The 271,793-nt window shown below is 41.7% G+C and overlaps 10 protein-coding genes across 21 annotated transcripts; 7 read left to right on the top strand and 3 right to left on the bottom strand.

Moving 5' to 3' along the window:
• Positions 1–57,080: 57,080 nt before the first annotated feature.
• map3k5 (mitogen-activated protein kinase kinase kinase 5) lies at positions 57,081–122,202 on the top strand. The gene is made up of 30 exons (XM_079180964.1): positions 57,081–57,902; positions 73,334–73,473; positions 75,690–75,713; positions 81,733–81,926; positions 84,694–84,862; positions 86,408–86,514; positions 92,491–92,661; positions 94,490–94,602; positions 95,752–95,911; positions 96,862–97,015; positions 97,191–97,298; positions 97,989–98,041; positions 100,969–101,064; positions 103,221–103,302; positions 104,518–104,651; positions 107,281–107,408; positions 107,987–108,123; positions 109,609–109,714; positions 111,490–111,647; positions 113,018–113,195; positions 114,232–114,249; positions 114,791–114,968; positions 115,725–115,893; positions 116,006–116,191; positions 117,170–117,275; positions 117,875–118,118; positions 118,265–118,377; positions 119,290–119,411; positions 119,688–119,764; positions 121,057–122,202. Exons 1-30 carry the CDS (start codon positions 57,482–57,484, stop codon positions 121,115–121,117), a joined length of 4,107 nt encoding a protein of 1,368 aa, XP_079037090.1. The 5' UTR covers positions 57,081–57,481; the 3' UTR covers positions 121,118–122,202.
• An 815-nt stretch (positions 122,203–123,017) lies between these two features.
• Positions 123,018–129,084, top strand: lrp11 (low density lipoprotein receptor-related protein 11; the record flags this gene model as incomplete). The annotated part of the gene is made up of 9 exons (XM_079179834.1): positions 123,018–123,582; positions 124,775–124,932; positions 125,960–126,101; positions 126,290–126,415; positions 126,521–126,703; positions 127,615–127,782; positions 127,892–127,948; positions 128,039–128,131; positions 128,223–129,084. The coding sequence occupies 9 exons, from the start codon at positions 123,018–123,020 to the stop codon at positions 128,375–128,377; spliced, it is 1,647 nt and encodes a 548-aa protein (XP_079035960.1). The 3' UTR covers positions 128,378–129,084.
• A 482-nt stretch (positions 129,085–129,566) lies between these two features.
• Positions 129,567–135,434, bottom strand: pcmt (protein-L-isoaspartate (D-aspartate) O-methyltransferase). 2 transcript variants are annotated; one of them, XR_013767520.1, is made up of 8 exons: positions 135,291–135,434; positions 132,993–133,097; positions 132,869–132,900; positions 132,669–132,773; positions 132,403–132,523; positions 131,388–131,473; positions 130,945–131,189; positions 129,567–130,476 (listed from the first exon to the last, which is right to left on the bottom strand). XR_013767520.1 is itself a non-coding variant. In XM_079180456.1 (8 exons), exons 1-8 carry the CDS (start codon positions 135,343–135,345, stop codon positions 130,464–130,466), a joined length of 687 nt encoding a protein of 228 aa, XP_079036582.1. In that variant the 5' UTR covers positions 135,346–135,434; the 3' UTR covers positions 129,567–130,463. The 2 variants fall into 2 exon arrangements, 1 of the variants encoding a protein (XP_079036582.1); XM_079180456.1 differs by having other exon boundaries at positions 131,020–131,189.
• A 949-nt stretch (positions 135,435–136,383) lies between these two features.
• Positions 136,384–139,381, top strand: nup43 (nucleoporin 43). Of its 2 annotated transcripts, none has more exons than XM_079180182.1 (8): positions 136,384–136,578; positions 136,984–137,106; positions 137,329–137,406; positions 137,928–138,090; positions 138,244–138,379; positions 138,474–138,625; positions 138,741–138,857; positions 138,982–139,381. In XM_079180182.1, exons 1-8 carry the CDS (start codon positions 136,459–136,461, stop codon positions 139,209–139,211), a joined length of 1,119 nt encoding a protein of 372 aa, XP_079036308.1. In that variant the 5' UTR covers positions 136,384–136,458; the 3' UTR covers positions 139,212–139,381. The 2 variants fall into 2 exon arrangements, with proteins under 2 accessions (XP_079036308.1, XP_079036309.1); XM_079180183.1 differs by having other exon boundaries at positions 136,511–136,578; positions 136,967–137,106.
• An 872-nt stretch (positions 139,382–140,253) lies between these two features.
• Positions 140,254–148,310, top strand: lats1 (large tumor suppressor kinase 1). Of its 3 annotated transcripts, none has more exons than XM_079180542.1 (8): positions 140,254–140,393; positions 141,002–141,445; positions 141,715–141,832; positions 142,427–143,865; positions 144,404–144,986; positions 145,670–145,852; positions 145,957–146,063; positions 146,147–148,310. In XM_079180542.1, exons 2-8 carry the CDS (start codon positions 141,098–141,100, stop codon positions 146,657–146,659), a joined length of 3,291 nt encoding a protein of 1,096 aa, XP_079036668.1. In that variant the 5' UTR covers positions 140,254–140,393; positions 141,002–141,097; the 3' UTR covers positions 146,660–148,310. The 3 variants fall into 3 exon arrangements, with proteins under 3 accessions (XP_079036668.1, XP_079036667.1, XP_079036669.1); XM_079180541.1 differs by having other exon boundaries at positions 141,712–141,832; XM_079180543.1 differs by lacking the exons at positions 140,254–140,393; positions 141,002–141,445 and adding an exon at positions 141,455–141,635 and having other exon boundaries at positions 141,712–141,832.
• Positions 148,311–150,316: 2,006 nt separating this feature from the next.
• On the bottom strand, positions 150,317–163,263 carry rab10 (RAB10, member RAS oncogene family). The gene is made up of 6 exons (XM_079180216.1): positions 162,534–163,263; positions 157,857–157,917; positions 154,319–154,457; positions 152,895–152,984; positions 151,397–151,498; positions 150,317–150,841 (listed from the first exon to the last, which is right to left on the bottom strand). The coding sequence occupies exons 1-6, from the start codon at positions 162,658–162,660 to the stop codon at positions 150,755–150,757; spliced, it is 606 nt and encodes a 201-aa protein (XP_079036342.1). The 5' UTR covers positions 162,661–163,263; the 3' UTR covers positions 150,317–150,754.
• Positions 163,264–168,296: 5,033 nt separating this feature from the next.
• kif3ca (kinesin family member 3Ca) lies at positions 168,297–185,799 on the top strand (the record flags this gene model as incomplete). The annotated part of the gene is made up of 8 exons (XM_079180878.1): positions 168,297–169,712; positions 180,102–180,203; positions 180,693–180,815; positions 182,738–182,856; positions 183,462–183,578; positions 183,897–184,008; positions 184,832–184,977; positions 185,712–185,799. 8 exons carry the CDS (start codon positions 168,297–168,299, stop codon positions 185,797–185,799), a joined length of 2,223 nt encoding a protein of 740 aa, XP_079037004.1.
• A 6,880-nt stretch (positions 185,800–192,679) lies between these two features.
• Positions 192,680–195,418, bottom strand: LOC306711656 (toll-like receptor 5; the record flags this gene model as incomplete). Its single annotated transcript, XM_079180671.1, has 2 exons — positions 192,680–194,566; positions 195,371–195,418. 2 exons carry the CDS (start codon positions 195,416–195,418, stop codon positions 192,680–192,682), a joined length of 1,935 nt encoding a protein of 644 aa, XP_079036797.1.
• A 3,016-nt stretch (positions 195,419–198,434) lies between these two features.
• Positions 198,435–223,713, top strand: dtnba (dystrobrevin, beta a). 5 transcript variants are annotated; one of them, XM_079179867.1, is made up of 22 exons: positions 198,435–198,574; positions 204,428–204,478; positions 206,856–206,947; positions 207,123–207,203; positions 207,329–207,542; positions 207,631–207,716; positions 208,907–209,061; positions 209,205–209,304; positions 209,428–209,594; positions 210,864–210,988; positions 212,118–212,189; positions 213,222–213,299; positions 214,138–214,225; positions 214,410–214,489; positions 215,028–215,126; positions 217,524–217,620; positions 217,855–217,875; positions 218,144–218,297; positions 218,680–218,769; positions 219,043–219,090; positions 220,625–220,654; positions 221,767–223,713. In XM_079179867.1, exons 3-21 carry the CDS (start codon positions 206,857–206,859, stop codon positions 220,627–220,629), a joined length of 1,851 nt encoding a protein of 616 aa, XP_079035993.1. In that variant the 5' UTR covers positions 198,435–198,574; positions 204,428–204,478; position 206,856; the 3' UTR covers positions 220,630–220,654; positions 221,767–223,713. The 5 variants fall into 5 exon arrangements, with proteins under 5 accessions (XP_079035993.1, XP_079035992.1, XP_079035990.1 ...); XM_079179866.1 differs by having other exon boundaries at positions 220,622–220,654; XM_079179864.1 differs by lacking the exon at positions 220,625–220,654 and having other exon boundaries at positions 214,141–214,225.
• A 3,722-nt stretch (positions 223,714–227,435) lies between these two features.
• Positions 227,436–270,241, top strand: dnmt3aa (DNA (cytosine-5-)-methyltransferase 3 alpha a). 4 transcript variants are annotated; one of them, XM_079180255.1, is made up of 23 exons: positions 227,436–227,577; positions 231,953–232,166; positions 236,547–236,654; positions 243,741–243,864; positions 244,240–244,277; positions 244,425–244,535; positions 254,812–255,021; positions 255,156–255,314; positions 255,641–255,748; positions 256,244–256,391; positions 256,612–256,755; positions 257,127–257,171; positions 257,315–257,394; positions 257,787–257,899; positions 258,988–259,171; positions 260,583–260,667; positions 261,599–261,744; positions 261,933–262,023; positions 262,238–262,377; positions 263,256–263,341; positions 263,452–263,521; positions 264,064–264,182; positions 265,044–270,241. In XM_079180255.1, the coding sequence occupies exons 2-23, from the start codon at positions 232,098–232,100 to the stop codon at positions 265,183–265,185; spliced, it is 2,520 nt and encodes an 839-aa protein (XP_079036381.1). In that variant the 5' UTR covers positions 227,436–227,577; positions 231,953–232,097; the 3' UTR covers positions 265,186–270,241. The 4 variants fall into 4 exon arrangements, with proteins under 4 accessions (XP_079036381.1, XP_079036380.1, XP_079036383.1 ...); XM_079180254.1 differs by having other exon boundaries at positions 262,229–262,377; XM_079180256.1 differs by lacking the exons at positions 227,436–227,577; positions 231,953–232,166; positions 236,547–236,654 and adding an exon at positions 241,777–242,184 and having other exon boundaries at positions 262,229–262,377.
• The last annotated feature ends 1,552 nt before the right edge of the window (positions 270,242–271,793 follow it).

Genomic DNA, 271,793 nt, shown 5'->3' with positions numbered 1-271,793 from the left:
CCCGTGGAGTGGAACGCCGCGTGACGCAGGTGCAGAGTTCAGCACCCGCATGTCCGCGAGCGATTCTCGCTCAACAAAGACAGGAAGCTGCTGAGCATCAGTGGTTACAACAACGACAGGTTGGCTGGAACTATAAACAAACAAGCCAAAGAAAACAAAACAGCAAACACGGAAGAGAAACACGACGTTTTAACTAATGAACTGAGGCAGCCTCCCTTCATCAAGAGGACGAGTGTCGAGTTTGAACTTTACAAAGGCACTCAATGTAAAACTACAGAACGGAATTTTAATGTTAGTTTACAGGCCTACTTGTGTTGATTCAATTGACTGAAATGTGTCAATGACTTCTTCAAAAATATGTTAAAGACACGAATATATACAAAGCTCTTCTTGTTTAGGAATACACACCCACAAACCTGTAGCCTGTAGGTCTCAGTGTCATTGAGCTGCAGTGAAAATATTTATATATATAATGAATAAAAAAACTCATAAGGACAAAATCACCAGAGGGCAAACAATTTAACAATTGTTAGCAAGTGGTGCACTGATCCATGGGTGATAAGAAAAATTATGGACGGGGCGTGGAAGACTCTAGTATTGCCATCTAAAAAGGGTCAGAACAAAATAGCTAATCATGAAATAACAGTAAAGCTCAATAAAATGATAATAATCTATATTTTAGTATTAGATTTAAAAAGAAAATGCAATTAATCAATGGGGAAAATCCCCACCTTCCGAACTAATGTAGAGAACCTAGCGGTGGATGTTTTGGTTGCGTTGCTGCAAAAACAATTTCCTCTTGTTGGACAATAATGATCTTATGTGAACTGAACTGAATTATTAGGCCGAAAGGTGCATGTCTCTTCGGACTGTTCACTTGTTTGTGAACAATTCTTTCTCTCCTCAAACTTAGAACCCAAACAAATAACTAAAATCAGTTGTGCAGGTCTTGTTCCCTTTGCCAACAAAGTTATGTATTGAGCCTCAGGACTCCTGAAAATGCTTCATTGTGAAGTCAAGACTCCATCCGAACAACTATGTTGTTGACAAATGAGTCTTCCAAGAACATGCAAATATCATAAATCAGAGTAATATTATTATATATAGGCTATCATCAATTTACTTTAATTGGAAGGCTAATGAGAATTTTAACAATTTATTTTCAAAAAGTCAAAAATATTGCAAGTACGGCTTGGAACATGCAGAGAAATAAAAAAAAACACACTTTGTTGTAAACAAAAAAAATTGGAAATATTTATTACACATCTTATATATTTAATGTTGACTTTAGGCTTATAGGTCTATTTGTGTAGTGCAGGTAACAGTTAAAGTGCAGAGCTTTTAAAACGTTGTAATTGTGCTGAGTCTACAACACACAGACACACAACACACATACTGTAACTGAATGGAAGTTGCTGGAGGATTTAGATTTTTTCAAACATGATCTGTCTTATTTGCAACATGCAGTAAGGCTTTACTGTTAACACGATATTTAGTCATAAAAAATATCCTACAAAGACAAGTCAAGCTGGTGGTACATTTACAGCTCATAATAATAAGACCCTATTCAGAGTTAACTTGTGCTTTATAGATTCAGTTTTCTAAATAGTTGTTTGCACCTGAAGTCAATGAAGAATCATACATGTTTACAAAACTTTAGCATTGAGCAGTTGCATTCTCAATGTGTTGTGTAATGTGTCTACCCCCTGAAGGATGTATACAATAATATGAAAACTTACAAACTTGGAGCTTGTCAATGCGTTGCAAAGGTTCCAGAAATCAATGCAAGCTACAGGAAGTTTCAAACCTCATCTAAAACTACGGAAAACAAAAAAAAACCTTATGTGTGGGTAACACTGCTCAGGAATGCTTCAATGCTTCAACTGCTCACCTCACAAAATCCTGCAAACATTCATTAGAACAAACATAAGTCAATATGAACACGGAAAGTTCCCGGCTAACACAGGAGTCACTTGAGCTTTCTGATGCAATTATCCAAAGTGAAACCAAATGTCTGGTGCAGGGTAAGCAGAAAAGGTGAGGGTGGGTTCGGCCCCTGGAGGACCCACTGCTACAGACCGTTACAGTGAGCCATGATGGAATACCTTTGGATTATTACAGGTGTGCCTTTTAAAGTGGTATGACGTTATATCCTCCTTTTTTGGGGGTTTACATAACTCGTGCAAAATTTCTGCACTGCTCTGCAATGACCACAGTTTGAGCTTTTGTGGGTCCAACGTGGCTACATGCTGATCACGCTTAAAACACATCACTTCCTGTGCACCGTGCAGGGGAAGATACCAGTGTTGGCTCAGGAGCTGGATATGATGTGAACCACTCGTGTTTGATGAATTGGGCGATAATGGGAATCAAATTTTACTCTTATGAAAGCGTCACAGGCTGTTACTTTAATGAGAGGACCGGTGGAAGGTAATCCGTTGATGAACATGGACTGAGCTTATGAACACATTGGTAATGTTTGATCTACGCAGTATGAGAGCAGCACTGACAGTCTTTGCTATATGCAGTTATGTCTGCATCTCTGTCAGTCTGTCTGTCCTCTTGCCAGGAAGTGAGAGAGCAGGCCCCCATCAGCAAAGCCCCTCAGCGTTCTGTCACGCAATGGGCTGTAAAAATGCTTATCCAACACACACACGCACGCACGCACACACACACACACAGGTTATCCAGCATGCAGACAGCAGAGTGCCGGTCGGGAGTAATTCCAGCTCGGGGCACTGTGCTCCAGGCAAGGCAGGCGCGTGCTGGATATTTCATTATTCATTAATTTACTGTTTAACAAATCCTGTCATTACTGAGCCTGAGCCGAGTTCACACACACACAGACACACACACACACACACACACACATACGCACACACAAAACACACACTCGCAGCAGTGGGTGTCAGGCGTGGCAAATCGGCCTGTTTGATCCCGGCCTTCTCAACAAACGGGGAGAGAGCCATGAATAATAAGAAACGCGAAGCCTCGCCGGAACGAGGGAGCGTGACACTGTCTCACAAAAAGCCCTTTAGCATGGAGCAAAGCTCCGCCGGGGCCTCACCGAGGGCCCAGGGTTCATTATATGAAAAGACAAAACAAACAGTTGGCACAACCGTGATCAATGTGAAAGGCAAAGCTCCCACACACACACACACACACACACAAAAGGCGAGCGGGAATCAGTCATGTTTGACAAAAGACGCTGCACTGTTTCCCCTCTGCACATGGAGGAGTCTAGCATGGCTGCTGTTTACTATTTTCACTCCCAAGTACACTAATGGGATCAGGATTAAAGCTGTGAATATGTGTTTTTGGCTCATCCATCCCCTGGTGTTTGGCTCAAATCCCTACAAAAACAAAGGGGTAACTACTTGAGTTTCCCATAAAACAGTTGAATATACAGAGGGATGAACTCAGACACGAGAATAATGACTTATGCTTTCCCTTTTCAGTAGTTCACTTAATTAATTAACAGAGGAAGCCTCGAGGCTACAAATATTCATTATTTCACAGGAAGAAAAACATGTATCATAAATATTATAATGATATATTTGTGTTTGACAAATACATTTTATTCTAAATCACTCTGTAGCCAAACCCCAGCATGTCAGACCTCATGGTTTGTGGCTGGAGAATGTGGAGAAAGGTGACTGGAGACCTGCAGTAACGCAAATGGTTAAAGCCTCCGAGTCGTGGCGCTGAGTGCTACAGAGGAAGAATAAAGCCGGCGTTCCGCGGAGAAACGACTTTCTTTCTCGATCCGCAGCCCTCAAGTATGTCGCGGTTTCTGGGTGGCCACGGACTTGATGTCATTAACATGTGACATATGTAGAGCTGACCGGGAGTGGCTGGGGGCCGGTGTTTGTCTCCGCCCTGTGTTCTTGTGTCTACAGGGCCAGGCAGGCTGAGTCTGGGCTTTGTCAGCAGTCGAGCAGCCGAGCCACTGTCTGCTGCCGTTGATAGTGAGCACGTTTATCAGTATGCATGACGGACAGTGTGCATGAATGTGTGTTCGCTGGTAGCTTAGGGCAGGAGGAGGAGGCCTGTGTGTGTGTGTGTTGCGTGGGGGGGAGATCTGGCTGGTTGTTCTATCGGGGGGGGGGGGGAGGTCTTGGAGGTTGATGTGTGGGCAGGGACACGGGCAGTCCGGGTCCCTTAAGGTTGGACTGAAGACGCTGAGTTGAAGTGACACAGCTGCTGCTGCTGATGCTGCTGCTGCTGCTGCTGAGGCTGAGGCGAGGCCGCCTCTCCAGACGGGTCAAGGTTGCACAGAGGAGAATACACTTCTGCCACATAGCGTCTCGCGCTCACTTACACACTGAGACACCCACGTACAATCTCAGGAATACAAAGCAATGCTCTCTTAGCCACCAAGGTCAAAAACCTCTAGTTACGTGCTCCTGCCATAAGGAGATCTTCATGTGTTTGTACGCTGCATCTTAACAGGTTATAGTCTGCCTTCTTAAGATGTCAAAAGTGTGCAAATAATTTGAATATTGCAATGTTATCAAGTCAGTGTTGACTGATGCTTCCTGATGCCTCGCTGTTATCGTGTGGACTCTTACTTGGCTTTTGCATCTGCTCAGATTTGTTTGGCATTTTTGGATAATACGCTTATTTGCGTTCTTGCCAAGAGCTACTTGAGATGATCCATACCACGCTACAGACAGGAGAGGGTTAGCTTAACGTAAAGACTGGAAACGAGTGGAAACAGCTCGCCCTGGCCTCCATGAGGGACGATGAACTTGCTCTAACCTCAACCAAACCGTCTTTTGCCACTTTTACCGTAATGAATATGCCACGACCTCAAGCGTTCACCTACAACACGTATAATAGAGAGTGCTCTATTCGCTGAAGAAAAAACAATCTGATATTCGCTCGTTTGCTGCCCACATCGTGTCCAGTTAGGTGAAGGTTAGCCTCAACCTGTCAGCTCACACCTGAATTGATAAGAGGCCTTGATCGGGCCCTGCGTGTTGGTTTGATACTCCCCATCTTCTCCAGTGGACTGCACACCAGACGCATTATTAGAGTAAGTGATGGATATTTGTTATCGTCATGGCTGTTTCTTTGTTCAATAGTGAATGAATAATTTGATCTGCTTAAGGCATTACAGCACCTTTGTTTGCTGATCCTAGTCAAACTGTGGTACGGCTCTGATCTTCATGCTTTAACTGGTGTGCCAGTGCAGAGGCTTCTGAAATAACAGCTACCGCAAAGTTTCCACACATATGTCATTTTGTGACCTAACATCTTGCTCAAACTGATTGAAAAAACTTTTTTTCACAGTTATATAATATCGTATTGTGATGTAGTGCTTGTTAGGGTTGACCTTGAAATTCAACGCCTCTTACACTCCACCACGGGGATGAAATCAGCTGCTAGTGATTAGCTGGAAAGAAAACAGGGATATGAGGGAACACCGGCAGAAGTTCGATCTCGAACCAAAGAGACAAATCAATGCAGGTATCAGCTACGGAGAAGGAGTGCGTGAGAAATGATTGGGTTTTTTGAAGATTACTATATGTACACCACCACTACTGAACTCTGCTTGTGTCTGCATGCAACTCACCCGTTTACTCAACCCCCAACAAACACACTCACACACACACACACACACACAAATATATCTACACGGTCCTTTGAGAGTTGGTTGTTATTAGCTGTGTTTATTGTTGAAGGCGTGCTTGGGTCATACCACTTACAGACACAGACAGACCTGTGAACGGGAAGAGGCATGTCACAGTGGGAGGTCAGACATGAGACAAGAGCATCAATTGCAGACTTACATTTCAAGTCAGAGGAGAGACAAACACGTTGGTCAAAGTGGGTCAATTCAGAGGCAAATGATGCTATTAGCGTTAATCAAAAGTATTTATTTTCCCTTTTTCAGTGAGCATTTTTAGCTGCACTTTATTGATTAACCCTGTTGACTAGCATTAAATCCTACCGGTGTCATTAATTGATTTACATTCAATAGCGATATTTGTATAGATCTTCTTAATCCTTCGTTTTAGACAACAGAAACTGAGTGAGTGTATTCAGTTGTGTTTTTTGGCCACATGTGAACCAGCTCTTACACATATAATGCTATGTGTGTGTGTGTGTGTGTAAATATATATACATGAGTACAAGGTATATCCCAAGTAGCTGTTTCTTGAGTGTTAATATTCAGAGGGGAAACTTTAGGTTTTAAGAGCATTCCAAAAGAAGTAATATAATTAGGAAAAACAAAATTAAGGGAAGAAAGTGCATATTTCTGATGTTGTAAATCTTCCAATGAACAATATTCTGCTGCAGAGTAGCTAAACTGTAGGATATGCAAATAATAAGTATAAATCATGCTGTGGTTGGATCAGGCGTGTTGTTTTACAGTATGTAGTCCTGGTGTAAAAGTATTAAAACGTTAAAAAGTTAGTTCCGTTTTTCTGATGTATTAAAACAAACACTTCTAAACAACAATGGGGTAAACAAATAAAACAAAACAAGACAAAAACACAGATTGTGCCATTAGTTTAACCTAATTTAGTTTAATTGGATACTGTAGGTATCAGTCAGTGACACATGTGGTAATTGGTCGAAGGTCAGCAAGAGGGCGGGAGGAATAAAACCTATGCTAAAAACTCAGAAGAGACGCCAAGGAAGAGAAAAAAAGATAAGGATGGTACATGTGGATCAAAGGACTGCTGGTGTGCTTTCTGATGAGGATTTCATCTCCGCTGCTGTGTGGTGTCATCTTTCGGACCATGAACTGTTTCTCCCGGACTGAAGTCGAAAGGTGAGTTGTAGTTTCTGTGTTCTGTTTTTGTTCTTTTGCTCGTTTTAGATGAAGACTCTGTGGGCCGCAATGCACCCGAGCAATGTCCCGGCCATTATTGTGTGTGTGTGTGTGTGTGTATTGCTGAGTATGCTAGAAGGAAATAGTGGTAATATAGGTGAGAGGATTTAAGTTGTGTGTGGTCATATTTTGATATAATCCAATAGAGTTTTGCATGTGATTTGATCATTTTAATAAAGTTAATTTAGTTTATTATTGTTTAAAGGTTATTTGTTATGTTAATGAAATCTATTCTGTGTTATGTCTTTGTTTCATTCAACTGAAAAGAAAGTACATTTAAAAAAAAGCAGCCAGTAAGATGATACTCCCTTTCATTCCAATTACTTGTCTGGGATCTGCAATTTATATTCGAGCATATTCAACTTGAAGATATCTGCTGCTTAGTGTGACCGTTTCCTTAGGTCATTGGGTATTATAAGTTTCAACCAAAACAGGTAAACCTTCGTGGTAGCTGCCATTGGAAACCAAACCCCAAAAAAACATCATTCCAGTTTAAAGGTACTTATATCTAACCTGACCCGCCAGATGGTTTGTTGCACAGAACCATCTGCAAAGCAGTCATTGGAAACTGTGTGGGAAAGGTCAGGCACTTTCAAAAAAACTGTGTGGCAGGTGATTGGATGAACCATCTGTCAACCATACTCGTACCGAAGAGAGTCGGGAGCAGAGCAAAAATAACTTTTCCATCGAGAAAAGCTTTCAGTTTCGTTCTTTGCTCTTCTTCCAGTTAACAAATACGCCCCAGTTCTGATATAACTGAGGCTATTGCAGCCTCTGCGCTAACCTCTATAGGAGCCGACATTGTTGTTTTCACCAAACAATCTTCTCAAAGCATCAAAGCTTGCACATGGCATATTGCATTCTTCATCTACTCTCGTTTGCTATGCGGGACAGGGACGGAAAGTGTCTGTGTATGTGTACAATTTACAGCATTAGATCACTCAGAATCTCTTTCATATCCAAGCATTTTGATATTTATAGAGAAATATCCCTAAAAATGATACTGAAAATCAGTGGCGATACCCACCACTACTCCACTGACCTTATGGTCAAAGACTGTAGCAGATCCTTACATTGTGCTCTAGAAGGAAGCCTCTAATCTGCTGAAAATGAAACAGTCAAAGTCATTGGTAGAATTGTAATGCTATTATTAAGTATGATTATCTGCATCAGCAAGTATTCAAATGTAAGTACTTGGTCTGATGTCGTTGCATCCCTAATCTAAGCCTGCCCAAGCGGTCTCTTTGTTGCCTTCCGAATTGTGCTGGTTGCTTGGACCCCTGTATTCCTGCTTGCAGATGAAAAAAATGTACTTTGTGTTCTAATTTTGTTCTGAAAATCCCATCTGGTCAACAGGCAAACACCGTCCTAATGTTTATGTATCTGCTAAATGTGAATGCATTGCAAACACAACAGGTGTGATCAAAGATAAAATGAGGGAGGATGATGATGTGTTTTCGGAAGAGGATGATGAGGGAGATAACAGACAAACCGTATTATCTGTTTGTTACAGGTATAATAGAAATTCTGCTTTAGCTCACAGACTGTGTGAGACAGTGAGGGAGGGAGGGGGAGAGATGGAGAGAGAGAGAAATGTCCTCAGGGCGATAGAGGTCTCTGTTCAGTGTCTGAACAAAATGCCCAGTCTGAGTGAGCAAGGCCATGAACTAACCTCCACCCCTAAAGCATCCAGCCCGCCCTCATAACACCCAACACTCTGCATGTATGACGTATGCAGTGCAGTGCAGTTTGAATACATATTTAATGTAGAATACTAGCAACCACTCTGTTTAAGCAGAAGGTTTTATTATTATTATGTACTTTTCTTTCAAAAGTAAAACAAGAACAGGACTTTATCACAATTTACTTATTATGTTAGAAAGTATTTGAAAGACTCCAAGGGGGAAATCCATTTTTTGCGATTACAACTTACACCTCAAAGAAGAAGAAAAAGGATGTTAAGTGCAGTAAGGTTAACCCATTTTGTTCGTGAAAAGACTCTTCTACGTTGTCTAAAAAAACGTGACAAATCGTTATGTTTACTCACAAGCGAATGGTGAAAAAGTTGAGGTATAAAATAGAATTTGAAGTCCTGTGGAATTGGCAGCAGGTCAGTGAGGTTTAAAGGAAAAGTACAACTTTTTTGGAATTATTCAGCATCTTGCCAAAGGTTGGATGAAAAGATTGATACCACTCTGTATACCCAATATGAAGCTTGAGTCAGTGACAGGTTAGCAAGCAATCAATGCGATGCACGCAGCCCTACAATGGTAAAAGATAGAGTGCTGTTAGGGATGTCACGATACCAGAAATGTATTACTTGATACTAATCCCAGTACAATTCTACAATTTTCAAAACTAATGTGATGCCATGGCAGAAAACATAAACAAAACAATAAATCTCATGTACTTCAACATACACTCCTTTATTACCCTTTGCATACAGGTTTTTGTTTGGAGGTTAAAAAAAAATCATAATTGACATTACATATGAACACATCATGACATCATGGCAACATGGCACCATAATGTGAATCAATGCCTGTTCATTTTACTTGATCGAGCTAACAGCTAATGTTAACCAGCTCTGGTCTTGCTGAGTTTAACATTGATGTGTTGTTAACGATGTCGCAGGGAAAAAATAGTGTGCATCCCCTGGACGTGTCGAAGTGAGGCGTCCCAAACACATCCTATCATCCTCAGGACGACATTGGTTACAGAAGAAAAACAAGTTTTTGAAATTTTGGCATCGACTTGCTACCGAAGTAGCAGTTCTCGTGACATCCCTATCTGCAGTTCACTTTCACTCAATAAACAATTGAAAGTGTTCTGGAAGCAATCGGCCTGTTAAGAACAGTGACACATTCTAAACGGGCAATGCAAGTAGTAGTAAAAAGAAAAAGACAATCAAGATGTGGCGGTCAATGTTGAAATCTTGGCGAGCCGCTACAAATAAATCCATGTATGGGAAACACTGGGAACATAAATTCTGGATGGAAATCTGTTCAGCTGCTTAAGTCCCAAAAATACAAATTTGACTTTGGAAAACCCATATCAGTTGAACCAACTGTGTGTCTGTGAGTGAGTGTGTACAAGAAAGGGACAAGGAGACAAAGGGGACACTGCAGTGGCCGGTGGGCTGCTTAGTTTGGACGTCAGCAGCGGGGCTTTTCTTGATGCTGAACCAAGAGGACATGAGGAGGCCCGACCATGACACTCATCACATCTGAAGCCCCCATCTGTACTGGTGTCTCCCCACCAGTCAACTAGCCAACACACACACACACACACACACACACACACCAGGCTCTAATCTCTTCTGACAGTGCTCACATTCAGTTAGGCCCCACAGTGCTTGTGCATGTCACTGGCCATAAACAAAACATACACTCCTCTACAGGAGACACACCATAGGACACGGGGCGTGGATACCCGAGAAATACCACAAGACAGGGGTGTGGGGAGTGTGTGTTGCAAAAAGTGTGTGAGATGCCTTTGATGGGTGCATATATGAGAAGCTTCTAGGGAAGGAGAACAGATGCCCGCAGGTCATGTCATATCTCGGACATGAGGGCAAAGTGTGGGGCTCTATGATTTCTGCAACGTGGAGAACACAGAGGGAATCACGGCTTTTGTTGATAAAAAAAAATCAGCTGTAAAACGCGGAATATCGTGGAATTTGCTAAAGTGAGTAACAGGGTCGCCTGTTAGTCATCTAAAAGGATGGATTGTGTTTTTTTTAACTGTATTGAATCACTTTCATCGATTAAAAAGAAATAAATTAATAAAACACAGAATTCACAGAACTGTAAATGGAAAACACAGAATATGGAAAAAAAGAAAATGGATTTCAATGGATTTTTTGGGTGCTGGATGAAGCCAAATCATCACCTTAACCTGCATTTCTGTTTGTTTGGTCGTGGTTTGTTTTCCAGTGCATTATTAACGGAAATGTTTTTAACGTGAATCTCAGAGGGTGGAACCAAGAAAGCTGTTTTTGATGAAGTCATGTCACACTGAGGTGGGCATGCCACAATATGAAAAAAATTGGGATCGCAAGTAAATGAGATTTGATGATTATTGGGATATTGTCCCCATGGGCCCACTTAGCAGTCAGTCACATTGTATGCTGGAAATGTAAAGAAAATGCCAAATTGAAGTGCCTATTAGTGCTCGTGATATACCTTAATGATGCATATATGTGTCCTCCTTCAGAGTCAGAGATCTTTACTGGCTGTTCGTGGAAAGTAAACATGTTCTAAAATCAAAAGAAATTAAATAAACCAAGACACAGAAATTCACTTAATAGACCACCAGATTAAAGGTTAAAATAGAAGTTCATAAATATTCTTATAATTATAAACCATGGCTGATTTGGAGGCTCTGTAAAAATGTAAGGTGCCAAAGACACATCCCTTATTTCCATGAGAAAGAAAACAGAAGAATGCCAAACACTAGTTCCAATGTTCCCACATATTTATTCAGTCGTTTCGCATCCCGAGATCTTCATCAGATATGTGTTCGCCGTTGTAATTATGCAGCTAGATACAATTTCTCATGTAGATAATGTGCATCTCTCCTCTAGTTCAAAAGCTATGAAAAAAATGATTTTCACCCTGTTCAGAAAGAAATATTGACACACACACACACACACACTCCCCTGGGGTCGTTTCTCTTATTTTTAGCTACTGTCAAAAATTATTACTTTAGGTTTTGCTGTTGTGTTTTGGGTAGATGCGCTTCCAGTGTGGGTCCCTGGAGAAAAAAGTTTGAATCCCACTGTGCCAGCTCTTTGGCTGCTGGCTGCTTAGCGAATGGAAACACAGTCAGACGTTCCCACCAGAGAAACTGTGCTGTTTACAGACTGTTTTAAAGCGATTCGACTTCTACTAAGCGATACACGGCGGAGTGTGACAGGAAAGACGGGAGAGAGCGAAGATCGGCGTAAACAAAAGATCCAAGTGGAAGTGAACCAACAGCATCATGTCAGTGACACGTACCCTTAGATCAATTATTCAGACCAACAAGTCCTCACACCTCAACGACAGAGTATATCAATTTGTCATTGTGTTCTAAGACGCACCTGTAGTTAACTTACGGTAAAGTTTAGGCAACTGAAACGACTTGGTTATGGTTTTCGGAGAGATCACCTTCATCATTTATAGAAGCAAACAATGACTGTGGAGACGGGACGCAAAACCCCAGGCTGTGTTGTAAACAACACTGAAAATAGCATTGTGTCAGAGCACTCGCATACAGGGCTTCACGGGTCTGGTGAGAAGATGAAGAAGGATCCAGGACGTCCCGTTTAGGTGATGCATCATTAACATTCAAGGCTTACAGGGCTGCCATGACTAGTCGGCGTAATCAATGACAGTTGCGCTGAAAATGCATCAATATTGAAATCAACAAATGTTTTTATAAAAGTTATAATAATGACATAATGACTAAACTTTATTAATAAATCACTTTTCAAGACAAAGTTGCAAAGTCTCTTTACATGGTTGAACAAAGATTGAAACATTTCAGGAGCAAGTGGGCTTACATTTATAAAGAGGCTTTCTTGAAAAGATCATTTTTATAGCAAAGCAATGATTATACTTGCACGAAGCACCACATCCTTTTTGCATCAACAGTGCACTCCCATTTTGATGTCAGATGTCCGCTTCATGGCTTATATCAGTGTGAAAAGGGAAACAAAAATGGGCCTTAGATAACCGAGACAATTCTTGGACTCATTGCGGCATTGTTGCAAAAATCCTGCAGCACTAATGGAGGAGATACTTTTCTAGTGGCTACCACTACAGCTGGTTTTAGGTTTTTTATCACTCAGTGTGCACACACACACACACACACACACACACACACACGCACACAACTAACAGATTGGGCATGATTGGCAGCTCTGACCTGAATGTGCACATGGCTCCTTCCCCCCCCCCCCAAGCTATAAACAAGCAAGCAAGCATGCAAAGATGCACACACACAGCTATACACAATGATGCACATATATTCTTGCATGTAAGCATGCATAAGCCCAATAGAGAATTACAGGAATGAGTCCTAAAATCCAAAAAGGAGGTTAGCATTTTTGTACTTCTGGTTCCTTCCTCTCACATTTTTTGGTTAGATGCTTGAAATGAGGTCTGTGGTTAACACGAGCTTAAGCAATTTTAACGTTTTCTTCAACGACATGAAATGTGTCCGTAAATACCCCACTCTTGAATTCGGAATCTTTTAATTGTCTTGAGAAAGGTGGTTTCCAGCGAGTGGCTAACTGAGACTACTAAATGTTACGTGGTGTATAGTTTGTAGCCTAACGTTAGCTTTTTACTTCTGCCGATTGCATTGACGCTTCAAAATTCATAAAAGTGGTGTTAAGATTATCTTGCCGATTAAAATCTGCAAGTATCATACATTTGTTTTAGCCACAGGGCTTTTTTTCTGTAATCATCCAATCTCCAATGGAACAATCCCAATGGGATTGTTGTCTAGGGAACCAGAGGTATGCTAATTTCTGGGTTGGCGGTCGTACAGATGCACCGATAGCAAATTACTCTGCGGATTCCGATTCTTTTTAAAAGTCTGACCTGTTGAATAAGATTTTTCCCGATTCAGATTGAGAATAATTTAAATCAATTCTCCAGACTAACTTTTTTCACCGCTCCAAAAAGTCAGTGTAAACTGTCAAATATTCGAAATGTTATCTTCTTACATTGTAATTGTCATCTATACTGGTTTATTGCATAAAAACAGACAATTGGAATGATTAGTGAAGTAATGATTGTATTTTTTATTTAACTTGCTTTGATTAGAAAGAATCTTGGCAATGTATTAAAAGCTGCTTAACAAGCCAATACAACCTCCGTCATCGTTAGCTGTTAGCTCTGTTATAAGCAGGACTGTCCTCGGGAGAGACACCGAGCTGTTGGCAGACGAGCCGGTCACTGAGCTTTATGTCTTCCTTCCTCAATGCTGAAGATCTTCCCACACGCGCTGCGACATTACTCCATGTGCTGCTGTGTGCCGACTAAATTCAATCGTAAGTATAAAAAGTAAAGTTAACATTAAAAGCACTCTTTTTGTGTCGATTTTAAGCGGTCCCTGTGGACAAAAGTGGTCATGCTTTGGAAAACCTTCATCAAACGATGAAATAGTGCATTTGTTGGGGACTATTTTCAGGTGTGGATGAACACACATTTTGGTGCTTACGGCGAGTAATAGTCAAAATAAACTGCAGTGTGTGTGTGTGTTTCTTCACTGTAGGAGCATGTCACCCAGTTATTTGTTGACGATGAAAAAAAAAAGCATATATCAGACGGATCCTTTATTCACGTTTATACGTACTGCATATGGCCACGCCACATCAGGGTTGAGGATTGTTGTGCAGTCGGGGCATTGTTTCCTCACGGCTCTTCCCTAAATGACCCGCAGGCGAGTCAAAGTGAATGTTAACAAGAGGGATACCAGCCGCTTCCAGCATTGAGCCTCAAGTCGCCCGCTGGAGCCAACAGTGGGCGAATATTCATCCCTGCTCATGTAATCATTCTGACTTCAGTGTGGTAGATCTGAGGGGTTGTTCTTATGACCTGCAGGGCGTCAGAGGAACTACAGTAGCTTGTTAGGATCATGTGAGCTGGAGGGATGAGGAAGTCTTTTTTGTAATAAGTTCTTTCCAATAGAGAGAATATCTGCTCTGTCCTTGATGACTTTATGGTTAAACTTCAGCTTCAAGTTTCAAGAAAATGCTTGAATATTAGCACTTTTATTACCACATACAAATTTAGGGGATATGAAGGGGAACAGATGCAAACATTCACACTGTGTAACCCTGTTATGTTTGGCGAAAGCTGAGAAAATTACTGCCTCATTATCCTGAAATCACTTTTTAATTTGAATGAATTGACTTAGGCATAAAAATATTACATACCATGTTGCGACTGTGTCATGCAAAGCAGTGATAAAGTGTAATAAAGCAGACGTGCCCTATTTCGAAGTTTTTAAAAAACTGTTTAGTGTGGGTCTGCAAGCACACGCACGCACACACACACACACACACACACACACTTGCACACTCTGATAGCAAAGGCGGAGCAGAGAGTAGCAAAGCAGAAAGCGAGAGGAGGGCTCACCATCTTCTGCGTTAAGCCTGGCTGACTAATTCTTGCTGCTAATTTGCGTTTGGTTAATTAACTAATTACTGAGGATGTCTGAGGGCGAGGCTGTCTGTCAGCCTGTATCAGTAATTATTTTCATCGTTTTAATTAGACTCACACACTCCTAGACTCAATTTCTCCCCTCCTACCACACACCCGCACACATTCTAGAATAAGTAAACAGCCTTGACAACAGTATGGAGACCCTGTGACGTCTATATCTGGTCCGCTGATGTTTAAGATATGAGTTTAAAGATAATTTAAATTTACAACATTATTTAGAAAGAGGAGGTTTTTTTTACTGACTTGCTGCTGGGATGTTATCAATATCATTAATACACTTCAGGGACCTCCCACTGGAGAGGGATAGTTTTGGGTTTATCCCACATCATTGCCTCCCTGTGTGGTGCAGAGTTTACTTTAGGTTTAAAGGAATAGTTCGGCATTTGGGGAAATAAGTTTACTTGCTTTCTTGCAGAGAGTTTGATAAGGAGATTGATAACACTCTCACAGTGTTTGTTCATTCAATAGGAAACCAATAGCCAGTTAGCTTAGCATAAAGACTTGAAACAGGGGGAAACAGCTAGCCTGGCTCTGTCTGAACCTTCACCTGTAAAGCTCACTAATAAACACGTATATTATTTGCTTAAAAATCACAACTTGCGCTGTTACAGGGGGTTATGTCTGGGACTATTTCTTATCTGGGTGGAGGGATTTCCTGTAGTCCTGTTGTACTGTAAGGTGATATTACCAAACAAATCAGTCTTCTCATCTAATTTTTGTTAAGAATGAAAATAAGCGTATCTTCCAAAATGTAGAACTATTCCTTCAAATTGTTGAAAAACTTCTCACGTCAAAGTTATCTTAGCACAGTTTCAGAGAGATATTAGAGAAAAAGAACGCAGGTTGCTGCACAGCATGCTCCTTAAGTTAGAGGTGAGAGGTGAACTATGATCCAGGAAGTCGAGTTTGAGTGATACATTCTTTGGTTTGAAGGTTTAACAGGCAGCACAACATTTTATAGTCCACCTCAACGATCGCAAGGTAAAAAGTAGAATTACACCGCTCATGTTACAGAAGTTATATATGTACCAGGAAAGTGTGCTTGCACATATATAGACTAGCCAAAGCAGCGTTAAATGACTTTACGTTAATGTTTGACAAATGTTCTGCCCGGTTCGGCAGACAACCCTGTGTTTTTTTCACGAGAGCCTCTGCTGGATAAGGAGGCTGTTTTTTACATAAGGCCTTTCTCAATCTGCATTCTTTTCTGTACTTTCTGTACTGTTCCAGTTCAAAAGTCAGCATTCTAACCAAGCACAATCCAAATGCTCGCACGTGACTTGCTCCGCCCGTTTTACCGGGGATGCAGCGGAGGTGACTTATCCCAGGATGCACCAGCAACAGGGAACAATGGCGGAGGAGAAAACACACAACTGAAAGTTGAAATTTTACTGTTGTTGAGTCAATGTAGATTTAGGATATTCTTAGGTCAGTTGTTTACACATCAAATCTGTGGTCGATTTGTCCAGATTCAACCTACTTAAAAATTTGCTTCGACGTTTTGGGAGATGTGAGGTCCGTCATGGCACCCCGCCGAGAAAGCCTCGTCTTGGCAAGTCTTTTTCAAATTTGCAGCTGGCTCTGATGTCTCCGTATTAGTTAAACATGAATTATAATTTGTTTTGGTTGTATCTAACGCGCAATCTTTGGTCTAAGAGTCTATTATTTGTTCTGAGGTGGTGAGGTCACCAAGTAAGCTGCTGTTCGAATTGCATAATGACCGCACTGCGTCCTCCCTTGGTATTGAGAAAGGCCCATAGTGTTAATGTCCGTCTGACCACAGCCTAAGGAGAATTTTAGTTTCCCGTTATGGTCTCAATGCCGTTTCACTAATAGTCCTCCGATCTACATGACAAAAGGTCATCGGTGTTTCTGATCTGCAACCTCAAGGACGGTGAAAGATCATGGTTCATATACCAACATCACTTCTACCATTGCAACAGAATGAGCTCATAGGTGGTTTTATGAGATTGAACAAACAGTAAGGGCCGTCACTTTGTCTGTTTCAGAGGCTTTTCCAACCTGATAGGAATCACACCGTGGGGGAAATAGGGGCGCAAGGTTTCCTATCATCTAAAGATCTGTGAAATAGAAAAAACAGTGCTTGCAGTTAAAGCACATGTGCAGAAACCTATCATAGCTGTAAAAAAGATTATACATAGATATCCTAACTAAGCTATATAGAATATGATTAATAATGTAAAATCCTTAAAAAAAAAAAGTCTTTGAGAGGATATTCTTTTCTGTAAAGCTCTAACTTTGCTCATTGCTTTGCTGTTCAAATTGAATTGATTCCTTTTTTTAAGGTATTTTTTGAGGCTTCAATGCCAGAATAAGATGCCTCATCAGCTTTCTGTCGGGTCAGACCCTGGCATGGAGAGAGAGAGAGAGAGAGAGAGAGAGAGAGAGAGAGAGAGAGAGAGAGAGAGTTGTAAATAGTGAGCAGATCTCTGGCAGAGCGGCCGCACAGCAGATTTCATACCAAGAAGCCAACTTTAGTAAACAGGCAGAACTAATGAGGACACTGAACACACACACACACACACACACACACATGCAGACATCCACACCCACATCCACACACACAACTTAGTGTCTGAGCATTTGGAGGCCCCGAGGCCCCGGGGCCAGAGCAGCCCAGATACCTGATGGGAGCAGGGACATCAAAGCTGCAGGATTAGAGAGAGGAGAGAGGAGAGAGCGCCGCAGGGAGGAAATGCTAACTTATTATCCGCTTCCCAGCTAATCCTGTTATCTACAGAATATAGCTGTGTTTAACCCCCCTACACACCTCCCTCCGACAACACACACACATAAGGTGTACACACACAGAATTCAGTGTTTCTGGGGTTCGACAGCCTCCCAGAGCGCCCCCTGGTTCTACAATGAACCCCCAAAAGCCATCTGGTTATGTATCTTAGTTTAAGATGATGTACGTGCAGTTGAACCTTCACCACATGTTCAAGTCCCAGTCCTCCTCTTAGATCCTTCGTTAGTCAGGCCAATAATGTCGTCCTGAAGTCCACTTCAGTTTTGGGGGGAACTCAGGTGATGTAACGCCCCCTCAGGCAGACATATTGGAGGTCCTACAAATCAGGGTTGCCCCCAGGCTGAGCGCGGCGCCCAAGCTGAATATGATTTAGTTGCCCCAATCCACTTTCATTTGTGCTCCAACATTCACAAACCAGATTCAATACAGAATTCACCATTTACCTAAAATGCTGATTCCAAATGACTGAAAATCTTTTAAATTTGAAAAGAATTTAAAGAAATGGAAGTTGCTTGCCTGATAAAACTAGAACACGTTAAACAAATCTAATGTGGATTCACGTTTGACAGGTATTAGGTCGGACTGATCACATATTGTCACAGACTCCTTGACTGTGGTCAAACACTGAAAATAAGAAATGTACATGGTTGGAGATGCTCTCCAAACCCTTTCAAGAAGGTCGATCAGCTTGCTGGTTGACAGTGTATTGATGTCCAATTTCATCACTTGAGAGATGTATTAATGCTCACTCTGTCTCCTTCTTAAAATAAATTGTCTCGCACACACACAGCGAGTTGTGACAGCTTCACAGAGACGTTGTAGTCTCACATTTTATAAAAACAGGATACAGATTATGATGTTTACAGCTTTGTCTACCTTGTAATTCATACTTAATGAAAGTGCCATGAATGTTAATCTGTACCAATAAATGATTTTCATTTGAAAATGCTAAAGTTGTTTCACCTGCACTGAAATAACAGAAATGGTTCCTTTCTGGGGGCTTTGTGTGTTACGACTGATGAAAGGGTTAAAATGACAGCGGAGCAAATATAACTTTTTAAGATCCCTGATCACGTTTTTTTGCCGCCAATACTAAATTGCCGATCATTGATCATATTGGCAGATACAGATCCCTTTGTTGTTTGATTGTAGCAGCTGGTCTACAAGGCTCCATCCATCCCAAAAATTATTTCAACCGCTCTAAAGTCAGTGTAAACCATCCGAAATTCTAAATGTTATCCGTTTACTTTGTTATAGTCATCTATAGTGTTTTTTTTCTTCATAAATACACAATTTAAATGATTAGGAAATAAAATATTGTATTTTTATTGATTAATACAAATCTTGTCATTAGTAGTTTTAATGTATTATAAGCTGCTTAGTGTAAACAGCTCATAATTCATCTCTATTTTCTATTTATGTTGTTGTAAAACATCTCCTTCAAACAACTGCATTTATTCAAGTTTCTCACCAACACTACAAGATTACATGTGAACACATCATGATCGCGTTATAATTTACCTTCACCCAATACTCATTTTCACTGAACAGAGCCTGAACGCATCATGATGTAACCGAACGGAGCCTTCCTTCGTTGGCGTTAGTGGTGCTGCCATTGTTACAGTTCTCCTCCTGTTGATTTAAACACAGATTGGTTCTTTACGATGTAACATCATCAGAGATCGGCGACTAGAAAAGCATAAATGTCCTGATGGCATGTTTTACTGAACGATAGTCATTTATTTCACACTGTGATGGTTAACCTTAAACTGTGTAATTAATCCGTGGTCCACATGCGTGCCGTACCGCGAGGGATGATCCGTACGGGTCAAGGGTCGACAGTGGGCCGTTACACTACTAGCAAAACTATTTAAATTACCTTAAACTAAATGTTTTGATTGACCCTAATGGCAGTCATTAAATATAAGTCAAATATCTGTCAAATGTAGTTTTAGATCCTTGTCTTTGTCAGATCTTTGCTTTTTTGGGGGGCTTACTACAACTAGCTTTCGTGTATTTGCAATATACAAAATTTACTTTATTTAAGTATAAATGCTGCCGATACCAATATTAAAGGACCAATATTGCTAATGCTAATGCTGAAGAGGAGGAATATCAATTGATTCATTGTTTCATATGTAAGTGATACTTTGAATGATTCATTAGACAATGTATTCATGAATTGAAGACTTGTATTCATTTCTAAAGAACTACATACGTACACCTGTTTTCCAAGGTTTAAGTTGCTGACTCTGTTCACTCTAAACATCACATATCTGCATTCAGTGTGGGCTCTACAGAGACAGTTTACACTTCAGCAATCACATATGTCAGACTTTTGGATAATGGGCAAGAAATTCATTATATTTCTGACAGCATGTAGGCAGCATATGGACTGCTAATCCTCCCCGATTAAGCTGCAATAAATTGTGCTATGACAGATGATAAGCTGGTAAACAAACAAACTTTAGATCATGGATCTTTGCTGGCGTCAATGTTAGCCAGGCCGAAGTACAAATACAACACAACAAAATCTTATTGTACGACCCCAACGTGGCCGCATGAAGGCAAAGGTGTAACGCTGAATTGTCCTGCACATTCATTTACTGCAGGTACAAGAGTTTACTTCTAGGCATAATTAGCTCGTTGTCCTTTCTGACCATAACACCTGTAAAATAAAATTAGGAATAAAAAAAGAGAGTGGAGGGGGAAGTTGAAAGAGAACATTCCTTGCGTGTAATGTTTGTGTGAATAGAAGTGGTAAAAGAATATGGTGCGCTAATACATGTAGATGAAGTGAAATTGTCATTAGGCTAATCAGCACTAAACTAATTGGGAGTCATGGACCCTCCTATCTGCTAATTCTAACCCTAAACCCCAGCCCATATCTGCAAGCAAATAGAGGAAGAGAGAGGGGAAGAAAAGTGGAGGGAAAGAGCTGAAAATGAGAGTGAGGTAAGAAGAGGAAGAGAGAGATGAAGCCTAATTAAGAGTGCTGGGATTTATGCAAATGAGACGGTGCTGATATGGTAATCAGAGCCTGCAGGGCCGTAACAGGCTGTGTGTGTGCGTGTGAATGTGTGTGTGTGTGTGTGTGTGTGTGTGTATCTAAGAGGCTGACAGCTGGCTGTGAGGAAGGTCAGAGCCAATCAGGCTCTTACTCTAATGCACACTGCCCTCTGGCCACTCTACCATCTCACTGTGCTCGCTCTCTCTCTTTCTTGGTGTCTCTCTACCCCTCGCTGTTATCCTAACCCTTTCCACTCGTTCCCTCTCTCCCTCTCTTTTTCTTTACATTTCACTGGTTGTCTGTCTCGATGCATCTTGACGCCGCACACAAACTCGTACACAACAATTGTTTTCACACATTTACTGACGATTGGACCTCAACACACATTTGCCACTTCCATCCCGCCTCATATGATGAATATGTATGTATGTGTTGTTAGACACGTTATCATTAAGTTATGGTCTTTTTAGTACAATATTCCATCTTTGGGTTTCCCCGACTACAGCTGTCACTTTGTCAAAAAAATGTGGTTTGAACAAATCTGAAATCAAATACATAATTACTTCAAATGAATTTGCATGCAAACCAGGCCTCATCGTTACTTACTCATTGTCATTACTTTGCCAAAGACATTCTTTGGCAATTACCACTCATACGATTTCGGTTTCTTGGAAATAAGTCATGCAGCATGAAAAAAGCATAAAAAAACGACTAATCGACTAAAGAAATCTTAGGCATCCCCAGATGGTTTCGTGTCACAATGAACAGCTCAGCACAGCTCGCAAGTTCATTTTGGCTTATTACTTTTTGAATATAAAGTGACAGTCAGCCCTAATCAGCATGATATTGATACTGCGACCACTAAAAATCATCTGTGAGTGAGCTGTAGATCAACGGCTGCATGCTTCCCCTTCAGCAATTATTACAATGGGTGATGCTCGGCCAATAGCATTGTATGAAAGCTACTAAAGAAAGAAAGCTAAGTGATGAGCAGACTTGCTAACTGTGGCTGTTTTTCTGTAGTTAGCTACCTACAGTGTGATGAAGGTGGTAAAAAAAGAGGAGAATTTCCATATTTTAAAAAAAAAGCGCTGTTGAAATAGTTCTAAATAAACTAAGCTAACTAGCTTAGCAGTATTCATGTGATGAACTCTTTTAGAATTTTTCACTGCGAATGCCAAATGATCTAATACATGATAAAAGGACCTTCCAGACCTTTGAATTACCGCAGAGATCTCAATTTATTCAGCGATCCAAATAGCTGCCTGCAGTGTTGTCGTCATTACCATCGTCATCTTGCTACATAGCTAGCTAGCTACATCTATGAAATATAGCGACAGAAAATAGCCACAACAGTGGCGACAAGTGTGGATGAGAAAAGTGGGGATTTCACGGTGGCTTTAAATTAGCGAGTGATACTTAGGGTGACCTTAGGGTCAAACCCCCAAACCAAGATGTTCATGAATGTGTGCACCTCGGGTGTTTTCATCCAGAACAGTCATGTCAGCGCTCTGCACACCTACGAAGTATATTACCACGAGTAAAATGCAACGAAAGGATTGCATTGGTGTAATAGAACATATTTACCAATCGTCATATAGCTTTTAAAACTAAACACAAGGTAGGTCAGTGTGAGCAGGCTTCCGGCTCAACGGCCGACCGCGTCACAGTCCCCGCCAGCTATTACATATTGCTATCTTGCCGCCTTTAATATGATCTTTTATGTCAGCATATCCACCTGTGAGCTACTCCTGCAAGCGTGTGCAGAACAAAGCATTTCGTTACCGGGTACTTCACGAAGCCTTCCTGGAGCTCTTGATGTAGGAAGGCCCGACGTCGGCGTGACAGGTTCAGTTAGAAAGAGCTGCAAGCGTCATAGCGACAGCCTTTGACGAAGACACATTGAGTGAGTGAGTCGCAAATCTGTGTTTAATTAAGACGCGTGGTGCAGTGTTTTTATATCAGGTTAGGTAATAACGACTGGGACAGAACATGATAAATGCCTATGTAAGTACGGAAAACTGAAAGCCTCTAATACTTTCATTATTATTTTAGTAAATAATGTAATAAAAACCGGGACAGGTTGGTAGTGACGGACATTTTAGTTTTACAGATATTTTTCAGTACACGCGGAAGTGATACTACGAGATAAAATAACCCTCCCTCCCAACAAGAAAGAGGATAATGTGAACACTATGTCAGACTGAAAGAATGACATTAAACTAAATGGCAATTTGTTCTGTTCATCAGGCTTACCTGGGAGCATGGATGACTTTGAAAGTCTCATCACTTAACAGGTGGGTCTATTTAAAGAACAACCTCTTCAGCACTGTGACTTTAAAGCAGATCCCTCCCTCATCAGTCAGTCTCTTCAGATGGCAGTGTACTGTAGGATTTCTGGACCTCACAAGTGGAATGAAACGCGGGGCTTCTTGATAATTGTTAAATGCTCGCATATGTGCACGAACACACACGCACACACACACACACACACACACACACAGACACAGACACACACACATCAACACAACCCAGGGCCATGTGGCCATATCAACACATCTGAGTGTAATCCAGTTAACAGAGTATCCCAAATGACTAAATTAATCAGAGAAATACTATCTGGTCCATCTCTCTGTGCTGCTTTGATGTGTGCACACACACAAAAACACACACATGCTCGTGTCATATACACACACACACACACACACGCACACAAAGATACACATATAGAGGAGGAATTAGTGTGGAACATTGGACGAACTGAGAAATTACTTTACCTGCTCTGATAATAAGGCCTCAAACCCACGGAGGGGCCTGTGAGATGCTATCATTAAACCGGCAACCCCGGGGGCATGGAAACACACACACACACACACACACACACACACACACACACACACACTGTTGTATACATGGGAGTGAGAGAGATCAAAAAGATGCATTGATTCACGACTCCAGATGGAATACAATAGCACAAAAAAAAGATCATAACGGGTTCTGTTGCACCTGTGAAGCCCACGTCTTCAACAGTGACATCACTCCTAATTGACGATTTTGCTTTGTAGATACAGTAGAGGGTATTGTGCTTCTAATAGAGCTCTGACTTCCTTATCCTCTGTCCTCCAGATGCTACAGCTGCCAACGGCAGAACAAAGGTGTCTTGATTCTGCCACGTATCGTTTTGTCATGTTGGAAAGACAGAAGCATTACATGCTGTACTCTGTAGTAAGATAATGAATCCACATGTTTCAGAGTTGAGGAATAGGATTTGGCAGAAACCTGTCCGACACCAGTGCATCACTTATTAGATTACCATTGCTGCACAACTAGAACCAGAAAGATGTGTCAGCTGTTCTTCTAAACTGTCCATCAAAAACAGGTTCTGATTATATTTGATATTCTCTGAGTATCTCAGAGTGGAGTTTTAAACATTTTTAATTCAGTTTGAAAAAAGGGTTGAATGCTGGTGTTGGATTTGCTGATGGTGTCCTCACTGGTCATAATTTAGCCTCTGTTGTGTGTTTCAGGGTGGTTAGTTTTTGTCTTGCTTCTAACTTTTGGTATGGTCTTTCATTGTGTCTGTTTTTTACAAAGTAGCATGTAGAACAACTTTCTTTTTTGGACCAATATACCACAAGTGTCACAGGAGTTTTGACCTCTTCAGACTTTTTCCATTCTCCGAGCACCTTGGAAGTAGGTGAAGTTGTGCCAGAAACCCCGTTCTGCTTCCACTGTTTCTCTGATTTTAAGTTTTTTTTTTCACTACAACAGATTTTTCTTTTTTTTTATCTCCGTAACCTGAAGGAAGCCAGAAAGAGTTTTCATCTTTTTATAAATTCATGCATTTTATAACACATATTTTATTGGTTGTTTAGGAGGTTTGGGAGTTTCACACCAAGTCATATCAACATCTACATTTATACTTCACATATTCTGCACCAACACATGTGGTCCTACACATTTTCTATTGGGCTCAGTTGATTGTTGGTGCAATAACTTTGTTTGTGAAATGTGGTGTGGCTTTGCAAAGATGGTGTTACACATGGATGGATTGATAATAATTAACGTGGTAATGATAATGAATCAGCAGTGAATCACTAAAAAAATCTGTCAAAATAACAAACATGGATTTCTTTATCTCTCGTACAAAATGTAGGCAGATTTTATGTCACCAACCAATACATGGATGGGACTTATACGTTTAATTACATGAAAGAGTTCCAGTGTCCTGGTGGTGAAAAGGAGAATCTCAGTTTCACATGCTTTGAACGTTGCTTCAGAGGTGGTTCCCATCTTGCCAGTGAACATTTCTGGTACCTACAGTATCACTGTGTAGCGTTTTTTTTTGTGGTTTTCCTGCATTGATTAAAAAGGAGCATGTTAGCAGAACCAGGCGGCTCTGAGCTAAACCAATGCTCACGAGCAGAACCCTCCATTAAAATAATGAAAGCAATAAAAGCAACAACAACAACAACAATAATAAAACCTTTGGAAAACATTTCATAAACCATCAGCAGCCAATTAGAGGAGCCGGCACAGGCTGTGCTGTGCTTTGTGTGTGTGTGTGTGTGTGTGTGTGTGTGTTGGGTATTAGAGCGTTACAGCGCCCAGCCCGGCTGTGCCCTGCAGGCCCGACCTTCTAATCATTATCTGTCTGTCTTATTACGCTCCAAACCGGGCCACTCTTAAATAAAATATGCAAAGGTTTCTTAAATGATGACCCGAGGCTGCGCGCGCCGCCGCTGCTCTACATGCTGTTAATCTGAGAAATGCAAATTCCCTTCATCTCGCACTCGCCTTTATTAACTTTTTTGAATTTAAAATTCCACGAACAATGAGTTCTGTCAGCTTCTGAAATGATATTTTCTCTCCTCTTTTTATGTGCGCACGGAAGCGAGTTTAGAGCATGAAATTACCAGGGGAAATATGAGCGGTTTCATCTCTCCCGCACAATTTAATTGGCTGCTTTGCAATTATTAGTTTTTGCTGCTAAAGTTTTTTTTTTTTCACTTTACTGTTTCCTTAAAGTGGCAGCTCACAACAGTGTTTTATTTTTCAGTGTGTACGTGTGTGTGTGTGTGTGTGTGTGTGTGTGTGTGTGTGTGTGTGTGTGTGTGTGCCTGCAATTCCACCGCCAACCGTTAGTCGGCTGCTCTGATTGGATGGCTGATTTCATGTGATTTGCACGGTGATTTGATATTCAGATTTCAAATTCACAGTGATGTTGTGAGAGGATCAGAAAAACTCTTTGGCAGATGAAAATCAGATGCATGCATACATAGATAGGATACTCCACTTTATGATGCACAACATGTTTTACAGCATCCGTCTTTTCCCTGAATTCAATAAAATACATTTTGTCGTTCTTGACCTGCAGATTTCACACACAGAAGGATGTTTAATCCTCACTTTTTTATTATTATGCACCTCTCTTCTCCTTCCTGTTCTGTGTCCATATGTTCCCCGTAACATTATTCGCCCTGCCTCTATCCCTCTGTCATTCACCTTTCTCCCGTCTCTTTCTTCCTCTCACAGGATCAAACACAGCTCCAGGTGAGCAGGGGAGCTTCTGACTTAACTTCTTCAGACTGTCAGAGCAATGTCTTGATGTGTTCATCGCTTGGTTTGTTCATATTATAAACCTTTTGTGTTGGATTGTGTTGAATTCCACTGAAATGTATTGCTCTTCTGTAAGGGGCTGAGGCAGACGTAGCGTAATGCCACAGCATTTTAAAACCATGTGGCTATGATTCGGTTCATGGACGCTTTAGCAAAGTTTGTCTACCATTTCCTACTTTCCTTGACCGCAAACTTTTCCTAAACTTAACCAAGTGACTTTTGTGCCTGTGCATGTGATGTGTAGCAATCACTCAATCTTAGATTTGCACTGAATTCCGCCATGGAGCTCCTTTAAACCTGCGTTAACTGATTATATAGTTCACTTGGGGGCAGCGCAACAAGCCGTAAAAACAACACTGACGTATCGACTAAAGTAAGATGCCTATTTAAACATCCAGCAAACACATAGGCACCATTATCATTCATTTGCCATCATGATGTTGGCCACTTGACAGTTTCATGCCTGTTTTAGCTCTCTCTTGGTCTCCACCTACTCCTGAGGGCATCTTCGCTTCGGCAGCTAAATGCTACATTATGTTCACCAGCTAGTCGTCAACTTTGTCCGTCTGCTGAGCAGGTAGTGTACAACGGGTTTACTAAACAACTGACTACTACTGTTTGAAACGTGGTAGATAAAAGCAATGAGAGTGAAAATGTATAATGTGGCCAAAAAACCAAAATAATCTGAAAGACATTTTTAAAAAAACATAGAGCTGAGAGAAACTGTAGAGCTGGTGATTATTCAGTGTTCATGTATGTCAATACAGGCGACTTCTCTCACATCATGTACACTAATAATTTGATCTGTGTTGATGTAAAAACTATTGATCAGTGCATCTTCAACCCACAACAAAGGCAGCACAAAAAACGGGCTTTGGAGAAAATATTTGTGAATCAGTCTCATTTCCAACCTCAAACTTTGTGACAATGTTCCTGTGAGTGGCACAGAAACATTAGGATAATATGTGTCCATAAAATATGTCAAATGAAACATGATAGTTTTTGAATACCATTGTCTTTCTCACTCATCCTATCCTCCTCCTCACACCGTCTTCTTCCTCTCCATCTCCTCCTCTGGTCTCTTCCCCCCTGCTTGGCAGCTGAGAGTAATGGACGAGGTTATGAGTGTGTGGAGGCTTCAATTGCTTCACAGGAATAATGACTCTGAACTAATGTTGATTAGAAAGAAATAAGACGCAAACATAACGAGGGCTCGCGCCTCATTCCCCTTAATCACCGTCTTTATTTACCTCTCTGCCAGAGTGCTCGATCTCAGCTCAGCTTCAAGGAAGGAGCCAGGATGGGATCAGGAACAAGAAAACCACGGGAAATATGTAAAATACTACGTTGGAAAATATATAATTTATAATATAACATATATTTATGTTATATTTATTTTAGCCAGATGAGATCAAGCATATTCTGTCAGCTGTTTGTATCAAATCCTATGTCCTAAAAATAAGCAGTGTCTAGTTTTTGATCAGTTTTTTGGGGTTAGCATTTGGTGAAAGTGTTTTTAGATTTCCTCTTTGGTGCCAATGAAGGGGTTAAACTGGTAGGACTCAGGTGTGGAGCTAAAGCTCAGCAGGAAATTAGCTTAGCTTAGCTTAGCTTAGCTTAGTCTAGCTTAGCGTGAAGACTGGAAGCAGGAGGAAAAAGCTGGCCTGGCTCTGAACAAAGAGATTTCTAACTCTTAAAGAGACCGCGAATGAGTAAGAAAAATGTTCGATGTGTAACATACATAATGCTGCCGCCCACGTGGACTTAGAAGACCTAAACAAATATTGTGGCAAAGGTGACACATTTTTCACATGCTTACATGACATTGTCCCTGTCTCACAAAAGGTTGCCTTCTTAAAACACAGTTCTTGTTTCTAATCATTCAAATCATTAAAAAGTGTAACACTTAAATCATTAGTTTGTTTAAGTGTGTATATCCACTGTACTGCACTACATACAGGATAACCAGGTGACACTATATCAGTAGCTTTTTGTGTTTTTGTCAGTGCCTTGTGGTGTGAATAATACTACCCCATACATGGCTTTATGATCTTGAAATGTTGGCGATTCAAATGGAGTAACTGAGTTCATGTTACGACAGAGAGGATTGATTTACATGTGAGATTTTGCTGCTCTCACCACTTGTGGTTATCGTCATACCATTGAAAATGAGAGATTTGTTTGCTCAGAATACGACGCAAATTCCGAAGGGTTAATTGTGTTGTTTGATTTCAATTCTCTGAATCACCAACCGAGAGTTTTAGCTAATTGAGTTCAAGTTAAAACAGCAGCATTCATATCAACTACCCCTGACTGATAGAAGGAGAAGATGATGAACATTGTTTTAAAACAAACCCTGAACTTAAACTCGGAGCACTGTACAGTTCAGTCTCTTTCCATGTTCCCAAAAGACGTGTGAACAAAGCCCACACCTCCTCTGTACCGAGTTGTAGTTTCACTCTACGAACATCGTTTCATTCTCCCTGTTACACCCCCACAATTACAGCATTTCTCCGCTCTCATCAAACTCTTTCTATTGTCCTTGGCGCACAACTGCTGTACTTCAAAGTACTTTTACCACCACCCTCCTCCTCCTCCTCCTCCTCTTTCTTCCCCACAATCCATTTAGTTTTGCCGTCAGTGTTCGGTTAAAGAACGTTCACGCTGCTTTCAGACATGCAGAAGATGCTGACGCTGTTTCGTTGCAGCAACACAAAGCAATGCTTTGTTTCCACATACCGCAGAGAGAGGATAAATATGATTTTAAGCATAATTATGCTACATTTTAGAAATCTTAAAATCATCTGTGAACAATCAACGGTGGCAATGTTGCAGATGTCGCCATGGAAACAAATTAACGAGCTGGTGGGGAGGATGCGTGCGTCTGTGATGGATCGTTGTGATGCCGGTTGGAGGAGCAATTGATTAGGCCCGCCGGATCATTGCCAGTAGCGCAGTGCATTGTGGGTGATGGGGGGAAGGTATTGGGGTGCACAGTGACACCAGCAAACGCATGCAAACACACAGATTTATCTATCCTGTGATATTGTTGGTATTGAATAATTCAATGATTTTATCAGCCCCAACCACAACAAATGACTTAATTATGCTAATCTGAGCCAGAAACTCACAGAGAGGTGTGTGTGTGTGAGTGTGTGTGTGCAGGATTGACAGGAGCCTACGGCTTCAGCACCGAAACGCTGATCTGGAATTTCACATCCTTATCCCGAAAGCCCTAGGACACACACGCACACGCACACGCACACACACACACACACACACACACACACGCACACTGCCCGAAGAGCCACCGGGCGATTAGCACTACTCTACCTAGAGTCTTTTGATTTGCATAGCAAGTCAGATGGAATTCATATCAGTGTGCAGCAAGTGTGACACACACACACACACACACACACATATACATATACCTACATAAGAGTATGCACAAGCAAAAACAGCCCCCCCCCCCCCCACACACACACACACACACACACACAGGGCGTGTGGAAAGTGAACACAAAGCAGTTGTGAGTGCGTCGCTGGCTCCTCAGTGAGGTTATAATTCAGCATGATGGACTGTCTGTGTCTGCAGTGCATCACCTAGGGCAACACACACACACACACACACACACACACACACACCTGTGGTCTACACACACTGACAACATGAAGATGAACACCAGTTTTTAACAGCATTGCATCTTTCTCAGACGGCCCACATCGGTGATAGAGAGCTGAAGTCGGGTCATTGTGAGGAAAGTTCAGTTGCTTGTTTTGAAACTCAACACAGATGCTAATTACTTGAATCAGCTGTTGCCAATAGCTGATATCGGCTCCCTTAAGTTTTGATTTGTCAAGCCAGAACTCGCACGGTGAAAAGGCCTTTAGATCATCAGAGCTCTAAATAACTCCACGGAAACCCAAGTTAGTTTGTGTTTAACTTTACAGGACGAAGTGACTCACCTGTCAGTTGAACAGGCGCTTATGGACAGGTTCTTTATCTTTACAGGGGACGTTTTGTCCCCAGTACTGTGTGTTTGCTTATTTGTCTGTTTGTTAGCAGGACAAAATCGTCATTATTGATCACAATGTACTCTGGTGGATAGCTGCTGCTGGTCAAGCAACAAGTGTCTTGTTTTGAATCCAGCTTAAGGAGAGGAGGAAGTATTGTGGACTTGGGATTTTTTTGCAACTTTCAGAGCAAAAAAAAAACACTGCGAAAGGAGTTTGTCACCTCTCTGACTTCTGGAGTTGGCTTTTTCATCTGAACTAAGCCCCCAGGAAGAGCATTGGGCTTTGAAGCCAATTTTCGTAGTGGCCAAACCGTAGAATTACAATTTCCAGGTCCGTCACGTGATGCCATTTGGCCCAAAAGGACTTTTTCCCCTTCGACTTACATTGTGAAATAGACGTCTGTAACTTAGCGGAAAATATTTTTTAGGTAAATCAACATCCGAGTATGAACACACAAATAGCCCCCTTTAAATCATTAGGTCACAAAAGTTTTAAAATACTCCAGAGTTATTTTTCTCCCTCCACTCATGCCAGCGAGCCGTAGCTCAGCGGCTGGGAGGCGGGGTTAAAGGAAGCGCTAGTGCGCTTGCTCTATGGGCCTATAGATGCGGATGATCCGGGTAGTTTTATACCTGGCAGTCGAGTCATTTTGGCTTCATGCACCACTGAACAACTTTTAATGTGAATGAACTGTGTTCTGCCTCCAACGCTGTCGTTGTCTCTATAGACCCATGCGTGAACAGCAGTAAGCCTCTTAATGTCCATCTGTGAAAGTCTCCAAAACTCCAAACACTGTGGTATCCGTATCGATGTCCATTTCTCAGACACTTTTGTATTTTTTTTCTCATGAAGTTAACTTTGATTAAAAATATATATCTTCTTGTTGATGACCTTTGGTGTCTTCCTACGCACCTGACGACCTACAGGTGTGCAAAAGGTTTTCAAAAGAAAAAAACTGCTGAGGTAAAAATGTGACAAAATAATCAATGACATAAAAAATCCATCGGAAAATCAAGTTCCATATGCTTCTGAAACATTTTACCATTCAACCATCTATTTTTTTAATACTTGGGAGCATTACAGCTGCTCATTTGCCTTTTTTTCTTTATTTTTCTCACTGTTTTTACCAAAAGCAGATTCTGAGTTGTCAGTATCACAAGAGCTTCTCATTTTCTATAAACTAGTGTCCTCTTGTAACGGGACACACAACAACCGGTTGTGTAGGGGCCAAAAAGGCTTGGTACAAACCAGTTTGGAGCAAAGATTCAGAGAGTCACATTCAGTAGTCATGACTTTTGGCTTTTTCTTTATCATTCTCTGCAAATAAGTTTCACTTTTGACAATGAGAAACAAACGTGAAGTTTGTATTGTTCTCCTGTCAAAGTTCCAGCGTTCCCTCAGTCCAGCACATCGTATAGCAGCACAGCCTAGACACAAACACTATTTGATGGAGGCCATGAACAGTTTTATGGAAAACAGCTGTGTTGAATCTGTTCCAGCCCCCTTTTCTCTTTTTTTTCACCTCATGAATGAAATTTCCCATGCTGCACTGCTCCAGGCTCTGGCACATAGGAGGTAGAGCGCTCTCTGTCTTTCTCTCTTTGTTTAATGCCTTCAAACACCTTATTGCCGTTCGTCAATTACTGACACACATTTTGGCAACAAACACAGCATTAATTGAAACATTTAATTAGCATTAAAACCAGTAGTAATTAACACCTTTTCTCCAGCGCTCTCTGAGCCGGGCTCAAATTCTATTAAGGCTCTAAGCAGCTCACCATTTCCCTGCTCTGCACTGACTTTTCGTAGCATCCACAGATGTGTGTGTGTGTGTGGGGGGGGGGGGGGGGGGTGTGTGTGTGTGGGTGTGTGTATGTGTGTGTTTATGTGTGTGCACACTCAGGGCCCCAGGTAAGGAGCCTCCGTGAGGAGTCGAGCACCAAGGCCAGGCCTGCTGGGTGCCCAGGGGAGAAGAAGAAGAAAGGCGGTTGAGGAGGGAGGCGAAGGCGAAGTGAGAAGAAGAAAGAATAAAATGAGGGAGCAGGTCAAGATGGGAGGGAGGGGAGTGCATGGAAGAGGGATGAGAGAGAAATAAGGTGGGAGGCAAAGGAAAGGCATGAATGAGGGAGGGAGGAGAGAGGGAGCGACAGAAGGATTAAAAGGAGGAGGGGGAGGGCTGGTGAGCGAATGAAGAAGAGGAGGGGCGTGTGAAAAGACAGCGAGAAAGAAATGAAGCCGAGCGTTTGAACACATACACACCATGAGGATTAACCAACAATCGTGTGTGTGTGTGTGTGTGTGTGTGTGTGTGTGTGTGTGTGTGTGTGTGTGCGCGCAAGTGTTTTACATACAGTTCGTGTTTGCACATACTTGTGTGTGTGTTCTGGTGTGTGTGAGGCCTACTTGGAGCCAAAGCAGGGGCCTGGATTAGTTGCGTTTGCCAGGGCTGGGGGGCAGGATTAGCAGGCCGGGCTGCTGTCTGACGCCGCTCTGCCACCACTAATGGCATTATTAATAGGCAGCTAAAAAATTCATTAAAAAATCTATTAAAAATAAATGTGTTTTACATAAGACTTTGCCCCAGGTAGAAGGAAGGCAGGAGGGAGAGAAAAAGGGGGAGAAACAGAATGGGCGATTGTTAGCTTTGAGGTCAGCTGAATATCACAGTTCAGCCTCAGCAAAGAGAGGTAAACACACCAGCACTCGTCTGACGACATGCTGGATGTGGGATAAAGAGGCTAAACCACCACGACCGGCATCTCCGCTCCGCTCACACAGACGTCTGCGGAGCTGACGTCGAACGTCTACGAGCCTCAAAGTGCACGTTAAACACACGTCTGCAGCAGCTGCTGCTCGCCGTCAGTGTTCCTGTCAAACGCTCAGACGGCAGATTGTGAGGGGAAAAAGCGAAAAAATAAAATGTTTTCAGTCCACTGGAAATGTAACTACGCCAATACAAGCCTGACACAGACAATTTACACTTAAAAGAGTTTTTGCATGTGTGTACGGCTGGGTTGATTAAGGGAGTAAGACAATTAAGTTTACAATTGACTTCTATCTACTTCTTAAGAAAGATTAAAAGCAGCTTCTTTTTTTTTTCTTTTTAAACCTACAAATATATTTATGTTATTGCTATTAAAATAAATCATTGGCACGCTGAGCTCACATTCACACACTGTGTTGCTCCAAAATATTAATATATCAATGTATTTAAACTTATTAGCCTCCTCTTATGAGTGGAATGGTCAGGGGTTATTATCTGAGAGGGAGAGACGAGGGGGAGGAGGTTAAAGGTGAGGAGGTTCTGCTTTGTGTGCGCCCTGGGGACATTTAACCAAATCAGATTAACAACAATAGCTGTGTCTAAACACACACACACACACACACACACACACACACACAGATCTAAAAGAGTAGGCATAGGGGCCAGTTAACACATCACAGCTGCCGGGTGAAATCGGTTATCTTTGCATTGTACTTTTTTATTCAGGAATTGTTTATTTCATGTTACATGCGATCACAACGAGACAGCAACCGATTACAGCTGCCAGTCGATGTGAGAATGTTTTCCCCACCTCAATTGTGCAACGCAGCACATTTTCTTTTTATCTGAAAATGAAGAAAAGATGAGCATTACTGTATTCCTGTTACAAAAAGGGTTAATTAAAATCTGGAGAGCAGCAGTTAAAATGTGTAAAATCCGTGAGGTTTTTGCTGCAAACTGACTACAGGAGCATTATAACCAATAAAAAAGACACAACTGCTGAACTCCAACGACAAGGAAAATGGAGTATCTGAACCTAAAGGATGCAACGATCTGACTTTTTCTGTCCCGATAGAATACCATGAGCTTTGGGTATCGGCGGATCCCGAGTATCGATCCTATACAGGTGTTTAATTAATAATAAGCTGTATGAAAGTGACTGGGATCATTCTTTCATGTGTAAGGCAACATCAGGCTTGACTTTAATGTTGCTTCTCTAACTAAAACAAATATCAATGTACTGTATTTATCGGCATATTGTAAACGATCCAGCTATTTGAGTCAGTCGAACCGATATCAGTATTGGTGCAAACATTGCCCTTTTTTGGTTCGACATTCTTCATCAGGGAAATGGCCAACATGACAAAGAAGAAGGTAGAGGCAAAAATACATAAATATACACTCAATACATTTCGACAGATGGCGACAGCATTGGCGAACTCTTTACAACCTCTTCCCCCCACTTCAAGAGATTGGCACACAACCACACTTGACATGCATGGATTGCCATGGCAAAAGGCAAGGACAACACAGCATAAATCATGAGAAACAGCACAAGTGATGCGTTTCCTTATAGCAATCAGTTCGAGCACGGGTTTCCCTAAAACAGTGGGAGGAGCACCAGCGTAGGGAGTGATGAGTGCTGTTATGATCCGCTACCTGCTTTAGCCTGCTTCCAGGCCTCTGAATCACCACCCATACATCAGATTTGTCAGTCTGGTGTTGTTCTCATTGACGGCTTGTTCTCCAGTTGGAAAAATAACTCAATCAATATCCAATCAGAGATTTGTAGGCAAGATTAAGAATGTCACCTACCTGTGCAAGAGCAACAAAAATGGCAGCAAGCATTGCGAGATGAGCACCAGCTTGCAAAAACATTTTACAATTTTACAAACACCAACTAAGCTACTCTTAGCAACCACGACTGCAGCTTTGGTAACAACTGAAAATGACTGTGGAGGATAAGCAGCATCATTATTTGAAATCAGACCCTAAATTTCTCTGATGTTAGTTGAGAGGTTTCTGAAGCTGGATATTTTACTGATCCATGGCACGAAATCTCAGAGATTTTGCGCTACTTTGGGCTAGAATTGCACTTGGCCTCACATCATCCATCAAATGCTTGTTGGGGGGATATCGCGAGGTGATTAAGAATATGTCGGCAAAGGGAATCTGAATCGGAGCCGGAAAAAAAGTCAAACGCAACTTACCGAATTTGTGCGAGGAAGGGCAGAAAGTAAGAGGCAGGAAGGAGCACCTCCCGCTGTGCCGAGAAAAAGACAGCAAAAAGTCAGCAACATTCACACTCAGAGCAAACATCAAACATCATCAAACACACAGAATGAGACACTTTGATCTGCCTGGCTCCACAGGAAGCCAGCATCTTTAGAAAATCCTCCAAATGTAAATTAATTTACTACAGAAAGAGATCCCGAGGCGCTGGTGTGCAACCGAACAGCAGACATCAGAGGGTTAAACCCAAACTCTGCAGCTCAGCCCACAGAGACGGTTCAGCCCTGCTGACTTTATCTTAACTCTGAGCCATGCATGTTGGTCCCCCCCCCCCCCCCCCCCACCAACAGCCAAACTAACACGCATGACAACATTTCACATTACTCCCGAGCGAGTCTCCAAACACACGGGGAATCTGTCTGCTGTCTCAGCTAATCATTACAGGCATCGGAGGAAAAGCTGTTTGTCTACAGCGGGCCTCGTTTACAGCATTGAGAATTCAGAAAGCCTTGTTCTGCAGCCTTTTAGCCGACGCCGTCTCGTAGCGTTGTATTTCACGATAAGTGTTCAAACAAAGGATTTTTGTGGCCATGAACGAAAAGGCCTCCATTGAGCATGAAATGACCAGTTGGGCCACCATTATTTGATGGCACGCTAAGCACTGTGCACTGTGGTAACCAATAGTACACCTATATTCATTGATTTTTTTGTTTTTTTATTCAGGCCACTTTGGGGCAGCAGGAAAAGCTGATAACACAACAAGTTAGCGAACATTTCCTTATCCACACATTCAGAGGACATTAGCATTCATTTGGAATCCAAATGGAAACCTTCATTGGTTGAGCTTTAATACTCCTTCCCCTTCTGTTTTCTACGACCCTAGCTCATCTGCTTTCTAAGTGGTTTCTCTCTTTGTATAGTGAGCGCACCCCGCAGGTGGTTCAGTCCACTCAAATTAGTCACCAGGAGAGGGTGTATCTGTATAAAGGGTGTTCCTCAATGTCTCTTCTGTAATGTCCCTGAACATGGTGATACAGGACGTGTCAACCCAGCAGCTGAACTACACGTTTATGCCAAAATAGGATTCCCAAAAGCAGTCCAGCATTTAGGATTAGAAATCCGCTCATTGAGTCTCATGTAGATTTTCACAATGTAAATGCACGCATCAAACCAATAAGTAAGTTAGTTGATGTCGAATTGCAGAATGCACGATTTGACCAATGACCACACACAAAATGTTTTCACCTCATGATGTCAGTGTGCGATAAACAAATTCATATTTAGACTCTTTTCACATCGTGATATTTTTATTTATTTCATTTTGAATCAAATTTAGAGAGCAAATATTTTTAGTTAATTGGACAAACTATACACCTTGTGTAGGACCAGTTTATTGGTAAATAACATGCTATTCATGTGTGCAGCAAGTCCCCAGGCTCGGCCAGAGACTACATGCAGTCTGCATGCTCTACCTGTGGGACCTTTTTTTCGTGATGTGTGTCCAGGGAGCAACTTAGATTGGAATTCCAACCCAATATCCAGTTCTCTTCTCACATCCAGGGTCTGCAATTATTTTCACATCTTAACACGTATGAGCATGAGAACAGAACAGCTTGTTGGAAGACTCAATGTGAACCAAAGTCAAACGTCTGCCTGATGTGCTGGACTTCCGAAAATGTTTGAAGCGTTCAGAGTAGCTACATGCAAGGTGAGAAACATTACTCATGAAATGTATGGCCATTTATTTTTCTTAGCTTTTAGGAGTTTTTCTGGGTGTGTCATGATATGGCTCTGAAAATGCCACCTTTTTGGATCTTACTGTCTGACTGGTTGGCCACACCTGCTTTGAGATGACCACCAGTGCTTTTAAAGAGCTGCTACATCACTTTTTACACAACGGTATTTTATAAAATGTTGTTATTTATTTGTTTTAATTAGTTAAAATGTATTTAGTTTATTAATTATTGTTATGTCATTACTACTACACAAACGTTTCACAATGTTAATCACAGGTCATTGTGCGTTTCTGCAAGCGTACGAGGGGCGATGTGAAAATGTTGTATCAGAAACATCATCATTTAAAGTGTGCAGAAAAGTACAATGCCAACATTTTTCTGGCCACTGGGTTGTACTACACGAAACAGGAATATAATGATATTTAAAAAAGAAAAAACAGGGATGAAATGGCTGGAAACAAGAGGAGGCAACAGATCAGAGCAGAGTTACAGACAAAACAGCATCACTTCACGTCACATCACCTCCAGCAGGATTCCAGCTGAGGAATGCTCGGCATGTCGTCTAAACATCCTTCAGGTCACGGTCAGGTGTGAGCTTATCCTCTGCTGACTGACATGCTTGTCTTTGCACTGTCAGGGTAGAATAGCTGGTAAATGTGAGATCAGGACTCTGTCTCTCTCTCCCATACCTCTCCTTCACACCGAGAGACACGCCGCGGCCCCTCGCTCCCTCCAACCTGCCTCGAGGTCCTATAATCTTTTTACAATGTGTTGAAACAGAGCAATAAATCTGTTAGCTTACAATCTAATTTCCCTGGCCTTTTCCAGAAATCCTCATAAACTTTTGGCGCCCCCATTAACGGCCCTATTGAATCAGAGCGCTTAATCTGCTTCCAGGTGAGGGGTCAGAAAATGAATGCTTTGAGATCCATCACGCTGACGGGAGCAGAGAAAACTGGGCGAGGGAGAGCGCTGGGGAAAAGGGCAGCATCTCTTCCTCATAGGTCAATAGCAGCCAAGAGAGTCAGTCATTCACTTTTTCCCTCAGCGACGCTCTCATTTTCCATTTAATATGGACATCCAATTAATGTGAGCACGTCTGGGGCGGCTCGGATCCCCGTGAATTATGGCCCATCATCCCCCTAGTTATGGCGGGAGGAGAAGCGAGGGAGGGGAGGAGAGAAAGAGAGGAGAGGAGAGGTAAGGAGATGAGCAAAGGAATGGAACCAAGGATACGAGGAGTGGAAAAGAATAAAACAGAAGGAGGAGAAGAAACGAGGAAAGGAAACGAGAGGAGGAAAGGAAGTGAGGAAAGAAGAATTATAAGGAGAGGAAGTTTAAGAAGTTTAATGAGCTTTAAAAAAAATAAAGAACAGAAGAGAGGAAATGATGGAAAAGGGAGAAAGAGGGAAAAGTAAATGAGGGTGGAAAAGAAAGACGAGAGGAGAGGAGAGGAGACTCGCCTTTCCAGAATTAGAGATAATCGATTGGTTGTTGGGGCAGCAATGGCCACCTCTGATTGGCTGCTAGGAGGAAGGTCCAGATTAGATTTTAAAGTCGAGCGACAGACACCTGAGCTGTGTGTGTGCATGCATGTGTGTGTGTGTGCTTGCTTGCGTGTATGCGTGTGTGTGTGTGTGTGTGTCCAAACAGCATTACACCAGGGCCTGTGATATTAAACCTGGACAGCAGCACCTTATTGTCGCAGCAACACGGATTTATCATTGTACCTCATTATCCAATTAACACCATGTGGACCTGCGGCTAAACACACACACGGACACACACACACACACTGGACCGTCCTCTGTGTGTGTGTGTGTGTGGGGGTTTTAATATGTGGGTTTCAACAAAACTTTTAGCTCTGCTGCCAGCTGCTAATACATTAAACTTTCCCTTTTTGAAATTCATGACACAGAAACAAGACTCCAGGTCATTAGAAGGCAGGGCTTAAGTTCTGTGCTCACTAGTCACTGTGACTAGTCAAAGTAGACTAGTTTTGAAAGAGACTACCCAATCAGCATTTTCACAAGACACAATTTTGTTGTTGGGAAATGACGTTTTATTTGATTAAAGTTGACTATGGTGTGCTCGAATTTACTTGAAGAACTATTGTAGATTTACAACCCTTTTTAAAGATAAATGACGACTGTAAACACCAAGATCAAGACATAATATGTGTAACACTACAGTCCTCACATATTCAGCTCTGATAAGGTTGTGTGTACAACACCACAGTCTTGCAGCCATGTTTAGTCACAATGCTGCCAGTGTGACGAATGTCAATTTAATTTTCTTTTATGGATTCAACTTTTAAATTGCTTGTTCCAACCACAAAAATGACCCCCTTCACAATTTCCCTGTCGTACATCCAATAATCGGTGCAGTGTATGATTTTCTGACTCTCCACTTCGTTTTCAGTTTCATCATCGGGTTTTCTCTCCTGTGTCGTCTTCCCTCTGGGTTTCGTTATACACCTCTTATGTGCCGCCACATCGTAGCAGATCCACACGTGCATCTTGTTCAGGTTGTCGGTCACGCCCACGGAAAAATAAGCCGAACACGAGTGGACCGACAGAATGAATGAGCAAACAGTGTGTGCAGGAAGAGCTCATGGGAGTTGAAGGATCGTCGAGTCAGCAATGATTTTATCATTTCAGATGCATTTTAAGAGACGACAATAGGATACATATTTACAATATGAGACGCCGCAGCCAAATTCTACTAATTCTAGGGCAGGTGCTCATGTCTAGCCCAATTTTTTTGAAGCTTTAGAGCTCCAAACAGTATTACAGTGTTCCACTGATTGTATTCAAGAGGCCTGCAAACACAAATTCTCACACTCGACGCACACATCCGGTCCTCACAGCCGCTTGGCACGCAGGGCTCAAAGTGGACGGATTGAAACCGTAAGTGGTGAACAGAGAATGAAAAGAAAACAAACTAATAAAGAGCATATCGAAACATGGGTCACACTGTATTTCCCCAGATTTGGAAAGGTTTCAAACTAAATGAAAAAAATGTGCTTTTCATTAAATGCTAATATCTGAGAGGAGCTCTGCAGACTCTCTCGCTGATTGTGTCTCTGCTCACAAATAGATCTGTCCCTGACTTTGGTTGAAAATACAAGAGTTATTGCAAGGATACACACAGTATCCCAGCGTAGAGCCCTCTAAATCCTGATGTCAGATGTTTTATTATTAAAACTCTGAAACATTCGGCCCACATTCGGCCCACTCTTTGCGGTTCTCAGAGGCTCAAAAAGTGAGAGAAAGAGAGCGAAGGGCTGGAGTCATTCACAATGCCGGATACAACAGACACACATCTTGACTGATCGACTAAACACCAATGGATATGAGCTCTCAACAGACTGCTATGAAAAGACAGTCCCAAACAAAAATGAAATGCATCTCTTGAAGTACGTTACATTTGACACTTTATTCCATGAGAGGCAGACAGGAAATAAGAAAAGAGAAGGGGATGAGTTCCCAGACATTCCTCACATTGCTGCAATGTGGTATGCATTTTGCATCACCACCGCCTTGCACATCATTTTCAAGATTGCAGAACATCCAGCTGTAAAAAGAATAATCCAGCCGGTTGGATGTTAGTGTCCTTGCGGTAAGTAGTACAGATTAGATCTATATTACATTATATCCATCACTGTCACTGTGGACATTCTGAATGGTAAGTGCTCAAGTGGAAACAGCTTTAAAGATATGACCCTTTTACAGCCAACGCTGTCAAGAATGTGCACGTGCATGTTGGCAGTGGAGGCGACGTTTTGCTCCAGCCAGCCAGAGGAGCAAGCTTAAAATGTTTTATTAAAACAGCATCAAGATGTCTGGTTGTTGCATGTTTGGTTGTCAGAATCGATATTCCAACAGCGGACTTAAATTCAGAGCAACAGGTGTTTCAGTTTAACGAGTGACCGTGTTAACTGGGGACACGACTGCCGTAGATAATAAACACAGATGAGTATGTATTTAAAATTGATTGAAGGCTTTGACGAGGACGCCTACATGTTCCGTGTCCATCACGATGAACAACATCAGACGCCTTCGGTTAACACGGTCACTAGTTACACCGAAACACGGCGGCGTCTGTGTATGGCTACAAGCTATTTAATGTGTTGACTGCCACTGGACTGAGGACACAAATACAAAATGTTTGTGTTTTTAGCAACTTTTTCAAAACAAAATAAACTCTGAGTCTCTGACTTCACGTCCTGCTAGTTAACGTTCTGTACATGACTACAGATAATGTAATTGTCAGCATCTAGTGACTTCGATGCTCGTAACTTCTTGCTGGTGTGACGTTACCCGCTGCGTTTCTCCTCTAAACACATGTATGTATCTGGCCAGTAAATATTGGGCAACTTGCTAATGTATTCTACACACTCACCAATAGTACAGAGATCGAGAAGTCGGTCACCATTTGTCAAAGTCAATTTGTTTAGGTTGCATTCACGAAACTTCGTAGCCTGACAAGCCTTTGCCCTCCGCCATACTTTTGCCAAACTTCATCAGTGAGCCAGACCGTTGCACTGAGTGACAAGTTCCTTCATTATCATAAGCATAGGCACCCTAGTTTGGTGTGACTCAATCTGCCATACGTGTTAAATACTCACCAGAGGACTAGATGTGTATTGATCCACGGCTGAAAATAGACCCAAACAAATACACTATTCACTCCTGTTTGAGTAACCTTTTTCTATAAACTTCTGTGTCCAGTGAATGTTTTTTTTTAACATTTAGCATGTTTTAGCAGCAACAACAGTTCAAAAACCTTCCTGTGCTTTATTTAAACTATCTTCATTGCAGTAGAGCGCGTCGGACAAAATTGCGTGGATCCAGGTCAACGTGCAGGGTACGAGATGTAGTTCAGCAATGTGAAAGACTCCTGGGAGATAGCTGTGGCCGTAAATCTGAATGCTCATAAGTGGTCTCCTCGCTGTCCTCCCTGTTCTTGTTGGGTTCTCTCCCACAGACTGAAAACATGCAGGTTTGGTTGACTTGTGACTCTGAACTGCCCCTAGATGTGAACGTGAGTGGGAATGGTTGTCTCTCTGTGGATATGTCAGCCCTGTGATGAACTGGCGACCTGTCCGTGTTGTATGCCGCCTCTCACCAAACGTCTACTAGGATCGGCCTCAGCCTCCCAAAGGATAAGCGGGTATAGCTAATGGATGGGTTGGATCTTTATTGAGGCTTAACTGCTTCGGAGAGCTGCGTTCAGGATGTGTAAAACCTATCTGAGCTTGTAATTCTTTGCATCATTAGACTATGGCTGTGGTCGAACGGTCTTTTTTGCTTAAGGAGGTTCCTAACTGAGTGAAGTATCCAGAACTATCTAAGTGGCCGCAATGATAAGAGCTGTTCGAATTCTCTAACCGCTTCTTTTCTTATCTCCTTTAGCAGAGGCAATAAGGAAATGAGATAATGCCGCCGCACAATTCCTTGTGGCAGCAACATTTAAAATGACGCTCCATTCGGCCCGCAAAACAAACCAACAAACGACATGCCTACCTTGCACAGATTGAAGGATTACTTTCATACAGTCATCTACTAACGGGATTCATGTCGATAAATATGAGTGGACAGTGACACCCATTTCGGTTCATTGTCTTCATATTTATTTAGAAGAATAACAAATCAAATGAACAGTAAATACAGCAAGTATTACATGTCCGCAGAGGAGTAGGGAGAAATACACACATATAACAAACAATTAACTCAATATATATCATATAAACCTTTTTGACCGGTAGCCTATGTTCCTTTTTAGAATTTAAATTGCAACCCTAATAAAGTAATAGGAGGGATCTGCGGTATCTCTCTCCTTTACACACCGCAGCTGAAGCAGCCTGTCACTGAAGGAGCTCTTTAAATAACGTGCATTATAGATGTTATCAGAAATGACTGGGCGAGGTGCAAGATGTGCTAATTTTAACATGCCAGAACCACGTTGGTAACGTTCGTGGTTGCCTCATAATTACGTAATAGTGAAAGTGGAGTCGGATTCACTGAGCACCGCTATTGTCTTTTCCTAAATCCTTGTGAATTCTCCTTCACATCTTTCCTTGACCTCGTGACGTTTTCCATCGAGGTCAAGGAGAAGTGGTCGGGAAAAGAAGGTCATTTTTTGACTTTTCGACCGTAGCCTTTATTTTAAAGCTGTTTCTTTAGCTGTACTCCCTACAACAACGCCGGCAAATACAAAGTCATGCCTTCCTCAAGGGCCATGTCCGTACTTTTAATACATTTAAAGTTCTGATTGTTACTCTCGAAAAGGTGATTAAAAAGAAAAAGAAAAGATAATTAAATCCCATTAAAAATAAGTTTTTCTGTGCATAATGATTGCTGAAGAATTCTGGCCTTGGAGGAAGCTGGATGGGACTACAGTTGAGACTGTTGCGCATGTGTGTGTGTGTGTGCATGTGTGTGTTGACAGTGTGGTTCTGCACGGCATCGTAGCAGTGTTTTTAAAGGCCTAATGTTTCCTGACATCTCACAGTTTAAGTATCATAGAGGCAGAATGATCGCCCCTGGCTAGCGGGAAAGAGACTGCCTGGGGCCTTTCGCTCTGGGCAAGAGAGTGTGTGCATGAGTGTGTACGTCAGTTTGTGTGTGTGTGTGTGTGTGTGTGTGTGTGTGTGTGTGTGTGTGTGTGTGTGTGTGTGGTGAAACAGCCTTTCAACATGCAATATTCTCTGTGTCATCAGCTTGAACAGCTAAACAGGGTGTTCAAGGGAGAGGGGAGGATGAAGACAGGAGGAGGGAGGGTAAAAAAGAGAGAGAGAGAGACGGAGATGGAGGGAGAAAGCTCTCACGGCCAACACTCAGCATTGCAGCGCCGGACTCCTCTTTTAATGAAGGAGGAAATGAAGACGAGGGATGAAGGAAGAAGAAGAAAGAGGAGGGAAATCCTTGTGTTAAGTCGACTCTTATTATCTCATTATACTTCCCTCTCTTTTCCCCTCTCACTGTCTTTCTTCCAGTGTGTGTGTGCTGCGATCTCCATTAGGAGAGAGAGAGGGGTGGGGGGGGGTGCAGTGTTAAAACCCCAGTTTGTTGTCGTTCCTAAAAAAATCAAGAGGATTTATGATATTCCATGCTAAATTATTCAAGTGTTTAAGGCTCAGAAGTTTGAGCAAATTGCTGCTTATTTCTGCCTTTCTTCCTGTTTTAAGTGCAGAAGGCAGAGTGGTAACGATGTTCACCGCCGGGCCTGAAGCGAGCTACTGTGGGCCTGGACTTGAGGTCTGATCTCCTCTTATTAGCACTCCTGTATTCCATTTTAACGTTCTTAAAGGGTTAAGATCTCCAGCTCCGATAAACAGGCAATTAACACCAGACCAAAGTGTTACTCTACACATTATCACAATGCAATTAGTGCTAAAGAAAAAGAAGGCTCTTTGGTATTCTAAATGTCAATGTAGGTAAAAGCAGACATGTGGCTAATAGAAACACAAAGCAATACCTTACAGATGTATTATTAGGACACAGCTGCAGTGGTTTTTGGCCTGTAGCTGCCAGCGTGCGGCAGAAAGTGAGAGAGGAATAGAGAGGGTCGGGGTACAGTAGTGTATAATGGTGTCTAGTGTGAGTCCACACAACAGATGAAGTCATTTCACACTCGTCTGTGAATGAAATGAGAGCCTGGCGATACCATCTCCCCTCGCGCCCGCTCTCTGCCAGCAGAGCTTTTGATCTTCCCGAGCGGCGCTGAAATGATCTTCTGTCCGAGTTTTTTTCTTCTTTTTTTTTTTTTTTTACAGCGAATCAGTGCCGGACAATTCTCTCCCTCTGTCTCCATTTTCTGTCTCGTTCTGGAAAAAGCAGCCGAGCCAATAGTTCAAAGCTGGAGCCCAGATGAGATGAGCACCACTCGCGTGGAATTACATTAAGGCCTGACTGTCCCATGTGCCGGCACGCAAGACATCAGAAAGAGAAGGGAATATGTTCATGTCTTGGAGATGACCATATAAAGGGCTGAGAGAGTGTTCCTGCAACACCTACATTACTGTGGCATTAAGCCGCATCCTCGTCGTCTGCACTGTGATCGGGTGGAGCAAAAACAAATCTAGCCAGGTGATCAGAGACCACATTAACATAAAAGAGCAGAAGATATCGGTTTCCACTGCACACACAGCAACAACGGAAACAGAAGAGAGTCAAATAAAAAGGCACCAGAGAAGGTTTTAATAGACACATTTACTGTGAATGCATCTGCATATCTGTATAAATTAGATTCTGCTTTTAGCATGATCAGCTGAATGTGACCTGCTGGAGTGTTTCTGCAGTCAGAGGTACAGCCAGTGACCGTACAGATGTTAGCATTAGCTAGCTAGCAGTATGTATCGTTGCATCTGTGTGTGGAGTGTGCCTGTGTGCGTTTGTGTGACACCTTAAACTCTGATTGATCTCTGAACTCACTGGGAGTTGTTTCAAACCCCTCTTGGTCTCCACCAACTCCTGAGGGAAACATCTCTTCAGCTGCTAAATGCTCCACTATGTCCGCTGGCTATACCACTAGCTGTGTCTGTCTGCGGTTTACTGCTGAGCAAAGCAGATAACGTACAGTGGGATTTGGAAATCTGCTTCATGGCGGCTAGGGTCTAACCGTCATTGCGCTGCAACATTTCTATTGGTTATGATAAGATGAAGCCACATGGCTGAAAATAAGTCTAACCTGGCAAACTGCTGAAAGAAAGTGAGTAAACTCACCATATTTCCTGATGAAATCTCATTGCAGGAAAAGTGTGTGAAGTCAGTCTGTAAACTGTAATAGATGTTAAGACAGTTGGGACGACCACTTTTCCATCCACTTTTCTTTTCTGTTGTCACAGAGTTTGGTTAACCTGAAGGTTTGTTGAAAACCTAAATAATCATCTGACAGTTTGTGTTTGTTGCACCTGTTGAACTTATTTTTTTAGCAAAGTTGTCCGTTTTCAGATCTGTGATTGTGATGAGGACCAAAACTAAAACCTAATACAACCGAAGAACACAAACCGCAATCAACCGTACTCTCATTCAATTTAGGGGTTAGTGAGTCAATGTAAAGTTCTAACGAGGAGGAAGAGAATTAACCAACACACACACACACACACACACACACACACACAGGAATACACACTTCCTATGTTCACGTGGAGTGAGAGCAACATGCAGGGAGGGAGAGTTGAGCCATGAATCATGACTATTATCATTAGGTTAAGCACCAACCAACCCCAAAGGCAGTGAAAGCCTCTGTGGAGAACCGGCACTCTAAATGAGCCTGATTATTATTATTGTCCTCCAAATGAGAGTGATTAGTATTGATGTCTAAATGAGCGCTGAGGTTATTATTGCCCCGATTATTATTATTATTATTATTTTTGTGGCGGCGTTATGAGAAGCGGTGCAGCCTCGCTCATCTCTCTGCTTCATTCACTTTTAATTCCACAGGCTGCCTCTTTTACCGACAGCAGTGCCACATGGCCGCTGTGTGACACACACACACACACACACACACACACACACACACACAAATCTAATAAGAACCTACAGAACAGTCACACTCACATGTTTACACGCTGGTGTTGCATCACACACATATACATATCCTCATTCAGTCTGATGGAGCAGATGGAGGCAATACCTGAAACAGAATAAATAAATCATCATTACATCTGCACGGAAAACAGATCTGAGGGACCAGCTGAATGGAACGCCGCGTATGTTAATTCAGTCAACATGATCGACGTGAGGGGCCCGTCATCCCCATTGGAGCTACTTGTTGCAGCTAATGTGGGAGTAAACACGGCTGCTTTGGTCCATTTCAGTTCTGGAAATGAGTTGTGCTAGTTTATTGAAATAAAAACATTTTAAAGATGAGTACAACCTTCCAAATGTTGAACATCTTTCCACCTTTTGATTCATTCTTAGTGGTGAATTTGGAGTTCGGAATTTGGTTTAGAGTTTAGATCACAATTAGGCCTGTCTGTGTGAACGGAAGTGTGTTTGTCTGTGTTTGTGTGTAATGTGTGTGTGTGTGTGTGTACGCGCGTGTCAGGACAGCTGTCAGATCACTTTGCTGATTGGCCAATATGACAGGCATCAAAAAGCGCCGTGGGAGGAGAAGGCGGGAGGCGGGCTACCCAGCTGTCAATCACTGCCAGTCACAAGTCCAGCTCAGCCAACAAAGCATCACCTGGGCCCCGACACACACACACACACACACACACACACACACACAACCTTTTGAAGCCCACATGTACAAACATAATCCATAAATCTCCATGCATACATCCCGACATACACAATACCACATTCACACATAAGGAAAAAAAAGCCACCGACTCCATATCATCATCACACGCACACACCAGTCGTCAGTCTTCACACAGACAGGCATTCAGTTTGACAGAGTAATTATGACGTCCTACTCTGAAGGGGCCCTGGGCTGAAAGGTGAGAGTTATCGATCCCGCACAGGAGGAAATTTATCAATGTCCAAACGCTCAGCTCTGACAGGAACCCAATCCACTTAGAGCGCAATGTTCAAACTGTTCAGGGCCGGCTCAGAAAACACACCTCTGCTCGGTTCAGAGGAGGAGCTGCACGCTGGGATGAAGGCCCGGTGATGGGTCGGAGGGATCGGAGGGTAACGTCCGATCTGTTATACAAGACTTACTTTGTGGTTGTTTTTACCCTCCAAATTAAACGATAAAATAAGTTGTTTGTCCCCGTCTGATCTGACACCGCCATTCATTTGCCTGTGGCTTCCAAAACAGTTACAAATCAGTTCTGAACAATACATCTGTTTCATGATGCGACAACGCTGTCGTGTTTAGGTTTGGCCACAGAAGCGGCTTGGTTAGCTTTAGGGAAAGATCGTGATTGGGGTTAAAATAAGTACTTAATGGTTCATAAAGTCATTAAGATTGTCTACTTAGATTACTTCCATTGAGGAAGACCTGGTTCCTTATCTGGTCTCATTTTTGATGGTCCTTGTAATGTTTTAGATTTTTTTTTCTTTCTTTAAGGTTGGAAGTCTCGATACTGTACACTACCGCTACAAGCCACCAGGTAAAAAAACACCCACACAAGTACCCACACACTCTTAACTCTCCTTGATTGACATGTACATTTTTTGTATTTTTGTGTATATTTTGCAAATAATTTATAGATGTCTGCATACCTCCCGATGATTGCCTCTTTAAAGTAAACGTCATGAGACCTTTTGACTTTGTGTTTTTCATCACAAAACAAACCTGCAAAAGATAATAAATAAACATATGCATAGGATGACCAGTAAAATGTCTATATGTTTGGGACTGTTCATGAATATGTTGTTGCCCAATCAAAGTGCAGGTCCTCCAGTTAATGGGGCTATTAGTCGATATTATCGCCTATTAGGGGCTATACTGAACTGTTTGGGTGAGTATTCACAGACACAAAACATCTCAACACAAATCCCAAAATGCTATAGATACACTAAAACACAAAATGCATCACAAACAGCAGCTAAAAAATTGGTTCGGTTTGAACACTGGATTACAAAAACTCCCTGAATCCATTGTGTCCCATTTCTACAGTCCAGGTCCTATTAAACATATATTCTATAAAAACCTATATTAACACAAATCTATGCAAGAGAGTGTAGTTTTGTTATGGATTTGTCAAACTGTTCCTGTTATACAACCTCCCCTCATTGTGTTCAGAAAGTGGACTTTTTTCTTATGCCATGTAAATTACCAAGGGAGTGATGTTAATGTAATTACATAAAACACAGATTACATTTCTATTTTCATTTAATGAATTTAAAATCACTTGTTTGCTCCCTGTGTTTTCCTCTCTCGCAGCCTGAGCTCTGGCTCTGCTGTATCTGGTGTCGCGCTGAAAGCGTGTGTCAAAATATTTAGACTGCTTTCAGAAACTCACGGCACTGGTGTCGGCCGGAGTCTGCAGCATTTATCTTTGACTGACAGATCAAGGCATTAGAGTGAGACTTATCGCAGCTTGAGAAGCAGCGATTTCGATATCAACCTTGTAGCAGACTGGAATTCTTACGACAGGAAAACTCTCTCCGATTTTAAACCAGGGAGCGCACTGTACCTCACAGAAACACATGACCTGGAGTTTCAGTTAAAAGTATGACATAAATGTAAATATGACAAGATTCTCTGTGGATGAGAACAAGAACTTCCACAGGTTTTTAGAAATGTTTTGGTGGTATTGTGGCATTTGATCCCATAAGAGAACACCTAAATCACATTCACATTTATGTTAATGTCAATGCCTTAAATTCAAGCCGCACAATTTTTAAAACTTGCTGTAATAGCATAGTTTATGTCTGTGATATATGAAATAATACATCACAAGCTTTAAGCCAGCTGAGCTGTGAACTATAAAAACGGTCAGAAAGGGTTGAAGAGCATTAACGAAATGTTTTAGACTGCAGAGGTTTGCCGCTGCAAAGGTGGAAAGACGGCGCGGTGAGAGAACATGGAGGTATCGTAGGTTAGGGAGTATGATGACATACAATACACGTGGAAAACACTTAAAAACTCTAGTTTTCTAAATGCTAACAAATCTCCAAATGCTGAAAGTCTCTGATCTGCTGATGAAGATCATGTGCTGTGATAGAACAGCGTCTATGTCTCAGAATACAGGTGGTAATGTGGATACATGTAGTAAATCCCAGGGACTCATTTTCAGGTTTTTGCATGTAGCAAAAGAGCTTTATTGAGCAATCACAGTGACTCGCGGTAAAGTAATCAACACCATTAAATCAATGTGAAAATGTAGCATCAGTATAGTTGTTTGAATGTTTGTTCGGTGTCTTCTTTGCTGAAGATGAGGATTTTACAGTGATTTCATTGTGTGTACTTATTTGCATGCAGATAAGAGTTTACTTAGTATTTTCACTCCACATCAGAAAGCGTTCAAAAAGGGGCTTTTTTTTTATTTCCTTGAAACCATTTTAGCAATTTTCTGGATCATAAAGAAACAGATCGTTCCCTCCATTTATAGTAGTTTGGTCAATATTTCTGTCAGAAGACTGCTTTCAAAATGAGATGAGAAAGGCCCCTCGACTGAAACGTCAGCGAAAAAGTACAGTGAAAAATACATCCATTAGGGAGGTGTGTGTGTGTGTGTGTGTGTGTGTGTGAGAGCACTCTTTACAAAGTTTTGATCCTATGCACCACAAGGGTGCACACATAGTACTCTTTGTATGTGTGTGTTATTTGTCTTCCCGCTCATCAACTCCACCATCATACTAACCGAACACCTGTGGACATCTGCCTACAGCCCGAGGCGATGTCCACACCTTCATTTTTCTCAGACAATGAGTGGAATCATTTCCCCCTCACACAGACCTCTCCATCATTATTGACGCGGAATTATTGATCAGGACCCCGGCCGGTAAATTACAACCTATTAGTCAAACTCTTTTCTCCCAGTTTTGAAAAGACCAAAGAGCGAGCGGTTTGATGGAGTGAGATTATGGGGAAGCTCTGCCATCTGCGGGGGCGGTTCACGTTGCTGACTGCCGTTCTGTATTCGGGAAAAATTCCTGTTTTTCTCCCGTTAAAGAGATTTAATAGGTGAATGCAGATTAAACAGCAGACAAACGCGCACTCAACCGGCCCATTCCTCAAGGTGCTGCAGCCACTGAATCAACATTAGATCAAGGAAGCCGAGGTTCCAGGTGAAATCTACAACATTGAAGTTAGAGCACAAAAGCTGCCTCGCTTAATTTTTTCTCCTTTTTTTTTTTTTTTTGATGTTTTGCCCAAGGCCTATCCTACTAAAGAGAAGTAATTTGGCTTATCTTATCCCAGAGACCTAGCAGCTGCTTTTTATTCTTTTTTGTGAGGTCTTTTTTCTCATTTAGTCCAACAAAGATTGTCCTCATAGATTGACCTTCTCTGTGCCTGCAGGCCGTTGCCCTCATGCCAGTAACTAGATAACACACTCTATCAGAGATTTGAGAAAATCATTGGGAAAGCAGTGGGGCTGATAGTGGCATCAATCCTAACCTGACACCAGGCTGGGTCAACCATTTATCTCTCCACACCGCCTCTGGTCACAACAGCGGCCATCTTGCTCTGCTACATCCTTCTTTAATAACCTTGGCCACGTCTCTTTGCAGACTGAGAGGATAAGGCACCACGGCACTCCTAGCGCCTCGCCTGATCGCCGGCGTTCTTTTTGTTTGGATTTTGCCCGTGCAAATCACATTCAAACACCATGTGTGTTTCAGATCAACAAGATTCTCAGATAAAGCAAACACACGCGCGCACACAAGATGTGTCTAACAAGAGGGCCAAAGCGCACAAACTCGTTAGCGTAGGAGTTAATGGTGACTCCGCTGTCATTAATTCCCCATGGTGTTTGACTTAAATGCTTCTATATTGGTGGAGTGAGAGATTCCCAGAGGCCTCCTAGCGCTGAGATCATTGTTTTTCACTTACTAACAATGAACTTATGATCAGAGCGCTGCGAGGCTTTTTAAAAAATACCCCGCAGGATCATTACAGGCCCTGTGTGTGTTTGTGTGTGTGTGTGTGATGCCAATGAGGCCGGCAGAGCAGCAGTGTGTCCAGGGCTCATCTCGGTGCTCTGTGGCGCAGCCAGGATGAGAGGGGAGGTTAAATGGGGCGTCATCAATCTCAATGAAGTGCAATTATTTTCTCACTTATTAATCATTGCAGGCTAATAGCTAGTGGCAAAGCCGGGCGCGCCATTTGTCAAACTTAGCAGATTTCTGTAATTTTGTTTCCCCGTTTCCCTCTAATGTTTGTGTAGACTTTGGCAGATATCTATGGAGGGCTGCAATAAGTCTGTGCCTCCAAGTATCTATCTCCTACCTGCACGGCAGAACTAACCGAACTTCTTGCTGTTTCGCCGTGTGAGTGATTCCCTCCATTTCAGAGCTGAGTGACTATTTCATGGTCTGTGGCAGAGCAGAATGGAAAGCTTTATTTGCTGGGTGCAGCATGGACGGCCTATTGATGGTTAACTACACTGAAACCCTAACAAACTTCACCCATTATGCAATACTGTTGGTTGTTTGGATGTAATTCTGCTATACGATGTTCATGCATTTACATTTTATGAGACACTGTAAACATTCTGAAGGAAGAACCAAAACGTTTTCTAGACTGAGCAGCAGCACTGCTATTTGGCACCTGACATTTATAAGAAAGGTAATTATGTGCACTTAAATCAAACAAGAGCCAGTTGGAAGAATTTTTAATTAGGTCGTAGTGATGTCACAGTGTACTGACCACACCCTGGAGTACACCACTACATCAGTTCAACTGCTGTAACGTTTCTCTTTAAAACACAAATGAACAATTTTATACTAACAAGGATCGTGTGATGCACAGAAAATGATCATCCGGCTGCAGTTCAATGGAGCGTTTTAGCATCTTTCAGCTCATTGTTTTGGTTAAATTGCCCACAGTTTTACTGCTTTTAACACCAAACGGTAAACGGAGAAAATTAGGAGTTAGCTTTTGAACATTTGGCAACTAAAGAGCCACGTATTCCCTCAGGAGTTGGTAGAGACCAAGAAAGGGATAAAAGCAGAGTGAATATTACATTCACCAGGTGCCCAGAAAAACTTTAAATGAATCTTAATGTCGCTCTGTGTTTGCTTCATGTGTAAATATACAACTGCTTGCTAACATAATCTTTATCTTCGACCCATAGTTAGCGGCACAGGCTACAGAACTTTAAGCTTGGTGATTGGAAGTTTCTTGCCAAAATGTACCTTGGGAGTTGAAGTTATCTACCTCAAAGTTTATCAGTTATCTTAAACAGTCTCAATATTTTGTACTTATGATTTAACATTGTGACAATTGAGCAAACTTGATCTGGTGAGCAAGGAATTATCAGTGGTCTAATGTACATTTACTCAAGTAAAGTACAAGAATGATACAACACACTACTTGGAAATTTCCATTTTGTGCTACTTATACATCTTCATCACTACATTTGTGAGGCAAATGTTGTACTTTTAATGGTGCCACAGTACATGTATCGGAAAGCTAGTTGAATAGTTTCTTGTCAATCCAACTAGACACATGTAAAGAAAATTACTTATAATGAAATGAAAATCTAAAATAGTCCCTCACAAATAGGTTGGAGTGGTTTACCTATTTATTTATTTTGCTAGTTACTCCATAGATTAATATTTTACATACAAACTGTATCATGATCAGCTTATAAACCACGATACATTGTTAATTAAAGAATAAACTACCAACAGCATGGAAAAATAGTTTAAAAATACAATGCATCTGTGAAAAATATAGTATAATATATTATAAAATAACACTGACAGTGGACATTCAGCATAACAAGTACATGTTGCTTTGAAAACGTGCACACTTCTTTGGAACTCTCGACTTATACTTGTAAATGAGTATCTTATAGGATCTGGATACGTCCTCCAACAATGGTAATTATGGCCAAAATTATGTTTACAAAATTACGATATAATTCAAGTGTATAGGTCACTGCAAACGCCTTGTCAGTCTTTGCATTCTGGAATACCTTTTAATATGAAAAAGCTTCAGGAGAAACTCTTCCTGCCTGCAGCCAGAAACTTCCTGGGGCTGGACTGCAGGATGCGGAGGCTCAGCAGCTCAGAGGCTCTGTGGCTCTGTGTGCCAGATGTGTCACGCAGGGTTGGCTGGAAGAAGCAAGACGACTTGTAGTGTCTATAGTCGTCGTCTTCCCTGTTCCCCTGCTTGGTTTTCCTGATGTTTTTCATGCCTTAATTGTTTCTTATTAATGCAGTGAAGTCAGAAATGTTCATCAGCAGCATCTTTCCATCAGTATATGCTCACGTCAGACAGATGTGCCTCTGTGTGAATGAGCAAGGCTGCTTGATGTGAATACAATTTAGATTTTCCATATAAAAATGTAAATATTAATTGTATTCGGCGATGTGTAATTTGACTCGCAATAATGTCACCTCAGCGTTCACAGCACTTGATTTGAGTGCCAATAAGAGGAAGACAAAGTGATGCATAAACAGTTTGGGTGGGATCATCTGTCATTTGCCCACAGCTACACGATGAAGAGCAGACAGATGTGTTTAAAGGCAGTGAAATAACACAGCCCTGTGGATGTGTCTGGTTTGGCAGCCTTCTCATCCAGAGCTGTCGGTGCTGTGTGAAAACTCGTGGATGAATGTGTGGTCCATGAGGGACATCTAGTGGCAAAACAAGGGAAAAACACATTCTGTCATTATGTATTCAATCTATTGAATAGTCTATTAGTATTTATTTTAGTATTATTATTCTTTCTCCGAAGGTTGAAATTGCTTTAAAACACTACCCTGATGCTAAAGCTGTCACACTTTCACATATATTAACTCCATTTGTCTTTGATATTTGAGTTAACATTTGTCAAGAAGTACTACCCTGAGCCTTCCACTTAGCACTTATTTTATTCGTACTAGTTCGTTGCACTTATTGTAATCGTATTAGTTTGTTGCACTTATTGTAATCGTATTAGTTTGATGCACTTATTGTAATCGTGTTAGCTCGTTGCACTTATTGTATCTGTTTGTTTCTGCACTGTACGTTTGCTCTGGTTTATGCTCTTACATACTTGTTTAGCAAAGGAGATGCACTTATGACTTCTGGTGACTAGTAGTTCTCTTGAATACCGATGTTGAATACATTTATTGTAAGTCGCTTTGGATAAAAGCGTCTGCTAAATAAATGTAATGTAATGTAATGTCAATTAAAGCAATAAAGACAAAAAAATATAATAATCAACCTGCAATATTGAATTAAAAGTCAGTCTCACCAACAAATTTGTAGATTTCACTGTAGCACAGCATGTTGAAGACCTGCTTTAACATGAATAATTAATATGAATGTTGTCCGTTATATACACTTGCAGTATTATGTATTGCAGCTGTACGTAGTATAGTGGAATTTACCTATAGCTGCTAATGCTATGTATTAGCAGTTATAGTACTCTTTGTGGTGCAGAGAAGCTCCTCCACACTCAAGAGCCACAGCGGTACATGAGCAGCTACAGATGAATGAATAAAATGAACGCAAACAAATTCCCTGTAATGTTGCAAACTTAACCGCCACTGAGGAATTCCTTGTTGTCAACTCTTCATACCTTTCCATTTAACACAATACTGTAGATTTTGCTTTGCACAGATGAGCACATGAATGTTGATTATAGTTATTTTTCTCCTGAAATAGGATGTTGTTGTGATTCTTCGAGGGGAGCTACAGGGTAAGATTTGCTATTTTACACCAGTACATCTTATGTGATTGCATGAATGTTCCCTTGTGTTTTAAATTTGTTATAATTTATTTTATCTGCTATTTGATATCGGCAAACAAAAAACAATCAAGAAAACAACAGTATAGATACTCCAGCAATACATTTGGTGCATTATTTTTATTTAGTCAAAAAGACAAAACTTAAAAATAAAATCTTGTTACTGGTGCAAATATAAAACGATAATTATTTGTTAACTAGTTTGATTTAATGAAAGGAGTTACCTTTTAAACTATACAAACCATGTTTCTTTATTGATTATTTCTTAATCTAACTTTTTTCTCATCTTAATAGAAAACTCGAAGTAACAGAAACACTAATTGTCAATAAAAAAAAATAAAGTACCTACTGCAGATATCTGCTGCTTGCATCTATGTCACAGAGTTCTGAAGACGTCTCCGAGTGATGAAAAGTCAAGGGAAGGTCCATCACTTTAACTCTGAGTGGTCGAACACTTTGCCTCTCTTGAAGTTCGGACAAACAGTTGTGAAATAGTTTGAGCTCTTAAATCCAAGAAGTAGTTAAGTGGCTTTTCTCATGAATCCAAAATCAACAGTCCCCCTCTTATTGAACTATTCCACAAGCAGAAGGTGAGCAATTATGAGAAAATGTCCACAATTGGTGTGTAAACTAAATTCTCTATTACTTTGACAGGTAACCACTTCCTCCATCCATACATACCTGCTGTATATTCTAAATGTGATGTTTGTTCCAAGACAATAAAATAGTTCGCTTCCCCTGTTGACCAAGAGTAGCCTACTCCTCATGTACTGGCCTGTAATGTCAAGTCTTTGCCACGAGAGGGCCACCTTGTGTCAGCAGAGAAAGGGACCACCAGGCCGCAACAGGTGACAAACAATTGATACAGAAGATCGTTTCGATATGAACGTATGAGACTTAATGCAATATTTGTCAAAGCTGCGTTGCTTTTGCAGACTGGATAGACGATGAAGCTGTTGCCCGAAACGTTTCACATCTGGATGATGTTCATTGCCCAAATGTACCTTGTAATCTGGTTGGATCACAAGATTAATGGACGAAATAACGCAATTAGTTTGCAACATAAATGAAATGCTTCCAGCTCTCAGCCCTCGAAAAAAAAAACACTGATATTATTACAAAGATGGATGTTAGATAAAGAGACGTTCTCTCCTTTCGCCTCTCTCATCGTTGTCACGGTGTTTATCACATCAGCTGATAAATTGGTGGTTTACCTATTTCCAATTTTGACGAGTTAGCAGCACATGAATCGTGTCGGTTTCGGGCAAACTGCTCCTTTCTCCTGAAAGCGCACCACTCCACATATGGTCTTTCGTGTGCCCGCCCAGCTCCGCCGGGCTCCACACTGTTGTCTCTCCGCCCAGTGCGTGAGCCTGGAAGATAACAGTGGAAACTGGGCAGGGTCTCGCTCCTGCACATATGAAAGCAGCCTCTGTGTGCGCGCGCGCAGTGTGCAAGCTTTCACTTACGAGAGCTGACACGCCGCCGCGAGCCTTTAACTGCGCTTAACTTCGTATCGGTGTGACATTTTTTTCTTCTCCGTCAGTGGGCGTTGCTACGCGGATACCGGCGGTGTTGCTCAACTTTGGGAAGTATGTGGCTCTTGTTGTGAGAGCCGAGCAGGAATGCGCGACATTTGGCTGGTTTTAGTTTCTTCTTTTCTCTCCTCGGATCAGTGTCGTGACTTCGGACAAACCTGCGGGCGTGTAACAGCGTTGACTGGGTGTTGCATGTGAGCGGTGCACTCAACAGTAAACATGCAGCATGATGTGTAGTCGCTCCGCTGCCTCTGACAGACCGTTCGCCTGCGTCGAAGCGGAGTAGCTTGCACGTCTCGCCTGTGCGGAGGCTCCATGGGTCACCGCCGTGCGTAACGCTGGCTCTCCATGGAGGACTGGCGGAGAAGCGGCTCATCGCAACCCACTCTTTGAGACAGCGAGACGTGACCCGTGAAACCATGATGAGTCAAGACCAGGACGGGATATCCTTACCGGTGCCCTGCTTCGGAGTTTGTCCCAGCAGGGAGAGCATCCGCGGCGAAAGCAGCAGCAGCAGCGGAGGCGGCGTCTCCGGTTTCCCCGCAGCCGGGGCTTTCTGGCAGGACTCGGTGGTCTGCAGCGGGGGGCTCAGCCCGACCCCGGTGGGCGATCCGATGGACGGCGGGGGCTTGCTCTCCGCGGGGAAGTCGTGCAAAAGCAGGCCGGTGACGGTGGCCTATGTGGTGAACGGAGAGGCGAGCCAGCAGAACAACGCCGAGAGCATGGCCCTGCAGTGTCTGAAGGACGCCTGCGAGACGGCGGGCAGCAAGCTGGAGACGGTGAACTTTGGCAAACTGGACTTTGGGGAGACCACGGTGCTGGATAGCTTCTACAATGCAGGTGAGTGCGGGGGAAAAAAAACTTGCAAAACTGCCAACTCATCGTAGGTGGAGTAAATGTTGATCCTAAATGCTGCCTGTTGGGATTTGTATCCATATTTAAAATGCATTGTATATGACTACTTAACATCTGCTCTCCACTGTAAGCATTAGGGTATAAGGTCAACAGTCCTTAGTGAGAGTCAGTCACCCCTTAAGTGCCATTACCTCCCAAGGATGTTTGCCTCTCTTTCAAACTAGTCTCAGGGGTCAAAGGTCAGGCCTTTTGCTGTATCACCTCTTTCTGGGGAACCGCTTGCCTCCAGGACAGGTTGCTCTGAGCTCCTTAAAGGCAACACACAGCTCTGCGTGTCAGGGCTTGAGGCTGCAGCCTTCATGTCCCAGTTATTTCCACGCTGTGCGGAACAAAGCTGGAACTCATTGAGCGAAAGAACATTATTGGGGTTGTTTTGATTTACTCCACAAATGTGGTGATTGCTGTATTTCCCCTCCACGCGTAGTTTCGTCCTTCCATTGTGCACCTCCAGTATCGTGCCGGAGTGTCATGGGTTGAGCCATGAGGCTGGACTTTCCACTGGAATATACGAGCCGAGAAACAAACTTGAACCCTCTGACTGAAGGCACTTTCCCCCTTCTCTTATTCATGTTGTGCGTGTAGTCGTTGGCTCCTAATGCTACTGGAAACGTTCAGTTGTATTAAAAACACTGAACAAAACACTCTTTGGAAAGCACACCTTCCAGGGATTGTGGTCCAATAAGAAGCGGCTGTAATGTACGGGATGTACAGGGCTGGTCGGAGTGTTGAGGAGCCAGGGACTGCAGCCAGTGTTTGCATTTCACTCGCATGCTGTATTTGGGATCAGGATTTGTTCAGCAGGTATTGCAGAAATAGACGTGGCTAGTCCAGATGCATGACTGGTACCAGGAAGCACAACGCCTATTTAAATAAGAAGGAATGCAATAAAACCAATGGGTTTCATCAAACTGATAGGGTCATTGAATCATACTCTATGTAGCAACTTAAGGAGCCTTAATACAACTCAAAATGTTACTAAAAAAACCCTGATAGAGACTTACCTGAGAAGACTGTTATCCAACACACAGCTGCCACAACCTGGCAACCCAAAGTTTCTTCTTATAAGTGGCTTATAACTGGTCTATAAAGTGGAACTATTAAGTGCAACCTAAAAATGTAACAACCAAATGTAGCTTAAACTATTTGTCAATTCATCCAGTAGTATTTCTTTTGATGATCAATTATTAATTTCAGTCCCGTTTCAGCTTCTCAAATCTAAAGATTTTCAGTTTTCTCTGTTATATTGAATACTTTTGGTTTAAGGACTGTTTGCTGCACAGAACAAGTAACATGAAGATGTCCAGCTGCGTCAGAGAAATTGTATTGAAACACTACAGGAATGGAGAAGCTCACAGCAAAGGTGGTGAAGACTTTAACACCCATGATCCTACACTCAAACTCCATCTTTTGTTATTGCTTTGATGGCAACATCAAATTACATACTGTGCCTTTAGTGTGTTTTGATGAGAAGCTGATTAACAAGTTTTCGGAAAATACTGTGAATATAGAGAAAAAAACAAATTCAAAATTCCTTAAAATACATTAGAATAATGTCGGAATATAGGCTTATTGATACAAAACTAAAATACAGTTGCACTGTATTTTACAGCTACACAAAGTTTCTTCATAATTCTGTGACACCAGGCAGTTCTATGGTTTCTGCTCAACATAAGACAGGCTTGTTGCTTGTCATAACATCACGTTATTAGTTGTGCAAACACACCCAGCTCTCTCTTCTTTTTGTTTTTTTATTTGGTCGTCTCCCTCTGAACTCCTGTGGAATTTTCCCATAAATTCACATGGGAGGGCAGAGGCATTTTCCCAGAGTCACTCTGCTCTATCTGTTCAAACACACACTGCTTCATCCTCTTCCTGCACGAGTGTGTACCAGAGATGAAGGCCAGACAACAAAAAACCTTTTAAACAATGAGCTCAGAGCCCCGACTGAAAGTATGTCCATTTGGAAAGATGACTTGCCAGATTCAAATAGAAGCTGCTCCCAACTGTCCTTAAATGTCCTCCTCACATGATACCGTGGAAAAAGAGGACATTTGGCTGAGATTTGGCAGAGGCTGATTGTCAAGCCTGCGGGCCACGGTACTCGGGAAATGCTACGAAAGAATGTAGATGCAAAACTTTTGCCAACAACAATGACTAACCCTCTGTTATCATGAGGGGTTTTGTTCCTTACAGCCCAGTTATTGATCACAGATTCTGCTCCTGGGGGGTCATTGATCAGGTGGAGTGTGATCTTGTGTCTAAGTGTGTTTTACTCCGAGCGTGATCACGTTATTGACTGAGACCCGTCAACAGTGAGGTGGTTTTTGCAAAAAAGAAACGCATCAACAGTAGAGTACAGTTCATGCTCTGGTTTTAACCATGAAAAGAAGAGAATCGTCAGCAAAAAAGTGTACATTTGGTTAACAGGAGGGCTTCAACTTTCGATTATTTATTATCAATGAATCTCCTATTTATTTGTTTTTATTGCCAAATGTCAGGCACAATTTTCCAGATCCCAGCATGACGTCTTCTAATGTCTTTGTTTTGTCCCAACAGCAGTCCAAACCACAAACATAATCAATCTAAAATTATATAAACCACAGAAGACGACTGCATTCTCATATTTGAGACACTGGAATGATTGAATCTTTGGCGTTAATGCTTTCTAAATGACTTAGTAGGCAACTCGCTGTCTGCACATCGACTAATTGACTAATTGTTTCAGCACGAACGCATAAAAAGAAATGCAGTATGTTAGCAGTGACAGTCATTGACTCACATCATCTGTCTGCACCGCTTTGAATATGCAAAGAACTAGTTTTGGCCTGACTTTTTATTTTACTAAAATAAAAATAAGACAATGTCACATCAGCGAGTGTATTCTGCATTATTTCATGTTGAATTCTAGTTGGGCCAACCCCACATTATTTTTTTCTTTGGTTGCTATTCTCCAAATTAGGGAACAAGAAGCAAAAAGCCATCGGTATACTTTATTTCGCAGTAGGATCTAGACGAACACCACTTTGGATTGAAGGCGAAAACTACACCATGTTGGTTGAAAGGCATATTTCATACAAGTGATGTGGTTCAACATGTTTAAAGTAAATGAAGATGACGTTTCTGTCCCTCTTAGGCCTTCTGTAGGAAGTTTGTTGTGTAGTATCAGCAACACAGTCTGACGGTGATAATCAGTGAAGCGACTTCTCTTCATCCACCTGTGGATAATTCCGTTCTGCTGCAGTGACTTGATGTTTCCAATACTCTCAAAGAGAAGTGGATTTTTCTTTTTGTAGGTGCCCAAACAAAAAAAAGCAGCAGCTGAGATCGATACAGTTTGCGAGCATCTGTCGTAGCTGCTGGTTGACTCCTCCGTCTGGCCTGACTCACTGTGAGTCAGCCTACAACTGCAGAACCCCAAAGCTAACCTTCTGTTGAGCATTGACCACACACATTCACCGAGTGAGTAAAGTGCATAATGCTTTAGTGCGATTCTTTACAAATGCATCAGTTAAACTGGCCTGATGTCATTGTGAACTGCGGGGGGAGAAGCTGAATCATCGTCCACCTCTTTAAGTTTTGTCGAGCAGTTCAAAGGTCTGTTTTGTACAAGCGAGCCAATCGCCAGCCTTTGTAGGGGGCAATAGAATAACGGTGGTGATGTAATCTAATGGCGCCAGTCCCAGAATCCCAAAATGTTGTGTCCATACGAATAGGGCAACACATGTAGCTGTAGATGTTGCAGCAATCAGAACCACACTGTGTATATTGAAGGTATTTGTCCAGAGGTGTTTTTTGCTGTTGTTTTTTTTTGGGGTTGGTTAAATGAATTGGCCCGTCTGGTACTTGAGACAAAGAGTCGGCAGCATTCAGAGATTATAAGAGATCTTCTTCCTTTGATCTCATTGATGGAGGATCAAGTAAGATAAGCTGAGAGGTTTTGATTTGATTGATGACTGTGTGACTTGTACATTGACGTGCTAAAGCTTTTTGGTGGCTCGACGTGATGACATAATTACAATTCACACTGATGCACGTTGTCATCATGATGGAACATCCAGCCAAAGCAACAACTCATTTCTTCTTTCTCCTGAAATATGAAAAAAAAAAAAAAGATCCATGATGAGACTAATGAGCTAATGCTTTTGATTTTGCTTCATGAAACTTATTTGAATGACTTCAAACCAACACGTGGTATTTATGTGGAAGGATATTTATCATCAGCCGTACAGACTTGTGCTGTTTGCATCTTCATTAGTGGGTTTGGTGTTCGGTCATAGCCGTGGTATGCAGAGCTCTATCTCTCGTGTCGATCGTTGCAGAGATTTACAGAGAGCACAATGTCTTTGTTTGTAACCGTTCCTGAGCACTTTAAAAGCAGCTTTGCCTCAGTCCGAGTGTTTGCTTACCTCTCGTTTTTTGTGCCCGACCCCACCGCTCACCTCTCTGCCAATTACTCTCACAAATGCTTTTCAGGCGGTTCACTTTCACTCTGTATTGAGAAGGCTGAGAGAAACCGCAATCTTGAGCTCTGAGGTGAAGAAATTGTTTAGAAATACATTCATATCATTATTTTTTTGAAAAGCCCGTTAGCCACCGCAACAAATGCTGGTGTTGCTGTTCTCGGTGTGATAAAAGCACGGAGCTCCTTTACTTCCCTGACGAAAGTCCTGGGATAGACCCAAACAGGGCTGTGTTGTAACCTTGCACAGCAGGTCAGGTCCTACAACACCGCAGAGGCGTCGGCTGACAGCTTCTTGTTAAGAGCCTCTCGGGATTCACCGGCGTAAGGTTGTACACTCAGTTTCCCGAATGGGAGGCGGCTCTGCTCTGAAATCCCATCAGCTGAGCCCTCTACTAAGTTGTTTATCCTCCCTCCTGTTTACTCTGTATGCTTGGCTGCTCGTCAGAGGTGAGAGAGCACAAGGTCAGAGGGATTCAGCCCACGGGCCACTCACTGGCGTCTGGAGAGGAAAAGCGACCTCACCTCGGCGGTAGAGGTAGTCTGCTGGCACAAGTTGTTTTCATGCGGATATTTCTCAACAGGAAGTGTAGTCGGCTTGTTCTTCATTCATTGCTGTTGTGAAATCCACATTACAATTGAAGCCTGACAGCCATAAAGCACTCCCTGTGTCATATCGCATCAGGGTTGTTCTGCTTTGACACCTTTGTATGCGCTGCAGACTAATAGCAGTATTCTCAATATGCAGTATTTCGCCATTAAACGGTCTGCTAAGACGGTATTCTTCATACACGCCGAACATGTTGTAAGTGCAGTATAAACCCCAGAGTAAATCTCTTCAGTGCTCCTCGGACAAATGACAGGAGGTGGCGTGGCGGCGTATTAAAGCTGCCTTTCAGGTCTTATCAGGAGTTCATTTCAGGTGAGAGGCAGCAGGAGCGTGCACCCGGCGCCTTAAGAAGGCAGTGGAGGGTGACAAAGAGTGGCTCATATATCAGCACCATGATAAGGAGCCAGGAAGCAGTCAGTGCCTCTACCTACACCCAAAGATCAGAGGGACGAGTCCGTTGTGTGGGAAGCATATAGCTGGAACGGTAACGTGCAGTGATGTGTGCAAGATGAGGAACATTTAAGTACAATCGCTTTGTTTTAAAGGGGAAAAAGTTCGATAATAGAGCTGTAAACCTATCACCGAGCCTCACGCAAGAACCACTTGTGTGAACGACTTTGTACGAGTGATTTAGAAGAACTTGCCGCAATCACCAATTTCCTCCGTATTATGTGGGCGTTAATTATGCTAATTTATAATTTTCATGAACGCACGCTCATTTACACGGAGGTGGTACCAGCCCACCATACAAAAAGTGAAAGTTAAGATAAGAATACGAAAATGTTCTGCATGAGGCGGACTCCTTCTGAGGTAGAACAACTCTTACTAGGTTGTTTTCTCCTCCCACATGCATATAATCCACTGTTCTCAGTCACTCAGAGACTCTACAGCATCTAGTAATAAGATTGTAAACAGGCGCCGCTTGACAGAGGTGGTGTTACTCATCAGTACTCTCTTGTCACGTACGCAGCTTTGGGCTGGTTTGTTTCACTGTTTGGATTCTGCAAATGCACCGCAAAGGTCACAGAGTGAAGCTGATGCAAAACGGTGTTTTTTTTTGTATCAAAGTAAAACATGGGTGGTTGTGGGAAGGAGGCAAAAGGTGTTCCGAATTTGACTATACGAGCTACAAGTTGAAGGCGTTTTGTTAAGGTCCTCTGTCAGCAGCAGACTTTCCTTGTGGTTTTCTTCTCATACTTAGTTACTCTACTGTAGGCTGCCAACAAGCAAGAGGCGACGGATCACAAAAGTCACATCGTCTGGGAACAGGAACATCTGTGCAAAATGATGCCCCACTTCATCTAGTAGATCTTGAGATATTTCACTGGATAAGTAAAAACTTGATGCTAATGCTTGACAAAAAGTCAGCGGGTTCATCCTCTGGGAACATGAATGCATGATCAAAATGTCATCTTAGTAGTTGCTGAGGTATTTCAGTTTGGACCAAAGCGGTGGACCGACCGACCGATCAACAACGTCAACCCTACAGTATCAAAAGGGGGAAGTAATGCTTGAAAACCTCAGCTTGCTACAGTTCTAGGAATCAAAAATACTAAGAAATCCTGTAAGGAGATTTTTATCAGCCATGCTGGTGTGTGCGATGTTTACACATTTTGCAAACAGGCACAGCAGTACCTCAATCGTATCATGTGAGGTAATCGAGATAAGGAAACAATGTTCACTTGGCATGAAAACAAATCCCTCTTGTTTCAGCGAATTCTGACAATGAAGGCGGCAAGTCGGGGCAACATCAGCACAAGTTTCTCGCAGCCTGTTCGTCCGCCGCGGATGAATTCGCATTCTGTTCTCAGCTCTTTCCCCCCTTGGGGCCATGGCACTGCAGTTGGTGAAATATCTCAGTGTGTGTGTAAAGGCAACAAAGTGGAGCAGAGGTAAAAAGGAAAAAAAAGTCTGCCAGGAGAGCGATGCAACTGGAGGGTCTCATTTCCTGCATCAAGGTGTTTTCAGGGTCTTTCATTTCAAGCACACTTGTGACTAGAAATATAGGGAGCATTAATCTCTCTGCAGTGCAGGGCATCTAAACGACAGATGAACCATTGTCTGGTATTTCCCATATTATCCACTGCCTGTTTACACCTTGTGTGGCTTTTTGGCTTCCCATGTAGCTCAACCTGGTTTGGAATTCTTTCTAGATGTCATCTCAAGATATTTTTGTTTTGTTCCAGGCCTTCCTGAATGCATATTTTAGTCAGAGTTTATATTTGTTTGCTACCTTTTCTTCTGTGTAGTTTTAAATGCGCCACCCTTGTTTTTACCTGAAATTGTTGCACCACTAGTTTCTGTAATGTAGACATTTCCAGAGCAGGTTGGCAAAATGCGTCATCTTGAAAAGGTTAGCAGGAATCTGATAATGTGTGTCTGACAGTCCTTGAACAAAAACCTGCTTTCCCAAGAAATTTAAAAGCCGTTATCCTGCAGAGCTGTCTCAGATCTCATATCTTTTAGAGCAAGCAAGTATTTACAAGCAAGCTGAAGTCACGGCGCAACACTCTCTGTTGCAGTTTTGTTGCAGGTCAACGCTCAATATTTGAATGCTTCAAGTCAACTCTCAAATTCTTATATTGGTGACATAAATCCAAGTCAAACTCAAAAGTACCCTGGTTACATTCGTCACTGCTGGTGGCACTATGGAGCTATATTTTGATTATCTGGGCCCAGTTGAGTTTATAGCTCACGCTCTACCTGCACGGTCCTGGGGATGCAGCTGACATGACACGGGGAGGGGATATATATATATATATATATATATATATATATACTGATTTACCGTGTCAGTAACAGACCGTGGAACATGGCAGTATGCCAGCAAAAAGCAGGAATTCAAACATTAAAACAAACCGCTTTTCAAATGTTTTATAAGGACTGAAAAGCATTCAACGTGTTGGTAAAGCTCTAAGGATACACGCAATGCATTTTGATGAGACGCGCTGACTGTAAACATGGCTGTGGTTCTTTACGAGACAACTCCACAGGATACCTTTTTAGTCTGTCTTGAGTCCAAGTGTCCGTGTGTCGCTGCGACCAGAGACATCATCCGTGGCACGAGTACAAGAGGCCATAGTGGTGCAGCTGCCACGACGCACGGGAACACAACGACCATCTTCTGCCGTTTCTGGAAATTTGGCAGAGAACTTGAACGTTATACACCAGAAGGTTCCTTTTTTCTTCTTCTTTTAAGGGGAGGAAAACGAGTTCTCGGGTGGGGGAAATGATTTCCAGTGGAGCTTGGAGACAGTAATTCCACTGTCTGTTTCTGTCCTCCGTGTGGGCCAAGCTTCAGGGAAATCCACCCACTGCACTCGGCTCCACTAACACGAGCCTCATTCCCTCCTTTCCCTATTAACGATAAGGGGGAAAAAAAACACTGAGGGGTTTTCACTCACATCTGTTACAGTTGTTTACTCGCCGAGTCTCCATGGTTACAACATCTTTTGTGTAGTCGTTACAGCCTGTAAGGGATTGTAACAAGTGCTTCATTTACTCACGTGACTGTACCTGTCCGGTTCCTACATACTCAAACACGGCAGAACATCACAGCTGGCCCCTGAGTGACCGATGTAAACAGTGCTGTTAGTATTAATTGTTATTAGGCCAAAGTAGAAGCACATAGCTACACATGCAAACCTTTAGTCCTTCTCTTACCCTGCAATGGAAACGGATTGTTTCATATATGCTGTGGTCCTGTGTGAGTGGCGGACTATTGTTACACTGAAGGAAAGATTAATTACAAGCAATGCCACTCAAGCTTCGACTGCCGTGTCATTACATCTGCAACTTGGTGATATTGTTGTTAGTTTCAAATAGTTTCTTAGTTCTAGTACTTAGTTGTTGTTTTTTTTACATTATTTAAACGTTAAGTTTTCATAAGACAAGACTAATCAAAAGCAGTGAGTCCTAAATACATCCGTGATAACATATTCTAAACTAAAGGTTTCGAGGTTAGAATATATGATCAAAGAAGTGTGGATGGTGAACGCAGTTCTCAGTGTAGTTTATTGCTGAAGGCTGTCGGGGAGCGACTGTTTACATTTCTCAAACAGCCCACACCCATTAAAATAGATTTCCTCGTGTCCAAATGTATGCTCTCCGTTTGGCTCCGAGAAAGACACTTTTAAGTAGCTGAGCTAATCCATATCCACTTGAACTGCTGCGATTACAATATTGAGCAGATCTCCCCCTCCTCCAAAAAAACAACAACAACATGTGTGGAGGCACTCGGGGGACGGCTGAGAAGGATCGAATAAGAGGAGCCCGTAGACACCAGAACAATTCATGCAGCTCTCCAAACGCTCTTTGCATGCCTCCCTCCTCCTCTTCAGAGGCACCGCTGGGCCTGAGGAACCTGCAGCGGCAGGCCGAGAGCTGCTGGAAGCCAAATAGTGTGCAGGAGTATTGAATTATTCTCCTCCTCTGCTTTGAGCAGTAGCTAGGTGATGGAATCAATTTTGTTTTGGTCAACAGTGGTGGTGGTCCAACCGGTGTAGCAGGATTATCGGGGCATCGCTATGGATGTTTTGCCCCCCCCCCCCCCCCCCCCCCAAATTTGTCTTATCCCTCCCTGGTATAGATCGTTTTTTTTATTTGTACTCGTATCAGGTGATTGGGATGACTGCAGCAGCTGAAGTAGCACATGTGATCAGGTGACGGGGGCCTGTTAAAAGGGTGTCTGGGTGACTCAAGTTTCTCCGCTACCGGCTTTACGCAGCCTTCTGTCAACACTATGTTGGCAGGTCTGCTGTTACACTGGCAGGCCCTCATCTCTGCTGTGGAATCGGTACGAAATCACAAACATCTGAGCGCTCTCTCCAGAAAAAACATAGTCATAGTCATGTCTGTGTGACATTTACCATTTCTATGCTGGTTTTTTACATTTTTTTTTCTCCTTGAATTCAAGATTATTGTCGTTGATGTGGAGGGAAGTCTATCGTGACTCTGTTGGTGGAACAGAAAACACATTTTGATTATACCGTGTCATTGCTAGACAAGTGTGACATTTGAGTGTGTTCCAACATGTCTACAGTACATTTACTCCTTTGGTTTGTTTAGTCAAATTTATAGGATCATGTTCTCAGTGTTAACAAATGCATTGCAGTTTATTAGGACTGAGCGTAATATGAACTTTTGAACGTTTGTTCTGAGTAGATACATGTTTAACTAGGGCTGCAAGTAACAATTATTTTCATTACTGATTTAATCCATTGTTTTTCTTTCTAGATGAATCATTTTAAAACACCAGAAAATACTAACAAAAAATGCCCACCACAGTTTTCTATACCCAGTTACCCAAAGGTAACAATTGTATTGAAATCCGTATGTTTTGTTGGACCAGCAGTCCAAAACACAGCACACAAAGTACAGCTGAGGCTGATGGGAATGTCTTGAAGTATTCCAAGTATTTTGTCATAAACCTGAGTATTAGACAATGCAGATTTGACCTGGTGATGGCGCTAGGTCAAGGGATGACCACAGTTTGTTTTTTTCATGATTACTTCTACACAGATGTTAGCTTTCGAACCGCGATCAAAGGCATCAACCGATCACGTTCTGTGCAACGGACATATGTAAAAAAACAAACATACACTATAGTGTATAACGTGATCCGTATGCCGAACTAAGACAGAAAACTTAATTATTCCTTTCAACCTTGACAAAGAAAGCACAGAACAGATCCACTCCTTCTGTTCTTACCTTTCAAAATAAAAGCCCAGGACATATACTCTGTTATATGCAACAGTTTACCTCAGACAGAGTGCCAGATGCTGCTCTGATTCAAATGAATGCAAATCACTGGTGGTACAAAAATTATTGCCCCTTTTTGTGTCGTTTTTTTTTCGCCACGCCCCGGATTTATAAAGGCCTCTTACTGTAGTTCACAGCTAATCTCTATGTTTGGGCTCAGATAAGATAAGAACTAGCTGCTCGCTCTACTACTGCTACTAGCATTTAAAGTAAAATATCTGTCTTTGTAGTGAAAGCCGAACATCCTGTCGGGGAAATGAAGGATGAAAGTGGTTCCGTATGACTACCACTGTATTCAGCTTTTTGTTAACGTCAGGGATACTTTCCCGGTTTTATACTATTATAGTTCAGTACGTTTGCATCCAGCCTCAAACACACACTGACGATATCATACGCCACTAGCCAAGTGATCTCAGCTCTCAAGGGCTTTGTTGCGAGAACAAAGCACTTATGAGAACTGATTGCTCCTTGCGAGTCTCCCGGCAGAACAAGACTCACTTGTGTCATGTGCTTTTTTTTCTTCTTCTTTTTTTCCCTACGTGCACAGAGCTGCGTTTCTTATTCATCACTAATATTAGCCCTGCCCTACGACAGCAAACATTGGCTCAGACGCATTCCTGTAAAGCAAGGTGAGGATTCCACGAAGAGCAATGCAAAATTAATCCACCCAAGTCATCGCTGCATTTCAAAAAAACACGGCCGCAACCCTTTTATTTTCCGTCAGCTGTGTGCTACACTGCAGCCTTTAAATGGCCTGTTTGCATTCAAATATCGCTGAGATGTAATATTGATGGGGTCTCCCGCCAGCAGAGAAATGAGACAAGCTTATCTTTTATTCATCAGCCAACCCGCACTGTCTGGATGTTGACATTCGGCAGCTTGGGTGCATAAAGTAAGAGCACTGAGGGAGCTAAACAGCCTTTTATTCCGTCTTCACTCAGATTTATTTATGGTGCACAGAGTATTTCTCTACTTTAAGTCCACTGAGCTGAAATAATCCAAGTAATGACACAGGAGATGTCTGTACATCCAATGAATGCCGTGCGTGCTCGTGGAGATGCCATTTAATATTCAATAATTAAATGCGTCATAGATATGGAAGTAACAAGTGGGCGTCAAGCAGGGGTCAGTGTGTGAGGATTAAGGTGTACTTTCCCCTCTCCGCCTTATGCGTCAGAAAGGGAAACCTAACGTGCACTCAATCGCAGAGCAGGCGTCCTGATGTGAAGATGCTGGCCGCTCATCCGGAGAGCGAGGACCCTCTTGGTATTCTGCATCACTGCACGGAGAGCTTGAAATCCCTGACGTCCTGTCCTGTGGGGGAAAAAAAAGAAAAGTGAAGCTGTTCTCTAAAGCTTGTGTGGAGGGGGAGGGGTTGATGATGAGAACCTTTTGAAGGCCAGCAACAAGTACATGCTTCCCGGGAAGAATTTGCATGTGCTGATGATGAGTGAGGGGGAGCTGCGTGGCCCCTCACCACTGACCAAAGCCCTCCACGGCTGCAAAGAGCCAGCCTCTGATAGGCTTCTCTCCGCAGTGTCGTGTTGGCACGAGGACGCGGAGCCGCTTAAAGCTGTTTAATTGTTTACCGTTCATAGTTATGAGCGTTCACGTGGTCGCTTTGAGTAAATGGTTCTGATGGTCTTGGTAGTATTATAGGAGCTTTGCCTGCATGTTGTGATCTGCCCTTGTAACGCGCAGATTTTGTCCTGCTGGTGTTGCATTCTAATGATCGAACATAGATTTGATGAACACAGCGCTATCACAGCTGTTTTTAAAGCTGCATTGATACATTTTGTTTTGGAAAGGTAACTCTTGAGGGATTTATCTGGCTCTTTAGTTGCTAAATGCTCCTCTATGTTCACCAGCTAGTTGCTGACTTTGTCTGTTCTTTGGCACTGGGGAGATGGTGTACAGTGTTTGTGTTTTTGTTTCTTTCTGAAAACAGCTGCTTGTGTGACCTAATAGTGACCCTGATGACAGCAGTGAGACTGAATAAATACATTTTTGTAAGGACAATTCTTAATAGGACCATGTTCCTATACCATCTATATGCAAACCTGCATCCTTAATATTTACCTCAAGTCTTAATGGATGCGAGATGCATTATTGTCCGTCCAATTCATGTGAACACAATATGTCAGCAACGCCTTCAATTACATCTGGCACAAACATCCACTTGGACTTCAGGATGAACTGGTTACACTTTGTTGGTCAAAGGTCAAAGTCACTCTGACCTCACAGGCCACGACTCAGGAACTCTTATAATTATGATAATTTCACACAAACTGGCATAAGCATTCAACAGCGAGGTGGTAATTGTCGTTTTGTTTTGTTCTTAAATATTTTATTATTCTGATCAAAAACTGAAATCTTGAATGCTTTCAGTTTCAAGTCAAGTAGAGTTAAGTCTCCGTTTTAATCAGTCAGGATTCAAAGCAGTCAAGTCATTCTCACGCCCTCATTTTTGTGACTTAAACTTTTTTAAGATGGTCTAAGGATAGAGTGTGTTTCATGTTGTAAAGATTGTAAATGTGTGATTTTGGGCAACATGAATAAGATTTGCTCGACCTGACTGATCAAAAATACTGTTAACTGTATGTTGGCTAACCATCCAGCATCTGTTGTATTTCAAAAACTAAACAAATGTAGGAAACTTAGAAGCGTCAGTGACGATGGCAAACTTTGCTCTATTTTTCACTAGTCATGCTTCCTTGTTGTTGTATTGTTTCACTGTTTTGTTCATCCTGAACCTGATAACACCTGATTATGATCCTCCTGTTCAAAACTACCAAAGGGAATCGGAGACTCTTGCATATTGTGCCTTTTTGTCCCATTGACTCCAGCTGACTGACTGAATATGTCAGTGCTTCTCTCCGGTGGTAGTCCACCAGCTCCGGCCTATAGCTTGAAACAACACCTAAGGGGTACAAAGATTAAGTCGGGCTGGTTCAAAGGTGCTCTGTTCTTTAGCTCCACGTCATTTGTTTGTTGACACAAGGAGGTAGACAGAAGTGGAAACAGATGAAAAACCAGGGAGCGGCGTTATCTCTGTGAGCTGCTCTTGTCGTTACTGGAGTGCAGCCACCAGGCTGATGTGTTTTTGTTGTTATCAGTGCATCGGCGCGGCCTCGGGGACAGCGTGTACCACCTCACTCCATGTGTGGGCCTCCATAACAGTCAAGCTCATGCCATTTAAATGCAAGAATTGAGGGATGTTACGCTTTTGGCAGGGTCACATTGGCATTTGTACATTATGGTTCAGTTGGACAGCATGCTTGTGAATGAGCTCGTTGGCAACGCAGTGCTCTGTTATGCTCGTGTAAGCACTTGGTTCAAGGCTGGGAACTCTCCGCCCCCTCGCCAGAAGCTATTGTCCCTGCCGGGTTGTGTGACACATTGCAATATTTACTCCTATTGACCTATTGATCCAGATCACATGCCTGGGTCCAGCTGGAGTCGGTGTGGTGTTGAGTGTATTTGTATTCGTAGACTGGAGTTGAAAAGGACGAGTCAGACCACCTTCCGTCAAACCTGTTTTTCAAGAGAAGGCTTCTGAATTGGCTCCACTTGTTCCTCTGACACCGGAATCTATAGCTGACAGCAGACTGCTCTGAGCTATACAGCCTGTAACAATCTGTAGTGTGAAATACCGACACACACACACACACATGATGTGGCTTTTTATCTGTCCATTAACCTTTGACCTCTCTCTCTCCCACAACGATATAGAGCAGTCGATGTTGGCTTAAATGAAAGCCTGGCGTCAAGTGTTACTCACGTCTAGCTCCGATATGATGCAGGTTTTACATGTATTATTTAGGCGATTAATCGAAGTCAAGATTTATTGTTGATTATATTTACCGATGTTTGCATTATTTAGTCCGTCAGTTAATTAAAATTGTCTGCTTGAACTGTATTTGTTCCTTCTGTCTACTAACCAATTAATTGAAAAAAATTGTTTTCCGCATTAATACACTGATTGTTCAGGAGGAGCACTGAAGTAGCAGTGACTCACTTTATACCTGAACGGATTCTGAGATGGGTTGCTAAAAGCCGATCTCTTACCGAAGCAACAACACTGTTTACTTTTCCATTTGTCCACACAAAAGAAATGTGTTGCTGTTGCATTGGCCTTGATGTTGTAACACTGGGGTTAGGTAAGAGCTTCGAGAGAGCTATATCAGGCTAATATTTAGCAATTATTGGCATAGAAATGACCAAATTTAACGAAAGCAGCCCCAAATACACACTTTAAGGCGTGTAAGGCTTTTGCTCTTGGGCTGAATCTCAATGCCGCAGCATACAATGGTATTTCAGACAATATTGTGCTTCCGTTTCAGTGGTCAAAACCAGAAGAGTGGTTTTCGAGTGAGATGTTCAACAGTCACGTGTGTGTGTGTGTGTAAATGCTTGTGTACATATAGATACAGCTACAGTATAACAGAAGTGTTAACCATTTGATGACTGTTTTAAATCAAAGTATTAACCCAGAGGGCTACACTGACGCCTGTCTCTTACCACCAGACATAGCTGTGGTGGAGATGACGGATGCCTTCCGCCAGCCCTCGCTCTTCTACCACCTGGGAGTCCGAGAGAGCTTCAGCATGGCCAACAACATCATCCTGTACTGCGACACCAACTCCGACTCCCTCCAGTCTCTGCAGGTACAGCAAGCCGTCGTCGCAAAAACCGAATACAGGACAAACCCGCTCTCTTTGCTTATACACATGAGCCAAGCAGTCGCTGTGGTTCACAAAGGTGGTGATTAAAGGCTATATTTAGGAGGAGGCAGGGGATTGAAAGAAATGAGATTTGGTGGCAGCAGCAGCTCATAAATGTGTCAATAATTGGATGGAAGGAAATGTATTTATGATTCATTTGGAAGCCAGTGATGGCCTCATTTAGTCGAAGATGAGCCAAAAATGTAGGTGAAAGTAGAATTTATGGGAAAAGACTGTTTTCTTTTATTCAATTAGCAAATAATCACTTTTTAAAATGGTAATTTTTCTGCAGTCTTTATATATTGTTTTGCCTTCGGTGGTGTGTCTTTAGGTGTTACTTTTTAATCTCCACCAAGGAGGTTTAGATTTCAGTCCTGATTGTATGTAAGCTGAAACATTGCAAAGCATATTAAAGTTACAGATTTCATTAAAGTTTGGTGGGAAGTTAAGTCATGGCCCAAAAAGCAGGTGTAGCAGGCATTGGTCTAGGTTCTGAAGCATTGCTCATCATTGAAAGACCTTTTCGTACTGCACTTTGCAGATAGAAAATTCAATTTCTAAACTAAATTCCTTTTTTAAACCGAACACATTTATGGCATTGTGCACTCTTGGTGGAGGTGCTCAGCCGTGGCGATGATCATTACTCATGTTATCAAGTTCTTTTAGTGGAGGTGGGCTGCGTCCACCTCTAACGAAGACCACCTCCGCTAACTTCATAAAAGATGACGCACTGTTATGAAATAAACCACAACTGTCAGAGGCACTGCTCTGTTAAAGCAAACTCTAAAGGAGAGTAACACATCTTTAGTCATATTAAAATGTCAGATTGTTCTCACCCAGACAAATTTTGGCTGAGTCAAAACATATGGCAGCAGTGTGAGTCTTGTAGCTCCTGTGTGGCAGACAAGATGTAGTTCACACTGTCTGAGGCCCAAGCTGAGCATATTTTAAACCTCCTGCTGTAGGCGACTTGTGGCAGAGGAACACTGAAGCCTTTATTGTAGGTATTTAGTGCAGTGAGAGGAGTCTTATGGCGACCGCAATCCAGTGCCAGCAACCTCACTGTGCAGTCAACATGTAGTACTATACAGCCTTCAGTGGAGATTAACATGACATTATAAACCAAATGCACGGTCTCTGCTCTATTATTTCGGTATTTTATGTTGGTCAAATTGCTTCAGACGGCCTGCCCTAATGCAGACTGGTACCTAACAGGAGGTCCTGTGGTCTGCTGTGGTACCCGACCGCCTCGCTGGGCAGTCGGCTGGCTGCTCTCCACCCTGCCTGAAAAGAGCACTTTTCTCTGGTGGTTTCCTCTGAACTCTATCAGGCTGCTAAATTGTTTCAATGGGTGCTGTTTAAACGTCAGAAGATATCTTTAAATACTGGCGTCCTTTCTTTTCTTTTTTTTAAAATACATTAAGACCTAAAAAGGCCTTTTTGTACACAGTGTACTCGTTCTTGTCATGCTTCTTTCTCAATGAATTGTGTATGAAGGGCAAAACTATCACGTGGCACGTGTGTGTAAATGTGACCGACTAAACATAGGGAAATATGATACTGATCGGCCGGTCAACGGTCGTTGCCAATCAGCTTGAAGTTTTGCCAATTGCCAATCAGTTTCCATTGGCAGCCGATTGATCGGTGGATCTTTACTGGCAATCTCTCTAACCCTATAGTTAGTTCATTTCAAATACAAGCTAAAGCCTGCAAGGATTGTTTAAAGACGGGTAAAATTGATGCATTTGTGTTACTTTTTTACAAAAAGAACTCCCTTTCAGTGGCCGAATATCTGACTTTCTGCCAGACATAAGACCTCGGTATGCCTCAAACCAACTACAGCAGTTGTATTTATTGTAAACAAAGCTTCTTGGTCGAACACACATTGAATGTTTCCTTCCTCATAAAACATTTGCAAAACCTACATTGCTACACACATTGTGTATGCCTACACTTTGTGCATTAAGCGCACCAACTGTTACTACATAATGTGTGTTATCGTGTCACAGCTTTTAACCACAAACGGATATCATCAAATTTCCAAAAAGTCAGTCATTTTAATAAATGCTATTGTCACAATTATGATGTCTGAATCTCAGTGGAACTAAGAGAAATGTTCTTGTGGAAACTCTAATTATATTTGTATCTTTTTGTTTCAGGAGATAATTTGCCAGAAGAACACTGTAAGTACACAAAGCAATCTTCTTCCCCTCCCCGCCTTTGCCTTTCACACATTAATCACACATGGCTCACACATCACACATCCTTTGTGCTGAAAGAATATGTTTCTTTACAACGTGCAGGGAGCACAGTGCCCAACACCTTATGTCGATCTCCTCGGTGTGATGAAGGTTTTCTCTTTTGCAACCCACTGTTGTTCAGACGCTGTGATAAAGGTTTCACAGAATGTAAAACGACAACATCGCTTCCATATCAATGTTTTTCTCTTATGGCAGCTGCTGTATGAGCTATAGTGACTGCATGGGCTTGATCTTCATAAGAAGGCTCGAGCGTTTTGAAAATTTCACTTGCAAAAACTGCAGCATTCAAATGAGGTGCTGCATTAAAGCTAAGGAAATCCTGTTCTTTTCTGACTGTCATGTCGTTCCTAATTAAATTGAAAGTTTATGTAGATTCACATACTGAAACACATTGGGTGTTAAAGGTATAATGTGCAGCATTTTCCCAAAATGAATGTATGTATAAAAAAATGTTACAATAAACTTTCATGAACAGAACGGACAATGCCGTGGTAGCGACCCGTCAATCTCAAGGTAGCCACGCTCTAAATGGGACTATCGTTTTCTAAATGAACATCAGGCTCTATTAAAGAAAGCTAGTGACTGAGATTAGGGATGGACGATACAGGGTGATACTGAGTACTGATCCGATACTAGTGTTTAAAAAAATGATATGCCTCACTGTGTGGAAGTGACGGGGATCATTCTTTTATGTGTAAGGAAACATCAGGCTTGATTTAGCCCTTGCTTTCCTAACTTTGTAAAACAAAATGTAACAAATAAATATATAGATACAAATTTACTGAATTAGTATTGATCAAAATGATGATATCCGTTCACAAATCGGCCTATTGTCTCTGATTGCCAATACAGCTGTTTGACGGACCGATATCCGATATTATTATCGGTATCGGTGCGTCTCTAATGATACCATAAACTCATGTTTACAATGTTTACTAAGGTATTAAATCAAGAAGTAGAGTCATTTTCTCATAGACTTCTATACAATCAGACTTCTTTTTGAAACCAGAGGAGTCGCCCCCTGATGGCCATGTGAAAGAATGCAAGTTTAAGGCACTTCCACATTGACTTCACTTTTCAGACCCGGAGAATCCCTCTCAGTCATCACTTTTGACCCACTAGAAGTTTGTGGTGGTGTGTGTATCCACAGAGACTTTGCCTTCTGCCTGTATTTTCTCTTTTCCTCTTTTTTTGCTGTATTCGGGACGTCTCTGGGCATCAACAAAGTGCCTCTAGGCCCCACATGGGGGTGTTACCCCCAGCCAATAACAGCGCGATGGGTGTGTATCCCGTTCAAGTCATCAAATACTGCCACTTCGTCACGGTTCTTCTGCTCCTGATAGCTGCACAGAACCGCAAGGCCCTCTTTAACGTCTGTATTTTTACATCGCTGTCTGTTTTCATTTGCCCCTCTCCTCTCTCCCTCCCCCCCCTGCTGTGTGCTGAGTGCTGCTATTGGTGTCCGTTTGACCAAGTGCAGGGGTGGAGCCACACACGGAGCTGAAAGGCGTGCGCTTCGGCTGCATTCATTCGAAATCCGGCAACGCTGCATTTTCCCGCACCGGTTGTGCGGAGATGTCGGTGTGTTTAACAGTTGATCTAATAATTATTTCTTTTGGCAGTTTAGATCATAAAATGTAATTTGTTTCCCCAAACCCGAGGGGATGTCATCAGATTGCAGTCCACATCTGAATTTAACTTACAGTGATGTAAAACAGAGAAAAGCAGCCAATCCTCTCATTTGAGAAGCTGGAAGTAACAAATAATTGACATCTCTGCTTGACAGATACCGTATCAGATTAATTTAATCATCTACATTTTTGTTGATTGATTTTCTGTTACTTCTTGAGCAATCGACTAATTTAGTGCTGGAACCAATTATGAGACAGAAGCTGGAGTCCACGTTGAGGGCTGAGATGAAAGGCTTAGCTCCCCTAAGTGGCTTTTTAGAGAGGAAGGAGGTAGCACTGCGCTGCATGAAACACACTGATCCCTGACACTGACTGGTACTGTGTGAGGAGAGCTGATTATCACTCAGAGAGAGTGTGAACTCACTGATCTCCCCTATGTTCTCTCCCTGTCTTGCTCATATTAGGGCTCTTCAATGCCCTTTACTCTGGTGCATGTGCTCTGAGCTCGCCCTCTGTGCTGGTGAAAGAGCACTTCAAGTGCAATAACAGCAGCAAACCTCCTCTGTGGTAACATCAGCACCTGCCTCCTGCAAGACACAACTCAAAGCATGACATTTCAGCCTGCTGTAGTCTCTGAAATAAAACATTTCATTCAAACTTAACATTTAACCCTTAAAATTAGAACCCTCATCTTTTCTGTGAGCAACCTCATATGTAGACACTGTTTATTTATAAGCTAGAGAATAGGCAGTACAGGCACAGGAAACTACGACAATGCCAGTCATCCTAAACCCCGCTCCACTTTGTTACTGTTGCAAGGTCTTGAACATTCATTTCATGTCTACATAGATGATGCAGTGCTAAAAGACCAGTCACCCTCCTCACCAGTTGATGATCCGTGTATAAGAGATGTAAATACTTTGTACCATTGTAGCCTACTTCTGTTGCAGGGTAAAGCTAGTTAGCCATATTATTATAGTGCAGTATTCCAGATGCATACTAACCATACTTAGAAAGCCTCACAGAGGTTAGATTTGGCCTATGTTGTTTTCAGTAGTAAGTCACTTTTGCAAGAGAAAAAGACAAAAGTTTGGAAAACGTAACACGATCCAACAAGTTTGTTTGATGGCTGCAGTTTAAAGTTCCCTATTCCAGATGAGCAAGGCACAAATCCGCTAACGTTACGCTCAACTGATATAGTCGCATCTTTGTTCCCATGAACCTGAACAGAAACTTTTCAAACTTCTAACCTGTAATCCCACAGAGTAATGCGGTTCGTAGTCCTTTGCTTTGTTAGAAAGGCTTGGTCACTACTCTAGCAAGTATGCCGGGCATGCTAACATTTGATAATTATACTCTTTAATGCATTCCTTACAATTTTGCTCTTCTGTTTTTGCTTCTGGCAGAGCTTAAAAAAAAGACACGATAGTCTAAAGCCTTGCTAAACTCTGATTGGACAATACCCGTTTGTGGGAGGGGTGTAGCCAACTGTCATTTGCACAGTTGCCCCCTGTGCTGGTGCAATTGCATTTAATTTCATTTGAACAAATGTATTTAAAATAAAGTTGTAAATGTGTCGGTTTACCCTCTGCTGTTACAAAAGCATGTGTTGCTAATTGCATTTAACTACCATGATCGTGGAAATCCAGGTAATTCCCCTCAGTTTATGTATATCCAATTACTGTGATGACAACACATTGCTTCGTCAGTGTTGGTGTAAATACACAGACTGAAGCAACTCACAGACTTCAAATCTGCAGCTCACGGGTACAAACTCTGGGAGCTTTAGGCCTGGGTGGAGGTGACCATGAGCGGTTACTTCCTCAATGGGTTAATGACTGTCGGAGCCGACATGTATATATCAACTGCTCGCATCAAGTTGTGTTCGGCTCTTTGTGTGTCTCTGTGAAGGTGAGTGAGTAAGCATGGAGCTTCGATCCTCCTGTTAGTGCAAATGGACAGATGGACCATCGGCGAGGCTAACACACCAGATGACTCACTCGCTGGATAACTGACTCACATTCCCAGTGACGGCCAGTGCTGTCACATGTGTTTCACTCGGCAACTGACAGACTTGATACCTGTAAGCGACTCGCGGCGGTTAGCTTCTATTGACCTGCAGCAGCTCTGAAGCATCGGCCCGTGAAAACAAACCTGTCATGTGATCCCCATGACAGCACGGACCACACAGAAGAGCTAAACATAGCGGATTTTCCGCTTTTCTGGATTTTGCAACCGGTCTGGTGACACCTAACAGAAACAGGGGTCACAGGTTTATTTATGAAAGGCTTGCACCGCCACTGCAGCAGCTGCTGATGTCATGAGCCGCTGTTGCACTGGAGGAAGTAGTTATCTGCGGATGGCTTTCATTGCTTCAAACGCCGCACCTTCCTTTTCTTTCCGTTGGCAGCGAGAGCAGCAGCAGTGTGTTTTCTCAAAGAGGCTGCATGAAAAGCTAAAACCATGAGAGAATATTAAAGTCGTCAGGATGCAGCTGGGTAGCAGCCCAACCGCCTTCAGATGCTCTCATGTTCTGTTTCACCACACATCTGACATTCTGGGAATAGCTCTCCTTGAAAATGCCTCGGCTGTTTCTTGAGGATGTCGAAAGTGGATTTCCTGCCTCTCTCTCTCTCTCTGTCTCTCTTTCTCTCTGTGCTGCAAACACCACATCCACGTGTTTCCTCCTTGTTTATTGAGCAGTGTAAGGCCACCGCAACAGAAGCGTCACGACCGCTGCTGGAGAATAATGTCAAATTAAAACAAATACAGACACAGGGTACAGAAAATCTTCCTCCAGACTAAACACAGATGTCGAGAATTGGAGCTAAGTAAATAAAGAACACGTTTAGTGCTACTGTACAACTGCAGCTAAAACTGAAACAGACATGAAACAAAATTGCTCCTGCATGCCGCAGCTGCAGCAAATGACCAGGGTAGAGATTTGTACTAGGAGAGCAGCAAAGACTTCTGGTTCTGCTTGATTTTCATGAGCACTAAATGGAATTAGTAAGTGCACGGCTGTAATTGTTTGTGGTTGCAAGAAAGCAGCTCCTAATTGGGACTGTCGGCACTGATGCAGATCTCTGCTCCCGGCTGCTGCCTGTGTAGACTGGTTCAGTGAAAACCATGCAACACAAAGACTATTGTCTGCGAGGACAGATCAGAGCCGAACGCTCGTGTTGTTACCTGAAACTGTCTCAAACAGGGGAAACAGTGCATACTTCCTCCAGGCAATCTGCTTCCTCCCTGTAAAATGTAATGTTTTACTAGTACAGTATAATCTGTTGTAAAGAGCCTTTGTTGAATAGTTTCGATGAGGTCATATTTTAATGGTTTGTATTTACTGTAAATGCACGTGTTGTACTGTAAGGACACTTTTTTTAACTGCTTACGATACATTCTACTCTTAAGTTTGGTTATTAATACATGTACAGAGCTGCTTTAAAATAGAGGCCGATCTTTTATGGTAATATTGCATTATAATTGTAAATGGCTGAAAAAGCAAAGTAATATTTTAAATTGAGAGTCTATTCCTGACCTTGAAACAGTAGATGACATAAAAACAAGCTCACCACAAGGTTTATTTAGTAACTATTCAGGAGCCTTCAAGTGTACAACACAGTCTTCCTCAGAAGATGGAGTTGCCCAGTTGTCATAAAACATTTTTTTTTGCACTTTTGTTGCCATATTGGCCTAAAAGTTGAGAGTGAAAGTCCATTCTTGACCAATTGGGAACAGAAGCTGACACAACAATCTCTCCATAAGGTACATTTACTAGCTGCACTAGCTGTATTGTATCACACATTCTTCTTCTGCAGATTGAATTCAAGTAGAGAACAGAAGGACAAGAATGGACTTTTGAATTTTAAGCCAACATGGACGAGAAGTCCAATAAGTGCCTGAGAAAATGGAAATTAAAAGTTCTATGACAACGGGCAATTCCAGTTGCAGAGGAAGTTGGTGTGATATGATCAAAAATTGCAGAAGAGCTGCTAAAAGGACCATGTGGTTAGACTGTCTAGACAACTCAAAATGTATCGTAGTGTCAACATACTATGTCTATGGAAGACGTGAAGATTCAAAAACAGATGTTATATAAAGATACTGATTGTAGTTTTATCCTTTTTGGGTCACATTAAATCTAATTAGCAAGTATTTTGGTGTCTCCAAATAATACACACACATTTGGCTACAATATTGCTGATGCCTCCTTCACACAAAACCCACAACGTTATTCAAAAGGAGTCCTCTGATGCTTAGATATACCATTAGCTAATTCCCCAAAACTGTGTCTCTTGCATCAACAGACGTGCTCAGCCAACTACACCTTCATCCCGTACATGGTGACGCCCCACAACAAGGTGTACTGCTGTGAGGGCAGCCTGATGAAGGGCCTGACGGAGCTGATGCAGCCCAGCTTTGAGATGCTGCTGGGGCCCATCTGCATGCCGCTGCTCGACCGCTTCATCCAGGTGCTCAAAGTGTCACAGGCAAACTCCCAGTAAGTATACTGAAGGGCTGACGGCGGTTGGACCGGGCCAAAGACTACACTGTCATAATTACCATCCCGCTTCAAAAATGCTATTGATGCTACCCATCATCATGACCAAAAGATGCTACATGAACAAGGATGCTAAACAATAGGAATAGCCTGTTTTTGAAGGCGGTGCTGCTCTACAAAGGCAGAGACCAGTTACTACACAAGCAGTGAAATTGAGAAACAGTTTTAAGTTTTCAAGCTATCTTGAAACGGGTGTAAAAGGTTGTAATGCCTTAATTTAATGCATGTTTAGGCAGATTACAAAGCTACACATAGACCTAAAAGAATGCATACTGCCTTTGTGTAATCTTCAGCATAAAACACAGTATCTATCTGCCAACACAATGTACATGTATCTCTGCTTTGCCAATCAATAACAAATAAATCAACAATTTAATACCCTGAAATATTTGATTTCACGGTTACTTGGTCACGCCAAATCACATAAATTCCAAAAGCCAAGAAGGTAGTTAGCATTACTGCTATTCTGCTGAGCTAGTGTTAGCAGGAGTTAAGCTAGCTGGGTTTGTTGCCCATTATGATTGAGCTACTGTCTTAAATAGCGACGTGGAATAACATACTGAATTGTGTTGGTTCACTGTGTGATGTTGGTCACTGATCAAAGTTGTAGGGTAGTTAGCTATATCTCACCTGCTTAAGCTACGTTAGCTGTCTTGTTTTCATGTTACAATTTCACATGCTGTATTTGAGGAAGTTGAACATTTCTACGCCGTAAAATTCACTTTTGACCAAATATACAGTGGTTACTGCATTTTGGCTTTGAAGGGCTGAATATGATTAGGTTATTCCCATGCGATCCTGAAAATGATAATGCACATGAATTTTCAGTAAACTGTTGAAGGAAACACTTTCGTATTTAGAGCAAAGCAATGTGATTGAGGATGAGGAAGCAAAAGATAAAAATGTAACTATTTAAAGCTATGTCTGCTAACAAGAAGTTTCCCTGAAGGAAATGTACTGTAATAGGGGCCATATGAGGTTATATGCAAACAATGTTCAACTGGTTTCATTGTATAAATGCAAGCTGAGGTGTAAATGATGCAACAAATGCAGATCGTGTTCATATTTGAGTAGCACTGTGACTGTTTCTCTTTTTGTTTTATTATACCACTCCTACTATTTTTACTTGCTGTAATTATTTTCATGTAGTGCATCCCTCAACCTTGACTTGCGTGGTTGTGATCTACTTTTTTAAACATTTTACACCACCTCAGTTGCTGGGGTAATATTTAAGGCTTTCCTGCCAACAGGCGATGGCGATGCAGCAGCCAGTTAGCTCTCGCTCGGCTCCAGGAATAGTGACTCAGGTTTTTACAGGCACAAAAGAAAAAAACATGCGCTTTGATAAAGCTTCTGTCTCCTGGAGACCAGCATGCATGAAGTTAAAACCATTGAGCAAAGCAGAGCGTTTTCAGCTCAGCAATCACAGGGTAGAATGAATTTTGTACATTGTGTGAAGGAGCATGATTGCTATTTCTAATAAACTATCGAGTATAGATTTCATTTAGTCTGCTTTATGGCACTGAGACCTGTGCTACCTTTACATTTCTTTATGGTTTGCTGATGCCATGTATTTGGCTGACATCGGCCTTTTAAAGGTCAATGTTGCCTTGGTCTAATATAATGGAGGTTTTATTTTAAGCTTATTTAATTTTAGTCAGCTCAATCACATGGAACTAATTTATTCTGGTAACAAAGTGAGTCATTATTTGGCTGATGACATATGACAGAAAAGAGTGGGGAGAGATAATAATCTGCAGCAATGATCAATATTACGTGGATCTTTGGAAAATGGTTGATACGATTTTTACCACCAATACCAAAACTCTGTTTTCAATGGTTGATTTTAAGGGATATACGTTCTAGAAACCTTTTTCTCTCCCACTCGCCACACACAAACATCGGCACGCACCTGTATTAACGGGGCTATTCAGCAGCATTCTAACATCACCATGAATTACATTTAACTAACCACAAAAACAGAAATTCATTTTTTATCATTTGTCTATGGTGAGGAAATCATAAAATATGAGAACATTTCAAAATCATTTAAAAACCTAATTTGATGAAAGCCATGTGTATTCATGAATGAAGATCCAACAAATGGCCCTTTTGAAAAGCTGCATTACATGCTGTAAACTTACATTAAAAGGGTTTCTGTTCATCATTTGCTGTGTATTCAAAAATATCACAGAGCATATGAGAAGAGAGTATCCAGTAAATAACGCTGCTTTCAGTTCATTATCTTAATTTAATTATTTCCTCCACAAAGTCCAGTGAAACTAATATCAGGACTTATCTGCAGGTTTATGAGGCCCCGCCTCGGCCGATCACAATAATGATCCATGAAGTAAAACAGAAAATACATTATATAAATTATTGTTTTAAATTACTTTACTGGAAGTGGAAATATTTAAACACATTCATGAAATAATTCCTCTGAAAAACTCATTTAAGACGAGCGGAAAGTAGCTCTTCTCACTAGAGAGCGATCTGAAATTATGTAAAGCAGGAAATTAATTCAAACACTGAACATGTCAGACTTGCCCCTCAAGGAGATATAAACTACCTAATTTGGTTAGTATGGTTTACAGAAAGGCCTAAAATTACACATTGAACTCACTTTGAATAATGGAAACTGGAGTGTTTTTTAGATGTATTTCTTAATCATGAACTCCTCTCTCCTACGTATCTTCTTGTCTCACAGCCAGTATTTCCGAGAGACGATCCTGAATGAGATCCGTAAGGCTCGGGAGCTGTACACTGGCATGGAGCTGGCTGCCGAGCTGAGCCGCATCCAACAGCGCCTGGACAACGTGGAGTGCCTTTCGGTCGACATCGTCATCAACCTGCTGCTGACATACAGGGACATCCAGGTACACCTGCTCTGTGTAGCCTCTCTAAACATCAGCATGTTGTTGTCATGTGTCAAATGAAGTCTGCTGCCTCATCATGATTTAACAATTTGGATAATTAGTGGAGACAGTTGGTAGTTGCTGCCTGTTGTTTAACTGAAGAGAATAGGCACATAGAGAGAGAATTTGATTGATTTGAAAGCAAAGCAAAGCTCCTTCTTCTTGTTCTGTGCCATAAAGCAATCCTGCCTTTGTGCTGTAGGACAATCCCTTAGTTTCCTGCCACCGTAGAGACAGCCCATTGCTCTATAGAGGATCATAGAGGCGTCTTTACATCAGAGGGTTCTTAATATAATTCAAAGTTTAAAGTTAAAACCCTACTAAAAGAATAGAGGAAAACATACAAATGCACAGGAAATGAGGACACAGTCCTTGTTAATAAGTCTCTAAATTTAATAAAGGTCCACAACTAACAATTACTTTCTCTATTGATGATTCTGGTAATTCTTTTTTTGATGAATCTGTCCAATTGTTTGGCTTCTAAAATGTCACAGATAATTGTGAAAATATAATAGTTGCTGATTGATCAATTTAAAATCTTTATCAGACTTTTGGAAGCTAACATTAACATCTCAAATGTCTAAAGACTGTGTTTACATGCAAATTGTTGCTCAATTTCAATCTGCATTAAAAAGAAATCCCTCAACCAATCAGGATGCACCGCTCATCAACAGATTGAAACCTTCCATAACCCTGATTTTGCACCCTGAGAACGCGACTCTTTAGAGAAAGACATGCAAAAACGTCCAGCCCAGCATCCCAAAAAGCTTCTAGGATAAACTATGAAGGTATATCAGACATCCATCTAACCCCTGATGCACCTCTTAAGTTCCAACAAATTGCCAACTAAGTACAGATGATCTGTGACTGCTGCTCGTGTCCCTGACCTTGGCAGAGGAAGGCACTGTACGAACCTACTGTACAAGTTAGAGAGAGGTGACTGCCTCAGCGTCAATCTGTCAACGTCATCCCTTTTTACGAGTGCCGCTTCCTCAAACGGGGGCCATCGCAGACCGCCTGTGGAGAGAGCTCCAGGCGAAGCTTTTGGTCTGCCCGTATTAAATCTGCCGCTCTTTCCGCTCTTTGGTCTCCACATTGCGATGGCACTCGCCGGCCAAGTCGTCCCACTCACCATAGGCAGCGCTCGGCCTCATGAATCATTCATTAGAACAACAAGCGTTGAGGACGTGCTGAATTATTCATCATGCTTTGGGTACAGTGACTATGTAGGCAAGTAGTAGCAGCAACAAAAATATGATGAAGGGGCCTCTCAATTATTGAAGTGCTTCTGGTGTTAAGCAGCCAGTTGAGAATCAGACAGAGTGAATGAAAAGACATCAGAAACTCTCCCTCTGGCCTCAAAGCAGCTCAATACCTTCATGGGTTGCAGCGTCTGTTTGGAGGACATTTGGTGCAGAGATACTTGGACCACCGTCCCACAATGCTTAGCAGTCAGTAGGAAATTGGACAGGAAGCTCACCAGTGTGCTCCTCACTTATCGTCCAGGATTATGAGTCCATCGTGAAGCTGGTGGAGACTCTGGAGAAGCTGCCGACCTTTGACCCCATGGCCCATCCACATGTGAAGTTCCACTACGCCTTTGCACTGAATCGGTAAGATACACCTGGTGACACTGAAGCTGCACATGGAGACACACTCTGATACACTGATGCACACATTCAGTTTGACAGCTTTTTATGTATTCATTCATTTATTTATTGGGGAGATTTTGGTTTGGGTGGAGGTGCTTTGTAGTTGTAGTGTGACTTATTGACAATAAAGCTAAAAAAAAAGAGACTTTTTGATGAGCGTACTCTGGTGACATGAACACATATAAGTGAGGGAATTCTCACTGCCGTCTTTAAGACATCTCTATGCTCTTCTGTCCATCTTCTCAGTTCTTCATAGTCATTTTTATGCTTTTGCACAGCCTAGTTACTTTGTATTTTTAGATGTTTATGTATTTATTAATGTGTTTATTACCAGAATTTCACCAGTTGTTTTTAAGCGTAAAGCCTTTGATTGCTTTGGCTTTGTGTATTATATATTGAACAGAGTTGCAAGCTGTTGCTCACAATTGTCCTTGTAGGAGTAAATTAAGTTAAATAGACTTGATTAAATTATTTGTCATAGCCGTGGAAAATGCTTTCTGGTTGGTCAGTTGAAACAGCACAGACACACCTTTAAACAAAGATCAGTCCACAGTTAGAACCTCCGTTCTATATTTGTACACAGGGTACATTAAACTGCAGGTTACCACAGAAACAAAACTTTCCAACAAATAACTCTTGCTGAAACTGACTTGACCATGAGTTCAACTACTACTTTGCTGCATTTAGAATTTTTGACGGTGTACACTGACATCAGGACGGTTGACATAAGTTTTCGGGACGGCGGTGAAAAAAGTTGGTCTGGACCCGCGCTATAAATAATAGTTCTTCGAAAGAAAATCGTCATGCATAATAATCGAAATCGTGAGGTCAGACTTCGAAAAAAAGTAGGAATCGGCCAAGAAAATTGCATTCAGTGATTCTCTGATTGTGGATTATGATTGGAAAACAATCCATCTTGTAGTCCCATTTGTATGTAGTCCTAACACAACGACAATGATACACTATGAGATGTCAGAAAAGTTCTTCTTCATCATCTCCGCCTGTTCCTATTATTTCCAAGTATCAAGATGGTCTATTATTGCTTACATATACAATTATCAACCAACCAGTTTATCTTGGGTTTATATGTTTGTTTTTGAGAGGGTTTCATAAGTAGCCGTGGTGGGAGAATTTTCCTCAAAGCTCCAGTTAAATATTGAAAAAAGTTACAAGCAGCAACAAATGCAGTGATATTATTAGTAGCATGTGTGCTGCTACTTTGCTCAGGAAAAAGACAGATGTACGACACAGGGAGGTTTTGACTGCCTGTTTCTCACCAGCTGCCTTTCTTGTAAACTTCCTGTGGTTTTCGTGGGGCGACGGCCTCAAACAGCAATAACGCATGCTGTTCTTTAATTTGGCAGCAATTGGAAAATGCTTCTGCAGGGCGCCAAGATGCCAAGATGTGTTTTCGCTGTTACCGTCTGGCATATTACCAGGATGTGATACTGTGTTTACGAGCTCCAGGCAGCAACAGTGAGACATTTTGTCAGACAGATTCATGTGATAAGGTTTAATGACAGAAGACGCTCCCTCAGTTTAGTTGAGAGCAGGACGCCATGAGGAGAGACAAACAGCTGTGGGAGGTCTCTACCGTGTCAGCTTACCTATTCATTACAGTACGATTAGTCACTGTAACTACAATAGCGCTAGTATGGAAAAATATATTGAAATGTTGTAAGCGCTGTCCTATCTTTTCTCTGCCTCTGACCCACTTAGATGATTATTATAACCTCTGTTGTCATAGTAAAAAACGTGTGCCATTATTGTCCATGTTGCCCTCTCCTAGTGGACAGTTTAGTGTTCCCCAATAGAAGCTGCCTTTTCCATCTTAAAAAGTGTGTAATTTTCTACATTTAACCGGTGAAATAATGATATTGAGGATTTTAATTTTATCTTTATTTTACCAGATAAGTCAATTGAGAAATTGCCAAAAAGGCAGCAACAGGAGGCAAGTCGTACAAACGAATAAAACATGGAAACATCTCAATCATACAAAAATAAAAAAATCATAATATGTACAATATATAAAAAAACAAACTCAGAAACAGTTGCAGTGATCACAGACTATTGTTTATAATGAGTTATTGAAGGAGGGTAACGGAATGAGGGTGTGGAGTTTCAGCTTCTTTTGCAACTCGTTCCAGTCGCTTGGAGCAGCAAACTGGAATGACAAACGGCCGAAGGCGGTGCAGACTTATGGAATGACTACGTTGATGAAGTTGCGGTTACTGTTGAAGATGATGAGTAGAGAGCGGCGACATGTGGGGGTTCTACCAGTGATAGTTTGGATTAATCTGCGTGTATGGAGTGACGGACAGTTGACTAGAGAATACAGGCTGCAGTGATGAGTGTTGAAAGGAGCACCGGTGACAGAATGGTAGATGACATCCAGTTTATTGAGAAGATTCTTTTGGAGGCGGACCTGTAGATTACGTCACCATAGTCTTAAGGATTGAATGCAAAATGACTGATATGTCACAGCAGTCTTCAAAAAGCCGCTCCTGTCATAAGTTAATGGTACGTTGTAAGAGACTGCACAATAGAGTGATCGGATGTAAAAATCGTTCTCTTTTGAGTTCCGAACCAGAATAAATGTTCCGCTTCAAGTGGACTTTTATAAATCATCAGTTCCCTGTTCCGACCCAGCAGCGTGAAGCCCTCACCGAGCCCTGAGATTATCAATAGTGCGCCTTAACAAACGCGTGATGAGTGGTCTTAAGCTGGTGCTCTGCCTCTACTTGAATCTCTCAGGTTGGTGTGTGTGTGTGTGTGTGTGTGTGTGTGTGTGTGTGTGTGTGTGTGTGTGTGTGTGTGTGTGTGTGTGTGTGTGTGTGTGTGTGTGTGTGTGTGTGTGCGTGTGCGTGCATATGGACTAATTGGCTTCGGCCTCTTGTCTGCAGCAGGGCGGCCCCGGGCGTGTGAGCGCTGCCGGGCTCCTGACAGGAGCGATGGAAGAATCTGCTCCATCCAAATACCAGTCGGCACTCTGGAGAGAAGAAAGAGAGGAATAGCTCGATGCATTAGGACAGAGCGGGGGTCTCGTCTCCCTGAGCGCTCTTCCCTCTGGAAGGTCTCCATGGCAATAGCTGTCAGCTCATATGTTTTATTTAACTTTCACGCTCTGGAGAGGAGCCACGTTTTGTTTGCATCACACGTTGTGCCTGTGTGTGTGAGACTTCGTCCTCGCAACGCCACCCATTTCTTTCTGAAGTCTGTGTTTTGACACGTTCATTAACTCGAGAACAAAGCCTTGTCGAAATTTCATCCCTCGAGAACCAAAAAATTGCCCTCACGGAATAGAGATTGTGAAGCACTTTGCTGCTTAAATTAACATAATAATGAGGATATTCCTGAAGATATAAGGGACCTGAGTTGACATAAATACCTTACATGTTCTATAATAAAACAAGTATGAAGACAAGAATGTACAAATGTGATAATCATCTTAAGTAATGGTCTCCTTATCCTAACCGATTAATATATCATGGCCATCAAGGATCGCTGCATGGCGGCGATTAACGAGGGCACATTTTTGCAGCTCTTGTTGGATTCTTGACTTCATCTCATTGCTGTGGTGCCTCTGCGCTGCAACACAGAGTTCCCCTGTGATTTAACTAGCAGGTCCAGTCATGTGACATGTTCTGTTGATTACACTCTAGTTAGTTTAGTTGTCGTTTTCAGGGTAATATTCCAGGCTTGAGTTTTGACTCAGACACGGACTCCACTGACATTGTGGTCCACTGCAGGAAAGCCTCTCAACCTCAGCCTCAAGTCACTTATGTGAACACCTGTTTTGCTCAGATCAATGATCGTCTCGGCCTCATGGTTTCCTGGTTCTTGGAGTTCTGACAAGTGCTTGGACCAGGTTATAGCTGTGTCCAGATTTAGTTGTGTTTTAGTTTTATTCGTAGACTACTAATCCATTGTGACTCCCCGATATATCCATTGCGATATTCCCTGTCTCGTGTTTGCTCCCTTCTAAATTTCTTTCATTCGTTACAGTCCAGTTAAAATTGTCTGGACGGTACGGTGTGCTGTTTATGTAGTTAGAAGTCATTGATTGGACCCTCGTTGATATAAATGAGGAACATTATAAATGCCTCAGAGTCTAACGCAGTACGAGTCAACGGGCACCAAGACCAAAAGAAACAGCCTCCGAAAGGACCATAAGGTTGAATCGACACCTTTTTTGAAACCGTTTCAACAAAACTGAACATTATAGCCTTCATTCAGGTGAGATGTGTGCATCTTGTAATTCACTTAGTTAGGTGGACCTCATAAACTGACAGCTGGGGTTATAATTAAAGACATGCGTGAGTCAGCCCATTTTATTTATTAAAAATGGCGAGAGAAAAAATAAATACATTGTGAGTCAATCAAATTTGATAATAACAATTAATTTGATGTATTGGTTTTGTTTATTGTCCAACCCTGTTGCTCATGCTAGACTCCCGGCTCTGTTCTGTTTTTTTCTAATACTGCAGAAGCATTAATCACATCTTTCCTGCACACCGAGGGATCAGAACAGGAAATATAAAAGCTTTCATGGGAACAAAACATTCATGTATTTCAATTAATGAACACCTCAAGAGCTTGCAGTTCATTTCCTTTATTTTTAGATGGGTTTTTCATTGTAGAGCCTCCATTATTTCAGGTTAGTTATAACAGAACCATCCACTCCTGAATGATCCACTGGAGGCTCACAGTACTAAATACAAGTGGAGCTTCTGTTCGTGAACCCAGTAACCTCTGTAATTTAAGTCAGGCTCTGAATGGCCGCCTCTGTGCACTTCCCTACAACAATAGATGTGCAACTGTTCTCTAGCTACAAACACACACATACAAACAGACATAATTATGTGCTCAACACGTACTCCACGCACACACGTACGCCCTGCTGCTGTTGCTAATTTTGATTGATTTGATTGTTCAAAGGGTCTTGTGCACTATATACACTGCATACACGTAATTACATTATACAAATTGTATTCTTTATGCCATCATGCAGCATTTTAATGCTTTAGCTCTGTGATTTTGTACGTTTTATATTTTATTTTCTTCAAAAAGAAACGTGTGATGAACACATGGAAGTGTGTTTACGGGTCTTGTGGAGTGATATTGCCTATGTGGACATTTGTATAAAGCCTGTTGTGGCTTTACGGAATCTGATGTTTGATTCTAGTGTCGGTCCGGGCTGAAGACTACAAGTTAGAAAATGAAACAACTCTCTGGGGGTGTGGACTGAGAAAGAAGTGAGTTTACTCATCTCTCCTTGAAGCTAGCGGCTTGAGGCTACATTAGCCCCCTAAACCTCCTGTAGGCAGTTGCATTGTGGGTAATGTAGGAGCCGGGTTTTGACAAGGAAGAACAATGTGCGGAATAAAAAGACAACATCTCTGGTTCTGTGGCATCGATTTGAAACCTTTTTTTAACTGTCCATCGTGAGTCCAACAATGTTATAGGAGTGAAATGCTGAATCAGAGGAGTACTCTTTTAAGGTATCCGGTCCCCGTATTCTGGTGTCGGAAAGAAGAATTCTTCAATGCATAAGACTAAATCTAAATTTGGATCATGAGCAAATTATGCCAAACAGGGATGTACTAGTATGTTAAGTGCTTGGGAGTAGTATTGGTTTACGGTTGTCTTTTATACTTCCTATTGTTGTTAAATGGGGGAAGGCGTCGCCACCTGTTACTCCCTTCATGATTTGTGGAAAGTGCTAAAAATAGAAAGCAATGGAAAGTGTTTAAACCAGCCCTTTGAAATGTAATTGATGATCTTTAGAAAATTAGCCTATTGTCATATTTATACAACTAATGTCACCTTTTAAAAAGTAATCCACCATATTCCAGTAAACCCAAGTCGTTTGCTTCATTGCTACACACTCCGTTTACATCCTCCCTGACTTTGCATGCTGTGTGTTTGTGTTTGTAGGAGGAACCTGCCGGGCGACAGACAGAAGGCTCTGGACATAATGCTGCCGCTGGTGGAGGGCGAGGAGCAGGTAGCCTCGGACATCTACTGCCTGGTGGGACGGATCTACAAGGACATGTTCCTGGAGTCCCACTTCACTGACACACCGAGCAGAGACAGCGGCACAAACTGGTGAGAGAGGATGTCAGGTGGCTCCTCCAGACACTGAGTCACATATATTATGTTGCTAGCAGAATTGTTTCTGAAGTGCAAGACGCATGATAGATGTCTTTAAGGTGACTCACTGGATCGTCGAACCACAGGATTGAGAGTTCACTGTGAATGGTGTTGTGAATAACAGACCATGATAGCTGTTATCATGAAGGTAAAACCCTTTGTCAAGTCAGGAGAGACACCAAGATGGAAAAACCAAGAGCATTTAAGAGTTACGCTGACAAAGCTAGCTGTGATTAAAGTCATTTAGTGATGTTAAAAGGTCTGCCTTGCGTCCGCAGTACGGGCTCCTGGAGGAAATGGTGATATGGTAATATTTCCGTGGCTCTTACTGCCAATCAAGCCTCATTTGGAAGATCTTGTGTCTGGAATAAATAGTACGGGTGCAACGTTTCACTTTCTTTAACAGCCTTAATCCCTTTTCACTAAAAGTGGATGCCTCGTTTGAAGGTTTCTCTTGCTAATGCACCACTCGCCAATACTGACGACCGTGCAGTTCTTATCGATTTCTTAAAAGGAAGAACATCGTCGGGTAACAGAAGATGTCAATATACAAACACTGTTGCTTCAAAGATCAATGTAGGTATTACACTGTGAAGTGATGATCATTACATCAAGCTTCTATAAATTAGGGTGCTCCATCACAGAATGTGACCGTGGGGTTGCAGGTGTTTTTATTTCAGTAAAATTATTATTATTTTCTAGGTACAAAGCTTGTAGCCTGACAATCGCATACAGGTATGATGTATACATTTGAGTGATGCAGTAAGGATAAACATATCTTCATAATTAATTTAAGTGACACATGAAGTCACAGGATAATTTGTCATGTTTTAAAATGTCTTTGCATTCAATGTGGGTTTTTAAAATGCATTTAATGGATGATCTTGAAATGCAGGATTGAATCCCTTAAACAAACTAAAGATACATTCATTCCAAATAAAGGTTCCTGCCAAATATAATGAGGGGGGTTAAAATTATGTGAACGAATTAGGGAATGCATTTTCTTATAATTTCTTTTTTTAGATTCTATCATGAAAATGAATGCTCATATTAGATTGTGTCAGTCAATCGACAAGTTGTTCATACGTTTACTGTCTGTATAGAAGCCCTTTAAGGCGCTAACGTTCAGTCCAGGTCTAAACCTTGTTCAGACCGTGGGATAATGACGCCGGATGTTCACAGACTGAGCGCTGTGTGAACTTGCAGGCTGTGCTTGTTGCTAATGAGTCAGCAGAGAGTGAGATGTATGTGGAGGGTTTCCAGCACCTTGTTGAATCCAGGAAGGCTCTTCTGATTGAAATCAAGGTGTTACTTGGTACTATCTTGCGAGTATGTTGTTCATTTGTCAGTAATTTGAGTATATGACATACGACGGAAGTTGACTTAATAACAGAGCAAAAATATTGAAAGGAGGCTGCTGGTTGCCTTCATCTGGAAATTGCTCCTCGTCGATTGAATAAGCTGCCTGCGTTATCGAGCTCCCATCTGGCTATTGTTTTCAGTTCCATGTCACAAGTTGGCAGAGGCTCCTAATAATATTCACGCCCCTTCCCTCAGTACAACAGATTGCTCATTAAACAAATGAGAATTTCGAGGGTACTCTCAGTGGCGGTTTGCTGTTCTGTGGTCCCAACTCAATATGGTTGTAATTGTTTTTGTAACTTGGAGTGTCTCAGGAGGCCGGGGAGCCCAATGAAGCCATCCGTTATCTCCGGCGTGCAAGAATGTGGAATGACGCTTTTATTATTATTTATTGAAGTCATTTGTTTTATTCTGCGATCAGGTTTAAAAAGGGCTTTGAGTCGGAGCCAACACTACACTCTGGGATCAACTATGCTGTTCTACTCCTGGCAGCCGGACACCAGTTTGACACATCTTTTGAACTTCGCAAAGTGGGTGAGTGGATGCAACACTGGATATCTGTCTTTGCTCTGCAACAGCCCATTACAATCAGTCAGATCTACCCATGGCATGTATTTCAAAAAGGTAGAAAGTTGCTATTTTATGATTTGTATCTGCAGAAAGAGATCTGCAGGTTAAAGCTGCAATATTTTATTATCACTCTACGGAGGGTTTTTAATGTCTTTCAGCTCATAGTTTTCATTTTAAGGATCGCAACTTCACTGTTACGGCTCAGTCTCGACACTCTCATCAACCCGGCTGAAACGAGCTGCTGCCTGTGTTAGCGGACCCGTTGCTATTTACATATTCGGCGGACACATTAGCATACATTTGTAGCTGTGTTCCTGTCTGCCTGACAAATGTCCAGTATTCAATATTGCTTTGATTTGGTCTCCAACAACTAAGGGGGTAAATGTGTGGCTATTGAGTAGCTACCAGCTCAACTATGTTCCATAAACGGTGTTGTTTGTTGCTGGGAAAGGTAGCATAGAATTGTGTTTTTAGAGCTGAAAAATCTGTCTGCTGCAGCTGAACACTGTGCTATGAGAGCTGTGAGAGTGAGCAATGAACTGAAAGACTCTATAAAGCTCCACAGAAGTGAGGGGAACTGCAGAGTTTGATGATAATAATCTGCGTGCATCACTACCTGCAACCTCTGTCCTTATTACACTTAGTCATTTGATCCAGTGTATTGTTAACAATATTGATTATTGCTGCTTTGATGAAGAAAATGTAGATCATACGTATAGTGACTTTCTTCCTGTTGAGCCCTTGTTCTCAATCCCATGGGTCTGCTCTGGAATCTGAGACTCAGAGGAGCTCAGGAATGTGGGAAACAGAGCAAGTAGTCCTGGGAATCAGCCTGCAGCTCCCTAACTTAGCCCCACCCTGAGTCCCTCTGGACCCTGCTCTCCCCCTACACTAATCCCCGTGACCCCCACCTGCCTCTCCAAATGGCTGGTTACTGCAGCAGGAAGTGTAGCAGCAGAAACCAAAACCATTATCACAATTATATATAATCATATACAACAAACATGTTCTGGGCCCTTTCTTACAGTCTCTCCTCAGCTGCCTTGTCCTGTTTCAAGGGGAGTGCTAAAAATGATCTCCCTATTGTATTAAATGCTCTTTCCTGTTTTCCAGGAGTGAAGCTGAGCAGCCTGTTGGGGAAAAAAGGCAGCCTGGACAAGCTGCAGACCTACTGGGACGTGGGCTTCTTCCTGGGCGCCAGCATCCTGGCCTGCGACAACACCAGGGTCATCCAGGCCTCGGAGAAACTCTTCAAACTCAGAGCCCCCATCTGGTGAGAACGCGGATAAGCCGCTCACAGATTAGCATGCAGGAAAAAAACCCCGCATTTTAGACATCCACATCCATCGTCGACGGCGTTGGTGTCATCGTGATCGGAAACTGTAGCTCAGCTTTCCCTTGAAACCACAGTGGCATCTGTGGCCACCGTGCAAGCGTTTGGCAAATATCACGAGGAACTGACTTTGCTCATTCAAACAGCACCTCTCTCTCTCTTTACATGGATTTTGATGAATATATCAGCCTGGTGTGTTTGTGAAGAGTTTACAATGCAAATGATTTGCTCTGTGGAAAGAAATGCTTTTCCTCAACAGAAAACACAGCTTGGAACAGGCAGCTTGACAAGATTACTACTATGAAACAAGTTTTTTTTCTTAGTTAGCCATGGCCAGCACCTTTTTATTAACTTTAAACAAATACAAACTTTAACCTAACCTGCCAGTGTGGAGGTCTTTGTGTGCATTCATGGCAAAATGGGAAAAATAAAGTCCAAAATCAACCTCCTTCAATCCTTGCTGGTCCTCCTTCAACATTTTTATGTGACTGTATCAGTTGTACAACATGTGGAGGAGTACAGTAAACAGTCTGCAGCTCCTTTTTTTTTTGCAGTGCTTAAGAGCCTGCTGTTCTTTGTTTGTGTCTGTGCTGCGAAAACTCTTTAAGTTTCCATTAATGTCATGAAGAAAAATGAGTCCCAGCATGGAAACACAATCATTTGGTATTGTTTGTTTCTGTGATCCTTCTTGATCTATGCTCATGGGTTTAAAAACAATATAATACAAATGCAAGTTATCTGCCAGTAAGTTATATTCTTTGCAGACGTTTTCCTGATGAGAAATGGGATGTCAGTTAAGTTTTCGTGTGACTCTGACATTTGGTTACCTATTTTTCTGGGCTCAGTTAATTATTGTTTTTTTCTTTTTTTCTCTCTCTGTTTGGTTTCAGGTATCTGTGCTCACTGGTGGAGACCATCTTGATCTACCAACAGTTTAAGAAACCCGGCGTGGAGCAGCCGGCCCCCAAGCAGGAGCTGGTGGACTTCTGGATGGACTTTCTGGTGGAGGCCACCAAGAAAGACGTCTCCTCTGTCCGATTTCCTGTAGGTGACTCCGGCTCAAATGCAGCTCTCACAAAGTGTGTCTCAGATTTACTGGACAGATCTCTGCTTTAATATTCATATTAAAGCAAGCAAACAAAAAAAGACTGTGCATGCTCAGCGAACTTTAATTGGTTTAAATAAAGGGAATCATACAACACATGTATCTCTTTTCCAGGTGTTGATATTAGAGCCCACCAAAGTGTACCAGCCTTCATATTTGTCCATAAACAAAGACGTGGATGACAATACGGTGTCTATCTGGCATGTTGCTCCTGATGACAAGGTGGGTGTCCAACATTAAAATCATCCAGCAACTCTGACAGTCAGATTTTAGCAAATTTTTTGGGGGCAAATATACATGAAAGCGGATATAAAAAGGCTATGAAAGTTGAATTATTATCATAACGCCCACAGAAAATGCTTGTTTCTGATTGGCTGGCATGCATTGCTTCACCTCATCCATGCTCTGTATCATGCTGAAAGTAACCATAGAAACAATACTGATGCATTATATAATTGCTTAAACTAATTAATGGGTTCATCAAATATACTCATCACGTTTGCCAACAGAAGTTAACAGATGGATGATGTTTTGTTATCGCTGCGATAATGGGCTCTTGTTTGTTATCATGAAGACCTTTGCGTCTGCTTATTGATTGATTTTCTCATATTGTCGTACATTATTACTTACCTACACGGCAGCACATAAATAAAAGCGGTTGCTCATCATAAATTTATCCTGTTCAAAGTGCTACATCAACTACACTGACTTCATGTTTTCATTTTATGCATGCGCTGTAGCCAATGTAATAATAAAATACTAATGTCTATTGTATTACTCTAAGGGGAGTCAACATATTTTAGATAATGATACTACTCTAATGCTGAAATCAATCTGTTACGATCAGTCGGCGTATTGATTGATATAACCTCTCACAGGAGCTGATGTTGTTTGTTTTGATCTCTCCTAAAGCAAAAGGGGATCCACGAGTGGAACTTCAGCGCCACATCAGTACGAGGTGTCAGGTCAGTGTCCGCTGCCTTTAATGACACACTCGTATTACAGCGGAGTGATGGGGCAACGACCTCACGCCTGTCTCCAGAGGGGGATTGGTTTAGATTTAGGTTGGAGGAAAAGTGTTTGGCTCCACTACGTATCCAAAAGTTACCAGACAAATGTATTGAATAATTCCTGCTGTTGTGAGGGATTTCACGATTCTTTTAAACCTTATACCGCCATTGTGTTTGTGTTGTGTTTTCTCATCTCTCAAGTGTGTCAACATTAGCATGTATCAATTGCAAAAATATATTTTTCTCAAGAGAGACATGGCCAAGAAGGTGGCAGCTGTGAGGTCGTACTTTGAGCTAACGTTTACCATTTCAGTTTACTGTGTTAGCATACTAATTGCTAATCGGTGCTAAACAGAAAGTACAGAAGAGGCTGATGATAATATCTGTGTTTTAGCAAGTATTTGGTCGTAAAAGAAAGTAAGACTTTGACCAAATAGTGGCACGAGATTCAAATTAAGGGATCGCCAAAGTTATTGCAATGAATCCTCTGGGAACCATGAATGTCTGTACCAAATGTTTAAATGTTCTGACAATACAACGAATAGTTATTGAGATATGTTGGTATGGACCAAAGTGGGGGATCAACAACATGGCTACAAACATTCCAACTAAAGTCCAACTCAAGTAATTGTTTTCATTAAAGGGACAGTGTCGGGAATTTGGTTGCATCTAGTGGTGAGGTTGCAGATTGCAACCAACTGAACAGCCCTCCGCTCACTCCTCTCTTCCCAAGACTGCGGTAACGTGAGCGAATGGGTGCAAAACCTCGGCCAGAGGCCATCCTTACTAAAACAACAATAGTATAGGAGCAACAGAAGTCAGATGGCGGATGGCTGAACCACGGTTTTGCACTCTGTGGCTCACATTACCGCAGTTTCACAAGCATGTCAGAGAGCTGCAGGTAACATAATAACGCTAAAGGCTCTCTTTAGAGCCAGTGTGTAGTTCTTAGTTTTAGCTGATTGTACACTAATATTAATAAACATAATTATAAATGTCATTCCATCCATTTCTGCTAATGGATTAGCTACATACTGGCCCTTTAATGTGGAACTAATGATGTCTCTATGATGTCTATGCTCTATGCCAGGGGTGGCCAACCCGCGGCTCCCGAGCCGCATGCGGCTCTTTGCCCGGTTTCATGCGGCTCTTACGTTCATATCGAAGTTTGTATTTGTGTTTTTTTAATGTGCGTGTTCGCTTCGCTTGAGTTAAATACGGTATTTTCGTCAAACGCGCATGTGCGGCCACAGATTACGTTCCTCGTCGACCCATTTAACGCAGAGACGGACTGTTTGAAAGCCCCGATAGTCACAGATGAGGATGCGGCTGAGTTGGAGATGATCGATCTTTGTGAGGAGGACCAACTCAACCTGCTTTAAGGGACGGGACCATTGAGTTCTGGAAAAGTGTGCCAATGAAAAAATACCCCAATGTCAAACGGGCTGCGCCTAAGATACTGTCAATGTTTGGGTCAACATACGTCTGCGAGTCTGTGTTTTCTACCCTGAAACACGTGAAATCAAAGCATCGATCTGTTCTGACTGACACCCATGTGAAAGAATTGCTTCGAGTGGCAACAACGGAATACAAGCCAGATTTGAAGAGGATTGTTCAAGGCAAGGAATGCCAGAAGTCCCACTAAGTAACATGCATAGTAAAAGAAAAACACTATTGTAAATTATTATATTTTTGTTTGTGGACTTGGTTGAACTGAGAGTTTGTCTGTGTGAGACAGTGCACACAATGTTCATTGTTGAAAATGACTGGCCTGTGGTCAGGAGTCAATTTCTGTCATTATCATGTTGGTGTGTGACATTTACAATAAATCTGGCTGAGCAAAGGTATGTGTGTGTGTGAGGAAGGGATAGGGTGATGTTCATGTGTGCCCATGTGTATGATGTGGCTCTTTGCAGTAACACAGTAAAAAATGTGGCTCTTGGTCTCTGACTGGTTGGCCACCCCTGCTCTATGCTCATACTACTTGTTTGAATATAGAACTAACATTGATATGAATATTTATATCTTTATCAGTATGTATAGTATACCAAATTAAAATAAGTGTTGAATGCTAGATTTAACAATAGAAAAAAGATAATACAAACTATTCTATTCTATTCTATTGCTAACTGTAACTATGTAAAGATCGAGGTTAGGGCCTAACGTGTATGTGCAGAGTTATCTAAGCATGCACAAGATGTTGTAACAAGCATTTTACTAATCGTATGCAATGTGCAGATTTGAGTGCTCCATTAATAACACAGACAGTCTATCATGGACAGTTTTCATGATGTCTCTCTCTCTCTGCGTCTCCTTCTCCACGGTCCTCAAAGGAATTCAGTGTCAGATCAGTGGAGGGCTGTGCTCACATGTTGCTAGGGAACGACTCATTCTCTGTGCCCACTCAGCCTGCAGACAGTCAGCAGGACACAATAGCTCTGTGCGCAGCAATACGACCGCACACACACACACACACACACAGTCTCTTCGTAGTCCGAATAGGCAGCTCTGGCCTTGGCAGACGTACTAAGAATTAGACAAGGTGCAGAAATTCTGCATCATTTTATTGGACAATTTGCAAAGCGAGTTTTGTGTTTGTTCTGGATGTTGTCCAGAAACAAACTCTCAAACTCATAACACTGCATATTTACTGAGTCTATCAGTGCGTTGTATTGTTATTACATCCTGCATTCGTCACAAGTACTGGGGTTTATATTTTGATAGACTGACCATCCACATGTAGTGACAAACAATCTTTTATTTCATAGCCAGAGATTTTATGGCTGATGTCATGAGTCCAGTGAAAGGCTTCATTCATTCTCTGAGTCATATCTGCTCTCATGGTACAGTCGTCGAACTAACTGTGATCCGTCTCTCCTCAGCATCTCCAAGTTTGACGAGCGCAGTGCCTTCCTCTACGTGCTCCACAATGCAGAGGACTTCCAGATCTACTTCTGTACAGAGATGCACTGTAAAAGGTCTGTTCTCCATCTTTCTCTGTTTGTTTGACATCATTAAGCTCATGCAGGTTGTGCTTCAAACAGTCAGCAGACTATCAGTCGTGTTAACACTATAAATCTTTATTTGATGTGATGAAATTGATTTAACGACCTTCCTCTTTTAATGTCCCCAATTTATTGATTATGACGCTTAATCTGAAAAGAGGCGTTCAAATGTACAGAAGAAGTCCTTTGTGTTTCTTTCAACAAGACATAAGAGTCTACAGCCTTGCTGTGTTGTACCTGTGCAAAGTGGTGCTTTGAGCTGAATGTTCAAATATACTGTAAGTCAGATTTCACTGTAGCCCTTTCTAGTAATGCAGTCTTAATTGAATGGCTTTATTGATGGTTAAGCTTTATTAATCAGTTATAAGCCATTTATTAGAACAACCTTTGGGTTGCCAGGTTGTGAAAAATCTCTATGGCTACTTATCTTCAGGAAAATAACCGCAGAGGATCAGGACCAAAATACAGGACTGTCTCAGAAAATTAGAATATTGTGATAAAGTTCTTTATTTTGTGTAATGCAATTAAAAAAACAAAAATGTCATGCATTCTGGATTCATTACAAATCAACTGAAATATTGCAAGCCTTTTATTCTTTTAATATTGCTGATTATGGCTTACAGCTTAAGAAAACTCAAATATCCTATCTCTAAATATTAGAATATCATGAAAAAGTATACTAGTAGGGTATTCAACTAATCACTTGAATCGTCTAATTAACTCGAAACACCTGCAAGGGTTTCCTGAGCTTTGAAAAACACTCAGCTTGGTTCAGTAAACTAAATCACACGTATGGGGATTATCACAATATTCTAATTTTCTGAGACAGTCCTGTACATTTGTCAACAACGTATTAAGCATTTAGGCACAATGAGTATGAATTTCCTGAAGAACAAAAACAATGTATAGACTATAATAAATAACAGATTTCTTAATGTTCACATTTAAATACTAATTTATAAATTCATAGCACTGAAATATTTTACTTGATCACATAAATTAAAATAGATGGTTTTCAATTTCCAGTATATAGATTATTTTAAGGGTTCACCATCTCAGATGTATCAAGGTCAATGCGGATGTAAACAACAACCTGCTCTAACTTTTACTTCTACTCACAAGAAACACAATTTTAGTCCTTAAAACTCTATGACGAAAACCTTTTTAAGCCGTCATAGAACCAGATTTTTCTGATATATTTGTCATCATAAAGATTTCTATTAGTCTACGAAGACTCTGAACTCTTTCCCACTGCAGTGAGTTAAGCTCTTCTCCACTTGTAACCATCCCAACAGCGCGTTCAGGCGCTCCTGTCAGCTCTAAACTCAGGTGGGAAGTATCGCGCCTCCGCGTCGCCACAAGCGCACCTTGTTTCATTTCGACACCATCGTGTTCCTCGCTAGCTGCTCGGTGAAGCACTGAGTGTTCAGACTTGCGACTCTCACATCAGAGGCTCCCGAGCACTTCCAGTGCCATTATGTGGCGTGTGAGAGTCAGTGAGTCATGCCGGCTGTTGTTGTGATGCTACACTCCTTTTAATTCTGAGGAGGAAGCAGTGACGGTGGGAAGGGAGGGGTGAGGAGAGGGAGGAGGGAAGAAATAGGTGGTGAAGAAAGGAAGAGATCGTGTCAGATTGTGCATGTGCATGACTGGCATGTGCGCATGCATGAGCACACGTGTGTCACAGAACACCAGCAGGCCTGCCGTGTGTGACAGCATGACGAGACAACGTGCTAATGAACAGCTTGTGTTCAGTGAGAGCGGCAGAGGTCATATGTATGTATCTGTGTGGGAGGTGTGCATGCAAACATACTGTAACCCTTTGTGGATAAGAGCACCAGCAACAGTAAATACTGCCACTTAATCACAATATGTACTGACTGAATGTCAAGACAACATGTGCAAATTCTACAATAAACAGAGAAGTGTTGTTCAAGAACGTGAACACTATGAATCCTACAGCTTTTCACCTGGTATCGCTACAACCACACAGTCAAACACGATTATAGCTCAAAATCAGGACTCATTTACTAGTTTATTTAGAATCGAGTGTCTAAATAGACTCCACTGTTTATTTCTATGTTGTGTTTGATTTCTGTTTTTGGATTAACGAGGCTTTTCTTTGGCAGATTCTGCGATCTGGTCAACAGCATAGCAGAGGAGGCCTGGAAAGGTCCAGAGGAGGGAGACTGTGACAGCGACGCCTTAGAGGTGAGAGGACTGAAGACTAGATTCACTTCTATGTTGGCTCAGATAGTAGCCCCATAAACTGTGATTGTATTTATATAAATATGTATTTTTGTAGCTATAAAGTGCATCAAAAAAGTCCTTCCTATAGTTTACTTACTGGTGCACCTGCACTAGAGCCAGCAGTACATTTCAAACAAATATGATTTTTGGCCCACAGTTCCTTTTTTATGTCCATATATTTAATGTAATGAAGCCTTAAACGAAGAGGCAGTAAAACCTCATACACAACAAAGCTTCAACAAAAATACATACTTATACAGTACTTTTCACTGCATGTGTGCCATGAAATGATTTACCCATTTGTTTTTGTACATTGTTTTTTTACATCCTGTTGTGCGTCTGCAGAGCACTTTGCCTACTGTTTAAATGTCACAGGAAATATGATGTGATTGTGGTGTTTCCATCAAAAAGAATTGAATTGCTGACTGATGGACAAAATTCATTGACCACAAAACCGTCTTTGACGGCTAATTAGCTCCTTTTCAGTGCCAGCTAACCGGCTATTTGTCATGCTGCCATCGAAAGACAAAGAAACGAAGAATTTCAATAATGTATTTCCCACGCTTTTCATAACATAATGTCTTAACAATATTCTGTTTTAAGCTTGTATGAACTCAGGATTTGAATCTAGCTTTTTTTAATTCAGTTCATCACAATTTGCATTATAATAACTGGATTGCAGCTGCAGACCCAGAGAACATGAACAGTAACCTGCTGGGATAAGGCCTGGATGTTGCATGTGTGCTTTGTATGCTTTGACAGTACAGAGCAGGCACCTGCCTCTGGAAAAGAAAAGCTAATTACCTCATCATGCTGCCGCACCCTTTTTTTGACTACCTGGCTTGGCACAGATCAAATGTCTAACAGGTTTCGCTCAGGAACTCGTTTTATATCTGTGTTTGATGCAACATAAGCATCTCTGAGCTGCAATCCACTGTTGGTTTGTCTCCAGCCTTACTGAATTGTGGGATACTTTGAGTCCACTATATATAGGGTATGATAATTCTCACTATACATTTGGACAACACTGCAAAATGGTGAACTCACTATAAAGTTCACTATATAGTGAGTGATTTCAGACACAGCTGATAAGGTAACTCTACTACAGGCACAGTGATGAGGAATGATCCGGTCTTTATAGTGACTGTTGCATGTTTGTCGCCCTCGTCTCCGCAGTACGACTACGAGTACGATGAGCATGGAGAGAGGGTGGTTCTGGGAAAAGGCACATTTGGTGTGGTGTACGCCGGCCGAGACCTCAGCAACCAGGTTCGACTGGCCATCAAAGAAATACCAGAGAGAGACAGCAGGTGAGAGTCTGGCCAGGAATTTCTCTGGGAAAGGTCTTCATGTTCTCTTGTCTTTGTTCTCTGAAGGTTTCACACTCTTGTTACCACAGAATGATAATATTTGTAAGGACTCTGTGACATTCCAGTGACATAATGTAATTGCTCTCATGTCCAGTATGTATAGTCATGTGATTTTACTTACAGGTACAAGCACAATTTTTTTGCTTCGATAGTAGTCAGTCAGTCTTTTAGTAAGACTTTACAAGGATATTCGTGGTCCCCTGAGGACAAATTTGAATGTTTACTGTCTCTGTAATCCTTCATCTAACACCAAAAATAGGTCAAAGTTTTCCCCCAATCAGTGTTTTGGTCCATGACAAGTTATCTATTGTGTTTAACAAACATGTTCCTTCTTCATAAGATACATTCTTCAAATCCTGAATTGTTTACATCTCTGTTTGATAGCACATGGCAGCTACGGATGGTTATGTAATGTGAAACCAGTGGCAGAAATATGTATTGCGTCACCCACATGCTGGAGTCTAAACAACATGGGGACTCTCTACTGCAAACATTGTTTCATGGTGCTACTAGTCATCTAAACTACTCTGGGTACCTTTTTAAGTTATCTGTAAATATTCAAGGTCCCCAGAGGATGGATCCTCGTATTTTTGGTGACTCACAGACCAAAATGTCATATTTGCACACAAGCTGTTTCCTAATCTAAGTAGCAGATTGACATGGAATTCATGTTCAGAAGAGGATAAACTAAGAATGCTAATTTAGAAGTTTTTATCTCTTTTTAACCGAACATTAATTGTTAACAGACTAAAACGCACCTTTTAGAATGGACATTTGTTTGTTACACATTAGAGAAATTACCAACACAACAAATGTTCCCTTTTTCACGTTAGCAGACCGTTTGTGAACTGCTTTTTATTCAGAAATTGCAATATGTCGACATGCGTGGGGCTAGTCTGTTGACTATAACCCGCAGTCAATAGCAAGCTCCGGGAAGCACGTCAAGAGGATTCATATCCAGTGAGGGGGAGTTGTCTCTCATATAAGAGTCCACCTTATAGCCTATTCTTCTTTAACTATGCAACTTTTTAACATTTTTAAGAATGTAGAATTTTAATTATATATATATTTTTTAACTCTTTTTTTAAAATTATGTTTATCTGATTAATCAGTCAACATTCTTCTTGTCTGCTAAAGGTGAAATGGTTAGTCAACATCCTGACGATAAGCTCTCAGGACATACTTGTATTTAATATCCTCTGCAGAGATTAAATTACAGCGTTTATGTAAACAGGTGTCTGAGTTGTTATTAATGCCTCTTTTCAGCTCTGCTGTTAAGCATTATTAATAACCAACTGAGAGTGTGACGTGCAGATCAGCAGTGTCCCTGGTGGTTTCCGGCTTTCAGCGTTCTGGTATCCACTTGAGTGGCTGGTTAGTGCGGCGCTGTGGAGGCAAACTCCCAATGTCTCTGCTTAAAGCGCCCGTCTACTCGTAGCTCTATACTCATCTCGAACTCTCTCATACTGGATGATTGCACTGCCACACTTTGTTCCACTAATCACTTCAGCAAGTCAGCAGGGCGCTCTGCTGCAAAGAATGTGGAGGATTTTGTAAATAATTCAGAAGTGGATTGAAATCTCAAGACAGGCAGAGAGAGAGAGAGAGAGAGAGAGAGAGAGAGAGAGAGGGTGTGATTCATGCAGAGAGCAGAATATGAAAAGAAATTGCTGGTAGGCATGTTTTCAGTGTACAGAGATTCCTTTTGTTCTGGTTAGATATCAGGATCACAGTTTTTCAGGTTTATTCTTTTGGCCTTTGGCATCTGAGCTTCATCCGTCCTGTTTACCCATCACCTCAAGGAAAAGACACAGAGACAGCGACATCTCAATAAGTCTTCTTTCTCTACTGGGTAATGCACACTAAGACCATCAATCAACTTGTCAGGTTAAGATAGTTAAGGATTTTTTTTCATCTAGGTTACTGCTGAAACAATCAGTCGATCAACAGAACAATGTACCTGCAACAATTTAGATCATTAAATGATCATTTCAGTCATTGTATAAGCACAAAAAAACACCAGGGACCTTTGGAACAAGGCCGTTCGATTTAATCTTGAAAGTATCTAGTTATTGATCGATCATGAAAATATTTTTGTTTTCAGTGGGGTGTTGTTGTTTTAGCCATTAAAGTTAAATACTTAATCATATCTTTTTTGTAATGGTTATGCAAAAGCAAATTTGTAATCTAAATAAAGTCATGTAATTTCAGTACTTTTCACATTTTAATTTTGAGGGGTATAATGTCACTTCAGTAACTTCACTATACACTAAAATGCGTGGAACAATTATTGAATGAAATTAGATTTTTTAATACATCTTCGACTGAAACTGTGACCTTTGAACTTCAACCAACAGGAAACCTCCAAAATCCCACAAAAGGGGAGATGAAGAACTGCTAACACCTGTACCTGTAGGCACAAAATATAGAAAGAAAAAGAATACTGTTTATTTTTGAGTGTTCAGTAAACTCTACAGTATTGAACCATTTTTAGTGTGAATTAGCATTTCATCCACTACTTTTCCAACCACAAACGCAACACTGTAACGTCATGTTTTTTTAAATACAGGTACTCTCAGCCGCTCCACGAGGAGATCGCTCTTCACAAGCACTTAAAGCACAAGAACATCGTCCAGTACCTCGGATCCATCAGCGAGAACGGCTTCATAAAGATCTTCATGGAGCAGGTGCCTGGAGGTGAGACCAGCTGTTTCTGTTATGTTCTCATAAAGAGGAACTGAAAGATGGAATAGTTTCAAGCAAGAGATGCACACTATTTTAAATAAGTTTCAGAGAAAATAACTGAAAGCATGAAATGAAATGACAGGATGCTCATCAAGCTGCATATTCTCAAGTATCATGTTAAAGAAATTCTTCAAGTTATTCTGTTATTGCTTATCTTTTATTTGTTTTTCTTTTATTCTCTATTCTTACCTGAATAATGATAGATTTTACCAAAAAGAATACATGTGCACTGAACTAAATTGTCTGAGAACAGATTTCCACAGTTCCAAAAAGGTCCAGCAACAACCTGAAAATGACCTGAAACATCTTACGAAACATTTTTTATCCAAAAGAACAACATTTACACTCATCACTAAAAGAGTTTCATAAATAAATGCATTGAAAGTGGAGTTTGTACGCGATTTAACAGAAGAATTGAGGGAGGAAAAATACACAACGCTCTGAATTGCAGACTTATCAGAACTGTTGTGCTGATCACAGGTCAGAATGGGTGTGTTGATCATTGTTGCTCTTTGTCCCGTGGCCTCCAGGGAGTCTGTCGGCACTGCTGAGGTCCAAGTGGGGCCCTCTGAAAAACAACGAGCACACCATCGGTTTCTACACGCGGCAGATCTTGGAGGGACTCAAATACCTGCACGACAACCAGATAGCACACAGAGACATCAAGGTGACCAAACAGAAGAAGACACTATTGTACAATTAATATATTTATTAGTTTATCATCTTTGGCTTCTTGCAGGCACAAAGGAATCATTTAGAAAATTAAGAAAAACATAGTTGTTTACATTTTGCGAGGTTGGTGACCGAGGCTGCATGTCGAGGCTTCTTTTAGGAATGGTTAGTTAGTTAGTTAGTTAGTTAGTTAGTTAGTTAGTTAGTTAGTTAGTTAGTTAGTTAGTTAGTTAAGGAGAATATAGTGCACCACCTACCGAAACCTGAGCTTTGTCAACAAGAAATCCAGAGGGAAAGAAAGATGAAAGATGAGAGATGCGCTCTCCAGATGCCACACTGTTTGATTGACAGGTTTTGGCTCTGCAATAACATCAGAGAATTTAGCAAAAACAGAAGAAGAACAGACTGCACTGCAACTGTAGGCGTTTTTGGACCGGGGGAACTTTCTCATAGTTCTAAGAACCCACATTTTTATATATATGAAAAAAAGAAAGTTAGCCGCGTAAACACCGAACATCACAAAACACAAACAACAGCTCGTCACAGAAAGAATGGAAGAAAACGCAGACAAATAGGCCGACGGTGAAGTCTAGAAGTTAACTCTTTCATGAGCGAGCTAACTCAGTAGCACAACAAACGCTAACCCAGTAACATTGGCACACGGAGTGAGCCACAAAACAAAAGTGTAACAGGTGCTTTCATGACGGATGAATTTGCTTGTGTTCGTATGATTGTGGCTTTTTACAGAGTCGTTTATTTATGCTACTTTTAAAAAAAAAAGCTAGGAGAGCTTTCCACCTCATCTGCAGCTGGAAATGTGCGCACTTCAGCGAATGCAAACAGAAAAATAAAGTAGTACACGGAGCTCCCTAGTGGGCAGTTCCTCTCAGGGAATCCCCAGAACTGTTTGGTCTGAAAAGGCCTAATGACGTTGAAAGTAAACTGATTTAAAATGTGTACTTGTTAAACCCTTCACTGTTTGTTTGTGCTCTGTAAACTCGTTCCCTGTGACTGTCCTGGGAACGCTACATTTGCTTTGGTGTGAATGCATTCCAGGAGCTTCCCAGCTGCTCGCAGCATTTTTGCACTTTCTTTCGACCTCTTCAACTACAACAGTTATCCTGACATCCCTTTTTGTTTCTTATGTAAAAAACCCCTCGCTGTTTTATCTCAGTTATGACAAAGCAACACTGATAACCATCACATACAGTGATTAAGGTCAGCAGCCTCTTCCCCCATGCGTCCACCTGGTTCAACAACACGGTCATATAAGCGTCATTAGCGTCCCGTAAATGTTAATCACTCTGTTTTGACTGGGATGTCGCCCTCCTCCACCCACGCAGGCCTGTTCCTTGTAACCTGCTCTTTGTCACTTTCAAGGATTTGCAATCAGCACCTCACATAATCTCGATGGCATCATGGGATTTCAGGGAGGCGAATGGCTGCATCTGTTCTCACGGATGTCTTTTTCAATCCGCAGGGCGACAATGTTCTCATCAACACCTACAGCGGCGTTCTGAAGATATCGGATTTTGGCACATCCAAGAGGTTGGCTGGGATCAACCCCTGCACTGAGACTTTCACAGGTACGCTCTGACCCCATTTACCTCCCTTACTAAACCCTCGAGAATGTCTTAAGATGTCTCTTCTCCAATAAAACCCCATTTTCTTGAACCAACAAGGAACAGTTTGCTCAGTTAGTGGCCACAAATAACACTGAGCAGTGAGGTAACCCCACACCGCTAATACTTGTCTTTCAGAGAAGTAATCCAGTCTCAGCTCTTTGACCAGTAAGTGATATCACTGAGAATACCTGGCTGTTGCTGTTCACTTTGGCACAAGTCTGCGGTCAGGCCGGGCAGGTTTCTGCCCGTGTGATGTCGACACCACGGCGGCCAATTGCGGCTCAGTTTAACCTCTTAGATAAGACCATCTGGCAGCTGATTGGAACAGACAGGGACTTGCCCTGAACGGTGGAGCGCTTTCAGGAAACCGGGCTACTCCTTTTTATAAACCAGGTCGGCTATAAATGCGTCCCCGCCTGTTTTTAGCTCAGTACACGAGCTTCTAAAAGCAGCAAACATTGCCCAGCAGGCTATTATTAGAACAAAAGAGTCCTTTCAGTGGGGAGCCGAAAATGTTACTTTGGACTGAGCTGTGATTAACTGACGACACAGAGAGAGGCCCTTTGCTGTTGCTCATAGACCATAAGCCCTGGTTAAAAGCTCATGTCACTTGATTGGTCATTTGCATGAATTGAGTCATCACCTCAGGACAGAGGCAACTTCTAATTAGATTTAATGCAAGCTATTTTTGGCACTTACATCAGGGTCGGTCATTTGCTGTTGAGGTCACCTTCACCACTTTTATGTATGAAACATGTTGTGGCCTTGAAAATGTATTCCAAGACACTATCCTGAGCAGTTTACTGCAATGCCTATTTGATCTTTAGTTTTATACATGGAGATGTTAAAATGCAAACAAAGAGGAGCAGACAGTTTGACGCACTGTTGCTTCTGCTGTTGACACTTGTGGACTCGTATGCATGACGTCAACATTAGTTTGCTCTTCCTGCACATTGCTGAAAAGGTCACAGTCTGTGATTTATTCCATTATTTACTTATTTGTTAGTTCCATTTGTCGGTTATTTGATCAAAAGCAGCAGCAAGGTCAGAATTTGATCATATAAATCATAAGAGTCATAACAGATGACACCTAAACACTTACTCACTTTCTTGTTGAGAGTTAAATGAGATGATAGTTCCTCTCGGAAGTTTGTCTGCTAATTACGAAGCTGCAGCCAGTTGCTTTATTTAGCAAAGAGTCTGGCTGATTGCAGTTTCAAGGAATACTTTGACATTTTGGGTAATACGATTATGTGCTTGATTGCCGAGAGATAGAAGAAAAGATCAATATCACTCTTTTTTTTTTTTTTGTCCAGCTAGTACCAACAGGGTGCCGGGAGGCTATTAGCTTAGCTTAGAGAGATTTTTAAAATCCGTACCGAGACTGAAGTATGAAATCGTCAATTCGTCACCTCTTACAAAGGGTTATGAACTGCTTCTTAGCCAAGAGCAGTTGTCAGGAACCGGAATCGGCTCAGTGACCGGAGCCTCAGCAAGAAAGTAAATCAATATTTTTCAAAAATGGTGAACTGTTACTTTAAGGACAAGCTTAAAGCATGAGAGATCGGAAAGTGCCAACAATGAATTAATAAAACCAACACATCAAGCAAATAATTATAAAATGTATTTTTAGCCATCCCCTGCTCAAACTCTGACACCCCACTAAGCATATACACCATGACTGAGAAGTATTAATAACGTCCTAATATCTATGTGTTTTCTGCTTGTTTGTCCAGGCACACTGCAGTACATGGCTCCGGAAATCATTGACACGGGTCCTCGAGGATATGGCAAGCCAGCAGACATCTGGTCTCTGGGCTGCACCATCATAGAGATGGCAACTGGCAAACCACCTTTCTATGAACTGGGAGAGCCGCAGGCTGCAATGTTCAAGGTGAGAGACGGTGCCGAAACAAAACCCATCATCCCACCGGGCAATGTGTTTTAATTTTAGCCAACGCTTTGAAGAAGGCTGCTGAACATCTGTTTCTGTAGCGACATCTTCCATAAGCTGCCCATGAAGCTGATAATTGCTCCCCTGATAAACATCGTATATATATACCAGTTTGTTCATGTTAAATACGACTGTGATCAAATTACATTTTTAGTGATTTAAAGGAGAGACGACAAATGAGCTGTTGTGCAAGTCTTCTTCTACCAGCCTGGGCCTTTTTTTAAAGCCCCCTGTGTTTAGTTCATTAATTACTGAATGCTCACTAAGAAAAGTGACTTTCTCTCTGCAAAATCCATTAGAAAAACACCATCTAGTGAAATAATCAACATGTGTGGGGTCTGCACTTCTCAGTTCCTCTTTATATGGAAACAAAAACCAGTGAGTCAGCCGTTTGTGCACCTGCATTGTGTTGCCACCTGCGTGCTTGTTACGTGACCCAGCTCAGTAGAAACCCCAAATATTGTCTTATGTGCGAACATTTGTTTGAACACAAACAAACACGTGTAGCTCATTGAGAGGAACAATCACACGCTCCCGCATGTTTTTTCCCCAGTTTCTGTGTGCACTTGTCTTTGTTTGAAACCTTTTTACTTGCTCAACTTACCGCGTGTATTTGCTCTGGATGGAAATGTAAAGCGCTCCAGACTAATGAAATATTGTTCTCAGCCATGTGGAGGCCATTAACGTAACCGTAAGGATGTTTAAGGGGTTGTCTGGAACGCATTACAGCACTCCCGTCGAAGCTGTGAATCATGGGATTTTCCATAAGATGTGATTTAATTAAAGGGCTGTGAAGTTGAACAAAGGAGGGGTGTGTTGCTCTGCTGAATACACCTCATAGTACGACAACACAACATTAAAGCAGAAGCTGAGATCACGTCACATTTTCTGGACACGGATCAGAGGACTCATGCACCTGCAGGTACAATCACATCATCTTTATCTATAACCAGCTCTGATGTTGTGTGTGGACTTTGCATGGTGTGTAGAGTTGTCCCAAATAGTAAAACAGTCCTCATATACTCTTCACTCATCCTTGTGGAATGTCTCAAGGGAGGGGCATCTCCCTGCTCGTCTTAAATCAACATTCCTCAACAGCAACAACAGGAATTTCTAGGGTTCTTGTTGTCCTGAAGCACAGTCTCAAAGTTCACTGGGTAAAACACTCGCTGCACATTTAAGATGTCACCTTAAGTCAAATACTTTACCCCAAGAGCAGGACATCCTAGAGAGCTTTTCAGAGCTTTTTTTTTTTAATTGTACACTTCTTTATATCTGTCTGAACTGAACTATGTGTCCTTTGTCTGCAGGTGGGCATGTTTAAGATCCACCCAGAGATCCCAGATTCCATGTCGCCGGAGGCCAAAGCCTTCATCCTGCGCTGCTTCGAGCCCGACCCGGACCGCCGCGCCACCGCCCTCGACCTGCTCACCGACGAGTTCCTCACCGTCACCAGCCGCAAGAAGAAGAGCAAGAGCAGCTTCACAGGTGGGCTCACTTCCGTTTAGGTCCACGTTGAGTTGATGAAAACACAAATAAACTGCAGTTTAACCTCTCTCGGTATCAGTGGAGCAATAAAAGCCAAATACAAACGAGAGAGAAGGACAAATGTTAAAGGAATAGTTTTACACCTTTGGGAAGATGCTTGTTTGGTTCTTTTTTTTAAGAGACCATTTACAGCATAAAGATACAGGGGGGAAACAGCTAGTCTGGCACTGTTCAAAGGTAACACAATCCAATTGCTAGCATCTCTAAAGCCCTCTAATTAACACAATATATCTTATCTATTTAATGCCTACAATAACCAAACAAACAGTTTTATGAGGGGATGGGACTACTTCTTGGCCGGGAGCGGTGACTTCTACAAACATCTTCACGCTGACTCACACTGACGACGAGACTCCAGGCGGACACTCCTCCTGGCCAAGAAACAGTCGTGTTGAACCTTTTTGATATAGTCGGGCAAGATGTTTCCGCTGGCTCATGTCTTTATGCTAAGCTAAGCTAACCATGTACTGGCTCCAGCTTTATATTTAACAAAAAGACCCGAGGGCGGCCTTGATCTTTTTCGTCAAACTCGCGGGACAAAAAACAGTTGCAGAATGTTGCATTATTCCTTGAACAGGCTGATTAAACACTAAAAATCATTAAAAGAAAGAAAGAAAGGAAAAAGAAGGCAGCTTCCTTTCATAAACACTGCAGCTGACCTCTTGTTATGGTGAATCAGAATTGCATCAAAAGAGTGACAACATGTTTTAGACTGATAATCATCAGCTTCACCTGCTCACTATGACGCCTGAACACGCTTTTAATCATAACTGAGTGGATTTCAGAATTCTCGTTGGGTTTCCACCCCGCAGCAGTGATGCTATCATGTGCCCTGGCACCACAACAAAACAGATTAAAAGCTCTCTGTGTACTTGGAAATGTTATTCTTCCAGTCTTACATGGAAATAATTTGTTCTCAGTTATTAACTGCTGACGCATATTTCATGTTTGGTTTGTTTTTTTCTTCCCACCATAGCTCTGTCACCGGGGACTGGTGAGTTACTTCGCTCTCTACACTTCTTCTTCTTCTTCTTTCAGACATATTTACCACTAGAGGGACTACTTTATGATCTGGACGTCAGTTGTGCCGACTCCTCTGCCTTGCTTTACCAAAGAGTATCTAGGCTACAGGTTTCTTTTCTCTCTTTTCTGCCTGTGGCTACCTGCCTGGCACGACTCTGCCCTTTTCCAAGATCTCAAAATAGACATTGCACAACATGACTTCATTCCTAATGCTTGAATGTCTTTATAACCACTGCTTCATTATTTACACACAATGGCTGGTAATTTGCAGCCGGATACATCAGATGTGACTGTCGAGTACTATCTGATTTCTTTAAAAGGAAGCCAATTTTCCATCAGTGCTTTTACTAATTTCTGCTTCTCGAATGGCGTCTTTGTTTACGGAAGAACCGCTCCGACCCGCTGAGTGGTCGGTCTCCTTCTGTGCCGCACGAAGCAAAACATCAGATTATTAGTGCGCAAATGGTGCAACGGGCACATTTAAGGTCCCTTGTGTTCGTCGTGTGCTCCAGAGTACCTCCGCAGTATCTCCCTGCCGGTGCCGGTGGTGGTGGAGGACACCAGCAGCAGCAGTGAGTACGGCTCCGTCTCCCCTGACAACGACCTCAACACCAACCCATTCATCTTCAAGCCCAGCGTGAAGTGCTACAGCGAGAGAGATGTCAAGGGGCCCAGGTCCCTCTTCCTCAGGTAGGATGAGTGCTTTTTCAAGGTAAATGGGGTCATGATGGTCTTTTATAAATGATAATTTAAAGTAATTTTGCTTCACCACAGACTCTCATCATTTCTTATAGATCGTAGAATAGATGAATACTAAGCTGATTGCCTATATATGAAGCCCTCTAAGCGGAATTGATTGTAATGCAAACGCTCTTTAGTGCCCAACGATGTTATAAATGTAATCTTATTTGAATCTCATTTTGGTTGGTATCGTACCTTTTGAATCAAAGGATAGGAAGACCATCGTGGTCAGATTTGAACATGATCAATTATGTTGAAGCAATCAATCAATCTGTTTATCGCCACGAAAGGGCAATTGGTTGCTCGGGCAGTGAAACAGACACAAAAAGCAAACAAACACATGATAGAAATGGGTAAAAGCAGAGTATACAGTTTACAATATCAAATCATTTCTTCACAGGGTTTAATTTGAAGATGTGTTAGACACACACACACACACACACAGACAGCACAGCAAAATATGTTTTTTCTTTAAATGTATCTATAATTAGCAGAAAAAAAGATCAAAGAAACAATGATTTGCATAAGATGGATCACCCTTTTAAATTAAGGCTGAGGCATACATTTCACATCTATGTGTACATGTGATATGAGCTTTACATGCACATTTGTTTCCGAACTGTTCCAGTCCCATTGTAATTGAAAAATGAAAAGAAAATGTAGTTCTAGTTCAATGAAAGCCCAAATCTTTGCTTTTCTACTCAGCATTCCAGTGGAGAACTTCGAGGACCACAGCGCGCCTCCATCTCCCGATGAGAAGGATTCAGGCTTCTTCATGCTTCGGAAGGACAGCGAGAGACGAGCCACCCTGCACCACATCCTGACGGAGGACCGGGACAAGGTGGTGGCCAACCTGATGGAGGCCCTCACACAGGTTGGTTATGGAAGGGCGCCGTCAGTCCGCAGACAAATGAATACTATCTCATGCACACGTCTTAACGTTCCTATAATGGCCTCTGTCCCCGTCTTTCATTTTTCCCCTGCAGGGCTCTGAGCAAATGAAGCTGAAGCCTCAGCACATCTCCACCCTCGTGGTCAGCCTGGGGGACTTTGTTCGCATGGCGGACCGAAAAATCATCGCCAACACGTTGTCTCAACTCAAGCTGGAGCTGGACTTTGAAAGCACCGCCATCAGTCAGCTGCAGGTCGTGCTGTTCAGCTTCCAGGACGCTGTAGGTATCATCCAGATGAATGATTGTATAGAGGGTCCAGAAGGAATTCTACATCTTGCATCTCATATGATGAATCAAACCCAACATACCCAACATCCTTACTAAAATACTATTCAGTTTTTGACTAATTATCCTCGGCTTATCTGAGAATCAAGTTTCAAATTACAGCGGTAAAAAGCTGTTACTTTGAGGCTCCATTTGTTGCTGAAATTCTCCTCACACACTGCTCATTTTCTTCTGTATCGCGTGACTTCCTGTCTTAACATCCATCCCCCTATTTGTAGGCAGAGCCGCTCCCAGCCTCTTCATAAACCATGTGCTCTGAACACTTCAGTATAATCGGCATGTTACATGAGCTGCGGAAAGCGGCAGGCCGTGTTGGTGCTCGCCCTGCACAGAGATCAGACAGATAGCTGTGAAATACTTGTAACCTTTTAGTGAGGCGATAAAAGGGGAATCTGTCAGGAGTAATTGCACATTCTGGGAAAAAGGACTGCTCTGCTTTTCCCCTTTAGAAATGCAGTTACGCAGATGAAATGACATGAGAGCAAGTGGTTGTTTTCATATTTGTAAGGGGTGTGTTGCGTAATCCTGCAGGAAGATGAAGCTCTGATGCCTCCTGTTGGTCATCAGTGCAAACAATTTACAGTAAAGCAGCTGGGAAGATTCCTAGTTTGGTCGGTAGTGCATTGATTCAAAAGTACAACAATTAAGACTGAATTAACTTGAAATACCAGCAAACATGATATGATTCTTTTAAACACCCCTGAGTGCAGGATGAGTCATCTAACATTCAAAACTGTTTTAGATTTAATGGGGACTCTGTTGATTTATCTCGTTTTATGCCAAAAATCTGTCAAAAAATCTGTATCAAAGTATTTCTACAGCAATCGACACAGGGACTCGGGATTAAAACCGGGATGAAATGTCTTCAGTCTAACAATACAGCACCTTAACTATAAAACTTTACGTCTTCAGGTAAACAAAGTGCTACGAAACCACAACATCAAGCCTCACTGGATGTTCGCTCTGGACAACATCATTCGCAAAGCTGTGCAGACCGCCATCACCATCCTGGTGCCAGGTAACGTCATCAGTGTCCCGAGCAGAGCACCTCTAAATACGTTATCAGCGGTCTGTCGGGGGAAGCACTGCCTGCCCGATAACTATAGGAGCTGTGGTGGGAGTTTCCCCCTGAATGCTACAGTAATTACAGCTCTCTGCTGAACGACAGACATCTGGGAGGCTGGTGGATTTTCTGTGATGACAACTGAAACACTGACGTCGTCCACATGAGCGCAAAGGAGTAGCATCCGGTTTTAAGAAGCCCACTCAACATGGGAGCATTACTGCTCAGAAGTAGGAAAAGGAGAACTAGTAGCAGCTGTAAAGCTTGGCTGACGTGCAGCTCAGTCTGTCAGTTTGTGTATTTTTGCAGGAGCTTACACAATGAGATGTGATCACGAGAATAAAACCAAACAATACATCTCAGCAGCCATAAATCGACTGTTAGATTGAGTCAGAAAAGTGTAACTTTAACTTGCTACTACTACTTACTTAACCACGATTTAAATCATAATTATACATACCTGTGTGTCTGGAATCTGATCTCTGTCAGTTCCTATAACATGATACGTAATCGTCCAGTAAATCATCAAAGTATTGTCTTGTGTCGGTGTTCAGAGCTGAGTCCTCACTTCAGCCTGGCCTCAGAAAGCGACCCGGCCGAGCAGGACGACGTTGACGACGACGCCGAGCCGGGGAGGAACTCCACCCACCAGAGCCGGGCGCCTACCGTCGCCGCTCACGACGACACCGTGGCCACCTCGGGAGTCAGCACGCTCAGCTCCACCGTCTCACGCGAGTCCCACAATGCACAGCGCTCTGTGAGCATGGAGCTGGGCCGGATGAAGCTGGAGACCAACAGGTAGTCGAGAACATTTACTGTGATTTAGATGCGTTTATCGGCCAAAGGGCTTTCATTTCTGTGAGCTTTCATGTATTTTTTTTTATTCGTCATTTCATTCATCTAACTGATGTTGTGTTTCCTCCCTCCGACTTGTTTGACTCCAGGCTGATGGAGCAGCTGCTGGAGAAGGAGAGAGAGTACCAGGCCATCCTGCAACAAGTGCTGGGGGAGAGAGAGCAGGAGATCAGACTACTGAGGCTGCGATCTGAGCCCGCAGGTCTGGACTTCAATCTGATTTACCTTTGCAACACTGACTGTTTGCAACACGAGCGCCACTTCTGCTTCTACTGCCAGTCTGCCTTTACATTTCACAAGCAGCTGTGGCTCATTGAGGCTGATCTGTAGTAAATACATCATCACAGAAAAAGTGGAGAGAAATCTCATCACCTACTGGAGGTGCAAATTGTGTGAATTCCAGAATGAAAACATCTATTACACATGATGTGCATCCTGCTTGTGATGATAAACTCAGAGTGCAAACATTGTATAGTTCTTTTCAGAGGTACCGTTTTTTTGTTTGTTGTGCTTGTGTTGCAAAGTGAAGCCCAGCTGTTGCTGTATTTTGAGCCTGATACTGAAAGGAGATCAGAATTTAAGAATAGTAAAAATCTTATAGCGATGTATCAGCCGATATGCAATTTACTTGCACTACAGTCATTGCAAGTTGTTTTTATTACTGTATGTCAGGGGCAGAAAACAACTACATTTTGAACAGTAAATTACACTGGAAATTAAATTGCTACAGTTGATAACTAAGAATAAATGTCAAGTGCAGTCTGACACGTATTGCTGCAATTTACTTTACCGCAATATCTTGCTGCACATCTGCCAGCAACATGTACAAATACATTTGTTACCGTAAATTGCATTGCACAGCTAGAAAATCAGCTGCATGTGGGCAAAGAATGAGATACAGGTTAGTTACAGTACAAATGAACAACAGTAACATACCTGGTGCTGGTATACGGGCTGACTAGTGTTGCTATATAAGGCGGCTTTGAAGTTGGAGCATATAATAAGTAAGATATCCTCATCATTTGGTTATTCTGACCCTGCAGAACACCATTGTTTTCCAATGCAAATGTTGTATGTGTGTCTAAAGCAGTCTGTTCCCTATATCCTCTGGCAGACGTCCCCTCATCATCAGGTGTCCCCGAGGGACAGAGGAGTCCGCCTGCAGAGAGACGTGAAGACTCCGAGATGACCAGCTGGCTCAGGCTTTACGGCGCTGACCAGGACTCCATAGACAGCGTGAGTCCCTGCTTCTACTCTGGAGCTGCACCTTGTCTGTTGGTTAACGTCACACAGAACAATCTTTGAGATACTATTATAAAGCTTTTTTAAGCAATGTTACTGAGTGGTTTGCAACTAGATGAAAAGATGACATAAAAGATGGTATAAAGCGCTGTACAGTTACAAAGAACAGAAGGTTTAAAGAGCTACGTCTTCTTGAATCTCATGTAACTGTTCAGTACAGAAGCGCTGTTTGTACCCTGCACCCTCATTTCATGCATTATGTTTCTCCAGATACTGAACGAGGAGTACACGTTGAACAACATCCTCCAAGATGTAACAAGAGACGATCTGAAGAGTTTAAGACTGAGGTAGTTTTTTTGGTTTTTGTCCGTTCACAGTTTCACTTCTGTATTCACTAAAAAAAACACACCGAAACTCGCATGTAAAAAGCACTGCAGCTTTCCAAATACCAGAAACAGTCGTGAAGCTGAGACAACTCTTTGTTGCATAATTCTTTCTGTAGGTTTGCACCGGGCAACTCAGCACTGTAGTGAGTCATAGTGGCAGCTTCATTTCTCAGAAATCCTATGAGGTGTCCATGGTTTAAACATGTTTATTAGCTAGTTACTACTACTACTACAGTTTTCATTTCCTTTTTATATTTCTCTCATTTGTAGCTGTGTTTCGGCTCATAGTATATCATGTTCACATAACAGTGAAACATTTCAAAAACAATTATTGATGAAGCCATCACTGCATGTGTCGGATTTGTACATTTTTGCCTGTGGTGCCCCCCAGTGGTAGTATAAAAACAGACAACATTTTGTGTCATTTTGAAAACTCTTAAAAAGCTATGGATTCAGTTTTCCTCAAAACACGCCTTCGAAAACTTGCCTGCTGTAGGAAGTAATGTTTTCTTATAATATGTTTTGTATCCGGTTGTGGGCTGCCGGGAGATATCATACATTTACAAGTTATAAGTGAGACTGTTATGACAGTGAATTGTATGAACAGGAGGCTGTTAAATCCGTATTTGTCGAGACCGATGACAGTAATTGTCACTACTGTCGGCTACAGCAGCAAGGCAGCTCACACCTAAATTAACTTAATTTGTTTTAAATACATAAATCCATTTTCTGCTGCTTATCCGGGCCAGTTTGCATTAATTTCATTAATTATATCATCATCATAATAATTATATAGGAATTATTGTCGTACACTGCGGGGAAGTACTTAAAGAAATGTTATAAAGATAATACTATTATCGTATTGTCTACTGCTTTCATACTTTGGCCAATTTGACTGTGAAACGGGTATGAATTACATTCTTTGTCGTATTAAAAAGGTCTTATTTAAAAGTCTTAAATTGAACTCAGTAGTTGTCAATGGAACCCTGTTCTCTGTATTTTGTAAAAACCCTGCTTCTTTAATTGACAGATAATGATGTTGTGCACATACATGTACAGTCATGGAAGTGCTTTCTGACTCTCAGGACAAGAGAAACTGTCAAATGCATTAGAAAATGATATAATGGGTAATTATCGACAGCAAAACATATTGAAAAGCTGAGTTATAGGACATAGAGTGTAATTGCTGCTGTTGGTTAAAGCAGTAGCATACTGCACATTGTATGTAACCTCTTTTCTCTGTCTCCTGTCAGAGGCGGGATCCTGTGTAAACTATGGAAGGCCATCACAGACTACAGGCAGAAGCCAACCTGAGGCCTTAAGTGGCGACAACCACTCAGAAAAGCCCGGACCTTTGTCCCAACAACTCAGTATTCTCCTCTTTACCTCAGTATTTATAAGAGCAAGACTTTTAGGAGAAGAACCTGTGATTGCTGTGTGCACAGAGCAGCTTTCCACTCACACATGTGACACTCTTGGACCGGTCTTGTCAGAGTATTTTCATAATTTTCTGGGGGGGAAAAAAGGTCCTTTTGAAAGCAACAATTACTGAGAAGTGCCACTAGTTTTGCTATGCCTGATGGACATTACACTGCCTTTTGTTACAGGTGCGTTAAAAATGACAATTGGTGAGAAAATCTATTGTTAAAATGTTGAAAACTGTCAAAACATGTTTCTCCTGTCTTTACAAGATGTAATGTTTACAAAACTGGGGACTGGCCGTTTTCTAATACAAGCCTGAGATACAAAATACTACATTCAAAATCATCTGTACTAATGTTTTTATCATCGGCATCTTATCACTACTTTTATTTAAATGTGTTTTTAATTTAAATGCTATGGTAATCTGAAGGACGTCCATGCATGCCCTGTTTTTGTTTTTTGGTATTTTATCCATACTGAGACTTATTTAAATAGTTTTTCTCACATTTCCTTTTATAATACGAATCTACATTTTTATTTTTCATAAACGTGTAAATATTGTGTTACAGAATTATATGTGAACGACATTTATGTGCTTTTAAAACGCATTGATAAACATAGTTAAATCTCCATGAGGATTCGACCGCGTCTATAATGAACACGTGAAAAATTGTATAGTATTGTATTTTCTAGTATCACAAATCATAGGATATATAATATTCAGTAAGTAATTTATATTACATTAAATCATTTACTCTGTTTTTATTTTTTTTTGTACAGACAAAATTGTGCTTACCTTGCTTGTCTTGATATGATCATCAATCAGATGTATGATGTAATGGAGACATGTCCTATGAAAGAGCCTTGACCTTTTTTATTTTAAAAATATGATGTCAGAAATGGGGAACATAATCATGAGCAGTGTGTCCGTTTTGTTTCGTATCTAAAACTATTCACGATTTTTGTGTCATATTAAAAAAAATATTGAAACTGTGAAAGAAATGTGTTAGAAATATTCAGTTTGTATTGTAACAATAGGCTGGTAAATGCAATGGTTTCTCTTTACTCATGTAGAAAAGTTATATATATATAGATATATCACATTTTTTGTAGTCATTTTAAGTTATATTTCCCTTTTAAAGCCTACATTAGCATAATGTTTTTAATTTAAAAAAATTAAAAAAGTGACATTACTCTTAGAAAATGCAAAACCAGGCTATGCACAAATACAGTATGAGGCAAAAAGAAGCTGTAGTGGTTGTTGTGTCAAAAGTAACGCTCAATAAACTTAAAATCAAGTTTTAATATAGATACAGGCAGACAAGAGCCTCAAAATATTACAATAAAACAACGATTGAAAAGCTAGAGTAATGAAAATGTGAAACTGTCTCCCTGTTGTGTTGTTGCTGTTCAAATGACAGTATAGTGTGCCCGTTTCTAAAGGCAAACACCTGTGGAAAGCTAGAGAGAGGGAGGTAAACAGAGCTGCAGGTGTGTCCTCTCGCCATATCTATCCATCAATGTGACGTCACTGGTTTCTGCCTGAGCAGCCAAACGGTCTCGCGGCCGTCTTCCCCCTCACCATGACAACGACAGATTTCTAGCATCGTCAGAGGACAAACTGTTCGCTGCTCCGCTCGTGATTTAGAGACGAATACTCTGTAAAATACCGTGTTTTAAGTGAGTATTACGGGGATATAGTTCATGTAGGAAGGCCGTTTTTTCTCCCTGTGTGGTTGCGTCGGAGGCCAGCCGGAGGCAGAAGAGAGGAGACGCCGTTTAACAGAACAACATGGCTCTCGTTCAGCATCCCCGGCTGCTGCTGCTCGCTTGTCTCGTGCTGCTGAACGCAGTCCGACGTATCGACACACGATCTCTGCCCATATCGGATCTGAAATCCAAAATAACGGGCGTGGAGGAGCTCTTGGAGGAATTTCGCAAGCAGCTCCAGCAGGACCAGACTTACCGGGCGGGCGATGCGCTGGACTCGTGCGTGGGCGACTTCAACGCCGTCGGGGAGCGCATCATCCGGACCAAGGCCTCCATCGAGCAAGGGGCCACCTTCCTGTTGTCCCCGGAGCGGGTGTACACCTGGAAGGACTGTCTGCACGCCTGCTGCTCCCAGCCCCACTGCACCGTGGCGGTGGTGCAGAAGGACCTGAGGCAGCCCGGGGACAGCCTCAGCTGCTACCTGTTCAACTGCACCTACAGGAGCAAAAATGTCTGCACCTTCGCCCCGCAGCAGGGCTTCACCACGTACAGCCGGACAGCCAACACCACGCAGGGACAACTCCCTGTTTCATCCAGCGGTGCAGCCAGGGGGCCCGGGGCAGGACATGATGAGGACGATGCACAAGGTGGGGGATGACAACAACAACAACAACAACAACCTGAATATAGAAAGTATTGGTCCATATGATTGATAATGATTTAGATGTTGTTGTGCATGCATGGATAGCCTGTTTGTGTTGATATTAAAATCCTGCAGGGCCCTTTTTTTTACAATTAACCTGAATAGATAATAAATTAGTATTAGTTATGGAAAACAAATCAATCTGCATACCCTTTATAGATGACATTTTACCCATGGTTCATTAATTATAGCTTAAATAATAGTCTTTAACGTTTTGTTTCATCTTCAACTAAAACACTGCTGATTAAATTAAAATATAACAAAGGAAGGAGCACAATCTTTAGGTTTATGTTTTTGTTTTTTTACTTAACATGCTTATTATATAGAAACATGACTTATAATGTAGGAAACAAAGCATTACGTAATGATTTGTAATGTGGTTCTTTGTTTTCTATGAATGGTATCATGTATCATAGGATCAACATCGTGTGTAAGGAGATATTGGAAAGGCTTATGCAATATTTACTCTGATGCATCTATAGAACAGAAATGAGCTCTCCAAAGTGGGTTATCTAACGTTCTAGTACTAAAGAAAACTTGACTGCAGTAGTTCATTCTCTCTAGTATGTAAGATAATCAAATGGCAGAGAACAGTCACTAGCAACTGCTTAATCTTGGTAAAGCCGGCAGGCTGGGTTAATGATTTGCAACATCAGGACACTGAGACCAGCAGCAGGTGTTTTTATGGCAATAGTTATCTTATTTATTTATTAACTACTGAGCTGAAACGATTTGTCAGCTGATTGATTATCGTTTAAGTAAAGTAAAAAATACCAAATATTATCTTATTCAGCTTCTTCTAAAATGAGGTTTTGGTGCTAATCTAAGTTTTATAATTATAACTGAATAACTTTGGGTTGGTGGGTGAATAACAGTCAGACAAAACAAGATGTCTGAAGACGTCACTTTTAGCTTTTTGGCAAATTGTCACTGGCATAAATAAGTACAACTTTATATTCAAAGATAAAGTAAAAGTAAAGATATCTCTATTTGTAATCATCTTATTGCAATACAGTGTTGAGAACATATTTTTTATCCAGTGGAAAAATGAATGTGCAATGAGTAAAATTGAAATAAAGTAGCGGTGTAGTACACGTCCTCTATATTATCTATTTTTTTCCTGTGTGATGTTCCAGATGTGGATGAGCCTCCTCGCAGCGACGCCGGACAGGATGTGGTGATCCAGCTGCCCACAGACTGGGCCGTCCTGGACGGACGGGACAGCGTGGACGACCACGCGATCGACCACTATGAATGGACCCTCGTCAAGGGGGACACGGCCGTCAGCATGAAGGTCAGTGCACGCCGACCGTCAAGACATCTTGGTATTAAATGTTTGTATGCAGGTTCATTTCGGCGCATCCATTTGAGAATGAAAGCCTGAGAACACACACTGGAGGAAACACAGAGTGAATTAATAAGAAAAGATACAGGGGCTGCTCTATTGTTCTCAGGGATCAGCTGATTCTAACATTTAGATTATGCAGTATTAATAGTCACTAACCGCTCTCGCAGACACCAGTGTCAAATTGCTTGTTTGAATGAGTCAACAGGGCGGCTTGTGGCCAGAGCTCCATAATACTTTGCTGTATCAACAGAGATAAGAGTTTTATCCCAACCTGCTCCAAGGACATCAGCCACGTTGGAGCCGGCCCGCTGTTCACAGCCGTAGAGGCAACATGCGGAGTGTCTAGTACAATGTGTCCTATACACTTAACACCGTGTTAATCTGTGGTCCATTTTCACCATTTTCTGCTTTCATCAGAAATGAGTTAGTCCACAGCAAACTGTGTATTTTCCTGAGTAATTGAGACCTTATTTTTTGGAAAAACATGTTGCTGCTGACGTTTTCAAGACGGAGTGAGCGATAGGAACATATAAACCTTCAGATGTCATGTATATCTTTGTCCGCTGTAGATTTTATCCATCCCTTTAGCACCACAAGGTGTATTAGGTCGTTTTGGGCAATGATGTAAATATATAAGCAGGACTGTTTTACAGCAGTATTGGATTTTTTTTATAAATGTGATGAAGTACTTTGATTTTTCAGGTATTTATTTTGCACCTCAATTATATTTTTTAATAGATTAAGAATCACAAACAAAAATCCTTTCACATTGTCTTGGCACAAAAAGAAAATATCTGCACGACTACAGATTAGTAGGTGCTTGTATGAGGGCAAATATGTATTTTTAAGGTGTTATGCTGTTAAAAATATATTTTTCTCGAACAAATACTGTTTCAAAAACTGTAGCCTACACTAACTCCAGTCTGTGCACATGTGATTCATTAAAACCTGATCATTTCTGTATGTGTTGAAGGCGACTCATCCAGGGCTGCTGAAGATCAGCGGACTCCAGAAGGGAGTCTACTCCTTCCAGATGACCGTCACCGACATAGCGGGCCAGAAGAGCTCCGACAACGTCTCTGTTACTGTGCTGGCCCCAAAACACCAAGCAGAAGGTGAAACGTGTGTGTGAGAGAGAAATATTGCTGCTCAGCCAGTTTAAATGGCAGCACCAATGATGCTTCGATATTAAAGAATATATGTAGTACTTTCAACATTTTCAAATGATTAAAAGCTGGGTTTATGTGGTCCCAGTTTTAAGACTGTTACAAGATGTATAACTGTAACTTTGTTGTGCCCACAGTTTGTACAGGTCTCTGTTCAAAGTACCAGTTCAAGTGTGATGACGGCTGCTGCATTGACATCACGTACGCCTGTGATGGGAAGCAACACTGTCCAGACCGCTCCGATGAAATCTTCTGCCCAATCTGTAAGAAACCCTTGCTGTGTTTGTAATGGTGAACATCTCATGTAATCTCTTGTATTGTAAGGATCAGTTCAAGGAATGCGAGAACTTCATTCATTTGTTTTGTAGTTGACAGCAACAGGAAGTCAGTGACCCACCCTGCCGATCTGCGTCAGCCGGAGGAGGCAGAGGATGGCTCCATGCTCCAGACCGGGCCCAGAAATAGCATCGAGAACATCATACCACCTCAGGACAGGAGCAACGCCGCTCTTCCACAAAGTCCCACTCAACAGGAGGCTTCAGCCAGTCAAGGTAAAGGTTGTATTGTTGGCAAAGACACTGAGTGCTTGTTCCAAATGCAGGATCGGGTGGCAATCTACAAGCATTTCTTTTACTTTAACTTTATTTGGTAAAAAAAAAAGGTTTGCCTCACAATATGATCCTCCATCGCTGTGTCGTTAGTGCGGTGCCCCTTTGTAAAGAGGCAGAGAGAGAGTTTTTAGTGCGTGTCTGGACATAGAAGCAGATGGAGGCCCTGTAGGCAGCCATTGAGTCACAGCACTGAGCTCAAAAGGGCTGGCAAAGCCACAGGGACACTCAGCATTCCCTGGGAAAGCAGCACTTTGCCAGCGTCTTCTCCGAGGGCTGGAACAAAGCCCCTCTGTCCGCTGCGCCATCTGATCCCTGGATCAGGCTGAGACTGACCAAAAAGGGCTTCTCCCCCTCTGTCGGTATTTTACGGCAGGTAGTACATTCTCAGGAGTCTTTTCTTCATTTCACGAATGCTCAGTCTCATGTCTAAATGCTCGTCTAGCTAAGATGACGCCTCGTTGTTTAGGAGAAAGCGAGGACAAGTCGAGAGAAATGGCATCAAAAATACTTTGACATTTGCTCTCGGTTGGTTGTGTATTGTTGTTGATGGGAATACGTCGACTCTCCTCAGGCTGCAACTTCACTTATGCCTATGATCAATAAAGTTTATCTTATCTCAACTTAAGTCTGCTTTAATTGACTGGACATTTAGAGGCAACTAGCTATAAACAACTTCCCGTCTTTCATGTGAGATATTTAAGTGTATTATGTATTTAAAAAAACACTTACTGGTGCCATTTGTTGACAAAGTAATTAGTTTTTCATTAGCCACATCTTGTGCCCTCCATGTGAGGAGAAAACAGTTAAAAGTTGATGAGTATTGTATTGTGCTTGACTCTCTCTCCCTGTAGATCCCTGTGCTGCGTCTCCGGTTGTGGGACCCTGTAAAGGCACCTTCCCGCGCTGGTACTATGACCAAAATGCGGGAGAATGCAAACACTTCCTGTATGGCGGTTGCCAGGGGAACCATAACAACTTCCTCCAGGAAACTGACTGTGTCAGTGAATGTATACAAAAGAGTGAGAATCTGCTTCCTGTCAATTTATTTTTTCAATCTAATTCCATAATTGCAACAACATGAAACAACTGTAATTACTTTATTTTTGTTTTCATGGAAACATCTTTTAGGTCCAGCTTTCAAACCAGCAACTGTGGCTCCTCCAATCACCAAACAGACTGAGATAGGTAAAGCCAGAGCGCATTTCAATACAACTTTATTGACATACCAGCAAGTGTTTCCAAATCTAAATTGTTTATGTGCCTTTTTCTTGGAAGCTGCCCCAAAAGTATCCCAGAGCCAGGCAGAGAGCAGCGTCCCCGTCTCCAAACCGTTTCCAGTGATAGGAGGGCATCCAGCACCAGAATCAGGTATAGTTTGGGGTTTGTATGTACTTCCTGTTCTTGTTTTATGTGTCATGTTCTTCCTAATTGTCTACATGGCCTCTGTTACCCCCTGAAGGTGCAATCCTTCCTCTGGCTCTCGGCCTAATCATCACCGCTCTGCTGCTGCTCATGATCGGCTGTCGTCTCAAACTCGTTGGACACAAGCTGAAGAAAGCTCGACCCCTCACCACAGAGGAGTCCGATTACCTCATCAACGGCATGTACCTGTAGCCAATCAGCCGGGGTCTGAGATCTGAGAAAGAGAAACACGGCCGTCGTCGCAAACACAGCCTGAGCCGGAACTTTTTGAATTTGCACGCTGTGTTTCTTGCAGCCCAGTGTCTGTAATTTGTCCTCATGTCAGGTTGGAAACACCCCAACACGTTTGTGAACATCGCCACACTGAACCCCTCTTGACTGCTAAAACCGCTGCAGATGCTGCCTTTAAAGCCATTGACACACATTTAGACGCTTGTTAATTCATATTTATGTTGTGTGATTTTGAATCCACGATGGATGAATCGACATTTGATAATGAAATACTGCTGTCTGCATTGCCCCAGTGACCTCTGGGATTCATACAGTACAAGAGGCTATTTTGTCCCCTTTATTGAAATTCCTGAAACGCAGGTTACTTTGATATCAAACATTATTATTTGCACAAAAATATGCTGTATTTTTTGCCACTGGGTGGCATGCCTCTGCTGCACATTTTACTTGAGTTAACTGGTCTGAAGGGCAGAAACACATTGGACTGCCTGTTATAGTGCACTTATTTTGACTGATTAGGAATCAGCAACAGATTATTCTTTAAGTTCCTCAGAATCATACGAAGCCATAGTAAATTATATCGGTCAAATTCTATCTGTCTAAATTTTGTTGCATATTTTTTGTTATTAACCAAATCTACTATATTTGCGCACATGTATTCCCTCAAAGTGCTGTCTTTCATGTGAGATATTAAAGTGTATTAAATATTTTAAAAAACTCTGGTGCGATCTGTTGACTGAGTAATTTACAAAAATGCAACACTTTATCTTTCCCCACATAATTAAATTACCAGTGAGGCCTTTATTAGTTTGTTTATTTTAAAGGTTGAGAGGTTTACAATTACACACAAACTATATGTAGTTTTTATTCCCCAACTAGACGTATATTCCTGTGAAAATGGTGCACTTAGGCTGTAGGGGTAAACATTTTTGTACTAAATGTAAAAATAATTTAAGATCATTATCTTTGATAAATAATTAAAATACACAAACTATTTTTGATGGCTAGTCATAAATGTCTTGGGTGTGGTTGTGGCTAGACCTCAGTATTTCTAACATACTTTATACAGATTACTATGACTTTACTAAATATACATCAAACGCTATGTTGCGTCCTGCACACAAAAGATTAAACAACAAAAAGGCAGACAAAAACATAAGCATCTCTTTATTTTCATGTGCCATTCCAGAAACTGTGACAGCCAAATATCATCCAAAACAAAATGTGCTTTTCGATTTAAAGAAAACAGACATTCATTTGCTTTATATTGTTGAAGTTTATTTTGGCAAAGCAGTGACTCTCCCATTTAGTAACAGTCGGCCCGCGTTAATCGTTGATGGAAAACCAGCGGCAGGAAGCGGAAACCACCACCAGGTGGAAAGCACAGCCCTGTATGTGCACGTGCGTCAGTGTTGTTGTTAGCGCTCGGCTATCGTCGGAGTATGTTCGGTGTGATCCAATGCGTTGCTTATTCTATGTGTAGAATGACATAAGAGTGCTGCACATCAAACGGGTTGTGTGGGTCAGCCATTGTGTTGCCTGTGTGTGTGTTCCTAATACTGCTGGCAGGGGGGAAAGCTCGTATGTTAGCAGAGAAGTCTACGGTTAGATGTTACACAGACACACACACACAGTAGCTAGGTGAGTTATCTAGGATCCAGGCTTTCCTTGTTTTGTCCAGCGTTCCTCCTACATTCAGCTTAGATGCTGCTGAAATGTAACACTGAAAAAATTGCTGATTGCATTTAAAATGGTAAAACAAAAAAAATCAAACCCTAAAATCCAGCAGTTAAAAAGTATACACAACCAAAAAGATGCAGGCCTGAAAAAAAACCAAAATGTCCTCTCCAATATTTCTGTGCGGAGCTTCAAGCAGTCTTTCTTCCCAGCGCCTCTGGCTGTCAATGATACTCTCGTCCATCGTTAGACTTAAACAAAAAGAGCATGTTTTGTTACGCTTTGAACAAAATGTCATGGGCTGTTTGACCCCATCCAAGTTCTCTCCAGGTTTCAAACTTAAAAGGTGGATTATGGACCGTCTTCCTCTTCAGAGTTCATCCCTGTGACAAACAGAAGTCAAAACGTTAGCAAAGAAGAGCAGGCATGCACGAGACAACCATGCAAACGCAGAGTCAAGAGTTCGAATCACGTGCAAAGTGCAGTTATTGTTTTATTTGTGTCTACATCTCACAGAAGATCAAACAGAATAGTGGCGGAGTTTGGTTTTAGTGAGTTATGAGCAGCCAAATTAACAAAGTGGTCATACTCTGGAAAACCAAGAATATGCCTTCACGCGGCTGCTATTTCAGTTTCTCTCGTGTTTGGGTACCAAAACGACTATGGCTTCAAATTGCATTAGTCAGGCAGGTTTTTATTGAACCAATTTGGAACCGTGGAGTTAAAAAAACGATGGGAGGAAACGTGCAGCTTAGTTGGTATGGTATGGAAGAAGCAAAAAATGTCAGAACAAGCAGCAAAATGCAGCCCCATTCCTGATCCGTTGCCTGCTCCAAGCCACACCATTTCACCTTTTTGCCACTGTGAGAAGGAGAGAGTGAGAGGCGGAGGGGGGGGGGGGGGGGGGAGAAAGAAGTCACTTCCACCTGGACCACTGCTTGTCTTTGTCTGTTAAAGGCACATAAATCACTCCCATCAAGGGCTTCATTTTGGTGCTGCCGTCCTCCAACTTGTCGTACTGCTCCAGCATCTGGTTCCCTCCCGCCGGGCCAACGGGCAGAATCAGCCGGCCGCCGGGCTTCAGCTGGTCCAGAAGCTGAGGGACAAAACAAGGTACATGCAGTGAGTCAACAGCACGATGATACAAAAGGACTGAACCAACATGTGCATATAAAAAAAAAAAAAAAAAAGACATTCCAGGATTGTGAACACAAGACGTGTGTGCATTAGTTTTTCTGCACTGGTATTGATTTGTTGCGTTGAATTGTTTAGTTGCAAGTATTCAGAGACTCACCGCTTGGGGGACATTGGGTGCTGCTGCGCCAACATGGATGGCATCATAAGGTGCTTCCTCAGTGTGGCCCATCCGCCCATCTCCCACTGAAACACACACACACACACAGAGAGACAAAGTCATCCTGTTTCATTCGTTATTTCTGTATGTTCAACATTGACGTTACTCATTTAAGCATTGCTGTGCTGACAGCTGTTCTTTAAGGCTGCATGCACAAATACATAGAAAGTCCATTCACATGCTAGTAACCAGAGCCCAAAGATATAAAGCTGGGTGATAATATTTGCACTCAATACGTTGAATCTGTATCAGTAATGTGACAATATGTTTGAGGGTGGAATCTCGTTTCTTTTGCAAAGTACATGAACACATCTGAAGACTTCTAAATCTACAGCTGATGTCTTAAAATAGCTCAATCTGATACCAGCCAAAAAACAACAACAACAAAGCAGCTTTCTGTTACTTTTAGACTTCAAAGTGTTTGTGTTGTATTTGAAGTGTAGGCGCAATAAGCTGTAGTTTCAGCCCACAACTTTTCAGGCTTCATAAACTCCATGTTTTGCTTGGAGTTATTGCCTTTTTATAGTTAGTTTATTGAAACTTTGTGTAATTACTGACGGATTAAAATCAAAAAATGTGTTTGGTAGTTTTACACAAGCAATGTACACAGTGGAAGAAAATAGTTTTAGTTGGCTGGTTAAATTGAGGGGAAAATACTGGACCCATAGAAATAATAATATTTCTATGACTGGACCGAAAGTAAACATACGTTTTGCCCACACTTATCTGTCAAAACTTTACATTTTTTTTTGTTTGCCTGTTTGTATCAGCACTGCCACCCTCCTGCAGAGCAATTGAAAGCAGGCACTCACTGCTCAATTATTTAGCACTGCATGACCGCATCTACTGAGCTACTGGATGTTTGCTTGGTACAGACAGCTGGAAAAAAAACTGATAAGTTCCAGAAAAAGACAAAAAAATCAATGCCCGTTACCTTTCATCAAAGACATCTTACCTAATAGTGTGACTCTGCCCGATGTTATCAAACTGGGGTCATCTTTCTTCACATTAGTTAGAGAATCATCTACCAGCTCCTTGATGTGATCAATTCCTATAACTTTCCCTTTCGCTCCAACCTGTAAAGCACAACGGCGTCACAACATTAAACATGTTTCATCCCGTTGTATGCGGATTGGTTGACACGCCAATTAAAACTAGCTCAAATCAGTCAGAATGGCACCGGAGAGAAATGGTCTGTGTTTACCGTCACGTGTGGCTCACCATTCGTGCGAAGCAGACGGACAGGATTCCACTGCCGGAGCCGACGTCCAACGCTTTGGCTCCCTCGTACAGCTGCTCGTGTAGAAGCTCCAGGGCGTAGGCGTGCTGGGTGGAGGGGAGGCAAGCTTTACAAAAAAAAACTGTTCACACTTTGTGATTCACAGGAGGCAGAAAAACTGACTGTGTTTTTGAAGTCATACCATGTGTGGGGCGCTGATGGTTGCTTGATAGCCTTTTGGTAAAAGAGAGATTTAGTTAGTTCAGACCCGTATTGAGAGTCCGGACCGTGCGGCGATGCGCGAATGACGACGTGAGCAGACGTACCTATTGACTGCGGCGAGTCCATGTACGGATTACACCGAGAGAAGTGGGCTCGGTCTGTGGCCAGCATGACTTCATAGACCTTGTCCGACTTAATAATTCCATTTTCTGGGGATGCAAAAGAGTTTGTGTCACTGTGTGTTATGGAAATGAGAACGAGTACAAACACCAGGTAGGAATATATTACATCATCTTGCAGCAGAAGCAAATGGAAATTCATAGAATTAAGGCATTACACAACCAATTACTACAGTTAGTGGTACCTTTGGGGTGTGCCATACGACGACATTTGCAGTGAGGATTGCAATATATGCCTTTATAACTGTCTATTAGATTATTGTGGGCAGGACTGCTTTATGGCAACATTGTGGGACACTGTGAGGATGATAATTCACTGAATTTGATTTTCCAGAAAATGTATTATATCTCACTATGTATCGACGTTGTGATAGAGGACTTTATCCATATCTGGGAGAACAGTGGAAACTACTGAGACAAAGTATGGAACATCAGAGGAAATGTGGGACTAAATGAAGTACACAGGCAGGACGTTCACAGCAAAGTGTTAAAGTTGATGGACGTGCGGTGGAAGAAACTTAAAAAAACTCCCTAAAGAAGTGTTCGTGTCTTCAGAATGAACCCTCATAACAGGTTCCTGCAGCTTGTGCCAAAAGGCAGGAAAAGCCAACGACAGCCGGCGCTGCTCTCATTACCGTCTCCGTTCACCATCAGAGATATGTCACGCTGTAGGATACATTACAAGTAAACCATGCCCGCTGCTACAGGGGCACCTACTCGTGATTTTGGAAAATTAAAATAAACCCAGACTGGCAGACTTCGAGCTGTTTTTCTACCTGTTCATAATCTTTGTCAGAATTCAAAATGCAAGCCCCTTAGTGACGCAGACAAACTTCATGTCGTTTCTCGGCTTTAACACGTAGTGCTCATTTTAGAGACACGTCTAATTTTCCACCTACACGTAACTGGGTGTAAGGTTGGAAAACAAATGCAACTGGGTGAACTACTACTGCTTTCAGTCATGAGCACTGGTCAGAAGGACACAAACAATTAAAAAGAAAAGTTGTGAATTAGCATGCATCCTGAGTGTGACCTGCTTAAATCCAGTTTATGCAAACTCTGTGTCCAGCGAAGTGTTCAATCAGGGGGAGCAGGAAATCAAAGTAATGACTAAGTTACAAAGTAAAGAGCAAATAGAATAAGAATATCTACAAATATATATATACACACACACTTTACTTGTTCTTGTGGATTTCCAGCATTTCCTGCATGACACAGCTTTATATACTGACGAGCTGGTTTCAACTTCCTTATCTTTTTTTATTTTTTTATTTCACCATGCACGATAACAACATATTATGGTCAATAATAAACTGACACATTGAATTATATCTGCCAAGAAAGAAAAATGTGCAAATTATGCTTTTTGCTTTCGTTGAAAAGCAAATGCAGCATGACTGACCACAAAATCTGGTGCAATGCTCTGCGGACTGCACAGAATATAAATAGCCCTGGTAGAGACTTTATATTGAACCTGGACTTGCACACTTTGGTCTAAAGATGTCATCACCATGAATATAATGTTGCTATCTGCAAGTTATCATCTCTGATCAGAGCTTAGTATGTTGATATAGTGGCAATCAATCACTGATATCCCCTCTTAACCGCCCAACGCACTATCATCTGACTGCAGAATGTAACACTGATGGCATCGGTCATAGTGGACTTAGCAACGGACAACAGTTACTGTTCTGTTTGTTTTTTGGCAGAGCAACAACTGACTGCCATGCTGCCATTTTCACCTTCCAACAAAGGCACTGTATAAACTAGCCTCACATCCACAGTTGTCCGTGTCACTCATGGGAAAGGAACGACGCAGAGATAGTAGCCGTCAATGAATGTGGGCAGGGCACTTTGCAGCGCTGCTATCGCTAGCTACAACGTCCCAAATGACGCACATAGAGCTAGTAGGCTAAGCTAGCCTAACACAACGCTGAAGCTGCAGAAATAATCTGTAATTGGTGTGTTTTTATTGTTAGTTATTATTTTTTTGCAGCGACGGCAGGCATGCATGGCGCAAACTTGGTTTGGGAAAGGGGTGTGGAGAGAGAGAGAGAGAGAGAGAGGTAACGCGAGGTCAACAACATAGCTTAGCACCTAGCTAGCTAACGTTACGCTCCCCCTGGGTTGAAAGCGCAAGCCTAAAAACTACTCCGACTCCTGGCGACCTGTCTGCAAAGGCGTCGGTGCTGCAGCCGTAAGAGAAAAAGCATGAGGACTTACTGCGGAGGTTGTTAACAAGCTCTGCGTGGCTGGCTCCTCCAGATTTCCAGGCCATTATTAAACACACTTTGCGGAGTAAGTAGACAGCAGCTGTCAGTGCCGCGCCTGCGCCAACTGTTCTCCCGAGGAAACTGACAACCTCTAGAGCAGACGGGGGAGCGGCGGAGACGTCACGAGACATTCAAAATTAACGAACACGCCCCCTGATACAAAACAGTGACTTTTTTTTTTAATCAAATAATTAATCTTTGATTTTAATGTAAGCCTCGGCTAAGATTAAAACACAGGGAAAAAGCTACATCGCTCACTCAGAGTGTTTAATCAGATTTGCCGCAGTAACATGGACGGTGGCCGATAGGTGGAGTGCGACACCTGTTAAAAGTATTTTATTTATTTTAGAGCATAAGGGAAATATACAAAAATAGATTCATACAAAAAAGATATTTTTTTCCATTTTATATATACTGTATATATATTTTTTTATGAAGTAACAAAAGGGAAAAACAGACGAAGAGCACAAAAAGCCAGAAGATATAGTTGTGTGCTTTTTTTTATCTTTCTATTCATATCTAATATATATTTCAGTGATTTAAGTAGTTGTAAGTATATTTGAACACGATTAAACTGGGTATGAATAAAATGAAAGTATGAATATGATATTTACCAAAAATAATCACAAGATTAACTGCAAATTAATTTTTGCATCCAAGTTGTCCATAAAATAAATACCATTGAAATTAAATGACGGTTTTCCAACCAACTATGAACATCAGACCAAAAACAAATTAATATTTAGAAAATAAATGGTCAATGGTTTGAGCTTCTGAGGAACAAAACAAGTAAAGGATCCACTTTAAATCAAATCTTTTGTGTAGAAAATCACTAACAGTGTAACTTACTGATACTATTTTACAATAGGCTTCTCTGACTATAGGAGCGATCAGACATGATAAATAGAAAAGGAATTTGTCCTCAAAGAGACCCCAATATGATCCCGCACTGAACCTGTGATAACTGTGCGGAAAATCGCATGATTTTATAGTTTGACCTTGTTAAGCCACCGTAGTTACGTACAAAGTAGCAGGCGGGCACATTTCGGTTTGTCTCATGAATGCTAAGCTAACACCAGAAATCTTTGATTTACTTTACGGTGTTTGAAACTGTTTCTATGGAGAATATAAATGCGAAGTACGTTTCCCAGAAGATCAGTAAAACCAGATGGAGACTAGTATCGCAGTCGTCTTTGCAGCAACCAGATATCTTTGCGACTGGCTCGTGGGATAACGAGGTTGGCAAATTGTCACTTTACGTTAACAATATTGAGATTGCCAAACTTCCTAGAATAATCTGTGGTTTTGCTAATTGACGTGCTTACACACATTGTAAATGTCAAAACGTGACTCAAGATATATTGTGAATTGTAAGGTGTTATTTCGGCGTGCAAACAATGCATGAAGACATGTTATATTATTAGCTTTAGGGAAGTCATGTTTAATTAGTCACGTTATTTACTACTAAGTTATAAATGCTGGCTATGTTAAATGGCTAATTAGTGACTTAAGACATTTGGATATTATGACAACTGTCAGTTGGATCGTATTCTGCTTGTCTTTTGTCCTTTTCTTCACATTGACAACAATAAAAACGAGTTCAAATTGGACTTAAATAATGTAAAGATGTGTGTCTATTACAGGTTAACAAGATTTCCCTTTGGTCCATTGGGAATCATGGAAGTTCTGACATGGACGATGGCTTTGAAGGAGACCCACAACTGCTATGTGAATACAAGCATGATGGAGATGTTCTGGACCTTCAAGTAAGACCCTGGTGGGAAAATGATCAAAGGGATTTTGTCGCTGTCATAGTATCTGTTTTTTTACAGAGAACAACACAATACGTTACGTTGTTGTACCAAGCACTCATTAATGTAACATCTGTATTGATTTAAGACAGGACATACCAAATGTTTCTCCCTGGGAGGAATACATTCCTACTTATAATGCGACCAACTTGTAAACTTTATTTATTTCTCTTTCAGTTTTTGGACCAAGACAGAATTGTCACAACGTCGTCAACTGGAGCAGTCACCATCTTTCGCCACCACCAAAACAGTCAGGTACACACTGATCTCTTATTATATCATATTATTATTAGACTTGGCACACATCATGGCGTTCCTGATATCATTTCACAAACTGAGGATTTTATACTCAAACTGAAAACATGTTGGAAATATAAACACTGACGCAATTGATAAATAGGGATGGTGCGTCTTTAAAGTCATTATTATGCAAGACAAGAATATGTTTTGTTAACAAACGTGGGAAACTTAACTCTAACTAGATAAACATGTGACCAGGCTCTTAACCCTGATCTTAGCATGAATAACTAGGGAGTAGACCGTAAGCATTAGAGATTAATATGTCTTCAAGGTATGTTATTGATGACTTCATAAACCCTTATTTAACATGACTAAAGTCACATCAACAGACTAACGAATGGCTACACAAATATGTTGCAGTTCAAGGAAATGAATGTCGGATTAAGTGCTTTACTGGATATAAAGCATACTTGTGGTTTGGTAAAAATTCTGAATCAGCAATGTCCTCTCTCTCTCCATCTCTCTCTTGACTGCAGACAATATCGGTTTCTCAGCGCTGGCCGAGAGCGCATCATTACCCTTGTGACAACGCTCCCTGTACCGGTGTTGTGTGCAGCAGTCCTGAGATCGTTACAGTTGGTGAAGATGGCAAGATCATCGTCTTCAGAGCCGACCAGGAGGGAGTGATTCGAGTTATAGGTGAGATTAAGCTGCTGTAGCCAGACCATCGTGTCACGTTAAAATACAACACCGAATTACAATTCTTAGCATATGATGGCGTCTTCGGGCCATGTGAGGAACAGAGAATAATGTCACTAATGTGTTTTTTTTATTGGACTGAACCTTGAACAGAGAATGCAGACAGCAGCACGATTCATGCAGTGACCTACCTAAGGACAACAGAGATTTTGACGGTGAACTCCATCGGCCAACTCAAGCTGTGGGACTTCAGACAACAGAGCAATGCACCATCCCAGATTCTATCCTTGTAAGATCTCCTCAGTTGCTACCAAAAAAAAAAAGATGAGATCTCTAGATTTAGATTTTTATTAGCAGTTATGATATGTTTGTTTTCCTTTCAGGTCCGGGGATAGAGTCCCTCTGCACTGCGTTGACAGACATCCGAACCAACAGCACATTGTCGCCACTGGAGGGCAGGACGGCATGCTCTGTGTCTGGGATGTGCGACAAGGCAGCACACCCTTCTCAATCATGGAGGCACACTCTGCTGAAAGTAAGATTTTACTGTGGGCAGAAATGTACAATTAATTCTGACGTGGTTGTATGTTATATTTCACTTTTGCAATAACTTCTGCTTTGTTTTATTTACGTCTTTCTTTGGTTTTCAGTGTGGGAAGTCCACTTCCACCCAACCAACCCAGATCATCTGTTCACATGCTCAGAGGATGGTTCACTGCTTCACTGGGAGACTTCCACACATTCAGACATGCCCTCCTTCTTACAAGGTAATTACATTACATTTTTTATTGAGTAAAGGAAGCTATATACCAACGAAATAATAATCAGAATGACCCTTTCTCTTATCATTTTTTTTTAATAATAGAGGTGGTTTTTATCATTGTTTTCCAGGTGGCAGGAACAACAGCATGATATCTCGCAGTGCGATGGCCCCGGCTGGAGGGAACCAGTCTCTCATCAACGCCTGGCTCAGTGGAGACTCCAGTAAAGGCCGTCTGGAGACGACCCACATGCTGCCCAGCCAGACGCTGTCTGTCAACAGTTTGGATGTACTTGGACAATGTCTCGTCTGTGGGACTGACGGAGAAGCCATTTTTGTCAATAGACAGGTCCCAGTTTAAAGGAGTTGTTACTGTGCAGGACAAGATGTGGATGAACATCTGTTTGTTTGTCATCAGTGGTTCAAGGGTTTTGTAGATAATTCCAACCGGTGTGTTTCAATGATACAACTTTTGTATGGATTTCATTTCAAACTGTTTTGAATAAGTAAATAAAAGCAAATATCTCATGAGTCCAGTGATGTATTTTGTAGTAAAAAAGTAGAAATCCACGGTAGATCATGCTTAGTTTTTGATTTTACGTATTATCTTGTCACATGGGATGCAACACCACCACCCTTAAATCCTTTAGTCCCTTTGTTGTCTTTTTTAATACTGTAGTTGCAGTTACTGTATACCTGCATCTTTGACATTAACCTGTCAAATACTGTTGTCACAATCACATTTAGTTCAAATTACCTCTGCTGAACTTAAAACATTCAATTTTTACTTTACCAGTTCAGACCAGTGGTGTCCAGGAGCTACAGGTGAAGTGAACAAAAGTTTCATCCGGGTAACTTGTGTGAAGTTTCACTAATAATGCTCCCAGTACTACTTCCGGTATTTCATTTAGAATTAAAAGTCCTATGATGATTTGAAAGGGCGGTTTTGTGTGCATTCCTGATAATTGACACTGAGAACAGATGATCCTGTTTTTAAATTGAAATTAAACGGAAATATTCCTTACCGATTTGGAGGTTTTCTGAGAAATGTATGAATCTATAACCGATTTATTTTACTTGCATGCGTTCTTTAATTATGTATTTATTATAGATCGCAGCTAGCTAACGTGTTTTACTGTGGCATTATTTATTTTTGAGGATGTGAATATTTATTATGCGTTATATTTTATTTTCTATGTGATTTACATGATATTCCGTTTTGGTCTATATTATTCTTTTCATTCTTTAATTTACATTGTATTTTACAATTACATTTTTAATGTATGTCATGGTATGTCTTACAACTATCCTCAGGAGTCCTCGTTTTATTGTGAAATGCGCAATAACCGGAAGTGTGTGTTTCTTATTTAACATGTTCCTGTTGTACTTGTCATTCAGACATCCCAGGAATTTAACAAGACTGGGGCCAGCCAGCTCGGCATAACAAGGACACTTTGAGTTAAAATCACGTCATTGACGCCGTGAAAGGTCACGGAAACATCGTGTGTTGTCAAAATAGAAGAAGCGGCCCCCACAGACCCTGGTAAGTCGTTGGACATGGCTCACTAACTTGCTAGTTGTGTTAGCTAGCAGCTAGCGCAACCTGTTGTTGAGCTAGCCTAGCAGAAATGGATGCCTTAAACACACAGGCCGCTGCTGCGTCGTCTGATGTCATGTAAAGGGAAATTGTGAGAAGACCAGTTTGCCGTTCATGGGCTCATACGTTGGAGATATTTTGGGGGAATATGACAAACAACATACACATTTAATTGTACAACACTTGAGAGAGAATTAGGGTTAAAGTAGCGCTCTGTTAGCCTGAGCTGCTAACAACGCTAGCAAGTGGTTCTTTGTGAAGGAATAACGTACTTTTTATTCTGATGCACTCTCTCTTTCTCTACCGTGAAGCTTTAAACAACGAGATTATTTCATAGTGAAATGGTAAAGCACGAAAACCAAACTACTTTTTTCAGCTATTGGTTCATATCAGTTACCACATTTGGCAGACTGCCTCATAAGAATCCTCACATACCTAATGTTTATCTGTACGTATTTGCTAATAAATACTTTCCACCCGTTTGCTGAACCTGTTCGGTAACATAACACATGTTCATGACTCATTTGTAACTTACATTTCATTTCTGTCATCAGCATGCAGATGTGAAGTCAGACACCGGAGACCTCTTGCTACCCTGGACCGAGTGACATCCTCTTCATCCCCTTCGTCGTCATCATACATGCTCTTACATGAAGAGAGGGGAGAAACCCGAAGGATACAGACAGATGAGACCCAAGACGTTTCCCACCAGCAACTACAACGGCAACAGCCATCACATGCTGCAGGAAATACGGAACAGCCTGCGCAATTTGTCCAAACCCTCGGAGCCTCCTAAAGTGGACAATGGAGGCGCTGGGAAAATGCCTCCCGAGGACCCAAGGCAACAAGGGCGCAGCACTAACGGCAAAAACCCCTACCACAAGGCCCTGCAAGAGATCCGCAAATCCCTGCTGCCTTTTGCCAACGAGACCAGTACTTCAGGCTCTGAGGGGAACCAGCACATGTCCCAGGAGCTCCCCTGTGCCGGGTTTGAGGAGGTGAGATGAGGTGTTTTCATGTTGGCTTGTTTGTCACAGAGACAGGTTTGTTTTTTTGTTTCAGGATTGTGGAGGAATCTCATTGTTGACATGACTCTATAATAGAGAATGATCCCTGGCTGCACTTTGTCTCCCTGAGAATTATTAGAAGAATGAAAAGTATGCAAAGTGGAATGACGAGCTTGCGCAGGTGACAATACAAAAGTTATTGCTTCGATTGCCCAAACGCTAAATGTTAACTGTCCTTTTTTTCTGCCCTTTTTAAGCAGAGTAACAGTCGCAGTATGGGGGCCGTTATAGACTACATGGGTAAGGTGAGCTACCAGGACTCGGTGCGGGAACAGATGGCTGTTGCCAACCCCAACACTACAGGTCTGAAAGCCCCAGGTACGTCACTGTCCACTGGGACTAAATGCTGGGTTTCCCCTTTCATATTCCAGGCAGGCGTGTTCATCCAATCTGGAATCTTGATTTGTTAAATAAATGACAATACATGCTGACAGAATGAGTCATTGCATCACACAATGGAAGACGTTGACTGGAAATTAGGTTTATGTTGTAATTCATAGTGGCAATAATGGTACGTTGAAGAAAAGACCTTTTGAATACTATTCTGCACCTTTTTTATTGAAAAAAACACAAAGGCGAAGAGTTGTTACTCAAGCCAGGTTCTACAGCTTTGGTCCTCCTTTTACATTTTTACGTTATTATTCCTATTGAAGTTAATAACATTGTACATACCAAGTTAATTACTGAGTCTTGGGATCATGCCTCTGGGTGAGGGATCACACCGTGTGTTCATGCTTAGGAATTTTGTATATTTTACTCAGACAAATGGATAAAACAACGTAGTTGGACCCGTTAGTTTTAGGTTCAGTTTTAGATGGACTTCGATTTGAACTATTCGGCTACAATTATGCCGTGCTACGAGTAATGACTTTCTTTGCATCCCTTCACCTCCGTTGTTCTTTGTGTCTGTAGGATCTTCTCACATCCAACAGGCCGTGCTGAGGAGGCCGAGCTGGAAAGGCTCAAAGGAGTCTTTGGTGCCTCGGCATGGTCCGCTCATGGTGGATGGGATGATGTACCGCTCCGACAGCCCCGGACCTCCTCCTGCCTTCCCTCAGGGTCACCCTGCTAACGGTCAGAGAGCCAATCCTCCACTGCCGCCCCAGGTGCGCAGCGTCACGCCTCCACCAAACCGCGGTGCGATGCCTCCTGCGCCGTCCTGGGACAGCAACCCGTCAACCAAGCGCTACTCTGGCAACATGGATTACCTTTTGCCGCGCAGCTCTCCGGTACCCCAGGGGGCCTGGGCTGATGGGTACCAATCGTCAGCGCCTCAAAACCAGCGTGGGATCAGCCCGGTCCCTATGGGCCACCAGCCCATCATAATGCAAAACTCCGGGGTGAATAAGTTCACCTTCCCCTCCAGCTGGTCTCAGAATGGCTCCCCTCAGCCGGACTACATGGCAGGGGGCAGCAGACAGCCTCCTCCTCCTCCTTACCCGGTTAACCAGAGTAGCCGGCACAGTCCCACTGACCAGCAGATGCAGTCCGGAGGACCCGCATCCTCTCCCTCTTACATAAACGGTGGAAATATCCCTCAGTCCATGATGGTTCCCAGCCGGAACAGCCACAACCTCGACATGTACAACATGGGTCCTCCTCAGTCCTGGTCCCAGGCTCCTCTGAACCCCTCCCAGTCTTCTTCTGGCAACCAGGACCTGTCCCCGTCATGGCAGCACAACATGCCAGTGCGCTCAAATTCCTTCAACAACCACCAGCTGAACAGCAGACAGGCCCACCCATCCAGCTCCCAGCCCTCTGCCACCACGGTCACCGCCATCACCCAGGCTCCCATCCTGCAGCCGGTCAAAAGCATGCGTGTCCAGAAACCCGAGTTGCACACCGCTGTTGCGCCCACTCACCCTCCATGGATGCAGCAGCCCGCGCCGTCTCCGGCTGCACCTGCTTACCCAGAACCCCCAGCACCCGTACCTCAGATCGCCGTTGTTGCAGAAGCCCCCAGCTACCAGGGCCCCCCTCCGCCCTATCCTAAGCATCTTCTCCAACAGCAAGCGGCACCCGGCCCCCCTGCCTACGATCTAGGGGCCAATAAACTCGGCACAGGCAGAGAGGAGCCCGCCGAAGAGGACGCCAGCGGCGTCGACGGCTCCCGAGACAAGACGGCGGAGAGCACGGCAGCGACGGAGAAGGAGAAGAAGCAAATCACGACATCGCCGGTTCCTGTCCGCCGCAACACGAAAGACGAAGAGCCGAGAGGGGAGTCCGGACGAATCGCACTTTACTCGCCCCAGGCCTTCAAGTTCTTCATGGAGCAACACGTGGAGAATGTCCTGAAGAACCATCAGCAGAGGATTCGGAGGAGGAAGCAGCTGGAAAGTGAGATGCAAAGGGTGAGAACGTCAACAACCCTGGTCGCATCATTCTCTTAATGAATTGAAGTAGATTTTTCTTTCACTCTTTCCACACTTTTTCCCTGCTGTCTTCTCCTCGCTGTATTATCCGTCTCTGAGATTGTCTTTTCATGCTGTTCTTCTTCTTCTCTCTCCTTGCTGTCACTAACAGCTGACCTAAAAAGGTAAACGGTTTCTCTGCTGTTCTGTGACACAGAATAGTCCTCACACGTCAAGTAAGCTGTTGTTGAAAGCCTGGTCTTTGTATTGGAAATGTGCTGTATGCAGCATGTTGGAAACGCATGTCTCTCCGTCCCAGTCATCATGGCACTGCTCATGCATCTTTGTTGTGGACTAAAGTGATTATGAGGAAAATGCAGCACGTTTGCTCTTACAGGTCATTTTAAATGTATTTTGCACTGGTTGCTCTCTGTGTCTTCAGTTGATGCCAGTTTAGATCTGACCAGGACTACATTTTTATGCAATGTTTTGAGGTTATGTGGGCCATTAAATCACCTTTTTTCTGTCCTGCGCTCAGGTGGGTTTGTCTTCAGAAGCTCAGGAGCAGATGCGTATGATGCTGTGCCAGAAAGAGTCCAACTACATCCGGCTAAAGCGAGCCAAGATGGACAAATCCATGTTCAAGAGAATCAAGACCCTCGGCATCGGAGCCTTCGGCGAGGTGTGCTTGGCCAGAAAAGAGGACACGGGAGCGCTGTACGCCATGAAGACGCTCCGCAAGAAGGACGTGCTGCTGAGGAACCAGGTGGCCCACGTCAAGGCCGAGCGGGACATCCTGGCCGAGGCGGACAACGAGTGGGTGGTGCGTCTCTACTACTCGTTCCAAGACAAAGACAACCTGTACTTCGTCATGGAGTACATTCCCGGAGGGGACATGATGAGCCTTCTAATCCGGCTCGGCATCTTCAAAGAGGAGCTGGCCCAGTTCTACATCGCGGAGCTCACCTGTGCCGTGGAGAGCGTCCACAAGATGGGCTTCATCCACCGGGACATCAAGCCCGACAACATCCTCATAGACCGAGACGGACACATAAAGCTGACCGACTTCGGCCTCTGCACCGGCTTCCGCTGGACGCATGACTCCAAGTATTACCAGAGCGGTGGGTTTCACTTTTTAAATATCGGCTTATGTCTACAGAAGAGCCTCTATGATGATGGTCTACCCAGTGTAGTGGCTCCTGTTCAAAACCCCCAAATATTTAATTTACTATCATAGAAGGATAATAACTAACGACTATTTACATTTGAGTACGGGACCAGGGAATTTAAGGAGGTCTTCTTGAAGACATTTGCAGATACATTTTCTGTGTATTGATGACTAATCTTTTCAGCCATAATAACATATTCTGCACCGTGGTGACTTGAATGTTTTACGGCTAACAAAAATAAGGTTTATCGATAATTAGTAATTCTTTAATTTTGTTAAATTCTCGAAACATTACATAGATAGATGGACCAGAAACCAATTATTAACCATTATGTATGCTCCATCTATTTAAATGTTTATAGATGCTTTATTAAGTATTTATTAACCATTTAACTGGTGTATAATCACAAATATCTGGTCCATCTATGTAATGTTTATAGATTATTTACAAACAATTCCATAAAGGTTTATAAATGACTTGGTAATCATTAACGAATACTTAATATAGTATTTAAAATATTATACTAATATTTAGTAAATATTATTGATTGTAATTTCATTGTTAAACTGTAGAATATCAAGTTCATTTTACCATCTAATGATCATGGTTATTGTAAATTGTTGGTCTCTTCTCAGGCGACCACGTGAGGCAGGACAGCATGGACTTCAGTAAGGAGTGGGAGGACCCGACCAACTGCCGCTGTACAGACCGCCTGAAGCCTCTGGAGAGGAGGAAGGCCCGGCAGCACCAGCGCTGCCTGGCTCATTCTCTGGTCGGGACGCCCAACTACATAGCGCCTGAAGTGCTGCTCCGGACAGGTACAGTAGACCACGGCTAGAGGGGGTGGGGGGTGGGGGGGGGGTCCAGCTGAGAGATGTTGTTCCAGTGTGGCTTATGTATAAATGACTTTAATCTCCTCCAGGATACACTCAGCTCTGTGATTGGTGGAGTGTCGGCGTCATCTTGTATGAAATGATCGTTGGACAGCCGCCCTTCTTGGCGACCACGCCCCTGGAGACACAGATGAAGGTATGTGAAGCGCCCGCAGTGAAGCGCAGCACGTCTCCTGACTGCGTCGTTTTCTTATTGTCGCCTCTGCCTCTGAACTCCAGGTGATCAACTGGAAGAGCATGCTGCACATTCCCCCGCCCGCCAAGCTCAGCCCCGAGGCGTCGGATCTCATCACTAAGCTGTGCCGCAGCCCCGAAGACCGCCTGGGCAAGAACGGCACGGACGAAATCAAAGCCCACCCTTTCTTCAAGGACATCGACTTCTCCAGCGACCTGCGGCAGCAGGTGGCGCCGTACGTCCCCACCATCGCTCACTCCACGGACACCTCCAACTTCGACCCCGTGGACCCGGACAAACTGTGGAGCAGCGACAGCGACGGCGAGGACAACCTCAACGACACGCTCAACGGCTGGTTCCGCAACGGCAAGCACCCCGAGCACGCCTTCTACGAGTTCACCTTCCGCCGCTTCTTCGACGACAACGGCCATCCCTACAGCTGCCCCAAGCCCATCGAGTACGAGGGCTACGACGGGGACGAGGCGGACTCCGAGGGCCCGGTGCGGGAGGCCGCCGCTAGCTCGGCCCCTCAGGGCCGGGACCTGGTCTACGTGTAGCACTGGAGGCTAGCTGAGTTTGTTGAGAGTGTGTATGTGTGTGTGAGAGTGAGTGTGTGTGTGTGAGAGAGAGAGAGAGAGAGAGAGAGAGAAGGGTAATACAACGGTACAACGTTTAAATCCTTGAACATAGGAAAGTATGATTTTAGGAGCAGCCAGAACAATCTGTAGCACATTTGATCAAAGCCCTTAGTTCACACTACAAGTTCAAGGAATAGTCAGAGGCATTCTGGGAAAACATGCTTATTTACTCTCTTAGCCAGTTAGATGGATACGATATATGAAGCTGCAGTGAGCTTTAAAGGCCCGGGCAGATTTATTTTATTTTATTTTTTACCTTTTGGGTGGAGACGGGCTACTTGTTTCCCCTGCTTCCAGTCTTAAAGGTAAGCTAGCCTAACCAGCTGTTGGCATCAGTTTCATATTCACCTTAAAGAAATGAGAGCGGTATCCGTTATCTCATCTAAGAGGGAAATTAAGTGTGTTTTCCTTAAATGTTGCTATTAATGTATAAACTGTACGGTGTTTGCTGCCTGAGGAACAGAAAGCTGAAAATAATCAGGGTGCTCTTTTTAAAAGACTTATCGCAGACTCCCCTTTAAGCCTTAATTTATTTAAGAAGATTGTACCTGGTGACGCTAGTGTAGATGCTGTTTGAGTGTGGGATTTTATTATTTTTATGAAATTACATCTAGTGGTTAAAACTGTCTTAATTTATATCTTAATGTCCGTTGCAATGGGGATTTAGTTTCATCTCATAGAAATGTTGCAGGGATAAGTTGCTCTAATTATTCGTTGCTGTGCCTTTTTGTGTTTACTTTTTTGTTCATCTTTCACCAAATATAAAGAGGGTTAATAATCAGACTTTAGAGTAGCATCACCTGATTGAACTACAGTAGGTTTTGTTTTGTTTTATTTTTCTAATTTATACTTAAAATGTATTTATAAATGAAGTTGCATACCGTTGCTGTAAATATGTTTCCTGCCCTGTCAGCTGATTTGATGTTTCCTTAGGGCAGGCCCTCTGTAGTCCACTGCTGCTGCTCTCTGTTAGTGTTTCATTCACAGAGAACAAACACTAACTCACAGCGCTCTGAATAGATTCTTCTCGTCTCTCAACCAAAGCACTAAATAGGTTTTCACTGTTTCTGTTTCAAATACTCACGTTTAGAAGATAAAGATCACAAGACTGTGAAATTAGTATTTGTGGCGGTATTACACTGGCAGCCAGAAATGCCTTGCTTTTAGGCACCTAACCACTTCATCCTACAGTACTCTATATATGGTGTTGAGGATTCCTGAAACTCATTTCCTGCAAAGTAATTGTCTTATTTACCGTTTTTAAGGATCACTACAGCTGACTGTCATGTGTTGATTCATGTCTGTACTGGTTTTATTGTTTTTAACTGGACTGATGGACTCACTGAGCTGCTCTCCGTCACATAAGATGATTTTGTAAGCCGCTGTACTTCTTTGTGTTTAGGAAAAGATCTCTGAATGTAGTTCTGGACTTAATGGTGACCACTGGCACTCTGCACTGGTTTTGTGAGAGTTTTATTTTTGTGTACGTTGTTGCTCTGGGAGGTTTGGTACCAGGAGGAGGGGGATAAATAAAGAATGTAAAGAACAAAACGTGTTGCTGGCACACCGACCATGTTGTAGTGTTATTGGTATCTTAACGGACTACAGACTGGTGGTTTAGATAAGGGCTGCAACGAACAATATTCATTACCAATTAATCTGCCGCAAAGATGATGTTTTTACATTTATGCAACTTTTTTTGACACGCTATACTATGACTTTTTCACCGTACTATGACCATTTTTTGACTCTGTATAAACGTAGTATAAAATATTGAAAAAAGTCATAGTATAGTATGTTGAAATTAGTTATGAAAACGTCATAGTATAAAAATATCGAAAAAGGTTATGTTGAAAAAGTGATAAAAACTGACGGTATAGTAGGTCGAATAAAGTCATAGCATAGGATGTTGAAAAGTAATTATATAGCATGTTAAATGTAGTAAAGTAATATAACATTTTGAAAAAAATTGTATTGCATGTTGAAATAATTCATGAAAACGTCATAGTATAGCATCTTATACTAGGATATTTTTACTACTTGTATCAACATTCTATATTATGACTTCACTTTTTACATGTAATATTTTTGCAACTTTCGACATACTATACTATGACTTTTTTCCAACCTTTGTAGACACATTTACCATGAGTTTCTTTTAACATACCATAATATAATTGTTTCTACTTTTTACTTCTCTGTCCCACTCAAAGGCCCTGCTGTACATATACTAATATATATATATGTGTATGTACTAATGTTAAGATGTTTTCTACAGCCTGTAGCTCCTTTATTTCTGTTGTAAACTGCAACAATGGAATAAGACACCACAATCAAGTAAAGCAATGCACCATTCACCAAAAACACCATTTTTCTCACCTGCACTATATAAAGGGTAAAGACAGTAAAAATATGACATTCAAATATTTCCTCTTAATTTGTCTGTTGTGTTCTACTCTTTTTGAGTTTAATCAGGATTATCTGAAAACATTTCTATACTGGTATTTAAGTAGTTTGGCCTTAATTGCATAAATGGTCTTTACTCAATTCTCACCATATTAAAAACTTGCACTTCCCTATATTCCATCACGTCACTAAAGGCTAGTGAGGAGACATTTACTCAAACTCCCTGTTGCTGCAAGCCTCGCAAGACACCCTGCGTAACTAAACAAAACAGAAATTCAGTCCAATCATCCGGCTGGCTAAGCAAAGTTATTAATGATTAATGACAACACTGGCCGCATTCCACTGACGTCAGCCTGTAACAGGGTCTTGTGATCGTGCAGCTCATTGCTATCGCTTACTGGGACACCAATATGTATCAGACCCATCATTAGTGTTATTAAATACACTTTGATACGTCTAAATGTCTCCTGTGAAATAGATATATACACTCTGGACGTTTGAAAGTCGACTCCGCAGATGTCAAAGCTTTCTAAATGTGACGCGAGTGGACACATGAAATGAAACATCATTGAGGACAAACAAGTTAACTTAAACAAGCTTATTTTTAATGGATCTGCAAAACTGTTTGAATTTCCAAAGAGAACTTCCGTCCCTCCCGCCCACAGTTACCCCGTGCAGAACGTTACACAATGTTACAGAACGAGTCCAACCCAAAGAAATCTGCATGCAGGAGAAACAAAATAAAACAACCCAAATAGGGAAAAAGAAATAAAAGTAAATCATACACATAAAAATAAAACATCAATAAACAGGACAAACTGTATAATGCCGTTCTCTTGGCTGGAGGAGAAATTCAAACCGTCTGCTTCAGTTTTGGCGTCCTCATGACAGGAGCCCCAACTGACAGAGTATTAAACAGTAATTTCATTGGGTGGCTGCGGCCCCGCCCACCACACAGCCCCGCCCCTGTCTTCCATATAAGGCACAGGACAAAATAAACCCCACATACAAAAGGAGCTAGCCACGCCTCTGTCGCTTGGTAACAAATTGTAAATGACCAAATACTGTTAGACAACAGAAACCCCACTAAGTGTACAAAATGTTAATCCTACATTTGTCCTTTTTTTTTTTTATTTTATTTTGATTTCCTCTGACTGAAGGTGAGTGCTGTGGGTGGGGGTGTGGTTAAGGGTGGGTGGGGGTGTCCAACCAGGTGAGCTCAGGCAAAGGAAATATTAAAAATATGAGCTTGTCTTTTCACGCTTTTTTACTTCTGTTTTTTTTTTTCTCGTTTTTTTTTAACAACTTTTAAAATAAATGACAAGAAACGTGACTGGATTTCTCTTTTTATCAGAAATAAAAATGATGATCAGATGGAGGAATATGGTGGAGGAGGGGATTAGACGAGTGAAGTAGTTTATTGTTTTATTCTGATAAAGAGACAGACAGAGAGTGTCAGTGTGCAAGAAAACTCATGAGACATTAGAGAGCGAGAGAGTTAGAGTTAGCAGTTAGAGAGAGAGAAAGAGAGAATGTGTGTATTGATGTGTGTGTGTGTCTGCGTGTGTTGACGTGTGTGCGTTAGTATGCGTGTAACCGAGGAGTTGTTCAACTGCAGCACTTGCTCTTCCAGCCTGTGACTCCACCTCCGCTGCTGATGTCGACGTTTTCACTGTTGGGCTCTTTTACAGGCGTCTGTCGAATAAAACACACCAAAGATACATCTTATATAATATAATATAATATTTTATTCTATTGTGTGTCTGAATTCTGAGTGGACTTAGAAAACATACAATTTGTTTATAATATACAGAAATAGTTTGACTTGTTATATAGACCAATGTTTTCACTTACGGGCATGTACATAATATTTTAATATTATATTTTAGCTGCGTGTTTTTTCAGCAAAGTCACTTCTTTTGAAGAAGAGCTATGTGTGGATGTTTTTACATGGACTAGATTTTATTGACTTGATAAACAAAAGTATCTTCCAATGAGTAAAGCTCTTAATGGCTCCTTGGAGAGTAACATGAATACTAATATATTATAAGAACAATAATTCTTAACTTGAACTTGTTCCTGTAATTCTATTAAAGACAACAATTCAAACATTTATGTTCTCTTAAGACTTTTATATTCACACTTTGTTTTTGCCCCAGTCTTCCATCTTATCTCAGATAAAAGCCTTTGCGTTGTTTCCGTTGTAGTAAAATGTAACGCACAAACACTTTCAGAGATCGCCACACGCACCTTTCTGAGGATGTCTTCTGCTAACGTGAGGAAAGCCTTCTCGATGCTGACGTTGGCCTTAGCACTCGTCTCAAAAAACCTAATGCCGTGCTCCCTCGCAATCTGTGGAGAAGAGAGTTTAAGAAGGTTCAGTCCAAAAATAAAGTGTGCAGAACAGAGATCAGGTCACACACACACACACACACACACACACACACACACACACACACACACACACACACACACACACACACACACACACACACACACACACACACACACACACACACACACACACACACACACACACCCGGTGTGTGTGTCTGTGTGAGTAAACAGATCTGTATCTGATGTTGCTAAATCTGCAGACTGACTAGTCACTGCTAGTTTGCGTTGGTACAATGAGCCGGAGCTCTTGAACACTCGCCCGTTATCGCTGATTAGATCTCCTCCTCGAGGACACGCACATGTGACGTCACCTCGATCACCGCCGCCCAAAAGAGGAAACATGCAACCATGAGTCCCATTTCGTGTGTTTTGATACGTGAACATTTTGGGGTAAAGCCGTACCTTTGCCACTTAACTGCTCGGTGACTATTTAGATTTTGGATGACTGAAGTCTGCCTCCAGGCTTTGTTTATATAAGGTACAAATATGTGTCAAGAAAGTGAATTTGTCCCCATATTGGTAATGTCTACTGACCGCCAGCAGCTCAAACGGACCGAGCTACGACCCGCACACAGCATCAACCATGGTGGCCTTGATCTTTCTACTACTGTAGACGTGCGTCTTAGTCAGACAAACAAGGTTGTGTGAGAACATGGGAGGGTTTCTGAGGCAGGTCCGCCCATGTCTTGCATGTCAGGTCTGGAATTTCTCTGGAGACGCAAATATAATCTCATATTCATTAAAAAAAACAGACATTTAGAGTGAGATAACGAACGCCGTTAATATGAGCTACAGCAAAATGTCAGTGTTAAGTGTCCCGTTGTTACAAAGCCTCTGGTGGTGTTGGCTTGCTCAAGGGCACCTCAATAGTAATTGTTAAGACAGTAAAGAGACTCACATTTCTCGGCTCTGATCCTCTGAGCTCCTCTAGTCATTCTCTGACCTATACGCTGCAGCAGCTGCATTTTCCAATTCAAAGTAAAAATAACTTCCGTGTGTACCTGCAATACGGGATGCTACCAACACACGTTTCATCACTAAGTCTACATATTCTCTCTTTCTTTTCTATTCGTTTCAGAGGGAGTAGTTGTCGTCACAAGTTGTTAACAGTAGACAGAATAAGCCTTCATGGCACGCAAAGACAAACAAGGAGGCACCGTTTCGTGGTCACTGAGATGACACTTTACGGTATTCTGCTGTTTTCTAAATGAAGCGATGGGACTGGAATGTGATTAACTGCAGGAGAGTTCTTCTAGATTCATGTCTATGAGCTGTCGGCGAAGCAACAGGACAACTCATCGAAACGCAGAACCTTGATTACGACCGGCTGCGGTGGATTGCGCCATCTCACCTGCTCCCCCTTGGCTTTTGGTACGACCCTCTTGTCCTCCATGTCACACTTGTTGCCTAGCAGCATCCTCTCAACGTCCTCATTTGCGTGCTGAAAAAGTAAAAGAAGAAGAAGTTTTTGATTATTTGGATTATCTGTGACTTCACCGTCAGCGCACATGAAACACACACAACCAGTGTAGCACGCACAATCTATTGAATAACTATCATGATGAGTCCTTCGGTCTAAGAAATGTCAAACAAATAGAGAAAATTGCCCCATTAATGTAGAATGACAAAACAAAAAAAATGGGAAAATTGGGGCATTTGTGTTTGTAAACATTTTCTGTCAATCACCCAATTGATTCATGGACTAATTGTTTAAGCTCGAATCATTTTTAAATTAATAAAAATGAACTAGGGCGGAATCGCTTGATCTCATTTTTTAAATGTTTGTTTCGTCTATGAAATATCAGAAACGGGAAAGAATGCTTCAAAAGATCAAGGTAATGTATTCAAATGTCTTGTTTTAAGGGACTGCATGCCAAGAAAAAGGTTGGAAACCACTGATCCAGACTGTATTCATATTACTGTTGAAGGGTCCTTTAAACCCTCGATGTAGCCAACATCTAACTTCCACACAAGAGCGAGGCCGAGCTCTTAGTGAGCAGGAAATGCTCGGTGTTTCCTTTCCTTGACCGGACTCAAAGCTCCTAAACAGCGAGGGTGAGAAGGTTCCAGACAGGAACCTTCTTACTTATCATGTGCAGTGTTGCACCCAGGAACAACGGAGAGAGATCAAATATGAGCTATGGGTTGTTACAGTCACAGTAATTAATGAGACGTGTTTGATCTGGCACGGATCCCACAAGATTACTCACATAATAGAATAATCAGAGCGGAGATTAAAAGGTAAGATAGTACACACAAAGACCCTTTTCACCTAACAATGAGAGTAATTATAAAGAAAACTGCTGACATGTGCTTTTATATGCCGAGCTCGACTGGCAGATGCGTGGACAGGAAGTCCAGTACTTGATCACAACTATGAGGTACTTGTGCTTCACTTGAGCGTTTCCATTTTTTTTAACTAAATACTATTATTCCACTCCGTCTAGTTCATACCGTGGACTTCCTATAACTTTAATAACTTCCACCCCTACTTTGTCTGGAGTTAAACTTCTGCTTCAATTGATGTTCACACAGTATCACAGAACAGCCCCTCGGTCTCTCACAATGAGCCGGATGGAAGCAGACATCTGCTCAGCTGATCGGCTAGTTGGCAACGTTGGCTGCATTCCCGAGCATTTAAGTCACTATTATGCTAAAGATATAGTTAAAAAAAAAAAGAGTGTGTGTGTGTGTGTGTGTGTGTGTGTGTGTGTGTGTGTGTGTGTGTGTGTGTGTGTGTGTGTGTGTGTGTGTGTGTGTGTGTGTGTGTGTGACCTCGTCAATGTTGCGCAGCCACTTGCTGATGTTTTCGAAGCTCTTGGCGTTGGTGATGTCGTAGACCAGCATGATGCCCATGGCTCCTCTGTAGTAGGAGGTGGTGATGGTGTGGAACCGTTCCTGGCCCGCTGTGTCCCTACACACACACACACACACACACACACACAAAGAAACACACCGCTGTTATTGGCTTGTGTTCCCCATTTTGTTTGTATAAACTCAAACCCTTATCCCAAACGATAATTGGTCCCGCAAGTCATATTTAACTGCATCATGGCAACAAAAGGACCCAAAAACACAACACATAGAACCATAAATGTTGACATTTTAGCTTGAGCCAGCAAATAGCTGGAATAACAGCAGTATGATCATATAATACCATTAGTGAACAGTTTAGAGGTGTCTAAGTGAAAAGGGAGTTAAGATTTATCCGACTGCTCGTGTTAATTCTTCAATAAGTAGACGTGTGCAGTGAAACAGAACAATGTGGATGAAGAGAGGAGAAGAGAATCGTAATCGAATCAATCGGCAGACACATTAGCTCATTACATTAGTGTGTGTGTGATCTCTACCTGGCCTGCTTAGTGCTTCTTCCTCTCAACTATGATACACGTGACTTTGGTACATTATACAGTGTGCCAGAGAGAAAACTTGATGGGCCCGGTAAGCCTTACATGTCAAGTTGAACCTGGTAAACACACATTCAAATCCACCGCAGGCGGACCGGGTCCCCAACGCACCCAGCATGCACCTCAACATGACATCTAAGGAAACCCTCCCAACACCCATCCATCACTGCTGCTGACACGGAAAGAGACAAGCAGACCTACACTTACACTAGCTGTTTCAATAGGACACTCACAATAACAGCTGGCTGAGCAAAAGTTTGCCGTTACTGAATCTGGTGAGCACGATCACATCTTTACAGGTTCAGACTAAAGAGTGAAGATTAAATCCAGACTAAATGAGGTTGGACAGGAAGAGGAGATTAAATTATACTTCATTATCTAGAGTATATACAGGCACAAGTCACAGAGGCTCCAGAGATATGTAGAGCCTTTAATTCATATATGTATATAAATACTACTTTTACGTACAATGTTGATGCTACTTTCTACTCAACATTGTACTTTTAACTGAATGTATTTAGAATGAATACCCAACAGTAGTTAGCTCTATTGCAGTCAGCTACAACATTAAAATGCATCAATAATAATAATAGAATATTATAACTTAGAATAATGTAACAACTAAAGAGCCCATTGACTGCACAATGAGTACTTTTACATATTAAGTACATTTTCCTGACTATATACTTAAATACATACTTTTAATTAAGTAACACGTTGAATGCAGGATTTTTACTTCACGTGTTTTGTTGTTAAATAGTGGTGTCAGTACTCCACCACTGGTGTTAATCAATGACATTGGCTCAGTCTCTCTCTGCACTTTCACCATCGGTCAGAACCTCCCGTTGTTTAATTAGTCTCAAACCACGCACGTGAAGCCCAGGCGCGTGCACGTGAAGCCCAGGCGCGCGCACGTGAAGCCCAGGCGCGCGCACGTGAAGCGAGCGGAGCCGCATCCTCGTGACGGAGCGTCTCTGATGAGCGTTCACGGTTCTGTGACGAGAGCTGCGATTGCTTATAATTACCTCTCGCTGTGAAAACATCTCCTTCAAAACGACTAAAGTCTCACACCAAAACTACATTTTACAGGATTGTACGGTAGCTAAAGGGAACCTCCGTACGTTATTGCTGCCAAATGTACCAGCTCTCATCCTGCTGCTGATTTCAACACGTGTTAGAAATTTTGCATTATGAAGAAAGCATTTAGCTTATCTCCAGATTGCATATTTTTACTGAATATAAGCCGATTAAGATAGAAAGTTAAACTTTTTTTTGATGATGTAGAAACTGTAATTAATCCGCGGTTCACATGAATCGCTGGTCATTTTCTATATCCAAAATGCTGCCACGCTGCTGATTTAAGGCACTTTTTTGGCAGATATAAGGCTGGTATTTCCATGCAAGACTTGTTTTCACAAGGAAACAATACAGGACTTGTGACACCGTAGATATTGTGGCTTCTTACATTTTTACGGTTATGAAACTACGTAATGACGTTAACAAACCAGGGTTATGGCAAAACCGGTTAATCCCAGCATCCCTACAATGTTGTTTGACTGTTTTTTTAATTTTCTGTTTACTTTACCGGCCATGTATGAGGGAGAGAATGGCTCCACATAGCACTACAGACTGTTAGTCAGTAAATGGTTGCCCGGCACCAGCAGCTATGAACTACAATGACAACCCTGCAGCAGACCTCCTGATGGACTGATGAACATTTCCTGTTCCAGCATATTTCTGGGCTTGAGGGAGGTTTGTCAAACAGATGTTCCACTATGATATAACAGCAGAGGCTGACGTGAAAGACCATTCTCGCATCGTCAGTGGATTCTTCGGCCCAGTACTCCTGTAAACACAATACCCTGACCTGGGTATAAAGTAGGCCTGCGCGACATGAGGGAAATCTATATTGCGCAGAGGATATGCAATAAATAAGTAAATACCAAAGTGTGCATTTTAGCTGTACATCTATGTCAGTGTTGTTGTCGTTAGATTCAGTACTGGATTCGAATGTAATACTTTAAATATAACTAGGAAAGTCATGACATAAACTCAGTATCTTAGTGGAAATAAATCTAAAATGAGTAAAGTTGAGACAGAATGTAGAGCACAGACATCAGTCGGTGTCTGATGTGAACCACTGCCTGCAGGGGGAGGAGCTGCTTTGTCTCAGCTAGCAGCTAAGTTTGCAAGAATTTGTTCAATTGTAAGATACGTGGCAAACGAAGCTAAACGGACTACATACAGACAGCTTATGTTTTAGCTTGTATAGCCACGGGTTATGTTGCATCTATACTTTATGAAGGTAATGAAATAATAACATGGAGGCTCTGTAGTCTGCACCAAGACGGCAACGACGGTATGACTCCGACAACAGCAGTGCATCACCGCTTCACCCGTCACAATAACGCCTCGGGCACATACACTGGAACACTGCTGTCGAAAGGGAACTCAAAGTCATTCAACAAAATAACCTACACTCGTTTGTAACCATTTGCTATATATGATGCTAGCGAGCTGTGCTTGTGGGAACAAAGCGGCGGTGGATAAGAGACTGCGACTCCGCTTTACACGCGTCTATATCAGGTTCATTATAAATGATTGGCTTTATATTTGCGAAGCTTTTTAATTGTACTTACTTAGAGTAACGAGCGTAGTTGTTGTCAACTTGCGTACCGTGGCCTATCTGATCTGCGGGAGAGGCTTCAGCGTGATAACGAATGCTACGGCCTTTAGCCCCGGGGCCTGTTTAATACCGGGTTTAGGTAACCATCCCTGAATAAAATGATTTTTCGTAGTCGTCGTGCTTCAGGCAGCGTTTTCCTTCATGTTTAACGTGCATGCACATATCACGATGCCAACACAATTCATCAGTCAGCACTAGTATACAAACTGTATTGACTCACCATATCTGTAGTTTGATCTTCTTTCCTTGTAATTCAACAGTTTTGATCTTGAAGTCTATTCCTGTAGAGAAAAAAAAAGAGAAACATATCAGCAAACGCAGCCACCAAAAATATATGAACAACTAGCACATGGAGCCCTGACAATGGGAGACAAGAGATGAATAACAGACAATAACATTATCTCTTCCGCTATCCTGCAATATCATGCCCAGACTTTGAGCCCATCAACGCACAGCTGTGGGATCAGCAGCTGGATAACAAATGAGGTTACTGAGAGATGTCAGGTGACCACAAGGATACCCACAACGTGTTTAGCTACTGTGCCATAACCTTTGTCGTGTAAAACCTGTGCTTAAAAGGAGCTGGTTAGAAACATCATACTATACATATTTCCAGTGTATTAGTATTTATTTTTGGTTGGGGCCTTTTGGACTTGTGCTGCATGAGAGGACAAGCTGTGGTGGGAAAGCACATCATTGTTCCCATGAACCGGACTTCTTCCAGTTTCCACTTTGGGTTGGACTTTGGATTTAATGATCTTTCGATACGAGGACGCTCCACTGCGTGTTCGTTCAGGAGGTTGGCTGCCATCACGTCTTTCTTGGCCAACTGTCTCATATTTTATCCTACTTATTATCATTTTTAATCTGTATTCTATCTTGACTCATAAAAAATACAAAAAATCGATCTGGTGGCTGCTTTTCTCTGTTTCACATCAACTGAAAATCTTTGTTTATTAGAGTCGGTAACACAACACAGGATTTGTGAAGATGTCACCGAGAAACTGTGATGTGCATTTATCACTGAATTTGGGCATTTTTAAATACAGGACAATGAAAAGCAGCAAATCTTCCCTCTAGATAAGCTGGAGCCACGAAACGTTTGCTTGAAAAGTGACTCAATAGATCAATTATCAACAGATCACTCAATAATGAAAACAAGCATTGTTTGCCGTCACTGCCGGCTTCTAGTCGCAGCTAAAGAGTATAAATCACAAGGTGCAAGAGTGAAATGTACACAAACAATTCGAATGATTTTGTTTATAATATTTAGTAAGGTTTAGGAGATGATCATCTGTGTCATTATCATGAAACCCAAGAGGAGGCCAATTTCAAAGGGGGCGATTCGTGACCGTTTACGTTTTTGGACTTTTCCAGTTAAATAGTGAGCTTTCTCTGGTCAGACATTGTGGTTGGTTTAAAAAGTCCCAAGAAACAGCTGTGCTCTAGGTGGAGCAGGGCCACAGAATAATGAAGGAACTGGCTGCCAATGTGTGACTCACTAAATATCATGCACTCCCCAGAGAGAGGGAGGGGGGGCGGACAGAAAGATGTAGTTGGACAGGAACAAAAAGAGACAAAGAGGAGAGCAAGATTCCTGCAGATATGACTTGCTAAGCCCAGTCTACGTTGACATTTTGGCTTAAAAACAGTCAACAGAAGCAATTAAATATTGGGCATAATACAAAAAGGTAAAAAGGTGTGTTTTCTTGACTATGACTAAAAGTTGTGTTCTTAAAAATCAAGCTCAGCGGGGATCGACCCAATATTAAATGTCTTCCTCCGAGCGAGAAGTTTGTTTTCCCCTGGTGAGGTGCACTTGCATGAAATCAAGGAAATATGTGCATTGTGCAATCACACGTTAACCCGATCGCTGGAAAACGGGCACACTCCAACACGAGAGGAGGGAACTTGAATTGGACATCTTTAACAGAAAGTACGCGGTTTACGGTCAGTTCTCTTTTAATCAAACCCAGAGGAACCATTCCTTCACTAACAAGGAATTCCACTGCAGCCATCACCAGTTTCCATGCAAAATTCATGAGGCATTGTGGAAATTTCAGATGGCAACATCATGCATATTCAATATGCATGACCTCAAACATACGAGGAGAAAGAGAGAGAGAGACTGGAAATGAGGATGAGTGAGGGGGGGTTTCCAGTGGGGGTATTTTGAGAAGCAGCTGTGCATCTGTGTCTCCAAAGGTATGAGCACTGTGTCAGAAGACGAACACACTCCTGTTTCATATGTCCTGGTTCTGCTGCTTCTTTACAAAGTCCTGTTCCTGCCAAGACTTTAAACTTTTGACATCTTGGGCTGTACCCGATTTATGCGTCGGGCCTTTTCTAAAAAGCTAAGGGGTAGAATCTTTGCAAACTTTGGACTGTACATTTTGTACTTTCTGCACTCCGGTGCTATGGAGCAATCAGTTAAGTAGTTTGTTGCATCCACTGGACTTAAAGCAGGGTCTGCCAAAACATTAGCAACCATCGTAGCCCCAAAAAGTAACGGGCAGAAAGAGGAACCCACTAATTAGGAAAGCAAAAGTACATCATTATTGCACACCAAGCAGCAGAATAATGGATGATGAAAATGATCGTATTACATCAACACACAGAACATCAAGCACTGAAAATACTTTTTTACAAAAGTAGAACCAACAAGCAATATCTAAAAATCTATTGTTATAAATATGAGCTCCCTGATCACTACAGGTCTGGATTGTATGGTGTGCTGAGAGGTTATGTTGTCCATATTCTTAACTTGAGATCATGTTGCAGGCTGCTTTGTTTTGAATACAGATGTAGAACAAAGACAAGTTGAGACAGACGCTCATGACTGTGTTGTAGCTTTTAAAGGGCACAGCTCTTGTAGGGAAAACTTATTACTTAACATCCTGACATGAGGACAGCTATGTTGGTTTGTGATTCCTTGTCAGTATCTCTCAGGTCTTGCGGAGAAGTTCCAGCACTATGATTGTCCCCGTTTCCTGTCATGTTGATACTTTCAAATGACTTGTAAACAAACATAAAAGTTTGCCATAGGGTATTTTTTAACCAACGATTTTGGATACATTAGACGAGAAACAAAGCATGTAATATGGATCCTATATTAAATGTCATCCTTGATGTGAAACAGGTTCTTTTTAAGCTTATTCTTAAGTTTTGCTTCAGGGTAAATTGAATATGCTGAGTTGTTCTAGCACGTAAGGGAAAAAGCACCTGCAGTTACTGCAAACACTTACAGGCATTGATCTACTCGACTTACGACTCAACTTTGCAGTTAAAGCACCGCTGCACGGAGCAAAGGTCACTGATGGTCTTTGACTGCAACTGACCATCACACACAGCCTCCTCTTAAACTGGCTGAACTCTCAAATGGAAGCAGACTACGGCTACATTTTAAATACATTTTAAAACAACACAATCACTATAGGCTGAGACAGAGCAAAGACAAAACCGTAAACAAACAGATGTGACAGCCAGCTTTGAAACAGAGTGATTGTTCATTGCTGAACCTCAACAAATGTAATCCAGACTGGAAGCCACTGGGAACACTGTCGCCCCATTATGGTTGTGTGTTCTTAGACATATAGACAAGCTGCCAACACTTTAAGTTGCAAAAAAGCATGGCTTGAAATTAAAGCTAAATGAAGAGATCAAGGATATAATGCCAGTGCATTGCAAACAATCAGCTTCATGTGGTTACGCAAAGCCCATAATGTTAGATTATTACTCAGCTCTGATCTTGGGCAACAGGAGTAAATGGAGCCATGCAGGGATTTGACATAGTTTGACACTTGACTCATGTGAGCGTGATGTTGGACGCATGCGTAGAAGACCGAGGGAGGGGGGGCTGTTGATGCCACCATGATGAATTGTTTATGGTCGTCTTTGGAGCAGTCATGGAAGTTACAAGTACATTTACTGAAGTACTCGGGTACTTCCTTAGAAGTATTTTTTAAGTAGCAGTTTCTGCAACTTTATTTTTCTACTGTACAACAATTCGGAGGGAATTATTTTACTTTATACTCTCTACTTAAATTACTCGCCAACTAGAGTAACTAGTAGGTACATGGAAGATTCAGATTTTATATTAAAATCATATGATTTAATAAAACTTTGTTTACACATTGATGTAGCAGTAACTAAAGTATATGACAATCTGAAACTAAGCCATCTTAAGTAGTCGGTACTTTCCTTTCGACACTTCAAGTTAATTTCACTAATAATACTTGAGTACTTTAACAGGACTTTTATATGTAATTAAATGTTTATATTATTGCTTCTTTTACTTCAGTAAAATAACTGATAACCTAATAAATGCTAATGAGGTGGCATCTATCATTCTGAACAAAGACCCAGAGATTAGTTACCTTTAATGTATAATTCATTACATGGACAAATGCACATAGTCATGTACGTTTGTATTGAAATGTAAACAGTTCAGTTATAGGGGGAGATTGTGTTTAAGTGCGTTTGTAATAGCAGCACGGCCCTGTTCCGACACCCGGTGCTAGCCTCGTTAGCTCACTAGCCACTGGGTCAAGTGCCATGACAGCAACCTAATGATGGCACCGAAACCGGTTTTACTTCGCCATTGCTAACGGGCTGAATCAAAATAACAGTCATGTGTGGTGTTAAAGTTGCTGTCATTTTGAAACAGGGGTGACTGTGGTTTAAGCTAAGAGCTCATATAAAGTAGCAGAAGTAACGCTAGCTGTCCAGGAGAGGCCTGGAGAGAAGCTAACGTGCTGCTAGCATACCGGCTAACCTAATAACGCCGTGTCCTGCCGACCCTTTACAGCTGCAGGAGAAAGTCAGGCGAGTCTCCACAGCTGTCATAAACCAGACACACCTATACCAACACATCATCCGGTTTATGTGGTCTGCTTACCTATGGTGGAGATGAAGGTGGTGTTGAAGGCGTCGTCAGAGAAGCGGAACAGCACACAGGTCTTCCCCACGCCCGAGTCTCCGATCAGAAGCAGCTTGAACAGCAAGTCGTACGTCTTCTTCGCCATTGAAGAACAGCTTGTGTTGACCCAGACAAGTTACAAAAAAACCAACAACCCCGGATAACCTAGCACGCCTGTGTGGAGTCTAAAGCCAGCTCCTTTGACCAAAGTGCCCCGCTTCTCTTGACTGTGGAACAGTTCACAATCTGGGATGTGTTGATTAGCTTGGCAAGCTAGTTGGCTAAATACCTCCCAAATAACGTGCCCGTGGACGTGTCCGAGAAGTTCTATTTCCCAAGCCCGACTGTTTCCCCCCCCTTACAGCATGAGAACAGAAAGCAAAAAATAGGATCTCCTCCCGTGTGATTCCTCTTTTCCACTCTTTCTTTTCTCCCACACAGTCGGGACAAAATGGCTCCTCTCTCTCTCTCTCTCTCTCTCTCTCGACTCACTCTTTCTTCAAAACTAACGGCGAGCTAATTCAAATTATCGGCACACCCCGTCATTCCAGAGTCCTGCCACACGCGGGACAAGGAAGAATTGGAAAAATATCTCAACGTTGAAGTCTGTTGAATTCACAGTCTATTCGGAGTTATTTCGCCTTTTTTTCTGGAGAGATTACAACCGAAATATAGACGACCGCCGTCGCCTTCGAATGGGAGCCTCCACGGCGACACCCTAGGCCCACAGACACGCCTTTCTCCCGCCCCTTCTGTCACAATCCACGCCTCTGATTGGCCGATTCCGCTGTCATTTATTTGAATACTCAATAATGATTGGCTACTCTCGCACACATCGAGGGGTAAAAAAAGGCGTATTTCAGATTGACAGAAAGGGCAAACGTTACTGCGTAAATTGGTCGGACATTTAGGCTCAATGCTCCCATCACATCACGGTATAAAAACGCATCTATTGATCCAATATGGCGACCAGTTTCTTGCGGATCTTTCATAGCCGGGGTGTGTTTCAGTTTTCATGGCAAGCTGACATTTGATGCGGTGACTATCCCAGCTGTGAGTCAGGCCAAGTGATGTCATATATAAGTACTTGTGTGCTTGTTACGGGCGTTTCCCACATCCTCTGCCCTGTGAACTGCGAGGACATGTATCCTCTAAAGTCCTTTAATAACTGGAAACACACCGAGAGAGTATGCATGTACACAGCTACAATGTGGGCTCTTTGTGTGTGTGTTTGTGAGTGTGTGTGTGTGTATGTGTGTGTGTGTGTGTGTGTGTTTGTGAGAGAGTGTGTGACTCTTTCCTTCTTCCGCTTGTCAGAGTTCGACTTTCAGACACTCCTTAGGAATGTTGAGTATGCCCTGCTTTCTACTGCCGAGTACAGACTTGCCACAAAGTAAAAAAGAAAGACGGACATAAAGTAAGACAAAAGATCGATGTAAAGAAGGGGGGGAACTAAAGCAATACAGAAAGAAAGATATACTTAAATGAATAAAGATATAATGAAAGTTAGAAAGAAATAGGAGTAAGTCAGTGAAAAGGAAAGAAGCGACCATTCTGCAGTGCAGTGTCTCGTTAACATGCCATTAGGGGGCAAAAAAGTAATTTAAAGACATAGTCAGAGGTTCTCTATGTTTAACTATCAACAATTGTCAATAAGTGAAATATCACAAATGACGTGTACATGCAGATCCGGAGGGAAATCAGGAAGATCTTCTTCATCCTCTGGGAACCATGAATATCTGTACAATACCTCATCAATCATCCAATGTTTTCATTGAAAAGTGCAGAGCCACACCGACAGCATGACCAAAAAGAGAACGAAGATGCAGCCATTAACAGAAACCAGCCCATGCAAAGCCTGAAACAGATGTTACAGAGGTTTAAAATGTGATACACAGCAGAAGTTTGCGTGAGCTCACCGATTTTCTTTGGGCAGAACCATGAAATGTCATTGGCTTAATGAAGAACATCTTAATGTTAGCCCATATTTTTTTTTCTCAGCCTTTTCAACAGTTAAGCCATCTTTGTTATTTCAATAAATCATGTCTTAACACAAAAATCCTCCAGGTCAGGATGCATTCCTGTATTCTGCTGCATGGGGCCCCAGGGTTCCTCTCGCACTCCCACAAACATCCAGAGACTACCACTCAAAGCTCTGCAGTCACTGTTCTGGCGGTGATAGTTATGTACATTTAAGGAGGAATTCTGGTTTCATGTGTACCCGTTTGACAGCGAAACCAGATGGCTCCATGGTTTTGTTCCTACTTGAGCATGTATGCCTACAATTAACAGTGGATGATGAAAGGTGCCAGGAAAAAAAGGGGTAGACAGAGAAGGAGACCAACACTGAGCATAGTTCAGGTCATATTCATGTTAATCACTCGGCCACCAGGACGTCCCAACTGCATTGTGTGTTTATCTCAGCTCTGTATCATGTTAGATAAAACAGATAAACAAATAAATAAATTAAGCAGTATAGCTCAGTCCGTAGGGACTTTACTTGGGAACTGGGGGTAGCTGATTCAAGTCCAGCATGGACCGGGTATAGAGTGTAGACTGGTAGCTGGAGACAATGTCAGTGGGATGGCCTGTTGTATGTGAAGCTCCCGTTCTCATTCCTGGGCATCAAAAACTCACGGCCCCTCGTCTTCAGGCCCAGGCTGACAGCATGTAGCGGACCATGTTTCCCAGCTGTGAAGAAGACAGGCTGATAAGGTTGGCTGCACTTGGCCTGAGCTCCTGCGCCCTTCTCCTGCCAGCCATATTCTTCCGGCTGCAAGAATATTTGGGCTGCCCACAAAGTCCCCTGTTTGTCTTCTGTTCACTGACCTGCAATTAAAGTAAACAGACAACCCCCCCCCGATTCTGTCTCATGAAACATAAAAAATTTACAAGGGCACATACTCCGACAAATCACGAAAACAAACTATATCTTCCCTCATGTTATAGAGGACTCCAGGGCGGTGGCTGTAGATGGAAGCACGAATGTCGAGAAGTAACCAAGAAGTGGTCCATTCGCTCTGAAAGGAGGACGTTTTAAAAGAGAGAACTCGAAAAGAGCATCAGCACCTTGGACAGAGACACATCCCTTTGTTTGCGGAGGACATGCTTACCCAGCGGCTCCAGGTTCTTTCCCTTGGCCAGCCTTTCCCTGTGTACCATGACAAAGATGTAATACCACACCCTGCTGACGTTAGCGAGGGCATCCTCCAGCTGCTTTGTGTTAGTGCAGCGGCCCTGTGGGAAGCTTTGGTAATCTTACTGTAGGTAATTTCCCAAGACTTTTCAGTGACATTTAATCAGTCATTTGATACGTGGGCAGCCAGATTAAACATGTTGGGGAGGGAACGTATTACGTGTCTTCTAGCTTTAGAGGAATAACGTGATGTGTTGAGTTCCCCATGTGGCTGAGCCTTTGCACTTTCTGGTCAGTCAAACCTGCATCAGCATTAATGCACAACTTCCAAAGCATCATTTTATCAAAGGGAAATACTATGTGAGAAATGTTGGTGGTTTTAATGGGAATCACCCAGAAACCCCCTCAGTGTCTCCTTTTAGGTTACACCTGGAAACAGTCATGTTTGCTCTCATGGATCTCCTGGCCTCCGTTAGTGACTTCGACTGCCTGCAGGTCATAGTGTATTCCAAACGTATTTCACCAGGTGGTGCTATTGTGTTATGAATAAACTGTTAAAAAAGGCTTGTAATGATTCATTTTGTATTTGGTCCCCTTGTCCTCAATTTGTGCCGCTTTGGGAGCCCAGTTGTTTGAGAGCTATTGGGAAACAAGTTCCCAAATCTGACTGGTGATAAAAGAGCCACTTGCAGTTTCAATTTCTTACTAAATTTATACTTAAAGTTTCCTGGAAATCAACATTTGAAAAGTTAAGTCAAGATGTTATATGTTTGTCAGGACAATATGGTGCAAATTCGGTGGAAGATATGGCGTTTGGAGCCGTGTTCTTAAAAACACTTTTTAAATACAATTCACTGGGTCCAACTAGGAATCAGGGGTAAAGTTACATTAGTTTGGAGATGTATATTGTAATACTTATTAATGGTCTCATACAATAACAAACAGGGAGCTAGTGGACTAAACTTACCTTAACAGAATAAGTCACCTTTTTGTGTCTGACATCAAATCTTTGACATATTTTCAGATCAAACATGTGATGAAACGGATGTGTGAGGTTAGTCTTTTATAGTACAAACCGATTAATTCTTATTTGAAAATTAACTATTCGTTGATTATATTGGTGTTGTTTTTGATTCTTTACCTCGAGCTACAACACTTAAAAGAACAGGCAATACTCGGTTGAAGACAAATTCAGATCCAATACATTATCAAAGCCCAAATAGAACATTTTAAGAAAACAAACAAAAGAAATAGATGGAGACAATAATTTTACAATACCATATCTTGTTATTAAACAGAAAATCCACCCAAAAATAGAACTGACGTAGTTTTATTTAAGTGTTCTTCCATAGCTAAAATATTATAATCTCAAAATTGTCTCCCAGAGATAGAAATCAGAGCTTTGATATACTTGAGGTGTCATCAAGTAACCTTTTATTGGTTTTGGAGAGATTTTTAGATATTGCATGATAATCACGTTTATTTGATTGCAGAGCTACCAAGTCGTAGAGTTTTCCCATATCCAGTAAAATCAAAGGGCTGTCAGAATGATATTCATTATGTATGAAGGAGCTCCCAGATTTCTCTGTATCATCAGTGTCTTTTCTCTCTGTAGTTCATCTGAATTAGACTTTTTACTCAAATGCAATTTTGTTTTGTTATATCACCTGGTTATTGTAAATATCATGGGCTGACAGTATAGCTTATGATGCATTATAAAGACCATTACAAGTAAACTAATAGTTTGTGAGAAGGATTCTGAAAATTATACAGAGACAACATATAGTATATAGAGGCCGTAAAACATTGTTTAAACTATAGCATTTTCCTAAAGTTTCCAGAGATACTTAATATGTATTTCAAGGAAACATTTGCGTTTTGTTCGAGACGCCCATACGAAAAAAAAGAGCAAATATAATGTTTTATCTAACTAAACTTCATTTCCCATGATCCTTTGTTCCACTCCGCAGTGATGTGGGGTGTGGTATTTGAATGACTGTGTGTGCGTGTGTGTGTGTACGTGTGTGTGTGTCTCTGTGTGTGTGTGTGTTGCGTACAGTCGGGAAGCTCCGTTTCTCCGCACAGACTGAGCGCTGCAAGCCCTCCTCGGAGCATCAGTGTGCGGCGGGCAGGAGGATGCGGGACGGCGGTGTGTAGCGGATCTACCAGAACCATATGAGTGGGATATCTGAATATCTTGTTACTGTCGGCATTGCTGACATTTTTTTTTTTCCTCCGAGTGAATCTGGACGTGGATCTGCAATGGAGCGTCGATCCAACGCGTGAAAGCTGCTGGCCGTCTGTGTATCTGTGAGCTAATATTACAGACAATAAGGAAAGGGAATTAGCATTAGACTAGTGGTATGTTCCATGAATTGTGTTGGTGGTTAAAGGAGTCTGTGTTATTTGGCACTGTAGCTATTTTATTCATGATATGATCCAGAACCATACTGAATTTGTCATTAATGATTTTCAAAAAATCAATGGTTTCACAATTCACAGGCAGACAGGAGGTCTGATTAAAGGCATCATTGCCAGCCTGTTTTGAGTTAGCTGATATAGATTGTCCTTTTGTTGCATACAACAACAAAAAACGAAAGCCAGTCATGTCAAAAATTAAGAGCAGTGAGTCAGTGAAGGTGGTAGTTCGATGCCGTCCTTTGAACCGGAAGGAGGAGTCCAATGGGCCGGCGGGGTGCATCGTGCAGATGGACCTGCGGCTCGGACAGGTGATCCTCCGAAACCCTCGAGCACCAGCCAGCGAGCCTAAAAAAACATTCACCTTCGATGCAGTTTATGATGCAAACTCCAAACAGGGAGACCTGTACGACGAGAGCGTGCGGCCGCTGATAGATTCGGTGCTCGCAGGGTTCAATGGTACCATATTTGCGTACGGACAAACAGGAACTGGGAAGACGTACACCATGCAGGGGGCGTGGATGGACCCAGAGAAACGAGGTGTGATCCCCAACGCCTTCGACCATATCTTCACGCACATATCCCGCTCGCAGTCTGATAAGCAGTACCTGGTGCGGGCGTCCTACCTCGAGATCTACCTGGAGGAGGTTCTGGATCTCCTCGATCCCAACCACGGCAACGCAAGACCCCTGGAGCTCCGGGAGAGTCCGGACTCCGGGGTGTATGTGCGCGACCTCACATCGTGTGTCTGCAAGAGCATCAAGGAGATCGAGGAGGTGATGAACGTGGGCAACCAGGCGAGGGCTGTCGCGGCCACAGACATGAACGAGCACTCGTCTCGGTCCCACGCCCTGTTCCTGATCACAGTGGAGTGCAGCCAGCCCGGACCTGACGGGAGGAAACACATCCGGGTCGGACGCCTCAACCTGGTGGATCTGGCTGGCAGCGAGCGCCAGGCCAAGACAGGCGTCCAGGGAGAGCGCCTGAAAGAGGCCGCCAAGATCAACCTGTCCTTGTCAGCCCTGGGGAACGTGATCTCAGCACTGGCCGACGGGCGCAGCGGCCACGTGCCGTACAGGGACTCTAAACTGACTCGGCTGTTGCAGGACTCTTTGGGCGGGAATGCAAAGACCGTCATGGTCGCCACCTTAGGCCCGGCCCCCCAGCACTACGACGAGACCCTCACCACCCTCCGCTACGCCAACCGGGCCAAGAACATCCAGAACCAGCCCAGAGTCAACGAGGATCCCAAGGATGCTCTACTGCGCGAGTTCCAGATGGAGATCGCTCGCCTCAGGGCCCAGCTCAACCACAGGAAGTGGAGGACCAAACAGAAGAAGGAGCAGGTGGACGGCGAGGGCTGGGAGAGAGACGGGGATGAAGAGACGGAGGGTGAGGAGGACGAGGAGGAAGGGGTGGAGAAGGACGCGGTGGAGTACGTGAAGCTGGAGGAGCAGCGGTTGGAGAGGGAAAAACAGGACATCAGAGAAGATCAATTCATGTTGGCTGAGGAGAAGCAGAGGCTCCTGGGAGAGAAGGAGAAGATGATGGGAGTTCTGAGGAAGGAGCAAGAAGCCACCGAGCAACTGACCGCCAAGTACAAGGTAAGAGCTCGACCCTGTGAGTCCAGTCAGTAGCTTCATTCATTCATTTTTGACAATCATAGACAAAAGATAAACATGCAGAGATACACCTCATGAAAACACAGAATAGGGTAAAACAACCAACAAGACCCATAATGCTCTGCTCATTTTTTAAATGGAATCCACTCATGGTTTCATCTTTCTCCCTCTCTCTCTCTCTTTTACACACACACACACACACACACACACATTAACCAGGAAGTCAGATTAAGGACATGTGGTCTTTGGGATTATCAAGTGTGATAATCTGATGAGCTGTTATTAAGGGACATTACAACACAGAGAGCTTCATATCCAATTACATCTCAGTGTGTGTGTGTGTGTGTGTGAAACACATCAGGTATTAGTGGAGAATAAACTCTCCACATTAAAGGGGCCCTCCAGCTATTGAGTAATGTACTTCCACAAAGCTTGGAGACTTGTTGGAGATGGATGAAAACAACCCAATGGTCAAAATATATGCACCAGAGGATGTGAACTTTTGTTCCTTAGTTTGGATCCAGCCCTTCAAAAATGAATTACCTACATGTGTTTTTGTATCTGCTTCTCTTTCCCCAGTCTGGTCGGATGTCTCATACGTCCAGACGGGAACTGGTGACCAATGTAGCTTAAAATGTCAAGTCTCTCGTTGCCCGACACGCTCACACACATGCAGCAATCAAAGACCGAGTCAGAGCTGCATTAATTACTTGCTCTGATTCATTGGCCATATCCAGTCAATAAGTCAGCCATGCAGAATGACTTAGTGACGACAGTCCACAATACTGTAGCTGCAGCCTGGATCATCAAACATGAGGCGCTACTGGATCAGCTTACTGAGCTGCAGTGACCCTATTGTGAGGAAATGAGAGAAGGAAAAAGATAGTTTCAGTGGGAACAATGGACGGGCAGGTTGAGGTTGTATCCCTGCTCGTATCCTCTTTTTCCGTTATCAATTTGGTGATGTTCTGTGCATATGTTCCTACTTTTCCCTCGGCCTACAGCAATGCCTTTGATCAACTCCCAAAGCAGAGGGTATAATGGGAGATGGGTGAGATACAGCCTGTGTAGGTGGTAGTGTAATAACAGAGAGAGATCTTCCAGTTTAGAAAAGTTACAGTTTTAAAGTCCCGGTAATGTAAAATCTGAGAACACATTGTACATCATAGAAAATAATTTTAGATTGTGAAATGACTCTATAGTACTCAACTGTGGATTTAGACCGTTAAACTGTTTTTCACCATTTTTGTGTTCAGGATGTTATGGGCAGGCCTGAAATCATAGCTCGATGACGCACTGGAGCCATCCTTAACATAACACCTCCCCTAATATAACAACTACAGCACACACATGTATCATCAGTGGTTCTGCTGCTCAATCGCCAGTTACAGCACTAGCTTACCACAGCCCAATTACTTGTTTCACTATCGCAATGTTATCAATTAGGTCAGATCGAATTTTGAAAGTCTTTTTTTTAATCGTTACCCAGACTTTAAACTCATATCTCAAAACATAGCATGCATTGTGGCTGCATTACATTCTGGTCTATTGAAACGCTGATCTGTTTGTTGGTCAAAATGGTGGAGATCAGTATAAAATGTATTTTAATTTAAATATTGGCATGGATGCACAGTTTATCACAATATGGCTAATGTAAGCAAAATCAGTTGATATCAGACGCAATAAATCCTGTTCTACTTTTATGCATTATATCAGACACAACTCTTCACATGTGCAAAAGAAAAACCTATTTTGTTTATTTTTATGTAATAAATGCACACACAAAAGGTCTAAAATCCTTAAAATTGGCAAAAATATTGGACTCTGTATCGAAGCACTGCAGTAAACTCAAGAGCTGTGTTAAGTCTTAACTCTGTAGTCTTTGCCTCATCCGTAATATGGGGCACCTCTTCGTCCTGAGTGAAGGTATGAGGTCTGGGAAAGTCCCATGAGACAGAGCTAATGTATATCCTGATGCAATGCCCTTCACACTGAGTGCTTTCGTATACGTTTTCTGCATCTCGTATTTCTTCCCGTCACGTTGTCCTCCAAAGTGCCTCGGGGCTAATGCTGTTTTGTGCTAAATCATGTGAAATCATCTGCGATCACACTGCACAGTTCAGTGGGTCTTTGTCGCTGTGTTTTTTGTTTAACGCTGACTGTGTGGCTGCTGTCAGCGTTGAGAATCAGCAAAAGACCCCCCCGACCCCCCCTACCCCCACCCCTCTGTCGAGGAGGAAGATGATTAAGGACAACTGGTATTTCCTGCCTTTGATGCATCAGAAGGAAAGCCTGCATACGATCAAAGGAATGTTTTTCATGCAAGATACAAGTTCACTTGTTTATTCTAAGACGCGAATCTGATGGTTGTGGTGTTCATGAGATTTGTTGACAATAAGAAAAATACATAATACCACCAATGTTGTCCATAAAGAGGCACACCGTTGCATTGGGTGACATGTTCCTTCATTATCATGAACACTCACTGTAGTTTATTTTAAGTCATCCCACATAGATTTACACCTTCAGTAGGAACGAATAGGGCTTGAGGAGGAGTGAAACCGCTGATGGATGGAGATGAACTAACACGTTGCTTGTTTTGATGTTTTCGAAGCATTTGGTGACAATATTTAAAGAAAAAAAGTTGAATACCATTACCCTTTAAAGAGAAAAGGCTTTTTTTTATGTGTACACTGGGGAGGTGAAACTGAATCTATGTCACATGTTTTGGTTACAGGTCAGTTCACTATGACTGAATGCGGACAAAATCCCTTTATATCTATTTAAAGTCTTTAGCTCAGTGCTGGTGTCACTGTTCATGCTCAGAAAGTTTCTTTTATAAATCACACCTATAACTCTTACAACATCTTTTCTATGTCTGAGAGGAATTCTGGGTATTTCTTTTAAGTCAATGGATAACTGGTCAATGGTCAAGTGTTAACATGACGTCATATGTTCCTATAATACATCATCCTTCATCAGTTACCTGCCTTATTACTCATGAAGTTGTGATGCAACATTTCCATTCTAATCAATAAGCCCCGGCTCTGCCTCCCTCTGATTGGCTGAGAGCGATATTTGCATACCAATCACAGCGTGTGGCCTGCGGGTTCCATTTTTCTCTCTGCTCTGATAACCAATGAGAGACAGGTTGCTAGGCAGGGAGACAGTTTGAGAGAGAAAGAGAGCGAGCAAGTGTGTGTGTGTGTGTGTGTGTGTGTGTGTGTGTGTGTGTGTGTGTCTGGCTGGAGACATGAGCTCAAAAATAACCAATTATAGATCAAATCATTAAAACCCATCTCCTGTTTCCTCCCTCTCTCTCACCCCCACACACACAACACATGCAAGTGGGTCAGGAAACAGCCTTGTGAAGCTGTGTTGGGTCAGCTGGTGTTTCTGCAGGGTGCCGTTAGCTCGCTGGCCTCCAAGGTGCGGCGCTCCATCTGTGGATTGTGTGTTGTAATGTTGCTGCAACTGTTGTCCAGCTGTTGTCTGCTCTGCTGGAGGTGCCACCAGGTTTGATTTAGAAGAGGGGGTGGAAGTATTGAGATCCTTTACTTAAGTAAAAGCACACATACTACACTGTAAAAATACTTAGAAATCTTGCATCAAGTCGTAAACGTATAATCAGGAGAATGTTGGATTGTTATTACTCATGCATTAATGTGAAAAGCTGGATGTTACTGTTGAAGTAATGATTATTTTTGATCATTTATTAGTCTGATGATTTTTTTTCTCCCGTTAATCGACTGATTGTTTGGTTTGGGAAAACAATGGAGAGATGCCGTCACAATTTTCCATCTTCCGTACATTTCAGCGACATCACAATATCTCTCTCGATTCGATGTTTTATCACCTTTACACTCCAGTTTTAGTTCGGTTAACTTTGGCATCTTTTGACCTAACACGTAACTAAGTTAAGTCTATCTAGTAGTGTTTGGGTTGTCATGAAACAGTCAGCTATCAGCAGAGTCAGCGTTGGGAGCTGCAGCTTCTCATAAGGAGGCTGCTGTGTCCGACCCTCCAGTGGACTATTCTTAGACCCACTTTTCTGGGTCAAAACTGTAACGTCTCACTTCTTCTTACTGTCTCTCTGTCTCGTTTTTAAGTATCTGTGGTCCTTTAAGAAGAATGTCTAAAAAAGCATTTAAGCTATCTGAACCGTAGACCCTGAAACATGCTTTTATTTTGCTACTTACATCCCAGTTATGTAATGATAGATCTTCATCTGGCATTAAACATCTTCATTAAACCTCAAGAAATGCTGCTTTGTTTCTTCATCCCACTTTCTTTTGGTTTGTATGTTTCTCTACCTTCTTTTTCTTTCTCTCGTTTAAGTTAATTTCCTCTACGTGTCTTTTATTACAGAGGTTAATTATTGAAGCAGTTTTACTTTCCTGCTTTATCTATGCCTTGTTCCCAGGAAAAAAACCACAATAGAAATAGCTCAATTTCATTCATTTTAATTTAAAAGCCTGAATTTTACTGGTTAAAAAATGTCACTACAAATACTTGCAAATGTTGATCAAATTGTAGATCTAATTTATGGTATAGCAGGAATTATAATAGCAGCTCTCAAGTGTGTGAATCTATCAAACTGAGACTGAAAATAAAAAAAAGTCCTCCATGGCAAGCTGCCCAGATAAAGTCTGTGTGAGGGAAACACTCATTTCTTTTGTAAAAAGCCAAACATACACGTTGCACCGTCAGGCTTTACAGCAAACAGAAGGAGGGTAACTCGGGCCTGGAGCAGTAAGACAATTCAATCTTTCAGCTGAAAAACAATTATGTTACTAATGTGTGTAATGTTTTTACCATGAATGCATCTTCCAGTCTTTGCTGTCTTTTGTCATTGGAGGAAATTGCATTAAGGGGTTTCTGCATCCTGCAAACTGAAGTTCAGCCAATCAGAATGCATGGTCAGCGACAATGAAAGGAACACACACAAACTCACACATGCATGCATGCACGTACACACTGTGCATACATATCAGCTTTCAACAATATATAGTAGACGTCCATTTAAGCCTGCTGACTGTATTTTACACACACACACACACACACACACACGCATCACATCATGGATATAATGACTGTTTCCTGTTTATAAAGCTGACTTCCTGTGTAATTAGAGGAGGAAAAAATCTGGACACAGAGAGGAAGGCCTTTGTGGGTGTGTGTACATGTGTGTGAGTGTGTGTGGGTGTGTGTTTGTGTGTGTTTGGTGTGTGTGTGTTTGCTAATGAACAGAGAGAGCTCATCACTGCTCTCCATCTTTCAGCATGGAAGCCACAATCACTGAATTATAGATGAATCAACTGTGTGTGTGTGTGTGTGTGTGTGTGTGTGTGTGTGTGTGAGTGTTCATGAACTGAGCTGTCATGTGATCAGTGGAGAAAGCAGAGCCATATCATAAACAATACGAGGAGACAAACAAACGCACAGTAAGAAATAAAATATTAAATTATGTGTTCATCTTATAAGAAGATGAGGGATGAGGGATGTAATACTTTGCTCATTTGCATCGTCGCGTCTTTCTTCAAATACAGTGCCTCTTGAAATTAAGTCATTAGAATGAAACTGGAATATGCACCTCAAAATAGTACTCTAGCTGTAGCTATAAAGCCAATTTAAATAAACAACATAACAATAAGTGATATTATAAAGGACTTTGTAGGATGAAATGGTGTTTTTCAGGTTTATCGGGGTTCATTCTGGTCTTACAGTCACTGACTGGACCTCCCTCGTATGTTCGGTGGATGCAGGAGATGACTGACAGTGAGCGAATGGCTTTAAGTTGTGGCTCCTGAAGTGGTTTTTGCATCGACCGGTACTGATGAAACAGAATGAAACAGATTCTCAAAGACAACCCGACAGTTGTTCTCTTTTTTTAGTTTTCTACGTCTGTCTTTCATGCTCAGTGTCTTTTTACATTCCCCTCTCTTCTGCTTCCACATCTCTGTCTCTTCCCAGCAAGCTTCCTGTCTCTCTGCTGCACACGCGACAGCGGTTGTCGTCACATTGTATTTATAACCCGGTCGCTCCCAGCAGGCCCCTGGCCTCCCTGTGATTGGCTGGCTGATGCGCTTGAGCCAGCTCAATATGCAACACTTCCCATTCTCTTCCCTTTTCCCATCGGGAAATGGATCAGTCACAGCCAAAAGAGCCTGAGCACACACACTTATGGGCAGATTATACACACGCTCACAAATGTGCAGGCCGGCATACACACATGCACTCGCAAGCTCCGAGAAAAGTGTGATGCGTTTATAAACGCTTCAGTCTGCAGACCTCCTCGCAGGCTTCCATCAACAATCAAGGAAGACACAAGAAACAATGAAGCCTAATGGCTAATTTCACAAACCATAAAACCAGTCAAACTGTACATACGACACTGGAGTGGGAACGCATTCTTAATTAGTCAAAGTAGCTGTGAATTTACAGAGATTACCTCTGCGGCCGCGTCGACAATGATTGGCTTGTTGGTCGGTGATAATCTCAACCTAATCACCTCCTTTTTCTGACTCCTTCAAAAACACACTGATAACCAGGCAACCAACGTATTTGTAAAGACAATAAAAGTAGAAAAGGAAGTAGAAAACAACACATTGTGCTGTTCAATGGATGGCGACATACAGTCAAAGTTAAACTAGGCAGAGGTGTGTTGCTCACACCGTATGGATCAATCGAGATACAGACAAAATAGTCCGTCTGTTCTGCAGCGAAGTTTAGTCTTTTATCACAGTAGTCTCAGTCAAGACAACACTTTTAGCCCTAGCATGTACAATTGTATTATAGTATTATTAAAACAAGCTTTAGAAGTCCTGCAAGACTATCTGCCGAACAGACAGATCATTGATCGTTCGAACATTTACAATCAGGTCAGGCAGAAATTCAGATTCATATTACATGTTTTAACAGAGAATGTCACATCTAGAATTTATTTTTCCAGATTTATCCACAGCGCTGACTACAGCGTTGGAGAGCACCTCCTGCACCAGCCTGGTCTCACCCACAGGGCGTCACAAAACGATGCTTTTGGGAAGTGGCCCTTGGTGTCTTGATACCGACGCACAAGGCCTCCTTTAGCGTCTGCATGAGACGCACCAGGCTTTTAGCTAACTCCAATGTAAACCCAACCACGTCATTATTAGGTGATCAGAGCAACATAGGATTGAGAGCGACGACATCTGCTAAGGGCGGGAGGCTGAATGGGACCAACAAACACAGGACATTTACTCAGGGGACCAGTGTTCGTGTCCCGTGTGGAACCAAAGGTTAAGTGATCTGTACAGATTTTCTGTCATGCGATGCTACGTCACTGAGTCACATGACATTACGTCTGTAGCCAAAGTTACGTAACAAGCCTACTTATTTTGCTCTAACCGAGTAGTTTTGTTGCCTAAGCCTAACTGCAACAGCTTCACAATGTCAACCACGCTCAAACGCGTCTGCGTCAAGATACTACGCCGGGGCCTTCTGTGACGTGTAAATATGAGATCATGTTGCCTGCTCAGACGAGGAGATGATTGCGTTGCCGCATGGTAGACCATGCTGAGAGTTTAAATCAATCAAAAGCACCGACACACATTGTAAGACATTAAATCTGCTTCATTGATCGAGCGTATGAGAAACCATGCAGGACAAAATCTGAGCCTGCCGAGGACTGAGAAGTAGATACAGGAAGGTTTATAATGACATTATGAAGAAACTGAAGCTCTACTGTGACCTTAAAAGATCATCTGACAGCCTGACTGCATCTCTTTGTGTCTGTGTGTGTGTGTGTGTGTGTGTGTGTGTGTGTGTGTGTGTGTGTGTGTGTGTGAGACACACTGAAACATCAATCTGCATGGATGCCTGGAAACAGAACAATGACTCGAATGAGAAGTGACTCGTCCCTCATGTGACTGCAGGTGATTTGGACTCGTCACTGAGTAATTGCTCCTCCTCCTGCTCCCCCTTCTCATCCTCCTCCTCCTCCTCATCCTCCTCTCTTGTCTTCTTTTCATCTTCACCTCTGTGACAGCTGCTTTTCCGTAACATTAAAAACATGATTCCTAGTGTCATGGGAACCTGCGACGCCATGACTGCCGTGAATAAGTTCATTTCTTTCTAGACTGTGAACTCAAATGTGATATGAAGTCTCAGCAGGATTACATTTGAGATTGAAAGTTCATTTATGACCTTTATGACAAAACAATCTCACCACATGGTGCATTTAATAGCTGTTTAGAGCTTCCAATCACATTACATGATCTTCCTCAGCAGATGGAGTTTGTCATTGAATATATAAAAGTTTCCATTTTTCTGAGCACTTAAAGCAACAAGGTCCATGTAGTAGTTGTTCTGTAGACCACATTTAATACATCAAATGTAAAATTGTGTGATTGCGTGTGTTGGAATTAAACAACTCAAGATGTAGTTTTGAGCAAAAGTAAGTCGCTAGTTGAAATTCTACATTATTGTTGTTGAGGCAGTTTAACTGCTTTTTTATCAGCTTAATAACAATGGCATGTATTCTTCAGATAAAACAACGATTTTTTTTTTTGGTAAGGTGGCATCATCATCCTGCAGCTATTAGAGCACCATGTGAACAAGGAATGACGGAAATTATAGGAAAGTCTTTGTTTCAAAAGAGAGAGCACTCCTGTGGCAAAAGTTTGCTTTGTTTTCTTGTATGAACTCAATGCTAGCGGGGGATCTGTACAGTGTAGAAAAACATTGCTTGATTTTAATTGGGTGTTGCTGCATTTGTGAATTGGTGTAATTACTTTTTTGACATAGTTCCATGAACCCTGTGAGACTCAAAGTGGATGTTGCTATCTTTTACTGAAGTTAAGACACGAATAGGCATTTTTCTTCACTATAATAGCATGATGTATGTGCCGGGTGAGGCATTGAGCTGTCCATTTAAATCATAAAAGCCTGTACGTAAAGGATTTATCCAACCAGCCTATCAGGGAGGAGGAGAACAGGGATGCATGAGAGTGAAAAGCTGTGACATGAATAAGCCCTTTAATGAAGCTGAAAGAATATGACAAAACACAAAGAGCAGCAAACCAGGCAGTCTCACACACACACACACACACACACACACACACACACACACACACACACACACACACACACACAAAAGACAGCTCGTAACAAAGAATCTTTCTGTAAAGACCTGCTGCAGACGCATCCTCTCTGAAGGACTCCACTGTACTCTCTGCATGAATTTGGGAGTGTGTTTGTGTGTGTGTGTGTGTGTGTGCTAGTAATAAAGAACGTATAGGCTGCACACAGCTGACACACACTGTCTTTTTGTATAAAGTCCTGAGACTGGAATGTGGCCAATACAAAATGGCCGTGGCCCCTGTTTTCCTTCTTTGGGCCCCTTTTTTCTCTCTTCCGCCTCCTTTTTTCCTTCTTCTCCTCTCCTTCCTCTATTCGGTTTCTTGTTGCTCCCAATTTTTTCTTCTCTATGTTCATTTTAGATTTGTGTCATCAGGTCATGCAGTGTGTGTGATCATATGTGTTTGATTCACCTGCGAGACAGATTGCATCACCGTGACTCCAGGCCTTTAATCTCCACGATAACCAAAGGCGCTGTAACCAGAGGCATGACATGATAACGATTCTTCTTCAGATAACACACACATGTTTAATCCAATCTGCAGCTTAGAATTTATTTTTTAAAAGGTAGAAATGATAACTAGAAGTCAGGGAAAGCAAACCTCACAAAGGCTACACAGTGCTTCTTACTTGTTGGTTTAATCCTCTCGACATTATGAAACTGAATCTGTAGCTCTTTACAATAACAATAATGGTATACACGTGCCTGAGGGTGGCGCTAAATGAAAGGTTAAGAGATCACCAATGTTATTATAATTCGTCCTGATGGAAACATGAATGTCTGTGCTAAATGTCGTGGCAATCCATCCCATTGCTGGTGCCGCGAGTTGAAAAGTCAGTAGATCCCCAAAGTCAGTGGGACTCATCCTCTGAAGAACACGAATGTCTCCACTAAACGTCATGGCTATCCATCTAATAGCTGTCGAGATATTTCAGTCTGGACAGTGATTCATGTCTGAGGTGCTACAATGTTTTGAGCCGAGCTCAGCTCGTTGTGGGATGGTGTCATCGTGGACGTTAAGCTGCCCACTTCCAGCTCCGTCCGCCTCGTCAGCACAATGTCTGCACGACTGCAGCTCCAACACACACATTAACACTCCCAGAGACTTAACTGTTTGGTGTCCAAATGAACTTAGTTTGACCTCAAGAGAGACACTTCTTCCGTGTCTTTAAAGATAATGTAGCTGCTACAGGGACACACTACAGGTTCTTCTTCCTAAATATAAATCCAAGTACCCATTTTGCTTTTCTCAGGCGATGGAGAGCAAGCTGCTGGTTGGTGGGAAGAACATCATCGATCACACCAACGAGCAGCAGAAGATGCTGGAGGGGAAAAGGCACGAGATTGCTGAGCAGGTAAAACTGTGTGTTTGTATAGATAAGGCAAAGAATTAACATTTGTTACATGGCAACAAACTGCATTTTACTAGATACTGCAGAAAAATAATGGTTAGTGGAACCGTGAATGAATGAGGATGTTTTTTATGAACTCAAGGCTTCAAAACGATAATCCACAAACCAATGGGGGACGTCACAATGACTGCGTCCTCTTCTTATATACAGTCTATGAAATCAAGTGGTATTTATTTTTACTATATTTGAGTCTTTTTGTCCCATACTTAGGCTCTAAGGCTGTTTTTAAATGAGTAATTATTTTAAATACTTTTAAGTAAAGAAATGTATTCAATTAATTTAATATAATATATTGTTTGATGTTTGTGGAGAGGAGTGTTTGTGTGGAAAGGTGTTAGAACTTTGGAGTGACGGTCAACCTGTTTAACGCAATGGGGGAAAACAATGCAACCGCAGACAGCAGAAAGGTGACATTTTAATAAATGCTTTCAGACGAGCAGCGAGAGGGAGATACAGCAGCAGATGTTGGTCCGGGACGAGGAGACGGTGGAGCTGAGAGAGACTTTCACTTCACTGCAACAGGAGGTGGAGGCCAAGACCAAGAAACTCAAGAAGGTGCTCAGATACTTTATGTAAATCTATGTATATGACATTCAGAAAAGGATCGTGTACACAAATTCTCATACTGCAGCAAGTGCACACACTTTTATAAACAGAAGACACACATCCACCTTCCTTCTTTTTTTTCCTAATGTCAGTATATCCCTCTTTACCCCTCTTTGACCCCTGACCCCTGACCTGGATCCTAATGGCCCCCCTGCTTTGGACACATGGTCCGTTCGGACACACACTTTACTCTCAGTACCTCAAGGTTTGTCCTGCCGTCCCCTCCTCTTTGCTGGACCCCTCCCCTTCCCTCCGTCACTCCCTATCGTCACTTTCTATCTCGGGCCTCTTCACGCTTCTCATGCTAACCTTCTCAATCTGTTTGCCCTTCCTTGATAAATGGCTCAGGGTCTGCCAATAAATCCCTCAGTGCAAACCCTCAAACAACGCTCCCAGCCTTGTGAACCCCTCACCCCGCTCTACTCGCCTCCCAATTCGTTGCACGGCCAGCAGGACTAACCCCAAACAACCCGTTGTGTGTGTGTGTGTGTGTGTGTGTGTGGATGAGAATGTGATTAATGATCCTGTGATGATCTTTGCCCTCCTGATGCCCTAACGTGTGCCATTTACCCTTCTCTCTCTGCATGGTGCCGTCTCTCTGAGGAAAAGAAGGAGGATAAAGATTAGATTTATCTCAGAGCTCAGAGGGTTCCTGTTACTGCTGAACTTTTTGCAGTTGGAGAGGGATGGTTGATGATAGTCATGGAGCCCTCCTTAAGCCGTGCTTGGACTTTAAATGCACTCGTCAGAGTCTTTGGACCACTAGTAGTGCTGTGGATTTGTGTTTTTATGAGCGTTAATACGCCAACAAAGGCAGTAACGAAGAGGACTAGCAAACACGGATGTAAACAAATGAGTAATTTGTAATATGTAATAAACAAGTAATTTGCTTTGCAAATGTTTTACAAGGAAGGAAATACGAGAAATATAAAGTCGAGACGTTTTTCTATTTTACAAAGTGAATGACAGAATGTAAACACACTTACTGTCTGGAATATAATTAAATCACAACAAGGCCTGAATACGTGGCAATCAGGGGTTCCAAAGGGATCTGTTTAAGTCCACGAGTCAGATATGAAGACTCTGGTTGGGTGTCAATTACAGCGGAAAATCCTCTCTCACTCTTCGTAATCGTGAATAAAATATGTTTTTTTCAGTTTGAATAATGAATACTGGATATTGTAGGATTTTGAAATTCATTTTTAGTGACAGTTGTTCGTGGAGCTAAAGATTTTAGAAACCCCCCAAAATGTAGCTGTTGACGCTCTCAGGAGGTCTGAAGTGTCAATCAAGGGGTCCCAGACCCCCAACACGCTATTATTATATACTAAGAGAAGTCTGAATCCAAGAGAAGCGTAATCATGCCCTTGTGCACTGGATTGTTTTCCATGGGCCACAGTGTTGTTTTCAAAAATTCCAATTTCAAGCTATCCAAATGCCAAAAAAACAAGCTGCCACCGCACAAAGTGAGTGACCAGCTGCTGCTCACTGATCAGATTCTCCCTCAAAGGTGAAACATTACCTTAAACTGCAGCATCATCTTTTTTTTTTTCAAGGCTAACTACAGTCAGGATTGGCCTACTAGTTTAAAGCCTGTGCAGTCAAAGCATGAACAGTGTGGAAGCTCAGGAGCACAGCAGGAGAGGAGCGAGGGAGGGCTGAGAGGAGCGAGGGAGGGCTGCAGCGCTGCAGCGCTCTGATTGGATGCCCTTCTCTCCAGACACCAGTGCCTCCAGTGCTGTTGCTACGGGCAACCAAGCTAGAGTTCATCAGCGACTCCGCTGCACTGGGCGACGTCTCTCCTCCTCACCCGCTTCGTTTGTCTCTCTCTCTCTCTCTCTCTCTCTCTCTCTCGCTCTCTCTCCTTCTAGTTGTACGCCAAGCTCCAGTGCATCAAAGCGGAGATCCAGGACGTGAACGACGAGCACGTGAGGAGCCGACAGGAGCTGGAACAAACTCAGAACGAGCTCACCAGAGAGCTCAAGTTCAAGTGAGTCGAAAAGCAAACGTGCAGAGGAGTCGGCAGAATCAGCAGATATGCCGCAAACACATCAGATGGAGATGAGATGTGTCCAAACACAGAGAGATGCTGACAGATAGGAGATGTTGAGATGGACGTCAATATGAATTTATGCAACATTTTGTTTCATCAGCATAAATAACAACTCAACAATGCCTCATTTATTAGCACTAGAAAATATGCTTCTTCCTATTTTGATATTGGCTGATGTGTTGACCAGTGAGCATCACCTGCTAGTGGGCCGTCGGACCAAAAGCAATGCTGTATTACGACAATGCAATGCCGACGGCTCCAGTGTGTTTGACTTGTATGGTAATGAAGTCGGAATGATCCATATCAACATGTCACATCAGTCTGGATTACATGTATCAACCTGATTGATCTACTGTGCACTTGCACTCAGTTGTACGTCGCTCAAATGAATACATGTTGATTATCGTAGAGTAAAACAATTATTCTATTTAGAAGAATAGACGTAGAAAAAGAAGAAACAGTCCAAATAGAGACAAAACATAAAGAGCGCATTATTAAACTCTACAGACGATGTAAACCCTCTGTGTGTTCTGCACATGCAGGTATCTGATCATAGAGAACTTCATACCTCCAGAGGAGAAGAATAAGATCATGAACAGACTGACCTTTGATCCAGAAGAGGATCAGTGGAAGTTTCAGCCTCTTGTTCCTGCTGAAAGGTCAGTGTGGGTTTGAGATGTTATTCCCATCAGGTGGAAATAATGGACTCAAAAATGTGTTTAATTTCAGTCATGGTTCACGATCTTTTTGACCTTCCTGCTCTCCCTGTCACTCGCTCTTCTTCTCTTGATTCTTTCATGTCATCCTCCACTGCTAGTAAAGCAAAAGAAGCCCTTCAAACAGACGTTTAAAGTGCTGATGTGGTGTCATTCACAACTGAAGACAAAGCTGCGCCATATTTATTTTGTAGTATAGAGCGTCATGAAAAGGCAGTTTGGCCTTTTCGACATTGATTTCTCATCTCTCCCCCTGTTCAGTAAATCCTCATCACAGATGAAGAAAAGGCCGGCGTCTGCAGTCGGTTACAAACGACCAATCAGCCAGTACGCCAGGGTTGCCATAGCGATGGGAGCTCACTCCAGATACAGGGTAAGTGTGTGTGTGTGTGTGTGTGTGTGTGTGTGTGTGTGTGTGTGTGTGTGTGTAGTGTTCTCCTGATGAAGGTTTTAACAGAGGGAATAAATACTGTCAAGCCAGTCAATTTTCACCATGTTTTTAGGAATAAAATGTTGTATACATCAGGTTATGAATGATACATGAGCAAACTCCTCTGTAAAAACATTCAGAATATAGATAGGAATGAAACTGGAAAGTTTGGTGTATGTACGTGTTTCTAAAGTGGATATTCCTGGAAAAAAAACATTTAGAGAAAACAGCCTTTCAAGATATGTATGTGAAACTCTACAAATTGTATGTTTTCTGTCCACTAGTCTGAAACAAGACATGTTATGGAAGCAAATTAACATCTCCAAATTGATCAGTGCATGAAATGTTTTTGCTTATACTGTCTACCTACTAATTATCATTACTAACTCATCTAAGTTAGTAATGTTTGTGTTTTTTAAGCACAAAGTGATGTTCAGAGTTCGGAAAATAATAAGACAATGATTGGACATACGCAGCATGTGGAAACAGATAATCAATTATTCAACATATTCGTCTGTAGAAAAAGCTTGATCCCCTTAATATTTCACCTGAACAGAAGGGATTAAAAAATGCCCTTTTAAACCCTGGCACCAGAGCTTGCAAAGCCTTGTATGAGATAGTGAGATTATTCCTAAAAGAGATTTGCAGCCAGCTCACTTTGTGTGTGTGTGTGTGTGTGTGTGTGTGTGTGTGTGTGTGTGTGTGTGTGTGTGTGTGTGTGTGTGTGTGTGTGTGTGTGCGCGTGTGCGCGTGTGTGCATGTGCAGGCTGAGAACATCATGTTTCTGGAGCTCGACATGACTCCTCCAAACTCCGCCTCACTGGATCGCTCGGCGGAGTCGGAGCCGAACCAAAGTCACTCTCTGGACAACTCGCCCACCAAGGACAGAGGCGTCCGCAAGTCTCGCTCCTGGTGAGACCAGATGTTATCCTGATGTCACCTTCTAGCATTGGCTTATCAACACATACTGCATATTAAACATTACGTTTGTTATATTTGTGTATTTTAATCGTCTTTGTTCTTTTAAAAAGTCATGTTTGAACTTTACTGTTCGACTGAGAAATATCAGGCTCCAGTACATATGATGTTCAACACAGATCTTTGATGATCACATTTGAGAGATCTTTGCCAAAAAGTGTTTTTGTATAAAAGGTAGAGCCAATATTATTTAATATCTCAGCCAATAAGTAACAAGAAATTGCAGAACAGCAAAGCCAAGACTGTAAAATGTCCCACTCAGTATATATCCTGATCACATATATATATAAATAGATAAATAGATACCCTTTACTCTCAAATATGGACAATTCTTTAAATGAGATACCTCCACTATTAATTATAGTATCCATTTATACAAATAAGACTTTGTGTATGTAGAAATCCTGCTTTTACTGGCCTGTGTGTAACTAGTGTAAATGGTTTAGAGTCAATGCGTCTCTAAATGGGATTATTCAGGATTAGCCACACCCTCTTTAGGCGCTCCTAATCTGATGGTTTATCTCTCATTTGCTCAGCAGCCTGTGATCTCAATGTTGCTGAATAATCTTATTAACCTGTGTCTACATTGTATGTGAAAGCAGAGATTATACATTATCCATATTTAGATTTTTAATTTCTGCTACTTCTTGTTTTTGTTTTTTTTGCAGGTGCCAGACCCCAAAATCCATCACTTCCTCCTCTTCTAATGTCTCCTTGGCAGCATGTCACACCGCCACACCTATGACGGCGCAGTAAAGCCTTAGTGAAGAGGATTTCTTTCTTTTTTTTATTGTTATTTATTTTACTCCTCCACTTCCTCTTCCTTCTTTTCCTCTTCCTGTTTTGGCCAGTGATCCTCTTAAACACTTCTACAACTGGGACACAAGCACAAACCTCCACCTGTGCTGAGTCCTAAGAGGTAATAAACTAAAGTAGGAAGTGATCTACAGGACAGGAAACTAAATGACCTGATGAACCTCAGAAACTCTATAAAACACAACTTCCTGCTGCTCTACGGATGTAAAGACCCACCAGAACCCCTTCTACCTTTGCATGAGCCTCGGAACACCCTTTTAAAACAACTGGCTGCAGTGCTGTACTGCCCAGACTGTGTGTGTGTGTGTGTGTGTGTGTGTGTGTGTGTGTGTGTGTGTGTGTGTGTGTGTGTGTGTGTGTGTGTGTGTGTGTGTGTGTGTGTGTGTGTGTGTGTACAGGGCTGTATGATTGCCTCTTTGTGTGTCTTAATTGTGATCGATTCAGATCTGAAAGCTCACAAACTGCTTGGATAAGATACCAGTGTACTGTACATATTTCATGTATTTGGTCTGTTTTCTGTGTCAAGGGGGAGACAGTTGGATGAGAAATGATGTAACATGTGATGTGAGCTGTTGTTGGTCAGATGAGGTGCTCTGAAACCTGAATGATGACCTTCATCACGCCTGTTGTCTCTCATTATTCCTCTTTGTGTCCTTCACAGTTTCTGATTTAAAAGCAAAGCCTCAAAATAATCTCATTAAAATAAAATTGGTTTGATTCATACCAGGTCAATGGGAAAAAGACAAGGCCACCAGGACGCGAATGTAAGTCTTTTAGCTATGTATCCAAGCTTTATTAAACAATTTAATAACGACGATACAGTACAAGTTTAGTGTGAAAGTTCATCCTTGGCCGTGGAAACAGTAGTTTCACAAAAAAAAGAAAACTCAAGGTCCACTTACTGTTTTTTTCTGGAGCTGGATTAGATCCATCTAATGAGGAAGACCATACAATGTGGTTAAAAAATGGGGAAAAGGCTAATTAGTGGAGTAATTTGTTAAAACGTCTAATTATGTAGGTCGCTAGTTAACTCACCACTGATACTAACTCAAACATACTTACTACAAAAACAGGAAAAAGATTTTAAAAAAGACAACTTTTTTTCCCTTTTTGTCCTCAAAATGTAAAAAATAATTGACTCTGTGGACAAAATGACTCTGCTTTGCCTCCACTTCAAATCTTATTTGACTTATCAGGAGTTTTCTTCGTCCCTACTCTGTCCTCTGATTGGGGACCAGCTGAACAACCAGGAAACAAAAACACCTTTTCTCTGAATGATGCTTAAAAACTGTCACCCGTGCATCTGATATCAGTAAACTATACTTGTATGAGGATGAAGAAGACGAAGACCTTCACTCCCACAGCAGCAGCAGCTTTAAACGTTCAGGTTGGGCACACAGCACAGCAGGTATCGCGTATACTGTCACACCTGCTCAAAGCTTGACTGGTTGTTTGTTTGGACAGCAGTCAGGTGTGTCCAGTTCACTGTCACTGGGTCCTTGTGAGCTGGAGGTCAAGAGCGGCAGACAGTGAGGGTCAGTCAGACTGATTATCACTGTATTATTGATGCTACAGATCCAGTTGCAGCTGAACCCCCCAGATAGATGTGAGGGAGCACAACGCAGTCATTTACCAGTGTATAGAAACAACGTTTATTACCAATGAGTCAATCTGTTTTTAACTAAATTTGATACATGACGTTGGTGACACTTAATGTGCAAATATGTTCCGTGACCCAAATATGAAGCCATGTCATTGATGATATCTGATGATGTGTCAGAAACATGTGCTTGTGGAAATTCACAGAAGTATATTGAGATGAGCATTTTAAAGGTTTGCGACATTTACTGCAGCTTGCTCGTTCTAGGGCCGAAAACAGGGATGAATACTATTTAATAATTGATCTAGAAAATGTAACAAATAATAATGAATAGCAAAAATGTCAATCACAAGTTCCCCGAGCACGAGGTGACATTTGTTTTGTCCAACCAACAGTCAAAAGCCCAAAGATTTTGACACAAAACAGAGAAAAGCAACAATTCTGCCTATTTGAGAAGATAGAGCAAGAAGATGTTTCACATTTTGAATTAAAAAATTGTTTCATAATCGTTAATACAGTAGTCTACTAAAATAATCCATCGGTAAAACAAAACACGGTTTCGAAATGGCAAAAACACTTTCTGTGGTACACATTGCAGTTGCTGTTTTCGGTGAATATTAAATCTGTGTTAACCTACTTCCTTCACTGTCTCAGCCGTTCACAGATGCACACTGAGGATGTTATGTGTTTAGTCATCGGTTCCTGGGTCCATAATTGACCCAGTTTGTGACTCTAAATGTTCTGAGGCTTTATGAAAATGTGTCTGATGGAGGTTAAAATACATGCAAGTGTACCTTTAATGAAGTGAAAGATTCGCCACAAATGGAGGTGATTTACTGTGAGTTGATATACATTATCTATGGAAGAATATATTATACATTTATTATGGGATCTATCAGGCCACATGTCAGGGTGCTGTTCTTCAGAGGAAGACATCAAGATATTAATATTCAAGACAGAAATAAAAACATTGGTCTCTGCAACACTGAAAAGAACTACTTAAAATGTTTACCTGCCGTTTATTTGCCCAGTGTGTAATGCAGCATCTGCCTCAAAATATCCACCACTTACTATCTACATTTTAGGGAAGACGGTGATACAAGGATGAACATGATCTGCCTGATAATATTGAGAAAACCTGGCTGTTTTCAAGTCTATGTTGCCTCTACATTTTGCTCATTTATAAACATTTGGTCATATTAGTGAGTAAAACCATTCATGTACGTTTCCCGTCTGTGTGAGGGCTGTAAAATATTGTATAAACGTGTCTGTGTGACGGCTGTGGGGGAGGAGGGAGGAGGGGGGATGCCGATGGAAGAGGGGGGGAGGGATGCAGGGATCCAAAGACAATCAGGAAGTGACTGTGGAGGCGACGGATACTGAGCCTGTTTCCATGGTAACCTGCCAGTGAAGGATGTTGGGATGGGGAATGGAGGGAGGGGGGAGGGGGTGGGGGGGTATCTATGTGTATGTAACATGGTGGTCCAGTAGAGCTGAGCTCATCTCTGGCTGAAAAAAAGAAATAAAAAATCGAATAAAGACATCACAGGATCAGATCAATCATGTTGAAATATCTCTAATCAACGTATTTCTTTCAGGTCGTTATGTGTGTGAGAGATTACCATCAAGAGCAATGATATTTTATTTAATTTTGTTTGATTAGGATTCCTTGTTAGCATCATTGGAGCAGAAGCTTTCCTCCCGTGGTCCACATTACATGCAACATTCATGATGCAATCCAAAATACACACAATCAAAACATGCTGCAACTATGCAACACACCAACGGGCTCCAAACCATGACATCTTACAGTAAGTTCAATGAAATAATCATAGCTATTATGTTATATTTTGTTAGACTAAAGCTGAAGCTCAGGGTTATTTTCATTATTGATTACATTTATTTGTATCCATGCTATCATCAAAGATCCAAGGATGGAGTTGTTCCACCACTTTGGTCCAGACTGTTGGATGGATTGACAAGATTTTATTTATTTTTTAATATCTTATATTTCTCTGGTTTCCATCTAGCGCCACTATGAGGTAGACGTTTGTAGTTTTGAGTGAAACGTTATTACAACAACACATGGATCCTGCATGAATTTAAATATCTTCCCTCTAGCGCCATCATCAGGGCAACATGTGTCTCTGTAGGCCATATACCTTGGTGGCATCATGGCTGCAGACTCTCAGTCTTGTTTGAATGATTTTGTATTACCATGTTCTGATTTGAAAGGTAGCTAAACATACGGTAATAAATGATGTGTCAACTAAATTGATTTCCTAATTAATAAACCAACTAATTATTTCAGGACTACTTGAAGAGTTCTAGCTTCCACATAGAGGCCTAGTATGATGCAATTTAAAAGAAATATGAAACACCATGAAAACAAACAACAGGTAAGTGAATTCATCATTGCTGCTCACCTTTCAGTCTATGAATGTGGTTTAGTTCTGTTATACATCGTTTTTTTATGACTTTAGCATATTTAAAAAATGGTATACTTATGGTTCATTTAAAAATAAACAATGATAGTAAAACATTGATGTAGTTGATATTTTACTTCCAGCCTTTTCATTATTAGTGTCCCCTGGTTGGTTGTGTTAAGGTAAGGGTGCAAAATAGGTTATTTAAATATAATATTTATATACAGCCAGTCAGTCAGTTTATTTAAATTAATATAAAAATATAATGCCAGGTAGTCAGTTATCAGGTATTTTACCAGTTAGTCTGACACACACAATAACAGATTATAGGTTTTGGACATATTCAAGTCTGTGATTTCTGAGCGTTCTCACACACACACACACACACACACACACACACACATACACATACACACACACACACACACACACACACACACACACACACACACACACACACACACACACACATACACACACATATAAATACATAAATTCACCAATGCAATCTGAGTCTGATCAGCAGTTACATAACAGAGGTCTCTTCTTCTTCTTCTTCTTCTTCTTCTTCTTCTTCTTCTTCTTCTTCTTCTTCTTCTTCTTCTTCTTCTTCACTCTTCTTCACCCTCCAGCCTGTTGACATTTAATATTTCATGAGCAGAGAGCAGCTTTATTAGGACACATTTTTTATTCATTCACACAGATGATAAAAAGCAATAAGCATTAAATGAGACCTGTTGACATTTACCAGTACACTTATGAAACAATATCATTAATCACAGTATACATAATCCAGCTTTGGATATTAGATAAATTGATTGATTTTTAAATTAAATCTAAATTGATCCCAACTGGGAAAAGTTAGGTTGGTATTATTCTATAGCCATTCAGTTGAAGAGCAGCAATAAGACAAACTGTGAGTGAGTACTGACTGGGCTGATGCTGCCCTCTGCTGCAAGAGGAGGAAACATCCTCACTATGCAGCTTCTGTTCCACCTCAAGGCTTATTTTCATCCATAAGAAATACAGTAAATATCTAAAGGACAGAAAACCTGTTTCTCAAACACACTTTGAATTGCCAGTTTTGTATGTTTATGAACATTGGACAGGAAAAGAGATGCACCACAAAGGTGCAATGTAAACGTACTCAGTTTTGAACAAATCAATCACATAATGTCACCATTGTTGCCTCTAAAGTCGTGCAGATTAATGTATGTGGTTGTTGTGGGTATGAGAATCAATAAACACATTATTTGTCATGCTCTGTACCTGATAACAACCAATGTGTTTACAATTGGTGTCCTATTCCTATTCAATCCTATTCATTGTACAGGTTTAACATTAACTCAGGCTGCCGCTAATTGGGGCTAATTCAGGCCACACAAAGTGAAAATGTTGTACAGTGAGACACAGCTGTAGTGTCAGATTAAGTCTGTCACCATAAATTTAATGCCGACTTTGCAAGCTAAATTATGCATGAATGCTCGTCTGCTGGTACAGTCAGAGTGGGAGGGTTACATTCTAGATAGATCTACAAAACAAAGCTGGTGACAAACTGAAGAAAGCCCAAAATAAACGGAGTGAAACATGAAAAAAATGGGGATGTTTCCATAAATCACAGTGAATGGTTTGATGAGAATCAAAATGATTTGCAATCTTCAGATCTCAACCCAGTTGAACACCTGAGTGTTTTTCCAGCATTAAGCCAACTCTCAGTGCCCCCTCCCAAGGTCTGAAGCACTGAACCCTCAGGGACTTAACTGTGTGAGAGGCTGCAAGGGCTTTGAACATTATAAATACTAATGGGACACACACCACATTACCTTGATGACACCAGAACATTCTGTGTAAAACTGAGGGTTTTTCTTTTATGTTTCTTTACTGCCTGATTTGAACGTCTTCCAAGCTCTTGCCTTGTGAGATGAGAGCTAATTGTCAAATAATCGTATTCACTATTCTTATTCACTATATAAATATTCACTATTCCTGTCAAAGCAGCTTCAATAAGCCAAACTAAAATAAATGGTTGATAAATAAACCAGGTGTGTAATATAGTCTCTGATTACATTTAAGATTGCTATGAAGTTTCTGTGTAAATTTAAAATGCCAGGCCAAACGCCTACGTGCCCTCCTCTTTATTTACCTTTTTTTATTTTCTTTACGCCTCCTGGAAACCCCATGTTTAACGTCACAATGCTATGAATTGTTGGTAATTGCATTAGACAAACGCTGCGTTCCAAATCACATTTTTACTTTTACTTTTAGTGAACACTGCAGCTGCCCTTACAAAGTATCTTCTGTCGCATGCAGTATGAATTCAATGGGGACATATAACCACCTCATAGCGTTGCACCTTGAACTTTGCACTTTGATTTGACTTTATTGTTTTCTTTTTCATCTTGTTGTTCCTCAGAGAACACATAGTCACATAGAAATACAGTGATTTAGTGATCAGTCATGCAGCGGAAACTGATAGCTTCAAAACTACATTATTAATTGATATCATAGTCACAGTAGGTAAAGTTATACATTTATTTCATTTATTATTCCACGTAATTAAACAATGGAAAGTAACATTTTATCATATTGTCTGAAAATGAATTACATTAACATGTTCCTTCACAAATTTTAAGTTCATTCAGAGATTTCATTATCAGGCACTTTTTTACAATCATCATCAATCATACAGAGATTCAACAAATCAACATTACATGGCACTTGTGTTTAATTCCTTAGGACTCTCTGGTTGTCACCCTGAGTGGTCAAACATATTTGTTCACTTTTAGTTGCTAGTTTACTGCGTTGCGTTCCGAGCAGAGAAATCTAACAGAGGAACATTATAGAGACCAGAAGGAAATTCACATCTGAGCTCCTCAACAGGACTGAGAAGGGTCACGTTGGTCTTGTTCAGCCACGTCAGGAAGCTCTTCAGGTTTGAATCGCAGTGAAATCGGTTCATTTTCAGGTCGAGGAAGCTCAGAGAGCGAAAAGCGGCGGGGTCGGGGGAGGCTACGAAGTTGTTGGAGAGGTTGAGTGACTTGAGACTTTTTGGTAACACATCAGGCCGGAGATAGGTCAAGCTGTTGGACGAGAGATCCATCTCCACCACTGAGGTGAGGCCCTTGAAAAGGCCCTGAGAAAGAGACCGCAGGGCATTGAAGCTCAAGTTCAAACCAATCACATGTCCAAGATTGTCAAACAGATTCAGGCACCTCCCCTGAGACAACATGGACTGCAGGGAGCTGCTGTGAAGATCCAGAATTCGGACATCATTCAAACCGACTGCTGAAACTCGCCCACCGAGCGAGCACCATCTGATTCTGTTTCCTCCATAGAAGAGATGCTGGAGGCGTTTCAGTCGAGTCAAAAGCATGGTAACGTCCCCCAGGTTTGTCAATCTGTTGTCCTGAATGTCCAGATGCATGACATTACCGGCAAGGCCTGCGAGACTGCTCACTGACGACGGCGTCAGTTTATTGTCATTCAACAGCAGATAATCTAAGCTCGGGAGAGACGCGGGGAAGCCAAGGTCTTGCAAAGAGTTCCCTGTCAGATATAATGCTTTTAATTGTGGGAGTCCACTAAATGAGCCAAAGCCCAGAGCACCAATGTGATTGTAGGACAAGTCCAATACTCTCAGGTTTGTCAGAGAAGCAAAAGTGTAAGAATAGATTTCCCCCAGCAGGTTGTGTGACAGGTTGACCATTTTTAAATGTCCCTGAAGCCCTTCAAAGGCATGTCTGTGTATCTGATTCACTCTGTTTTGGGAAACGTCAATGATTGCGACTTCTTTTAGCGGACTGAAAACCCCCTGTTGCAACGCAAATATCCTGTTCTTAGACAGATCCAAAGTGCGGACTGAGCTGTCGTTTAGGCCTACGAAAATGTCGCGGTCTGGATCAGGAAGATTGTTGAATGAAAATCCTTTACCCATGTGTCCTGACAGTTTGAGATGGGAGATCTTTGTCCCCTTAATGGCTGTGAAGAACTGCTTGGACTTACCCACACTAAACCCGTTGTAGGACATGTCGAGTGTCTCAAAGGACATTCCCCTGAAAGGATTCCCACATTCCTGCCAGTCAAAATGTTCATTAAACATGGCCTTCAGGTGAACAGAGTCCAAGTTCAGGACCGTGAAGTTCTTTCCTTGAAAACCAACCAGATCAGACTCACATATTTTGTCAATTTGGTTCAGCTTGAGATTCAAAACTTTCAAATTAGTCATGTTTGTAAAGAACATTGAGGGCTGGAGTCTTTTTATCTTGTTACTAAAGAGGTCAAGGGTCTCTAAGGAGGACAGCGGCTCCAGATAGTTCTCCTTCAGTATGGACTCTTGAAGTGAACAGTAATCCAAGTGGAGATTCTGCAAACCGGACAGTCCGGCGAAAGCCTGCGGCTCCAGTTGAAGGCCGATGTTGAAGCCGAGCACCAGCCTCCTCAGGAGTCTTTGCCCGCTGAAGGCGTTGTTCCTGATCACAAGAAGCACATACTGTCGTCCAAGGTCCAGCTCCCGCAGCTCCTCCAGGCCCGACAGGGAGGTGGAGTTGATCTCGTGGATGTGGTTCATCTCCAGGTACAGGTGGGTGATGTGAGGAGGGAGAGGAGGAACCCAGCGGAGGTTCTGGGAGCCACAGTTGGCTACAGAACCAATAATGAGGCACGATGGGAAACACCCCGGCACCTGAAAGAGGACATTTAAAAAAACACAAGTGGTTTATTATTCTATTCAACTGGAGAGCACTTACCACTTAACGCTTATATATATATAATGCTGTATATTCATCTTTTTTACTCTATGTAATGTTTCCTAATTTAAAGAACTTTCAAAATAAAGAAAGTAACAAAGACTCATACTTGTAAATAGCTTAAGCAGTAACTCAAGTTTCAATATATATTTATAGACAATTTCAAAAACCCTTGTGTCTTTGATTGATGAATTCATCTCTTTTTAAATGTATTACTCATTACTGGTCTGCAACTGAACTGAAACAATTTAAACTTTTGTTTGTCTTATGCAGATAGAAAGATACAGAAAACAATTTAAACTTTTGTTAAAATAAACAAACAACGCAGATACATAACTTGGTTTCCATACATTGAATGTATATCAAGTCCGCATAATTCACAAAAGAAATACATATAATAACTTCCTGTTGATATTCGTCGCCTTTTCTAATGGAAGACTTAATCATATCGATCTACAGCCACTTGTTTTGGTCTGTTTTTCATACAGGTTTGATGTAATGGTGTCCTTTAGTGTACAATCCTAGAAAATAAATAATCTTCTCTACTCTATTTCCCTCAAAAAAACTTTTATTTTTCTGCACTGCCAAACATTTTAAACTGCACTTTAACTTTGTTTTGTGTTTAAGTAAGTGCGATACATATAAACTTAACGTATCTTCAAATTGCAGGCTAAAATCTTTTCACAGAGTTTCAGTATGAATACAGCATCATTTTAATATCCATTTATTTTCTTACTTACCTGTAGGAAAACTGAGACGACAACCACCTGAAGACTCAGCGTCCACATCTTCACACGGCTTGAAAGAAAATATGCAATTCTTGATATTTTGATGAAATAATGCACCAGTCTCTGCTGCAATGTGAAAATCAGAGATCCGTTCTGCAGAGATTTCTGTTGACAGCGTTTTTATCTGTGAGTGTTTGCGCCACTTGTGTCGAACACTGCATTGATTGTGCAATGTAAACATGACGCTGGACGGGGTTTCCCTTTTGTTTTCCAGAGTTACATGAGAAAGGGAAGTACGCTTCGTTGCTATGTGCTGGATGCTCTGTTGTTGTGTTTTCAGGTTAGGATGCTTTGTTTTTCAAAAAATGTGATGTTGCCAGGTTTGCGTTGTGAAAGTTCGGCCTGAATCTTGATTTGTGTTGCCAACATTGTATACTTGGTTGAATAGATGCTTTAAAATGTAAATAATATGGATTTTAATGTAGTTCTTATGTCCTGTGACGTATCGGAGACTTCTAACAAAAGTGTAGTTTTACAATAAATACTAAAACAATTAAATAGTTTGTCATGAAAATGTTCACTTATGTCTAGAGTATACGCTGCTTTATCATTAGCCTTTAAAACACGATTTCTGTCAGTCACAAAAAAATGTAATTACCTTGTACATGTGGGAAACATTTATGTGTATGATTGGGATTTGGGTGTGTGGAGACTCATTAGGTGATGCTGCACTATAAATATACTAAAGTTGAAGTTTAAGCTTCTAAATTTAAAATTCAGACAATATATATTGCCTCCGCATGGCTCTCAACACGGAGACGCCCGAGCTGGATGCTAACTGTGCTAACAGTGCTAGCAGTGCTAGCAACAGTGCTGACAGAGCTAACAGTGTTTACCTGAGGGGTTAGGAATCCTGCACGGTGAAGAAATGACCCGCCCACTCTGCCTCTGAATGGCTAGTACTGGTTGCCTTCGTTGGTTGGATGTATGTTACTAGATGCTTCTCTGACTTTCAAAGAGTGGCTGCAGTGTGCAAGATGTACAGCATTTTTTAAATGGTCTACTGTTCTCCTGTATAGATGTTAATGCAACTTCAGAAATAACCATGTACTGAACTGATTTGTACACAGACAGATTTGAGGGAAAACTGTCTTAGTCACAGGACATGTCTGACTTTGGTTAATATTTCCTCTCGTGTAACGAATGAGTACATTATTTCAATGAGTTGCATATTTTTTTGAACGAATTGCATATTTTTCCGCAATTTCCTAAAAAGCCTATTCCTCTTTTAGAAATCAAGGCGTTCAAGGACTTCCCACATGTTGAATAATTATCTTTTTCTGTTGCAGCCTTCTCAAAACCAGTAGATGGTATCTCACTGTGATGAGTAGTTATAGGTTTAAGGTTGTCACCTATTCTGTTTGGGAAACCGTCGAGCCAGTTAATGTCCAAATTAGGAAGCCTGCATATATGATGGTTGATGTTTCATATTCATTGTATTGTTCATTCATTGTATCTGCAGAGTACAGCGGTGTGTGTGGTTCACTCACACAGGGCTGGTGAATTTCACAACCTCTGGAGAATGAATGTTGGTCAAATACAATACAGAGAGAAAGAGTGACAGTCGGTGACTAACATGGTGGCAATACTGTTACAGCTTCTTCCTTTAGGAATAGAGTGCAACTATTACTTACTTATATTTTAGGAATAACACGGTTACAAAAAAACATTTGACTCAGCAGTCGCAGGATGTAAGAACTCAAGTTACATTAGTGCAATTTTGTGGTGTTTTTACTTCACTTGAAAGTTTCCATTTCATGCTATTTTAATACTTCACTACATCTCAAAGGCAAATATTATACTTTTTACTTTTCTACATGTATATCTTTTTGCACACCAGCAAAAATGAAACACAACCATGGGGGCCCAACAGCAAATGTGATGCCCAGGTCCCCCCTGACAGGTTTATCCGGCCATGAAGCCAGGAATAATAGCAACATAGTGTAAAAATACTCCGGCATTCAAACTTTTTTTCCTTCTGTAAAAGTATAAAAGTATTAACATGAAAACACAAAAGTAAAAGTAGGCAACTCATTTTGCAGAATAGCCCCTTTCAGAATAATATACTTTATGTTTTATTATTGAGTTAAGTGTTGCTTAAATGTAACTAGAGGTGGAGACGAGACCAGCCTTTATAAACTGCCGGGTGTATTGTGAATTTCAATACAATCTTATATTTATCCATAATAATACATCAGAATGTATTTGTTTGTTATTTTGAAATATTAATCTGAATCTGCAAATTCAATGTAACTAAAGGTATGAAATAATTGTGGTGGAGAATAAAGCACAGGCATACTTTATTTCCCTAAAATAGAGTAGAAGTGTCAAGGAGAAAATCAAAAACTAAAGTTAAGTACAAGCTCAGCATTGTACTTAAGTGGGGTGCTTGACTAAATAGGCTAATCGGGTACTTTCAACACTAAAAATGTTTAAGTAAATAAAGTACAAGTATGTCAAGACTGTATTTTTATATATACTGTGTATATATAGCCTAGGCACCTTCCACCACTGGACTCATACATCCACACATTTTACTTATTTCGACTATAAAAGTACTCGAGTAGCCAAAATGTACGTATATACTTTCTAACTTAACCAACGGCAGTTAAAATATCCACGTATCTTTATACCTAAGCATGAAAATGGCATAAAGCTTATTATTTATTCCGGATGTAACCAGAGACTGTTTATGAGAAGCAACGTTGGAAGTCGTAACAGTTAAACTATGTAACCGAATTAAACGAAATCTTTTTAGGCTTTATAGTTAATCCCTGTGAAATCTGATTAAAACGGTGTTATTACTGAATGTGTTGAGGTCAGTAACGTTAATTAGCAGGTTGTGTGTGTCAGCGGCGCACTGTCACTGAGGGGGCAGGACGGAGCGCAGAGAGGAGTGACTTACTTTCTAAAATAGTACTCCTCATCACAGCAGCGACGAGTATGGAGGGGGTGAAACATGGTTGGCTACGGAAATAAATAACGGGACCGGGAGGGGGGGGGTATTATTTAAATCAGAAAAGAGGAGAACCGTAGCATACGGCGAAAAGAGGAAGTGTGTACTTGAAGAGAGAAGAAACTGTGTTTAAGTCGGTTCAACACGTTTCACTGTTGATGTTGGTATTTGGACACGAATACCTGCCGAAAACAGTCCCGGTGAGTACACCCTCCGTTTTCACGGTCCGTTAAGAGGACGCCACGCGATAGCCGCACAGACATAAGTGTTTAGGTTGAAGTTGGTAGAAGGTGTGACTTTTAATGTGAAAATTGCACCCGAGTTTCGGTGAGTTCGGGAGCACATTCATTCGGAGGAACAAGGTGAACAGCGAGTTAAAACTTTTCTGCAATATGGCCGCTCAGATGTCACACAGCTTCCCAGAAGTAGCGTCAGGCAGAACTATAACGAGCTATGACTGTAGTCCGGTTCAAACGCACGGCAGCTCCAATTGTCCGCCGAAGACCGTGGACGTGTTGTATGTCTAAAAAAACAACAACAACAACAATGTGTTTAACGCGGTGTCCCTCTCTGCCCTGAGTGCTGTAGTCATGAGCACTTTTCAAATCAAACTGTACTATTGCTGTTTGACCTGTGCGTAACTTTTTATGTGCGCCGTTTTCTATGAAAGAAACTTGAAAAATGTGCCAACTTTACGTTACCTGGCTTATTGCCAAACACACAGACTTTGTGGATCAAAACGTACTACTTTTTTTAAATCGATAGTGTCCACTGTGATATTCGGCACATCCTATATGTTGAGTGGCTCTAATTGTATTTTTGCAACAAGCTTTGGAAACACATGTTGTTAATAACAATGTTACAATGAGGATGTCAATGTTAGGGCTGGTAAATCATTTCATCTGATCACTTTGAGTGAAATTTAAATGTTTTAATAAATCATAATGTGCTTTAATGAATCACCAGCAGTCTAATGAATCATTACATCTGACCTGTTGGGTCAGCTGGAATGATTTGTCACCCCACAACCTGCCAAAGGGTGTTATCGGAGACAGCCTAAGCATTTAGGCACACACACACACACACACACACACACACACACACACACACACACTCCCACAGCCCAAATGTGCTTAGAGCAGATATTAAAACAGTAGAAAACAAGACAGGGTTCTGAATGACATTAAACATCTGTTTTGATATTCTGCTTTCTGAATCCAAATATGGTTATTTCCCCTTTCATCAATGGTCATTTACCAGTTAGTCTTTATGTTATCAGCATATAAGATCAAACAGACAAACAAAGGTCAAGTTCATGAACTAACATTCATTAACGGTCCAATTACAGGCTGTGACAGAAACATGCAGGGGTGTAAAAATACAGATCCTAGACCAGAAACGTGTGTGTGTGTATCCAGTCCGATTGCAGACTTTTCCAAACTGTTGCTCCCTGTGGAGGGAACCAAACAGAGAGGGATGGCAGTAACAGATGGGCTGTCTCCCAAACGGCCCCCCCCGAGGGTCTCCACTCTTTCCCTGGTAAATGCCTATTGTGTGCTTTAATTGAGCAGTGGGCGAACGGTTTAGATCTTTAACAGGACGCAAATGAGAGAGCAAAACAAGCCTTCACAACTTTTCCTGGCACCCCACATGACAACCAGGTGTGTATAAATATATATTCCCCCAAACAATTTCGTGAACACGCTTAGTAATTTATATAAACGTACCTGAAGATAATACTTGATGGTCTCTTCCCACCAACCCTCAACGTCATAACATTTCATCTCAGCGTCTCCATAAGGAAAGATTTCAGATGTTTACTTGATTTAGCTGTTGGTGGGGAAATAATAGCAGTGTGTGTGTGTGTGTGTGTGTGTGTGTGTGTGTGTGTGTGTGGGGGGGGGGGGGGGGTGGGGAAACCTATGATTAGCAGAGCAGTCATTCCTATCTAGCCTCTGGATTGTGTAATTTCTCCAGAGTTAAATTATAGTGAAATCTAAGTATTCCTCATTTTGCACGTAGGAGCAGTCGGATGGACCTCAGAGCTGTTTACTTGTTTACTGTTGGGTATGTGCGGCGCCTCTGATAGTAAAAATTGGGCTGAATAAATAGACTAGCTGAGACCCGGATTGAAAGGAATCTCTTATGCCTTTCAACCCCAGAACTCTTTTCATTTCATTGACGATAGTAGGTAGACACAACTTTCACTTCTCTTTCACCGTGTCAGTTTCTCGCTCTTTCCTTCCTTCCGGCCTCTTGGTACATCTTGATCTCTCTCTTTGCGTTTCCTCTTCATATCTTCTTCTTGTCTGCGTTTGTCTCTTTCTCTCTTTATTTCATGCTTTCCTTCGTTGCAACTGGCATGGCCGCCTTACACGCAACTCAGGCGGACCTCCCTCCCCAGTTCAAGAGTCACTTCTGTGCAGGTTTCCGATCCAGTCTGCTTCGGTTCCAGCCGCAGGTTGAGGGTTTGTGTAAATACAAATGGGCGTGAGAGAGGAATCTGATAATTGGACACACACATGCTATGTTCACAAAAGTTGGCGCTTTAGATAAAAGCGCCAACAATGCGTTGGGTCTGCGTTGGTGGAGCGTGTTGCTTCAGGTCCTGGTGAGACGATGGAATACAATCGACAAAGGCCAGTTTGAGTAATAGTTACACAAGTTAGAAAGCTTTTCGGGTGCCAAATCGTTTCAAAGTGGTTTAAAAGGATTTTATAACTCTTGACGCCAGCAATTGTTTCAGCCTCTTTTGTGACAAATGGTGGTAATCACCCCCAAGAATGTGTGTGGTTGCATTGCGCTGTGGCAAAGGTTGAGTCAGGTTCACCTTCTTTGCTGGATGAACAGTTGCCTCAGACCTCAGACCTAACTCGGCACAGATGCCCGCCGTGTCAACGCTCACCAATTTCCTATTGAAATGAATAAGGGGAGCTGCATTTCTTCATGCGCTGCTTTTGTCTGTCCGAATACAGTCGTTGAGAGCTTAAAAACAAACTGAAGTTTTCCTGTGCGGGTTTATTGGAGCTCACCAACTTGAGTGCAGTTCTTGTGGAAGATCCTCAGCAATCAGAAGAGCCCATCTTGGGTGAAATGTCATGTCCCGGGCCAGTCGGGCTGTCTCTCCTGGCAGCACATGGGTCAAAGGTCAGGAGGAGCGAGAGATCGGAGAAGCGGGGAGAGGCGCTTTGCTTTCGGTTCAACCGCAATGGGTGCAGTTGAAAGTTGTAGTTATATGCGGAGTGGTTATGACGGACCTGACATTGTATACAATAAACAATGACTCTATGTAAGATATATTTTTAATGTCCCTGTGGGGAAATGTGTTCTGGCATCCACCCTACGAGTAAACTTCAGCCCCCATCATTTTCCCAGCAGTCTGTGCCAGACGGGCAATCTGTGATTTCAACTGTACAGACAAGTTGCCATACCAGGCTGTTATCTGATATCCCATAATACTCTCTACGATCGCATGGTAAAAGAGTAACATGAACTTCTGCTCAAATCCAAAGACCATTATAACATTCTGACGGCATTCCTCAGCCTGTCGAAACCTCAGCTGATAAGTCGCTGCTTTTTGTGTTCCAACACCTTGTGACAGTTTATTTTGGTTTCCATTGTGTCAAATGACACAATTTTGAGACCCAAGGCCTGTGACGAGTCAACTCCTCGAAATGCTCAAACTTCCAAGTTTCTCGGTTTCCTGAAACCATAAATGAATTTTGGAAAAGTTGCTGCGGAGCTTTTAGGGGGGATTTGTGGGTCCGGCTTCATCTGTGTTGCGTGTTACAGTAAAGTGGCGAGGATAAATGGAGCTCGTTGGTATTTCAGCAACGTCAGTGTCTAAAGTTGCAGCGTACTGTATATATATCATGTATAACACACACACACACACACACACACACACACACTGGTCAGGTCCTGTCAGGGCAGAGGGTGAGAATAGCGAGCAGCTGCAAGTGGTCATGTGGCATGCACAGTGTGTGTATGTGTGTGTATGTGTGTGTGTGTGTGTGTGTGCAGCGGGTGGTAAACACCCTCTTAACCCTCTTTACTACCACCTCGCCTGCCTGACGCCCGTCGGTGTCCTCGCCATATTGCGTCTTCAGCAAAACTTACGTTTGTGGATTCCCCCTCAGAGCTCAGCGGTGAGTCGAGTGTTGATGCAGAGAATGATTTTGAAGCCGGTAGTTTTCGAATGAGATTAACTGATTCCTGAGTACAAGAGTGTGTGTCTGTGTGTGTGTAAGAGAGAGTGTAAGAGAGAGTGTGTGGGTGTTGTTTTTTTAGGACCATTTGCCTTCGTCAGTTGTTGGGCCTACGGAAGTGTAACCGCTGAGTGTGTGTGTGTTTGTGTGTGTATGTGTGTGTGTGTTCGCGTGTGGTAAATGCACAGGTGCACTGGTCTGGTTGGGTGGTCTGCGCTGATGTAACATCCCTCCTACACACACACACACACAATCACACAAACACCGTGTAGTGAAGAGAGAGAAGAAGTAAATGTTGATGAGACTCAACATCACACAGTCACGCATGATTACACGAGTATCTGTGTGTGTGTGTGTGTGTGTGTAATGTGCAGTACTTATCTAGGGAACATGAATAAATAATATTTATAATTTAGACTATAAAATGCCAGAAAATAGTGACAATAAAATTACCCAGAGCCCAAAGTGACCTCTTCAAGCACCTTCTTCAATGCCAATGTGACATTTTCTGTACAGAGACCAAACCAATATTATTTGTTACATCTTAGTTTAGAGAAAATAACACTTTCTAAACTAGTGTGATACATGGTGTGATGATACAGTAGGTGATAGAGTGACAGGTTGACCGTTCTCACTGTGACGATTAACATCATGTGTGGCTTCTGTGGCGAGTAACCAGATGTGAACAGGAACATGTTGTTCTTGTAGCGGTCCAGTGATAAAGTGATAGAAAAAAACAGCACGTTTTAAGTCAGCTGTTGGCGAAAAGTGGAGCATAGCATCGTGTCACTGCTGTGTGTGTTGTGGCATTTGAGTTTCCATACAGTGAAATATGTATGTGTGTGTGTGTGTGTGTGTGTGTATCAGTTGTCTGTCTGTCATGCGTGTGACACCTGCTGACAGGATGTAACCGTCCGCCTCTTGCAGTTTGTCTTGACTGGTATTCAGGCCGGATGTCGTTCACGCGGCTGTCTTTCGGGGCTTTTTCTGTGCGTTGACGCTCATTCGTGAATTCAGAAATATAACGCTAATGCGGAGAGACTCCGCGTTTTGTGGTCGTCGTATCCACGAGGTTTGAGTTACACTGTGTTTGTGGGACAATGTTTGGATTCTTCGCTGTGTTGCTGACTGCTGCCGTGAGAGCAGAGCCCAGTGACATGTCAGTGTGTAAATTCATTATTTTTTGTTTGGGGAATATTTTGCTGGCACTTGGCTGCTTTTCAGGATATTTTTGAGCGAAACAGGATTTAAATTTTTTTTTTATTTTTACAAATGGTCATAACTTGTTTCCAGCTTTACAAGACTATGTTCAGAGCATGTGTCAAGAAGAAGCACTTTATTTCTTATTGACTTTACAATAAAAATAATCTTCAATGATGTGTTAAGCAGCCACATGAATTGACAAGTGTGACGGTACTTTGTGCTGTGTTGCAATCCGATGGCCTTGTTTTGAGAACAAGAGCATCACACACTACCGGTAAAGGACTTTAAATCAGAACAACCTGCAATACACCGGTCATAAAATGAGTCATTTATTCAACATGACCGATAAAAATGCACTAATAAAAGATATTCAGCTGTTTTAAGGCGGCCTACGATCAGAGAGGATCCTTCATCGTATCAGCAGTGACTACAGATTAAAGAAATGATTTTATTTATTCATAACGTAATAAAAGGACAATTTTGCAAACATGTGCAGTGATGCAGGAGAGAGTGTACCTCACTGGTTGTGTTCAGCGTCCTCTGTTGTCCCCAAAGAGCTTTTGACATTATTGTCTACAGACTGAAAAGACTTTTTAAATTGTCTTTCTCTTCTCTCTCTCTCTCTGTGTGTCTCTCTGCTAGACGTCCCTTATTGAGGCTCCTCTGTCCTGTGTGACCTCCTGACACAGAGAGGTAGGACCACACACACACACACACACACACACACACACACACTGCCTATTAGGGGTAAATGGAAGCATTCCGCTGTGTTTTCTGAGCCCCGTCTTACGCCAGAAGTTAGTGGCAGACTTGAGAGTGCGTCCTCTGTGCGTACTCAGGGCAGCGTGGGCTGTTTGTGTGTTTGTTTCCGTAAAGCTCAGCAAATGTCAGCCATAATAAAACACCATGGTGCAACAGCAGCGCGCACCGCCACCCACACAAACACAGAGAAGCGGCGCACGTGCAGTCGGCTGTATGCACCTCTCCACCTCCAAACCCTTCTCCCCCCCCGTCTATACTTTCTATAGCTACGTTAACCTCTTTGGTTTTTCTTTTAGAATTTGTCATCCTCTGATGCTGCGTTTGACACTCTGTGGGTTGAAGTATTTTCCATGACTTTGACGTTATCTATATTTGGCCTATATTTTATTGTTTTGAGTGATTTTTGGTCAGGCTTTCTACAGGTGTACCATTCATTAATGAAGCAGGGATCTAAGTAAAAGCCTATTTTATTTGGATCCAGCCCGTGTGACCAACCTTTGCACTTGGACCCAGTGATTTGGAAAACGGCAGCCAAGCTGTTGCTGGCCCTCTGACATAGTTGGGGGTAATTACTGGAAGGATAATTATATCTGCGATGATTTAAAGCTTTCAGAGTTAAAATAGAAAGCAAACCTCACAGACCAAATGTTCCTCCATGTCAGCTATACACAGACAGACAGACAGACAGACAGACAGACATGGTGTAGTTATCACTAAGGCCAGGCTGCAAATAACGATTTGCTCACCGTGGGAGTCCAGTGTGGTAACTGGTGAACTGGGGAGAGCTGTTTTTTTGGGGCTCATGTAATCCTTTTGAAAGGAATCGATCAGCATTTTGGGAAACTTATTCGCTCTCTGTCATGTAACTCCATCAGAAAGCCTGTCAGCGTATTTCCACAACTGTTGGACTAATGCTTTAAAACTTAAATCATTTACCTGATTTATTCAAGGACAACTGATAATTTAAGGAAAAGGTTTTGCTGCTTGATATTATGTAATTGTAGACTGAATATCTTTGTGATGTGGACTGTTGACACCTTAGCTTTTACTAAATTGTGATGTATTTCTTCCTGACATTTCACTCACGGAATGACGTGTCACATATCTGCTCTGTGCTCGATGCGCCCTAATGCAGTTACCTGCTGTCCTGAAGGCCTGATGGATCTGTGCATTCCAGTTGTTGTCAAATATCTTTTGATATTTTTCCAGTTTGAACAAGGCCACGGTGGAACTTACTGTCGGGTAACAAAGACAAAGGTTGTCGAGTGCGTTTCTGGAGTCTTACTTAACGGCACTTTGAAGTAATGACGTGACTAAGTTGTCAAGAGAGAAAAAAGAAAGTTACACTTGACTAGCTGGTATCAGCAGCCTTTAGAGTGAAACAGCTGTATGAAGATGTGTGTGTGTGTGTGTGTGAGAGAAAGTGAATGAAAGGAGGAATCCTTCTTTTGTCTAGATGAAGCATGAAGTCTCCTGGGAAGCTTTCAAATCCTCTCTGGAATGTGTGTGTGTGTGTGTGTGTGTGTTGGGGGTTGGCTTGTCACCACATTTATACAAGGAATGCAAATATGTGTGTGTGTCTCTGCGTGTTTCAGTTTTGTGGTGTAGTATGACTGTTACCATGGCGACTGATGTCCTCGGGCGTTTTCTGCGTCACCTGACAGCAGAGCCGCGAGTGACAGCTAACTTTATTTAATTCTTTTAAAAAAACAACTAAACAATGGCCGGCAGCAGCTCAGTCTGTGTGGGGACTTGGCTGGTTCAAGGCCCCCCCCCCTTTGATTTACATTTAAAATGTACATTTACATTCCTTCCTCCATCCTTTCTTCTTTCTTTCTTTCTTTCTCTTACAGCCCCCCCCCCCTCCCCCCCTCCCTCCCTTTATCTCTGTGCCCTTGTTATGTAGTCTGAATGCCAGGCTACGGATCACATTTCCTCAGCTGCTCTCATTAATGTGTTTATTTACCGAGCTCTGTGGCTCATCCTCTGGTGACCCTGAACTTGACTCTGAGCCGCTGCCTCTAGTTTGTGTGTGTGTCGGGTATGCATACAGTAGTCCTGTGTGGTACACTTCAACAGTGCCCGCTTTGCCCGAGTAGTTTCCGTCCAACGAGTCTCTAATAGGGTTCCTATCTAAGGTTTGTCTGAATTTTAAGTTACTTTTTAAAATGTTGTTCCACCAGGAACATTTCAGACGACATTACGAACAACAAACAGTTCTCATGGTCCCTTTACAAACAGTTTCATTGTGTTTTTCAACGCCTTTAAGGAAACCCAGGTGCTGAGTTTGGCTGCTGTTTTTGTGCAGGATGGTGATGGAGGAGGGGGGGCAGAGCGACAGAGGGAGGGGGACTCCAGCAACAGTAGAAGCAGAGCGGAGACATATCCTCGTAGAGCTTGGTGAGTGACCTTTGACCCCAAGGTGGATTTTCTTCTCCTTCAGTGTTTTTGGCTCCGGTACTTTCAAACGTGTAACTCCATCCCCAGCATGCAGAAGAAAGATGTGTTTTTCTCTCCATATGCGGACTCATAATCAACCAAGCTTGAACATGTCTTCTTCTTCTTCTTGTCACAGGGGAGCAGAACTTGGATGGCATTTGTCTCTCCACATATCGAACGGCCTGCAAGCTCCGATTCATACAGAAGAGATGCAACTGTAAGTCTTCCACGTTCTCCTTCAGCATCACTTCAAAAGTGTCAATACAGAGGTTTTCTGTCAAATAAGTTTGAGGTGAACAGGCTTCTCTTATGTGACACATAGCTTGACCGCTCTCGTTCCAGTGCATCTGATCGATATATACAATGTGATCGAGGCGGTGCGGGACGCTGGTCTGAACGCCGTAGAGCTGAATGCCGGCATCTCCGTGACCCGACTGGAGAACCTGGTGTCCTCCCTGTTCAACCAGCTGAGCAAGCGCCTGCCCACCACGCACACCATCAACCCGCGAGAGAGCGCCGGCATGTTAGTCGAATTCCTACTGGCCGCCATTGACAGGTAGCTAGTTTTTTTTATTAAAAAGGTTTTAAATAAAAGTGAATGTGACTTGTGCTGTGCTATAGTGTCATCTGTGTTTGTTTCTTAGTGAGCCTGACAGCCGTCTGACGGTGCTCTCTGTGAAGGCGATGCTGGCCACACTGTGTGGAGGGAAACTGGTAGATAAGCTCCGCTGTGAGTACCAAGCGATACCATCGCGACTCACCTGTTGCAGATACGTTATCTTAGATTTATTAGAAATACTTTAAACATTCCCCAGAAAACGGGCATTTCTCACGTAGGCTTCGGTTGTAAACCATAGACTGTAAGGAGAAGTGGACGTAGTCACCGCGACGCCACCCATTGGTTTGTGGACTAAAGCTTTGAAGCCTTTGAGTTCGTCATGTTGTCCGTCGCCATCTTGGTTGTTTGCAACCAGAAGTGACACGAGAGGGAAGCTCAGTAGAACCGATCACTGAGTAAGACGTTTGTAGTCAGCTAAAATGTTTACACGTGGTAGCGACCTGTCAATCACAAGGTTGCCACGCCCATAAAGCACACCCTGCTTTATGATTTATTTGACTCTAAATGGAACCATCATTTACTAAATGAACATCGTGCTGTTTTGAAGAAGACTTGAAACTAGAGGTTGGGACCATAAACTCATGTGTACAATGTTTACTGAGGGAATAAATCAAGTAAGAAGTAGGGTCATCCTCTCATAGACTTCCATATAATTGGACCTCTTTTTTCCAAACAGAGGAGTCGCCCCCTTGTGGTTATTAGAAACAATGCACATTTAAGACACTTCTTCATTGGCTTCTATTTATAGAACAGGAAGTTGCCACCTGGTGTAAACACATGTATAGAAATAGTGTTCATGATAGGCCACCAGGAGCAGGAGTACATATTTTGTATTATTTGTATTTATTCATATATTATGGACAGTGCACTTTAATCAACATTAATTAGAATGTTTTACTTAATTAGTTTTACTGCACAATCTCAATCTTTCAGTGGGAATTTCAGCATGTATGGAGGTATATATATATTCATGTCACATATGTGCCACCGTATAGACAATGCAGGTCAATGCAGGTCAATGCTACTGTTTGCTTATGTTAATTTTCCCTGCTCTTTTATTAATCATGGTGTGGTGACAGGAATATGTAAAAAGAAAGTCCTATTATGGAGATTCACCTCCGGTCTGGGGACCAAAAGCTTGTGCACAAAAGGTCGACCATTAAAATGTACGTTAAGAGTTAATTTGGGGTTATTAATTGGCACATGTAAAACATAGTCATGGTTAGGTTCATTGTGGTTTTCTTCTAGGAATTTATATAATCTAATGCATGCTTTACTATTTTGTGTTTGTGTGCGTGTAGATGTGTTTTCTCAGGTATCTGACTCCAGCGGCGTGCTGGTACAGTCCAAGTTTGATAGTTTTCTGATGGAGGCTCTCAAGCTGCCCGCCGCTGCACATGAAGGGCCGTCCTTTGGCTACACAAACACCTCAGCACGCTCATGCTTCCCACAACAGGTACGCTCACACACCTCAACCACCCCATTCACCTGTCCTTAATCATATACGTTTATTTCAGTAATAACAGTATTACAGGATTATAGTGTCATTTGATATTCTGTGTTCCTGATGAGTTTTGTCTTCTGTAATTGTTGATGTAGAAGAGGGTGATGCTCAACATGTTCCTGGACATTGTGGCTGACCCTCCTCAGTGTCTTGTCTGGCTGCCTCTCATGCACCGCATGGCCAACGTGGAGCATGGTACACACACACACACTCACGCACACACACACACACACACACATACACACATACACAAACATAAATGTAAGTTAAATGAAATTATCTTTGACAGATACTGCCTCTCTCTCCTCTCTCTCTCAGTCTACCATCCCGTGTCGTGCTCCTACTGCCGTGGCAACGCTATGACGGGCTTCCGCTATCGCTGCCTCCGTTGCCGCGGTTACCAGCTCTGCCAGAACTGCTTCTGGCGTGGCAACGCCAGCGGCTCTCATAGCAACCAGCATCAGATGAAGGAGCACTCGTCCTGGGTGAGTCACTGTGTTATTACTCATTCATCACGCCAGGGGGCACTCCGTGTCTGTGTGTGTGTGTGTGTGTGTGTGGACCTCCATCTTTGTGAGGACCAAAATGAATTTTAGAGCTTACAGTGGAGCGCTTGGAAACTAAGACACAACACGACATCACATCTTGTCTGGTCCTCACTTCTTCAAAAAGCTGTTTCGATGGTTAAAACTTGGTTTTGGGGTTTGGGGATTAATTAAAAGTGATTACAATCGAGACAGTCTGGTTCAAAACAGGTTTAACTATAAAAACACACGTTGTAAACACACAACAGATCTTCCTTGATAACTCCGGACAGGTGTATTTCAGTGCAAATATTGTCAGCTGTTTTGCTCATTGTGATGTATTTATTTCCAAAAATCTGAAATGCCTCAATCCCATAACATTATAGTGATATTCCAAAAACTATCTTAAAGGTGAAAATGTTTGCAATAGAGAACGGATGTATTAATAGACGGGAACATGGTTGAATTATTTATCACCCGGGCTTGGCATAATTTGTCATAATTTGTTTCAGGGATAAATCTCTTTGTTAGTGCAGATGCTGCCAGTCCAACAGCATCTTCTCTTCACGGGACACTCATCCTGATAATCCTCAGCAGACTTTGCAGATCATTTCCAGCAGGCTTCGGTTTTGCTCCCGTTTTATTGTCATCTCATCTGCTTCACTTCGCCACACTTAACGCTAAAAATACATAGTTACATCGCCTCTCCTGCATGTTTCTATGAGGTTTGCGGCATGAAAATTAAAATCAGAAACTGATATTTGGCAATAATTGTTTGGTCTGCAATCAAAGTTGTTTTAACGTGATACAAGTGTGGCATAAACAATTCATCCTCGGCGGATAAAATGCACATCTGTCGTCATTCCCTCCAATCTCTCAGCCAACTGTTTGTTTGTTTGCATTCGCTGTTCTTTTTGGGGTCCATAGAAATAGATTACTACAAGAATTTCATTGGATTATACAAATAAGTGAAAGTAAGTTACATACATATTCTTGTACATATGTACATATGTACATACATAATACAAGTTCATAATACAAGTTAAGATATTATATATTTTGTATGTGTTTTCATAGCAGTTTATGGGTTGTATCCATGGAGTTCTTCCTGCTCTACACTGTGGTTAACACTGCTGCAGAACAACAATACAAAGTCACACAGCTTTTGAATGTTGACCTGATATTTGTGTCTGTATTTATGTGTGTGTCTGTGTGCGTGTGTGTGTGTAGAAGTCGCCTGCGACAAAGCTTGGCCGAGCCCTGAGCAGGACTCTGGGCTGTGTGTCATCCAGAGAGCCCCCTCATCCTATTTACCCAGAGGAACCTGAGAGGACCCTCAACCTCTCCAACCTAGTGTAAGACCTCACAACACACACACACACACACACACACACTAAAGCTTTGTTTATACTCACTTGTGGCACCGTAGTGAGCATGCACAAAGTCTTTTATGCTCAATGGGCTGTTCTCCGAAACGCCAGAGGGCGTACAAACAAAATGTTCTGCGAAGAAGCAAGAAGACAACGAGTGTAACCGGCAAAACGGCATAAACCAACCTCCTCAATGTAATCCGTAAACTCATATCTCATGTTTATTGACTACTTTATTGCCTTTATACAAATCCTGTAAAGAAAGAAGTCAAGTAAACAAACAAAGGTTGAATTTCCTGTAAACAATTTAATTTGGCTTAAGTTATTTACTCAAATGTAGATGTTTTTCTAAAGCGCTGTAGTGCTTTTATCAGGGAGTGACAGTCGGGTCTGAAAAACTCTGATTAGGCGCGCATTTCCCTTTAATGCCATTTTTGACATTATATAAAGTGTTTTTTGTGTTTAAGACAGTTGAAAAGGTTTTTGTTGAAGCTCTAATGGGAATGTTAACACTTCCCTCTAATCACTTCCCGTGTTATCGCCGGTACAGTCACATGTAAACAAAAACTTCAGATAACACGAAAGTCCCACCCCTAGAGCGAACCACTTTGGTTGCTCCGCCCCTTGCGGTGGATCCACATTGTTTGATTTTCCAAACATCGGCGGACTGGGTCATTACGGACCTCCAAGCACTGGACACATAAACAGGCCAGCAGACAGAGACTTAGCACTTAGCACGGAGTGAGTATGTTTATTCTAATGTTGCTGTATCAGGTTTATGACTCTCACAAGCTTTAATCTTTCGGAATTTCTATCATTTAGCTGTTTTTTGGGGGGGATCTGCATTCATTCTCTCTCTCTCTCTCTCTCTCTCTCTCTCTCTCTCTCTCTCTCTCTGGTGATCTTTGCCCTGTCTGTGTTTGCTCAGACTAGTACAACTCACTGTTGCATGACTGCACTCAAAAGCACGTGAGAGAGTGTGAGGTGCAAGAATGTGTGTTTTCTGACAGGCAGGACTTTGTGTTTTAATGATTCAATATTTTTATCATTACTCTGGTTTTACACTGTTGGTAATATGGGTCTGATACGTGTGTGTATGTGTGTGTGTGTGCAGCCCCGCTCGCCCCATTGGAAACACCAGTGACGCCATGTTGCTGTCCACATCAGTGCCCGAGTCCTCCAAAAGGTAAAAACTGACATGAAGATTAGAAAAACTCCCAGTTTACAGGTTGTTATATCTTTTTGTTCTTTCTGATTAGAAGTTTGCACATTTTCTGGAGTTTAAAGCTGCAGGTTAAATGGGTAATAACTTGCCTCTGTCAGCATAAACGAGTTTTTAATAGCTTGCTTCGTTCACTTGTTCCTTCTAAATTACTGTTTTCGCAGCACAAACTTTACATCAATTGGCGATTTTATTTCACTGATTAGATTTGATGAAAATAAAATGTAGGTGTTTTATGCAGCAATTAATTACAAGATGAGGTAAAGCTAAAAAACGTTTAAAGCTTTTAAGTTGTGTGGATTTGGTAGTTTTCTTTATTTTACGTGATGGTAAATTCAATGTTTTGGATTATTCCTCTGATAAAATGAGACATTTAAAGACGTCACCTTTAAACTGTGATGGGCACTTTTTCTATGGTGGCTGAGAGAGCTCAAAAATAATGCTGCAATCTAAGAAAACACATACATGTGCTATTTCTTGTCATTGCAGTGCGTTGACCACTTGATCACAGTACTTTTCACTTATTTTCTGACATTTTATGTAGCAAATGATTAATTGGAAAAACTGTTGGTACATTGATTGTAAATAGTTGTTAGTTGCCGCCCAACAGTGAACTGAGAATTAAACTACATCAGCAGAAATGTGTACATTAAATATCGACATAATGTGGTTTTCTGGATGTCACCTTTTATCTTGTGTGCTTCATGAAAAAGAAATAAGTTAGACATTGAACTTCTATTTCCATCGGATGGACTGACAACAACAGGGACAAAGATGGAAATACGTCCAAGACTTCTTTTTCACCATATGCAAAGTGTAAAATAACAACAGTACGATGTACTGATTCATGAAAAAAGCATTACGAAAACATGCAAGAAATTACATTTTATTGTTTAAAAATGAATGAAACAGTTCAGTAACAGTAACAGTTATTGAGAATATATCACAATCTAAATTAAATTCACAGCGTCGATATGTTTTTTTCCTCTCATCCAGTTTGGCAGCCGCTCGGCGCATGAACGAGGAGCACGCTCTGATCGCTGCGTATGTCAATCGCCTCCAGAGCAGCCCATGGTGAGAGTGAAGTACAGTAAGACCGTGACTTAGTCGACGTGTATCCGGTGGAGTTTATTATCTTTTATAGCGAACAGCAAAGATCAAGTGAAAACGAAAGAAATCTACGTGTAAATCATCTTCAAGCTGTTTGTTACAGGTTGTGTACTTTATATGCATTAAAAACAATAAGCCCCTTCGGTAACATTTATATTCAGTAACCAGTCATGTGTTAAAGTTCAAACACAGAACGTCCCACCTGCTACTTGAACATCATCGCTGTGTCCAGCATCCTTTTAGCCTTAGCGTTAGCGTTAGCGACCAGGAGTATGCTTCTAGCACTTAGTGAAAAGCCTCATTTTCCAGAGTTTGGTTAATTGATGCTTGATGACTGACATTATACTCATATTTGTTATATAATCGTGAAACATCTCACAAAACCAGAGCTTGAATTGAACTGTTTTCTGAAGGAAATATTTGCCCCGACGATCAGATTTGGGTATTTTTAGAGGAAGTCACACTGAAAAATTAGATTCATATTGCCTCTTGACAAATCAACATTTTTGGGTATTATTGCTTCAAACTGGCAGTCATATTCCACTTGTTTGTGTTCAAGGCTGTTTGATCAGAGAGCAGAATGTACTATGAAGTGTTGCTCTGTATAGTGCAGGCTCCCATTGTCATCTACAGTGGCTCACAGGGGACATTTGACACATTCATTCTGTATGTGAATACTTGACAACTCAAGAAAAAAAGGACACTGAAACCTGCAAACATTATTCCTCACTAAGATGTTGTTTATGTTGCTGATGTCCTTGCTCTGTGTGTGTGTGTGTGTGTGTGTGTGTGTGTGTTTCAGTAGTGTGGACAGCCCCAGCAGAGAAGACGAGGAGCACAAACTGATCGCCCGCTACACCTCCCGCCTGGCAGAGACTGACAGCGCAGGAGTGAGTCAACAACACCGTGTTTTTAAACTGCAAATATACTATAAATACACAATCAGGTACTTCTGTGTTACATATACACAGAGCTCCGTCGCCCTCCACCTTCTTTCGATGGTTAAACAATGAACGGTCGACCCACAATCAGTCAGCTCAAGTAACTCAAGTTCTGTGGATGTTTGTTTTTCAGGTGATACCGACCCGGAGCATCAACTTCGATGTGAACAAACAGAAGAGGGAGCTCATTGCGCAGCTGGAATACAAAAACAGGTAGTGCATGAGTTATTCAATTTGACTAATTCCTTTTTAGTTTGACCCACGTCTGTCACTTTGTAGTTGTACACATTTGTGTGTACAGAGATCACACTGGTGTCTCAGCCCAGTTTTACCCAATGTTTAAAAAAAACCCTGGTCTTATTTTGGGAATAAATCTGAGAGATTATGCAGTTCATCAGTGCTTTTTCACGGTTTGACACAATAATTAAAGGCGAACATTTTGAGTTAGACTTGTTGAAAGCTTGTACGTTTTTTTTACCACTGCACTTAATGACTATCAGTGAATAAGTCTTTTTTAAAGCACGTTTTCACGTCTTCAATATGCATTTTATGTGTAAATATGTCTTTCCCAAATGCAGCCGCTTGTCACATTTAAAGTATATTCTGTAAATCCAACATGTACATTCCTCCTTATAATGTGCAACAGCCTGCAGAAGTGCGAGTGCGTATTCTCGCCCCGTCTTTCCACAGTGTGTCCGGTGATGTAACGCTCCCCCAGCCTTAGCTGACCGGTGTGTTTTTAATTTCCCAGAGAGATCTTGGCGGAGATCAAACATCTCCGCGTGGAGCATGAGGCAGCGTGCCAGGCCACCACCAACCCCACTCTGCTGGCCGAGCTTCGGCTGCTCAGGTAAACACACCGCTGCTGCACACACGCACATAACGGTATTTATGACATACCAACAGAAACGATGCTCAAACATCAATGAAAGTTTACCCGTCCTGCGTTTTATTTGCTACATTGAGTGCCACAGTGTCCGATTTGGCGGGAAATCTGCCGCGTTGCTTTGCAGCACGGAGGGAGAGGGCTTTATGGCAGATGGTGGGAACAGATGGTGGGTTTTTTTGTGAAAAGCCAATGTAAAAATCACTTCCAACATGTTTATGGTATTTTGGTGAAAAACTAAAACTCCAAGGGAGAGGAGGGAGACTTTATACGAAGCAACAACAATCCTGCTGGAGAGTTGCAGTAACAATGATGGGAGGATACTGATGGTGCTGCACAGAGGAGATTTTTATGTGATCATAGCATCTTTGAACTTATTCTGACTTGAAAAAATGAGACAATCTCCGTGATGCTGATGGGAGCAGTGTGCATTGCTGTCAGTGTCTTTTTGGATATGGCCACTCGGGGGCGCCACATTCAAATGTTGTCAATCTCTCGACATAGTGGCTTTAAATTGTGCAAATCACAATATGTACCCTTTACTTCCTTTGTAAGTGGTTTTGAAGAGGATATTCAAAATATACTGTGATGAATGTAGCCTTTTTTCTGGCTTTGGACTTAATTATATAAATGGGTATTGCAGTGAAAACTGCAACAACCTTAATGGCACACATTAGCTAATACCCATAATTCAAGGTAATAATCGGGGAAGGGCACACTCATTTGGCACCCTCTCCCTTCCCTCTTCACATCTCAACAGTGGATACTGTAATTATTCGTCCAAAGCGCACATTTGAGTCATTATCAGTAATATTGCTATCTGGAGTTGTACCAATGCTGTCTTCAAAAAGAGTCGGCAACACTGGACAGTTTGATAGTTTTTAAAAATCTAGTGAACTCTTACTTGTTTCTCAAGATTACCAACTCCAGATTTAAAGCAGCATTGTGTAGGATTAAGTTTTCATTGGTGTATAATCATCTGCGTCTAAGAAACATTGTATTTTGTAAACATTAGAATGAGCCATTAATATCAACACAGTCCGCCATGTTGCACCGACATGGTTCTACAGTAGCCCAGAGCGGACAAACCAAACCAAAAGAGAGAGCTTTAAGGTACCTGAAGGCACTAGAGATGCCACTAAATCCTACACACCGCTCCTTTATGGAGTTTGTGTTTTTTTTCTTTCAGCACAGATTCAGGACAAGACGCCATTAATGAAGACAATCTCCAGTAAAACTCCTTAAATATCATACGGATAAAGTGGTTATTTGGAACGTCCACTTCTGAAGCTTTACTTTGGGATTATAATGACTCAAATGTGGAGTTGCTGCATGACTCAGACGCTTCCTTTTTTTCTGTTTATTTACTCATTTGTGCCAACATGTGAAGGGAAGCCAAGGGGGGAAGAGAAGAGTTGTCGCTCCTGCTTTAATGTCCCATCCAGACCACATGCTGTTTGGAAAAAAAGATTGTAAACATCTCATTGGAACGATGCTAGTTTTGTATGCTGACTCTTAAATCTTAATTTCGCTGCCAACTCACTGTTTTTAGATTTCATTTGTTCTCCTTGAATACTTTGCAGGCCTCGGTGGTCTACACTAGAGCGCTTTAAGCAGTATCAAGTAAATGATGGCCATACCTGCTGGTTCTGCCGTCTTAGACTCGTCATCATACATCAGACTTGATTGTGAATTCATGGTGTCAAAAGTTTGGTTTCAAGGTCTTGTGGTCCGTCTCGGAGGCTCATGATGTTCCAATGTTGCGGTCAGCTAGCTCTTTCACAGCTCATCTCCACCGAGTCTCTGGAACAAATGATCACCCGCAAAAAAAAGAAAATCAAGGACGTTGTGTTCCTTCGATCTCCAAACATCTGTGTTTCCGTGTGATTGTTAATTTTCCTCTGGCAAAGCTCTCACCTCGCTTCAAGGATGATCTTGTGCTCAAAATGAGAGTTTTGTCAGTTTCCTAACTTAGTTTTATCCACTCATAAACCCCATTCTACCAGCCTGAGCAGAATGAGGTTGGTAGAACACACCGGAGTGTGTTAGGGCCTCCCGACATCTACGCCAGATTTTTTGATTTGGCTAACAGAGATTGATACAGTTTATGTGGCCGAGTGCAAATTAATTTCTACCAAATCAGACCCGGAGATGTCTGACAGGAAAAGTGTAAATGGTGCCGGTGAGTCTTCTCTCAGAGCTCTGAGTGTGTTCAGCATTCTGTCTCATTGCCCCTCTGAACCAAGCACCTTTTGTAACCTCAAATTATTTCATTTGAACGGTGTCTTCCGCCTCCCGTGAGCATTCTGGTTCTTTTGTTGCGGCCTCCTGACAGTAATGGAGGGTTGCTGTGTGTTGCAGACAAAGGAAAGACGAGCTGGAGCAGAGGATGTCGTCTCTGCAAGAGAGCAGGAGGGAGCTGATGGTGCAGCTCGAGGGACTGATGAAGCTGCTCAAGGTGACGCGCAAACACACATGCACGCTTTCTTTTTGTCACACACTAGCGAAGTTTCCCTTTTTCTTCACACCTCCCCGTGTCTGTCCTCCCAGTAACAAGCCTCACCTTTTCCCCCCTCTGCTATTTCCTCCTTAATAATTCCACCTTTTTCCAGCTCTGACTGTATCTGACTTCTTCTTTTCCATCCTTTTCCTCCCTGTTTTCTTTCCGACTGCCCACGTTGTGGCCCCGTAGGATGAGGAACAGCGACAGGCAGTAAGTTTAACCCCCCCCCCCTCTTACTCATGGCACTGTAAATATAGGATTCAACCCTAATGTCAAAATAAGTCAACTTTACAAGCAAGCTACATTTTTCCAATCGGGACATAAATATCTTGGATAAATAAGGGTTCACCTTTTTCCCAGCTTTTGCCAGAACTTGTACTATAGTGTGGAGGTGACGTCAGCTGCAACATAAATGACAAGATGTTTGTTAAAGTCATAAGTGATTCTATGCAACAACCCTTATGAATCCATCTCTTAGGCGCAGGCGGCTGGCTCTTCTCACGCCTCTCCTTCTCGACCGAGCCCGTCAACCGTCCGCTCTGTAGGCGCTGCGTCTCCCCACGCTCACATGTACCCTCCCCAGGACTCACTCGCCGGGGTTGGTGGCGACGTACAAGAAGCATTCGCCCAGGGTAAGTCTGGAGCTTAAAGCAGGGTAACAAAAATAATATCCAGAGAGTAATTATTGTTTTTATGGTCTTTCACACAAAGTTAAATACACATCTTGTGGCTTTGTTTTCGTTAAAGCTCTGAGACGAAATACAATAAGTAAACCATCAGTTTTGTGGACGTCTTCCAGACACACAGGAGACGTTTCTAGTAGGATTTAGTCCTGATCTAACAGGTTTACGTGTTGTCAAGTGGTTTATGTCACAAGCTGCAGGTTTTACAGTTAACTGTTAATAAGGTGAAACTGATCTGGAACACTGGCTGGAAACGATGGTGTGAATCTAATCTTTGTACTACAATATCGGATGACTGTTGTTTTCTTATACTCACATCTCTCAATCGCAGGCCCGAGAAGGAACCTGAGGAACGACCTTCTGGTAGCAGCTGACTCCATCACCAACACTGTGTCTTCACTGGTCAAAGAGCTGCACTCTGGTATGCACAAATATATACTGTATATATATACATATATATGTGTACATGGACATACACACACTTCCATAGAATCCTGCAGATGCTCTTTTCACGACTTTAAAGCTTCCAAACGATCACCTGCTTTCAGTTTTGGGTACAAAACTGGTCAAGAACTACAAGACGTCACATTTTTTTTCATGCTTTCTTTATAAGATCTAATAATCTTTAGAAAGTAATTACATTTTGGTTTGACGCATGTTCATAACGTTGACTTTTATCCTCTTTTCTGACCAGATGAGGTTCGGGAGGAAGAGGAGAGATTGCTGAACGGGAAGGACAGAGGTAAGTTAATCTCTTTGGTCTCTCATGTTCATCCTCTCTTTGCTCGCTCTGCTTGTTAAACAGAACTTCACACGAACACGAACTGCTTAATCTTTGCACTGGGACTAAGATGCTAGTAATGAGTGTTTTAAAATGTGAACTTTATCACGCAAAACCAACACTAAATAATAAAATAACACTAAATTAATCAGAATAACAAATGAATGAAAAATAAAGGCCGCAATGCTCCACGCTTCCTTACGAGGGTTTTTCTGACAGTTTTCATGTAAATGGTGGTAAGAACTGGTGAGATTATAATAACTCAAATCATCTTGTAACAACTCCATTACAAATAGAAGTCCTGCATCCAAAATGCTTCTTGAGTAAAGGAAGAAAAAATGCAGATTGGCACTTTTCAGCGTGTTGAATTATGTTGCCCCCAAGGTCTTTAAAGATATGACGCTGTTAGTTTCGCTGCAGGGTGAGTTATAACTTCTATATCTTATTATATCTTATTGGTGGTCTCATGTAAATCATGAGCAGGTGTCACCAGCCACCTAAATGAAGACACCTGTGTGAGTATAGAGTGCTTTTAATCTATAATGATGCCCCGCATTTCATACACTGGAGTAGAATTTAAACTGCCATATACTGGAAATACTCAAGTAAAGTACATGTAACTAAAAAATGTACAATACTTGAATAAACGTCTACTACCTCTGTGTGTAAACAGCTGCTTAATGCAGAGTGAAGCAGCTTTCATTGCAGATTTTACAAAACATCTGTCAGAAAATATTAAGAGGATTTATCAGAATATAATATAATACAGCACTGGCTGCAGAGAAACCTCAATAATAGGTGGAATACATTAGCTCATTTCATGAAATATATCAATATTCTGTATTAAATAACACCTTTTATTTAGTTTCTTTTTTTGGGGAGATAATGGCGCTGAATCTTATTTTTCTCTCGCACACATAAAGGTCGCATTTGTATTTGCGTCCTCTCCTGCTTCTCTTTTTGTGTCCGTGCGGCCACGTGCGCAGTCTCTACACGTCTCCACTTATTCTCCAGGTGCCCTCTCTCTCTCTCTCTCTCTCTCTCGCTCTCTCTCTCTCTCTCTCTCTCTCTCCCCCTGTACTGCAGCAAGCTTCATTAACACCCCGTCTCATTAGCCTTGCTTTATGGAGCCCCTCCTCTTTACAAGAGGACCGCCTGCAGAGCCGAAGCGGTGAAATTACTTCCTGGTCTGCTCCCTGAGCCCAGACTAAACGCTTATAAGAATACTTACCTGCAGTACTAACACACCGAACCCCCAAAAAAACAGAGTTCAGTACCTCGTTCAACACAGTTAAGTCTTAGAGTGTAAAGATAAAATACTTTGTTAGACTGTCCACAATAAGAGTTTTCTTTGTGGAGTCAGTTTGTGTAGCACCTGCCAAGTACAGCCCTGTTTCATGTTTCTATGCTAAGTGCTGCTCTGGTTCTTTTATCACTTGATTTAGCTTCACGTTGCTTTATCCTCTGCTAACAAACTTATTTCTCTCCTCAGCAGGTTAACATGATTACAGGACAAACAAAGACAGTAAGTGATTCAATGTAATCAGCCTCCTTTATTTTAAGAACAACGTGATGATCAAAACTTAGTTTCTTGTACAGCACAACAAAAATAACTTTAGTTAGTTTTCAATCACTGGGATTTTGTCATCACACTGTACATTTAAAGGTTCAAACTAGCTCCTAACTCAAATTTGCAGAAGTGCACCAGATAACAAACGTCCACAGATGAAACTGCGACTCTCTTCCTCTTCATTTTAAACCATCAATCAATCAGAAGATGTATTTCTTAAGAGGCTAGACTTATCATTTTGTTCTGCTTAACAACAGAAAGGCTGCAATCGTGTCATGGGAAAAACTGAACGAGTGATTTGATGACTCAAAGAACAACTTGTTTGAACAGGACAACAAACCGCCAGTTTTAAGCTCCTCCTGATCAGATTTAGAAGCACTTTGTGATGTTTTATTTGAGTTCATACAGAGAGAAAAATCAAACACGTAGTTGTTTCCTAAATTTAGAAAAACTCTTCTTATTTAGTTTTTTCTATTCGAAATGTTAAATTATTTTCTTTTTTAGAAGAGCTATTTTTGTGTCATAAATCTAAAAACGTAATCTGTCAAAACTAATTTAATTGAAATGATACGATGATGTTTTCATGTGGTATTTACCTTTTTGATAACTGACGGTAGAATTTTGGAAATATGCTTATTCGCTTTCTTCCCAAGAGTTAGATGTGAAGACTGATACCACTTTCATGTCTGTACAAAAAATACGAAGCCAGAGCCAGCAGCCATTTAACTTAGCTTAGCTTAGCATGAAGACCGGAAACGGGGTAAACGGCTAGTCTGGCTCTGTCTAACATGCACACCTCTAAAGCGAGGTTACGGTATGCGCACGGATACAAGTCCAATAAAGCTGATTCTGATTCTGATTTCCCTCTGCTTCCAGTCTTTATGCTAAGCTACGCTATGCTAACTGGCTGCTGGCTTCAGCTTCATCTTTCCCAGACAGACATTGGGAGTATTATCAAGCTAACGCTCGACAATAAAACAAATAAAAAAGTGCATTTCGCCAAAAATGTCGAGCTACTCCTTGAACCTCTGATTGGTTATCTGACGGTTCTGTCGCTCTCTCCTCAGGCAGAGTGATGTTCCATACCAAAGACGGCGGAGCCTGCTGAGATGGAAATGTATCTTCTTGTTTTAATTGTTAGCCAACGGGGATTAGGGCTCCAGTGCTAGTCAACCAATCACGATGCTGGACACCAAACGACTGCCGGGTCCCTACTGATGTATAGCTGTGATTCTGTGTGTCTTGTCACTGTGGTTTGACTTTTGTTTTCATTTGATCATGCATAGCTTATCGAGAAATCTGAAACCTACTGATTTGTACTGTGGCACGTTTGTGTGTGTGTGTGTGTGTGTGTGCGCTCTGCATTTTCGAGGGTCAAGTAAGTGATGGGGGCACCGTGAAGAGATGGAAAGATGTGTTTAGGACATTTTTGAAGGATTAAAAAGTGCAAGAAAGTTACAGGATGTAAATATAGCGGAGAGAAAAAGTGGGGGGGAAAAAACTTAGGGAAGTGAAAAAGAGGAGAACTGAGTTGAAATGTTTTAAGTTTCGGCACTGTGTGCTTAGTATTTATTGCTTTGATTTGGTTTTTGACACCTATTCGTTCAGTTTGAGTGTTTTTTGCGTACGTGATTGTGGTCCAGCCCTGCTGAGACGATAAGCTTTAATGGGACGTTTCCTGCTGTGGCGAGCCCGGCCCGGTGCAGGGTGGAGGGCTGAAGTCCCGGTCCTGGTTCAGGTGTCTGAAACCTGGAAGAGATTAGTGCCACGGGTGCTGGTATGACAGCAGCTCAGGTTGTCCAGGCCTCTCTGTGTATCTCGGTACTGCAGTGGGACGACAGTCAAAGAGGAGATATCTGATTACTGTGTGTGTGTGTGTGTGTGTGTGTGTGTGTGTGTGTGTGTGTGTGTGTGTGTGTGTGTGTGTGTGTGTGTGTGTGTGTGTGTTTGTTTGTGTCATGTGAGGGAGAGAGAATATAAAACCATTTGCTTCAACAGTGTAGCAATAGTGTAGCAAAGTGGGTGGAGTATTTATCCCCATTACAAATGTTCTTTCAAAGGTTCACTGTTTCCCAACTTGAGTGTGAGGAGGCACATGATTGAAGGAATGTGGAAAAAAGGAAAAATGTTTTCCACAAAATTATGTTTTTTCTGAATTACCCTAACTTTATTTTATACTTTCACCTCTTCAGGTCTGAAAAATATCAAGAAATTAAGTAAATAGAAGAAGGAAATAAAAAGAAAAGTACCAAAATGTTAAACACAATTTTAAGCTCTCTGATTGGACGTTTTTTTTCCTGCAATGCTCCTTGGGAGTTGTAGTCGGCTTTTCTCCTTTAAGTCATACACAGTTTTGACTTTCTCCACCGTCAGAGTTTTCTGTTCACCTCCAACTGCCAGTTACCGAACATCATCTATGCAACAAACGAATGGTGCTTTCACTTCCTAAACACTTCCTGCCCACAGTGACTCCTCACACTTTGCTACTCTTTGATTTATTTTTAAGCTTCCTGTGAAATGCAGGGGATCCTGAAGTTCTCTGTGGGCGTCGAACCTCAACCAGCGGCCCCAAAAATCTTCAGACCGGTAATATAAACCGGGTCAGGTTGATTTATTTTCATGTAGCAGATGTGAAATTATTTTATCGAAAATATGTATTAAGTATTTCTGACTTAAGCGCATTGTACATTTTTTGGATCAGATTTCAGTTGGACAAGTTTTTTCTTTCACCAGCCCTCCACGTTGTTTGATAGACTGCTCGCATCTGTGTGATTATCACATTTCCAGATCGACTGACTGAATCATTAAATACATGAATGAACTCTTGTTTTAATGTGTGTAATAGTGTGTGTGTGTGTGTGTCTGTGTGTGAGAGAGAGAAAGAGAGTGAGAGTGGAATCATGACTGACAGGACAGCCGTGTCCTGACATGAAACTGTAAACACAGCTCTGAACCTGCCTGAGCTGACTCTGTGAGTGAAAAAGCGTGTTTCATCTACAATAAATAATATTTAACATCAAACTGGTGCATTTGTCTGTCTTTGTGACCCATGATCTTAATACTCCAGGACTCAAAAGTCTGGGCAGCAACATAAGAGTGAAGGGTACGATGTTTAATTCCATAACTTATATGTGAGCTCCTCCATGACCTCAACATTATCCCCTCCTGGTTTGTTCATGTTCCAGTACAATTTGGCCAAAACATAAACATCTAATGTGATAAATCTGTGAAACAAGTTAGACACTACACTCCGCTGTATGGAAAGTGACCCATTTATAAAATGTCGTCCTCTCTCATGTGGAACACGGCATTTCTAAACCCGATGTTGATGCAGAAACTCCAAAACCTTACTTATGTAAAAAATAGCAACACTACATCGTAAATATACTCTATTACAAGTAAAAGTCCTCCACTAAAAAGGCTACTTGAGTAAAAGTATATTACAGTCAAAAGTACATGTGCTCAATTCAGAATAAGGACCCTGTGAGTGTTACACTGATACATTTTATATCATTAATGCAAAATAATTGGCTTGTTGAGGTGGAGATAAATTGAACATGAAACGAGTCAATTTAGCTGTCAAATAAATGTAGCGGAGTAAAAGGTTACCTACAGTATTTCTCTCTGAAATGTAGTAAAAAGTGGCATTAAATGTACTTAAATGTATACTGAACTATAGTGCTTTATTCCACAGCAAAAAAAGTCCCTTCAAGAGTGTTAAATATTCATACAGTATTAGAATATTACGATGCATTAATGTGTAAACAACGTTTTAGTGTTCATGTTGGAGCACATTTTTAACAATATAATGTTTAGGTATTGTAATGTATAACGCATCACATTTTAACAACTGACAATGTAAATAATAAGTAAATGAAGTGGGAGTAAAAAGATCAATATATCCCCCTGAAATGTAGTAGAAAGTTTAAATACTTAAGTAAAGTGAAAGTACCTGAGATTTGAATAGTACTTGAGTAAATGTACCTTGTTAATTCTACCACAAAATTCAACCGTTTTCATCCAAACTGATCCCAATAGTCTGAGGAGAAACAAAACCAAGCCAATGTTTTTGGTCACAACCCAGTTTCTATAAATAAATAGCCAATTTTTCTCCTGCATGTTCAACTTTTTAACACCCCCCCCCCCTGATTTAGTGTCCTCGTTAGTATGGTTGAGCAGTTCTCACTTTTCCCAGGAGCTTCCTTCAGAGGTCAGTACTCTGCGTGTTGTGTGTGTGTGTGTGTTTGTGTGTGTGTGTGAGGTGGGGGTGTAAACTATAGACTGAATAAAGTTCACTGAGGTTTCTGTTGTTGGTGACCTCACTGACTGCTATAAATAACCCCCCACCTCCTCTATACGTACTCACACAGCGCCGTTATGAGCCGGTTTATTAGGGATCTTTACTCCTTCTCCTTCTTGGAGGTTAAACAGAGTTGAACCGTCTCTTCTAGAGCTACAATCAACTAGTCCTCATGCAATAAAAGCCAATTTCATCTGACTGACACTGACACTAATTCAAGCTTATTGAGATGTGCTGCTTTTTTGATATCATTGTAAATTGGATAAGTTTTGACTTTTGGCCTGACAAAACAAAAAAATGTTCACTCTTAAAGGTGATAGAAAAACAATAACAGGATAATCAATATTGAAAATAAACATTGGTTGGAGTGATAGTAAGAATGACTTCATCTTTCTATCTCTAGATGTTGTTAACAGAAATAATGTTCATAATACTTTGTGAATTACTCTTTTAAGATTTTCCCACGTGCCTTCAGTCTGTCTAATCCGCTCATGCGACATTTACTGCTTTTCCCATCTTTTCCTTGAATACCGTGTACAAGAGAGCTGGTTTCAACTTGTTGCAACACGCTTCAGCTTCACCTGTTGAGGGACCTAAAAAAGATGTTAGACCAGAAGACACCAACCCACTAAACAACAAAAACGGGGTAAATGTCTCGCTTTCACTTGTGGGTTGTAGGTGGAGACTGGTAACCCAGAGAAGACGTGACAAAAGAACATGTTTTGGGGAGTTTTTTCTTTTATTCAAAGCAAGGGTCAAAAAGGTCAGAGGGTGTCGTATTCTGTACAGATTGAAAAGCCCCCTGAGGCAAATTTGTGATTTGTGATATTGGGCTGTATAAATGAAATGAACATCTTTGTGCATCAACTACAACAAAACCTACAATTTATTCCAAACTAATTCTAACATATTGGTTCCCAACTATTTTAGAATCAGGAGATGATTAAAAAGATAGGAAATAAGAAAAATTATCAGATTTTGCTGCACAAGTTATGGTTCTTTTTCAGAGTTTTCTCGTGTCCTAGCTTTCTGTATTGTTGGAGCCGGAAAGTTTGACCTTTTCAGTTCTCTAAAAACTACTCAAAAAAAGACAAATGCAAGAATGGAACATCAGTCTGCTCGAAACTCGAGACATTTACAAGCTGTGACACGGTGAGTAAATATTGGTTCAATTTAGAAAGGTCACATGTCAAAGAAAGGTTGGCAAACCAGCGCCGTGAGGCAATAATAAACCAAAGAGCCAATGTGTGTCTCAACTTTCTGTCGTAATTAGTTTGAACACAAATTCCTTTTCATAACCTACGCCATTTAGACATGTCAGCTGAAATAATGACAAGTCAAAAGAAGCTTTGATGTGTGTGACCGTTACAGTTTGACTCAGCAGTTGTTGGGTGTATTAAAGGTGGACGTGAATGGGAATACGGGGGGACGTGGTGGTCAGCTTCGCTGGGAGGTGCAGAGGGAACCACCTACTCTATAAGAAGGTGGAGGCGGTGGACAAGTACAAGCATCTCGGACTCCAGTTGATAACAGACTGGACTGGAAATCTGTTTACAGGAAAGGACAGAGGGGACTACTTCCTGAGGAAACGCTGGTCCTTTTAATGTTTGCGACAACATGTTGGAGATATTTCACCAGTCTGTTGTTGCAAGCACAATGTTGCTGGTGCAGCGGCATCAGTTCTGGGAACCACCTTGGAGCCATTAGAGGTGGCGGTGGTTGATAAGAGGATGCTGCACAAACACACCTCACACCCTCTTAATGACCTCCTGCGGTGGGAAAACACGAGGTTCATGAATATATGCAAGCATCCATCTATTCGTGTTATTTCAGTATATGTTGTACTCCTAGTTGTGCATACAGTTTTAACAATAGAGCAGCTCCTGTGACAGGTGGAAGCAGCCAATTTCTTTCCATTTAAAAGGAATATCCGATATTGAGAATACTTAACCTACTTCACGTTAAATGTCTAGTCCTCCTATAATTCAAACCGCATCAAACATACTTTCAACTAAACAAATATATATTCAGGCCAATGCAGTGTTTTTATTTGTTTATTTATTTAGCTGTACTCAATAAGGGTTTTGCTGTTTGAGTAAATGTAGCGTGTCATGGTAAGGATGTAAATTAATATTACATTATTTATTGACTCATCAATTTCTTACAAAGATGTCACTAAATAGCTGTTTTAGCGAGCTAGCTAGTTAAGCTAGTTGCACGTCTACACGTGTCATCACCTGGTCATGTGTGTGTTTGTGTGTATGCTGAGCAGAGTGATAGGGTAGACTTTAGGACCCCGCGGAAAACTTTCTCTCCGGTGCGGCAGCCTCTGCGGCTCGTGATAGAGCGAGAGAGAGAGAGAGAGCGAGAAAGCGAGCGAGAAGCAGGGGGGGAGCGCGAGCCAGCAGCGGAGAGAAGACTCGGTAGAGCGCGAGGAGGGAGAGAGAGAGAGTGAGAGAGAGAGAGAGAGAGAGTGAGTGTGTGTGAGAGAGAGAGAGAGAGAGAGAGATCGAGAGTGAACGAGAGGAGAGAGAGCGACGACCGTCAGGGTCCGTGTACCTGAGGGACGGACGACACGGTAAATATAAACGTTACATTTTAGGTCGTGAACGCACACCGGCAGCCGTTGCAGCCCTTAAGTTAAGCTAACATTGCAGTTATCTCCCAAAGTCATCGCGCGCTCCTGAGCCAAACCGTTGGTTCTGTTTTAGCAGATGATGTGCGCGTGAAAACGGAGCGGTTCGTTCACGGGGCTGGTGAACTTGGTGAGTTCTTTTGTACGGTGGGAGGGAAATCACGGCCACTGGGCAACCGTTATATTACGAGTGTGTGTTGAACGTTGTCCAGTGGCCTCCCGGCCCCCCCGCCCGACACTAGAAGGTAACGTTAAACCGGAGCGCACCGTCCTCTTCTCCCACCAGATGCAGACAGACACATCAGCGCGCGGAACCGTCGCCTCCGCGGAGAGCGACAGAGAGGGCGGGCGGGCGCGCGCCTGCTGAGGTTAACGAGTGCATTCGGTCTGAAACGCGCCCCCGTGTGTGTTTTTTATCTGACCCAGTAACGGCTTACGGTCGTTACACACTTAGTCACGTGTCGGTCACCGGCTGCTGGCCCCGCGCACACCCCCGCCGGGATTATACGCCGTTTTGGGGAGGCTGTCCGGTAAAGGCCGTGTGAGGTCGCTCCCAATATTAATTGTCATAAAGCTGGGCTCCGTCAAGCTAGCAGGAGAAGTCCGACACTTCCGGTGTAGACTTTAAAGTAAAAGTGTTGGATTACACTGCGGTAAACACGTCTCTGCCTGTACTGTTATCAAAGATTTAATCAGTTAAATACAAAGATATTGGAAACGTGATTGATAAATATGTCAGGTTTCAATGATATCGGTTCACAATTTAAGTTTATTTTATTGATTGGTTATATTTTGGTTTTTAAACTGTCTGAAATTTGTGAGAAATAGCTGTCACAATGTCCAAAAGTCCAAAGTGAGGTCTTTAAATCTGACCACATCACCTTGACCCCAAAGTGTTCAATTGACTGTCACAGAAAGTATTTACATTCTGGAACCAGTGAATCTGTGGATTTTTAAAGAAATGGCTGAAACAATTCATCATTAACAAATAATTGCCTATTTATTTTCTGTCAAATAGCTAATCCATCAATTGTTAAAAAGTTGTGATCACTTGTTTTTGAGATCATTTAAGTCATGTCCTCTGTATGTTTTGGGGGAATTTAGCAACCTGTGTAGAGTTTACATTATACAATCAACAAAACCTATTGTGGGTATTGATTAGGCTGATCCCATTAAATTTCACCTCTTTAAGGCCAACAATAAATAAATAAATAGATAATTAAAGGAGTCAGTATTTCCCCATGATCATTTTATTCCTGGCAGTGTGGAGAAGGTTTTGAACCAGGCTTGGGGACCTACAACTTTCAGAAAACATAGCTGAATAAATAAACTATGACAAATCTCTATAATTCAAAGTTTTAGAGACTTAATTGCGAGGGTTAGGGAAAGACGTGCTGCGGGGATAGGACTCATGGCCTCAGATGACCGTTCATTTTTTAAATCCTTACTATAGACCACTTGGATTTCTTTGAAACATTTGAAAAGTAAGAGTTACCAGCCTCTAAGAATGTGTTGCTTTGAAGTACAAACAAAACTGTATATCTGAAATCGTAATGACCATAATTGGAATATGATTACCTTTTAGAAAGTAAATACCCAGCTCTGTTTATTGATCATCGGGGGAGGGGAATATATTACAGCAGCATAAAAGAAAGAAAACAGATTTAAAAAAGCTATTTAAATTGAATAAATAAGAAAAAGAAAATGATGAATTTGATGCTTTTATTGTGAAGACAAATCACATACTTTCCTGTCCTATCACTCCCTAGCTCTCATTACCTTGACAAACCTCTGAAGCTTTTTCTCTGCGCAACCATTTCTCCTCCCATCAGTACAGGCTTCTGCTTGGGCCTTTAAAGATGGTCTAAGAAGTCAAACCACTGCTGCATGAAGACAGAAACCATTTAAATCAGTGTGTAAATACTTTCTATAGGAGTGAAAGGCGTGTGGGTGACCTATATATATGCAGAGCTCATGCAGGCAGCCCCCTGTGGGGTGGGTACTGTACATTTCTGTAAAGTTTCCACCCCTGTCTTTCCGCTGGTAACGCCTGCCGTCCCACCAGTAGGTGATGTAAGGCCACACAACGTGAGGAGTGGCACACTGTACGATACGTCTTGAGGAGACCCAGACATGTTGGCTGTACTCACACTGTGCTCAAATCCAAATCACTGCTGAGATCCAATTTCCTTTTTGACACACACACACAAACACAGTATTTTAAGCTCCTTTTGTGTTCACATTGTGTTCAGTGTCTGAACAAATCGCACTCTTGAAGTGACCGGCAAAAATACGGTCACAAAAACCTCACACCCGACATGCTCAGCAGAAGTAAACAAGTTTCATGGAGGCCAGGCTACCTTGACAAATGCCATTGTGTCTGGTGTATATATATATATATATATATATATATATATATATATATATATATATATATATATATATATATATATATATATATATATATATGGTCATGTGCAGCTGAGCTATGGTCATGGAAATATAAGTCAAATTAATTTCATTTAATTTTTTTAATTATATTACAACCCAAAATCAAAATGCAATAGAAAATGTGGTTGGCTGGTGTCCATTAAAATATAAATAATGTAAACACTGATTAAAATCAGTGCTCGATTTCAATAATATAAACCAGAAAGACTGTGTCGCAGCTAGTTTGTGGTAATTTGACCAGTTGCAAATTTGCTGGTTGCTTATCTCTATCTTATCTTGAGAAAAAATGTTTCTAAATCAATTATTAAGACTGTTATTGTTTCAGCTGACATTATTCTTACATGCTGCTAAATTGAACCGTATGTCACAGTCAGGGGTACTGGTTGGTTTCTTCTCCTATAATGAGCTGCCATGTGCAGTCTGCTCTGTGTTCGGTACCTAATGGGTACTTAGAGGTAACGAGATACTTACTCAAGGCAAAGAGAGTGGGAGGAACCGGCCCCACAGAAACACTCTGCCCCGGGGCCCCCAAGTGGTTTAACCCGGCCCTGCATAGTTACAGTACTTCTGCTTGATGCTGCGTTATTAGACAGTAATAGTACAACAGACCACAAACAAACTGGAAACATTGTTAGCATTTAAACAGACATGACTGTGTCTTTAAATGGTCTCAGCTTGTGTATAATGATGCACGTTTTGATATCCTAAAGTACAAAAAAAAAGTTATTTTGGTCTATCAGAACACTTTAATAGGCTATCTTTAAATCTGCTTGTCTTTTTTGGCAGTTTAAATGCAAACTCAGATTCACAGCAGAGCAGCAGTATTGAATTTGACCAAGAAGTGAAGCGCCATCTTTTTTTGGCTCCACCTTCTATGCACCGTTAGGCTTCCCGGTCGGCTCCTCAGCTTCATTTATCTGAAAGACTTCAACTGTGAACAGATACAAGCCTCAGAGCCAGATATGGGCACGTTTTGTTGACGTGTGTTTGCCATTCGTTGGTAAACGCCCTATAATGGTCTCAAGAGCTCACAATCTGCCCCAAAAAAACACACAAATCCAAGCAGATCCCAATCAGGGTTTTACATTCAAAACGTGTTCTTACAAATGTGCCCGTGCCGTCTTTCACGAAAAACAGCATGAATCTCTTTTGGGCCTGCTCAATAGTTCTGTCACTTATTAACTTCTGTAAGACAAATAACGAGCGCTGAGACAAAAGACGAGTACAAGGTCACACATGACCCCCCCCCTCTGAATACGAGCTCCAACAACCACATGTAGGCGTCATGGCAACTGTCAAAATGGAGTGATGTAATTCAGATGTGACGGTTTAGTTATGGAGGAGTCAGAAAATTAATATCAATTATAGTCATGCCTAAAAAAAAAGCCCAAATCGCTGTTAGTCAAACAAAACAAGCATTCTTAAGACGTCGCCTTAGATTCACAGAAGTTGTTTTTTCATAAAACAATTAATTAAAAAAAAGCAAGTGAAGTGGATCCTGGTACCCTTAAAACACACCTAAGAACCTGCTGTGCCAGTTTTATCCGGCCACATCAATCAAACACTGTGACAGCCATGTTGAAAGCTGCCCTGATTCCAGCAGATTCCTTTGAGACCACCTGTGTGTGTGTGTGTTAACCTGTTAATGCTCTGAAATGGAATATTTTCTGTGTACGTGCAGGGGACCCATCCATTAAGTACAGTTCATAGAGACACCTTTACAGCCTTAACCCCGGGGCTTTCTCTGTGTGTGTGTGTGAGAAAGAAAAAAAGAAAGATGTCCGCCACATACTGCTTTCTTTCTGTCCCCTTACTGTATATCCCCTCATGCTGTGTGTGTGTGTGTGTTTCCTCTCTCTTTCTGTAGGACTGAGTGAGTGAGTGATCGTCGGACAGACAGGCTGACAGATTGAATGAAGCTGCACCTGGTGCTTCTGAGGGACTGTCCCATGCTTTGATTGGCTCCCTTTGACTACCTTTCTAAACGTGGTTCCACTGAGCTGCTGTCAGCCATGCCGTCCAACAGCCCCGCCGCCGCCGAACCGCCGGAGACTCCAGAGAACGACGTCACCACTGACGCGGTAAGTCAGAGTGAGATGAATGATTGTTGGTACACAGCGGGACGTAATGTATCACTACTACTACTACTACAGCTATACAAGCAGTAGTACTAGCACGACTGCTAATGTAATGGACTGCTACCATCACTCCTATTAATGTTATTATTGCTGCTTCTGTTATACATATGAAATCACTACTACGGCAGCTACAGATATTATTACAGCCACCCAGCACTTTTACTACAGCTATCATTACCACCACTACTACTTTAGCTTGCAGTTGAGAGCTTTTTTTAGCCAACACACACAGAAAATCTGGCAGGCAACATTCTGTGTGTGTGTGTGTGTGTGTATGTAATAATTAAACTTACAGTTATTTATTTACATTCACTTCAGGCCTTTCTGCATTCCGCACACTCACCCGACCACATGCAGGTGAGACGAGTGCAGGGTTTCGACTCTCAAACAGTCCTTTTTACATAAATGAGCACACACAAACACACACACACATTAACACACAGTCAGACGTACACAAAGTGAAAAATGTCTCCTTTCATTTGCTCCCCCCCAGAGCCCAGGGCAGCCCTCGTAAATCTGTGAGAAGTTTGAAGTTCATTCTATAGCGCTGCTTTATAAAGGGCCGTCTTACTCACTTTACTTCCACATTCACACGCTGGCAGAGAGCCAGCAAGAACAACGTTTCCCTTATAGAGTTTGTTGTGTTTTTTAACATCCTGAGACTTGACTCTCAAAGAGTTAAAAAAAAACAACTTAAGAGAAATCCGAGTGAGTCGCAGAAAAGCTGGCAGGAGATAGAAGTGTGAGGTTTGAGTCCAGTCACAGAAGCTGCTGCTCATATGTTGAAGACAGAAAGACATTTCTATGTGATGTTCAGAAATAATGTCGGAGCCTGTAGTCGTGTTTCCCAATGTGTAGAAAAGATTTAGAGATGGAGAAACAAATTGAGAATGTTTAAATAAAATCTATGCACAAATTACATCGGGGGTGAGGTCACACAAAGGATCAGCAGGTCCAAAATTCAGACTTCAGACATTAAAACCGTAATATGCATTTATTACATCAATGTCACGGAAAACGTTGTGCCTTTCTGCTGCAGAAGGTGGTTTACACTCACAGCAGGCATTGAAATGATAAGCTCTCAAAAGCGGCATTGACCCTTATTTCAGCTCATACATTTTTATAATTTATAACTCTTTTCACTTAGTGCACTGATCGCAGATAAGCAAGGTCTACTTTCCTCTCTAATGCCTTGGCCCATGTACAGTCTGAAGACTGCCGATCCACCTCGGGGACGTGTAAAAGTTTACGAGCTGAAGCCGAAGCCAGCTTTGCAATTATTCTAGAACCAGGAGTTTAGTTGGGGGGGGGGGGGGGATTCATATTCATTAAACATGACAATTAAATTTAATCTTAGTTGCTGATAACCGCTAATAAATAAAACAATTTGTATAGAAGCAAGTAAAAATTTACTTTGAGCAAGTAGATTTCTGACGAACAAAAAACCTTCATGTTGAACTCTGTACGGTTTAAACTACAAAGGGAATCTGAAGATGGTAAACAAGATGTGACGGAGGATCTTTATAAGCAACACTGTCTTCTAACCGTGTCATTCAAATATGTAGTTGTCGCCATGTTGTTGACTATTAGTGGTCCGGCTTAGGATTTGTCCATTTGTTGTGCAATTTTCAGTCCATCATGTTGTGAATTTGAAAATGTCAGCGTTTAAATGCACGTACGTGTAAATAAACACTGATTATTTTTAACGACAGGGTTGCGTAAAAGTGACACCTGCTGTGCTATGAATGTGTTTAAATGTGAATCTAGAAAAAGATAAAGTGTAGACGGCTTCATCGTGTCACGATTACGTGAGTAAAAGATTCAAAGTGACACACAGAAAGGAGAGAGATGCAGGAAACAGGAGACACAGAGAGAGAGAGAGGAGGACGCACTGTAGGGATCAGGAAGAAGGAAAGAGGACACGCTGTCTGCTGCTGATGAGGATCCTCCTCTGCCCGCCTGGTTGGCAGTCTGGTTGCTTAGCAACTGCAGTGGCCTGAAATAACCTGCTGAGAGACAGAAATAGACCAAAGATGGACAGATTGGCCAGTGTTTATGCATTTGTGTGTGTTGGATATTGGTGTCATTGCTCTATCAGTTTATATTTGACCTAATTGTACTCATTCTTCTCTTTACTCGAAGTACTTTCAGTACATTGAGTAAAGAGTACTCGTGGTACTGTTAAAATGTGTGTGCGTCGTGATACATGTGGACAGCACACCTAGCAGGCGAGGCGCGGGGCCCATTACCCCGAACTAGCTGGTTGCCGTGCTGATCGTCAGGGAAGTGACATCAAAATGTTTAGTCAGCATGGCAACCCATCGGAGACGGTTGCTAAGCAGTTTACTGCACCTTAGCAACCACTCCACTGTCATCGCAACAGAGGGTCCAGCAGAGGAGAGAGAGAGAGAGAGAGACAAAGAGACAGAGAGAGAGAGAGAGAGAGAGAGAGAGAGAGACACACAGAGAGAGAGAGACACAGAGAGAGAGAGAGAGACAGACAGAGAGACAGAGAGAGAGATCTAGATGAATCTAGATGTTATATAAATGTTATTGTATATTAATGTTATTGTGTATTAATATTATTGTTTATTAATATTATTGTATGTTTAATTTTTGTGATGCTTTGGCAATACCGTTTCTAAATGTTCATGCCAATAAAGCAAATTGAATTGAATTGAATTGAATTGAGAGAGAGACAGACACACAGGGAGAGAGAGAGAGAGAGAGAGACAGCGAGAGAGAGAGAGCGAGAGAGAGAGAGAGAGAGGGAGACACACACACACACAGAGAGAGAGAGAGAGACACAGCGAGAGTCAGAGAGACAGAGAGAGAGAGAAAGAGAAAGAGTCAGGTCTTATTGATTACAGCAGATAAGAGAGTCAGGAAATAGAGCTTTGTTATCAAACTGAACTTCTCTGTAAACACAACAAAAGAGTGAAGTTGCTCAGCAGAGTATCTTACAGACAATGTAACGTAGTGAAGGAGACAAGTCGTCTAAACGCATAGAGAGAGATAGAGAGAGATAGAGAGAGCCCAAATATGAATAGTAAAAGGCCCATATTTAAAATCACTGCAGCTGACTAATCCCTGCCTCCTGGCTAGAACACAATACTCTTAAAGTAACATCTCACTGAATGAATGTTTTGACTGCTTTATGTGAAGACGCAACAGGTGTTGCTCATTTTCCTCAGCTCTTACATGTGTGCTCCTGTGGCCAATAGAAACTGAGCACAGACCTGCTACTAAAATTTTGCCTGGAGCCAAAGTAAAAATAGAAAGTGAGGGAATTATGGGGGGGGGGGGCTGCATCTACCCATAGATTACTAATGTGTTGGAGAGAGTAGAAAAAAAGACTCAGATCTGAGTGGATATTTTGGTACCTGGTTGTCACTGATAGTGGGCCAAACAAACTCAGACATCTCTCCTCCTCTTATCTTTAGATTGGTTCCTTTGCATTAAGTGCTCATCATTAAGATATCATTATGATACTTAAGACTTTTTGTTTAGCAAGATAATCTAATTTGACCTGAGGAGCCTGATTCCACCGACCACTCTGAAAGTCGAATCAACAAACAGAATAAGGCTTCTGCTTCAAAATCAGATAGTACATTTATTAATCGGAGCACTCGCATAAGAATGTAGCACCAGATATTTATTGAATTTAGGAACGAATGTCTAAAATCAGCTGGGAGAGGCACGTAGAAACAGCTGTTTGCAACATGCTTTTCTCTCTCCTACTCTCTCTTGATCGCTACAATGGAGGAAAATGTTATTAAGTTCTATTTACAACCCTGAAAAGCAAATCGGCTGAAACCGTGTCCCTCTGTCCATCGATCTGTGCGCCTCACTGCACTCAACAAACAGGCCGTCCATTATTCTGAAACAACAGCTAAACGATACCAAAATGTATCACGGCCAATGATTGGACGATCAGTCGACAACGGGCAAGACTTGACCAATCAGATGTGACTTTGTAAAGTCTTAGTTTGTAAGTTCTGTAGTCCAACATCCAGTATCCTGTTTGGTTTCCTAAACACAGCTGGAAACATAATTTACTGGTTTTGTCTTTCATATTGCAAACATTTATAGCTCGAGAACGGCTTTGTTCGATCAGAACTTGGCTGAGTTTTGAGATCTCTCTTCTTCTTTTTCTTAAAGTAGTTTGTTTTTAAAATGGTCTTCAATAAAACTTTTTGTTTCCTGGTGAAAAGTTCATAAAAAGTGTGACATTTGGCTTCATGTTTTCCCGTTTTCCCGTCCAGAGTGTGTCAATTATAACTTCATGCAGTCGTTTGATGTTGCCTCTCTGTAATTGTCCAGAATGAAGACGGGGCAGACCACGACAGCCCAGAGGAGGGGACACCGGCGAGCCCCCGCACCAAGCGCAGAGTGGGTCGTCCCGGCAGGAAACGCAAACAGCTGCTTCCTGTGAGTACTGTAATTATGGGCTGTCGTCAGCCTTTCATACTCCACACTGCTGCAGAGTGATTGATTACCTATTCACCTCTACAAACTGCCCACGTCTAACCTGATAAAGAGACGTTAAACACGCTTCCAGGAACACTTTGCTTCACATTCATGCATTCACACCTGCGAGCTGCCGAGCGGCTGCTAGATCAGTTTCTTTACTAATGACACGTACGTCTGAGGACGCACTTGCTGCGTTAATTACGTGTCACATTCGAGTGTGTGTGGCGGATAATGTGACAGAACACTTGCCTCCTCACAACAGCTTTTTTTGGTTGGTTGCTTCTTTTTTTCTTAGCAACAGGGATTCCCCTGAGCGTTGACTTTAACAGTCAATACATTCTGTCCCTCAACATTTCACGCCAGCTTCATTTCCTCATCATCCTGTCATCATTTTCACTTGTCAGTCTGGCTCCATCGCCCACATCTTCAACGTACTGGCTGGTACCACTTTGTATGATTTATTAGAACTAAAGCTCATAGATTCTATGAGTTATGTAGACATTATACTTCGCAGAATGTGACAACAGCATTAAAAATAAGTCAGACGGCACCACAAGCCTAAGCAGTCAGACAGTCAGACAGGATCAGAGTCTGTTCGTCAAATTTATTTGGAAGAGAAAACAAAGGCTGCCAGAGATTAAACCGACACCACAGCTAAACAGGCCTACCATACCTGCTTTACTTTTCCTGTAAAACAATCGACTATTAGAAGCATCACAGGTGGGACCATTACCAAATTGGTAGCTTTTATTTCCCATTGCTCCATCAAGACCTGTTTTTATTGGATACACTAGATATTAACAACATTAACAAGCCAATCCTTTTTATATTCATATACCTGTCATGGAGACCTTTACATAGACAAACAAGAATGAGAAGACAAAACAACAACATTCACTCAAAGAAAAAAAAAGATAGCTTATGTAGCTTAAGTTATTCAATGTTTTGATTTTTTAAAGGACAGAGTATAAACACTGCAGAGCATGCATTTTAATGAGCCTTCCAATCACCTTTAAGCCATCAGTTATGATCTGTGAGTAAGCTGAGTTATTACTGTGATGACACCAAACACAAGATTTCTTCATTCTCAAAGACTTCAGGTCTTTGGCAGCTCCTCTCCTTCACATTCCTCTCTCCATTCATCATCTTATCGCTCACCTTGTGTGTGTGTGTGTGTGTGTGCGTGTGTGTGTGTGTGTGTGTGTGTGCTGACTGAACTCTGTGATCGAATCATCAAGTCAATATAGCTGATCAAACACCACCAGTCAGAGAGGAACACAGACTGAACTACTGTGAGTGTGTGTGTGTGTGTGTGTGTGTGTGTGTGTGTGTGTGTGCATTCATGTGTGCAGGAGAGCAGGTCTGATCATGCTTTGATGTCTGAGCTCTGACAAGGGAGGCAAGATTAATGTGGGTCTTGTCACACACACACACACACACACACACACACACACACACACACACACACACACACATGAACATGTACAGTAACACACATACAGCTGCAGATAAAACATACAAGCAAAGGTCTGCATGTTTGTTTGTTCTGCACTTCAAGTAGTCGCACCATCAATCATAGTCGTACAGTTTAAGTAGTAATTATAGCAGTAGTAAAATAAGTAGTATTAGTAAAATGATTAACCTAGCAGAGTAATATTGGTATATTAGTAAGGTAAAATGATAGCTGTAGGGGTTTAAGTAGTATTTTTCATTTCATTTTTTATTGTAGTAACAGTAGTATTAGTACTAGTGATAATATTATTGATATAAGCATAATACTGGTCGCAATAGCATAATAGTAGTAGTAGTAGTCCCAGTCATAGTGGTTATATACAGTACATGTAGCATGCATGTATATAACCACTATGTCCCAGTCATAGTGGTTATATACATGTAGCAGTAGTTGTATAATAGTAGTGGTATTGGTGCTAGTAGCAGCAGTAGTAGGACTGCAATAGTAGCACTAGTATTAATAGAAGTATAGTAGTAGTAGTAGTTGTTAATGTCTTTGCAGTTGTCGTAGTGTAATAGTAGTAGTAGTGGTAGTACTAGTAGTAGTAGATGTTTTATTCATAGCAGCAATGATAACAGTGTAGTAGTAATAATAGTGGTAATTGAAGTAGTTGTACAAGTAGTAGTAGCAGCAGTTGTAGTCGTAGCAGTCGTTTTAGTAGTGTTGATCGTAGCACAATATTGGTTTTAATAGAAATATAGTAGTAGTAGTATTACTTGTAGTATTGCTACTAGAATAAGTAGGACTATAGAAGCATTAGTAAAAGTTGTAGCCGACAGACATTCATCTCCACCGCCTCGACCTGGAGGATTTAGTACACTGACCATGGTTTAGTACCTCATACAACCACACTTAAAGAAATCAAAACTATCCCTTTAACATTTATAGTATGGCGGTATTATTACCGCTAGTAGTTGGGGAACAGACAGGAGCCTCCTTACCATTAACACACACACACACACACACACCCAGTGGAGTGTATCCAGGAATAGAGCCATTGTGTGGAGCTCAGGGTGGAGCTGTCAGTGACACTAACTATAGAGAGCGGAGAGGGAGGGAGCCTCACTTTCTCTGCTTCACTCTCTTGTTCAGCTCTATCACACACACACACACACACACACACACACACACACACACACACACACACACACACACACACACACACACACACACACACACACACACACACACACACACACACAGATACATTTACACAGATATACTTGTCAGCAAAGATGTTACTACAGTAATGGTGATACTTTCATGGATAAGTGGATTAGCTTCAGGGTCCTTAACTATTTCAAGCTTCCATCTTTTTTCCTCTCACGCTCTTTGCTTCTTATTTTTTCTGGCAGCTGTTTAGTTTTTTCTGCTCACTCACAGCACTATAAGTTAGATGTCGGTCACTTCCTCTTTCTTCTTCTCTTTTCCCTCGTTTCTCTCTTTTTTTTGGCACCAGAACCATGTGTGGTGCAGCTGGTGGTTTCTCTTTTTGAATGTGTGTGTGTGTGTGTGTGTGTGTGTGTGTGAGTGTGTTGTGCTTGAATTACAGCAGGACTAAAGAGATATATTTTGGTAAATTTCCCACCATTTATGTAGCCTCATGCCTTAACATGGAAAATTCCCCCACAGCCACAATTAGTTATGATGTCAACTGATATAAATAATGAAACTATTTATGCACCCTAATAACTCGATTGTATCCAGAGTAAAGCTAACGTATAATTACTGGAACTGTCATGTGAAACCTAAGAGCTGAGGCATGACTTGATAACCAGGGCTTTAGAATTGATCTTGGCATTCATGCGGCTCCGTCTGGTTTCTTTGGGGTTTTCTGTTTTCCAGCCAAACCTCAAAAGTCACAGAGACACGCTGGAAGTCATGATTGTGTTTGCGGCGGGACAAATGCTGTCATGGCTCGAGGCTGGCACATAAAAATGAACTAACTTTGGGTCAAAAGCACTTTTATTTTACAACTAATGCTGCAAGTAACCAAGCTGGTGTTGAGGTTCTGTATTAACCATCTTAAACGTCCTCTATGTTTCAAACCACACGGATTCAAATGTATTACAGATCTACGTAAACTCAGGTCGTTGAGGATTACTCCAAAGAATGCAACAACTTTAAATAAACCATTTACTTTATCCAGGTTTTCAAAGTCATTCAACAGATCAATCTAGAGAAGTAGTTAGATAAGATTTGATCGTATGTATTCTTGAGAGTTTCTAGCCTTTTCTCTGTCATAAGCTGGCTTTATTACATTTTTTATCGAAGCTTCCAGATCATAATTAAACATGTAATAAGTGCTTTCATTTATGGCAGCTGCGCCCAAAAGTATGTGACGATGCTGTTTTTGAGAGAAGTTTGTTGTCATCGTCTTGTAATTAATATATACCTTTATTCAGCCAGTAATTCTAACATAGTGTACATGGTGTTTGAAAAAAAACAACTTAAGTTTCATGTTTTCTTCTTTCTATTATTCTGTTGTTCACACAGCTATCTTGGGCTGTGAGACATCACAGAATAAAGAACATAATCAGTAATAATGGTTAGTTGCAGCTCTAACAGAGACACCTGTTAGTAAAACACTATACAATTCAACAGCAACACAAAATGACCGTACAGTTGAATCAACACTCTAAACATGATGTGTTGCAGGACTGTTGCATTAGACTACCTCACGTTACCTGATGAGTAGCTAAGTTGAGATGAGTTGAGTGCGTACGTTGCGATGTGTGTTCCACTTATTTACTCTTTGGAGATAATCATACTTCTGTAGACTACACAAGGAAATGTTAAAAATAGTCATTAGAGGTAGCAATCTTTATTACATGTTTTACCACTGTTAGATAAGGTTGCTAGCTTTATCTTTATTTGCTTTTGAGACATAATTATATTATTATAGTAATCTCAGTTAATCTAGCAACTAGTGATAGCTACTTCTGCCAAAACATGGCCATAGCAGCTATCCCTAGTAATAACAAGCGTTAGCTAGCAAAACCGAAGACACAATTCAAATAGATGTAGTATAATGTAGCATGTAGAAGTATTAAGATGTAGCGTGCGATGGAAAATGTTGCAGAAGTTAGCATTACTATTCCAGTAGAGACTGCTGTGTTTTTGTCTGACTGACATTAACGTAAAGTTTAGTTTACATTAAGTTAGTTTAGACATCGTGTCATGTCCAATACAGAGTGTTCACGAGACTCATGGCTGCTGTGATGTGAACTACTAATAATAACTGATATAACTATGTGTTACCTCCATCTGTCGCATGAGAAACAGCTGCAACACATTTGGGCCATTTTATTTGCTGTATCAGGACAGTGGGGCTGCTTATTTTATTATTTTTGGTGCGCTATTGTTTTATTGTTTGCTACATCCTGTTCCCTCTCCAGCCTCCCCTTGGGTATCATCAAAGTTTCACCCAACCTAACAACCTGCGCTGGGTTGGATTGCTCAGAGTCAGTAGAGTCAGGTACTTTCCACAATGTCAGTCATCCAAGACGGAGGTTAAATGGCGAGCGAAGAGGAAGTGAGGAGGGAGTTGTGAAAGTGTACATGCAGGAGATCTGCGTTTGTGTGTGAGTCTAGATCTTTAACTTAAATTCTCTCAAAAGAACTTTGAAGCTGCATTAAGCAATACCTTTTTATAGTCGCACTGAATGAAATGAAATCTACACTGTAGTCCGCAGCCGCGTCCAGGTCGTAGTTTTGGTCCACCGGCTCAAATGAAACCCAACAAAACGCACGTGCTCTCGCAAAAGGGAAGTGTACAACCGGCTCACACAAGCCGGGTGTACACTTTCTGTTTGGCGCAAAGTGACGGAGAGGCAAAGTGGCTGAAGAGACGTCGTCACATATAGAAAAACAAAGACATCCAGATATTTTTCTCAGGAGCTGAATTGAATTTACATTCGACATGTGGCCAAAAAGATGACTGCAAGTCCAGATTCCCCTGTTTCTGCTGAATGTGTAAGTAGTCAGTTGTTTGCTTAAAAGTTAGCCGTAGGAGCTGATGTAGTGTCAAAGTAATTGTGCCTCATGCTGTAATGGTAAAATATTGCTTAATGCAGCTTTAATTTCGGTTAAAGGCCATGCGTTCACGTCAAAGACACTGGTATCGGTGCACTCTTAATTTAATGTTAAAGAAACTTTCATCTTAATTCATACCATTATTTTTGATTGTTTTATGTGCACAGTTTTAAGATTTGTGTGAGCTAATTTATTGCGGCGATAAGGTGTCCAAACTTTGTTTTTATGTAGTTTTACATCGCTTTGATTTATTTTCGAAAGTGTATTTTGTGTTTCCTGCAATTTATTGAGATTTATGGATGAAATGCGATAAACATAAATATCTTTATTTTATCTTTCCAGTCAAGTCACTTCACTTTTGTTTCTCGATGTTTCGTCACAACTTCCAAGTTGAATGTGTTGCTTTTCGCACATGCAGAATCTCTGCTTTTCATTTGATCGTTTATACATTTTTACACAGCTAAAACATGCGTGATGATAGTTAATAGAGACTTAGCAGTAATTTAGTTTTTATTGTAGAGCATACGATCTTTGAAACAGTGTGTGCTGCCAGCTCTGTAATACTGTGAAAGTGCATTATTGTTAGTTAAAAACACAAAAATGAAATGTAGAGCTGAAGGGCTGTCAGCTTGTCTCTTGTTGTGATGTTTGGGCCACTAAAATAATGTATCACAACCGTGTTTAAGCACCCAGTTGTAAAAGTGGGCGCTGGTGTAGTTAAGTTTGTCCTAAGGCCCTTTTTAGTCTCCTTTTAACAGGCCTTCTCACCTGCTCATTACAGCCTTTGTGGGCCTGTTAGCACTAGCTAGCGTTAGCGCAGCCTTTGAGCTTGACATTCACCCCAGCTTTCCACTTTTCTAACTCCCCATCTATAAAAATGTGTTGGCCTGTCAGCCACACACACACGTAAAGATCCTGCTGGCCTTTCAGAGCTGACACTAGATCAGAGTTTAGCATCATTAATGCTGGTAAGCTAATGGATAAGCCATTGAATTAGAGACAGGCGTACACACAGGGGATTGTTTGAGTGCATAATCAAACAAACCGCATACTGTCATCTCAATATTTTGCAGTGTCAACACTTTCTGAAGTTAGCTCGATAAACATTATTTTACATTATATGTCATTTTAGCATCATTGAGCACAAGGGCTTTCTCCCACATGTGCTCATTAATCATGAGCACGGCTAACGGCATCGATAGCGCTCCCCATCTCATCTCATTAGTGTGTGTTTGTGTGTGTGTTAATGGGAGCTGGGGGGTGTTTATTACACTGATCCAATGCAGACGTACCTGCTCTGCATTGTACTAACAAGGGCAGGCTAATAGGTATGTGCTTGTATTGCAGTAGCTCTTAGATTGTGTGTGTATGCATGAGTTTTATGTGTGTGTGTGTGTGTGTGTGTGGTTATTATGTCTGCGGAGTCCTTTGATGAGTCCAGACGAGGGCCAGCAGCAGTTTTCTCAGACCTCGACTGTGCTCCGTCTGTTTCCCAGGAGATGGCGACCTCCGACCCCTGTGTAAACGCCCCCCCAACCCCGCCTGAGGAGCCGGAGCCCTCCCCCTCCCCTCGCAAGAAGCGTGGGCGTCGGAAACTAGGGCAAACCAAGAAGAATAAGGGTATAGATTTAACACAAAGTCATATAATTCTTAACATAATATGACTTTGCCCATTTATACAGTGATTAAAATGCCTTTGGATTACACAACAGCTAACTTACTGACATTTTAGAGGCTTTAAGGATTTGAAAGGTTACACCAACATGCTGTGCCTAATTTATATATATAAAAATAATGATCTGAAGAGGAATTGTTGTCAGTTTACCTGACATTTTGATAGTCAAATTACGTTCAGATTGCAGTGTTTGAGGGCATTTCGACTTTAAATATGGATGCCGGAGCAAAGTGATGAAAACCATGCCTTCACCCCCTCATTAAAGCTCTTGTTAAATCTGTACAAATGGACCATTTCCTGTAACCTTTCTTCTCCTGCAGACGAGCCAGACGACAGAAACTGCGACTCCCCCGGAGAGGTGAGAAAACCAGTTGCCTTCCTACTTCTGATGTGTTTTTGTTTTTTTACATCCAAAAATGAAGAAAAAGCCCTCTCTCATAGTACAAGCAGATTTTAAGTAAAAGTATATAACAATAGTTTTTTTTCTGTGTGTATGTATGTGCAGGCTGGCAGGCTGCGGAGGAGGCCAGTCCCCAGGGTGACTTTCCAGGCCGGAGATCCGTTCTACGTCAGCCGGAGACAGAAAGAAGAAATGCTCAGCCGCTGGAAGATGGAGGTGGGAGAGAAACAGGTCTCAGTCTGTGTCAGTCTGTAGCTACAATAAGTTGGGCTTTTTATTTTCTTTTAACACATCGACCAGATTAAACTGGGCCGGTTCGAAAGATCATAATTTGTTCATGTAAACACACTTTGTTTTTTTAATGTCTTTTGAACTGGATCTTTAGATTGTTAAGCAACCAAATACAGTAGAAGCTGTTTTGTTTTGCTCTGTGTACTACTGAGTAGTCAAGTTAAGGTTAAATCAACCTTCACAACAGACGCACACTTTGCTAAGTGTTGGGCAATATTGCAAAAAAATGTTAGCATGATTAGCAGTAGAAGTTATTGTGCTAGGGAACTCGATATATGCTGTTTTTTTTATTTATTTTTGTTAAATGTTCATTTTAAGCAAATAAAATGAGAGAGCGGTCATAATGATTAACTGCTGAAGATTATTTGCATTATCTAGTTGAGTTGACTATGCTCACAAATACTCCTCTCACTGCAACGTATCTCCACTGCACACATTTAGTCACGGCTGTGTTGCGTCCACTCGTTCGCTGCATGCCGGCTGCCACACTGCTCACTTTAAAGCTATACTGTCATTGGCTGCCACCGCTGCTGCTCATCATGTAGCATTTCAAAAGCTCCACCTCCTCCCCGGCATCCACCTGTAGGCTCTGACTCTACATCGGGGGTTAAGTCAGCGCCGTCACGCTGGTTTGTCTTATTGGAATAGAGCGCACACATCGTTAATGTTAACGTCGCCTTTATATGTGTTGAAACAAATCTTCGGCATATATAAAAAATATGATTAATCTTTGCCATGTGGTGATACATGGTTGTGTTTTGTGTTTGTGTTTGCTTTTACTTTCATTGGCTCTTTGCAGCGACATGTACTCCACACTGGACACAGTGAAGTGACATTGAAAGTGAAATGGTGCTTTTCTTTTCTGTGGCTGCAATGCACCATTTGTCTTTTTGAAAAGAGTTTGACATTGGTTGATTTTGACGTGCATTGCCCTTGAGGTGCATCAGTGGTACATTTCAGCACTTTAGCATTGCTAGAAAACAGTGGTTCCCAAACCTTTTCCTCCCACACAGCCCTGTCAGCAGGCCGTAGCTGAAGTACCACTGAGGTCCTCAGTCATATTCTCATATTTGGGACTAGACTAGATTAAATATCTTCAAAATTACTAAAACACTAAAAAACACTCAATGAATTTGAGATGTTTGGGGATTCAGTACCCCCCACCAGAATTGCATACCATATATATACATACATATTTAAAAAACTGTAAAATTATTATATTTTGGGCGACAGCAGGCTGTTGTTTTCAGCGAGGAACCCCGTAAGACCTACTATAAGCTACCTGCTCAGCAGCAGGAAGCGGCAAGTTACTGAATAACCTGTGAACATAGTGGAGCATTTAGAAGCTAAACAGTCAGATATTTCCCTCAGTAGGTGGTGGAGACCAAAAACAGAGCTAAAAGAGAGTAAATATTCAATTGACATTCATCAGGTGGCCAGAAACACGACTCCAAATGAATCACAAGTCCACCATTAATACTTACAAGGTGATAATATGTCAGTGCTGTTTAAAGCTTAATAATCAGTTATTATTAGTGAATATACCATTCTGTTATTTGTAGCTCGGGTTACGCAGCAGAGCAGACATCTAGCACCCTACATAGCCAATGGCACTTTGTGTAATTACGCCCCTGAGAGAAAGTGTGTGTTTGAGTAGATATCTGTAGAAGCAAGAAAGTGTACGTATGAGGAGAAGGTAAAAGGGAAAGACAGAATGACTGATATAGACAGGATGTGTGTGTGTGTGTGTGTGTGTATGTGTGTGTATGTGTATGTGTGTGTGTGTGGTCATGTGGTCATGTGAGGGAGAGAGAAAGTCATTCATGTTGATTGACAGGCGGTGTTGGCTGAAGCACACAGGGATGTAGGAGTGTGTGAAGTAAAGTAAGAGTGTGTGAACTGAGCGAGTGTGGCTCTTTCTTTTGATTGAACTTGTTCTGTCTCAGTCTGTTTGATGGACACAACAATTATCATCAAAAGCATCAAAAGCTGTTTTGTTTTGATCAAGCTGTCATGATTTTTATACCCATGACCTCTGAGTCGTGACTATATTTAGTAAGTATACATTTAATCTTTGAACAGCTCTTCATTACTTATGAGGCCTTAAATATGAGGGTTTATAAAACACAAATCTTTCAGGCAAAAGCTGTGGTGCAAAGTACATTCAAAATAGTTCATGCTTCTCCTCCACCACATGTGTGACTTCCTGTCAACACTATCTTCCTATCTTGTTGTCACATACTGACTCATCACCTACACTGTTCTCAAGATGTATGTTCTGCACGAGTGTAGTGAAAATTGGGTCAAAAGTTGCTTCTTCTAATAACTGTGTATTCATTTGAAAGTATGAAAGACAGGAAGGAAGGGAGGACTTTTAAAAATATAATAAATAAAGTGAGCAGAGAGGAAAATAGAAGAACAGAAACAAATCTATGAAATAAAGGAAGGAAGTTGAGGGGGGGGGGGGGCAGCTGTGGAAGAAGTATTCAAATGTCTCTCTTCAGGGAATGGACCATACATTAATGTAAAAATACTAACAAGTAAAAGTCCAGCCTTCAAAATGCTAAAGTCAAGTATCAGCAAGATGTACTTTAAATATCAAAAGTACTATTAGACGTGAATACTGATGCATCAATGCTGAAGCAGAATTTTAGTGTTGTGGCTAGAAATGTGTAAGTACTTGTTCCTGTGGTTCCCAACCTATGAGTCAGGCCCCCCCCCCAGGGGGTCACAAGATAAATCTGACGGGTCGTGAGATTATTAAAAAGTTTTAAATACTTACTGAGAAATTCAAAGAAACCAAATGAAAGCAGGCGAGAAAATAAAGGAAAGAAACGAGCCAAGAGACTTAAGTGAGATGCAACGCCAGGAAAGAGACGGATATTGACAAAGAGAGGGAGTGAAAGTAGAGAAAGAAACACTGAGAGAAAGTGTGTCCACGTGTGTGTGTGTGTGTGTGTGTGTGTCTGTGTGTGTGTGTGTGTGTGTGTGTGTGTGTGTGTGTGTGTGTCGGACTGAAAGAGAGAACGAGGTGAAATCTGTGACTGAGACAGGGGTTAACCAGCTCCAGGTTTCTGCCTGTGTGTGTGTGTGTGTGTGTGTGTGTATTTGCTCTGTGTCCGTTGAATTGCAGCCAGCTGTTAACACCCCCATCAACATCCCATCTCTCGCTGCTGTCTGATGAAACCTGGTACTCTCTGAAAAGCCTTTTTCCAATTTTAGGTTGAAAAAAAAAAACCTGGCATCATTTTACTTCATGTCTGAAGTTACAGTAAGAAAACAAACAGTGAGCACTGAGGCTATAGTGTACTGTGTGTATTAAGGGGGGGGGGGGGGGGGGGGTATTCTCCCTTTAGAAACAACATTGCCGTAACCTCATTTTAAGCTGATTTAGTTTGGCAAGTCACACACAGCGCACGCTCTCAGCCGTGACCCTGTTTTCACCTCTAACCACTCGGTGTGATGCAGAACGGCAGAGTAAGTCACACACACACACTTTCTGTCACGAGATCTGATCAATGACGAACAAATATATTACGTACTAGCGAGTTAAAGGCACCCTTACTTTTGTATGTATCCTTGTTTACATCAGCTAGTAGTGATGTAGGTCAGCTATTGAGTGTTTTATGGCTGCAACCAACAATTATTTTCATTACTGAATAATGTTTTAATTGACTAATCACTTCTTTTATCTATTAAATATCAGAAAATAAAGACAAATATGTATTTTTTATTAGAACTTATAGGGGACACCTTCATATTCCAAAATCTTTTTGCTTTAAAAGTGACTATAACAATTGATAATTTGTCAAAACAGTTGCAGATTATTTTTTTCAGTGTTACTTCCAGTGATGAACCCACAGAAAAGGATCACCAACTCTGCAGCTTTAGAGGTCGTTTAACTTCTTAAAGCTCATTGTTGTGGTTTAACTCAAGCAGCGTGTAATTTATTTGATACTCAGGTGAACAGAAATATGACTCCAAATGAATGCCAATGTGGCCTTTGGACCACTTTGTGACCATGACCACTTTTATATGTCAAGCGTCCATGTTTGTCAGCTTGATTTTGAATTATTCTGCCCTCTAGTGGCCCAAAAAAGATAATTAGTGCAGCTGTAAATACATTTTCTTTCCTCTTTATTTCACACAATCAGTATGTAGACGTTCTGTCAGTTTCACCCTGTCTCGTGTGACACGCTGTGAGGTCCTGACCCCAACACATCCTATTGCCTTGTCAACTCTGAGGCTTACCTAACCTTTGACCTCAGTGCCCGTCCACACCCCTACACACACACATGTACACATTAGCCTGGATTTGTGTGTGTGTGTGACATCATCACCCTAAAACCCCCCAGGGCTACCAGACATTACTCTGTGTGTGTGTGTGTGTGTGTGTGTGTGTGTGTGTGTGTGTGTGTGTGTGTGTGTGTGTGTGTGTGTGTGTGTGTGTGTGTGTGTGTGTGTGTGTGTGTGTGTGTGTGTGTGTGTGTATGTGTGTCATCATCACCCTAAAACCCCCCAGGGCTACCAGACATAACTCTGTGTGTGTTGGTGTTGTTGAAGTTCATCTAAACATCTGTTAGGTGAAGGACACTTCACTGCTGTGGCCAATCAGCAGAGAGGAAGAGGGTAAAGAAGGCTTGAGGGCGAGTTTAGCCGAGGAGACAGTCAGAGAGGAAGAGGTGGAGGAGGTGAGAGAGAGAGAGAGAGAGACAGACGAAGAAAATGGCTGAGAGAAAGAGACTCAGGGAGGAAGGGCTGTATGTCCGGCATGTAAGTCATTTTCTTTTCTCTTACATGTGTGCACATGTTGCAGATAATTCTAGTGTGTGAGGGAATGTGTGCTTTTTTGAACAGGAAGTGTAGCAAGCTGTTTCTGTCACTGAGACGTTTGCTTTCATGTTAGCTGGAGGAAAAAGGTGTTAAATTCAGGGCTGGTGGCTTTGTGACAAATGCTTGAACACATGGAAGATTTTGAAAGACATTTAGAGAGAGTTTGATTGTCAGAGGTCCTTTAGTTTACTTCCTTTTTATTATTTTGTTTGTTTGAGGGAAGACAGAAGTGCAGATATAATAGTAAAAGTGTTTCCCACTAAATCACTGGCAGCAATGACATGCACATGAATCTTTAAAATGTGAACCATCCAGCCAACCTTTTAGTGTTGCTCTGACAAAATGACATGGCCAAATATATCGGATAATAACTCAGATCTGTGATTCATGGTTTTTTCGTTAGAATTGTCTCTGAATGCAGCGTGCTACTGCTGGAAAAACAAGAACCTCTACTCCACCAAAGAAGTAAAAGGATTCTTTTATTTACAGGAAAACAAACAAAGATTAGAGGGAAGTCTAAAAAGTAAGCAAACCGAAATACGCCCCACATTTGGGAAGCATTGCTACGTAGAACGCACAGAAGTTAAAAAAAAACAACTTTCTTATTTGCATTTAGTTTTTAATAAAAATCATCTTTGAAAAGTAGTTCATGTCCTCTGAAAATGTGGATACTTGATCATCATGTCAACTACCATGACATAATATTTCTTATTTCTGCTCAAAATCTGTTTAAAACAATAATAACAGAACAAACGATTTGGTGCCACTGCTATAAATACCAAACCACCACAAAGTATAAAGCTGCACAGTTAACATCAGGCTTTGTATTTGATCTTGTTTTATCTTATTTTGTTTGAAAAAGACAGAAGTTGGATCAACGTTTTTTAAATTGTTTTCCACTCTTCTGCTCACCAGAGCGGTGTTAATATATTGAAAACATCACAGAGCCACAAGAAGTGATATTTGTTCTATTGATAAAACATTTCCCACTGTCTTCAGAGGCACTTAAATGACCTTCTTACATGTTGATAATTAGAAAATAACCAAATCATTCTGCTACAATCAGGTCCAACATGAAGTGTCCTTAAGCATTCATCAGAGAGCTGCTGTTTGCTCCACGTCACTATAAGAGACCCCCGGGGAGCGTCACGGAAAACCACTGATTGTGACCCTTTAATGTGTCCCACGGCTGCGATCGATGCTAATGAAAGAGCAGTCACTGTTGACAATGTGAGAGAGGGTCTTAACTGTGCTGTGTGTGTGTGTGTGTGTGTGTGTGTGTGTGGAGCAATGCCGGGTTCATCTCGAGGTCAGGGTCAGTCACGCTCATAAAGAGGGGTGTGGTTTTAAGAAATGGCTCGTTGGCCAGGTCGTTGGGTGAGGGGTCAGGGGTCAAGGGGGCGGAGCTCAGAGTGAAAACACTGACCAGGCCACGGGGTTCGTCAGAGTTCAAAGTCGTAACTCACAACATTACAACCTCTTTCTGTCCGCTTTGACCACCGCCGGCCTTTATTCGGCCTGTGTTCTTCTGCAACAGAAGAAGAAGATCCCCTTTTTGAATTTTACACGACATTGCATTTTCATTTTGCTGACTTTAGCTGCTCACCAATCCGTATCAGTATTTGCACACATGTTGGCCTATAAGAAACAAGATATTGTTCTACAGAAATGCCAAATATACAGAATGTGTGAGGCTAATTTAGCTTACACCATTACATTGTAATATTCAAATAATAACCAAATAAATAGATCAAATTTAAGGGATGTTATATTTTAGGAATTGGGCGTGTTAAAAATCTGTCATATTGTTTTTTGTTATTTTTTACCTATATAATATCAAGGTTAGTACCCAGTATTTTTGGGCTCACAGACCTTTCTGAAACTAATTTGAATGGATTTGTATAATTCAGTTGTCATTCCGTGTTCTTGCTATTTACGTCTGCTATGCTCTTCATAACAATTAAAAGAGTATTTGTTAAGTTGAGTTTGAAGGCAAATACAGAAGCCTCAGATGGGCACAAATCAGAGGAAACAGTCATATAAATCAGACTCTAAGTAGTGGTTGCATAGTTGTCTGTAATTTTGGTTTAATGTCCATTCGACTTTCCACTCAGTGATTATGAAGCTGACTTGATTTAAGGAGGCCATCCTTTGTGGGACAATACTTTGGCTTTGTATGTCACAGCTACTTACAGAATGTCTGACTTCTGCTCTGTGTGCACTTTGTTGGTTTGTATGAATCATAAGCTTCTGTATATAGCAAATAGTTTTAATTTGCCATTATTGTTTCCTTCATCGGACTTAATTACCCACACCAGCGCTACGTTCATTAGCACCAATAGGTAGCAAGCACAACATTTAATGTCGACCTGGAAGTGAGTTGAACTTTGGCAGCAGAGGTAATGTTCTGACCTTGAATGAGTTGCTGCAGAGCTGAAGCCTTCCAGTTAAAATGCTGCAAACTGACCTAATTACTGTTCTTTTTATAGGTTAGTAGGTCATTTAAAATCTCACTCGTTCTCCAGCTCAGTGTACAGAATAATAACGGAAACAGACTCTCTGTAGTTAACAGGACACACTTTCTTTTTAGTCTTCTTCTTAGTCTAACAAAGGGAAAAAGATAGACACCATTTTTGTAAATATCTGCATTTCAAAATTGTGTTATTCGTTCTGAAAAGTAATCTTTTTATAGTACAGACCACCTTTCTCTTCCCGCAGTATAGAATCAGACAGGAGTAACATGAGCAGCATCTCTCTTCGGTAGCATGAAGTTGACCCTCAGAGTGTTGAAGCCCGAGCAGATGAACACAGACCCGTCTGTCGTCACTGAGTCATCCGCATCCCCGAAAGCAGAAAGCTTCCCGATGGAGTGTTTCCGCCAGCTGATGTTGCCAGGCAACAAACACAGTTTCATCCAGTGGGCTGATATCTCGTTGCAACACAAGTCAGGTCCAAAAGTCTTGTAATGAGATGATCCCGTCCAGATGCTGACAGTAATTAACTAATTTCCCTCCCAGCGACCAAGTGTGGGTGAGATGAAACTCTGGTCCCTGATGAACAAATATCTTTCTTAAAATTGAATGCTTATTTTTTGTTTTCAAAGATATTTCTCAAGCTGTTTTCAACACGATCCACAATTAATATGGGTTCCCTTATGTCAATATAGTGTATCGTGCATTTAGTGTAACGTTAAGTATGCATACTAGCTTGAGTGTACTTCCTGCTGTCACCTTTTGAACACATCACTGAAGTATTGATTCACACGGACGCTTCCGTTTGGTTGTAGGAAGTAGAAATCCAGACTTCTCGTTCATCCCAGATGTTTTAGAAACTAGTGACGACATGTGGAGATTCCCTCACAGTGCACGTGTGTGTGTGTGTGTGTGTGTGTGTGTGTGTGTGTGTGTGTGTGTGTGTGTGTGTGTGTGAGTGTTGGTCTGTCTATGATCCGTGTAACGGGCTGATTAGGATGTTATGAGGTCAAAGGTCAACAGGAGCAGAAGGAGGAGTGAACTCGTAACCTCGAGGTCAAACGGAGGAGAGAGCTGTCACGACCCGACACTCTCACTTTTACTGTCTCACTTCTACTTGAATTTATGCCCCTCATCCCGCCTCTTCTTCACATGCTTGTTTCCTCCTTTCCGTTTTTTTTTTATTCCTGGAGGAATTGCTTCACTCGTTCGGTTTGATAGGTGGTGGTTTTAAACCAAAGCTGGAAGAAGACAACTCTTTTTAGGTCAGGGGAAATGCTCTGGAGGAGTCGTGTTTTTTTTAACATCTGGGCCACAGTGAAATTATTGCGATGTAGTAACAGTGAGGTCATGATTTCAATTTGTCTCTTTGGAAGAAGAGCGCTTGCTGCTGTGTTTCTTTCTGCGCTGGACTTTACCAGATATCGCTTGTCAATAAAACAAATATTAGCAGTACCGTGACTTCATCTTCTGGTTTTTACACGTCTGTTTTTCTACAGAATAAACAGACAACATGTCACATATCAACTAGTGAGCTGCCGACATGCTGGTAGGCTGAATTTATCATCATTAGACAGAGCTAGCTGTTCACCCCCTGATTCCAGTCTTATGCTAAGTTATGCTAAGCTAACTGGCTGCTTACAGTGCATTTAACAGAAATAACAAAAGATTTCATAAACTTGACACTGAAGAATAACTCAGTCTTTTAGTATGACGATCAGTAATAAAGTAGAAAAACTTTTCTTTGTACCGTATTTTCGCTCTGACTTCCTGTCTTCTACTTTTTTCTGTCTGTATTTTATTCCTCAGTTTTTTACTCTCTCTCTGTCTCTCTGTCTCTCTCTCCTGAACCCATTGAACCGCCTCCCCACCGCACCCTTTCTCCCCACTCACTTCCTGTTTAGAGGAACAATTAAGGGATTGTTCCTAAAGCCCACGGCTCTGAGGCCTTGATTTAGAGCAGCCACCACATCAGCTGAACATAAAACATGAACTCTTTAGTCCTTGCTGTCCTTGAAGGACAGCGTTTGTGACCAACAGGAGTAAAACAAAAAGGTTGTGATGGACGAGCCACTTTTGAGGAAACGCAGTGATCAGTGAGGACAGATTGTAGCAGATATAACAGACAAAACGATCATTCAGTGTGAAAACTTTGCCTGTAACTCATTCTTTGCACATTTGGGTTTGATAATGACATGTTGGCATCGTATTTACATCTAATTAAAACACATACCTGCAAATGAAATGACAGTGATGACTGTTTAAATACATGCGATTCAATGAGATTCATTGCATACTGTAAATACCACAACGGAATGCAATTCAGCATCTGAGCATTTGATTACATTAGAACTGGTTGGTAAATAGCTACTACAACTCACATAATAAAACTCCAATTTAATATGGGAATATGGGAAGTAGAAGAGGAAGTTGTAATGACATTTGTTTGGATGATATCTGTGATTTAGCCCAGCAGTTAATAATACAATTTTCCCTATAAGTTAATAGACGAATGTTTTCTATGCTTTTCTATGAAAATGTGACAAAAAGTAGTGCAGGAGTTCATAGTATGACAATACAATACTAAATGTTAAAATTGGCAACTGACACAGGTGTTTAATTATCAAATAATTTCCACAGCACAGAATAAGTCAGTTTGTCTTATTTTCAAGTAGCTCGTAGAGAATTAATGAGGAGTTATTGGCTATTAAACTTGAGTGTTAGTCCCCCGGGGGCGCTGCTTGTGTAGCTTTTTATTGTTTTGCGCTGTAGTTATAACTATATATGGAGAAAAATAACTGCAAGGATAGAAAAACAATGCCGCGAGCTGAAAAATAACAAAGACGCATGTTGAAATAAGTAAGTAAAATAAAATGGTCTCTGATGTTTCCTCACAGGCAGAGCGACGGGCGTACAGAGAGGCGGAGATGAACATGATGGACGATCTGTCAGAAGGCACCTTTCAGAAGGAGGAGGAGTCAGCCAGCCCAGCCCCTCCTCCTCCCCCTTCACAACAACAAACAGCCCCAGCCTCACCAACAGTTGCCGTGACGCCGGAGCCAGTTGCCAGGGGAGAACGGGCCACGCCCAGGGAGATAGAGTACCAGGTGATTAATTACTATTAATATATTCGATTTTTCTATTTTTCGAGCAGCTCAGCTCGAAGCCCCTTCGGGACGTCTCATCTATTATCACAAGTGCAGGTTAGAACTGGACTCACCTTGTTTTCTGTGGGCTACAGGACGGCCGGGAGTTTGGCATCGGGGTTCTGGTGTTTGGGAAGCTGCGAGGTTTCTCCTGGTGGCCCGGCAGAATCGTCTCCTGGTTGATGAGCGGCCGAAGTCGAGCCGCAGACGGGACTCGCTGGGTGATGTGGTTTGGAGACGGCAAGTTCTCTGTGGTGAGTAGTTTTAAATAAAATGATCAAATACTGGTACAGTGTGTGTTAAATCACCAGCAGAGAGAAGCCTTTTGTTCTCAGATGAAACTTTGTTGAGCAGATTTGATCTTTTACTTTAATTTGATAGAAGATGACCTTGGTTTTTTTCTTTTGCCTGTTGGGAGATCTTTCCTAAAAACGTTCTCACTGCTGCACTCAAAATGACCTTAATTAAGGATTTCAAGGACTTGTTGAGAAGCGGTTTCACCAGTTTCTTTCTCTAATCATTTCTGGCATTTCCTTTTGATCTCGATGACACTCATTATATACATATTTTGTTTTTGCAGGTTTGTGTGGAGAAGCTGATGCTTCTGAGCTCTTTCTCATCTGCCTTCCACCAGCCCACCTACAACAAACAGCCCATGTACCGGAAAGCCATCTTTGAGGCTCTGCAGGTAACAAAGCCACCATTTTAACTTTTCTCCTTCATGTCAGGGAGCGTGAGCTTTTGAGTCATTTCTGATTACAATCTGATCCTGGACTTATCCACCATCTAAAAGACCAAAATATAAATGTGCAGGTCTAAAGGTCACATTTTACTCATTCCCTTCTTATGTAACAAGATCCTAATTTGCATTTGTGGAGGTGGTGTTTTCATCTAGCTCTGCCCACAATGTATAAGTGGTAACATGTGGGTACATCTCATATTTCTGTGGGTTACTTTAGTTTTTTCTTGAAAGTTATACAGATGATCATTTACTTTTTCAACACTGGGTTATCATTCACTCCAACTTCGGTAAAATTCTAAACAACCAGCAAAGTATTTGTACATTAAAACCTGCACTTATTTTTCATTTTTAAAGTTTGTGTAGAGCCATAATTAGCATATTTCTCCTTCTTATTTGACATGTTTGTCCTGTTTGTTTACCGCGTGTTTATCTTGTGTGGAGGTGGCCAGTGTCCGGGCGGGGAGGCCAGTTCCTTCCTGTGATGCGAGCGATGATGCAGACGGGGTGGAGACTCAAACCAGACAGATGATAGAGTGGGCCATGACCAGCTTCCCACCCAAAGGTCCACAGTCACTGGAACCTCCGGAGGGTATACACACATTTACTTTTATATATCATTTACCTGAGTGATCGTCTAAAACATACACATCCTGCAAATACTCCTGAATGGAACAGTGGTTAAAAATGAGGGAAATTAAGATGTGTTCATGTGTGTGAACTGTAGGAACTCAATGTGTTACATTGGAGATTGTTACTCCCCTACAATATTTAAGACCACTAATGGTTATTCTGTTGTTATACCCCCACAGAGGAACGAAATCCATATAAGGAAGTGTACCCAGAGATGTGGGCGGAGCCTGAGGCAGCGTACACACCTCCACCCGCCAAGAAACCTCGCAAGAACTCAGCTGAAAAAGCAAAGATCCGAGAGGTGATCGACGAAGGGACCAGAGGTAAACACACAAACACATCTCAGATGAAGCGGCTTTTATTAAGAAATCAACCCACAACTTCTCTGTTTATTTAAGAATTTTCAGAAGTGGAAGCGTGCGAGAGCACCATCACTAAGAGTAAATGTTCAAAATACATTCCAAGAAGTTTGCTAAGAGAGTATTTTGATGTGCAGGAAACACTTTATTTGTGATTCTTCGCATAGTTTTCCTACAGCAAATGGACTAATTTTAGAAGAAAATAAATGATAATACTCAAAAGAGAAGGTAACCTTTATTACAACATTTACACTTTCTTGGCCTTTTTATGAATTGTCTGTAAGTGTTCACATTCATGGTGTGTTGATGTGTTCTTATGCATATTTTTGTTCCAGAGAGACTCATATGTGAGGTCAAAAATAAGACCAGGAACATAGACGGTAAACATTTCAGATTTCTTAAGCATATTGGGGTTTATTTAAAAAGTGTCTTTGTGTATTTTTAAATTCCTCCACAAATGTAATCAAAGAGCTAAACAAAGTGTTTTACATGTAATAATGCAATCATGTTTGTGATTGTTCAGATATCTGCATCTCCTGTGGAAGCCTCAACGTCTCCATAGAGCATCCTCTCTTCGGAGGAGCAATGTGTCAGGGCTGCAAAGTAAGATCTGAGTTGCACTTTGGGTCGGTCTATAATTTGACACTCTTATTATGGACTCGTATGAAATTGATATAATAATATTGTGAGATAATTTTACAACATTATGTGGTCCATATAAATATATAAATCCAGCAAATTACAGTCAAAAACAAAGCAAGTAAGTATTTATTTTATAACAGTTAATTACACATATGTCATTAAAACAACAAACACCTCAGCCTCTGTGGAAGCAATTAAGATATTGTTGAACATCGGTTGAATATTGGTGACGTCTGTGATATTACGCGGACACACAGAAACAGTAGAAACACAAGCTTTCATGATGGTGGACAACAAAGACACCCCCCCCCTCTCTGCCTCCCTCCCTGCTGACCGCTTTGTTTCTCTGGCAGAACTCGTTCCTGGAGTGCGCCTATCAGTACGACGATGACGGCTACCAGTCCTACTGCACCATCTGCTGTGGAGGCAGAGAGGTGCTAATGTGTGGCAACAACAACTGCTGTAGGTCAGTACCAAACTGTGTTTATATACACTGGTGAGCGGCTTCTACTTGTTGACAGGGCAAGGTTTTGGATTTCACGTCGACAAAAAACAATTTACCCCAAAATGTCAAAGCGTGACATGAATGACTCCATTTATTTGGCAATTGAACCAGACGACTCACGAGGAGCAGATTTATTTATGTGAACACACATTGTGTGTTTTGGCACCCAGGCTCTGACCTCATCACTGCAAATATCCAACAGCTCCAAACAGCAGTCATTTGTCATGCAGTGGTGGAAGAAGTACTCTGATCTTAGTAGCAATACTACACTGTAAAAAATACTCAATACTACACTCAAAGTCTAAGTGTGTTTCCCTAGAATAACTTTGTTTGTTTGATTCATTTAATTCAATTACTATTTTAAATAAAGGCATTTTTGCCTTTATTTGACAGGACAGTTTAGAGAGAGGGGGCGATGCCATGTGACCAGCACTGGAAGCAGCATTCAGATATTTTACTGAAGTAAAAGTAGCAGTACTGCAGTGCAGAAGTACTCTGTTACAAGTAAAGGTCCCGCAGTCAAAGTACAAAAATATAAGCTTCAAAATATACTTAAAGTACCAAAAGTAAAAGTACTCATTATGCAGAATGGCCCATTTCAGAATAATATAATGTATATAATAATATATTATATCAATGGATTCTAATGCATTAATATGTACATCATGGTAATGAGCTGCTGGTAAAGGTGGAACTACTTTATATACTGCTGGGTAGCTTAGAAATGCATAATAATACCTCAAAATGTATAACGCAATTTATATTTTGTATTAATAACCTGCAGTATAGCTAATATTGCCAATGTAGTGGAATAAAAAGTTAAATGTTTGCTTCCAAAATATAGTGGTAAATGGAAATGATCAACTAATCTACAAGTACAAGTACCTCAACATTGTACTTGACTGCAGCACTTACACAGTAAATATACTTTACATTGACATTGCACCAATGTAGATACTGAGCACAAAGACAGCTGTAGGTTTGCCTCTCCCCATGAAAGTACTATTTGTCAGTCTAGTGAAGAAGCGTCATGGTGAGTTTGTGTGCAGGTGTTTCTGTGTGGAGTGCGTGGATCTGTTGGTCGGTGCCGGCTCGGCAGCGATCGCCATCAAAGAAGACCCCTGGAACTGCTACATGTGTTGCCCTCGGAGCGCCTGCGGCTTACTGCGGCGACGGGACGACTGGCCCTGCAGACTACAACACTTCTTCGCCAACAACCATGAGCAGGACTTTGTGAGTCTGACAAGTCGCCTTCTTTCCATTCATTTCAGTTCTGGTGTTCATATACAGTATATTACACAACCTGAAGATTAATTTGAGATGCAGGTGGCAAGCACTTCTGTTCTGGAAACTGCTCAGAACCCCCCTTATTGTCACTACACTTAGAATAGCCATACATCCTTTGAATGACCAAGGTCTCTGGTTGGTGGCTGTAAAGTTTCACGAGGCTTTAAAGATCTTAGAGGTCACAACAGTAACATCAAGTTTAAAAAGATGGTCTCACTATGTGAAATGGACGAACTTCATCGCACATGATTGCTATTGGTCTTAATGGATCCACAAGAGTCTCAGCTTTCCAGTCACACCCAATGTATGCAATGTGTAGGCATGTCTGTATAGTGGAGACTCGTGGGTGCCGATAGAAACTACTTTCTCTCAGATGTCTTGAGGTGAAAAGTTAAGGGATCCCTTTGAAAATGGCCATGCCAGTTTTCCCCCTCGCCAAAATAGACTTAACTTTGTGAGGTTATTTATTCCAGACAAGCGAGCACGACATGTACCAATGTACAACGTTAGTATCAATGGACGCCTTAGCCGTCCAGCTTCATCATGTATGATACCAGCATGTTCACTCCAGCTTTAGAAATCTGCCACAGCCTCTTAAAGACAGTAATGTTATCTTTAAATTATTATTAAGTTAATAATTTCCTTGAAAGATAGATAGAGAGAGATAACAAATTTCACAATCATATATATCACATTACTGGATGATAATTATTGATCTATGACTATATTCATCACTTTAATTTTGCAGCTGTCAAGAGTGGAGCTAAGTTTAATTAGAAGTAGAAAGTAGCATAAAGTGGAAACACTCAAGTGAAGTACGTTACTTCAGTAAATGTACCGCTGCATGTGACAGCAGCTGTCATCATGTATCCACGAACGTTACGCGTACGTGGTCATTATAGTTAAAATACTTCAAAAATAAAAGTAATATTCAATAATTGTATTTCCATCAATTTCTTGGGATTTGGTAATGTGTCTGCTTATCATACTCCATCTCACATCTCCAGACTACTACTTCTATATGTACCTGTATTTCTGTACGATACTACGGTACACCTCATTACACCATCTCAGTCCTGACAACATGATGGCCGTAAATGTGATATATTTGCCATCGTAGACTGATCTGCTACCATAACCTTTGCTAGGGAAACTAGGTGAAATACATCACAGTTCAACATTAATATCTGGGCATCAGCGAGGCCTCTGCTCAGCTATAAATGATCCATGAAGGCTAAAAAGATCATCATCGTGAATAAAGCTCATGTGTTATGAGCAGCTCTCTCTACACACTGTAAAGCTTAATATTTAATTGTTCTCATCGATGTTTCTTCTTCCTTTTAACTCTTTCTTTTAGGAGCCAGCCAAGTTGTATCCTCCAGTTTCAGCAGAGAAGAGGAAACCAATCAGAGTTCTCTCCCTGTTTGATGGCATTGCCACAGGTACGTTATGTGTCGGGCTGCAACTAACGATTACTCTCATTATCGATGAATCAATTTATTAATAGTAATTAATGTCGGTCAGTCGCTCCACAACTTCTGTTCGGACTGAAATGTCTCTACAACTATTGGATGGATTGTCGGGAATGTTTGTACAGACATTCATGGTCCCCGCAGGATGAATACTAATAACTTTGGTGAACTTTTAACTTTTCATTTACCATCATCATTTTAACTCGTCCAATACTTTGGTTTACGACCCTGTTCACCCCCCTGACATGAAGAGAGCTCTGTTGTGAAGTTTGCAGATGACACTACTGTCATCGGCAGGATTACAAACAACAGTGAGACCTCCTGTAGATTGTCAAATCAGCAATCTTGCAGAGTGGTGCTCAGACAACAACCTACAGTTCAACGTCAGTAAAACCAAGGAGCTGATTGACCACCAGACTTCAGAGCAACTTCTTTCCTCAGGCTGTTAGACTCCTAAATTGATCCTCATTCCTTCACCATAAAACAATGTTAATTATAGTTAACAGTTAAATATAATGATCGTAACGATAATGATGTAACACAAAGGGACTTCAACTGCATTTCTTTGCGCAACCATGGAATGACAAAATATTTACCTTGAACCTTGAATTACCTGCAAAACTAACGGCATTCTCAGCTGTACTCTATGTTTAGTGCTAATTTGCAAAAATTAGCATGTTAACACGCTAAACATGGAAAAAATGTACACGGCAACCAAATAACATCAGCATGTTCGTAAGCATTTTCCTCAAAGCACCCTTTGGCCTCAGTATAACCTCTCAACGTGTCAGCGTTTTTTTCAATGTATTTATTAATTGTTCAGTCTTTTTGACCTTTATTTAACCGATTTAAAATGTTTATTTGTGTGTGTGTGTGTGTGTGTGTGTGTGTGCGCACACAGGTCTGTTGGTGCTGAAGGATTTGGGCATGCACGTTGACAAGTACGTGGCGTCTGAGGTGTGTGAGGACTCCATCACTGTCGGCATGGTCCGACACCAGGGTCGCATCATGTACGTGGGCGACGTACGCAACGTAACACGCAAACATGTGAGTGGAACTCCTCTTTGCTGCTACGCACATTCAGATTCATACCTCAGATCACACGAGGCATTAAAGTGTAAATACAGCATAAGAGGTAAATGCTACTTTGCGTGCTAGTTGATTGTTTTTGAGTGTTCTATTGCACCAAACTGCCTCTTTAACCCTTCTGTGCTGATGTGAACTCGTGCCGTTAGATCGAGGAGTGGGGACCGTTTGACCTGGTGATAGGAGGAAGCCCCTGCAACGACCTCTCCATAGTCAACCCTGCAAGGAAAGGCCTTTTCGGTAAGTGGCGCTCTTTGTATCTGTCTGAAATTCACAACAGAGTACAACAATGTTCTGCTATAAATACATTTTTTAAATAAAAAATAAAAACTTGGAGGAAAGTTTTAATAGATTAAGTGAATGATTTAAACTACAAAGGCCCAGTGGCACTGACGATCTTCATGTGAAATGAAATATGGATGCTGAACTTCCACTCTCCCCGCAGAGGGAACAGGCCGCTTATTTTTCGAGTTTTACCGCCTGCTGCACGAGGCTCGACCAAAAACGGGCGACGAGCGTCCGTTCTACTGGCTGTTTGAGAACGTGGTGGCTATGGGAGTCAGCGACAAACGGGACATCTCCCGCTTTCTAGAGGTACAGGAGCAAGAACACAGCCATTAAATACAGTTGTATAGATACATGAGTATTACTCCAAAGGATCACACACAGTCACCCAGAGACTGAAGCAGAAGAGAGAAGACATATAAAGTCTCATGCAGATTTACTGCTCCTTCAGGAAATGTAAACCACACATTTTAGAATGCATTTTGACTACAGAGTTTTTAGATGTTTTTATCTGCAGAAAACAAAAACCGGACTAAATATCAAATCAAACAAACTACAACAGCAGTGTTCATATCTCACCTGGCATCTTTGAACTTTTCATTTAGTGCTGTATGTATATTACACTATATTATGTTAATATGTCATACTGTTTTAATTAATGATATAGTATATTATATTTCAATTAGATTCCCATATTCATACCGACAAACATATATGTTGTATTTATATATCTTGTACTATTTTTACTTTCTCTATTTGTCTGCTTATTTCTGTCCAACCAAATATCCCCTATGGGGATCAATAAATAATACTAATACTAATAATGATAATAAAAGTGCTTAAAAAGTGTTAAAGAAAACACATTTGAGAATGATAGTAAAAATAGGATAAATATAAGGGCATATTTTTATTCTTTTCTACATCGGAACTGGATATTTTAATTTTTAAGACAATCAGCGCCTCCGTCTCTGAGGCTATAAATCAACACAAAATAACCTACGTTACAGAAATAAAGGTTCATCTTATCCAAACCATTAAATCTTTACTATTGGTTTCACTTACCACAGTTATTAGGACAGAAAAACATCTTATCATCGCATTGTTAATATGCAAAGACTAACATTATGACAGACAGGAAGATGCTCATATTTGGTGAAACAGGAAGTAAATCTGCTGCTCCTCTTTAGTGTAACCCAGTGATGATCGACGCCAAAGAGGTCTCTGCTGCCCACCGCGCTCGCTATTTCTGGGGAAACATGCCAGGCATGTCCAGGTGATACAAACACACGTACCATTTTTATGATCAGTTCACTTTTCGTGTATTTGATTACAAGTCTGAATTAGAATCGACATGTTTTTATATTTTGCCCCCTTTTATTTCAGACCTCTGGCAGCAATGACGAATGACAGGCTGGACCTACAAGAGTGCCTCGAGCACGGGCGCACAGCCAAGGTATCTATCCACCTCTGTGAGTGTGTGTGTGTGCGTGTGTGTGTGTTTGCTCATTATCATATAATATCAACAAAGTTTGGAAAGTGAAAAGCCAAATGTAGAAAGTATTTAATGTTACTTTCTAATTGATGGACAGAAAAACAAAAACTGGAAAAAAAAAGGTTAGAAATTTGCCCGTCAGTCAATATCAGGGGTGTCAAATGATGAACTGATGCTCTTTATAAAAGCTAATGGGATGTATGGAAATGTAATATTTCTCCTTTGAGCATAGATATACAGTATGATAGACTGTAGAATAATTCTGCAAAAATGTGCCCGTTGATTTCCATTTTTACTGCATTTTCTTCCTGCTACTCTCTCACTTTTGCTCTACCTTGTCACTCATTTCTTTAGCAAATGCTCATTTGTTAACGCTGACTTTTTTAAATAACAATGTATTGTAGAAAAGGGGGATGGCTTTAGGATTAAAAAAGGGTTTGTGTGTGTGTGTGTGTGTCTTGTCTGTGTTTTTGTGTGTGCTTGGTTCTGGATGTTAATTCCAGTTTGAGAAGTTACGTACGATAACGACACGCTCCAACTCTGTGAAGCAGGGGAAAGACGAGCATTTCCCCGTCTTCATGGACAGCAAGGAGGACATCCTCTGGTGCACCGAGATGGAAAGGTACAGTGGTTTGTGTTTGTGTCTCTGCTCTGTGTGTGCTGGGTTCCTCTAACTCCCGTGTGGACTACATTGGTGTTTCTGATCATTGTGGTACTTTAACAAATAAGTCTTTTATCTCTGTGTGTGCAAACTCAGATTCTTTTCAAACTCTTCATTTATGAAGCGAATCTCACACGTATTTACGGGACAAATGGCAGTTGTGAGACGAGACCGACAACGAGATTCCTCCAGTTGTAGTGTGTGACACCCTGTCGCCAGTCAGTCATGTGTGAAAACCACAATGACTTCAAGACTGCTGATTACAAGACAGAACGTTGTGTCGTGTGAACTTCCACGAGTAGAAAGTGAAGAGAAACACACAGATAAGATGCGGATTATGAGTCTCTAAGTAATCAATAAATGGTTTGCACAAAAATACAACTTATACTTTTAAAATTCAAGACATATTTTACTTACTAGTTGTTGTTTTATATCTGAATAAATCTGAAAATAATAACCTACAATATATTAGATTAGGTTTGTCTGGTCAAAGATGGTTGTTACAAGTAACAATTATTTACGCTATTGATCGTTTTCTCAACTAATTGATTAATCATTTTGTCACAATTTCCTATTGACAAAAATGATGTCTTCAAATTGCTGTTTTTTTTTCTGACCAGTAGTTCAAAACCTAAAAATATTAAAATTTACACTGATACAAGCTGAAACCAGGCAATGTTTGGAAGTTTTGCTTGAAATCAGTTAATAAAATAGTTGCTGATGAACTTTCTGTCAATGAACGATTGATTTGTTGAATAATTGTCTCTTTTAAATCCAATATTTAAATGCAGTGTATGTGTGTGTGTGTGTGTGTGTCTGCAGGGTGTTTGGTTTCCCCGTCCACTACACCGACGTCTCCAACATGAGTCGTCTCGCCAGGCAAAGGCTTCTGGGTCGTTCCTGGAGCGTCCCCGTCATCAAGCACCTCTTCGCCCCGCTCAAGGAGTACTTCGCCTGCAACTAGTCATGCACCAACTCTCTCTCTCTCTCTTACACACACACACACACACACTATGTAATGACAGACGCACAGTATAGAGCTCGTACATGAAGGTTGACACAGGATGACAAGACACACCCACACACACACACATACTCACACACACACACTTTGTAAAGGACTGCTTCCCTAGATACCATGTAGATCACTGGCTGACCTTAGTCCCCCGGTGCTATCTTGCTGATTTCCACACACACACACACACACACACATTCTGGTGCAGGTCTTCTGTACTGTCTACACACACACACACACTTCCTGTCCAACCTTGAAACTGATGTCTTCTGGCTTTACTGTGTCATAGCAGCTGGAGCCTCCAGGGGGCCCAAAGCTTACAAAGAAGCCCTAACTTTCTGTTTCCCAAATCCCAGAGTGAGTACATCAACACACTTCTGACCCCAAAACACTTTACTGTACTCATGTGTAGTGATAGTGCTGCTGGTGTAATACAGTGCAATGAACACAAACACATATAAACACAAACACCGGTTTTACGCTCGTGGTGCTGGTCAGGCGGTGATAGAGTCCAAATGGTGCCACTTTAATACAACACTTTGAAGGTTTTTTGGTGCTCTTGAAGACCGGACGGTCTCTGGTTGTTTCGGTCTCACAGTTTTGTGTCCCTAATTCAGCTTACAAGTAGGTGGAATGGCAAGTCTAAGCAAGAGACGGGAATTATTACGGCCTATATATTTGTCAAATTTAGTGAGAGGGTCCAAAAGAACGAACTAAATATGATCAAATACGATTCATTTGAAGTACATCAGACTGTGTTTTGTTTTCTTGGTGGAAAAGCTGCTCTGGAGTGACAAATAATTAACAAATATAAAACAGAAGTTTGTGCGGCAAGAAAACACCATAAATAGGTTAGTCTTCTCCTGAGGGAGACCACTTTTGTCTTAAATCTTGTCAGTAATCACTGCAACATGAAATACTGAAGTAAAAGAGTAATGTTCTTCCTTTGCTCATGTTCGTTAACCTCTGCTGTTTACAGAATCCCCATTAGCTTCTTCTAAAGAAGTTGCCAGTGTTCCTGGAGTCCATAAATACACACAAATACACAAGTGACCAACATGTTCTGGTTTAAAACAAGACTCTAGACAACATAAGAGACGGTTGGTACTGGTTGGCATGTTCCTTCCGGAAAATACTTTGTAAAGATCACATTGTAAAGATCCTAACGTGAACCTCTGTAACTACATCCTCAGTGTTTGGAGCGCCCTCCGGTGGTCAGAGACACCAGTTTAAAGAGAGCGCACAACGAGGACACACACTCATGATGGGAGGTAAAACAATCAGTTAGCGCTCACTGGATTACAAAAATTTTAAGAAAATAAAAGCTTTTATACTTAATACCTATTAATACTTAATACCTATAAGTGCCACCATTAAGTTATGTTTTAGTGTATTATATTTTGGTGTTTTTCGCAATATTTTAGGCAGTGATTGTACATTACGGTTAGCTAATGCTTTGGTGAAGACGGTGTGATATTCTGCACACCAGTAGCATTGTAACACACTAGCATGTGTAAAAGTACTGTTGTATTGCATTGGTTACTGTTAACTGTCGCTCAAATGATGTCGTCCACTGTGTTCATCGCGACGGAGCGAAATTGTAACAATACTGTACGTTCATTTAGTAATCGTGTCCCTTGCCAGCAGTAGACTGAGGTTACTGTGGCCTCTGAGGGCGGATGTGACATTTAACATCTGCACAAAGTTAGTCCCAGTAAACACATCTGGATCGTAGATGTCAGAATACTGTAACCGAGAACACTATTGTATGATGCTGATGTGTTCAGACAAAGCAGTTGTACTGTGAAGTGATGACATGCGGTAGTCTGTCTATGTAGCCTGGTGTGTTCTCACCCATCACGAGAGTAGCTTTGCTGAGCATCGTCTCTGCAGTGAGCAAATATTGAGACCTTTAAGATCATGAATACATTTCTTTTTTAGTTTGCTTGCTGTTTAAAGGATTGGAGATTGTATCTTCATTTTAGATACGATATATTTATTGTTCACGGCATCGTCGAATACACACACACATATATTTTATGACGCTGATATTGCACCGCATTACGTCTGCCGTCTGGATTTTGTGTCAAAATCTCAGTTTAGGATCGCTCGACCGAAATGTTTCATTTTAAAAAAAAAAACCTTTGAAACCTTCCTCCTCCCTTAAAAAACACTGAAGTGCCATTTTCTGGACGTTTTCAAACAAGCAGACTTCTTCTTCTACTGTTAAAATGTTTCCTGCCTCATACCGTTTTTAGCAATTACTTACACACTTATTGCAGAATTTGGGTCAGCACTTGGAAATAATAATAATAAAAAATAACTGTAAAAGGTTCATTCAAAGACTGAAATCTTCAGCTCAACAAGTTTAAATTGATCCAGTGAGATTATTTCTGCCTCCAGAGCAGCACGGCCTCTGAGAAACATTTAACCAAAGACCTTTTCGGGGGTTCGGTGTCTCGCTGGCAGTCAGTGGAGATTAAACCTGAACATATTAATATATGAATGTTAATACACAGCTTCCCGGAGTGTTGCCCCTCTCGTTTTGTCCGGTGAAAAAGTGAAAACTAGTCCCGGTCCTCCGTCTCTTGCCGTTGCGCTCCTGCTTTGCTTCTTAGGGATCCAAAATGTCGTCCTGTTATCAGAGCCAGACCTTCACTCTGCAGACACTATGCTGGTTTTCTACTTCCTACGACTGAAACAGACAGCCCTGTGTGAATAACGGATGCTTCCTCATACCATGCGCCCGTTTCAGGGTTTCTTCTGCCTTTTTGCCCAATGCATGCTGGGATAAACTGTATGACTTTGAATAGGAATAAGCAAGTAAAGAAAATGGCTTGTCACGGTATAGAAATGTTTCCAAGACTCTCTCTCACACACAGACAGTGTGTGTGTGTGTGTGTGTGTGTGTGTGTGTGTGTGTGTGTGTGTGTGTGTGTGGACGTCCCTTTATACTGTTGTCTTATTCACACAGGGCTGTCTTTAGAAATCTCTTTCAGTCTGGTGCTCTTGGTCTTCAGGTGACCATCTTTTTCCAGGAAGCCTTCCGATCCTCTGACCTTCCTCAGATACCAGCTAACAACTGGACACATGCAGTCTATGCTGACACACACACACACACACATACATACACACACATGCACAAACAGTTAAAAAAAACCAACAGTAAACCAGCAGGTTCAACGTTTTTTTCCATCATGTTTACTCTTCGTTTATACAACCGACCTTCAGGTGCTTTTTAAACTCTTAAAACTCTTTTTTACAGTGATCTTGCAGGTAACACACACACACACAGACACACACACTTGCTGGAAACACAGTGCCGACGTTCACGCTTTCTCTGAACTCCTTTAGCTACAAAACATCAACACACACACACACACACACACATGCATACACACTGTGTTTTTGCCGGCTGCCTGTTGCCATCAGGCTTCCCACGGCGCCGCCGGGTGTGACATCATCACCCTGCGTCGCTTGGTGCTCCCTAACCCCCCTCACCCAAAAAACCCCCTTCCTCCACTCCCCGACCCCCCCCCCCCCCCCGGTGCTGCATGTCAGTCAGTCAGTGTAATCTCCGATTCCATGTTAGATTAGGGAGTAATGATAATAATAATCATGGTAATAATAATTACAATAATAATCTGTTATCGTGTGTGTGTACTGTTCCAGGTTGGTGCTCAGTTCAGTTCAGTCTCAGCCTCGAGGGGAGAGAGCGAGGCTAGAGAAAGCATATATTACAGTTAGTATAGTGACTTGTTCTATTGTACCCAAGGATGCCGGAAGAAATTGTTGAACCGACGAGCTAACGGGCACTCTCAAACAAGAGCGAGTTGAAACGACGCGGAAGGAAGTGTGCGTGGACGAGGCAGGTTGAAGTGAAACTAAAATTAAGTTCACATTTTCTGATTTCTTCTAAACAGCTTTGATTTACAAGCTGAGAAGGGAAACTTTTCAGAGCCATGTTTCGTTTGTTTGTTTGCGCATGTTAAAATCAAAACAGATGGCAGACAAATAACAATGAAATAACCATCACAGTGGTTCAAAACCTTCAAAGGGTCACCAGATGATTTAAGGGTTAAAGGAACAAGTTTATCACAGAAAACTGTATATTGTTTTGTACTTAAAACATTTTATTTTGCTTTTCTTTTCCCCGTATTGAACACCCTGACCTCCTCTGGGCCTATAACAATCCCCCTAAAGGAGACAAATACAACAGCGTTAAGGAAGTAAAACAAAAAAAGACGAGGAACAATGTGTTATGACTTAATAAACAAATCAAGACCAAAAAAAGAGAGATTAAACTCCTACTTTAAAGAAGATGCAAATCTAAATAAATGAGTAGACCAGCTCCATTAGTCCTGTTGTGTATCTGATATCTGACATTTGGGGTCACAACGAGCTGTTGCTTTATTTTAACGGCTCTAAAGCAGAACTTCGGCTCATTTTGCGTCGTTTCAACACGCATCTGTTTGAGAGTGCAGGCGGACAAAAAGCGAGAGGAATGGAGTGGATATTTTCAAACGATGTGTGACACGGTGATGATGTTTCTGTTCGCCTATCAACAGCTTTTAGGCTGAATGATGCGCTGTTTTCAACACTGATACATTTACACATAAATCACACACACACACACAGACACACACACTGTTATTAACACAGACGCAGAGATACATGCATAACACCTACAAGTACAATGCTGTGGCGCATGCAGACACTCATCTCATGGACTAAAGGAAAGATGAGCTTTTAAGAAAAGGAGGACCTGGTGGTGTTTCAAAAGGTGCTAAAATTTTATCTGAAAATAAGAAAAATATATTGTTAGGAGTATAAATCAAGTTTGTCTTTACAATGACTGTATTTAAGTTTGTCGTAGTAATGAAAAGGCACTATTATTATTTTACTATTGTATGAATATGAACTAATTAAAAAGGCATTTTAACTTTGTACTTGAACAATGTAAGAAATGAACCGTGAATAAAAAAAAAAGGACTGTTTCTTGTGATTTGGTCTGAAGGCTCAGTGTTGATTTATGTCAGTTGACCGTTATGGTTTGTTTTCATTTCTTAACAGCTTATTGTCTTTCAGTTTCCTCGGGACAAAGTTTGGATTAAGTGATGGTATAACTTGTTATTATTAAAGGTTCTTTTGAATATTTAGAACATTAATATAGCAGCAAACATCTATTTGCTATGTAAAGATAAATGTAGGTGTTATAATAGCTGCCTGAGCAGAGAATGGAGTTGCTCTCCCTCTGTATGCGATGCAATCTGAGCTCCTCTGTGCTCTGTTGACATAGCCGGACCGGCCACCGTTACATTATAATGGCTGTCAGGTCATGTGAGCGTGCCCCACTTTGCTAGCTCACGGCCACACCGGCTCTTACGACCGTTAACAGCTGATAACACCGTCCCAAACTGCAGCCTCGGCCCGGAAGCGTAGCGCCGACCCCACAATGGTGACAGCACCATTCTGCCACGCTGCCAGGAGGGAGGGGCCTGTCTCCATGCTGTGGTCCTTCAGCCACATATTGATGCCTTCAAGTGCTCCTTGTAAACTGGAGTGGACGCGCAGCATTCAAGTGCTCTCGGTCAGAAGTGATACCAAACTGGTGGTGTGACTCGAGATGATTTCTTTTTTTGTTGTGTTCTATCTTAGATCAGTACTGCATTTATTTTGTGACACAGCAGTATCGTTGAGAATCAATTATCAGAGGCATTATTATCCGCTATTCTCTGAGTTCATGGAGGTTACGTTCATCTGATTATAGACACCTGGCTTGAAATTGAGTGACAAGGTTTGATATTCATGTCATGCAGCTTACAGAGTACATCATTGTAAACCCTATGTATTCCTATCCAAACGGATATGTGCGTTACATTTCGGGAATTTTAAATTGTGTTCTTTGAGAGCTTGGCCAAAGGTAACATTACTCATGTACAATAGGATGTTGGGCAGTATGTATTGGAGGTCTTTATAAAAAACTATCCACTTGATATTAAGATTGTATTGACCCCTGTAGTAATTCAAATGTTTCATCAGCACAACAGACAAACTAAGACGAAAGAAAAACAACAATTTAGGACTTTTTCAAATAAATGAATACAATATAATATAAATATAAGTGTTAGAGACATGCCATTCAATTTAAAAGCTAAATACATGACTAAACCTTGCAGTTGTTATTGAGCTAGTATAGAGAGACTTATTGGTGTACAAACTATATATTTATAGCAAGCTCTATTAGCAGCTGTTCTGAATTATTATTAATATAGTATATGTTAATAGCATTTACTGGATTTGTTAATTAGTTTCCAATATCAAAACTGAACTTTCCCTCTAAGTGTATTAGTCTAAATAAATCTAAGTAGGCCTACCTCACTTAATAGACCATCATTAAGAGCATTCACACTTCGTATAATCAGTTGCATTAATAGTTACATCAATATTTCCGACAGCACTTGAAGGCAGCATGAGTCTCTGGAGGCAGGAGACACGCCCCTGTCTACAGGAGAGAGGAGACCACATATCTCGTCTCCTATTGGTCAGTTTTTCCG

Source organism: Pholis gunnellus (genome assembly GCF_910591455.1).
Source record: "Pholis gunnellus genome assembly, chromosome: 19".
NCBI lineage: Eukaryota > Metazoa > Chordata > Actinopteri > Perciformes > Pholidae > Pholis > Pholis gunnellus.
The sequence above is the reverse complement of the archived record's forward strand: the minus strand, read 5'-3'. Positions and strand labels throughout refer to the sequence as shown.

Bases quoted from the DNA above. Each gene is read 5' to 3' on its own strand.
- nup43 (XM_079180182.1), top strand. From the start codon at position 136,459: ATGGAGAATATAAATGCGAAGTACGTTTCCCAGAAGATCAGTAAAACC. The intron at 137,407-137,927 runs GTACACACTGAT...TCTTGACTGCAG, and splicing joins GCCACCACCAAAACAGTCAG to ACAATATCGGTTTCTCAGCG. The intron at 138,380-138,473 runs GTAAGATCTCCT...TTTTCCTTTCAG, and splicing joins CCATCCCAGATTCTATCCTT to GTCCGGGGATAGAGTCCCTC.
- map3k5 (XM_079180964.1), top strand. From the start codon at position 57,482: ATGATGAGTCAAGACCAGGACGGGATATCCTTACCGGTGCCCTGCTTC. The intron at 104,652-107,280 runs GTGAGAGTCTGG...TTTTAAATACAG, and splicing joins ATACCAGAGAGAGACAGCAG to GTACTCTCAGCCGCTCCACG. The intron at 119,765-121,056 runs GTAGTTTTTTTG...GTCTCCTGTCAG, and splicing joins CTGAAGAGTTTAAGACTGAG to AGGCGGGATCCTGTGTAAAC.
- dnmt3aa (XM_079180254.1), top strand. From the start codon at position 232,098: ATGCCGTCCAACAGCCCCGCCGCCGCCGAACCGCCGGAGACTCCAGAG. The intron at 257,172-257,314 runs GTAAACATTTCA...GTGATTGTTCAG, and splicing joins TAAGACCAGGAACATAGACG to ATATCTGCATCTCCTGTGGA. The intron at 263,342-263,451 runs GTGATACAAACA...CTTTTATTTCAG, and splicing joins AACATGCCAGGCATGTCCAG to ACCTCTGGCAGCAATGACGA.
- lats1 (XM_079180541.1), top strand. From the start codon at position 141,098: ATGAAGAGAGGGGAGAAACCCGAAGGATACAGACAGATGAGACCCAAG. The intron at 141,833-142,426 runs GTACGTCACTGT...TTGTGTCTGTAG, and splicing joins TACAGGTCTGAAAGCCCCAG to GATCTTCTCACATCCAACAG. The intron at 146,064-146,146 runs GTATGTGAAGCG...TCTGAACTCCAG, and splicing joins CCCTGGAGACACAGATGAAG to GTGATCAACTGGAAGAGCAT.
- dtnba (XM_079179863.1), top strand. From the start codon at position 206,857: ATGGTGATGGAGGAGGGGGGGCAGAGCGACAGAGGGAGGGGGACTCCA. The intron at 206,948-207,122 runs GTGAGTGACCTT...TTCTTGTCACAG, and splicing joins ACATATCCTCGTAGAGCTTG to GGGAGCAGAACTTGGATGGC. The intron at 207,204-207,328 runs GTAAGTCTTCCA...CTCTCGTTCCAG, and splicing joins CATACAGAAGAGATGCAACT to TGCATCTGATCGATATATAC.
- rab10 (XM_079180216.1), bottom strand. From the start codon at position 162,660: ATGGCGAAGAAGACGTACGACTTGCTGTTCAAGCTGCTTCTGATCGGA. The intron at 154,458-157,856 runs GTGAGTCAATAC...GTGTGTGTGTAG, and splicing joins AAGATCAAACTACAGATATG to GGACACAGCGGGCCAGGAAC. The intron at 151,499-152,894 runs GTGAGATGGCGC...TCTTCTCCACAG, and splicing joins CAAAAGCCAAGGGGGAGCAG to ATTGCGAGGGAGCACGGCAT.
- pcmt (XM_079180456.1), bottom strand. From the start codon at position 135,345: ATGGCCTGGAAATCTGGAGGAGCCAGCCACGCAGAGCTTGTTAACAAC. The intron at 132,774-132,868 runs GTATGACTTCAA...CCCTCCACCCAG, and splicing joins CCATCAGCGCCCCACACATG to CACGCCTACGCCCTGGAGCT. The intron at 131,474-132,402 runs GTAAGATGTCTT...TGTGTGTTTCAG, and splicing joins GGGCAGAGTCACACTATTAG to TGGGAGATGGGCGGATGGGC.